At 40.7% G+C, this 288,358-nt stretch overlaps 4 protein-coding genes and 1 pseudogene across 5 annotated transcripts; 3 read left to right on the plus strand and 2 right to left on the minus strand.

The window, feature by feature from the left end:
• Positions 1-6,976: 6,976 nt before the first annotated feature.
• PRRG1 (proline rich and Gla domain 1) lies at positions 6,977-155,759 on the minus strand. 2 transcript variants are annotated; one of them, XM_060087893.1, is made up of 5 exons: positions 155,690-155,708; positions 131,184-131,227; positions 91,757-91,807; positions 73,200-73,360; positions 6,977-8,916 (listed from the first exon to the last, which is right to left on the minus strand). In XM_060087893.1, the coding sequence occupies exons 3-5, from the start codon at positions 91,764-91,766 to the stop codon at positions 8,431-8,433; spliced, it is 657 nt and encodes a 218-aa protein (XP_059943876.1). In that variant the 5' UTR covers positions 91,767-91,807; positions 131,184-131,227; positions 155,690-155,708; the 3' UTR covers positions 6,977-8,430. The 2 variants fall into 2 exon arrangements, with proteins under 2 accessions (XP_059943876.1, XP_059943875.1); XM_060087892.1 differs by lacking the exon at positions 131,184-131,227 and having other exon boundaries at positions 155,690-155,759.
• Positions 155,760-211,280: 55,521 nt separating this feature from the next.
• LOC132481723 (MOB kinase activator 1A-like) lies at positions 211,281-215,418 on the minus strand (annotated as a pseudogene).
• Positions 215,419-230,197: 14,779 nt separating this feature from the next.
• Positions 230,198-231,322, plus strand: LOC132481724 (protein FAM47E-like). Its single transcript, XM_060086539.1, has one exon. It carries the CDS (start codon positions 230,198-230,200, stop codon positions 231,320-231,322), a length of 1,125 nt encoding a protein of 374 aa, XP_059942522.1.
• Positions 231,323-257,669: 26,347 nt separating this feature from the next.
• On the plus strand, positions 257,670-258,308 carry LOC132482137 (ferritin heavy chain-like). The gene has a single exon (XM_060087213.1). The coding sequence runs from the start codon at positions 257,670-257,672 to the stop codon at positions 258,306-258,308; it is 639 nt and encodes a 212-aa protein (XP_059943196.1).
• Positions 258,309-281,080: 22,772 nt separating this feature from the next.
• On the plus strand, positions 281,081-281,632 carry LOC132481726 (ferritin heavy chain-like). Its single transcript, XM_060086540.1, has one exon. The coding sequence runs from the start codon at positions 281,081-281,083 to the stop codon at positions 281,630-281,632; it is 552 nt and encodes a 183-aa protein (XP_059942523.1).
• Positions 281,633-288,358: the final 6,726 nt, after the last annotated feature.

Here is a 288,358-nt window from a genome sequence, read left to right on the forward strand (position 1 = left end):
CTCTTTGAGTTCAACCTGTTTGGCATCCTTTAAAGGCTCATGGATCTGGATGTCAATTTCTCTCCCCTGGTTTGGGAATTTTTTTAGCCATTATTGCTTTAAATATACTTTCTGGCCCTTTGTCTTTTTCTTCCCCTTCTGGAATTCCTATAATGTGGATATTGTTTCTTTTCATTGTGTCCCATATGTCCCATCAACTTTCTTTACTCTTTTTATTCTTTTTTCTCCTCTGACTGGATAATTTCAATACTCCTGTCTTCTCAGTCACTGATTCCTTCTTTGGTATGGTTGAGTCTGCCTTTGAAGCTCCCTACTGAATTCTTCAGTTTATTCATTATATTTTTATATTTTTTAGCTCTAGGATTTGTTTTTGTTTTTGATGGTTTTTATTCCTTTGAAGTTTTATTTTTGTTCATGTATTGTTTTACTGAGTTCACTGAGTTGTCTGTGTCTTCTTGTATTTCACTAAACTTCTTTAAAAGGATTATTCTGAATTCTTTGACAGTTCGTAATTTATATTTCTTTACGATTAGTAATTGGAGTTTTCTTAGTTTCCTTTGGTTTCATATTTACTTGGTTTTTTATGATCTTTGATTCCTTACATTGGTATCTGCACATTTGAGTAAGTGGTTTCCTCTTCCAGACTTAACAGGTTTGCTTTGTCAGAGACAATTCTTCACCAGTCAGCTGTTGGGTTCCTGTACATGTCTGCTGGTAACATCCTTGGGCCACTTGGGCTTGCTGGGTCCATTTTGGGGTGAGGCCACTACATGAGCTCCAAGGTTGGGGGTGTGTGTTGCTGGCTGAGAACTGTTGGATAGGACTGTTGGCTTTGTGCCCTGCCCACATGAGGCTGTAGGATGGGCTCCACAGTTGCCTGAGTTTTCTCATCAGGCTTCCTAGATGGTGGGGACTGGGGACTATACTGAGCAGTAAGGTGGAGCTATGAATTAATATTAAAGGATAGCAACTCTGGAAATCAGATTCTTCCCCCTCCTCAGGGTTTGTTTTTGCTACTTGTTTTAGTTGTTGTTTGTTGCTTTAGTAACGTTTTAATCTCATTTTGTAAAGTCTGTATTCTTTGTCATATGTGGTTGAAGTCGTATGTGGCTGAAGTCTGTACTCTTTGTCATGTGATAGAAGTCTCGTTTCTGTTATTGTAGTGGTCAGCTAGTGACTTGATAGAGTTCCCTAAATGCCTAGAATGCCCCCCCAAAAAAGTGTCCTAGTTTTGGCAGATGGGCTCTTTGTGTTGGAGGAAACCTTCAGCTGTCAGCCAAATAATATACAACTCTATCATAACCTTCACTTCTTGCTTATGGAGAACCTGAAGATCAGACAAAGGTGAGAGTTTTATAGCCTCTCAGATTTTTTTAAATTTTATTTATTTATTTATTTTTGGCTGTGTTGGGTCTTCGTTGCGGTGCGCGGGCTTCTCATTGCGGTGGCTTCTCTTGTTCTGGAGCACTGGCTCTAGGTGCGCAGGCTTCAGTAGTTGTGACACGTGGGCTCAGTAGTTGTGGCTCGCGGGCTCTAGAGCGCAGGCTCAGTAGTTGTGGCACATGGGCTTAGTTGCTCCGTGGCATGTGGTATCTTCCTGGACCAGGGCTCGAACCTGTGTCCCCTGCATTGGCAGGCGGATTCTTAACCACTGAGCCACCAGGGAAGCCCCAGCCTCTCAGATTTTTTAGAGCAGGTACCCAGCTTTGGATATGTGCTTGGCCTTCTATTAATAGATTCCTAAGACTATCTGGGAGTTTTTCAAAGTCCTTATTCTCTTCATTCCCTAGCCTTTCCTCCCAAGTTTTTCATTTTGTCTCTTGTTTATCCCAACTGTTACTTCTTGTCCAGGAGGTAGCAGCTAATGCTTTTACCTTTTAAGTATTTTTGAATGTCCCCACCCCACCCTGGTAGCTGCCTCCACCTTGGGAAAGTTCCAAGTGAGGTGAAATAAACATAAGCCCTTTGTGCTGGTACTTCAGGAAGCCAAAATAAAGGGCTAAACAACCAACCTCAATTCTTTGAGAATAAGGTTCATTTTTCTCCTTCTGGTACTAGGAACCTATACATGGAATGTGAGCTGTTGTCTTCCAAGATGCCACTGAGAAGGGAAGCAGGGGATAAGGACAGGGTAAGTTAAAGTTTTTTTCTTGATTGGTTGCTATAAACTTTATTTCCAGAGTGCTAATGAAGTTGATTCTGACAGTTTTTGGCAGTTTATTTGCTGCTTTTGTGGAAGAACAGGCTTTTGGAGTACTCTGTCCATACTATTTTCATTGACATTACTCTATGCTTATTTTAAAATATGGTCTGTGGATACAATCAAATTATCATTTCCACAAATGCAAAAGGACTGAGTATTGAAAATGTAGCTAAAAGTATGGTGATGATGGAAATGATGTAACCAAAGAATCAGAACTATTAACATTACATGGTGCTGTCCTCTGACAAAATTTTGATAGTGTTTGTTGGTGGCCAGTGCAGTATGCTAGGAACAGTTGGACCAGAAAGAACATTTTGAACCCTAAGCAGTGTTAGTGGAGGAGATTCTGTAGATTACTTTTTTGCGTGTGTGGAAAAATGAGGGACTAAGAAATTGGACATCAATAGGAGACGTTATAGTGGTTTTCCAAGGAGATGTTTCAGTGGTTTTCCAGTTACGTTGATCAAATTCTAATGTTTGCAGAGGGAACTTGGACTGACTTGAAGGGGGATTGACAAGGAAGGTCACAGATGGTGAGGTTCCAAGCTTCCCACTTCTGTAGTCAACAATAGTCTCATCTGTTTAATATATTAGGGCTGTATGAAAAAAAATTTCAAATTCAGTTTCCATTGTTAAAAACTTATAAAAGTCACAACATAGCCTGCTATAAAGGACTACATGATAAAGAAGACTGATTATAAATACCATAGAACTTTGGGCAAAAAGAATCTCCGTGAGATGGGGTAGAATTAGGGTTGCACTAAATTAGAAGATTAGGAAGTTATCCCAGTCTCATCCCCAGGGAGAAGGGCTATAGGCACCATTGCCTTCTAATCCCATTATTGTCTAACACAAGGTAGGTACTTTTGTAAATATCTATCATCTGAGCTATGGAAGGAAATAAGGTTGGATAAGCCTGTTGGGCCAGATTATAGCAGGTTTTGATCTAAAGGAAAAAAAAGTAGTAGATAAAGTAAATAAAATTCCTGAGAACAAAATGTTAGCATACAAAGTTTAAGGAAATGGCATGTGATAAGAATTTTAGGATGAAGACAAGCATTAAGGGGACCAGCCAGAAAGGTACTGATGGTTTGGTCAATTTATAGTATTAGAAGAGTCCTCACTTTTAGGTATTTGGTGTATTTGTGGAAGAGAGTTAAAAGCATTAAACATAATTTTGGCCCTCAAAGAGCCTCAGGTATGTAGAAAAGGCTTATAATGAGTAGGTGAGTTCAAGGAGGGCCAAGAGATGGAAGAGCAGCTCTGGAACTTCTAGCTTGAAGTTTTTGGAAATTTTTTTAAAAAGGAAAAGGGGCGGGCTTCCCTGGTGGCGCAGTGGTTGAGAGTCTGCCTGCCGATGCAGGGGACACGGGTTCGTGCCCCGGTCCGGGAAGATCCCACATGCCGTGGAGTAGCTGGACCCGTGAGCCATGGCTGCTGAGCCTGCGCATCTGGAGCCTGTGCTCCGCAACGGGAGAGGCCACAACAGTGAGAGGTCCGCGTCCCGCAAAAAAAAACAAACAGAAAGGAAAAGGGGCAAGTCCATATGGACTTCAGACAAGTATGAAATTTTAAAAACTGATATTTTATGATCAAAGTGAGAATAGTGTTCTCTTTAAGGAGGGGGCGGGGTAACAGGGAGCCTTCTCGGGTCCTGGAAATGTCTTGATCCAGGTGTTGGGTTTCATGGATGTGTTAAGATGTAAGTTATGTAAGTTTTAGAAATTGCTATATGTTTTTAAAAGTACCTTTCTGTGACATTTTGGACAATTCTCTGAAAACTTATGCTTATAAAATGTATATTTAAACTTATAATTTATACCTAAAATTCTTCCTTGGATATAAGTAAACAGTTTAAATTTTTTTATACCATAAAGCCCAAGTCATATTTACATTTGCTTGGTTAATGACATGGCACATCAGCTTTTAGTCTTGAAGTAACTGCACTTAGGGAGATGCCCTGTGGTCACATATGTTTGTATCCTTTGCTTTCCTTTCTCATTTTCTCCTGTCAAATGCAAGCTATTCTGCTAAGGAGGAAAAACCCAGCTCCTTTGTATCTGCAGACAACACTAGTCCCAGTAATTTACAAACCACACTATAGCAGGGAACTCAGTGTATCCCTTTGGAGCAAGTGTTCCCATTTTGTATCATTCCAGCATCATTCACAACTAGTACAGATGGTTCTTTCTTATGCTGAGAACAGCCTGAAGTTTCCACCAGGTAATTTTTGATTTCTTTACTGACCAATATTCCCTAAATTCATAAGAAAAAATGTAATAATTTTACCATGTTAAAAAGATCACAATAAGAGCTTGTTTATCACCTAACCATAATATAGTTAACACATGGCAGAAGAAATTGCTTGGGTTTAAAAATAGCTTTATTTAGCATACCAAAAACACAGAAACATAAGAAAAACCTTACCTAGAATAAACATAAAAATAGTTAAATACCATAATTTAATGTAAACCAAGTGTTTAAAAATGTGTAATATTATAAAATACATGCTGTTTACACAGAACCAAGTTAAAGCTACCTCCACAGTTATCCTATCAGATCATCAATCTTGAAGTCATCAGTAACAGTGAATCAAACACAGCATCTGTATTTGTACTGGTCAATAGGAAAACAAGAAATCATTTAATTTACTTTCAACAGATAACAGTTCATTGTAACACTCAAAGCAGGGAGGCAGAAAAGTGCCAGTTCTAGGATTCCAGACACAAGCAGTGCATGTGGAGGCCTGGAAACGGGTCCACTGAAAGACCCGGAAGCTCATTCTTTCATTTAAATGCACATTGGTTGATTCAATTTAGTTACTGCTTAAGGAAGGTACTAAATATATCTGTAAAAATAAACCTTTATTAAAAATAATCAAAGGTGAATGTAATAGGTAAGAAAGGCCAAAGCATAAAAAATATGTTATTCCAGATAAGCCCCTTTAATTATAACAAATGTTAAGAAACGCAGTTTATAAAACCAGATGGGGTAGCAAAAGGGTTTCTAAAAATGTCAAACCCAAACCAATATCAAACAAAACAAAGTAACCGAAGAGACTGTTTCTTGAAGAAAGTATTTATTTTGTTTATCTTAAAAATTTACTTATCCTGTCATTATCACCTGAATGCTGCCAGGAGACCTGTGGCTGATGCCAGTTATCACTGTGGAGTAGTGTGGTCTGTGACCAACAGTCTAAAAAGCTGTAGTCATTGATCAGTTTAATCATTTGGCTTTTCCTTCAAGGATCAACATTCATTCTTATACTGAAATTCGGGTATCTCTAAGAGGCAGCATTAAGTCCAATACCAGGAGTTTAGAATGTAAAATAAAATTGCAAGAATACATACTTAGTAATAGAACATCCTGCTTCTTTGTCTAATCCTGTAATTCTCAAACTTTTGGTCTCCAGACCCTTTTATACTCAACATTTGTTGGGGATCTGGACACCAAAGAGCTTTTGTTTATGGAGTTTATATGTACCAGTATTTGCCATCTAAGAAAGTAAAACTGAAAAAATTTTTAAGTATTTATTCATTTAAAAAGTAAAAAGTCCATTGCATGCTAACATAAATAACACTTTAAAGAAAACAGTTATGTTTTCTAAAACAAAAAAAAATTCATGGGAAGATGGCTTTTACATTTTTAACTACTTTTTTGAGAGAGAGAGAGTGGAAAGACAACTAATGTCTTGGTTATTATTATGAGAATACTTTTGATCCCACAGATCCCCTCAAAGGTTCTCAAAGACACCCAGGGGTTCACTGGCCACACTTTGAAAACTGCTGGTTTAATCTAAGGCCTGTTATTAATGACAAAAAAGTCCACACAAAAGGAGCCTTACTTTTGTTTTAAAAATAAACCAAAATACATACCTACACACATGCACACAAATCACTGGCTCAAACACTCCCACTCTCAGCTTTAAATAGAAGCCACAGATCACCATGAACTCATGACCAAATTCAAAATAATATTGTCATTTCTGCTGAGACCAGGTTCAAGATTTATTCATTTTTAGTCCATGAAAGCTATAAAACCTATTATCTAAACATAGACATCTTAGTTCCCTTTCCAACATTTGCTTAATCCTGTTTGTGCTGAGCTGGCAGTCGTCATTAGGTAGGCGCAGCATCGGTAGAGACCAGAGAATGACAGGTGTTTAACTAAGAGTCCACACACCCAGATTAGGAACATGTTAGCCATTTATGGAGCTGCCTACTCTACTTCCTCACTATGTGAAAACTCAGATACATTTTAGGGAAACGGGGAGAAAATTCTCCCTTCATAGGAGCAATGAGAACGATGCAATGACCTTTCACTTAGAGAGCTCTTCACTTCTTACAAATGACTTTCATGCACACCACCTTGTTAGATACTTTTAAAGCCCCAGGAGAAAGGCAGGGCAAAGGATACTATTGCTGTTTCAGAGGGGAGAAATTTGAGGGTCAGATGTGGGTCTTTGCCAAGGTAGCCTGGCAAGTGTATGGCAGAGCGGAATTCGAATTCAGGTCATCTGACTCCTTAGTTCAGGGTCCTCCTTCCTTGGGTTTGGGGGAGTGTGGGTGGGCTGGAGATGGAGGCAGCAGGGTATGACACTTCCAAACCCTGCATTCCTGCTGCCCGCTCAACACTACGCAGTCATGGGAGTGGCACAGACATTTCCCTGACCGATATAATGAATTTTCCATCAGTGCATGTATAACTTTTTTTTTTTTTTTTTTTTTTTTTTTTTTTTTTTTTTTTTTTTTTTTTTTTGCTGTACGCGGGCCTCTCACTGCTGTGGCCTCTCCCGTTGCGGAGCACAGGCTCCGGACACACAGGCTCCGCGGCCATGGCTCGCGGGCCCAGCCGCTCCGCGGCATGTGGGATCCTCCGGGATCGGGGCACGAACCCGTGTCCCCTGCATCGGCAGGCGGACTCCCAACCACTGCGCCACCAGGGAAGCCCGCATGTATAACTTTTATTTTTCCTTTCTGAGCCAGTTTATGTTGGCAGTTTATTCACAGCCTGTTCCCCCTGCTCCAAGGGAAAAGTAAAAATCCTGCAGTTAAAAAAAATCTGATGAAAATACAAAATGAAATAGCAACAATGAGGTCTGTGTGCAGGTATAACTAGATTTATTGTGCACGTGGCACAGCACAGACTTTGCAATCTTCCTCCACCAACTGGAGAACAATATAAAAATCACAGTTCTTAATTTAATGGAAAATTGCCTCCTAATCATCTTGAGACAAAGGCGTCACTCTATATAAAAACATTAAGAAAATAATTTCAGGAATTTTAACTAAATTCTTAGGTGCTTGAAGATTCTGTGGTGGTAGGAGAAGGAGTAAAGGGCAATGAAACGAGAAAACAATACTGTGGCCAATGGGCAAAGGAGAAATCTGCATCTGTTCCCTGTCATTAATAGGTGTATCTACTTGAGAAATTATTCTTTTGCCAGGAAATCCACTCCATCAAGATGTTAATACAAATAGCATGAGACATGCAAAGATACTGAGCAAATACTGTTTAATTTTTGTGGGGGAGGCAGTCAATAACAGCAACAAAAATCCCTCCTATGAAACCAGCCAAATGCCACTAAGGACCCATGATTTTCTTGCTGTCCACTGAAATAAGCAAGGTATTGTTTATTGTGCCTTCCTTCTCTGTTGCCTTCTGAGATGTTCCTAAAGTCAAGATTGACTGCTTGCATTTTTCTTTCCTTTTAAGGTAGTTGAAGAAGGTTAACAAAAGCCTGTAAGAATTAGAAAACATGCTAAGTTCATCTTATTTTCAAAATTCAACAGCATGTTGCTACCTGTTACACAACTTGTTGGTGCCTTCTCCCCCACCCTGGTTTTGGTGAGTAATGTTCTAACTTTACAGGTGATTTAGATAGATGTTAATGACTTTTTAAGACAGTTGCCCGTACACTGGGCTGATGTACAAACACATATATGTACATATATACATAAACATATATACGTACACACATGTACATCTCCTCACATGAAGACCTCCACTAGTATTTTTCCCTCTTAACATATTTCCATTAGCAAAAATGAGCATGGATAATGAATTTATAGTAGGAAACAAAACTAATGAAAATCAAATCAGAGGATGTGAAGTGGTATGCTGTCAGAATCCAATAAGTCAAATGCACATTTATGTAGTGGTAAAGTGCTAGAAAGTTCTTTCATTAGTATTTTAAAAATGATTATAATAAAAAGAAGTGTGCAGTTTCATTTGATGGTGGTGACCACAGGCACCATAGCAATGGCACTGGCTGAGTTGGAGTTGATGATGTCCTCATACTCCGGGGGTGGATCTAAATGAGGTTCTGTTTCACTCCTCCGCAGGTTCACCTGACCAGTGGCTTCCTCGTAGGTCGGTGGGGGATCGCAATTGGACAGGCGAGTGGAGACGGAATCTGAGCGCTCAACTACATATTCCAGAAAGCCTGGCGACAATCCGCTGCTATCAAAGACTTCATCTGGTGGTGGAGGCGGAGTGATAATATTGAGGTTCTGAGGGAAAGGAATATGGCCTTCAGTCACCGTCTGTCGGCGAGTTTTGTTTCTTAGGAAGCATCTCCAGATTAGAAAAATGACAAGGAGGATAATGAAGAGGCCAAAGATTAATGGAAAGGTAAGGTAAAACTGAAACCAGTCACTTCCTCTGTTACTCTCTCCTTGTTGTGCTTTTGTGTAAGTGTTCCAAAACTCCTTCTGAAAATACAAGACGAAATGAATTGAAAATCAGTGTAATCAAAAGATAGGAGATAGCAAATGAACACATATCTGGGTTCTATTAACATGATGAAAACAAAACCCAAAACCAGACTCGCTGGTTCAGATGACCTACAGCCTATATTTTCCCTGACAAGAAATTACAAATCATGGTGCTCACTCTGGATCCTCCCCTAATATGGTCAGTCAGAACCAAAAGTCTTTAAGACTTGGTGTTATTTGTATTTTCAGTTATGACATATTATAAGGGGAAAAAAAGCATAAGGAATTTTCCTTTTTCCAAATATACCACATAATCTTCCCTTTAAAATCTAAGTTAAATACCATTTTCCATGTCCAATTACGAGCTTCTCATTCACGGATCCCATCATCATTGTGCTATTTCTGGCTGTTCAAATGCTTCATAGATGAATGCCTTGTTTTTTAATGGTTCTGTTTGGGATCCTCTTCTACCAGATATTCCTCCCCAGCCCCAAAGTACACAGCTCTAATGCATCTAAGGTAAGTCCCTAGCATATAAACATTGAGTAAGTAGTAGTGATTATAATGAATTCTTGTATATCATAATCAAGCCTCTGCTTCAAACTGACTGATTAATCTATATCCCAAACCTTGGTACAAACACCACCCCCAATGCTATAGACTTTGTTTTCAAGGCTTAAACTTAGCCAATAATAGCTTTTTTAAAAAAAAAACAATATTTGCAGGCACTACAGGTCACTGATATTATTTAAATATCTGGCAGAAAGTAAGACGGTGGGCATTATAAAGCTGCTTGTTTTATAGTACTATATTTTATTACTCATAAAGGCTTTGACTGTGTATAACAAATGACCTACAGTCATCAATGTTCCACCCCTGAACTCAATCTCCTATAAGGTACATTATTATTCCAACATTCTGTGATTCTAAGATAAAATTTCAATATGCTATAAGAAATATGGTATTTACTAAAGGCTATGTACAGATGAAAATACACAAGGTGCAATATTAAAACAAGCCAAGGTTAGAAACAGTATAATCCCAAATCATACAGCATTTATTTTAGGACAATACCCCAAACTTGAAATTATATTTTTATTCGTGAAATAATCACTTGATAATCACAGGTTGAAAACTCATGAAACACAGATACATGAAGCTTTTTTTAAACAATAAAACTGTACACTATTAACTTTTTGCATAATTGTTACTTTTAGGATTGCCAACTTTATTACAGAAAATATATATTACATAAAAATTTACTAATGCAGAAACATCTAAAAGAGAAAACCACTCATCTGCAATGAATTACATTGCAAAGATATAATCACTAGTAACATTTTCGGTTTACATCTACTCTTACTTCCAACTCACATTCGAATCCTTACACACATATACATTCTTTAGAAATTTGGAATCAAACTGTACTAAACCACAAGAAACTTTTTAATAATGTACTTACAGAGACCCACCAAGTATCTGATTTGTAGTCGATTTTCTTTACCTATATAGATGAGGATTTCTCCTCTCTTCCTAATCTCTCAGATCATCATCTCCTTCCCCCCGCCCCCGCATTTAATCTTAACCACAAAACACAATAAATATGTGATTTCAGATAATTATCTAATGCTAATCTTAGATAAACACAATAAAATGTGGCTTTTTAATCTTGTCCAGTCACTTTGGGATAATCGAGCATCAATGATGCACATGAAAATGATTCTTTTTTTTCATGCTTGGCTTGTGTGATTCAATTTCTGTAGTTTCTTTGGCATGCTCAGAAATCTACAGACTAGTAATTTTTTTTCCTTTGGGAGAAAAAAACTTTAAAACAAAGTCACACTTTTATTTTCCAGGGTTAAAAATAAAGCTTAGGCAAAAATGGAATTACAACACTGATTTTTACTTTACCTATAGCAACTCAATTCTTAAGCCACACCCAATAATGAAGGTATAATTATCATCCCTACTTGCAGATGAGGAAATGGAGGCTCAGAGATGTTACCAAATTATAAAACCAAGGTCATTTAACACACAAATGTTGGGGCTGGGATTTGAATGCCACAGGCCTGGCGTCAGAGCAAACCAAAAAGCAATCTGCCCTGATGTATAAGGTTTTTTAAACCTGGACACTTTCCTAGAAAATTCAGTCTTCTCATCATGTTAAATGTGGAGTTGAAAGCAAGTAACATTGATCTGAATAAAAGGTACTGACAGATTTATTTCTTGGGAAACTAGCCTAACTTTGTCTTTGAGGCAAGAGAATTGGAGAAATAGTCACATGAGATCAAGTAAAATACTACAACTGCCATTCAAACAAATAAACCCAGTTTATGTCTTTCTGAGCTCTTTAGATTATTCTCTATCTATCTTACTGAAAACAGCCAGAACATATTCAGAAAGAGCAAATAAATGATTTCAAGACTTGGTAAAAAACCTTAATCTTTACTGCAGAAGGTATTCATATGGATTAAGACTTGCCCACCAGGTGAGTGCCAAGCAGCCTGCTTTATGAAGAAGGTATGATTGATCTCCAATGTGAGGTAGCACAGGTTTTGTTGTTACTGATGCTTGTTTTGTTTTGTTCCTTCTTTCCATGATGGCTTTTACTTTTGTCATTTCTTAACCCTGGGTCTGGATCTTTCAGATTACATGTAAGGATCAGATTTAACTTGCATGGAAAATAATTTATAACTAAGTGTAATATAATAATGATATATTACAATGTGATATTATAACTAATAAAAATATTATAATATAAAAGACTTGGTAAAACAGTGCTTTAAAGAGAATGAAAATTTGTTTAATGAAGAAAAAATTTTAATGAAAAAGATGAAAGGGATTCAGTAGTTTTAGATAAGGCTAAAATTACACAGATAATAAATGTAATCTGAAGGGACCAGACAGGTCTGAGAATCATTTCAGATATGGAAAAACCCTTGCATCTCTGGGATAAATCCCACTTGATGGTGGTGTATGATCCTTTTAATGTATTGTTGGATTCAGTTTGCCAGTATTTTGTTGAGGATTTTTGCATCTATGTTCATCAGTGACACTGGCCTGTAATTTTCTTTTTTTGTAGGATCTTTGTCTGGTTTTGGAATCAGGGTGATGGTGGCCTCATAGAAGGAATTTGGGAGTGTTCCTTCCTCTGCAATTTTTGGGAAGAGTTGGAGAAGGGTAGGTGTTAACTCGTCTCTAAATGTTTGATAGAATTTGACTGTGAAGCCATCTGGTCCTGGACTTTTGTTTCTTGGGAGTTTTTAAATCACAGTTTCAATTTCAGTACTTATGATTGGTCTGTTCGTATTTTCTACTTCTTCCTGGTTCAGTCATGGGAGATTGTGCCTTTTTAAGAATCTGTCCATCTTATTGGCATAGGGTTGCTTGTAGTAATCTTTCATGATCCTTTGTGCATGTGCTGTAACTTCTCCTTTTTCATTTCTAATTTTATTGATTTGAGCCCTCTCCCTTTTTTTCTTGATGAATCTGGCTAAAGGTTTATCTTCTCAAAGAACCAGTTTTAGTTTCATTGATCTTTTCTTCATCTCTATTTCATTTATTTCTACTCTGATCTTTATGATTTCTTTCCTTCTACTATGGGTTTTGTTTCTTCTTTCTCTGTTTGCTTTAGGCATAAGGTTGTTTATTTGAGATTTTTCCTGTTTCCTGAGGTAAGATTGTATGGCTATAAACTTCTCTCTTAGAACTGCTTTTGCTGCATCTCATAGGTTTTGGGTTGTCATGCTTTCATTTTCATTTGTCTCTAGGTATTGATTTCTTAAGTGATCCATTGGTTATTTAGTAGCATATTTTTTAGCCTCCATGTGCTTGTGTTTTTTTTACACATTTTTCCTTGTAGTTGATTTCTAATCTCATAGCATTGTGGTTGGAAAAGATGCTTGATATTATTTCAATTTTCTTAATTTTAAACTGAGGTTTGCTTTGTGGCCCAGCATGTGACCTATTCTGGAGAATGTTCCATGTGCACTTGAGAAGAATGTGTATTCTGCTGCTTTTGGATGGAATGCTCTATAAATTTCAATTAAGTCCATCTGGTCTAGTGTGTCATTTAAGGCCTGTGTTTGCTTATTGATTTTCTATCTGGATGATGTCTATTGATGAAAGTGGGGTGTTAAAGTCCCCCACTACTATTGTGTTACTGGTGATTTCCCCCTTTATGGCTGTTAGCATTTGCCTTATATATTGAGGTACTCCTATGTTGGATGCATATGTATTTACGTGTTCTGTCTTCTTCTTGGATTGATCCCTTGATCATTATATGGTGTCCGTCCTTCCTTGTCTCTTTAACGTTCTTTAGTTTAAAGTCTATTTTGTCTGATATGAGTATTGCTACTGCAGCTGTCTTTTGATTTCCATTTGCATGGAATACCTTTTTCCATCCCCTCACTTTCAGTCTGTATGTGTCCCTAGGTCTGAAGTGGGTCTCTTGTAGACAGCATATATATGGGTCTTGTTTTTGGATCCATTCAGCTAGTCTGTGTCTTTTGGTTGGAGCATTTAGTCCTTTACATTTAAGGCAATTATTGATATGTATGTTCTTATTGCCATTTTGTTTTGGATTTTGTGGTGAAGGTCTCTTTTCTTCCCTTCCTCTTTTGGTCTGTCCTCTTGTGATTTGTTGACTATCTATCTTCAGTGTTGTGTTAGGATTCCTTTTTCTTTTTTTGTGTGTGTATCTATCTATTGTACATTTTTGGTTTGTGGTTCCCATGAGGTTTTGATATAGCAGTCTATATATAAATAAGATTGTTTTAAAAGTTACTGGTCTTTAATTTCAAATGCATTTCCAATATCCTGCATTTGTACTCTCCTCTTCTCATGATTGCTGGTTGTGATATCATATTTGTGTGTTTGAGAGACAACCAAGAGCTAGCGCAGGGTTGAATGATAAGGTTCATCTCCTACATGAGGCCACTCCTTCAAGACTGAGAGAGGTGGTTGTTTCATCTACTATATAGAAACCAATACAAAGAGTCAAGGAAAATGAAGAAACAGAGGAATATGTTGCAAATGAAACAAGATAAAAACCTCAGAAAAAACTCCTTAATGAAACAGGTAAGTGACTTAGTTATCTGATAAAGAGTTCAAAATAAATAATGGTCATAAAGATGTTGCTGTACTCAGGAACATCAGGTAAGGAATGGATAAACTCAGTGATAACTTTAAAAGGAAGTCACAGAGCTGAAGGATACAATAACTGTACTGAAGAATACACTAGTGGGGTTCAACAGCAGACTAGATGAAGCAAAAAAGGTCAGTGAACCTCACCCAGTCAGAGCAGCAAAAAGAAAAAAAGAATGAAGATGATAGCTTAAGGGACTGTGGGGACATCAAACTGACTTAACATTCACATTTTAGGGAGGTGCCAGGAGGAGGAAAGAGAGAGAAAGGGATGGAAAGATATTTTGAAGAAATAATGGCTCAAACTTCCCTAACCTGGGGAAGGAAACAGACATCCAGATTGGGAAGCCTAGGGAGTTCCAAACTAACAAGATGAACCCAAAGAGACAAACACCAAGACACATTATATTGATAAAAGTTAAGGAGAGACTTTTAAAAGCAGCAAGAGAAAAACAATTTGTAACATACAAGGGAACCCCGGTAAGACCAGCAGTAGGTATTTTAGCCGAAATGCTGCAGGCCAGAAGGGAGTGGCATGATATAGTCAAAGTGCTGAAAGAAAAACTTCCAACCAAGAATCATCTAAGTATTGATAGTTAGACAGAAAGAGTTTACTGGACAAGCAAAAGGTAAAGGAGTTCATCATCAGCCTTACAGGACATGTTAAAGGAATTTTTCTTTAAGCTGAAAAAAGGCACTAATTAGTAACAAGAAAGCATATGAAAGGATAAATCTCACTGGTAAATATATAGTAAAATGGTGGATTAAAGCTAGTATGAATGTTAAAGGACAAAAGTAGTAAAAATAACTACAGACAGACATTATAGTTGACCCTTGAACAACACAGGGGTTAAGTGTGCTGACCCTCCACCCACTTGAAAATTTGCATATACCAGTTCCACATCTGTGGAGTCAACCAACTGTACATTGTGTAGTACTATAGTATATATTTAGTGAAAACAAATCCATGTGTAAGTAAGTGGACCTGGGCAGTTCAAACCCATGTTATTCAAGGGTCAACAGTATGTAAGGGATATAGAAGATAAAAAGAGATGTAAAATGTGATATGAGAAGCATAATGTGGAGGGGGGAGGAGTAAGAATGTAGAGCTTCAGAATGTGTTCAAAGTTAAAATATAGACTGTTAAGTTGTTATAAGTTGCTATATGTAAGCCTCATGGTAGACACAAAGCAAAAACCTATAGTAGACACACAAGATAAAGCAAAAGAAATCTAAGCGTACTACTAAAGAAAATCATCAAATCACAAAGGAAAAGAACAGAAGAAATGAATAGAGAACTATAAAACGGTAAGAAAACAATTAACAAAACAGCAATAAGTATATACCTATAATTCATTACTTTAAATGTAAACGGACTAAAGTCTGTAATCAAAAGACAGAGTGGCTGCATGCATTAAAAAAAAAGACCTATCTATATGCTGCCTTCAAGAGACTCACCTTGCATGTAAGGACACACAGACTGAAAGTGAAGGGATGGAAAAAGATACTCCATGCAAATAGGAACCAAAAGAAAGCTGGGGTAGCTATACTTACACCAGACAAAATAGACTTTAAAACACACACTGTAATAAGAGAGAAAGAAGGGCGTTACATAAAGGGGTCAGTCCAACAGGAGTATATACCATTTGTAAATATTTATGCACCCAACATCGGAGCATGTCAATGTATAAAGCCAAGATTAACAGCCCTAAAGGGAGAAATAGCAGTACAATGATAGTAGGGGACTTTTATACCTCACTTTCATCAATGGATAGGTCAACCAGACAGAACATCGATAAGGAAACATCAGCCTTAAATGATACATTAGAACAGATGGACTTGAGAGATATAGAGATCATTCCATCCAAAAGCAACAGAATACACATTCTTGTTAAGTGCACATATAATTTCTTCCAGAATAGTTCATATGTTAGGCCACAAAACAAACCTTAATATATTAAGAAGACTGAAAGCTGCTATCAAGCATCTTTTCCAACCACAGTGGGATGAAACTAGAAGTCCGTTACAAGAAGAAAACTGGAAAATTCAGAAATATGTCGAGATTAAACAACATGTGAACAACCAATGGGTCAATGAAGAAATCAAAGAAAAAAAGTTCCTGGGACAAATGAAATGGTAATAAAACATACCAAAACGTATGGGATGCAGCAAAAGCAGTTCTAAAGGGAAGTTCATTGTAATAAATTCCTACATCAAGAAACAAAAATTGTAAACAACCTAATTAATTTTATACCTCAGTGAACTAGAAAAAAGGAAAAAGTAAGGCCAAAGTTAGTAGAAGGAAGGAAATAACAAAGATCAGAGTGGAAATATATGAAATAGGGACCAAAAAAGACAATAGAAAAATCAGTGAAACTGAGAGCTGGTTCTTTGAAAAACTAATAAAGTTGACAAGCCTTTAGACTCACCAAGAAAAAGGGAGGATTAAAATAAAATCAGAAATGAAACAGGACACATAACAACTGATACCACAGAAACACAAAGTATGTAAGAGACTACTATGAACAATTACCTGCCAACAAATTTGACAACCTAGAAGAAATGGATAAATTCCTAGAAACATACAAACACCAAGACAGGATCATAAAGAAAGAAAATCTGAACAGACCAATTACTAGTAATTAAATTAGAGATGATTAAACTAGAGATTATTAAACAAAAAACCTCCCAGCAAAAGACAAGGACCAGACAGTTTCACTGGTGAAGTATACAACACATTCAAAGAAGAGTTAGTACCAATTCTTCTCAAAGGCTTCCAAAAAAAAGGAGAGGGAACACTTTCAAACTCATTTTACAAGGTGAGCATAACCCTGACTCCAAAAGCAGACAAGGATGCTACAAGAAAAGAAAGTTACAGGCCAATATCCCTGATGAACACAGATGCAAAAATCCTCAACAAAATACGAGCAAACTGATTTCAACAATATATGAAAAGGATCACACACCATGATCTAACCAACTCAGGTGGGTGACCCCATCTGAGAAAGGGCACTGCTTACCTGAGGTCTGTTGAGCTGCTATGTGCTTTCACATACTGCCTCTGTTGCATGTTGCTTGTGTATCATGGCTGCTGTAATAACTCAACAATATACCCAGAGCAGTGTAATCAAGGGCATATGGTCTAATAAGGTGGTTAGGCCACTAATTGTAGAGGCTTTAATGGACTATGAATGTGTGTGAGGGTACTCCATACCTCAAGGCCAAGGAGAACTTAGGAAGGTGGACTGGATCACCAGGCTATTGTCACTGACCAAGGAGAGGCTCTAGGTTAAAGGCAGGATGAAAGGATTCCTATAGGTAAGGAAGATAGGAGACTTCTTCTTGTGAAAATTGAGTTGGTGGGTCATGCTTGAACTGTGAGCCTTAACCCAGAACAGTGAAATAGCCTCCTGACAGGAAACTGATGGCAACACAAAAGGGAAAATACAACAGAAGCCCACAGTCTCTGTGTCACTGCTTCACTCACTACTGTTGCTCTTCACCTCCCAGACCTGATGAGATAATCATCCCTGCCATCATGTTGCTAAACAATTAATGGACAAATATTTATAAATGTCCTGTCCTGAACACCTGGTGCCAGCAGCTCCTAACAAGTCTAAGGAGGTGTACCAGCTCCTTGATAAATGTAAAACCCCACGGAAGCTTCCAGGGCATTACTCAGTGCCAGCATACCAACACGCCAAGATTGTGGTATTATGCTCCAGAGGCTTTTTCCAAAGACCTTGTGCATATCATGCTAGTGGAGGCACACCCTGGAAAGGAAAGCAGCTGCCCACAAAAAGGGCTCACAGTGATGTCATTCAGAATTTTCCAATAATAATACTTAAGACTGAGGCAATAGGAAAAAATCAAGAAGTACAACAGAAACAGATCAGAAACTATACCTTAACTAAATTCAAACCTTTCTTAAAGATTTTATGCAGCAGGAAGAAGAAGGGGAAGCTAACTGGCCATTGCAGGTTTTTGTGTTTTTGGGGGGGAACAAGCTCTGAATTGTTACTCATGGCTGCCAAAACGTGTTAACTGGTTGGTATCCCTGAAGATCCTAAAATCTATAACCTGCTCCTCTCCTCTATGATACCACAGATCCCGAGCCCCTCAGCTTTCACCTGAATGAGGCAGAATGGAGAAACATGCCTCATGAGACATTCCTGCCACCAAAAGAAAAGCTGACGAGATTATCGGGGCCTCTAATGAGGAGGAGGAGGGAAAAGGGAAGGCAAAGGTTCCTAGAGCCACTGATACCTGTACCAGGGCCGTCCCTCTCCTTACTTGGATATTTATTGCCTAGCACCATCCCCATCCTTCCACCACAGTGATCACTGCTAAGCATCACAGTGAATGGAAAACATTAAGACAAGAACCATCTCCTGCTGCACACAATTGGCACAGTCCAATGGGTTGATGGTTTCCATGACCAGAGTGGCCCAAATGACCCCTTCTTCATTTCCAACCCTGAATGGGCCCCCTTTGACCCTGAGTCCAGAGAATTCTTTTTACAGGGTGCATCCCCCTAATTATTGGGGGGGGGGTGCCACTACCTTTTATTGGGATTCCTGAAATGATCCAAAGGGCACTAAAACTCCTAGGAGAAAACTTACAATCTTTCTCTGTCCCTTGAAGATGTAAATCTTAGCTCCTGGGGAGATTATATTTCAAAGACATGGTAAGTAAAACACTGCTCATAATCACCTAAGACAAGAAAAAGAGGGGGGGGATGCTTTTAATAATGCAACTGCCTTAAAAGCTCCGTTGCACAAAATCTACTCCATAGCCTCCATAATATTACTTGTCAGGGACAAATACAAATCTTCAAAGTCTTCTCCGAAAATATTAGTAAAAAGCTTTAGCCACTGGAGCAGGTTAATCCTAACTTGTTCCATCTGCCGGACACAATTTGGATTCAATCATTACTTATACACAAGTGAGTTTTGTATTGTTGTATCTTATTCATGGCTAAAATTTGGAATGGAAGCTATAAGGTCTCTGTGGGTCTATGTATGTCTTTGGATGCATGTTATGTATATGTGACCTTTTTTCTACCTCTGGGTTGTACTGCCAAAATTAATTTGTTTAAAAAAGCTCTATAACATCACCTCACACTGGTCAGAATGACCATCAAAAATCGTACAAACAGAAAAGACGAACCAAGATGGCAGAGTAGGACGTGCTCTCACTCCCTATTGTGAGAACGCCAGAGTCATGGCTAACTGCTGGACAATCATCAACAGGAGGACACTGGAGCCCACCAGAAAGGGTACCCCCACATCCAAAGACAAAGGAGAAGCCACAATGAGATGGTAGGAGGGGTGCAATCACAGTAAAATCAAATCCCATAACTGCTGGGTGGGTGACTCACAGACTGGAGAACACTTATACCACAGAAGTCCACCCACTGGAGTGAAGGTTCTGAGCCCCACGTCACGCTTCACAACCTGAGGGTCCGGCAACAGGAGGAGGAATTTCTAGAGAATCAGACGTTGAAGCCTAGTGGGATTTGATTGCAGGACTTCGACAGGACTGGGGGAAACAGAGACTCCACTCTTGGAGGGCACACACAAAGTAGTGTGCGCATTGGGACCCAGGGGAAGGAGCAGTGACCCCAGGGGGGTACTGAGCCAGACCTACCTGCTAGTGTTGGAGGGTCTCCTGCAGAGGCAGGGGGTGGCTGTGGCTCACCATGGGGACAAGGACACCAGCAGCAGAAGTTCTGCGAAGTACTCCTTGGCATGAGCCCTCCCAGAGTCTGTCATTGGCCCCACCAAAGAGCCCAGGTAGGCTCCAGTGTTGGCTTGCCTCAGGCCAAACAACCAACAGGGAGGGAACCCAGCCCCACCCATCAGCAGTCAAGTGGATTAAAGTTTTACTGAGCTCTGCCCACCAAACCAACAGTCAGCTCTACCCACAACCAGTCCCTCCCATCAGGAAACTTACACAAGCCGCTTAGATAGCCTCATCCACCAGAGGGCAGACAGCAGAAGCAAGAAGAACTACAATCCTGCAGCCTGTGGAACAAAAACCACATTCACAGAAAGATAGACAAGATGAAAAGGCAGAGGACTATGTACCAGATGAAAGAACAAGATAAAACCCCAGAAAAACAACTAAATGAAGTGGAGATAGGCCACCTTCCAGAAAAAGAATTCAGAACAATGATAGTGAAGATGATCCCGGACCTTGGAAAAAGAACAGAAGGAAAGATCAGTGTAACAAAGACCTACAAGAATTAAAGAACAAACAAACAGAGATGAACAACAATACAATAACTGAAATGAAAACTACACTAGAAGGAATCAATAGCAGAATAACTGAGGCAGAAGAATGGATAAGTGACCTGGAAGACAGAATGGTGGAATTCACTGCTGTGGAACAGACTAAAGAAAAAGGAAGGAAAAGAAATGAAGACAGCCTAAGAGACCTCTGGGACAACATTAAATGCAACAACATTCGCATTATAGGGGTCCCTGAAGGAGAAGAGAGAGAGAGAGAAAGGACCAGAGAAAATATTCACAGAGATTATAGTCGAAAACTTCCCTAAAATGGGAAAGGAAATAGCCATCCAAGTCCAGGAAGCACAGCAAGTCCCATACAGGATAAACCCAAGGTGAAACACACCGAGACACAGTAATCAAATTGGCAAAAATTAAAGACAAAGAATAATTATTGAAAGCAGCAAGGGAAAATGACAAATAACATACAAGGGAACTCCCATAAGGTTAACAGCTGATTTCTCAGCAGAAACTCTACAAGCCAGAAGGGAGTGGCAGGACATATTTAAAGTGATGAAAGGGAAGAACCTACAACCAAGATTACTCTACCCAGCAAGGATCTCATTCAGATTCGATGGAGAAATCAAAAGCTTTACAGACAAGCAAAACCTAAGAGAATTCAGCACCGCCAAACCACCTCTACAACAAATGCCAAAGGAACTTCTCTTAAGTGGGAAACACAAGAGAAAAAAAGGACCTACAAAAACAAACCCAAAACAATTAAGAAAATGGTCATAGGAACATACATAGTGATAATTACCTTAAACGTGAATGGATTAAATGCTCCAACCAAAAGACACAGGCTCGCTGAATGGATACAAAAACAAGACCCATATATATGCTGTCTACAAGAGACCCACTTCAGACTAGGGACACATACAGACTGAAAGTGAGGGGATGGAAAAAGATATTCCATGCAAATGGAAATCAAAAGAAAGCTGGAGTAGTACTCATATCAGATAAAATAGACTTTAAAATAAGGAATGTTACAAGAGACAAGGAAAGACACCACATAATGATCAAGGGATCAATCCAAGAAGAAGATATAACAATTGTAAATATTTATGCACCCAACATAGGAGTACCTCAATACATAAGGCAACTGCTAACAGCTATAAAAGAGGAAATCGACAGTAACACAATAATAGTGGCAGACTTTAACACCTCACTTACACCAATGGACAGATCATCCAAAATAAAAAAAAAAAATAAGGAAACAGAAGCTTTAAATGACACAATAGACCAGATACATTTAATTGCTATTTATAGGACATTCCATCCCAGAACAGCAGATTACACTTTCTTCTCAAGTGCGCACAGAACATTCTTTAGGATAGGTCACATCTTGGGTCACAAATCAAGCCTCAGTAAATTTAAGAAAACTGAAATCATATCAAGCATCTTTTCTGACCACAATGCTATGAGATAAGAAATGAATTACAGGGAAAAAAATGTAAAAAACACAAAACACATGGAGGCTAAACAATCTGTTACTAGATAACCAACAGATCACTGAAGAAATTAAAGGGGAAATCAAAAAATACCTAGAGACAAATGACAATGAAAACATGACGATCCAAAACCTATGGGATGCAGCAAAAGCAGTTCTAAGAGGGAAGTTTATAGCTATACAAGCCTACCTCAAGAAACAAGAAAAATCTCAAATAAACAATCTAACCTTACACCTAGAGGAACTAGAGAAAGAACAAACAAAACCCAAAGTTAGGAGAAGGAAAGAAATCATAAAGATCAGAGCAGAAATAAATGAACTAGAAACAAAGAAAACAATAGCAGAGATCAATAAAACTAAAAGCTTGTTCTTTGAGAAGATAAACAAGATTGATAAACCATTAGCCAGACTCATCAAGAAAAAAAGGGAGAAGACTCAAATTAATAGAATTAGAAATGAAAAAGGAGAAGTTACAACAGACACCACAAATACAAAGCATCCTACGAGACTACTACAAGCAACTCTATGCCAATAAAATGGACAACCTGGAAGAAATGGATACATTTCCTGGAAAGGTATAACCTTCCAAGACTGAACCAGGAAGAAATAGAAAATATGAACAGCCCAAGCACAGGTAATGAAATTGAAACTGTGATTAAAAATTTTCCAGCAAACAAAAGTCCAGGATCAGAGGGCTTTACAGGTGAATTCTATCAAACATTTAGAGAAGAGCTAACACCCATCCTTCTCAAACTCTTCCAAAAAACTGCAGAGGAAGGAACACTCCCAAACTCATTCTATGAGGCCACCATCACCCTGATACCAAAGCCAGACAGAGATACTACAAAAAAAGAAAATTATAGACCAATATCACTGATGAATATAGATGCAAAAATCCTCAACAAAATACTAGCAAACAAAATCCAACAACACATTAAAAGGATCATACACCATGATCCAGTGGGATTTATCTCAGGGATGCAAGGATTCTTCAATATATGCAAATCAATGTGATACACCATATTAACAAATTGAAGAATAAAAACCATGTGATCATCTCAATAGATGCAGAAAAAGCTTTTGACAAAAGTCAACACCCATTTATGATAAAAACTCTCCAGAAAGTGGGCATAGAGGGAACCTACCTCAACATAATAAAGGCCATATATGACAAACCCACAGCCAACATCATTCTCAATGGTGAAAAACTGAAAGCATTTCCTCTAAGATCAGGAACAAGACAAGGAGGTCCACTCTCACCACTGTTATTCAACATAGTTTTGGAAGTCCTAGCCACAGCAATCAGAGGAGAAAAAGAAATAAAAGGAATCCAAATTGGAAAAGAAGTAAAACTGTCACTGTTTGCAGATGATATGATACTATACATAGAAAATCCTAAAAATGCCACCAGAAAACTACTAGAGCTAATCAATGAATTTGGTAAAGTTGCAGGATACAAAATTAATGCACAGAAATCTCTTGCATTTCTATACACTAATGATGAAAAATCTGAAAGAGAAATTAAGGAAACACTCCCATTTACCATTGCAACAAAAAGAACAAAATACCTAGGAATAAACCTACCTAGGGAGACAAAAGACCTGTATGCAGAAAACTATAAGACACTGATGAAAGAAATTAAAGATGATACAAACAGATGGAGAGCTATACCATGTTCTTGGATTGGAAGAATCAATATTGTGAGAATGACTATACTACCCAAAGCAACCTACAGATTCAATGCAATCCCTATCAAATTACCAATAGCATTTTTTTTACAGAGCAAAAAATCTTAAAATTTGTATGGAGACACAAAAGACCCCGAATAACCAAAGCAGTCTTGAGGGGAAAAAACAGAGCTGGAGGAATCAGACTCCCTGACTTCAGACTATACTACAAAGCTACAGTAATCAAGACAATATGGTACTGGCACAGAAACAGAAACATAGATCAATGGAACAAAATAGAAAGCCCAGAGAGAAACCCACACACCTATGGTCAACTAATCTATGACAAAGGAGGCAAGGATATACAGTGGAGAAAAGACAGTCTCTTCAGTAAGTGGTGCTTGGAAAACTGGACAGCTACATGTAAAAGAATGAAATTAGAACACTCCCTAACACCAAACACAAAAATAAACTCAAAATGGATTAGAGACCTAAATGTAAGACAGGACACTATAAAACTCTTAGAGAAAAACATAGGAAGAACACTCTTTGACATAAATCACAGCAAGATCTTTTTTGATCCACCTCATAGAGTAGTGGAAATAAAAACAAAAATAAACAAATGGGACCTGCTGAAACTTAAAAGCTTTTGCACAGCAAAGGAAACCATAAACAAGACCAAAAGACAACCCTCAGTATGGGAGAAAATATTTGCAAATGAAGCAACCGACAAAGGATTAATCTCCAAAATATATAAACGGCTCATGCAGCTCAATATTAAAGAAACAAACAACCCAATCCAAAGATGGGCAGAAGACCTAAATAGACATTTCTCCAAAGAAGATATACAGATGGCCAAGAAGCACATGAAAAGCTGCTCAACATCACTAATCGTTAGAGAACTGCAAACCAAAACTACAATGAGGTACCACCTCACACCAGTTAGAGTGGGCATCATCAGAAAATTTACAAACAACAACTGCTGGAGAGGGTGTGGAGAAAAGGGAACCCTCTTGCACTGTGGGTGGGAATGTAAATAGATACAGCCACTATGGAGAACAGTATGGAGGTTCCTTAAAAAACTAAAAATAGAACTACTATATGACCCAACAATCCCACTACTGGGCATATACCCTGAGAAAACCATAATTCCAAAAGACACATGCACCCCAATGTTCATTGCAGCACTATTTACAATAGCCAGGTCATGGAAGCAACCTAAATGCCCATCGACAGAGGAATGGATAAAGAAGATGTGGTACATACATACAATGGAATATTACTCAGCCATAAAAAGGAACAAAATTGGGTCATTTGTTGAGACGTGGATGGATCTAGAGTCTGTCATACAGAGTGAAGTAAGTCAGAAAGAGAAAAACAAATATCGTATTATTAACACATGTATGTGGAACCTAGAAAAATGGTACAGATAAACCAGTTTCTAGGGCAGAAGTTGAGACACAGATGTAGAGAACAAACGTATGGACACTGAGGGGGGAAAGCCGTGGGGGGGTTGGGGGTGGTGGTGTGATGAACTGGGCAATTGGGATCGACATGTATACACTGATGTGTATAAAACTGATGACTAATAAGAACCTACTGTATAAAAAAATATAATAAAATTCAAAAATTCAAAAAAACAAGCAAAAAATCATACAAACAGTAAATGCTGGAGAGGGTGTGGAGAAAAGGGAATCCTTCTACACTGTTGGTGGGAATGTGAATTGGTACAGCCACTATGGAGAACAGTATGGAGGTTCCTTAGAAAACTAAAAGTAGAACTACCATGTGACCCAGCAATCCCACTACTGGGCATATACCCTGAGAAAACTGTAATTTAAAAAGAGACATGTACCACAATGTTCATTGCAGCACTATTTACAAGAGCCAGGACATGGAAGCAACCTAAGTGTCCATCGACAGAGGAACGGATAAAGAAGATGTGGTACATACATATAACAGAATATTACTCAGCCATTAAATAGAATTAAATAATACCATTTGCAGCAACATGGGTGGACCTAGAGATTATCATACTAAGTGAAGTTAAGTCAGGGAAAGACAAATACCATATGATATCACTCATATGTGGAATCTAAAAAAATGGTAATAATGAACTTATTTACAAAACAGAAACAGACTCACAGACTTTGAAAACAAAATTATGGTTACCAAAGGGGAAAAGGTTGGGGGAGGGATAAATTAGGAGTCTGGGATAAATGTATACATACTGCTATATATAAAATAATTGACAACAACCTATGGTATAGCACAGGGAACTCTACTCAGTATTCTGTAATAACCTATATGGGAAAATAATCTGAAAAAGGATGGGTATCTGTGTATGTATAACTGAATCACTTTGCTGTACACCCGAAACTAAGACAACATTGGAAAGCAACTCTACTCCAATATAAAAAAATTTTTTTTTAAAGCTCACATTCTCTCTCCTGAAAATCTGTCATTATGGCTAGCTTTTTAAATGTTTCATGAAATTTTCATGAGTAATCTGAATATGATTGTAAATTAGGACTTCCCTGGTGGTGCAGTGGTTAGGAATCTGCCCGCCAATGCAGGGGACATGAGTTAGAGCCCTGGTCCGGGAAGATCCTACATGCCGTGGAGCAACTAAGCACATGCACCACAACTACTGAGCCTGCGCTCTAGAGCCTGCTAGCCACAACTACTGAAGCCCGTGTGCCTAGAGCCCGTGCTCTGCAACAAGAGAAGCCACCGCAATGAGGAGCCCGTGCACCACAACGAAGAGTAGCCCCCACTCACTGCAGCTAGAGAAAGCCTGCGTGCAGCAACAAAGACCCAATGCAGCCAAAAACAAATAAATAATTTATTTTAAAAAAAGAAAAAAATAAAAAATTTTAAAAAGTAAATTAAATAGACGTAAGTGGGATAAACATTAAGTGAACTTTTTCTACAGTAATTATGTTTTATGGTATGTCTACTTAAAGAGTTACTCAAATCCTTTTGGAACCTGAAACCTTAGAGTTTTTCTAAGTTAAGACAAATGATAGAAATTCAATGAATATCTGCATCATTTCCAAATAAGATAAAATATGGAAAGATTAATTACCAAACATAGGTTTATTCACCCTTGACTTCTCACTACAGAGAAACTAAAGATACTTGGATCTGTCAGCAGACATGTACCACATTAAAAAATTTATACTATGAGAAAGCATATGCTTCTAGAAATTATGAAATTTATTCAGAAATTTTCCAATCTACAGTATACTTCTATAACAATTCACAATTGCTTACCTCTTAGTTTTCACTAGAAGTTAAGGTTTTTAAGGGTTAAGAATTCTAATTAATATACGTAATTAAAACTACTTAGAAAAACTAAGGGAAACATCACTATGCAAGGCAAGCTGGATGTTTTGGCTAAGAAAAGGTATGAAGTATGGAGATGCATTTTTTAAAAGGGAAATGAAAGTAATTTTGTCCTAAAGTAGAACTGTTTGTTTCATAATGAAACGAGAAGAATAAAGGTCAAAATGAATGGATATAGAAAGTTGGGGGCAGGGAGAGAGAACTTTATCTTGGGTAGTCAAGTTAGCTAAAAATGGGATAAATTTATCGTAAGGTTTTTTTTTAAAAAAATAAGCTTTAGTAAGTAGTGTATGTATGTGAATCTAAAACTTAATTTTCTTTCATCTGCTAAAAGGACAAAATTTTTGTGGGCTATTAGTCTGCTCCTAACAAGACTGTAAAAGGTTTTTCTTTACCTTTCAATAAATTTGCCTAGAAAACAAAGATTGTGTGTTTTATCAAAATAATTTCCTGTGCTTCATGTTATCTTTATCAGGTCTTTGGCAACTTAAGAAAACTGAGTCTTCTCTATTAAAAGAGCTAAGTTGTTGTTTTTACAATTTTGTAACTTTCTGTATTTGCCTGCTAAGTCTTTGTGACTTTGATTAAATGGATAACTAAGTATTGTTTCAGAGAGACCTATGATCCTATTTGTTCTAATATTTTTGATATTTTTTGACAAACTTTCTAAAAATAAAATTCTAAATGACATCTTTTTGACCTTGAACTAATTTTGGGACTTTCCAGAAGGTCCCTGGAACATGTCAAAAGATTTGTTGTCTCTCCTTACAAAAAGAGAGACTTTACTTAGGTTTATTTGATATGCTAAATTACATGGTAGACATTAATAAATAAGTAGTAATGCTTAAACCTTCTTTAGGTTATATTTGATACATATATGTTACTAATATAATAGTAACATATAAAACTTGCAGAAGTTTTATAAAATTCCTAAAAATCTGATATGTCCTAGTAGAATGTTATTAGTTGTAAATCTAATTATTATCTTAAAGTGTTCTATGTGACAGGAATAACCAACTATCCGTGTGAACTGCATTATAATAAACTCTCATCACATTTTTAATGATGGACATTTCTTTTTGTCATTACAGATAGTTACTGCTTATTGCTTTTGCCAGAGTATTCCTATACAAAGTGCTTCATCTTCAAGGACACTCATGGAAAGCACTCTTACTAGTAGAGGTTTCTGATAACTTTCAGGTCTTTAAAAAAAAAAAAAAAAAAAAACAGGAGGGAGGAAATCAAGATGGCAGAGTAGAAGGAGGCTGAGCTCACCTCGCCCCATGAACACCTCAAAAATACATCCATATGTTGAGCAATTCTCACTGAAAACAAACTGAAAACTGGCAGAAAGGCTCTTCTACAACCAAGGCTGTAAAAAAAGATCCACACAGAGTTGGTTAGGAACAGAGGAGAAGCAATCAGGTTGGGACCCACGTCCCTAGGAAGGAACACAGAAGGGGAGCGGGATATCATGGGATTGGAGATTCTCCCTGGGAGTGAGGGGTTTGAACCACTTATTGGGCACCCCAGCCCTGGGGTCCAACACCAGGAAGATGAGTCCCGTTAGCTGGTTTGAAAACCAGTGGGCTGTAAGAAATTGAGACTTCACTCCTGAAGAACACACACACAAGCTTGCTTACTCCTGAAACAAGGAAGAGGAAGCAGATTGAAACTGCCTAGGGCTCTGGTCAGTTTCCTGTGACTGCCTTGGCCTATGATGAATGCCTGCTGCAGCCACTCTAACTCTGGTACAGCTCCCCACCAGGGCAAAGGCTGCCATTGCCGAGAAGAGTGCATACTTGTGGAGGATGGAGCCGGCTTGGACCCAGCACGGCATCTGAATGGGGTGAAAGCAGCCATTGCTGGTGCTTGGTGGAGGCAGTGGATTGGTAGCTGCCTGGAGCTCTGACTGGCGTGTGGGGACCATCCCATTATGCACCCCAGCCTTCACAGAGCACCCACTGCAGCCCCTCTTGCTTCAGTGCTGCTCCCCTCTGGGGTGAGGGTGCCATTGCCAGGAGCAGGGAGAATATATGCTTAGATGGAATAGAACTAGCTTGGACCCGACCCTCAGGGCTTCTGCTCCAGCACCTTAGGACCTGCCCCCACCCCCAATAGGGCAGTTATGGCCGCTGAACTTAGGAGAAGCCCTGGCTCACACCTGGCACTGGCTCTAGCCCCTCCATCTCCAGCCCACCTCCCACCAACATGATAACTGCCAGCACTCCATAGGCAAAGATTTGACCTGTGCTCACTTTAGATCCAGCTCTCCCACCAAAGCCACTGGGCACATGCAGATTGCATAGGGACACTGCCACACAAGGACACCCCTTTAAGACTGGGATAGGTAACTATTTCACCTAATTTCATAGAGACAGAGAAAGTTACTTCAAATGAAAGAAGGAAAAAAACCATGAAAAAACAACTAGTGATAGAGAACTAATTTACAAGATAAAGAGTTCAAAGCATTAGTAATAAGACTTGCCAACTGAAATTAGGAAAAGAATAGATGACCACAGTGAGAATTTTAACAAGGAACTAGAAAATATAAAAAAGAACTGGTCCAGCTGAAGAATACAATAACTGAAATGAAAAACACTCTAGAGGAATTAACAGCAGACTGGGTGATACAGAAGAACACAGAAGTGATCTGGAAGATAGAATAATGGAAATTACTCAATTAGAACAGCAAAAAGAAAAACAAATTTTAAAAAGTGAGAGTTTACGGGACCTCTTAGATAACATCAAATGTCCTAACATTCACATTATAAGGGTTGCAGGAGAAGGGAGAGAGAAAGGGGTCAGAAATGTATTTGATGATTTCATGGTTGAAAATTTCCTGAACCTGAATATGGAAACAGATATCCAGATATAGGAAGCACAGAGGGTTGCAAACAAGAAGAATCCAAAGAGACCCATTCCAAGACATATCATAATTAAAATGGCCAAAGTTAAAGATGAAGAGAGAATTCTAAAGGCAACAAGAGAAAAACAGGGTCATATACCGTAAGGCTATAAGCTGATTTTGGGTGGAATGACAATGTGCCCAGTTACTGGTGATAAGTCATAATTATTCTACATCAGTCATGGCCGTTATGTTCTCCTTACAATAAATGGTTCTGGGAAAACTGGACCACTATCTTACACCATGCAAAAATTATCTCAAAATGGGTTAAAGACTTGAAGTATGACCTGAAACCATAAAACTCTTAGAAGAAAACATAGGTGGTAAGCTCCTTGACATCAGTTTTGGTGATGATTTTTTGGATTTGACACCAAAAAATGGGCAAAGAAAGCAAAAATCAACAAGTGGGACTACATCAAACTAAAAAGCTTCTGTACAACAAAGCAAGCTATCAACAAAATGAAAAGGCAACCCTACTGAATGGGAGAAAATATTTTCAAATCATATATCTGATAAGGGGTTAATATCCAAAGTATTTAAGGAACTCATACAATTCAATAGCAAAAAACTACAAATCCAAAAAACCATCCAGTTAAAGCATGGACAGAGGATCTGAATAGACATTATTAAAAAAAGACATAGATGACCAACAGGTACATGAAAAGGTGCTCAACATCACTCATCAGGGAAACGCAAAGCAAAACCATAAAGAGATATCACCTCATACCTGTTAGAATGGCTAGTACCAAAAAGATAAGAAATAACAAGTGTTGGCAAGGATATGGAGAAAAGGGAACACTTGTGCACTGTCGGTAAGCATGTAAATTGGTGTAGCCACTATGGAAAACTTTGTACGGAGGCTCCTCAAAATATTAAAATTAGGGCTTCCCTGGTGGTGCAGTGGTTGAGAGTCTGCCTGCCAATGCAGGGGACATGGGGTTTGTGCCCCGGTCCGGGAAGATCCCACATGCTGTGGAGTGGCTGGGCCCGTGAGACATGGCCGCTGAGCCTGCGCATCCGGAGCCTGTGCTCCGCTAAGGGAGAGGCCACAACAGTGAGAGGCCCGCGTACCGCAAAAAAAAAAAAAAAATATATATATATGTATATACATACACATATATAACTACCATATGACCCAGTAATCCCTCCACTGGGTATTTATCTAAAAGAAATGAAAACAGGATCTCAGGGAGGTATCTGCACCCCCATGTTCATCTGCAACATTATTCACAATAACTCACAAATGGAAACAGTCTATAAGTGTCCATCAACAGATGAATAGATAAAGAAGATGCGGTATATATACACAATGGAACGTTATCCAGCCATCGAAAAGAAGGAAATCTTGTCATTTGCGACAACATGGATGCACCTTGAGGGCATTATGCTAAGTGAAATAAGTCAGACACAGAAAGACAAATATATGATCTCACTTCTACGTGGAACCTAAACAATCAAAATAAACAACAAATAACTGAGCTCAGAGATACAGAGAACAGATTGCTGGTTACCACAGGTTTGGGAGTAGGGTGGGCAGAATGCTTAAAGGGGGTTAAATGGTACAAACTTCCAGTTACAAAATAAGTCATAGGGATGTAATGTACAACATGGTTACTATAGTTAATAATACTGCATTGTGTATTTATGTATTTGTAAGAGAAAAGATCTTAAAAGGTCTCATCACAAGAAAAAATATTTTGTAACTATGTATGGTGATGGATTTTTTTAACATCTTTATTGGAGTATAATTGCTTTACAATGGTGTGTTAGTTTCTGCTTTATAACAAAGTGAATCAGCTATACATATACCTATATCCCCATATCTCCTCCCTCTTGTGTCTCCCTCCCACCCTCCGTAACCCACCCCTCTAGGTGGTCACAAAACACCGAGCTGATCTCCCTGGGCTATGCGGCTGCTTCCCACTAGCTATCGGTTTTACATTTGGTAGTGTATATATGTCCATGCCACTCTCTCACTTCATCCCAGCTTACCTTTCCCCCTCCCCATGTCCTCAAGTCCATTCACTATATCTGTGTTTTTATTCGTGTCCCCTAGCAGTGGTCTTAGCTCTTAGCTCTACTTTTTATCTCTTTTATCAATGGGAGGCAAGGAGCAGGAGTCTGTATATATACTTATAATTGTTATATCTTCTTCTTGGATTGATCCCTTGATCATTATGTAGTGTCCTTTTTTATCTCTTCTAAGAGTCTTTATTTTAAAGTCTATTTTGTCTGATATGAGAATTGTTACTCCAGCTTTCTTTTGATTTCCATTTGCATGGAATATCTTCCCCCCCTCACTTTCAGTCTGTATGTGTCCCTAGGTCTGAAGTGGGTCTCTTGTAGACAGCATATATACGGGCCTTGTTTTTGTATCCATTCAGCCAGTCTGTGTCTTTTGGTGGGAGCATTTAATCCATTTACATTTAAGGTAATTATCGATATGTATGTTCCTATGACCATTTTCTTAATTGTTTTGGGTTCGTTATTGTAGGTCTTTTCCTTCTCTTGTGTTTCTTGCCTAGGGAAGATCCTTTAGCATTTGTTGTAAAGCTAGTTTGGTGGTACTGAACTCTCTCAGCTTTTGCTTGTCTGTAAAGGTTTTAATTTCTCCATCAAATCTGAATGACATCCTTGGTTGTAGGTTTTTCCCTTTCATCACTTTAAATATGTCCTGCCACGCCCTGCTGGCTTGTAGAGTTTCTGCTGAAAGATCAGCTGTTAACCTTATGGGGATTCCCTTGTATGTCATTTGTTGCTTTTCCCTTGCTGCTTTTAATATTTTTTCTTTGATTTTAATTTTTGATAGTTTGAATAATATGTGTCTTGGTGTGTTTCTCCTTGGATTTATCCTGTATGGGACTCTCTGTGCTTCCTGGACTTGATTGACTATTTCCTTTCCCATATTAGGGAAGTTTTCAACTATAATCTCTTCAAATATTTTCTCAGTCCCTTTCTTTTTCTCTTCCTCTTCTGGGACCCCTATAATTTGAATGTTGGTGCGTTTAATGTTGTCCCAGAGGTCTCTGAAACTGTCCTCTATTCTTTTCCTTTTTTCTTTATTCTTCTCTGAAGTAGTTATTTCCACTATTTTATCTTCAGGTCACTTATACATTCTTCTTCCTCAGTTATTCTGCTATTGATTCCTTCTAGAGAATTTCTAATTTCACTTACTGTGTTGTTCATCATTGTTTGTTTGCTATTTAGTTCTTCTAGGTCCTTGTTAAACGTTTCTTGTATTTTCTCCATTCTATTTCCAAGATTTTGGATCATCTTTACTATCATTACTCTGAATTCTTTTTCAGCTAGACTGCCTATTTCCTCTTCATTTGTTTGGTCTGGTGGGTTTTTGCCTTGCTCCTTCATCTGCTGTGTGTTTTTCTGCTTTCTCATTTTGCTGAACTTACTGTGTTTGGGGTCTCCTTTTTGAAGGCTGCAGGTTCGTAGTTCCCATTGTTTTTGGTGTTTGTCCCCAGTGGCTAAGGTTGGTTCAGTGGGTTGTGTAGGCTTCCTGGTGGAGAGGACTAGTGCCTGTGTTCTGGTGGATGAGGCTGGATCTTTTCTTTCTGGTGGGCAGGACTGCATCTGGTGGTGTGATTTGGGGTGTCTGTGAACGTAGTATGATTTTAGGCAGCCTCTCTGCTAGTGGGTGGGGCTGTGTTCCTGTCTTGCTAGCTGTTTGGCATAGGGTGTCCAGCACTGGAGCTTGCTGGTTGTTGAATGGAGCTGGGTCTTAGCACTGAAATGGAGATCTCTGGGAGAGCTTTGCCAATTGATATTACATGGGGCCAGGAAGTTTCTGGTGGTCTGATGTCCTGAACTCAGCTCTCCTACCTCAGAGGCTCAGGCCTGACACCCAGCCAGAGCGCCAAGACCCTGTCAGCCACACAGCTCAGAAGAAAAGCGAGAAAAAAAAGAAATAAAATAAAATAAAATAAAATAATAGTTATTAAAATAAAAAATTAAAAAAATTGTTAAAACAAAAAAATTAAAAGAGAGCAACCAAACCAATTAACAAATCCACCAATGATAACAAGCACTAAAAACTATACTAAGATAAACATAAAAATCAGAAACTAGTCAGTCGCAGACAGCAAACCCCAAGTCTACAGTTGCTCCCAAAGTCCATCTCCTCAATTTAGGATGATTCATTGTCTATTCAGGTATTCCACAGATGCAGGGTCCATCAAGTTGATTGTGGAGCTTTAATCCGCTGCTTCTGAGGCTGCTGGGAGAGATTTCCCTTTCTCTTCTTTGTTCGCACAGCTCCCGGGGCTCAGCTTTGGATTTGGACCTGCCTCTGCGTGTAGGTCGCCTGAGGGCATCTGTTCTTCGCTCAGACAGGACGGGGTTAAATTAGCAGCTGATTCGGGGGCTCTGGCTCACTCAGGCCGGGAGGAGGGACGGGTACGGGTGTGGGGTGAGCCTGCAGTGGCAGGGGCCAGCGTGACGTTGCACCAGCCTGAGGCGCGCCGTGTGTTCTCCCTGGGAGGCTGTCCCTGGATCATGGGAACCTGGCAGTGGCAGGCTGCATGGGCTCCCAGGAGGAGAGGGGTGGAGAGTGAGCTGTGCTTGCACACAGGCTTCTTGGTGGCAGCAGCAGCAGCCTTAGCGTCTCATGCCTGTCTCTGGAGCTCATTTAGGCAGTGCTTTGAATCTCCTCTCCTCACACACCCCAAAACAATGGTCTCTTGCCTCTCAGGCAGGTCCAGACTTTTTCCCGGACTCCTGGCTAGCCGTGGCACACTAGCCCCCTTCAGGCTGTGTTCACGCCGCCAACCCCAGTCCTCTCCCTGCAATCCGACTCCGAGCTTCAGCTCCCAGCCCCCGCCCGTCCCAGCGGGTGAGCATACAAGCCTCTTGGGCTGGTGAGTGCTGGTTGGCACCGATCCTCTGTGCGGGAATCTCCCCGCTTTGCCCTCCACACCCCTGTTGCTGTGCTCTCCTCCGTGGCCCTGAAGCTTCCCCCCTCCGCCACCCACAGTCTCCGCCCGCGAAGGGGCTTCTAGTGTGTGGAAACCTTTCCTCCTTCACAGCTCCCTCCCCAAGGTGCAGGTCCCGTCCCTATTCTTTTATCTCTGTGTTTTCTTTTTTCTTTTGCCCTACCCCGGTACGTGGGGAGTTTCTTGCCTTTTGGGAAGTGTGAGGTCTTCTGCCAACGTCCAGTAGGTGTTCTGTACGAGTTGTTCCACATGTAGACGTATTTTTGATATATTTGTGGGGAGGAAGGTGATCTCCACGTCTTACTCTTCCACCATCTTTGGTGATGGATGTTAAATAGACTTATTGTGGTGATCATTTTGCAATATATATAAATATCAAATTATATTGTATACCTGAAACTAATGAAATGTTATGCCAATTATATCTCAAATAAAAAATCCATTCTTTTATATTGTAAAGGATGGAGAAAAAATCAAGATGCAGGATCTTTGAATTATGCTACTATTTAGGTTGGAGGGGAGGGTATAAATCCATATATGCTGAAATATACATGAAACAAATGTAAATAAGGATATACAGAAAAGTCCCAGGAAAAGCTTACCTTCAGGGGGCAGGGGAGGAACAATTGAGAGCCCAGGGACAGGAACAGGAGGAAGGCTTTCACATAGATCATTTTATATGTTTTATTTCTAGATCTTGTGGAAGTACTACTTCTAAACTTAATACTAAGAAATTCTTCCTTTTAAGAAAGTCAACAGACACAGGTAAACCTTTCTAGAAGCCTGGCTATGAATTAAAGGTTGAGATAGCAGTCAGTTTGAGATGCAGATGAGGTTTAGGGACCTGTGTTTTTAATGAATATTGAACATTGAGGGAGAGAGAGGTCATTCAGGGCTGAGTGTGACAAGGAGAGAATGAACTCTAGGTCTGAACACCTGGAAGGGATATGCAAACACTGCCCATAAACCAAACTGCATTACTTTTTATTTAAAGATAGAGGTAAAGCGACTCATTTCACAGGGCTATTGCTTAAATAAAATCACCTGTGTAATAAGGCTCATGTAGCACAAGGAACTGAGATTGATAGCAAAGTAGAAGTGATGCAAAGACATTACCCCCCTCCCCTGAAACCAGATGATTCTGGCTCTATCACTTTGTAGGTATGTGGTTTTAGAAAATGACATCACTCTGAACCCATTATCTCATCAAATAAGATCCATACCTTACAGGATTGTTGTTAACAACAACACAGAAAATGTCTGTAGAGCACCTGAAACAGGTGCTGTATCTGAAACCTCACATATAACACACACTTACAATACTGCTTATTTAAAAAGGGAAGGAAAAGGTAGATTTAATTTTGAGTGAGGCTAAACAATGCCTTGCCCCTATAGTCATCTTACGTCTGTTAGATTAGCCACAAGTAACAGAATACACACAAAGTACTTAAACAATAATGTCAATTGTGTTTTCTTATTCAAGAAGCCTGGGTGATAGAAAATGCTAGGGTTGATGACTCTGGCAAAAAGTATGACATGGTCTACACTGATGTCCTGCAATTGTCTCAGCCTTTTCTCATGGTTACAAGGTGGTTCTCTCTGCTTCTGGCATAACGTCCTCATACAAGCATCCCAACAAGGATGATCAGAATGGTGGCAAAATGCTTTCTTTTCACAAAATTCTATCTCTTTTATCAGGGGAGCAAACTTTTCCCAGGCAGCCAGAAATCATTCACATGGCCGGCCCTAGCAGCAGGAGAGAACAAAAAGCAAATACCTTTTAAGGAGAACATAATGGACATGATGGATATAGACTAATTATGACTTATCACCAGTAACTGAGGACATTGTCATTCCCCCCAAATTGGTGTTGCCTTAGCAGGGAAGGAGGAATGAAATGGCCATTGGATTAGGTAACCAGCAATGTCTTCCATACTTCTCTTGGCTGGAGATGCTATATTAAATCATTACCCTCCTAGATTCAGCATATACAGTACATGGCTTTCCTTTCTGCCAGACAGTGATGATTAGACTGCAATGTGAGTATGTTGGAGGTATAAAGACAGTTGAAAGTTTCTAAATATTAAGCATTTTAAATATTTTAAATATTCAGGGACTGCGACAAGTTAGTATAAAACGGGTTGGCAAAATTTTCTGTTAAGAATAAGATAATATTTTAGACTTTGTGGGGCATACAGTCTTTTGTCGTATCTACTAATTGTGTAAGCATCTTTTGGCAGAAAAGAGCACTTTGCAGGAAAGAGCTGTCTACAGGAGGCACCTTTTGTCTTGTCACTTTAGCAAAGCTATATTTTAACTAACCTCCAGCTGAAGCACACCCTTCAAATCTTTTGATCACACAAAGCCTTGCCTAACCTGTTGGTTCCTTCCTTAGATCAAAGAAGTAGAAATGAAGAATAAGTAAATTAACAGATGACCAGTTCTCTTCCCCAGCTTCCCCTTCATTAATCTCTCAAACTAGCTGTGTGAATTAGATAGCATCTAAAGAAAGATCACAAGGAACTGACAAGCCTGAATGCAGTGGGAGATGGCGATGAGTCTGACCCCCTATCTCAATGATTAACTAAGATTACTTCCCTTTTTACCCTTTAGAAAGTTTCATGGCCGAGCAGAATCTTTAGAGTTGTTTTGGGACACTAGTCAGCCTTCTCTCCAGATTGATGGCAACTTTTTTAAAGCAACTTTTCCAATGTTCCAGTGGCAAGCAGCCGGACCTGAGTTTGCTAACAGTTGTACCACTGTAGCAGGAACCCAGTAACAAGCAATATGTAATCAAATGGTCATGCATTTGTTCCAATAAAACTTTATTACAAAAGTAGATGGTGGGCTGGATCTGGCTTGTATGCCACAGTTTCCAATCCATGTTTGTGATAAAACATATGGGTTGCCAACCCATTTATAAAACAGAGTGCTTAAAGGTGTGTGTGTATGTGCATGGGCAAGTATGCAACATCAATGGAAATGAGAGGTTTCAAAGTCTTTTTTAGTATTTGTTAATTCAACAATTGTTGAAGTTACAGTAAGTTTTTAGCATGTTTGGTCTTGTACGTGCATAAGGATATACCTAGATGAGTTGTTTAAATCTGAGCATCAGTATGATTTTCCAGCATCCCAGATTATCCCAAGGTATAGCCATCATTGAGAACTAGGATGCTAAAACAGTGCTTCAAAAACTTCAGTGTGCATATGCATTACCTGGACTCTTATTCAAATGTAGATTCTGGGACTTCCCTGGTAGCACAGCGGTTAAGAATCCGCCTGCCAATAGAGGGGACACGGGTTGGATCCCTGGTCGGGGAAGATCCCACATGCCGCGGAGCAACTAAGCCCATGTGCCACAACTATTGAGCCTGCGCTCTAAAGCCCACGAGCCACAAATGCTGAAGCCTGTGCTCCCTAGAGCCCGTGCTCCGCAACAAGAAAAGCCACCACAATGAGAAGCCCGCGCACTGCAACGAAGAGTAGCCCTCGCTCGCCACAACTAGAGAAAGCCCGCGTGCAGCGACGAAGACCCAACGCAGCCAAAAATTTTTTTAAATGTAGATTCTGATTCAGTAAGTCTGGGGTAGTGCTTAAGACTACTGAGTTTCTAACAAGCTCTCAGGTGCTTGTTAGACAAGCTCTTGCTGCTGCTGCTCTACAGACCACACGTTAAGTAGCAAGGTGCTAATGCTGGTTCGATTGCCTGGGATGCCTAGGTCCCGCCCCCAGAGACTTATATAATTGGTCTGGGGTGTACCCTGGAGGTAATTCTAACGTGCAGCAAAGCTTGAGAACCCCCATGGCAAAGTGTGTGGTGATTTATCAATTTTAGTTATTATTTTGTTAGTAGCTCTAATGTGATCCTGTTTGCCTACTCCTCAGCCCCCCATTTGCACCCACCCATTCCTCTCCTTTTCAGATCCCAACCTGCAGATGACAGTGGGGGTTACGATTAACGATTAGCACTTCATCCTTTTGCTCTTTTCCATCTCTGAGAAGTGAGAGGTAGTTCAGGATGGAAAAAACAGACTTGGGCAACCTGGAATTGGGAAGGATAAGCAAAAAGTGTTCTACGGGGTGATTTAAAAGGGAAGCTCATTGAGACAGAATGGGGAGGATTACCAGGGAAAACTGTCATAGCAAAATTCACTTGTAGTCTTGGGCCTGAGTTTGGGGCAGTGAAAATAGCAATCTACCCTCCTGAATCCTGGCAACACCTGACAACTAAGCAGCTACAAAGAGTTTTTCCTTCTAAATATGCAGGGTAACGAATGTTGGTCAAAATGCAAGAGACCCACCAGTGGCAAAGTACAGACATGAAATCTTCTCCCCAAAGCATAAACAGCACAAAAAAACTTAGAAGTGGGTGGACCATGAGGATGGTGATGATAAATGATGACTAACACATAATGTACCTACTATATACCAGACACTGTTCAAAATGATTTACATATAACTCATTTAATTGCAAAAACCCAATGGGATTGACACTTTTATTGTCTCTATTTTACATGTGAGGAAACTGAGGCACAGAGAAGTTAAATAACTTGGCCAAGTTCACCCAAGATAAGTAAGTGGATAAACTGGGATTTGAAGCCAGGTAATCTGAGCTTAAGAAATCAGTACAGCAAACTGCCTCTCCAAATCAGGAAAATAAGGATCCTCAGTCAATTTACAGTTATAAACACAAATAGCTGCTTACACTGTGCTTCCTCATATCTAGGAGTACAGTTAATAGGTAGGATCTGAGTCAAGGTCAGAGAGAGGAGGGGTCCTCCAAGCAAGCAGAGAAAGAAAGAAAGTAAAAAGACCAACTTTGACTAAGAAGAGGTAAATGACAATAGCATTTTCTGGAAACTGAACTCACAGGGCCATAATTTTCATTTTTTAAAAAAGTGTTAAAATGCAGTGATGAATTGTGGATGGTAATTACTACGTAGATAAATGTATTCACATTTTATTAGATGTTCAAAGCAATCTGCTAGCTTTAAAAAGACTCACGCTATTCCTGTAACCTTGAATACTGCATACAAAAATCTGTAATTTTAAACTTTTATCTTTGTAACACACAGGCAGCTCAGAAGAAACAAAATATTTTGAGAATTTTTTTCCCAGACATGGACAACCTTAGAGTTTTCATAGGTACAGATTTCATCTGGTCAAACACAGTGGACTGAGTGAGAGACTGAGGTTTTGAAAGGGAACAGAAAAAAAAAGACATATGGAAAAGGAGATCACTTCCTTGGGGAATCTTCTTTTAACTAGGAAATAATTTCTTTCTATCCATAGCCCTGAAGACAACATAAAGAGCTAACTCTTTTTCACATCCTGAAAGGAGAAACCAGAAGCCAGGCTGATTTGGGGCCACTGGGTGTGGACACAGGTGGTCACAGTCTGGAATGAGGTAATGGTCCAGGTGGGGCCAGCAGCTCTCTAATGTTAGCTGCCCTGGGTGTGCAGCAGGCTGCGCCATACTCTCTCTCCACTCTCTTTCTGGTAAGCTTCTCCAGTACCTTGACCTCAACATCATCTATAGCTGATGCCTCCCATATGTATATTTCAAAACAAGACCTCCTCCTGAGCTCCAGATTCATTTTTCTGGCTACCTGCATGACAATTCCACTTGGATGTCTAAATATGCATCTCAGATTTTTTTTAGATGACATGCCTTCCCCACCCTTCCACCTCCAATGTTTCCCCAGCAAAAGTCCCCAGATTAATAAACAGCACTACCATCAACCCAGGTGCTCAAGTCCAAATCTCTGAATCTAGATTTTCTCCATTTCTTATTTCTCACTTCCAAATCCATGAACAAATCCTATCAGCTTATCCAAAATCCATGTGAATCTGTCTATATCTCATTTTCTTAGCCACCCCTGTCGTTCCAACTACCATGGTCTTTCACCTGGACCTCTGCAATACCTCTTACCTGGTCCTCTTGCTTCAACTCTTCCCCAAACCCAACATCCTTCGAAACAGCCAGAATCATTTGCCTGCTTAAACCCCTTTACAGCCTTGCCGTTGCACTTGGAATATAATTTGGACTACTCTAATACTGCTTACAAGACCCTACATCTCCACCTTACCTTGTACAACTCTACCTCAATTCATTATGGTTCAGTGACATACACCTCCTCCTTTCTGATACCCTAACACCTAAAATGCCTTCCCTTGGCTATTATATGCTGACTCTCACTTATCCTTTGGCCTTCAATATAACATCAACCCACAGAAGTATCCCTGATCACCTTATTCAAAATAATAATAATGTCTCCTCCAGCAATAGCTATTCTCTATCACAGTAAACTGAATATTTATCTATGGTTTTAATCCCAATTGAAATTAATCATATTTATTTACTTATTTATTTTTAGGTTTTAAGTTCCTTTAAGACAAGGGCCTTTGTCTGACCATGCTATATCCTCATTGATGAGTATAGTGTGTGATACACAGTAGGCATGCAATAAATACTTGTTAAATGAATTATGAACAAAGAAATGAATGAAATTAGGGCAATTATATTCTCACTCCATATCATATACAAGTAGAAATTAGCAAAAAGTGGTAATCCCAAACATCTGTTTTAAATTTTATAAACATCTTTCTAAATTTCTTGAGTTAAAGGGAAAATAAAATTTGATATTCTAAGATATTTAGAAATTAAAAGCAGTAAGAGAATTACATATTAAAATATGTTAGGATGGCCAAAATGGTATGTAATGGCAATTAATATCTTGAAATCTAAGTTAGGAAGAATCTTGATAGATTGCTAAGTATAATAAGATTATCTATTTTTACTTTTCATTTATTCAACAGATATTTACAAGGCATCTATTACAAGTGATTTATTATTGTGGTAGAAAACATGTAACACAATATCTACCCTCTTAATTAAAATTTAAGTGTACAATATAATATCTTTAACTATAATCACAATATTGTGTAGCAGGATATCTAGAACTTTTTTATTGTGCATAACTGAAACTCTATACACATTGAACAGCAAATTCCCAGTTTTCCTTGCCCTCCAGCCCCTGGAAATCTCCATCCAACCTTCTTTTTATGAGCTTGACTACTTTGTATATCTTCTATTAGTGGAATAATGCAGTATGTGTCCTTCTGTGATTGGCTTATTTCACTTATCATAGTGTCCTCAAGGATCATACATATTGTAGCATATGAGAGGATTTCTTTCTTTCCTATTTGTATTTTCTTCACTGCTTCTTCTTTATCCATTCATCCATCAAGGGACACTTGGATCATTTCCACCTCTTGGCTATTGTGAATAATGCTGCAGTGAACATGGCAGTGCAATTCTCTCTTTGAGATCCTAATTTCAATTCTTTTGGATAAATACTCAGAAGTGATATTCCTGGATCATATGGTAGTCCTATTTTTAAGTTTTTGAGGAATGTCCACACAGTTTTCAATAGTGGCTGTACTATTTTACATTCCCCAAAACAGTGCACCAGGGTTCCAATTTCTCCACATTCTTACAAACACTTGTTTTTATCTGATTTTTGGATAATGGCCATCCTAACAGATGTGAGGTGATACCTCATTGTGGTTTTGGTTTGCACTTCCCTGATGATTAGTGATATTAAACAACTTTTCATGTACCTGTTAGCCATTTGTATGTCTTCTTTGGAGAAATGTCTATAAGTCCTTTCCACATTTTTTTAATTGGGTTATTTTTCTGCTATTGAGTTATATATGTTCCTCCTATATTTTAGATATTAACCCTTTATCTGATATATGGTTTGCAAATATTTTCTCCCATTCCATAGGTTACCTCTCCATTTTGTTGATTGTTTCTTTTGCTGTGCAGAAGCTTTTTAGTTTGATGTAGTCCCACTTGTCTATTTTTGCCTTTGCTGCCTATGTTTTTGGTATCCAAGAAACAATTGACAAGACCAATGTCATGAAGTCTTTCCCCTATATTTTCTTCTACAAGTTTTATAGTTTCATGTCTTATGTTAAAGTCTTTAATCCATTTTGAGTTGATTTTTGCATTTCATTTAGTCTAAGGTTACAGATTCATTCTTATGCATGTAGATATCTGCCTTTCCCAACACCATTTGGTGAACAGACTATCCATTTCCCATTTTTGGCACCCTTGTTGAAGATGATTTGACCATATATGTGTGGGCTTATTTCTATTCAGTCCTAATGGTCTATATGTCTCTCTTTATGCCAGTACCATACTCCTTTTATTACTGTAGCTTTGTAATATTTTTCAAAATCAGGAAGTGTGAGGCCTCCAGCTCTGTTCTTTTTACTCAAGATTGTTTTGGCTATTGAAGACCTTTGTGGTTCCATGTGAATTTTTAAAATATAAATTTATTTACTTATTTATATATGGCTGTGTTGGGTCTTCGTTGCTGTGTGTGGGCTTTCTCTAGTTGCGGCAAATGGGGGCCACTCCTCGTTGCGGTGTGCGGGCTTCTCGTTGCGGTGGCTTCTCCTGTTGTGGAGCACAGGCTCTAGGCATGTGGGCTTCAGTAGTTGTGGCACGTGGGCTCAGTAGCTGTGGCTTGTGGGCTCCAGATCGCAGGCTCAGTAGCTGTGGTGCACGGGCTTAGTTGCTCCGCAGCATGTGGGATCCTCCCAGACCAGGGCCCGAACCCATGTCCCCTGCATTGGCAGGCGGATTCCCAACCACCGCGCCACCAGAGAAGCCCCCATGTGAATTTAAGAAAAAATAATACTAATCCTTCTCAAACTCTTCCAGGAAACTGAAGAGGAGGAAACACTTCTAAACTCATTTTATATGGCCAGTATTACACTACCTCCAAAGTCAGAAAAAGAAATTACAAGAAAACTACAGGCCAATATCTCTGATGAATATAGATGCAAAAAACCTCAACAAAATACTAGGCAAATGAAATTCAACAGCACATTAAAGGAATCATATATCATGACCAAGTGGGATTTATCCCTGGGATACAAGGATAATTGAATGTATGAAAATCAATCAATGTGACACAAAACATTGCTGAAAGAAATTTAAAAAGAAACAAATAAATGAAAAGACATACCATTTCATGGATTAGAAGACTTAATATTGTTAAAATATCCATGCTACCCAAAGCAATCCACAGATTCAATGCAATCCCTATCAAAACCCCAGTCATTTTTTTTCACAGAAATAAACATATCTATCTTAACAAAAAGAGAGCAAATCCAGATCATGTTAATGGGAATTCTACTAAACCCTCTAAGAACAAAAAACCTATGACACGAAAACTATTCCAGAGCATATAAAAATGGAGAAAATTTCCCAATTTGTTTTACAAGGGCAGAATAATCCTAACACCAAAGCAGGACAGGGATGTTACTCACACATATTTTTTTAAAATCTACATGTTAAAGTATGAACACAGATGAAAAATCGTAAGTAGAAATATTAGCAAGAGTAATGTCAGCATCATGGTGAAATAAGAGATTTACTGTTTTCGTCCCCCCTCAAACAACAGTTTGGCATCCATTCATGGACAACAGTGCCTTTGTGGGAGCTGTGGGATGATGCAGCTCCATATGCTAAATGTCCCAAAAGGAGTCTCAACCACCCACACACTGGGTAAAGGGCATATTGACTTGGTCCCAGGTATGGCTCCTGGGGTAGCCTGTGAACCAGTTCCAGCTTCTCTTGGCCACAGTCCAGGAGCCCCTGGAAAACACTGTCTTAGACAATCACCCACAGATGTGAAAACCTTTGTGGAAGTCCAGATTTTCAGAGGAAAAGTTCCAACACACCATTGGAAAAAATAATACAAAGTTCAGACACATTGGAGAGGAATACTGAATTGTGAGCTTCATGACTGGGGGTCAAGGAGAAGCTGAGAGAGCGGCAGATAGGCCTCTTAGAGGGTATTAAAGGGACATGGATCCTAATAATTGTGTCTTGGACTCCATCAAGAAGCCTGCCCACAAGCACTGGTTATGCCTTGCTCATGGATGACCCCAATTGACCCGTGGGTACCCTCAGTACTCAGCATGCCTCCTCTACACACCCCCCCCACACACACTTTGGTCAGCTCCCTGTGTGTGCTCCCAGTGGTGGTGGCAGGGTGAGCTTTGGAAAATGGCTAGTGAGCACGTGCAGAAAGTCGCCCAAATCTGCAGGCTAGGGAAACACCACAAACTTGAGACTTAGTGCCACTTCTTGGAAAACAAAAGTGAGACTGTCAACACCTGGACTGGTGCAGTGCAGGAACAAGAGAAGGCATAAGAGAAAGCTTAAGACTTCTGCCACAAGAGGGAGGAAGAAGTGTGGAGCAGCTATATCCATAGAAGGTCTGAGAAAGCCTCAGAATCACTACCAGGGTTCAGAGCAGGTATTTCTCTCCTGAAGGCAATTAGTAAAGACTGTAGGAGGTGACTACTGCTTCAAATGAAAAGACAGCAATGCAAAACTTCAAGGAACATGAAAAACATCAAGGAAACATGACATGATCAAAGGATCACAATAATCATCAGTAACCAACCCCAAAGATGCAAGGGAAAAACCTGTGTTAGATACAAAAAAAGATTATAATAAAGGAATCAAAGCATACCACTATAAAAAGTCATCAAATCACAAAGACAGCAAGAGAGGAAAAAAAAGGAACAAAGGATGTACAAAACAGTCAGAAAACAATGAACAAAATGGCAATAGTAAGTCATTACCTATAAATAATTATTTTAAACATAAAAGGATTAAATTCTCCAATCAAAAGACATAGGATGGCTGAATGGATAAAAAAACAAGATCCAATGATAAGTTGCCTACAAGAGAATTACTTTAGCTTTAAAGACATACATATATAGCAAGTGTAGGAGTGGAAAAAGGTATTTTTAGCAAATATAACCAAAAGAAAGCAGAGATAGCTATGCATCAATCACACAAAATAGACTTAAAGCTAAAGATGGCAAAAGACACAAAGTCTTTATGATAAAGGAGTCAATTCATAAAGAAGATATAACAAGTATAAATATTTAGGCACCCAACACAGAATGCCTAAGTAATATAAAGCAAATACTAAGAGATGTAAAAGGAGAAATAAATAGCAATACAATAATAGTTGGGGCCTTTAATACTCCACTCTCAACACAGATCACCCAGACAGAAAATCAATGAGGAAAGGTTGGACTTTACTTTAGGTCAAAGGGGTCAAATAGATATATACAGATCATCCCATCCAACAGCAGGAGAATACACACATTCTTCTCAAGCACACGAGAAACATTCTCCAGGATAGATCACATGATAAGTCTCAGAAAAAGTCTTAGCAAATTTAAAAAGACTGAAATCATACCAAGTAGCTTTCCTGAGCACAATGGTATTAAACTAGAAGTCAGTAATGGAAGGAAAGCTGGAAAAATCACCAATATGTGGAAATTTAAAAAACATACTCCTGAACAACCAAAGGGTCACAGAACAATTCAAAAGGGAAATAGAATATTATCTTGAGGCAAACAAAAGTGGAAACACAGCATATGAAAACAAATGGGATGCACAAACAACAGTTCTAAGAGGGAAATTCATAGTGACAAATGCATACATCAAGAAAAAATTAATGAAATTGACAAGCTTTGGCTAGACTAAGGAAAAAAAAGACTCAAAATCAGAAATGAAAGAGGAGACATTACAACTGATACCACAGAAATACAAAGGATCATAAGAGGTCCTATAAACAACTATACACCAACAAATTGGAACCTAGAAGAAATGGATAAATTCTGAGAAACATGCAACTACCAAGACTTTATCAGGAAGAAACAGAAAATCTGAACAGAACAATAATGAGTAGGGTAATTGAATCACTAATGAAAAAGCTCTCCCAAAGAAAAGCCAGGACCAGATGGTTTCCCTGGTGAATTCTACCAAACATTTAAAAAAGAATTAACACCAGTCCTTCTCAAACACTTCCAAAAAATTGGAGAGGAGGGAACACTCCAAAAATCATCTTACAAGGCTAGCATTACCCTAATACCAAAGCCAGATAAGGACACTACAAGAAAAAAAACTACAGGTCAATGTCCCTGTTCAGTATAGATGCAAATATCCTCAACATAACCTTTGCAAACTAAACTGAGCAGCACATTAAAAAGGTCATGTTCTATGATCAAGTGGGATTTATCACTGGGATGGAGGATAGTTCAACATATGCAAATCAAAAACTGATCCACTACATTAATAGAATGGAAGATAAAAATCATATGATCACCTTGATGAAGAAAAATAATTTAATAAAATACAACATTCTTTCATGATAAAAATTCTTAAATTGGGTATAGAGAGAAGACACCTCAATATAATACAAGCCATATAGAGCAAGTCCACAGCTAACATCATCCACAATGATGAAAAGCTGAAAGCTTTTCCTCTAAGATCAGGAACAAAGAATCCCACTCACCACTCCTATTCAACATAGTACTGGAAGTCCCAGCCACAGCAATCAGGCAAGAAAGAGAAATAAAAGGCAACCATATTGGAAAGGAAGAAGTCAGAATGTCTTTGCAGATGATATGATTTTATATATAAAAAGTCCTAAAGACTCCACCAAAAACCTGTTATAACTAATCAAGGAATTCAGGAAAGTTGCAGGATACAAAATTAACATAAACAATTGTATTTACTATACACTAACAAGACATCTGAAAAATAAAGAAAACAATCTTATTCACAATAAAATCAAAAGCAGTAAAATACTTAAGAATAAACGGAACCAAGAAGGTGAAAGATATGTACACTGAAAATTTTAAGACTTTGATAAAAAAAATGTAAGACCCAATAAAATGAAAGATATACTGTGCTCACTGAGGAAAAGAATTGATATGGTTAAAAGGTCCACACTAGCCAAAGCCACCTGTAGATGCAGTGCAATTCCTATCAAAATTTCAATGGGGGAGAGGGGAAGATGGCGGAAGAGTAAGACACGGAGATCACCTTCCTCCCCACAGATACACCAGAAATACATCTACACGTGGAACAAGTCCTACAGAACACCTACTGAATGCTGGCAGAAGACCTCAGACCTCCCAAAAGGCAAGAAAGTCCCCACGTACCTGGGTAGGACAAAAGAAAAAAGAATAAACAGAGACAAAAGGATAGGAACGGTACCTGCACCAGTGGGAGGGAGCTGTGAAGGAGGAAAGGTTTCCACACACTAGGAAGCCCTTTCGTGGGTGGAGACTGCGGGTGGCGGAGGGGGAAGCTTCGGAGCTGCGGAGGAGAGCACAGCAACAGGGGTGCGGAGGGCAAAGCGGAGAGATTCCCACACAGAGGATCAGTGCCGACCGGCACTCACCAGCCCGAGAGGCTTGTCTGCTCCCCCGCCGGGGCGGGTGGGTCTGGGAGCTGAGGCTTGGGCTTTGGTCAGAGTGCAGGAAGAGGACTGGGGTTGGCGGCATGAACACAGCCTGAAGGGGTTAGTGCACCACGGTTAGCCGGGAGGGAGTCCAAGAAAAAGTCTGGACCTGCTGAAGAGGCAAGAGACTTTTTCTTCCCTCTTTGTTTCCTGGTGCGCGAGGAGAGGGGATTAAGAGCGCTGCTTAAAGGAGCTCCAGAGACAGGCGCGAGCCGCAGCTAAAAGCGTGGACCCCAGAGACCTGTATGCAGAAAATTATAAGACACTGATGAAAGAAATTAAAGATGATACAAACAGATGGAGAGATATACCATGTTCTTGGATTGGAAAAATCAACACTGTGAAAATGACTATAGACTCAAAGGAATCTACAGATTCAGTGCAATCCCTATCATACTACCAATGGCATTTTTCACAAAACTAGAACAAAAAATTTCACAATTTGTATGGAAACACAAAAGACCCTGAATAGCCAAAGCAATCTTGAGAACGAAAAACGCAGCTGGAGGAATCAGGCTCCTGGACTTCAGACTATACTACAAAGCTACAGTTATCAAGACAGTATGGTACTGGCACAAAAACAGAAATATAGATCAATGGAACAGGATAGAAAGCCCAGAGATAAACCCATGCACATATGGCCACCTTATCTTTGATAAAGGAGGCAGGAATGTATAGTGGAGAAAGGACAGCCTTTTCAATAAGTGGTGCTGGGAAAACTGGACAGGTATATGTAAAAGTATGAGATTAGATCACTCCCTAGCACCATACACAAAAATAAGCTCCAAATAGATTAAAGACCTAAATGTAAGACCAGAAACTATCTTAGAGGAAAACATAGGCAGAACACTTTATGACATAAATCACAGCCAGATCCTTTTGGACCCACCTCCTAGAGTAATGGAAATAAAAACAAAAATAAACAAATGGGACCTAATGAAACTTCAAAGCTTTTTGCACAGCAAAGGAAACCATAAACAAGACCAAAAGACAACCCTCATGATGGGAGAAAACATTTGCAAATGAAGCAACTGACAAAGGATTAATCTCCAAAATTTATAAGCAGCTCATGCAGCTCAATAACAAAAAAACAAAGAACCCAATCCAAAAATGGGCAGAAGACCTAAATAGACATTTCTCCAAAGAAAATATACAGACCACCAACAAACACATGAAAGAATGCTCAACATCATTAATCATTAGAGAAATGCAAATCAAAACTACAATGAGATATCATCTCACACCAGTCAGAATGGCCATCATCAAAAAATCTAGAAACAATAAATGCTGGAGAGGGTGTGGAGAAAAGGAAACCCTCTTGCACTGCTGGTGGGAATGTGAATTGGTACAGCCACTATGGAGAACAGTATGGAGGTTCCTGAAAAAACTACAAATAGAACTACCATATGACCCAGCAATCCCACTACTGGGCATATACCCTGAGAAAACCATAATTCAAAAAGAGTCATGTACCAAAATGTTCATTGCAGCTCTATTTACAATGGCCAGGAGATGGAAAAAACCTAAGTGTCCATCATCGGATGAATGGATAAAAAAGATGTAGCACATTTATACAATGGAATATTACTCAGCCATAAAAAGAAACAAAATTGAGTTATTTGTAATGAGGTGGATGGACCTAGAGTCTGTCATACAGAGTGAAGTAAGTCAGAAAGAGAAAGACAAATACCGTATGCTAACACATATATATGGAATTTAAGAAAAAAAAAAGTCATGAAGAACCTAGGGGTAAGACAGGAATAAAGACACAGACCTACTAGAGAATGGACTTGAGGATATGGGGAGGGGGAAGGGTAAGCTGTGACAAAGTGAGAGAGTGGCATGGACATATATACACTACCAAACATAAAATAGATAGCTAGTGGGAAGCAGCCACATAGCCCAGGGAGATCAGCTTGGTGCTTTGTGACCACCTAGAGGGGTGGGATAGGGAGGATGGGAGGGAGGGAGACGCAAGAGGGAAGAGATATGGGAACATATGTACATGTATAACTGATTCACTTTGTTATAAAGCAGAAACTAACACACCACTGTAAAGCAATTATACTCCAGTAAAGATGGAAAAAAAATTTCAATGGGATTTTTTTTACAGAAATAGAAAAACAATCCTAAAATTCCTAAGGAGGCACAAAACACCCCAAATAACCAAAGGAATCTTGAGAAATAAGAACAAAGCTGGAGGCATTATATTTCCTGATTTTGAACTATAATACAAAGCTTTAGTAATCAAAACAGTATGGCACTGGCATAAAAATCACACATAGTCTGGTGGAACATAATCAAGAGCTCCGATATAAACCCATACATATAGGGCCAAGTAATATTTGACAAGGGAGCCAAGAATGTTCAATGAGGAAAGGATAATGTCTTTGTTAAATGGTGTTTGGAAAACTAGATAACCACATTCAGAAGAATGAAACTGGACTCCTATCTTACACCCCTCAAAAAATTAACTCAAAAAGGATTAAAGACTTAAACATAAGATCTGAAGTCATACAACTCCTAGAAGATAACATAGGAGAAAACTTCTTTGACTTTGGTCCTGGCAACAATTTTGTGGATATGACACTAAACGTACAAGCAGCAAAAGCAAAAATAAGTAAGTAGGAGTACATCAAACTAAAAAAAGGTCTGTATGGCAAAAGAAACAATCAGTAAAGCAAACAGGTAAATCATGTATCTGATAAAAATATCCTAAATATATGAAGAACTCACACAGTTCACTAGCAAAAAAGCCAAATAACCTAATTAAAAAGTGGTCAAGGCACCTGAATAGACATTTTTCCAAAAAAGACATACAAATGGCCAACAGGTACATACAAAGGTGTTCAACATCACTAATTATCTGGGAAATGCCAATCAAAACCATGACGAGATATCACCTCACACTTATTAGAATGGCTGTCATTAAAAATAAAAGAGGTAACAAGTGTTGGCAAGGATGTAGAAAAAACAGATCCCTTGTGTACTGTTGTTGGGAATGTAAATTGATACAGCCAGTATGAAAAACAGTATGGGCGCTCCTCAAAAAATTAAAAGTAGAAATACCATATGATCTTGCAATCCCTTCTCTGGGTATTTATCTAAAAGAAATGAAAACAGGATCTCAAAGAGATATCTGCATCTCCATGTTCAATGCAACATTATTCACAAGAGCCCACATATGAAAATAACCTGTGTCTATCAGTGGATGAATGGATAAAGATGATGTGATATATATATATATATATATATATGTATATATATATATGTGTGTATATATATATATATGTGTATATATATATATATGTGTATATATATATATGTGTGTGTATATATATATATATATATATATATATAAAAACACACACACATACACAATGGAGTATTATTCAGCCATGGGAAAGAAGGAAATCCTGATGTTTTTAACAACTAGAATGAACCTTGAGGGTATTATGCTAAGTAAAATAAGTTAGACAAATATTGTATTCTATCACTTATATGTGGAATTTAAAAAAGCAAAACTCACAGAGTAAAATGGTGGTTACCAGAGCCTTGGGGTTGGGGAAAGGGGGAGATGTTAATCAAAGGGTACAAACTTTGGGGATCTAATGTACAGCATGGTCATTATAGTTAACAATATTGTATTATATACTTGGATGTCGCTAAGATTGTAAATCTTAAATATTCTGACTACCAAAAAGAAACGGTAATTATGTGAAGTGATGGAGGTTTCAGCTTAGGCTTTGGTGGCAATCACTTCATAATATATGTGTATCAAATCAACACATTGTACATCTTAATATTATACAATGTTATAGCTCAAAAAATTATACTAAAACAAATCAAGTGACCAAATATCATTCCAGGAATAATAATTCCACATAGGGAGATCTATTAATCTAATTTAGAGTGTTGGTATAATTAAAGGAGAAAAATATATGATAATAGTATTTGGATGTAGTTAGCATTTTAAAAATACTTCTTGCTTATTGTGTCCCCTTCTACACAACCCTTTATTTTCTCCTTCTGAAATTTCTATTGGTGGCTATTAGTTATTGTACAAGGTTCTTCTATGACTCTTAATTAGTTCTCTGACAGAGATTCAATCTACTATATACTCATTATCAAAAATTTGATGTTGGGCTTCCTTGGTGGCGCAGTGGTTGAGAGTCCGCCTGCCGATGCAGGGGACACGGGTTCGTGCCCCGGTCCAGGAAGATCCCACATGCTGCGGAGCGGCTGGGTCCGTGAGCCATGGCCGCTGAGCCTGCGCGTCCGGAGCCTGTGCTCCGCAACGGGAGAGGCCACAACAGTGAGAGGCCCGTGTACCGCAAAAAAAAATTTTTTTGATGTTCAGCAACTATGTTAAATTTTCAACGCTTGTACTGAGTAGGATTTTCTTTTTGTACTAAATTATTAGTAGAAATTGTACCAAAAAAAGGAAACAAAGGCAGAGGTTTTAGAACAGCAGCATGCGTGCCTGGCACTGCTAACTATATGAAGTCATAGCTGTGTCTATGGAGAAGCCAGCCTAAGGCACAGTTCCCAAAATCACTGACAAGGGCAAGCCTGCCACATAGGTACTCCACTATGCCAGTTTTCAAGGCCCCAGATTGTTACTGAGAAGTAATAAACATTAACACTTGCATAATTTAATAAGCTAAAATACTTCAGATAATGTTGAAGACTCCATTTATTTAATCCCTGCCCAATCCCGTTTTTCACTTCTTCCTGGGAGGCAACCACTATGATGCATTACAGAACATGTTTTTATCCACATTTTTACCATACATTACCATACACATGCACCCACAGACACCAGAGCCCCAAACCGCCCCTCTCACCTCACCCCACATAACCACACTGTTTATAAGGGGAAAGTAGAGGTTTTCTGAGGACAACTGCATGTCCTGCATATAGGACCAGGGGAAGACAGCTAAGGCTCACTTTCCCTTAACACTGTAGCGCAGGGTGAGCTTTTCAAAGAGGGACTCTGCCGTGTTGGCTTCCAGGGCGCCCCATCTTGCTAACTCAGAATTAACCATTAACATTTCAAATAAAGTGAAGACCCCCTTTATTTCAACCCCTGCCCAATCTCATTCCCTTCACTCTTTCCCCTGATCAACCCCAATCATGACTTTCAGGCCATGTTTTTATACTTTAACTATGTAGAGACGTCCACATTCACCAGGGCCCCAGGCCACCCCCACATTGTTTATTAGGGGAAGACGGATTTTGTGTTTTCCAGGGTCCCATGGAACACCTTCTCCCTCCCTCTGTGGAGATCCTGAGCTACATGTGGACCGGGCATGGGTAGCTGGAGAGACTCCTGGATACTTGTTTTAACACTTAAAAGGTAAGAGAGTTGCACACACGAATCAACCAGGCAATTGTTCTTATTTGATCCCTTCCACCCTTGATCCTTTTTCCTTTCAGTGGACTCCGTAGTAGGGATAAAGAGAAAAATGTCATTTACTACCCTAGAAGAGCTATTTACTGTAAATACAGTGAAGGCTGGTAAAAGTGTGTTGATAATAAGACATATTAGCTTAGGTTCTCTTGGTGGCAAATAACAAAAACGAAATCAAAGTTGGATATATGAAACCCAAGGGCAGAAATACAGCCAGGCTCAGGAAAGGTCTAGGAAGCAGCTATATCATTTCCAGTAATGTGATCACCGAACTGCTTCTCAACAAAGGGCGTCTTCTTAAGCAAACATTCAGAATCTAGTCTAGAGATGCAAAATGAACTCTGCTGCTGGTTGGAATTAAAAAATATATATATATATACACACACACACACACGCATGCATATATACGTATGATACAAAGGAAAGAAAACATATAAGTGGATGTTTTGTTATTACAACATGCATGCCAGGCATTGGTGACCACGGAAAGTTACCCTCGTGTTTCTGAGCAAGACAGCCTAACACTCATTTTTCCATTATCACTGTTGCCCAGAGTGAACTTGTCAGAGAGATACTCCACCATTCAGACTTCCAAACCCCTCCACCCCCCATCTTGCTACTCATACTTAACCATTAGTATTTGCATAATTTAATGAACTTAAACATTTCAGGTTAAACTGAAGACTCCCTTTATTTTAATCCCTACCCAATCCCATTCCCTTGACTTCTTCCCAAGAGGCAACTGCAATCATGATTTTCAGGCTATGGTTCTATACCTTTTACTATGCACATGCACCCACATTCACCAGGGACCCCTACCTCACCCCACCCCAGTCTACCCCCATATACCCATTGTTTATAAGGGGAAGATGGATTTTGCACTTTCCAGGGCCCCATGGAATGCCTTCTCCCTCCCTCTGTGGAGATCCTGAGCTGCATGTGGGTGGGGCATGGGTGGGTGGAGAGCCTCCTGGATACCTGTTTTACAAAGTGAGCAATTTGCACACAGGAACCAAGGAGAGACCTTTATTTCTTTAGGAACCAAATAACTTTATTGGAAGAAACGGAAAAAGTGGAAGAAAAAAACTTAAGTGATAACGTAAAGTCCAGGAAAAGAGAGTCCTGCACTTGTTGCAAAAAAAAAAAAAAAAAAAAAACCAAAAACTTAAGCGAACTTCTTCTGCAAGGGCAGTATTGCCGTCAGCATGGCAGGCATGGTGACCAGGGCTCTGGTCACCCCGTGGCTCTGGGGAAGTCCAGTCCAGGCTCAGTTCTTGTCGCTGTCGCCCAGGGTGAGCCTGTCAAAGAGGGACCCCACCAGGTCGATGTCTGGGGCCTCCATCATGCTCAGGGTGGTGACATGACCCTCCAGCTCTCTGATGAATGCCACCTGCTGGCTGAGGTACTGAGTTGCCAGGAAGTGGCGCAGGTGGTGGTCGCTCTTGTCGGTGGCCAGCTGGTGCAGGTGGAGCAGGCTCTGGTACACGCACTTCTCTAGGAACAAGGCGCACTTCATGGCCTTGAGGCCGCTGTTCCAGTTGTCACTGACAGGGTTCCCGATGTTGAGGAAGTCGAGGCGGCCCCTGCGATTGTTCTGCAGGCATATCAGGTTCCAGACCCGCGAGCTGTGCTCGCCGGAGCGGTACACGAAGAACCAGGTGAAGTACTTGAAGGCCACGTCGCCATCGCGGCGGAGGTAAAAGGCCACGTCCAGGCAGAACATGGAGGCGTGGAGCTCCAGGGTGACATGGCTGTTGACGGCGGCCTCGCAGTCGGGGTGGTAGTTCTGGCGCCCCTGCGAGGGCGGCGCTTGCTTCATGGTGGACGGCTCGGGCATCGTGGCGGGCGTGAAGGCCAAGGTGAAGGCGAAGCCGCGGGGCCTGCGGTCGCTGCCTCGGAGCTCTCCCGTGTGGTCGAAGAGGGCGGCCGCTCTGGGACAGACCGGAAATGGGGTCCGTTACGGGAGGTAGGCGGTGGGCTTGCGGTTCCGTTACCGGAAGTGGTCGCGTGGGGTGGGCGGGGCACGAACGCTGCTCCCACGTTCCCTCACAGCCTGCGTGAGGCAGGGTGACTTTGACCTGCGCACCTGGTATCTATTAAGTTTTTAACTTTGCAAAAATATTTCAGTTTCCAAGGACTTTCTCTTGTTCTCTAATTGCGCCCCCTTCTCATTTTATAAACCCACTATCTTCCTTAAAATTCGGAGAATATGAATTTGGATTTATTCTGTTTCCTGTATTATATTTGCTTTTTCTCCAGAAATAGTTGTTTGTTCATCATGATCTTCTCTTTTACTTTCCTCAATGTCTGGCAAGCCTTTTTGTTCATTTAAACTTAGGAAGAAAGAACTCATTTGATTAGCCTCAGTAATTAGCATGGATCAGCTCTAGAGTTGTGACATCCATTTCACTTATAGTCTCCTCCTTGGAATGGGAGGGCAGAGCATGTCAATTATTCAGTGGCCTCCTTTGCGGGAACATGGCATGGAGCTCTCAGGTAGGCTAGAGACCCTCACTGTTGCCAAAAGAAAGATGTAATTTCTCACATCAGAAGACAAACGTTTTTCCCTTCGAGGTAGCTGTGTCCTGATGTTTCCCTTCTGTGCAGGCCTACAGGTATCTTAAGCTCATTCACTGTCTTTGGAGTGCAGTTTTGGGAGATTAAAGGTGGTCAAATGGCACAGGTGCTTATGCCCAATGGAAGCAGGGGTGGGGGAGGCTCAAGGCAGGATGAAACATGTACCGTTCACAGATTAGCTCTTTCATCTCACTGCTGACCTAGGACTCTGTACAATGCTTCAGTTTTGGTGACTGTTCCTAAAGTGTGTCTGAATGGCCTCAGTTTTCTACTGCAGATGTTTCAAATTCTCTGAATTAACTAATTTGACTGCATCTGCCGTTTCCTATCTTCCAAGAATTCCTCATATTTCTGGTGTGCTAATGATACCCTTTAGGGTATATGTGTGTGTGTGTGTGTGTGTGCGTGCACGCGTAGATGTTTTTGGTGTGTTTAACTACTACCATGATTCAATTATCATTTTTTAAAAATTTCTAAAACTGTACATAATTTTCTGAATAGGTAATATAGTCATCACATGGTTCAAAGCCACACTGGTCTCCTTTCTGCAGGCAACCAGTACGGTATTACTTCTTATAAATCAGGAGGAGAAAAGGAAAAGAGGAAGAAATAATACTCATGAAACAGAAGAAACTTTTAAATATATTCTTTAGAAGCACATTCTTCTCAAGTACACATAGAATATTTACCAAGATAAATCATATTCTGGGCCATAACCAAGTCTCAATAAATTTCAAAGGATTCAAATCACACAAGATTAGAAAAGAAAAAACATGTAAAATCAAAAACCTAACCATCTCCCTTAAGGAACAAGAAAAAGGAGAGCAATAAATACCTAAATCAAGCAGAAGTCAGGAACAATCAAGAAAGGAAAATTCAGTGAAACAGAAAATAAACAAAAAATAGAGAAAATAAATAAAACCAAACACAGACTCTTTAGGATTAAAGAAAAGATAAATTTCTAGACTGATCAGGAAAAAAGAGAGAAGGCAAATTACCAATATCAAGAATGAGGGAGAAGACATTACTACAGATTATGAAAAGGGAACAATATTGCTGTGATTAGTCATGGCAATGACTAGACTAGACCAGAATCATGATTAGACTAATTATGATTCACCTCTAGCACCTGGGTATGTTATTACTCCCCCAAATTGGGGTTCTCTTAGCAAGGAAGAAGGGGGTAAAATGGTTTTTAGATCAACTATCTGCCACACAGACTGCAACTTAGAATACATTAATTCAGGCAATTACTTTCTTTTCTCACCAAGAATGTTGGTGGTAGGACAATTCAGACCAAACTGCAATGAGCACAGGATTTCTAGTAAAATGGAAATGAGTAATACAAGAGGTGGTAGAATGGAGAAGGCAAAGAGCATGGCATATACTGGAACAAAGTATCTCTTTATAGTAAGTTAAAGAGATATTACAATTCCTAGTAAATAATTATTTATCTCTGTTTCATGTAAAGTTTACCCTGGGTATTTTTTCTTTTTTTTTTTTTTGAAGTATAGTTGATTTACAGTGTTGTGTTAGTTTCTGGATTTTAATACTTTAAAATACAAAACAGCAAAATGGAACAGTTTTAATGGAAAACTAGTATAAATTCTAGATTTGTGGGCAATTATTGTTCTTACTACTTTATCTCATTTTAGTTATTAGTATGTACCTGGATCTTTATAATGTAATCTGTCTTTCAAAGTAATAAAAATGAATCTATAGAATTGAAAAGTTTCACTAACTTTAAATAGAATTCTTTATCATCCCTTCTACCTCCTCAGACATTACTCTAGAATTATAATGAAACCTCATCAGTTTATTTAGCTTAAAGACAGCTCCCTTGAAAATGATCTCACCCTTAAACCAAACAAGTTCAAAACTTTCTAAGAGTTCAGGTTGCCACTTCTCAGATAGTAACAGGAAATTTCAGCCAACCTCTATATTCTTTCCCAATTGGCCCTATTATATTGCAAGTTCTATTAGGTTTTCTTTTTCTTTTCTTCCTGCCTTGTGCTCCAACTGTGTCAGCTACATGGTATGATGCTCAGGAGTACTTGATTAGGAATCAAAAGCCACGAGTTCCAACTCCAGTCAGAAATCAGGCGCATCATTGGTCTTTTTGGCACTCACAGTATTGGTCTACAGATGCAAAGAATGTCACCCGCTTTGCCTGTTCTAACGCATTTTAAAACAGTAAAAATAAAAATACAGCTAAGAGTATGAACCAGCCACCAGTTTTTCCATTTCAATCATATCTGGGCTTGAATAAGCATATTGTGATGTGCCTTTACTAATGGCCTAATAAGAACTGGCATAAGAAGCCTAGAGATAAATTGTTCCACGGTGAAACCCCAGCATAACCATCACCCATTAAATTAGGAGGGAATTGTGTTCAATGCAGAGGGAGGGGAGGGCAGAGCAGGGAGACCTGGGTCCTACTTGGGGCTGCACCAATCAATATCTTGCTGTGGGGAAATGAGCAAACTGACAACTTCTCTGAGGCTGTTATTTCCTTCTTTGTGAAATGAAGAGCTTGACCTATTTGGTTTTCCTGGACCCTATCACAGTTATAACAATGATTGGAGCCTATTCGATGAGTCCTTTCTTCAATAATAGAATGGAAAGAAAAATCAGGCTTTAGTCTATTCATGATGAGCAGTGATTGGTATCAAATATTAGCTTTGGGAATGGGGTAATATTTTAACATTCAAATAGTAATGCTATGTTAAGTTATGACATTAGTGCAACCCTCTGAAGCATACAATTCAAGAAAAGGCGGAGCCCTCTTTGCTCTGCAGGTGGCTGTGTGTGCACTAGGGGAAGAGATGCCCTGTTTCAGCTTGATGGTACTTAAGACCTATGGCTGAGAATATAGAGCTATTGCAAAGTTCTAATTTCCTTTGCCACTGATTTTATTGTACCTTGGAAGTGGCTAAACTGAATCTTTTTTTAAAATTAATAGTCATTTTATTTATTACATCTTTATTGGAGTATAATTGCTTTACAATGGTGTTAGTTTCTGCTGTATAACAAAGTGAATCAGCTATACGTATACATATATCCCCACATCTCTTCCCTCTTGTGTCTCCCTCCCACCCTCCCTATCCCACTAAACTGAATCTTATTTTTACAGTTGCTGATATTCCAACCATGAGAACCATGGTCAGAAGTCTTGCCCTGGGGGACGTGCACCCTAACACTAGAGGACCTGTGCCCTAACACTGGGGGAAAGGACCAGTTACCACCCCCAATATTAAATAAGCAGCCACCCACTGTAACAGAAATTGATTTACAGTAGCGGCCCCATCCAGATGGGAATCTCTGAGGAGTGTGCAGGGGTGGTGATTGGCTGCTGTATTTTATCAAATATACCATGAATTGAAATCTTCTTTTACTTCTTTGGAGAGAGAGGTTTAATATATTAGGCTAAGGAATATAATTCCCTGGGTAACAGGTAAACCCCTGTTCTCTGAATTCATAGCTAACCTCCTCCTAGCATGCCATGGGAGGCATGTGACACCATCTTTCAGATGAAATAATAGGTGCGTTAAACATTTACCAAGCAAAGTTGCTGATTTAGGGTTCTACTCAAATCCCAATTTGAATGTGAAAGTTTCATTCTCATCAATTCCACTGACTGCACGCCACTCACTATTGGATAACGTGAGCCGTTTCTAACAGTAACAGTATTGCCTAGCAAGCAATCAGGCACTCCAAAGCAGTGGCACGGTGGCTGACGGGGCCACTAGGATCACCACTGCACATGCTAGGTTTGTTGGTCACACTTTCATAAATTCAAAGTTAGTGTTCTAAGACCCTAAACTAAATTCTAAGACCCTAAACTACTAAGGGGAGCTCCAAGAAAGCCACATGTAGGGTACCTGCAAGAGGAGAACACTAACAACCATACCCCAAGTGGACATCTGCTTAAGCAGTGGAATGGCCGATGTGCTCCACTCCTGCCCCCTGTGCCCACAGGAAGGGCAGGGTGGATATGAGGAAAAGCAAGGTGGGGAACAGGGTTAGCAATAGAGCAGACTCCTTCCAAGGATTAAAATGAGGGTATAAGTACTTCCCATAAGTTAGGTGGATAGTGGGCAAAACTCGAGCTATGTTGCTGCTACTCTGCCCCAGAGGGCTGTTTGCCAGGCAGAGCACCTCAACAACGAGGAAGTGAGGTGTGCATACCAGGATAGGAGCCAGCTGGGGAAGGGTGCAGAAGAGGCCAGTACAGAGTCATGACTCCTATTCTTGGAACTGTGTTGTGGGGAGGCTTCTTCTAGGAGCCCTTGAAGAACACTGTGCCTCTCCCACCCAACTTATAATTAGGCCCACCAAAGAATTAGTGACAGCCAAGAGGGGGTGACAGCAATACCAATTAAGTTAGAGACATCTGTCCCCTTTTCCCTTCCTTCTCCCAGGTCCTCAAAATACCAGAGGAGAGAGAAATGGGAAGGGGCAAGGGTTAAAGAGCAGATCGTGACCGTCTCCCTACTCCACGATCTTCAGGTCAAGGTCTAGCAGAAGCTGAAGGAGCACAGGAGGAAACGGTGAGCGAATCCAACACTCAGGTTTCAAGTGGAAGAGATGGGTGGAAATGTTTATGTCCCAAAGTGCCTACAAAGGTATGAGATTTGCCTGCCTTCAAGGAACAAGAGTCTAGACTGTCAAACTAGAGTGGTCATGCAAGGCAGGGTCTTTTCAGACACCTGATTCATCCATCACTTATGTGACCTTAAACTCTGGTGGATATTCCTGTGGAACCCTTGAATTTCCACCAGCTCTATTAGGAGAACTCCTTCTGGCAAACTAATTCTAATGAGTACTGATGAGTTTTGAAATTCCACATGTGTCTTGAGGGTAATCATGGGTAAATAGCAGCATATTTGGAGGTTAAACAGGGCATCACTAACTGGACGTTGCTGCCTAAGATATGCAGAGTGATATTAAATCTATGGTGCAGATGATTCTACAAATGACAAAAAAATGGACCCCTCAGCCCCACCAGTACCCAGTCTCTGAGGGGAGGTCTGAAAAAAGATTAACTGGCATTAAGACAGGAAACGTGATGACGTAACTTCAGGTTAAGGTTAACAGACTGCTGGCATGGGCAGGAGAGACCCACACTGGAGCAAGTCCACTGCTTTGTTAATATTCAGGCTGAAACCCTCCAAATTAAGTTACTACCATAACCTGAAAGGAATAACTGAAACTACATAGGATTTATAATCTACAAAAGGGCCCAACTGCCAGAGAATAAAGTTCACCACAAATTTAAAAACAACATCGACAATAAAGTCAATAAAAACTTACCTTAAATGATCATATAATGGACAACGTGCTGTCAGACCTTCCTGATAGCTCAGAATACCAATTCCACAAAATAACAGACTTTGGTCCTGTTTAACTTACTCTCAAGAGATCCCAAAAGAAACAGTGACAGGGCTTCCCTGGTGGCGCAGTGGTTGAGAGTCCGCCTGCCGATGCAGGGGACACGGGTTCGTGCCCCAGTCCGGGAAGATCCCACATGCCTCGGAGCGGCTGGGCCCGTGAGCCATGGCCGCTGAGCCTGCGCGTCTGGAGCCTGCGCTCCGCAACGGGAGAGGCCACAACAGTGAGAGGCCCGCGTACCACAAAAAAATAAAAAAAAAAGAAACAGTGACAAAGCCCATGGGAGCCCCAGGAAATACCCCTTGTGGCTGAAAGGGAACTTCACATTTGGCTCCTCCAAGAGGGTCTGGGATGGGTCCAGGGAAGGTGTGGAAAGATTGAATGAAAATGCATAGAGTATGCCTGGAAGACAGCCAAACTGATGCCCCCTGTTTGGCCCCTATATGTCTATGCCCAGACTCGACTCTCTACCTTCCTAAATTCCCTCAGCTCTCAAAGGGCAAAGCTCTGAATCAGTGGCTCAAGGGCCATCAGTGGATCATGAGAAGCTAAGTGAAATAGGAGTTCCCCTAACAATGTCAAAGAATCCAAGTTTCTGCCTGCAGGTGTGACGAGTAATCTCCAGGGAACTAGTGACCAACTGTTAAATACCTCAGACACTGAGCACTTCTTGTTAATCACCATCTTCACCCACAAGTGTCTACATGCTACGTACGTCCTGCCGTGGGCTCTGAATTCAGAGATCCCCTATGTAGCTTTTGTAGCATATCCTAGTATGAAGGGGCACAGCATATCTCTTTCTTCAATTTCTCTTTTAATAATTTCCACACAAGACAAATTTAAGGCAACACTTTGGAATGAGAGGTATTATCCAAAAAGGAATAGCTGGACTTAGACTAAAATCCTTGGACTCAGTTTCTAAACTGCAGACACAGCTTGGGGGAGGAGTGGAGCATGGAGTGCACAGGGCATGGGACAGCCCCACACAGGACAATCGTCCGCACCCCCACAAATACAACCCGCTGCAAAGCTTTTTGAGTATTCCAACTAAGCAGTTTTAGTTAAACTATTTGCTTTACAATCTAACAAAATGTAATCCGCTGATCACCTACATTAGAATCCCCAGGACTGCTCATTAAAGCAGATTCCCTGGCCCTATGGAGACCTGTGGACCCTGGACTGTGCATTATTAAAATAATTTTTTTTTTAAATTTTGGAGTAATTTTAGATATACAGCAAAATCGCAAAGATAGTACAGAGCATCCCTCTGTACCCCTCACCCAGTATCCCCTCATGTTAGCATCTTACATTAGGATGGCACATTTGTTATAATTAATTAACTAATATTGGTCCATTACTATTAACAATGGATTTGGATTTCACTGGTTTTCCCACTAATGACCTTTTTGTTCCAGAATCCAATCCACATTGCACTTAATCATTATGTATCTTTAGTCTCATCTGTTCTGTGACAGTTTCTCAGTCTTTTCTTCTTTTTCATGACCTTGACAGTTTTGAGGGGTCAGGTATTTTGTAGAATATATCTCAATTTGGATGTCTTCGGTAATTTTCTCATAATTCCATTGGGGTTATTGGTTTGGGGGGAAAATACCACAGAGGTGAAGTCCCTTCTCATAACATGCTATATATGACTTATCACTGATGATGCTAACTTCGATCACCCTGTCAAGGTAGTGGTTTGCCAGCTTTCTCCACTGGCAAAGTAAGTGGAGAAGTAAGGTATTTCCCTCCACTTTCCATACTCTAATCTTTGGAAGCAGATCATTAAGACCAAGCAACCCTCAAGAGAGGCAGAGAATTCAGCTCTGACTCCTGGAGATGGGGGTATTTACATACACAGTTTGGAATTCTTGTGTACTGTAGATTTGTCTCTTCTCACCTATTTATTCATTTATTTGTATCATTATGGACTCAAGCATTTATTATATGCTTTAGGTTATAATCCAATACTACATCAGTTATTTTTTATTATTATTTTTTTTTTGCGGTACGCGGGCCTCTCACTGCTGTGGCCTCTCCCGTTGCGGAGCACAGGCTCCGGATGCGTAGGCTCAGTGGCCATGGCTCACGGGCCCAGCCGCTCCGCGGCATGTGGGATCTTCCCAGACCGGGACACGAACCCTTGTCCCCTGCATCGGCAGGCGGATTCTCAACCACTGCGCCACCAGGGAAGCCCTACATCAGTTATTTTGTTATTCAAACTGTTCTGCCTTTGGCCACTGAGAGCTCCTTCAGGTTGGCTCCTGTGCCTCTTGGACATGCTCTCATTTGCTCTTTGAGTACTTCCTTACTTTCTGTTACTACAGTACACTTCAGCTCATCTTGTACTCTCCCTGCTCCAGCCCTTGAATCAGCCATTTCCCCCAAAGAGTCCCGATTTCTTTTGCTGTGGTATAGTATGAGAGACCCAGATCTCGGCATTGAGGGGGACTGTGCAGTTTTGAGAAGCAACCAGGCCGATTCTTAATGCACTCTCAAGTTTGAGGACAGCCATTTTGGAAAGTCAAGCACAAATAAACTAGAAATAATTTGTCAAGAAAAGTTCTGAAATAGTTGTTTTAATGAATTATTACTATTTTCTTCATGTTAGTTCAAGATTAAAACTTCCAAAATGCAAAGTACTTTGGGGGACTTGTAGAGAGGAAAAGAGAGAAAACAATGGTACAGATCGAATAATGATTCTGAAATAAAGTGATTATAATTTAGCACCTAAAAACTAGAATAAAATATATTTATCAAAGGCTTTCTCTGTGCCAGGCACTAAGCTAAGTGCACAGCTCCAAACCTAATGCTGAGGGTGTAATTTCTCCTTTTTTAAAGGTACAGAAATTGAGGCCTAGAATGGTAAAGTGTTTGCACAAAGCAATACAGTCAGTAGGTGGCAGAGCTGAGACACCAAATCAGGTCCATGTGATCTTCCAAGCAGAGGATTTGCATTCTGTTAACTACTACTGCTTACGTGAGTATGCAGGCTGTTTCTCCCAGATCTCAAATGCCAGGAGGGAGGGTCAGCTTATTCACTGTTGAATGTTCTGTGTCTGTTATACAGTAGGCACTCAGCAGATAACATCCGAATAAATCTGACCAAATTTCTACATTGGTGAAGAGGAGGACCATGAAGTATAACACATTTTCCTCTATTGTATCTTATAATTAGACTTATGTTCCAAATTAGGTAAGAAATTACCAAAAAAGAATTTTTACTGAAAGCATACTTCTAACTTCACACAGTTCAGATTTGGGGATGATGAAAATTAAGTATGAGTAAAACTGTCCTGAGTGATAAATTTTAGTAAACAAAAAGATAGTCAGTATGTAGTCTATTGACTTTTGGCATTTGCTTTCTAGTCTTAATTTTCTTCACTGCCTGGATTAATCAAGTGAACTTCAAAGATGATACTATGTTATTCAAACTCTTGTTAACACAGAGCAGATCCTTCTTAACATATAACAAACAATATTCCAAAATAAATGTTCTGAAATAGATCAAGGATCAGAATACCATTTCTATTACACTTACTAGACCAAAATCCCCTGATTACACCTTTTTGTAAATGGTATGGTTTCAATGGCATAAGCAAACTCAGATGACAGGCCTTAAACCATAAAGAAGGAAAGGAACCTAACACCAACATAATAAAAAATACATTTTAAATTAAGTCCACATCTATCAGCTAACTTGTGAACAAGTTTCAGATCACTACTTCCTGTGAATTAAATGTACTTCATAATACGCCAATCCATTCGTTCATTCCTTCATCAAATATTTATTTAATTCCCATTATGTGCCAGCACTGTCTCATATGCTAAAGACCATAGCTATGAACAAAACAGAAGAGAAACACTGCTGTCATAGAGCTACCAGTTCTGGGGGGAGAGCAACAATAAACAAATACAACAAATAGATATCAAATGGTGCTAAGTGCTGGGAAGAAAAATAATTCTCAGAAGGGGCAAGAGGTTGTAATTTAAAGTAGGCTACTTCCTCACTGAGAAAGTGAACTTGACGGGGAGTGATGAGGGAGCTCAGAAACATCCATGTGGAAGAGGAAAGAGCAAGTGCCAAAGCCCTGAGGCAGGACACGTGCTATGTGTCTGTAAGGAGCCACAAGGAATCCATAGAAAAGTGATGTGTCATAGGAGATGAGATAAAGAAGTACCTGCAGCCATAGTGGAGGTGTGGAGCGGAGAGGGATGAGGACTGATCGTTTAGTGCCTTGTGGGTGATTCTGAGCACTTGGATGTGTACTGAGGAAGACAGGAAGCCGTTACAGAGAAGACACTTTAAAGGATCGCTCTAGCCTGCTCTTTTGAGAATGACCTATGAGGAGGGGGACAAGAAGCCATACGAATGAGAGTGATGGTGGCTTGGATGTAAAGTGGTAACAAGTAGAGAGGCTGAGAGGTGGCTCTACTCTGAATATACTTTCATGTTAGAACCAACATTGTTGGCAGATGGAGTGGGGATATGAAAAAGAAGAGTCAGGGATGGCAACAAGGTTTGGGGCTTAGCAAAGAGATGGATGGATGAGTTACTACCGCATACTGAGATCAGAAAGGCTGTGGCAGAAGCAGATTTGGAGGGAGGGGACACAAATTTGTCTACGTTTAGTTTGAGAAATGTATCTAATTCCAAGAGGAGATGTTGAGTAGGCAGTTAGTCACCCAGGTCTGCAGTTCAAGGTAACCCTCCAGGATATAAATTTGGGAGTTATTAGCATTTCAAGCCACAAACTAGGAAAGCTCACAAGGGGAGTGAGTACAGACAGAGCAGAGTTTCAAGAAATGAGGTGACTGCTGAAGGGAGATGTAGGGTGAAGAGAGTTTTTTTTCCTAAGAGGTGTGTAGGCTAATGAGAATGATTCTATAGAGAGGAAGAGGTGATGCTGCAGAGTGCAGAGCGTTGCTTGAGCAATTGCTGAAAGAGTTCCTTCTATTTGCTTCGAAGACTGCTGAAATGCAGCATCCTGTCTCTGAGGGCAGGAAAGGATACAGAGAAGCACTGACACTCATAAGGGCCAGAGAGGGAAGCAATAAAAACATCATCATTCACCTTGAAAGCAATAAAAGAGGTCGGTAAGGTAATAAGGTATACAATGAACACATAAAAATCAATAGCCTACAACATGTATCTGACAATGGATTTGTATCTAGAATGTACAGAAAACTCTCAAAACTCAAAAATACAAGAAAACAAACAATCCGATTAGAAAATAACCAAAAGACAAGAAAGGAGATTTCACAGAAGAGAATATATAAATGGAAAATAAGCATATGAAAAGATGTTCAACATTACTGGCCATTAAGGAAATGGAAATTAAAATCACAATGTGGTATCACTACACATCTATCAGAATGACTAAAAAAGGAAACACAGTAACAGCACCAAGTGCTGCCAAGTATGAAGAGAAACTGGTTCACTCAAACACTGCTGGTGGGAATTTAAAACGGTAATTTATACAATGACAGCTTAGTCTGTCAGTATCCTAAAGAACTATACATATACTTAGCATACAACAATTATACCCCAGAGAAATACAAATTTATGTTCACACAAAAACCTGTACACAAATATTCATAGCAGCTTTATTTAAAATAGCCCCAAACTGGAAACAACCCAGATGTGAGTGAACAAGTGAATGGTTCAACAAACTGTGATACATCCATACCATGGAATACTACTCAGAAATAAGAAAGAATGAACTATTGATATACACACAACTTGGGTGAACTCAAGAGCATTATGTTGAGTGTAAACAGGCAATATTAAAAGGTTCCATATATATAATTTCATTTATATAACATTCTTGCAATGACAGAATTACAGAGGTGGGGAACAGATTAGTGCTTACCACAGGTTAGGGATGGTGGTGGTGGTAGGGGGTGCAACTATTAAGGGAGATTTTGTGCAAATGAAAGAATTCTGCATCTTAACTGTGGTGGTGGTTACAGGAGTCTACACAAGTGATAAAATGGCACAGAACTATACACACGGATTGTACCAATGTCAGTTTCCTGGTTTTGATACTGTACTACAATTATGCAAGATGTAATGACTGGGGGAAACTGGGTAAAGGCTACATGGAACCTCTCTGTATTATCTTTGCAATTTTCTGAGAATCTATAATTATCTCAAAAGTTTTAAAAAATCTAATGCATCCTTGCAAGTATAACTTGGACCACAGGATTTCTTAGAACTCAAGTCAAATATATGGTTTATTAATTTTAAAAAATCAATAACCTAGTACATGGGTGTTCATAGCAGCTTCATTTGTAATAACCCCACACTGGAAACAACCCAAATGTCCATATACTTATAATGATATACTGCTCAGCAATAAAAATGAATAACTATTGATATGTGCACTATGGACATCTGAACATAAACATGCAGAGTAAAAGAAGTCAGACAATAGAGTGCATAAGGTATGATTTCACTTATAGAAAACTCTAGAAAATATAAACTAATCTACAGTGACAGAAGTCAGATGAATCATTGCCTTGGGGTGCTCTTGATCATGGGGAGAGGTGGGAAGGAGGAATTACAATGGGGCAAGAAGGACCTTTTGGGAATGATGAATCTGTTCACTATCTTGACTGTGGTAATGGTTTCATAGGTGTATGCATATGTTAAAACTTACCAAGTTGTATAATTTATATATGTGTGGTTAATTGTATGTCAATTATAACCCAATAAGGTTTAAAAAAAATCAAGAGCTTACACATTCACAAATAATAACCAGTTAGAATATATCATGGAAAAGAACCCATGTACAGTAGCAACAAAGAAATAGTTAGGAGTCAACCTAAGAACCATGCAAAACTTATATGATGAAAACAATAAAACATTCCTGAAAGAGAGAAATACTGATTTCAACAAATAGAAAGAAATCTCTTCTTGTAGAGGGTGATTTAATATCTTAAAGATGTTAGTTCTCCCTAAATTAATTTACAAACTGAAAGAAATTCCAATAAAAATACTGACAAATGATTTTTTCTGTGCTAGACAAATTAATACTAAAATTTATATGGAAAAGCAGGCATGTAAGAATAGCTCACAAAACATTGAAAAAGAAGAGCTTATAAGGAGAACTAGTTCTAATTTATACTAAGTATACTGAAAATCTTCTATAAATAAAACAGTGTGGCACTGGCATTTGAGCAGAAGGATGGACCAATAGACTAGAATATAAAATCCTGAAATTGACTAGGCACATACTGAAATTAGGTATATGATAAAGGGTAATTAAATCACTGGGGCAAAGAGGGATTTCATAATAAATTGTGTTTGGACAACTGGATACCTATGTGAAAAAAAATCAGATCCATAACTCACACCACACCCAAGAATAAACTGTAAGTGAATCAGAGATCTAAATGTAAAAACTCAAAGATGTTAGAAGAAATTGGGTGAATTCCTCTATAACCAGGGCATAAGAGGATGGTTTTCTACTGATAAAAATCTGGATTTAATAAAATATTTCTTTAATTTATAGCTACAATGGAAATTAAAAACAATTGCATGAGAAAAATCCATAAGCAAAGTCAAAATATAAATGACAACTGTAAGCAAATATTTGAAATATATCACCAATAAAAGCTAGTATCTCTAATATACTTATTAAAAATTCAGGGAAAAAAAGACCATAAATCTGATACAAAAATGGGCAAAAGGCAAAGACAATTCACAAGACAGATATAAAAATGGCCCATAAACACATGGCAAAATACACAGCTTCACTCATAAGAGAAATGTAAATTGAAACAACACCAAGATACCACGTCACACCCAAAAGACTGAAAAGAATGTCAACACTTTTAAAATACACTCTGCTGGTCAGACTGTGAGGAAATAGGCACTCTCAAATACCTGGTGGGAATGTAAAATAGTACAAGCTATACAGAGGGTACTCTGGCAATATCTAACAAAAGTACATATGAACTGGACAGGGACATGTAAAAGTATGAGATTAGATCACTCCCTAACACCATACACAAAAATTAGCTCAAAATGGATTAAAGACCTAAATGTAAGGCCAGACACTATCAAACTCCTAGAGGAAAACATAGGCAGAACACTCTATGACATAAATCACAGCAAGATCCTTTTTGACCCACCTCCTAGAGAAATGGAAATAAAGACAAAAATAAACACATGGGACCTAATGAAACTTCAAAGCTTTTGCACAGCAAAGGAAACCATAAACAAGACGAAAAGACAACCCTCAGAATGGGAGAAAATATTTGCAAATGAAGCAACTGACAAAGGATTAATCTCCAAAATTTATAAGCAGCTCATGCAGCTCAATAGCAAAAAAACAAACAACCCAATCCAAAAATGGGCAGAAGACCTAAATAGACATTTCTCCACAGAAGATATACAGACTGCCAACAAACACATGAAAGGATGCTCAACATCTTTACTCATTAGAGAAATGCAAATCAAAACTACAATGAGGTATCATCTCACACCAGTCAGAATGGCCATCATCAAAAAATCTAGAAACAATAAATGCTGGAGAGGGTGTGGAAAAAAGGGAACACTCTTGCACTGCTGGTGGGAATGTGAATTGGTACAGCCACTATGGAGAACGGTATGGAGGTTCCTTAAAAAACTACAAATAGAACTACCATATGACCCAGCAATCCCACTACTGGGCATATACCCTGAAAAAACCATAATTCAAAAAGAGACATGTACCAAAATGTTCATAGCAGCCCTATTTACAATAGCCCGGAGATGGAAACAACCTAAGTGTCCATCATCGGATGAATGGATAAAGAAGATGTGGCACATATATACAATGGAATATTACTCAGCCATAAAAAGAAATGAAATTGAGCTATTTGTAATGAGGTGGATGGACCTAGAGTCTGTCATACAGAGTGAAGTAAGTCAGAAAGAGAAAGACAAATACTGTATGCTGACACATATATATGGAATTTAAGAAAAAAATGTCATGAAGAACATAGGGGTAAGACAGGAATAAAGACACAGACCTACTAGAGCATGGACTTGAGGATATGGGGAGGGGGAAGGGTAAGCTGTGACAAAGTGAAAGAGCGGCATGGACATATATACACTACCAAACGTAAGGTAGATAGCTAGTGGGAAGCAGCCACATAGCACAGGGAGATCAGCTCGGTTCTTTGTGACCGCCTGGAGGGGTGGGATAGGGAGGGTGGGAGGGAGACGCAAAAGGGAGGGGATATGGGAACATATGTATATGTATAACTGATTAAATTTGTAAAATAAAAAAAATAAAAAAATAAATAAAATTAAAAAAAAAGAAAGAAAAAAAAAAAAAGTACATATGCATCAATCCTTGACAAGCAATCCACTTCTAAGAATTTACCCTGAAGATATACTTCCAATAATGCAAAATTATTTACTACAGAATTATCTTTAATTGCAAAAATACTGGAAACTACTCAATGCCTAAATACAGTAGACTGGTTGAATAAACTGTGACACATCCTTACAAGGAAGTACTATACAGATTTTTAAAAATAGGATAATCTCTGTGAATACATATGGAGTGACTTCCAGAATGGATAGATGGATGGATGAATATAAATGTTTCCCCCTCCCTATTACGATATGGATATTAAAATTCTGAAACCACTGTATGTGTGTTGTAGAACTGGGCAAATGAGTTAATATATTGATGTTACTGAAAGTCAGGGCCCTCGTTGTGGAAGAATATCTACAAAGAATATCTACATCGCACCTAGAAATACAGAATGGGGAAAACAAAAAAGAACCCTGAGGGGTATTGGAATCGGAGATCAGCAGGATGAAGATGCAAGTCCATACACCACACACACGCACATACACACATTTATATGCATACATGTGTGTAATTATTTTCCTAGCTCTGTTGCTGGAAGGCCCAGAAGCAATGATACTCTGAGAGCAATGAGAACACTCTAGCTCCCAGATCTTGGTTTCTAAATATTATTCCTAACTATAAGTAAGAAAGGCTCCTCAGAGAAACAGCCAATTCCAAGACTGGGGCAGAGAAAGTACAAGATTATCCTGGAACACCTTGTTGGGCCAAAAAGTAAAAAAGTGCAAGAAAAACTGATAGAGACATGTCAAAGAGACAGAGAAGCCAGTTTGAAGAAACTTCCATTAACCAAATTTGAGACATTTTGATCAAAACACTGACAGCAATGCACTATAATTCACTGAATAAAATGATCTATGAAAGATAGATAAGGGGAAAGTTCCTGCCCATAGTGGAATGCCAACTAAACGTACACAGAATGATGGAGTCAGAAATCCACCATTTGGTGTTATATTAAACTACAACTTAATTGATTCAGTCAAGAACTATCAACAGCAGACATTAAAACTAGTGGGTAAGGTTGGAACTCATTTGAAAATACAAAATAAGGGAAACAACACATAAAAAAGCTGTGGACTGATTGCACTCAAGATCAACTCTAGGAACGAGTAGAAGGAGAAATTCTACTGAAAAGGAAAAATAAAGTTGATTTCTACTTGTATCTCACAAATCTTGGGACTTTTAATAAACCCGTTATACATATTTCTATGATAATCTGAACTTAAACTTAGCTGAGGGGGGAAATGTATGTGAGAGCAAAATGCCATGTAAGGTGGGCAGAAATCATGTCTGATTAATGTGTACGATCCACAGCCAGTGTATAATTACAAAGTTTATTTAAGTCCTGACATATTCCATAGTTCAATCTCAAAGTATTATACTTCATGTAGTACTAAGAATGCTGTTTGATGACTGTAAAAATACTAGTACCTGGAGAAAAGCCTAATGACGTTTAAAGATGCCTGTTTTTAATAATGTTCTGGATTCAGAAAGGAAATTCAGGCTCAAAATTCTACATGCAATAAAAAGATTAAACACTAAAAAAACCCAAAAAAAACTAGTAGGTAGAAGTTTGGTGGAGAACAGAATATTTACATAGTTTCAAAGTATCTTCCCACTAAAGTTCTTACCTTTCCTTTAAAGGAGAATGATAAAGCAGGATGAAGTCATTAGCTTTATGAAAACCACAGCAGAATATCTAAAATTTGTATTTTTTGGAAAATCACAATATCAAAAACTAAGTTCCATGTAAGTACGTGAGCTAGTTTTTTATTAAAAACTGCATGCTACAAAGCACCATTTATACCATAATCCTATTGTTCTTATAAAAAATTATATACTAACAATAGGCTAGAATGATAAATACCAAAATTATAAAACTGATGGTGCTAAGAATTCAACTGATTTTATTCATTTTATGTTTTACTACATTTTCAATTTCTCTACAATGAACATATATTAATAAGGAGAAAAAATGTGTAAAAAAACCCTGCAAGAAGTAAGCAGATACAGAAGAAAAAAGCTGGAAAGAAATTAAAAAGCCAACAGTGCTTTGTGATTGCATAATGGCATCATGGGTGATGTATTCTTTTCCCTGTTTTTTTTTTTTTTTTTTGGGGGGGGCCTCTCACTGTTGTGGCCTCTCCCGTTGCGGAGCACAGGCTCCGGAAGCGCAGGCTCAGCGGCCATGGTGCACGGGCCCAGCCGCTCCGTGGCATGTGGGATCTTCCCGGACCGGGACACGAACCCGTGTCCCCTGCATTGGCAGGCAGACTCTCAACCACTGCGCCACCAGGGAAGCCCCGGGAGGGTAGTTTTTAAATGATAGCAATGCACACAATTTGGGAATGCAGGTTTCAAATATACATCACAAAGGTAGGCAAATCTGTGAACATTTAAAAAAGATTGCCAATATACTTACAGTTTTTTCATTATTTTCAAAAGCTTCTCTTGCTTCTTCAAATGTGCAGACTTCTTCTTTGCATTCACGTTCAATATTGCCCTGCCTTATCTCTTCAAAAAGTCCATTAGCTCTTGGGTAGCGTTTTAATACTGAATTGGCTTTTTCTCCTGTGAGGAAAACTAAAAAGAGATATAATAATAAGAATAAAATTGTAATTAAAAAAATGTGGAAAGTTAATATACAAGATGAAATCTGCTAGATACTCTTTAGAAAACATAGCCAACACCCTAAACCTCTTTCTCTAGGTCAGCAAAGTGACATTCAGCTCTCAACCACCAATCTGCTGTCTTCCTCATCATGTGAATGTGTCCTTTCAGTAGCAGTTGCCCTGGGCAGGGACAGCAACATGATTAACGATGTTATATCCAGACTTTAGCACATTCCTGCCAACCATGGGTGTTTAAATATAGCAATAATGATACCAGTACTTGTGCTCATTACTGTAAGAGGATGCCCCCAGGCGTTCTGCTGTTGGACAGCAGCAATGAAATCAAAATCCAGTCTGTGGACTACCAGTCTTCGTCCCCCTAACTAAAAAAAAAATAAAATTCCAATTGACCTAATATAAACCCAGAGAACATTTACTTGTATGAAAGGAAGAGTTGACAAAATAATATCAAGAAATTAAGACAAATTTGGCCATAATTCATTCCAAGGGATACTAGTAACAATTTTGTTCTAAATGCACTTAAATATATTTTGACACTTTAATATATTTAACCCCATTTCAATGTCCTTCAGAAAAAGAAAATTGTTCTGCATGACTTATAGGGGCATTTCATATAAACATTCAAAATGCATATTTATGATACCCAGTAAATTAAGGCAATGGTTATATGCATACTCATGGGGAATTATTTTTTTTTTTACGTACAGATTCATTTTAAACTATACTTCAATTACATTTTTCTAAAACTGTCCTGCTTGTTTGGAGAGATAAATAGAATGCTACCAGAATTTAATCTTTGCTAATGCAAAGAAATTAGAAAATTCCCTAATCTTAAAGACCTCTGACATGAGAGAAGGCACATTACAGATCCTTCAAGATGTATTTAAAAAAATAAATAAAGTCTACATTTTGCAAAAAACATTTTGAAGTAAAATAAAAAACGGTAAATGCTCTTTTAAAAATGGCCACAATCGGAGCTTCCCTGGTGGCACAGTGGTTGAGAGTCCGCCTGCCAATGCAGGGGACATGGGTTCGTGCCCTGGTCCGGGAAGATCCTACATGCCACGGAGAGGCTAGGCCCGTGAGCCATGGCCGCTGAGCCTGCACGTCCGGAGCCTGTGCTCTGCAACGGGAGAGGCCACAACAGTGAGAGGCCCGCGTACCGCAAAAAAAAAAAAAAAAAAAAAAAAAAGGCCACAATAGCAATGAATTTAAGGTTTACCTCATTTTAGAAATGTGTATTTCACTTCATAGAAGATACGGATTCATTACTTAGGATTCTTTAAAGTATCCAAATTGATACCAATTAGATGGCTACATTGAAAACTACAGCAGGCCTTCCATAAGTGTTTCCTTCCTTCTGAACTTCAGAAGGGTAACCATCAATAAAAATTAATCACACAGTCATAAAATATCATTAGAAGAAATCTTAAAAAATAAAAAAATAAAAGGATGCTGTTGAGTTGGAGAGGAATAGTAGAGTTTTCTCTCAGTGCTTTTCACAGTTTAGCAGCATCAGAATCCTATGCTGGACTTATTATCACACATATTGCTGGGCCAACCTCCCAGAGTCTCTGATTCCGTAAGTCTGGGGTAGGGCCAAGAAGCTGCATTTATAGTAAGATCCCAGGTAACACTGGTGCTGCTGGTCCCACTCCCACAGTTTGAAACCACTACTCAAATGGGAGCTCCTTAGAAAACTAGTTCTGAGGAAGGTGTTTATGGAATGCTGGGATTAACAAATTTAAAAAAGATCTTTTACTGCATGACTTTTCAGGACCTTTAATATGAATTTAATATATATTTTAAATCTCCAGAAAACAAACATGACACAGGCATGTGTCATATTTATTGGACTGTGGAGCCCTTTTTCAAGGAACATTTCACTGAATTAACAACTTCCTAGCCATTGGTTTTATTTATGCTATGACAAACAATTCTCTTCCATATAATTAGGCCAACTAATTCATGAAGACAGTAACTGATTTCTCTCGAGGCTTCTCTTTTCTAGGATAAACATGTCTAGTTCCTTCATCTGTTGGTCATATAAAATAGATAAGAGTCTCCATACTGTCTTTACCTCATAAAATATTGTATTCTACACTCAGTGTGGTCTGACAAGTAAAAAACTGATCAGAGCTATTGGCTTCCTTGTTTCTAAACACAATAGATATGTCAATAAAGTCTAACTCATCTTTGGCTTTTGGGACAGTTTTCTTGAAATTAAACCAATCAGTAATAATGCATTTTAAGCTTTTAAGAGGAAAAAAAGAAACCTGAATTCTCCTAAGAGAAAATGTTATATACACTATCTCCATAAAGGGGTCAAGGAAAGCAGCTAACTCTTGAAACCAGAAAGCAGGCCAATTCAGAAGGTTAAACAACTATAAGGTAATGTATAGCAAGACACAGCCCTTCTTATTCCAGCCTAATCAAATTACCAAGAGCATTCCACAAACACCTTCTGTGTATTTTCTTGTACTGGGAGGCAACATGATATAATACTGAGAACTCTAGATGGAATAAGCTGGCAAGTAGATTTTATCTCACCTGCCAAATGTGCTGAATTAGAAGATACCACGTAGAGTCTGACCAGTAGGAAAGATATTGTTACAGATTAGTTCCGTCTGCCATATATTAGGGAATAGGAAGTTGTGGCAGAGTATTTGCTGTTCCTCATCAAGGTAATTTGGAAATCTCATGGGTGATACCAGAATTGGGATTCTTTCTATGTGGAAACAAAATAAAGGGAAAGGTGGCAGCTTGGACCTATAGGATAAGATCAGACTATTTCTTCCTAAAACACTGGGCAGTTTCCACGATGCTAGGGCTTGTGTTTGGACTTAATGTTTGAAACGAAAGTTGATTACTTCCCTCTACCTCCTTCTCATCAAAATGTGTGAGTTACCCCACAGCTGTCCAGAATCATGTGTATGCCTTCATCAGAGATTACATGATGTGGCAAGTATACAGACTGTAAATTTACTCTGAGAACACAACACTGAGGTATTAATCAAACATGTTCTTTTCTCATTAAAGGACATAAAGAAAAACCTAAGCTGTTTTCTTTAGATTCAGTTAGGAAACACCCTTACTAAAGAAAATATTTAAACTCTAAGTCTGGTAAACACATAAATGACCACAAAATAAGTATATTAATTCAAAGAATGTAACTACTTTTTCATAATTTCAAAATAAATAGCTCTCACCCATGCTTTCTCTTCAAAAGAAAAGAATAAAAATAAATGAAATAAGATAGCTTCTCAAGTAACTGTAAATTACTGCCTTAAACCGAAATATGTAGTCATGTTATATATTTTTAATGCATTGCAGCATACTAAAACTGACATTTTAATGCCAAAAATCTTTATCTAGGCAAAGTCATGTCCGTACATTTGCTGAAAAACAGCAGATGGTAAGGCCTGAAAATTAACAGCCCACGTGGAAAATCTCTACTCCACTTATCTAATCAGTTCTCTAATCTTGGGTCTCGATTCATTGAAACAGCCATTATTTAAAGTTGCAAATGTTTACATTTTTCTTTTTTTTTTTTTTTTGCTGTACGCGGGCCTCTCACTGCTGTGGCCTCTCCCGTTGTGGAGCACAGGCTCCGGACACACAGGCTCCGCGGCCATGGCTCGCGGGCCCAGCCGCTCCGCGGCATGTGGGATCTTCCGGGATCGGGGCACGAACCCGTGTCCCCTGCATCGGCAGGCGGACTCTCAACCACTGCGCCACCAGGGAAGCCCTACATTTTTCTTTTAAGTGAACAAAATTCCTTCTTTAGGACATATTTACTGAACACAGACTATGTACAATGAGATCAGGACAAGTCACAAAGATGAGTAGGAGACTGCCTTTGACCTCAAGGTTCTTCAGTGCAAGAGATAATGAAGATAAAAGAGATACAAAAACAGCTCTAACACAAGATGAACAAGGTAGATGCTCTCTGAGGTCAGCAGGCAGGCGTACTTCTGCTGGGTAGGTGTGTTTCAGGATGGGAGAGGGACCTGGAGAAGGGCAAGTGAAAAGTATATTTGGGTTGGCCTTTTAAAAATTGGCAGGATTGGAGCATGCAAAGATGGTGAGGAAAGACATCCTAGGAAAACAAAATAGTGAGTGAGGACCTAAAATCGAATAAACCTATGGCCATAAACGAGGAATATAAGCTGGTCAGTAGGGCCAGAGTACACGATTCAAAAGAGGAAGAGAGGGAAATGAAACCGGAAAGGGGCCTGATAGCCATGTCATGGAGGCATTTAATGTTACGCTAAGATATTTAAACTATTCGACAGCATTCAAGAGTTTAGACCGATACTTCGTGGAGAATAACCTAGAAAAATGTATAAGTACAACAGATTTGGGGGTAGGATGAAGAGAAAATGGAGGGATAAAGGCAGGAAAAAGGCTACTTACAACAGACCAGGTTAAGAAATAATGAGATCGTGCATTAGAATGGTGGCAATAGGAAGGGAAAGAAAGGGACAGATGTGAGATATGGGTGACCTCTTTGGCCACTACACCCATCATGTACCTTATTCCTCAGTCAAACCAAATCTTAACATCCTTCATATAGGTTCTTTTATGCCTCCATAATTCTGTACCTAATATTTCCTCTGCCTAGCAAACTCCTATTCCATTCAGATGTAACATCCTCTAAAAACCTTCCCCAGATTCTACTCCCCACTTCTTAGACAGAGCTGCTACAGACTCTCAGTATTTACGTATACTTCAATTATAGCAATTAACTAAACTATATTATAATTTTATTATAATTTTTGGTATGCCTATCTGGTTCCCCCTCAAGACTTGAGGGCAGGGCCCATGTATTATTAATATTTTGATCCAACATCTGTCTTTCATAATACCTAGTAAAGACCTTGGTACAGAACATGATTCAATAAGTGTGGAATAAAGGAAGAGGCAGAATGGGAGAAACTTGATATCTGAATGACTAGAAGCTGGGAAGCCATGGACCATGCCTCTAATTATGAGGCAGCATGGCAAACTTAATATATGATTATGAAATCAATACACTGACTGCAAAGTTTCTAGTGAGACAGCACTTGAATATCCTTTTGCAAGAGAAACTACCTTTTGAAACTTGTACAGTACTTCTGTTTGGGCTCTGCCTGGAGCACATCTTTTGTTGTTCTGAAAGAACCACTAATTTGCGGTAATACTTATGTAGAGGGAGAGCAGCTGGACAACTACTGCTGTGGGAAGAGGGCACAGTCAGATGCTTTTTGGCTTGGCAAGGAACTAGCACCTTGGCTCTCCAGGGTGCTGCAGTGAATTCATGAAGAATGTGCAGGATATTTTACATTTTTGGAGAAGTGCATTGATACTTAACATCTGTTGGATACCACACAAACTATGAGCTTAAGGTAATTCACAGTTTCATTATTAGATAGTTCTACCTACACTCCTTTCCTTTGTGAAACTGAATTTTCGGCTATGATTTAAAAAAGAAAGTACTGTGTTTGACAAGAAGTGAGAAGGTTTGAGAAGTTGTGCGGTGCCCAACAGGTACACACATCCAATTAGTAAGTAACTGCATGGCTATTTAAGATAGAAATATCGAAACAAAGCGAGTCATATGAGCTTTTTGGTTTCCTAGTGCATTTATAAAAGTTATGTTTACACTATACTATAAAGTATGCAATAGACTATTAAGTATGCAATAGCATTATGTCTTTAAAAAGCAATGTACAGGGCTTCCCTGGTGGGGCAGTGGTTGAGAGTCCGCCTGCCAATGCAGGGGACACGGGTTTGTGCCCCAGTCCGGGAAGATCCCACATGCCGCGGAGCAGCTGGGCCCATGAGCCATGGCTGCTGGGCCTGCACATCCGGAGCCTGTGCTTCACAACAGGAGAGGCCACAACAGTGAGAGGCCTGCATACCGCAAAAAAAAAAAAAAAAAAGCAATGTACATACCTTAATTAGAGAATACTTTATTGCTAAAAATGCTATTACCTGACAACACAGGGTTGCCACAAACCTTCAATTTGTAAAAAACCACAATATTTGCAAAGTGCAATAAAAGGAGGTATGCCTGTATTATTTTTTCATATGGCTACCAAGCTGTCAGGATATAAATACCTATTAAGTTGTTTGGACCTAATTACTTAATAAATGGAACTATTAGGCATTTCTTTTGGCCTATGGCTGCTGTGAAAAAGTCACTGCAATAACTAAGGGTACCTTAAACTCAGAAAGTTTGGGAACCTCTGACCTAGGGGTTCTAGAGGCTGATGGAGTCCTGCCACTGCTCTCCCAAATACATCTGGCACACCATGCTTGAATGGGCTGGGAAGTTCCTTCTCTTTGAGGAAGGAAACTGAGATCCCTTTTTACAGTTACTGAAACCTGTCACATGGGTTACTGTGGCCCTGATAAGAGCTAGCAGGAAAAGAATATAGTATAGCCCCCCCCATCCAGTCACACCCCTCAACTGTAGGTTATCCTAAGGTCTCCCTCAATTAGCCACTCTGGTTCTGTGAGCTTGCCTGGGAAAGAGGCCAGGGAGATGAAAATGAAACAACAGGATCACTAGGTAGCCGGAACACCGGGCAATCGGGCCTCCTGTGTTACGGAGCGAGCACAGGTGAGTGAAATGCTGGGTAGAAAGGTGCCCTCCTCTTCTCCCAGCACTGCTGGTAATTACTACCAGCCCAGCAAAGGCAACCTATGCCACAGTTCACAAAGTGACTCCTCTACTGTCCTTGGAATTGTCCTGGGTACCAGAAAGCCTGGTTTGAGTGCCCTGGTTTTAATGTAAGACTAATCGCTGGCAACAACAGCAAGAACATGAAGAGCAAGAGAATGGGGACTTCCTACAAATGCACCTAGCATTCCATTATCTTTCTTCAGTGCAGGAGGCAGGGCATACTCTTCTATTTGTGGGAGAGGGTGAGCTTCATGTCCTACTACTCCGCCATCTTGATTGCTCCTCCCAGGGCGTACTCCTCTAGACCTAAGGTGCAACCCTAGAGTTCTTCAATTTCCCATGGGAATAGGGTTGGTCAGGGAAGGAAGACAGACATTCTCATATTTCCAGGGGCTGTGGCTATTTAATCTGAGTAACGAATGTGATCTCATTGGTACTCCAAGCTTGTTAAATGGTACACAGCAGTTACTCATTTAGAAAGTAAGAAAAAGTTGTTAAAGCAAACAGCTATGTGAGGAAAGCAAAAACCCTACGCTTCCCTTCCTCATCCGTAAAATTGGAATAACAGCACCGACGTCATAGTTAAAAATGAGGTAATGGACATGAAGTGCTTTGCTCAGAGCCTGGCAAAAAATGGAGCTCAATAAACAAGAGTGTGATTCGTTGTCACCATGACAGCTGTCATGGTGGCAGTTATTCCATTAAAGGAAAAACGAGATTTACCAAGATGATACAAAAAATACACTTAGAAAATAAAGAATAAATGATCAAGGATAGGGTTAACTTTCAGTGAGTCTGTATGTTTAACTCCAGGGATGCCTAGAAGTTTGGTTCCCTTGGTCAAGATTGGGATGAAATGTACTAGCTTTATAAAGTGCTGTTTAAAGCCCTTGGAGGCACTCTGTACTAGCTTGTCTACACTGTTTATTGAAAATGTATAGATTGATGGTTTGCACTGATGGTATGCAGCCTAATTTCATCTGTATGACCATTGGGTATCAAAGATTCTCAGTAAACATGTGCCTTGGCTCCCCTGAGACCAAGGTTATCTTGCATGTATCTCGACTGTTCACAATTAGAAGAAAAAGCATGCCCTGTGTGACTAAAAATGGCCCTAGGAGCCATCTTTCTTCTGCTGCACCATACCTTTAGCCATTATTAAAGCCTTATGAGAGTCTCATAGGTCCTTTCAATTGGCTAATGTTGAGTAGTGCCTACTTTGATGAGTCATAAATATTTTGAGGATATCATGAGATTTAAAAGTTTCAGAAGTTCTTCAGAATGTAATTGAGGACTATTTCTGGTCCTTATTTAGAAGGACTTGATTTTGTAAAAAAACTCATAAGCAAGTATCCTTTACCATACCTTATATGTTTACTTTTATTAACTTCAACTTTGACTAAATGTATGCTGATAGTCTATCATCATGAGAATTTTAATAATAGATCACAAAGAAGCTCTTAAGAAGGACAGATTAAGAAATGAAAATCATGCACATGACAGATATATATGTTCAGTGAATCATGAATGAGTAGCTACAACAAAATATACTAAATAAATTATCTTCCATTGATACTTGGGTTATTTGATAGTTCAGGTAGCTATTCAATATTTGACATAATCACTGTGGATATTAAGGACAGTAAGACATTATTTATGCAGAAGTCACTCAAATAAATCCAGTCTCATAAACTGAGAAACAAAAGATGACCAAGGTCATGCATTATAACTTATCTTATGTTTTACCTACAGGGGAGCCTCAGCTCCCTTAGACTAATCAAGGATCAATTTACTCAACCCTCATCCATGAGCCTGGCTATAAGACTTGAAAGCCTCACTGCACATTAAAGCTGAGAAGTAGAAGGGACTGGGGTGGGGTGAACTAGATCAACACACTGACAGCAACAAGAAGTGAAAGCTGATGAATCTGAAGACAAGAGGAAAGACAGACAGAAGGCCCTTTGAGGGTTATTTAGAGTAGGTCCTAACCCTGCTCACACTAACAGCTCCCAAAGCTGTAGGCATCAATGATTATGTTTATGATGGTGAACCTGAGTCACCAAGAAAGGACCACATGATGTTCACGATATTGTTCAAGAAGGCAGTAAGGTATATTATCTATTTTAGAACTATTTCCATAAAAATAGTTTTTAAAAAGTTTTTTTTAACAATTTAAAAAGGTGAGCATGAGCAATCTGCAAAATGTATTTAGTCAAATGGAAAGTTCATTCCTAGACAGTGTTGTGTAAATGCTGGTGTGCCACAGACTGAAACTATAATGAGTCCACATGCTAACCAGGAAGCTGTTTCTTTTCTGAATAAATCTCTAATATCTTGTTTAGTTGTGAATTTCTCATAAAAGACTGCATAAGATGCTAAGCTATCCACTTATTTGAGCTTTCTGTTAGTCATATGAAAACTGCCTTTTGAGGCTATCTTGTTGAAGTCTGAGAAAGCCAATATCTATTCACCACTTTCACTAACCCTTTATTGAAACAAATGAAACTGCAGGCAAAGAGAAGAGTATGGTAGGGTGAAAAGGTCCTGAATTTGAAGTCAGGTATGCGGATTCCTGTCCAGCTCTGGCACTAACCTGGCTGCATGATTCTGAATTTGTTGCTTAATTTATCTGGGCCTGTCTCCTAATTTGTGAACCTAAGGTGTTGTATGTATGTGATTTCTTAGGTCCTTTGAGCTATAACTCTGAAGTTTTATACTTGGAAAGATTTTTGTTAAGTGGGAGTAGTGTATCACATCCAAATTCTTTGGGGATATGAACACACTATTTTTCAGCCAAGAAACCACCATCCCCCAAACCAACAACAACAACAAAAAAAACAAACAAGAAGCAAAAATCAACAAGAAGCGCACCAAATCCTGCGTTCAGATTTATATACTATAAAAGAAAATCTTATGAAGTGTCATACTCATAATTCTTTGTTTTCTTGCTTCTAAGCCATTTTGATACCATCATTTACTCAGTTGTGTGTGCATACGATGCCTTCAAGGTTTTTTCTGCTGAAATGGGTATTAAATAGGCATTTCTTATCAGACTGATGGATATAACTTTCCCTAGAAAAACAGTCTCACTAAAATTCTAAAGTGACATTTCACCTCCTAAAAACCAATATTATGCAAAATAAAAAGATCCTATTTGGATTATCTTCCTATTAGTTATGGAGGTGGAAAAACCAGATTACTTCCCAATTGTATTTCACCACTGTAACCTATTTGTGGAAATTAAAGGTTAATTTTTTCATAGAAGGTAGGTTTATAATTCAGAATTTGTTGTACAGTGGTGCTCATGTGCCCAAACAGGTTGTCACAAACTTACAGCTTAGTTAGAATGGCATGTAGTACATGTATTCACAGGAACTAGGAAGCTAAAACCCACTCAAGGACTGAGATATTTGAAAAAATAATGTGAAGTTACAGGACTGAGCTAGTGAGAGGGGGGAGCCTCAGGGTTTGAGAGAAGAAGTAATTAATATCTTTAATATCCTGAACCTGCTTCTTAAGGACAATGTAGTGGTTATGATCACTACCTAAAACTTTAAAAAAAGATATCTTTGTGCTACCGGAGGTATGCGATGAAACGCCAGACGATAACAGGCAGGTTTCCTGGAATAAGTGTGGAGAAAATGCCAGAAATGGATTTCTATAAGAGAGAAGACAAAACAGGTAACATACGTCTATAAAGTCAATATTTTTTAAAAACAAAACAAATATGGCTCCCCCCCTGCCGAGTGAGTCTTGCTAACTCAATATGGTTTTCTTAAAAGCCAAATTTTACATCAAATATTCAGATGTCTCTTGTCTAACGATTTTACGCTTTGTAAGGAATAATGAGATACAGAGAAAAGATCTAATAGATTCTCCCACAAAGGAAGGTAAAAGGCCAAATTTTCTTTGAAGGAGTTCTACAATTCATAACGCCTTATCAAAAAGAATTCTTCATGAAATAAGGATGACTGCAATCAAGTTACTAGCAATTGCAATAATTGGTTTAAATGTATGGTATGGTACTCTAACACATGATATTTATAGACTAGGGGCTGTGCCTTACCCACAGGAAACAAACAAATACGGAATTAGAAAATGGTCTGATTTGCACAAAACTAAGCACACAGTCAGGTGGAATCATGAAAACACGGGAATTCCAAAGATAGGTATTTCTCCTATCACTAGTGCCTCAACTATTATCAACAAGAATATCGTTAGTCTTAGAGTTTATAGTTGTCATGACCATAAAACTTTGTTTTTAGCTTATGGATCTGATTTACACTGATTACAGTTCTGTCCCATATGGAAGAAAATGGAAACAACTATAACAATCACCAATTTAATGGGGGGAAAGGCATGCAGAGAGACTCAGCAAATATGAAATACAGTTTTAAATACATAACTCTATGTTATAATCAATACTTCACAATCTGTCAACATAGACAGTATGGTATTATCTATGTGATAGTTAGCTGTAATCTAGATGTTAGGAGTGAATAATTGTCCTAACAGAGCACATACTACATTTAATCAAAAAGCCACATTTCAGAGGTGGTTGTTCAGACAGCATTCAAAGATAGTATTCAGCTATCTTTCTCTTCTGTGCACAAACAGCAGAGCATGATGGATTTCAGAAATGGAGTCTCATTGACAAATTAGTGCCTTTCTTAATTAGCAATGGATTTCAGAAATGACTTTTTGCTGGTGAAATCAATGTTATTTATACATGAATTTGCTTTAGAAATGATAGAATTCAAACTTTCGCTTGCTCTGTCTGAAGGGGAGGTACTACATACCAGGAGTGCTCTCTTTTCCTCCCCTTCTCTCATAGTGGCTCCTCAGGGACCCCTTTAGAAAACCTGGAGCTTCACTGAGCAACTCTGGAAACCACTGATCCATCTCAATCCCTTCATTTTACTGACAAGAAAACTGAAATCCAGAGGTTAAGTGACTTATCCAAGGACACAGCTGCTTGATTATAGACCAGGACTGCACCTTGGTTTCTAGAACCATAACGGAAGAAAATTTCACATACTGCTGCAGTATGGGAAAGTCATTCTGGCTTATATATGATTTAACTCGAAGTTTATGGTAACTAAAACAGCCTGTTTGTGGCCTATCAAACATGCATTGTACATCTGCCTTAATCCTTAAAGAAAAGGGTGCATTGGCCAGAAGTAAAAAATGTCCATGTTAAAAATAAAGATGAAATGCCTCCCTTCCTGGGTCGCCAATGCTGCTATGCCTTCAGTGACAAGACTTCCTTCCCAGGTGCCAAGGCCATACTGAGTCCCTGTGTATATGCTGATGTGTTGTGGCTGTTGTTTTGAAATCTTGAAGGAATGTATCCCTGACTTCTTTGATGTTCTTTGTTCTGACAAGATACAAAACTGTGCTGAAAACCATGTTTCTTCAGACTAGTTCCTCAGAGTTATCTGAGCTGCTGTCTACTGGGCTACAGTTCTTAGTTTGGCTCAAATAAAACTTCTTTTTATTCCTATCATAGATCAGTTTATTGATTATTTCTGTTGACAACCATATGCATTTGTCCCTCTGTAGCCATGGGGGATTCATTGCAGGACCCCCTATGGATAACAAATTCTGCAGATGCTCAAGTCCCTTATGTGAAATGGCATAGTATTTGCATATAACCTATGCACATCCTCTCATATACTATAAATCATCTCTACATTACTTATAATAACTAATACAATGTAAGTGATACATAAATAGTTGGAAACACAATGTAAATTCTATGTAAATAGTTGCTGGCATGCAGCAAATTCAAGTTTCACTTTTTTGAACTTTCTGGAATTTTTACTTTTTTCCAATATTTTTGATCCATGGTTGGTTGAATCCATGGATGTGGAACCTGTGGATACCTGCAGACACAGAGGGCCAACTCTAGTGCTCTCTTTTAGACTTGAATTACTTCTATGAAAATCATAATATGTTAATTATGGCTTATCTCTAAAGATTTCCTTCCCTTTATTCTAAATCAGTGGTTTTCAATCTTGGGAGACATTGCACCCCAGGGAACATCTGACAGTGTCTGGATACATTTTTGATTCTCACAACTTGGGGGGGCAGGTGCCACTGGCATGTAGTGGGGAGAGGCCCCACAACAAAGACTTACCTGGCCCCAAATGTCAATAGTCACTCCTACATGTATGCCCCGAAGAACTGAGAACAGATACTCAAACAAAAACTTGTACATCGATGTTCACAGTAGCACTGTTTAGAACAGCCAAAAGGTGGAAACAACACAAATGTCCACCAACTGATGAATGACTAATCACATTGTAGTATATTCATACAATGGGATATTATTCAGCCATAAAAAGGAATAAGGTACTAATACAACATGGATAAACCTAAAAACCATTATGCTAAGTGAAAAAAGCCAGACACAACAAAAGGGCACATCTTGTATTACTCCATTTAAATGAAATACCCAGGATAGGTAAATCCATAGAGCTAGAAATCAGATCACAGGTTGCCAGGGCCTGGGAAGGGAGAAATAGAGACTAACTGTTTAACGGGTAGAGGGTCTCCCTTGGAGGTGATGGAAATGTTTTGGTACAAGATAGTAGTACCGCATTGTGACTGTACAAATGCCACTAAACTGTACACTTTAAAATGGTCAATTCTATGTTATGTGAATTGTTTTGCCTACATTATGTGTTTTGCCTCAATTTTTAAAAAAAAATGTCAATAGTGCTAAGGTTGAGAAACCATTCTAAACTTACGTACCAAAGTTATTTTCTTCTTGAATAGGTAAAAGGCAGAGAGGATTGCATCAAAGACAAAAAGCATCAAGTACTATAATGAGTTAAAAAAAAAAAAAAGCAGCCTGACCCTTAAATAGTAAGCTCATTTTTTTTCTGATGGGAAAAACTTGCCAGGAAAAAATAATGGCTGTTGTCAGCCCCAAGCAGATTTGTTTTACTGTTATAAAATTATGAAGCTAGACAAGGGTTTACAATAAATTGGTGACATCATCTGAACTGCAGAGGCATGAATATGCTACCATAATAGAGAGACTCTCAGATTTAATATAGGCCAGAAAATGAAATAATTGTCTTTAAATGTGTGCCTTCACTTGAACTGTAAACCTGGGAGCTGTCAAATAAAATCAGGCACTACATTACGAGACAGTCACTTTACAAGGCTTGTCAGTTTGAACACTCATTCCCTGTTTGAAAACATGGAGCTGTATGCTCAGAATGAAAGTTCAGGATTGGCCTCAACTGAACAGTAGTTCAGCAGTGACTCAAAGAGCTTAGAAATTTACTGTGGTAGCTATAAACCATCTTTCCTTCCATTAAGTCTTAGTAAGTGGAGGGGACATGTTTGGGTTCTTTGAACTAAAGGAGCCAAGTACATCCAGTGACCCAAAGGAATGATGCTGCTATGTTTTAATAATAATAAAAAAAGAGTGTAACTGGTAGCACTCTCTCTGTTTCTCTACGGCACAACAGTATGTTCATGTATACTAGGACATCAAGGGCATGTTACTATTAAGCATGGAAAATGAAGATAAAACTGACTTTGCAGATTAAGAATTTATGGACCTAGGGTTACCTACTAGGCTAGGTAAAAAGCTATCTCCAAAGATTGAATACTGAAAGAGGAGAAACAGAAACAAATGCTAAGGTATCTTTATATTTTTATGTTAATTATTCTTCACAAATAAGGCCTGCCTGCCTGCTATCATTCAGCTATTCCAGATACTGTTTTCTACACAACAAAGCAAAATTAATCAGTTTGAAGATTCATGGCTAAATATTATTCCTATTTTGTAAAAGATGAGTAGGAACATCTTGTGGTTTGCTATTATTGAGGAAACATGATGAATTTCTTCCACAAGCTTTGTTATTAAGGTAAAGACAGTGAAATTAGCCATCGTAACTGCATATTAGAGTAATAAATACCATAAATTGCTGCTATAGCACTTAAAATATGCCGTAAGAGAAGTGTGTTCTGACAGAAAAAAATCAGATGGAAAATAGGTGTGATTCAAAGTCAAATTCTACTCAAACACTGTAACAAAAACAACAACCCTCAAATTTTTTAGCAAGACAACTCCCAAGAAATTGCTTTGTGGAATACTGAGACTTTTGTCATTTTATCGTGAATGTACCAGTTATTCGGGGGGAGGGGGGGCGGGGGAGGGGCGGGGATGAAAAGGTAGGATAAAGTTTTACTTTCCATCTGAAGATGATTACTGATAAATACTCTCTAGTATTATGTATATAATATTTGGTAAGCCTATATATACATATTTGCAAAATCCTTACATTCTCTTGTTTGTGAAAATGTTAATTCTCTACTAAAATATTACACATAATTTTATTTATACATGCTGTTGTTTTTTTGTAACAGCATCTCCCCTTGTCATCTACATGCTGTTCTGGTATTCCATGCTGTATTTTATTCTTTGTGTTATGAAGAACCACAAATATAAAAACCTATCAATCAAGAAGCGTGACTTTCATCACAGAAGTGGTGTCTTAGGCCCCTTACTTTGGGCACCTCCCACTGTGGGCTGTGTACAGCAAGCTTCTGAGTTGAATTATCTTGTTATCTAGCTTGGTGACTGCCAATCACTGCTGCTGCCTCTGAATTACTGCAGCCATGGACCACCGCTGCTCAGAGGATTTTTTTGTTTTGTTTTGTTTTTGCAGTACGCGGGCCTCTCTCTGTTGTGGCCTCTCCCGTTGCGGAGCACAGGCTCCGGATGCGCAGGCTCAGCGGCCGTGGCTCACGGGCCCAGCCGCTCTGCGGCACGCGGGATCCTCCCAGACTGGAGCACAAACCTGCGTCCCCTGCATCGGCAGGCGGACTCTCAACCACTGCGCCACCAGGGAAGCCCTGCTCAGAGGATTTTAATACTTGAGGCACTCCACTATCTGACACACGTGTTTTAGCTCTTACCATAAATGTTGATGAACACTGAGCCATTTCTCTTTTCCTATCTGCCCACTCCCCCATGCTGTGAGAAACATGAATATCATCGTAATTCTAAGAAAATATTTTCTTCCATACCTTTCACAGCATCAGATAGCTCCTAAGTTTTTAATCAACTTTATACACTGCTGATGACTAGGGTGCTCAGAATACAATTTGTTGGAAGAAAATAAAAACTGGATATGACATAAGGAGACCTAGGTTTGTCTTCTGACTCTTCATTTATAAACTGTGGACTTTAGATAAGACTTTCTCACATAACCCTCAGTTTTACAATACATAAAATGAAGATAATAATCCCTATTTACATTATAGGGTTCTCTTACAACTCAAATAAGATAATGGAGAAATATGTACGAGTTATGAAATGCTCTACAGATACTTGTTAATATCAAAATAATTATATATTCATAAAAGTCCTAAATTCTAGCTAAATACTAAATCCCTATATAGTAAATAGGATTTCAATGCCACATACAATGGACACAATTTGTAAGAATTTGTTTACGAATTTTTTCATATCACATAAATAAAAGAATGATTCCTCTAACATATTTATAAATAATTTCTTCATCCAGTATCAAAGAATACTAAAAGAAATTCACCTCAATTTCATTTTAATTTTTCATCTATACTGTATGGTTTCCCAGCTGTGTTCTTTGTTTTCATGGCTCCTTAATTAATGAGGCTAGTGCCGTGTCTTTGTGATATTTTCCTCTGCTGTCCCTTTGTATGACACATTGAGCTATGTTTGTGAGAATCTTTGCCAAATCCACTAAAAACTCCATTGTACACTGCCAGAAAAGGAAAAAAAGAGCCCACAGAAGCACCTTTTTTTTTTTCACTAAGCATCCTTTTTTTCAGCAATTAACAAGTATAATCAGACAAGCTAAGTAAAGCTTAGAGTGTAAAGGATAGATTCTTTGAGATTCAGGATTTTAAGGATGTTTTTAAAGTGCTTAACACAGTCAAAATGCTGCTATTACACGCTTCCATGTGTTTGTAAAAGTAGTATCTCTTTTGAAGCACTTCCCTTATCTCATCTCCAGGTTGGAAACATGCCCATCTTTGCAGATTACAGTACCATGCCCTGTCCTTTAGCAAGAACTCTATTAATTACCTGACCATTTAAACAAATACTTGGTGGGGTGCCTTTTAAAGCAAGCACCGAATGATCTCCCTGCTAATAACCTGATGACCATTCTGAAAAGGAAGAATGAAAACAAGAAGTAATGTGTTGCCCTGTCTCAGTGCAGCTTTCTTCGCCATATGGCCATGATGAAATCCAGTCATCACAACATTCTCCAAATTCACTTGAAGCTTGGAGAAAGTGAGGATCAAACCATGATGAGTCACTCTGGAAGGTTCTGTCAACAGCTGACTTGGAGTTAGGACGTGGTATGGATTAGTCCCAGAACTCTGACCAGTTTTTTTTATTTAGTCATTTTAAAAAAATTTCTAAACTATCAGAGATTGGTATCTTTTGTGAAGGTTGGGAAAGAACCAGAATACCCAGGGAAGCATTGGAGAAAACACACAAAAGCTGGCTCATTAAGGTTCAGGAAGATATTTTCTATCTATAATCCTTGGGGCTGCCTACCAGGGCCCATACTGACATGGGGCGAGAAAGATGCCTAGAGCATAAACATAAGGAAGCACTCTCTGTCACCTGCACAACCCTAGTCCCAGCCCTGCTGCCTACAGAGGCATCTGATCAAATAACTTCATTTTAACTACTGAAAGACATAACCAATGAAGATATACTTATTCAGTAAGGACACCAACGAACATACCACTGCACTCTTCCATTATACTTCAGAGTTCTCAACACGCTTTCATATATATTATCACATTATGACAACCACAATCTCCTGAGGCTAATAGGGCAGAATGTTTTTAATCCCAACTCAGAGATGAACAAACAAGTTTAGGGGAACGGTAGGATTTGATCAAGATAGTAGAGGTAGAACTTGAATTCAGGTCTTTGACCTATGTCCAGTACTCTTCTCATTATACTTACCCAACACCAAGTCTTCCTCTGAGGTCCTTTATAGCATCAGATTTTTATGGTATACATTGATTAGAATTATTTATGAAGTCACTGCAGTGGCTGGTTATTAACAACTTAACAAAGAAATGACCTTAAATTTGTCTATTGTTCACTGCCCATATAATAGCCTTATGAGAAAGGAAAAATAAAAAGAATTCATCTAATGCTTCTTAATGCCAGGCTTAAACATTTTAGGGGCAACCAAAGCCATTTATAAGTCAACCTCACAGATGAATTTTTTACTACTATCATTGGTTGCATAGTACAATCATACTTTTGTTTATGTTATTATCAGCAAGGCTCAGAAACCATTAGCAGCATATGGGTTACTTTGCTAAGAGTTGTAAAGAAGCTGGGATTAGGGCAGGTTTATATAATATCAAGTTTGAGCCTTCTCTCCCTGTACTGGAAGATGTCCAGAAAAGAGCAGGGGAAACAAAAGACCCTTTCCAGTGAGCAACATGTGATCTGTTGGTCTTTTTATGCACAGCCCTGCTTCAAACAAAACCTTTCTAACACTAACCAGAAATATGATTTAGGTGTCCACAAAAAAAAACCCCAAACACAAGCTTCGAGTTGCAAATCGAATTTCCTGGATATAGTGGATTAATGTGGAGAGAATCTAAGTTATTTAAAAGTAAAGAGAAACTTACTTCTCCCCATGTTTTCTTGTGGTCTCTGGTAGATCCTTGGATGATGATTCCCTGTAAAAAACACAGCACACACACACACAGTCAGATTCAAGTTCCATTAAAACTTATGCTGTCAACATGAGCATTTCATTTCAGTGCATTCAATCTTGCCCCCTTACCTAAATAAAACAGATATCGAACCTCAGAGGACAGAAACACAGTATTCTGGAGGCATGGGCTCTACATCAGCTTACTATGACCTTGTTTATCTGGCATTAGTTTCTGCCCTTGCCAAATAAAAGTCATCAAATTGGTCACTAGCTTATCTCTTAGGAAGGCAGTGATATCAATAAAAAATGGTGGACAAAAATGCCAAAAGGCCCAATTTTAATAACAAGGCTAGCATGTTATTAGTCTGCCTATCCCTGGTTTCTCTTCAATGTCACTCTGTGACAAATCCAATACCATTTATAGTGTAACATTTTCCTGAATGGTGTCAAACAGCAGTACCGCTAATCAAATTATCCCTTCAGCAAAGCAGCCCACAGAGTTACTACCAATAAACAGTATGAATCAATAACTATGAGCTACTGACAACAGAAACTCTGGAGGAAAAAAATACATATTGCAAATGCAGGTGTGCATGGAAGAGCAGCAATTCTGTTTCTTTATGAAAATACATACACCAAAGCTAATTTATACTATAATGCTTTATTTTCTCACAGGGTTTAATCACAGAACTACCACACATCTATTGTTCACCTGCCACATTCCCAGTATGGAGCTAAGCACCAGAGAGGCAAAATTATAAGACATAATTTATCACTACGTTAAGGAATACATAATCTACTTGAAGTCAAGCATATAGAGGAGAGTGATGTCATCAAGATGGTCACATAGGGCCTCCCTGGTGGCGCAAGTGGTTAAGAGGCCGCCTGCCGATGCAGGGGATGCGGGTTCGTGCCCCGGTCTGGGAGGATCCCATATGCCGCGGAGCGGCTGGGCCCGTGAGCCATGGCCGCTGGGCCTGCGCATCCGGAGCCTGTGCTCCGCAACGGGAGAGGCCACAACAGTGAGAGGCCCACATACCGCAAAAAGAAAAAAAAAAAAAAAAAAAAAAAAGATGGTCACATAGATCATTCCCAACTTCAGTCCCCCTCACAAGAAGACCACCTAGCAACTATGCATAGAAAAGACTCCACTGTGAAGATGTTAGAACCTGAGGGTAAGGCTGAAGCACCCTGCTGGACAACAGAGACTGAGAAGGAGCACATTAGAAGGGTGAGAGGACTGGATATACCCTGGCCACATCACCCTCCTCCCTGTGGGGAGAAGTGGGAATATGGATTCTATAATGGGAAAAGAGAGCCCGAGGTGGACATCCAGCTCCCCCAGCATATGGGACACTTCCCAGGAGGCCCACTCAGGTCTTGCCTCATGGAGATCACCAGAGGAATCTGCTGGGCTTGACTACTGGGGATCAGAGAGAGATGGAGAAGGTGGGCAGGGCTTACAGCAAACAGTGCTCAGGCTCTGGCAAACGGCATTCCTGCTCATATCAGTGCCTGAGCAAAGATCCCAGCCAGCAACTCTGGCCATCTGCAGAGCTGAGCCAGTGGCCCCTTCTGGCTAGGGAGCTCAGTTGGTAGTTCCACCTGATTTGGACCAATAATCAATGGGCCAGACTGCAAATGGAGACTGTTCTACCATCCAGCCCATGAAGGCAAGCAAATACTCAGCCTCGCCCAAGTGCTGAGCATAGCCTCCAGTCTCTCCTTCCAGGAAGCCTGGCCAGGGAACTACAGCAGCCACAAGCCCATCATATAGCCCCACCTGGTCAGGCAGCCAAGCCAGCAGCCCTGCCCAACTGCTGAGCATAGCCACTGGCCCTGCAAAACCAGAGAGCTGGAACAGTGACCCTGGGTGACAAGGGAACCCAGCCTATGGGGCTGCTAGAGAGGGAGAGACTAGCCTACAATCCCACTCAGCCATGGATCCCAGCCTTACAACCCTGATAAGCAGAGGAGCCCAGTCTACGGCCCTGCCCAATTGCTGAACACAGTCTGCGGCCTTGCCCAGGCAGGAAGCCCAGCCAGTAATCCTGCCCAACCAAGAAGCATAGCCTGTGATCCCACCCAACAAGGAAGCTCAGCCTAGCAGCAGAGCACAGTCTACTGATCAGGAACACCAGAATGCAGCCCTGCTCAACTTCAGGGCACAGTCTGCAGCCCCACCTAATCACAGAGCATCGAACCAATCCGTCCTGCCTGGGGCCCTACTTAAACATAAAATCCAGCCAGCGGCACCACTTGGTGGTGGAGCACAGTCTGAGACTCCACACAACAAGGGGTGATTGCTAAACCCAACCCACAGCCCTGCTGAATCATGGAATCCAACCAGTGGCACCACCCTACCAGTGAACACAGCCTGGGACTTTACCCAACTGGAGGTGATTGCAGAAGCCACCTAGTGGCCCCATCTGACTGCTGAGCAAAACCAGCAGCCCCACCCAAACAGGGAGATGGTCACCCAGTGGTCCTGCTTGAACATGGAGCCCAGCCAATGGGCCTACCCAACTGTGAAGCCCAGCCAGTGGCATCCCCCCAACCTCAGAGCACAAGCAATGGCCTCATCCAACTAGAGACCCCAACAGCAAGCCCTGCTAACTGTGAAGGCTAGCAGCTGACCTGTCCAGTAGCCTCAAGCTATCATGACTGGTGAAGGTCTTTCCCTACAGAAGTGAACCTGTAAAGTCTGGAGGAGGAGACTGTTTAAACAATGCAAGGAATCAAGGATCATGAAGAAAAGAGGTAAACATAACATGACACCACCAAAAGAAACTAATAAAGCTCCAATAACTGACCCTAATGTAACAGAGGTCTATAAGCCGTCTGAGAAAGAATTCAGAATAATCCTCTTAAAGAACTTCAGTGAACTACAAGAACACATAGACATCTAAAGAAAATTAGGAAAACAGTACACAAACAAAACAAAAAGTTCAAGAAAGAAATGGAAACTATCAAGAAAAAAAAAACAGAAATCTTAGAGCTGAAGAATACAATGGCTGAAGAATTCAATAGAACAAAATGGCAATACCCATCAAAAATTACTTTAAACATAAATGGATTAAATTCTCCAATCAAAAGACAGAATGGCTGAATGGATAAAAAACAAGATCCCAATGATATGCTGTCTACAAGAGACTCAAGTTTAGTTTAAAGGACACATATAGGATGAAGTGATAGATATTCCAAGCAAGTGGTAACCGAAAGAAAGCAGGGATAGCTATACTAATATCAGACAAGGTAGACTTTAAGCTAAATATAGTCATGAGAGACAAAGGTCATTATATAATGAAAATGGGGTCAATTCATCAAGAAGATATAACAATTGTAAATGTTGTTGCACCCAACATTGGAGCACCTAAATATATAAAGCAAATACTAAAACAAATAAAATGAGAAACAGCAATACAATAACACCTGTTGACTTTAATATCCCACTCTCAGCAATGGATAGATCATCCAGACACAGAATCAATCAGGAAACAGTGGACTTAAATAACACTATAGACTAAATGGATCAAACAGACATATATAGAACATTCCATCCAACAGCAACAGAATACACATGCTTCTCAAGTACAGAGAAAATTTTTATAGGATTGATCATATGGTAGGCCACAAAATAAGTCTCAACAAATTCAAGAAGACAGAAATTTTACCAAGCATCTTTTACAAACACTATGTTATGAAGGCAGAAATCAATAATTGTTAGAAAACCAGAAAAATTTCAAATACATGGAAATTAAACAACCCAATCCTAACCAACCAATGGACCAAAGAAGAAATCAAAAGGTAAATAAAACAAATTTTAAGACATACAAAAATAGAGAAGAGCTTCAAGATGGCACAAGAGTAAGAAGTGGAGATCACCTTCCTCCCCACAGATACATCAGAAATACATCTACACGTGGAACAACTCCTAAAGAACACCTACTGAACGCTGGCAGAAGACCTCAGACCTCCCAAAAGGCAAGAGAAACTCCCCACATACCCGGGTAGGGCAAAAGAAAAAAGAAAAAAGACAGACAAAAGAACAGGGATGGGACCTGCACCAGTGGGAGGGAGCTGTGAAGGAGGAAAGGTTTCCACACACTAGGAAGCCCCTTCACGGGCAGAGACGAGGGGTGGCGGGGTGGGGGGAGCTTCAGAGCCACGGAGAAGAGCGCAGCAACAGGGGTGCGGAGGGCAAAGAGGAGAGATTCCCGCACAGAGGATTGGTGCCGACCAGCACTCACCAGCCCGAGAGGCTTGTCTCCTCACCCACCAGGGCGGGTGGGGCTGGGAGCTAAGGTTCAGGCTTCGGAGGTCGAGCCCCAGGGACAGGACTGGGGTTGGCTGCGTGAACACAGCCTTAAGGGGGCTAGTGCACCACAGCTAGCTGGGAGGGAATCCGGGAAAAAGTCTGGATCTGCGAAGAAGCCAGGGACTTTTACTTGCCTACATGTTGCACAGTGCATGAGGAGAAGGTATTCAGAGCGCCACTTAAAGGAGCTCCAGAGACGGGCGTGAGCTGCGGCTATCAGTGCAGACCCCAGAGACGGGCATGAAACGCTAAGGCTGCTGCTGCAGCCACCAAGAAGCCTGTGTGCAAGCACAGCTCACTCTCCACACCCCCCCTCCTGGGAGCCTGTGCAGCCTGCCACTGCCAGGGTCCCGTGATCCAGGGACAACTTCCCCGGGAGAACGCACGGCACACCTCGGGCTGGTGCAACGTCACGCTGGCCTCTGCCACCGCAGGCTCACCCAGCACTCCGTATCCCTCCCTCCCCCCGGCCTGAGTGAGCCAGAGCCCCTGAAGCACCTGCTCCTTTAACCCTGTCCTGTCTGAGTGAAGAACAGATGCCCTCAGGCGACCTACGTGCAGAGGCGGGGCCAAATCCAAAGCTGACCCCGAGGAGCTGTGCGAACAAAGAAGAGAAAAGGAAATCTCTCCCAGCATCCTCAGCAGCAGCAGATTAAATCTACACAATCAACTTGATGTACCCTGCATCTGTGGAATACCTGAATAGACAACAAATCATCCCAAATAGAGACAGTGGCCTTTGGGAGCAACAATATATATATATATTTTTCCTTTTTCTCTTTCTGTGAGTGAGTATGTGTATGCTTCTGTGTGTGATTTTGTCTGTATAACTTTGCTCTTACCATTTGTCCTAGGGTTCTGTCCGTCCCTTTAAAAAACAATTTTTTTTTAGTATAGTTTGTAGCACTTGTTATCATTGGTGGATTTGTTTTTTGGTTTGGATGCTCTCTTCCTTCTTTCTTTCTTTTTTTCCCCCTTTTATTCTGAGCCATGTGGATGACAGGCTCTCGGTGCTCTGGCTGGGTGTGAGGCCTGTGCCTCTGACGTGGCAGAGCCGAGTTCAGGACACTGGCCCACAGGAGACCTCCCAGCGCCACGTAATATCAAACGGCAAAAATCTCCCAGAGATCTCCATCTCATTGCCAAGACCCAGCTCCACTCAACGACCAGCAAGCTCCAGTGCTGGACACCCTATGCCAAACAACTAGCAAGACAGGAACACAACGCCACCCATTAGCAGAGAGGATGCCTAAAATCATAATAAGGTCAGAGACACCCCAAAACATACCATAGGATGCGGACCTGCCCACCAGAAAGACAAGATCCAGCCTCATCCACCAGAACACAGGAACTAGTCCCCCTCACCAGGAAGCCTACACAACCCACTGAACCAACCTTAGCCACTGGGGACAGACACCAAAAACAACGGGAACTACAAACCTGCAGGCTTCAAAAAGGAGACCCCAAACACAGTAAGTTAAGCAAAATGAGAAAACAGAGAAACACACAGCAGATGCAGGAGCAAGGTAAAAACCCACCAGACCAAACAAATGAAGAGGAAATAGGCAGTCTAGCTGAAAAAGAATTCAGAGTAATGATAGTAAAGATGATCCAAAATCTTGGAAATAGAACAGAGAAAATGCAAGAAACGTTTAACAAGGACCTAGAAGAACTAAAGAGCAGACAAACAATGATGAACAACACAATAAATAAAAGTAAAATTTCTCTAGAAGAAATCAATAGCAGGATAACAGAGGCAGAAGAATGGATGAGTGACCTGGAAGATAAAATAGTGGAAATAACTACTGCAGAGCAGAAGAAAGAAAAAAAGAATGAAAAGAATTGAGGACAGTCTCAGAGACCTCTAGAACAACATTAAATGCACCCACATTTGAATTATAGGAGTCCCAGGAGAAGAAGAGAAAAAGAGAGGGACTGAGAAAATATGTGAAGACATTATAGTTGAAAACTTCCCTAATACAGGAAAGTAAATAGTTAATCAAGTCCAGGAAGCACAGAGAGTCCCAAACAGGATAAACCCAAGGAGAAACACGACAAGACACATATTAATCAAACTATCGAAAATTAAATACAAAGAAAAAATATTAAAAGCAGCAAGGGAAAAACAACAAATGACATAAAAGGGAAGCACCATAAGGTTAACAGCTGATCTTTCACCAGAAACTCTGCAAGGCAGAAGGGAGTGGCAGGACATATGTAAAGCAATCAAAGGGAAAAACCTACAACCAAGATTACTCTACCCACCAAGGATCTCATTCAGATTTGATGGAGAAATAAAAACCTTTACAGACAAGCAAAAGCTGAGAGAGTTCAGCACCACCAAACCAGCCTTACAATAAATGCTAAAGGAACTTCTCTAGGCAGGAAACACAAGAGAAGGAAAACACCTACAATAACAAACCCAAAACAATTAAAAAAATGGGAATAGGAACATACATATGGATAATTACCTTAACTGTAAATGGGTTAAATGCTCCCACCAAAAGACATAGACTGGCTGAATGGATACAAAAACAAGGCCCCTATATATGCTATCTACAAGAGACCCACTTCAAACCTAGGGACACAGAGAGACTGAAAGTGAGGGGATGGAAAAAGATATTCCATGCAAATGGAAATCAAAAGAAAGCTGGAGTAGCAATTCTCATATCAGACAAAATAGACTTTAAAACAAAGACTATTACAAGAGACAAAGAAGGACACTACATAATGATTAAGGGATCGATCCAAGAAGAAGATATAACAACTGTAAATACTTATGCACCCAACATAGGAGGCACCTCAATACATCAGGCAAATACTAACAGCCATAAAACGGGAAATCGACAGTAACACCATCATAGTACGGGACTTTAAGACCCCATTTTCACCAATGGACAGATCATCCAAAGGAAAATAAATAAGGAAACACAAGCTTTAAATGATACATTAAACAAGACGGACTTAATTGATATTTATAGGACATTCCAACCAAAAACAACAGAATACACTTTCTTCTCAAGTGCTCATGGAACATTCTCCAGGACAGATCATATCTTGGGTAACAAATCAAGCCTTGATAAATTAAAGAAAACTGAAATCGTATCAAGTATCTTTCTGACCACAATGCTATGAGACTAAATATCAAGTACAGGAAAAAATCTGTAAAAAATACAAACACATGGAGGCTAAACAATACACTACATAATAACCAAGAGATCACTGAAGGAATCAAAGAGGAATTCAAAAATTATCTAGAAACAAATGACAATGGAGACACGACGACCCAAAACCTATGGGATGTAGCAAAAGGAGTTCTAAGAGGGAAGTTTATAGCAATACAATCCTACCTCAAGAAGCAGGAAACATCTCGAATAAACAACCTAACTTTGCACCTAAAGCAGTTAGAGAAAGAAGAACAAACAAACCCCCACAGTTAGCAGAAGAAAAGAAATCATAAAGATCAGATCAGAAATAAATGAAAAAGAAATGAAGGAAACAATAGCAAAGATCAATAAAACTAAAAGCTGGTTCTTTGAGAAGATAAACAAAATTGATAAACCATTAGCCAGACTCATCAAGAAAAAAAACGGAGAAGACTCAAATCAAGAGAATTAGAAATGAAAAAGAAGTAACAACTGAAATTTCAGAAATACAAAGGATCATGAGAGATTACTACAAGCAACTCTATGCCAATAAAATGGACAACCTGGAAAAAATGGACAAATTCTTAGAAAAAGACAACATTCTGAGACTGAACCAGGAAGAAACAGAAAATATAAACAGACCAATCACAAGCACTGACATTGAAACTGTGATTAAAAACCTTCCAAAAACAAAAGCCCAAGACAAGATGGCTTCACAGGCGAATTCTATCAAACATTTACAGAAGAGCTAACACCTATCCTTCTCAAACCCTTCCAAAATATAGCAGAGGGAGGAACACTCCCAAACTCATTCTACGAGGCCACCAGCACCCTGACACCAAAACCAGGCAAGGATGTCACAAAGAAAGAAAACTACAGGCCAATATCACTGATGAACATAGATGCAAAAATCCTGAACAAAATACTAGCAAACAGAATCCAACAGCACATTAAAAGGATCATACACCATGATCAAGTGGGCTTTATCCCAGGAATGCAAGGATTCTTCAATATACGCAAATCAATCAATGTGCTACACCATATTAACAAACTGAAGAATAAAAACCATATGATCATCTCAATAGATGCAGAAAAAGCTTTTGACAAAATTCAACACCCATTTATGATAAAAACCCTCCAGAAAGTAGGCATAGAGGGAACTTACCTCAACATAACAAAGGCCATATATGACAAACCCACAGCCAACATCATCCTCAATGGTGAAAACCTGAAACCATTTCCTTTAAGATCAGGAACAAGACAAGGTTGCCCATGCTCACCACTATTATTCAACACAGTTTTGGAAGTTTTAGCCACAGCAATCAGAGAAGAAAAAGAAATAAAAGGAATCCGAATTGGAAAAGAAGAAGTAAAACTGCCACTGTTTGCAGATGATATGATACTATACATAGAGAATCCTAAAGAGGCTACGAGAAAACTACTAGAGCTAAGCAATGAATTTGGTAAAGTAGCAGGATACAAAATTAAGGCACAGAAATCTCTTGCATTCCTATACATTAATGATGAAAAATCTGAAAATGAAATTAAGGAAACACTCCCATTTACCACTGCAACAAAAAGAATAAAATACCAAGGAATAAACCTACCTAAGGAGACAAAACACCTGTATGCAGAAAACTATAAGGCACTGATGAAAGAAATTAAAGATGATACAAGCAGATGGAGAGATATACCATGTTCTTGGATTGGAAGAATCAACACTGTGAAAATGACTACACTACACAAAGCAAACTACAGATTCAATGCAATCCCTATCAAACTACCAATGGCATTTTTCACAGAACTAGAACAAAAAATTTCACAATCTGTAAGGAAACACAAAAGACCCCGAATACCCAAAGCAATCTTGAGAACGAAAAATGGAGCTGGAGGAATCAGGCTCCTGGACTTCAGACTATACTACAAAGCTACAGTAATCAAGACAGTATGGTACTGGCACAAAAACAGAAAGATAGATCGATGGAACAGGATAGAAAGCCCAGAGAGAAACCCACGCACATATGGTCACCTTATTTTGATAAAGGAGGCAAGAATATACAGTGGAGAAAAGACAGCCTCTTCAATAAGCAGTGCTGGGAAAACTGGACAGGTACATGTAAAAGAATGAAATTAGAACACTCCCTAACACCACACACAAAAATAAACTCAAAATGGATTAAAGACCTAAATTAAGGCCAGACACTATCAAACCCTTAGAGGAAAACATAGGCAGAACACTCTATGACATACATCACAGCAAGATCCTTTTTGACCCACCTCCTAGAGAAATGGAAATAAAAACAAAAATAAACAAATGGGACCTAATGAGACTTAAAAGCTTTTGCACAGCAAAGGAAACCATAAACAAGATGAAAAGACAACCCTCAGAATGGGAGAAAAAATATTTGCAAATGAAGCAACTGACAAAGGATAAATCTCCAAAATTTACAAGCAGCTCATGCAGTTCAATATCAAAAAACCAAACAACCCAATCCAAAAATGGGCAGAAGATCTAAATAGACGTTTCTCCAAAGAAGATATATAGATTGCCAACAAACACATGAAAGGATGCTCAACATCACTAATCATTAGAGAAAGGCAAATCAAAACTGCAATAGGGCTTCCCTGGTGGTGCAGTGGTTGAGAGTCCGCCTGCCGATGCAGGGGACATGGGTTCCTGCCCCGGTCCGGGAAGATCCCTCATGCTGCGGAGCGGCTCGGCCCGTGAACCTTGGCCACTGAGTCTGCGCGTTCGGAGCCTGTGCTCCGCAACGCGAGAGGCCACAACAGTGAGAGGCCCGCATACCGCAAAACAAAACAAAACAAAAACTGCAATGAGCTACCACCTCACACCAGTCAGAATGGCCATCATCAAAAAATCTACAAACAAGAAATGCTGGAGAGGATGTGGAGAAAAGGGAACCCTCTTGCACTGTTGGTGGGAATGTACACTGATACAGCCACTATGGAGAACAGTATGGAGGTTCCTTAAAAAACTATAAATAGAACTACCATATGACCCAGCAATCCCACTACTGGGCATATACCCTGAGAAAACCATAATTCAAAAGGAGTCATGTACCACAGTGTTCATTGCAGCTCTATTTACAATAGCCAGGACATGGAAGCAACCTAACTGTCCACCGACAGATGAATGGATAAAGAAGATGTGGCACATATATACAATGGAATATTAGCCATAAAAAGAATCAAAACTGAGTTATTTGTAGTGAGGTGGATGGACCTAGAGTGTGTCATACAGAGTGAAGTAAGTCAGAAAGAGGAAAACGTATACTGTATGCTAACATATATATATGGAATCTAAAACAGAAACAAAAATGGTCATGAAGAATCTAGGGAGGAAGGGAATAAAGGTACACACCTACTAGAGAATGGACTTGAGGACACGGGGAGGGGGAAGGGTAAGCTGGGACAAAGTGAGAGAGTGGCATGGACATATATACACTACCAAATGTAAAACCGATAGCTAGTGGGAAGCAGCCCCATAGCACAGGGAGATCAGCTCGGTGCTTTGTGACCACCTAGAGGGGTGGGATAGGGAGGGTGGTAGGGAGGGAGATGCAGAAGGAAGAGATATGGGGATATATGTATATGTATAGCTGATTCACTTTGTTATAAAGCAGAAACTAACACACCATTGTAAAGCAATTATACTCCAATAAAGATGTTTAAAAAAGGTACTAAAAATAAATGAAACCAAAAAAAACCCCCAAGAAAAACGAAAACAAAAATAGAAACACAACACAAGAAAAACAATGTGATGCAACAAAGCATCTCATTGCTTTTGAGAGGAATGAGTTCTAAGAGGAAGTTTATAGCAGTAAACTTTTAAGCGAAAAGAAGGATCGCAAAAGAACAACCGAACTTTACCCCTCAAGGAATTAGTAAAAGAAGAACAAACTAAGCCCAAAGTTAGTAGAGGAAGGAAATACTAAATATCAGAGCAGAAATGAATGAAATAAAGAAGGAAGAGATATGTGAACATATGTATATGTTTAACTGATTCACTTTGTTATAAAGCAGAAACTAACACACCATTGTAAAGCAATTATACTCCAATAGAGATGTAAAAAAAAAAAAAGAATAGGAAAACAATAGAAAAGATTAACGAAACTAAAAGTTGGTTCATTGAAAAGATGAACAGAATTTACGAATTTTTAGCTAGACCAAGAAAAAAAAAGGACCCAAATAAATAAGAAATGAAAGAGAAGATATTACAACTAATACCACAAAAATACAAAGGATCATGAGACTACTATGAACAATTATACAACAACAAATTAAACAACCTAGAAGTACTAGCACAGGAAACAAAACAAAACAAAACAAAACAGACAGACCAAAAGAACAGAATCCAGAATCCAGAAGTAAACCCAAGCATATAAGGTCAACTAATATTTGACAAGGGAGCCAAGAACACTCAATGGGGAAAAGACAGTCTCTTCAATAAACGATTCCAGGAAAACTAGATATTCACATGCAAGAAAATGAAAGTGGACCACCTACCTTATGCCACTGACAAAAATTAACTTGAAATGAATTAAAGACTTAAATGTAAGACTTGAATTCATAAAAGTCCTAGAAGAAAACAAAGGGAAACAACACAGGCAAGAAAAAGCACAAATAAATGAGACTACACCAAACTAAAAAGCTTCTGCATAGCAAAAGAAATGATCAACAAAATGAAGAGGTAACCAAAGGAATGGGAGAGTTTATTTGCAAACCACATATCCAATAAAGGGTTAATATCCAAAATATACAATGAACTTACAGAACTCAACAGCCAAAAAACAAATTTAAAAATGGGCAATGAATCTAAGTAGACATTTTTCAAAAGAAAACATACAAATGGCCAACAGGTATATGAAAAGGTGCTCAACATCACTAATCATGAGAGAAATGCAAATCAAAACCACAACGATACATCACACCTCACACCTGTTACTATGTCTATTATCAAAGACAAGAGATAATAAGTGCTAGTGAGGACATGGAGAAAGGGGAACCCTTGGACACTGTTGGTGGGAATGTAATCTAGTACAGCCACTGTGGAAAGGAGTATGGAAGTTCCTCAAGAAAATAAAAAAAGAGAAATACCATGTGATCCAGCAATTCCTCTTTGGGGTATATAGCTGAAGGAAATGAAATCACTATCTGGAAGAGATTTCTGTACCACTATGTTCACTGCAGCATCATTTACAATAGTCAAGACATGGAAACGCCTAAATGCCTACCAACAGATGAATGGATAAACACACACACACACACACACACACACTGGAATATTATTCAGCCATAAAGCAGGAAATTCTGCCACTTGTGACAAGATGGATGAATCTTAACGCATTAGGCTAAGTGAAATAAGTCAGATACTGAAAGACAAATACTGTATAATCTCACTTATATGTGGAATCCGAAGAGAACCAAACTCATAAAAATAGAGAGTAGCCTGGTGGTTGCCAGGAGTGGGGGCAGGGAGTGGTGGTGAGAATGGGTGAAGATGGTCAAAAGGTACAAACTTCCAATTTTAAGATGAGTAAGTTCTGGGGGTGTAATATAGAGCATGATGATTATAGTTATCAATACTTACTGTATATTTGAAAGATGCTAAGCAAGTAGACCTTAAAAGTTCTCAACACACCACACAAAAAATTATAACTATGTGAGGTGATGGATCTGCTAACTCACCTTATTGTGGTGATGGATATGTTAAGTAACATTACTGTGGCAATCATTTCACAATATATGTATCAAATCATCACATTGTATACCTTAAACTTATACAATGTTATATATCAATTATATCTCAAATAAAGCTGGGAAAGAAAGAAATTAAGCATATATGAAATAGAGACAATCAGGGAATAAATATGCGACTGAAACCTGAGAACTAGTTGTGTAACACTGGAAAATTTTCTATCTCAAGTTCTTTGCAAAAGGAGGGAGCAGAACTAGATGAGTGTTTCCCAAATTTATGTCCACAGGATGTTAAAAGGTGCATTATTCAGAAATAGGGCTCTGATCAAATAAATGTAAGACATGCTGTCTTAAGGTTAAACAGGTTTATTATAAAACTTTTCAGAGCCTTAAAAATGCTAATAAGCAATGTGACAAAAGTATAGCCTCTCAATGTATTTGGCTATACAATCCTTTTTGTGAGCAATCAGTATTTCTTAGGAGTTGTATTCTTGGGAGCTCAGTTTGGGAAACTGGACAAGATGACTGCTAAAACCTCTCGCAGCTCTGAAATTTCATTACTTTCTAACAAGGCATTAATTGTATGGAACAAAATTAACCTAAGGTGAATCAAGAAAGAAGTCAAGGGGGCTTGATTTTCAGAGACTTTTGGAGCCAAAAGGAACTTGAGAAATCATCTAATGATTTCTCATCACCTCACCTTTTATTTAAAGCAGCAGACCCACTCTCAAAAAATCTTATGCAGAACACTAATACATAAAATGGGTTAGGGCCAAAGTTTTCAGGTTGAATTGAAGTGGAGGGCTGTAGTCCCACTCACTGGGATTTCTCCTTGAGGTAGCCTAGAAACACCTCGTCAGAAAGCAAGAGTTTAGTGAGCCCTGACCCTTCAGATGAAGCTATTCTGGGAAGGCTTTAGGAAAGAGCTGGAACTCTCATACATATTCACAGGAAGGTCCTTCACCCTTCCCAGTATCATCTCAATTTTCACTGTCACCCCTCCAAATCAGATAAGTAAAATAAGCGTTAGGTAAAGAGAATTATAAAACCTTTTTGACTCCAAGAAAAAACACAAGAAAGTCAATACACTAAAATGCAATCCCTACACAAACAAGATGCTATGAAAGAGTTAAGCCAGGGAGTCACATGGCTAAATTTGGATTTTAAGAAGTTCTCTGTGGTGACAGCAGGGAAAGGAGAGTTGACTGGCAACTGTGTTTTATTTCTTGTTTATTCTTTAGTATTTAATAGTCTTTTTGAAAAGAATCAAGCCATTCTCAGTTGTGTTAGGGGAACCACAAAGGAAAGGGTTGTCAGTCATAGGCCAGGATTTTCAAGAGGACTTGCCTCTCCAGAGGTCAACATGGTGGAGAGAACAGGCTTCAGAGGCAGCTCTCTTCCAGGCGAAGACAAAACCAAGGAGGTAAAGATCAATATTACCCGTCAGCTGACTCACCTAGTGTTCCAGTAGTAAACTTGCAAAGATCTGAATCTTGTTTTAAAGAAGACAGTTTCCTTACAGAGGTATGGAGTTTAAGGCCTACTGCCAATATTGCCCCCAAAACCCTGTATTCCCCCAGTCCCAGGTTACTACCCTGCTTCTTCTCCTGTTGCCAGGGTTTAGCTTTTTCTTTCTACTCTGATCCCCTCTTGCTTTATTCTCTTCTTTCGGCTGCTGTGTGTGTGTGTGTGTATCTAAGTCTGTATACCTCTCTAAGCAGCAGTATTCATCAATCTTGACTCTTAGTCAGATCCTCATCCCAAACTAAATATCACTTCTAAAGTAATGGCAACACACTTAAAAACAACAACAAAGCAGCTTTTAGCCAGACATTAGGAAATCTAAATAAAAATCACTGTTCCATGGATTTACCCAGCCTGGGATTAAACATTCTCGACAAGCAGGTTCCACCTTCATCATCAGCAGTCACCCTACATTGCAGCCAAAGTGGCCTCTACTCATCCCTTAAGTATGCTTTAAACTGTTCCAGCTCTATTCCTCTGTGCTTTTTCTCTGCAATGTCCATACCTACTAAGATTCCATTCATCCTTCACTATCAGTAGTATGGTCTTTCCTCATCACATGAACAGGAAGTAATCTGTTTCCTTTGAACTCTCATGCAATATGGAACTTAGGTGCTATGTCATACAGATGTGCATACCTTACAGTATCCATCAGACTGTCCAGTTTTCAGAGGGTAAGCAATTTGTCTTCAACATCTGTGTCTAGGTTGTACAGGACACCAGATCATTCCCAATGAGGGCTCTAGGGGCCGGACTTAGAGGAGGCTCTCATACCTGGCATATTCAGGACACACTGTTTGCCTAAGTTTCCCTTAGTATAGAGCAATGCATCAAACTCCAGTCATTTACATACCACCTTAATCAATTTTATGATTTTTGCTAAATGCATTTATTGTCTACACTTAATGTTTCCTTCAATTAAGCCATTTTTTTTAACTTCAGTATCCACTTTAGCCTTGTCCTGTAAAATACTATGTGAAATCATGGGTTCAAAACGTTATCTTTTTCTAATGCATATAAAAATGCATAACTATTAGAACTTTTTCAAGGTTCCCTCTAGTTATCTTGCATATCACAAGCAGTATACTTTGTGGAACACCATTCACTCCTGTCTTCAGTCAATTAAAAAAATACTGGGGGTCTTTTACTTGCCAGGCACTGTTCTATTCTTTAAAAGGGCATTTGTTCTCAACTGGACGCAATTTTGTCCCCAAAAGACGTTTAGCAATGTCTAGAGATATTTTTGCTTGTCACAACTGGGGAGGGGTGCTACTAACCTCTAGTGGGTTGAGGCCAGGGATACTGGTAAACATCCTACAATTCACAGAACAGTCCCTCACAACAAAGAATTACCTGGTCCAAAATGTCAACAGTGCCAAAGTTGAGAAACCCTGCTTCAGAGAAACGTGGCAAACAAAAGAGAGACAAATTCTCTGCTTTTTTGGAGCTTACAATCCAGTAACAACGTTACGGATGCTACTGTCTTCCAGTACATTCAGGTAACATTCATCAGTCCACAGTTTTTAGGATTTCTTCTCTGTGGTGTGAATTTCTTATATACGGAAGGCATGCTGGTACTGAGCAGATTTCCAGAACTGTGGCCTCTTAAGTAATAGCAGGTTACGTATATCCCGACAAGAGCTCCCCAACCAGGTCAGAGTGTGGGCTTTGCCACCACATGTACCAGGGTTTGAGGCCTGCCTTGCCAATCACTAGCTATGTGGCCTTGTGCAAGTTATTTAACTCTCTAAGTCTCAGTTTCTCCATCCATAATGGAGTTATTATTGGTAGCCCTGATTTCACAGACTTTGAGGGAAGATTAAATGAGAACAGCTAGAACAGTTCTTGATAACAATAAATAAACAGTGAGCAGGACCTGTGGGGATCATAACAAAGACTTCCTTTTCCTAGAATGTCTTGGTTCAATGTACTTCTGGTGGTCAATCTGGTTCACTACATTAAGTGTAAATATTACTACTTAAGACAGAGGGTAGAAATAATATATATTTTATGACCTGAATTTTTAAAAATAAAATTTGATTTTAAAGTTTTAGCTTCAGTTGCATGTCCTATTTAAGTTTGAAATGTGTGCCCTCAGTTCTTTAAGAGCCTCCTTTGCCGTTTTTGATGTCCTTACACACGCTTGCCTCTCTCTTCCCAGCCTTCCAGTGACAATCACAGCCTGGAAACTCCTAATCCCAGGAGTGATTCTTCTTCCAGTAATCCTCTGAGATTCAGTTATATCTAGCTCTATTATTAGTTCTGAAACACTGCAGGGTACATTTTAATTTTTAGAGAAGCACTTCAATGATGGTTTTATTTTTTAGCCACATGGCTCTCTCATGGTTGATTAGCTAGGTCAATCACTTCACTGTCCTCCACTGTGGAGGACACAGATATGCACTTGCATTAATTTCTGGCCACCTTACTAAAGGCTTTGCCAGTCCTAGTCTCCTGCTCTTCCCCAAGCCCCAAAGTCCTTCCAATTTTTAAGAGTAAGAGGGCCTAAGGGCCCTGTGGCATACTCCAGAGACAGATGAAGTCCATTGTCTCCTAATGGTGTCTCTTAAAGCCTCAGCTCTCTTCATCTGCCTAAGGGCCCTTCTGTAAGAGATGGGTTTATTCTACTAGGTTTCTCAGAGCTTCCTCTCTGTACCTTCTCCACTTCCACATCCTTCAAATAATAAAGATTCAACTGGTATATGATGAATATCTACAACAGTAAGACCGTTTCACATACATCATCTTATCAGTGCTCACACAACCTTATGAGATAGGTACGACAATACGTCTTGATAACTCATGAAACTAAATTTCAAAGAAATTGACTCACTCATGTTCACATCATCAGTAAGCAGGGGTATCCCAGGATTGTTTTTAACTCATCAACACATCTGCATCAAAACTGCTCGTAAGTGTACAGCTCAATGACTTCACAAACACACCCATCTAACTGGCATCCAGATTAAGAGTCAGAACACATTCCACACGATTTTAACCTAGGGGTTCTGACACCAAGTCTAGCACTCTTTAAATCATGTATGTAGTCATTCAACAAATATTTACTTACTGCTTACTAAACGTCAGAAATTTGGTAAGCACTGCGGACTTGATGGTGAATAAGACAGACTTGACCCCTGCCTTAATAGAGCTTAGAATCTATAGGGGGCCATAATAGTTAAAAACAAAACAAACAAACAAACAAAAAAACCCCCATACATCGGGACTTCCCCGGTGGTGCAGTGGATAAGAGTTCACATGCCACAACTAAGGAGCCCTCGAGCCACAACTAAGGAGCCCACCTGCTGCAACTAAGACCCAGCACAACCAAATAAATAAATAATAAAATAAATAAATATTACAAAAAAACTATACATAAAGGAACTTATGTTATTAACGGAATTTAAAGAAGCTCAGTATGGCTTCAGCATGGCAAGCAAGACAGAAGAGGTTGGAGAAAGAGATAAACAGTCAAATCATACAAGGATTTACTGGTTGAAAAATAGTTTGGATTCTAAATGTAGTAGAACACTGCTAAACAATACCCCTGCATTCATAAAACAACCTATTCCTAAAGAGCTTGCTTAATTCTTCAATTACTCTAACCTTTGGGTACTTACTCCACGCCATTCACTTCACTAGGCCTGTGAACCTCAATGTATAAATATAGTAACTGACATAAAGGCTTTGTTTCAGTCTGTTCTCCAGATATCCTCAGATTTGGGTAGAGTAATATGTAGCCAATTCAGCACAATCATTTCTTCAATTCAGCAAATATATCCTACGTGACTACTCAAATACATATTGTGTTTCTACCACATGCCTAGGTACTGGGGAGAGAGCAGTAAATAAAAAAGACAAAAATCCCTGCCCTCATGAAAGTTACAACCTAGATGGGAACCTGTGACTTGTTTATTGAAACAAGCAAAACATATAGCATACTAAATCGTGATAAACAGTGGTGCATACAAAGGCTAAAAAAATAAAGCAGGAAAGGAAGACGGGGATTATTAAAATGATTATCTGTGTAAACAAGCACCTCTTTTTGAATACCTGTCTTTTAGTAGTTTATCAATGACACAACTGTTGGTGGTGTGTACCAGGGGTCAGCAAACTTTTTCCGTAAAGGGCCAGAGAGTAAATATTTCGAGCTTTGCGGGCCAATTGGTCTCTGCTACAACGATTGGACTGTGTTGTAGCACAAAAGCAAGCACAGAAATGCATTTGTGTGTGGCTGTGTTCTAATAAAACTTTATTTATGGATACTGAAATTAGAACTCTATATCATTTTCATGCATTATGAAATTTCCTTTTAAAAATTTTCAACCGTTTAAAAATGTAAAAACGATTCTCAGTTCACGGGCCACACAAAACAGGAAGCAAGCCATTACTTGCCAACCCCAGGAGTATACTGTGAAATGGCTTACTGAATTTCCATAAATCAACAAGTCAAAAGAAATACAAGTAGGCCCAGGATAAATATTATTGAAATATAAAGATCTAGCACTATCAATAACAACAGCTAGAAAATTCTCTAATAACTTTTAAGTTAGAGATATTAATTTTATATGATAGTGGGACTTATATTTCAAGTACAGAATAAAATATTAAAGACAATGGTGTAACTATCTAAATAAATCATGCTAATGCTATAGAAGTACCTCCGTGAATAAAAAGAAGTCATCACAACTTACATCAAATAATCTAGATGCCCTATAAATCACTTGATGAAGTCATCGGTATTTCCTAACAGAAACCATTTATTTCATCCACAGTAATGTTTCAATTATCACTTCCACCCCAATAAAATACAAAGCCATATATCCAGCCTTGACCTTTCCCCTAACTTCCATAATTCCAAATGCCTCAGAGAAATCTACACCTGGATATCGTGCCACCACCTGAAACATCACGGATCTAAAACCAAGTATTTTCTCCACCACATACATAAAGTAGCTTCCCCTCTAAATTCCATAACTGTATTATTGATATCGTCATTATCTCATTCAACCCAAGTGCTGTGGGATTGACAGTTTAAGGTATTTAAAGTTTTATTTCTCCCAAGAGTTCATTTTTTTCCTTTTCTTTCACCCTTACCTACTACTGCCTCCACAAGTAGCTAAGCCATTCTGTGCTCACTGCTTCAAATGAAAGATAAGCTTGGGTCAGAAAAAGAGAAACAAAAATTCCTAACTTTGTCTTCCAAGGTACAGCTGAGACAATATGACTGAAGAATGTAACGAGAGCATGGGTTCCCCCTTCAATCCCATCCATTCATTCCCCCATCCCAGGCTAGAAAGGCTCCCTTAGGTTAAAGGGAGGAGAGAAGTCAGTGGGCCATAGGACAGAAGGGCCAGATCTGCAGGGACCAAACAGGTGGGTACCGCTGGGCCATTTTAGTGAGGGGCATTACCTGAATGCCCAAGAGTCCCTTAGGAGTGGTTTTAGCATCAACAGACCACAAGTGCAAGCATATGGACAGAATCTTTCCTGGTGGTGCACGGTGAGGGCTTCTCTCGGATGGTGCTCATGCCCTTGCTGATGACCTCCCTGCTAGAAGGATGCCTACCTATGCCTGAGGCTTTATTCAGTCCCCAGCCAATCTGCCATGTAGATAGCCCACTCTGCAACTTCCCTGGACCATAAATCCTGAAGAAGAACAGAGCCCCGATCTCTCCTTGGAGGCGATGGTGGTCACGGTGGTTACGGTGATCAGGGCAAGCCCTGTACTCGGAATTAGCAAGGTGAGGAAACTGGGGGTGGAGGGGTAGGCACCTGTAACTGCTAACCTGATTTCTCACACCATAAATGAGTTTTGCGTGTTTTTTGATCTTCATTTAAATGGAATCATAGTGTATACTTAGGGAGTTAGCTTCTTCCACTCAACTTCATGTTTGTGAACATCTATACTGTTGCATGTGGTTGTAGTACATTCATCCTCACTACCCACTCCCTATTAGTTATACATTCCTATTTATTTATTCATTCTATCACTGATGGAAATTTGGGTTGTTTCCAGTTTAGGGGAAGTAGTAAAACACACACCTGTTTCATGGTTTACAGCAGTGGCAGTATCCTTGGCTCAATCTGACATAAACAATCAGTAAGACCTACTCACTCTTCCTTTGCTGTATCTCTAATACCTGATCCCAGCCTTTCCACACTCACTACTTCAAAATATAATCTTATTTCTTCAAGTTGATAGTAAGCTTCCCAAGGACAAAAATATCTTAATTCTTTGGATCTTTCACAGGATATATACTTAGCATATATTCAAGGAATAATTATTGTACATGTATAACCACTACTATCAAAGTCACCACTAACAACTTTTAAGGTAGAAATATGCAAGTGGCATTCTGACATCTTGACTCATAAGGTTTTGGGATTTGTAAAGCATCCTATTTTGGGTATCTCTCAGCAAATTAAATATCCCTAAGACATCACCTAAATACCAAAAGAGCCTGGCATTAAATACATACCTTTCCTCATCTTTAGTAAGGAACTCAGAGGGAGGTGATACAGAAGAAACAGGAGTGAAAGGAAGAAGTAGGTGCCAGTAATATATTTGAAGGTAGGACACTATCAACTCACAGCTTTAATATCATCAGGAGAAACTGAGAACCCAGGCTTTTAGCATAGCAACCCACGAGAACAATAACAACAGAAGACAATAACATAGTGCTTTGTCATCAGATCATTATGTGTATTAATTCCTTTAATGTTTGTAATCTTATGAGTTAGGTATAGTACTAGCATTAGCACGAGAGGTACAGATAAGGAATCTGATGCAGAATAATTAAGCAGTTTGTCCAAGGTCATACAGTGTGCAAAGTGGCAGAGCTCAAATTCTAACCCAGGCAATCTGGCTTACATGCTCTTGACTGGGAGAGGGGGATTTCTTCCTCCAAATGGGGTGAGAGTTCTACAATTTAAACAAAAAATCAGATTGAGCTACCTGTGAGCATACCTAAGTGTGGATTTTAATGACGCTTTACATATGTAAATAAAACTTTTCAGCCATTAAAAAGAATGAGAGGAGGGATTATGATAAAGAGACAGGAGGAAACTTTTTGGGGTGAGAAGTTACTCATTATCTTGATTGTGATGACAATTTCATGGGTGTATACATGCACAAAAAATTATCCAGTTGTACACTTCAATTATGTGCATGTATGTCAACTGTATGTCGATTATACCTCAGTAAAACTATATGCAAAAATGATGAAATAGATCTATAGATGAGCCAGTCATAAAAAAATGGATGCCCACAATGTAGAGTGGAGAAAAAAATTATGACAGTTTTCATTATAATTCATTAAATACATTTAAACGTGTAAAAACATTATACACAAATATATGTATATAAATAAATAAATGAGCAAATAAATGTTATCTGTGGGGTTTTTCTTTTTTCTAGTCTGTGGTAACATAAGGAGCTTTCAGTGAGGCCTCTGTCAACAGGCAGATGACTGAGCCACCTTGAAGCAGATCCTCCAGCCCCATTCGAGCTGTCACATGACTGCAGGCCCCAGCTGACATGTTGTTAGCAACCTTGTGAGAGACCCTGAGCTAAAACCGCCCAGCTTACCTACTGCTGGATCACTAACTCTCAGAAACTTGGGAGATAATTATTATTTTAAACTGCTAAGTTTTGGGGTAATTTGTTATGTAGCAGTAGATAAATAATACAGTACTTATTATTCGCTTATATAAAATATTATTAAAATAAAGCATACATACATAAAAGTGTACAAATCATAAGTATATTCCTTGTTGAATTTTCATAAAGTGAGCACAACCCATGTAACCAGTACCCAGACCAGAACACCGAACAGAATACTGGCACCCCAGAAGCCCCCCCAACCCCCCTCCTGTCTAGTCACTACCTCACAGCAAGGGTAGCCACCAGCCTGAGTTCTTACATCATAGATGAAGTTTGAGTGTTTTTGAACTTCATATAAGTAGAATCACAGTGTATACTCTTCTGGATCTAGCTTCTTCTGCTCAACATAATGTTTGTAAGATTCATCCATATTGTTCCATGTAGTCATGGTTCATTCATTCTCACTACCAATTCCATGTTAGGTATATATCCCCGTTAATGTATTCATTTTACTACTGATGGACATTTGGGTTTTCTCAAGTTTAGGTCTACTACAAATAGTGCTATGAACATTCTTGTACATGTTTTTTTATGAATGTATGTAAATGTTTCTGCGTCTATGCCTAAAAATGGAATTAATGGGTTCATAGGCATACCTATATTCAGCTCTACTCATTACTTGATCAACACTTTTCCAGTGTGGCTGGACCAATACACACTGCCAGCAGCACTAGAGCAGAGTTCCAGTTGCTCCACATTTTCACAGACTCTTTGGTATTGTCTTTTTCATCTTTCCTACTCTGGTGGGTGTTAATGGTATCATATCATATATTTTCCTGATGAGTGATGAAGCTGAACACCTTTCTGAACATTAAATTGGTCATTTGGACATCTTACGTGAACTGCTTGATTCAAATCTTTTGCCCATTTAAGCAAATATTACTTTTAAGATGAGCAAAATGCCATAATTTTCTAAACTAATAGGTTCTCTGTGGTATTGTGAAAACAAGTAACTTTGAGCAGAAGAGAGCCATCAAAAATAAAAGTAAAGTTACAACTAACAGCAGGAATATGGTTAGGTACCTCTTCTAAATCTAGAAGTGTTTTGAAAAGAGAAACAAGAAAAGCAGTAAGTCGGAAAGAACCTTCAACGTGGAAATGAGACAAAAAGGGAGAGGCTATTATGAAGATAATGCTTGTGGGTAGGATTTGCTTCGTTTTGGCGGATGGGAAGTGCAGCACACACAGGACATAACTCATGAACCATGTTAGCCATAGTCACTGTCCAGAAAAGCTCTTCTGAGGAAAACAAGGGGCACAGATGGGCTTTACCCCTATTATATAGTGCTATATAATTCAGAGCAGTTCAGCGCTAGTAGGGAAAACAGTAAATATCTGCAAGTGGAAGAGTGTATCACCTACAAGTGTGGTCCCATTACATCACACTTCTCAGAGAGAAAAAAAGGTAATTTACATATATCCTTGAATAGCCAATAAATACATACTCACCTTCCTTTAACCTCACAAGCCCACATTAGGTTTTACTTTCTTTTTCTCTTTTATGAGTTACCAGAATGCACTATGGCATTAGCTGCTTATTTTTAGTTTACTGATTAAATTTTAATACGACTCTTCAGATAGCAGAAAAATCAGTTAAAGAAAGTTAATACTGCTGGACAAGATCAATGCATAATGGACACCATGTGTGAGTGAAAAAGTAAAAGAATAAACAATGTGGCTTTGGTTGTATTACCTTAGGCAAACCACAGCACAAAATCTTAGCCCTAAATGCAACAATACTGGTGCTTTAAATGTGATCATATAAGTAATTCAGGTTTATAATTCTTTTAAATAAATGAGATCAGATATACTAAATAACTTCAAGAGCTCAACATTTACAATTCAACCAGAAAAAAAATCCGTTCTCACATTTTTAACATTCCCACTATCCTACTGTGAATGCACATGACAAAAATGGCATTGAAATATCATAACAAATAGTATATCGAACAAATCTGATACACCTCTAAGGTTTTAGAAGGAAGAGCTCTTTCTATGACATGTAATAAGTTGCATCACTATTTAACAAAGCGTATCATTGTAGTGAATATGTTCAAGGATATTACAGTGAAGCTACTGGGAGAACCAAAATTTAATGGTTTGACACGGACCATTAAACATTAAATTAAAACATTAACCTCAATTCTAAAGAAGGTTTATTTTGCAGGATGACTTTCCTAAATAAATAAGATTTATAGCTTCTTCAGTAAAAACTATTTCTGAGTAAAGGTCCATTTCCTGTAAGCATCATTCAAATTTTTTTAAAGGAAATTTGTCTCAAGAACAAAATTAATTTCATAATGCTACCCAACAATAAGAATCACATTCTATAAAGGCTCGTGTCAGGTAAAACTAAAAAAATGTTTTTTTCCTTTGCAAACTAGTATCTTCTCCTGCAGAAGGAGCCCACACAAACTCACAAGGATAGATTTCTAGGAGAAGCTATTATACTGATGTCATTGGGCAACACTGACCACATAGGTTAAAAAAAATAAAAATCTCAAGATGATGGGGAATGTCAGGCTTGAATTGTCTGTTGCTATTATTTTTAAATTCTACCACTCAATCTAATTGAACTGGAGAGCTATGAATTCCCAGACAAAAAGCAGAAGAGAAATGAAACCAAGGTCCTGGAGAATCCACAAACTAGAAAATGAGCTTAAGCACATTTGACTACAAATCACCAATCCCCTAAGGGAGATTTAATTTCATAATCATGCCCTATTTTGTTTAATGCTGGCAGGGATCATGCATATTTTGTTTGATTCTATATCCTCACACTCATCACTCTACTTGACACACACTAGACATGCAAAATTTATCGAATAAAAAATTTATTGAATAAATAAAATACTGTATTTTAACAAGTTGAGCTCATATGATACTCCATTTTGTGTCCAACTTTTTTCATTCATATATCAAAATAATCTTCCTATGAAATTAAATATTTCATAAACATGATTCTTGATGGCTACATTATATTCATGTACCATAATTTAATCATTCCCTAAATGTTCTACCATTCAGAAATAAACTTTGTCCCAGAGATAAACCCACGCACATATGGTCACCTTATCTTTGAAAAAGGAGGCAAGAATATACAGTGGAGAAAAGACAGCCTCTTCAATAAGTGGTGCTGGGAAAACTGGGCAGGTACACGTAAAAGAATGAAATTAGGGCTTCCCTGGTGGCGCAGTGGTTGAGAGTCCGCCTGCCGATGCAGGGGACACGGGTTCGTGCCCCGGTCCGGGAAGATCCCACATGGCGCGGAGCGACTGGGCCCGTGAGCCATGGCCGCTGAGACTGCGCGTCCGTAGCCTGTGCTCCGCAACGGGAGAGGCCACAACAGTGAGAGGCCCGCGTACCGAAAAAAAAAAAAAAAAAAAAAAAGAATGAAATTAGAACACTCCCTAACACCACACACAAAAATAAACTCAAAATGGATTAAAGGCCTAAATGTAAGGCCAGACACTATTAAACTCTTAGAGGAAAACATAGGCAGAACATTCTTTGACATAAATCACAGCAAGATCCCTTTTGACCCACCTCCTAGAGAAATGGAAATAAAAACAAAAATAAACAAATGGGACCTAATGAAACTTGAAAGCTTCTGCACAGCAAAGTAAACCATAAACAAGACCAAAAGACAACCCTCAGAATGGGAGAAATTATTTGCAAATGAAGCAACCGACAAAGGATTAATCTCTAAAATTTACAAGCAGCTCATGCAGCTCAATAACAAAAAAACAAACAACCCAATCCAAAAATGGGCAGAAGACCTAAATAGACATTTCTCCAAAGAAGATATACAGATTGCCAACAAACACATGAAAATATGCTCAACATCATTAATCATTAGAGAAATGCAAATCAAAACTACAATGAGATATCATCTCACACCAGTCAGAATGGCCATCATCAAAAAATCTAGAAACAATATATGCTGGAGAGGGTGTGGAGAAAAGGGAACACTCTTGCACTGCTGGTGGGAATGTGAATTGGTACAGCCACTATGGAGAATAGTATGGAGGTTCCTTAAAAAACTACAAATAGAACTACCATATGACCCAGCAATCCCACTACTGGGCATATACCCTGAGAAAACCATAATTCAAGAAGAGTCATGTACCACAGTGTTCATTGCAGCTCTATTTACAATAGCCAGGACATGGAAGCAACCTAAGTGTCCATCAACAGATGAATAGATAAAGAAGATGTTGCACATATATACAATGGAATATTACTCAGCCATAGAAAGAAACGAAATTGAGTTATTTGTAGTGAGGTGGATGGACCTAGAGACTGTCATACAGAGTGAAGTAAGTCAGAAAGAGAAAAACAAATACCATATGCTAACACATACATACGGAATCTAAGCAAAAAAAAAAAAAAAAAAAAAAAAAGGTCATGAAGAACCTAGGGGTAAGACGAGAATAAAGACACAGACCTACTAGAGAATGGACTTGAGGATATGGGGAGGGGGAAGGGTAAGCTGGGACGAAGTGAGAGAGTGGCATGGACATATATACACTACCAAATGTAAAATAGATAGCTAGTGGGAAGCAGCCACATAGCACAGGGAGATCAGCTCGGTGCTTTGTGACCACCTAGAGGGGTGGGATAAGGAGGGTGGGAGGGAGGGAGACGCAAGAGGGAAGAGATATGGGAACATATGTATAGCTGATTCACCTTGTTATAAAGCAGAAACTAACACACCATTGTAAAGCAATTATACTCCAATAAAGATGTTAAAAAAAAGACAAGAAATAACAAGAAAAAAAAGAAAAAAAATAAGCTTTGTTACATTCATACAATAAAAATTTATGCAGCCATTAAGAACTGATTCTATTTTTTGCTGTCATAAATAATGTAGCAGTGTATATTTTTAAATATAAACCGTTATTCTCATTTCTGATTATTGCCTTGGGACAGATAAATGGGAGAACCTGGATTTAGACATCTAGAGATAGAGCTATCTTATCTTTTGGGGCAAACCGGCATATATTACTAGGAAAATCAGAGGGAGTTATCAACTCTTCACACGTGTAAATTAATTTAATCAGCTTGCTTCTTAATACCTAGCTGAAATAGACTACAAAAATTGGAGTTTTCCCATGGTAAAATAGAGATGATATGGCAATGAAAGAGTTGGATCATATAGGGTGGGCATGGGAGAAATGATCCTGATCAAGGAACGTGCACTGTGCTAGTCCTTTGTTCTTGTTACTTATTGAGTTGTGAGAAATATCTGGAACTCGGTTTCCTCTTCTATAAAAGGCTTCCTGGTGAAATGAACTGAGACTTGAGAAGCTTGATAGGAAAGGGCAGATATAACTTGTGCATACCTTGAGGTATTCACTGCAGGGGTTATTGTAGGCATATGATCATTTGTTGCTTTACCTCTCCATTCTATCTTATCTAAAAGTTCAATTGTTATATACTTCAGTAGATCACCTACTTTGGCATCCTACATTACCACCAAGTCATAATAAATAACAAAAGCAAAACAGACACCATTTCAACACATTAAACTTAACATTTCAGTATCAAATTAATCTTATTTACTCATACCCTACCTAGTTCTGGAAAGAATTAAAGATGATCTATATAAAATCAGATAATAACATAAAATTAAATTAAATTAAAAAACAAAAAGCATTTGAGGAAAATGTGACAAAGGGAAAAATCAAGAATAGAAGAGTTTCAGGATAATATAGCCTCAAGAGAGAGAACTGAGATTTGTATACAAAAAACTTGCTGAAGGGTTCTGTCTCTTTGTTAAAGAAAGAGATAAACCTCTTAGTAGCCAATGCCAAGAGAAAAACACTATTAGTTACATAAGCCATGGCATCCCTACGATAAAAACAAACCAATTGCCTAGAAGCCTTATCACTTAGGATTTTGAGATTAGAGAGAAAAATTATCCTTAGTGTCATATTGTAATGAACAATATCTTCAACATCCATATAGTAAATACTATAAGGTTTTGTGTTTTTTTTTTAACTTTTTGGCTGCACCACATGGCATGTAGGATCTTAGTTTCCCGACCAGGGATTGAACCGGTGCCCCCTTGCAACAGAAGCACAGAGTCTCAACTGCTGAAACGCCAGGGAAGTCCCTACTATAAGGCATTTTACAACACAATTTCAATAGTTCCTTTGTTATAAGTAGGCCAATGGCAAGATAGCCCAGAAGCAGCGTACTCTACATTTGTATAATATATTTAGAAATGGACCCACTCAAATGGCTTCCTAAAACTTCCTAGATACAATCAAAAACACACCAGGCCCAGAGGAATGCCCATGCCAAAGGAAACTCACTGCACCTGGCTGATTCTGACAAATATCCTGATGGCCACTCTATAAACAAATCCTAAGTGATCTGACTCACTCTGCTGGCCTTTAGCCAGAAAAGAGTGGCAGCCCTGAAAAAAATGCTGATAAGCAAACCCATGGGCCAAGAGAATTCAGAATATCATTCTACACTAAAAAATTAAGGATGAGGGACTATAGTCCATCTGGGGGTAGCCTTGGGTCCCTAAGAATTACTACACTTCGGAAATACATTGTGAATGCCTGTCAAGTGAGTTTACCAAATCTGTACAGCCCTGGGATCAACTGGCCAAAAGAAAAGAGGATGTTTGTTACAATATAATCGTGGCTCAAAAGCAACCACCAAATCTATACTGGAGTCCAACTTTCTGGGGACAACACACTGAAGATTCTGGTATTGGGTGGGGGAACGTTTTTCTGGACTATTGTCATGTCAGTACTCAATTTTCAGGTGGGTTCAAATTTCTCTATAAATCCTTTATTTCCCTTAGTTACATACCTTTTCATCAGAGTTGAGGTTGAGGGAGCAGAGGGTAGAGGGGGTTCTGTCTGAAGATGTTTTTTGCCTCTCCAACACTGCGTCAAGAAGAATCTTTATATCATTTTACTTGATCTGCACATTAGAAACCCTATGAATTCAGTAAGGCGAATAATATCATACTTGTCTTACAGATGAGGAAACCAAGGCTTGGTTTGGTTGTAACCAAACTGCAGAGTTGCTGCTTGGTAGACCCTGCAGCACATCCTAGATCTGCTTCTCACTCTACTGCTGTCCCCACTATAGTAGTGAACCAAGAATGGAAAAATTTCAGCTTAATTTCATATGTCCTACAGTAGATTTTCTAATACTAAAATGAACATTTTTGTGACTTGCAATTAAAAGCAACAAACACAACTACATGCAAAGCCGCATCAGAGGTCTGAAGACAAGGGTGACATTCTAGGCCGAGTACTGGTCCTTGTTAATTGTTTTTCCACTCCAACAAGAATCCTACAAATCAAGGCAAGCCAGCTCTCTACAAATGCTATATACTTTCCCACTTCCAAGCCTTTGTTCATACCATTCCCCTTCATTTAAATATGATGTCACTTCCTTTTGGCATATTGGAATCCAAAAGCCATTATTAATGACAGTATAATTTCCTGCCTCCTTAGAAATGCATCTCTATCAGCCCAGCAGGACATAATCTCTCTGTCCTCCGAATTTCTATAGCATTCAAATCTGTAGTACGCATTTGTCAAATATTACTCTCTCTTGTTTGTTCACCAATTTTCTGTGTATTATCTCCCCCAGATCACAAGCTGCTTGAGGGATGAGGCCATCACTTGGCCTTTCTGCACCCAGGTGACACAGAGAAAAAACACTCAATAACTGATGGCTAAGACACCAAGACCCCTGAACAGCCTAAACAAACCAGCTGCCGACTTCACTTTCTTTCATTATAAACTCAACTGATCTTTTAATTTTCCATTTTCCCCTTTACCTTTCTTTTTCTACTTTAACTGTTCATAACACAAAACCAAATTATATGTTTTACCATTGCACTGACTACCGATTCTTGCATGACATGTATGGGAAATATTTTCTACTCAATGATATATACATAGGGCAGACAACTTGGAACACACATAAATTCTCATCACTACTTCATAATCCATCATATGAATATTTATCATTTATGTAACCAGTGCTTTAGTGGTGTTCATTTAGGATGGTTCTGTTTCTTTATTATAAATAATGTTGATATGTACCCACCTATATTTTTATGCACATCTTATTGTTTTCTGAGATTAAATTCCTAGGTTGATTGATACATATTGCTAACTTGCCCTCCAGAAAGTTTGAAGCAATTTCATTTTTACCACCAGTATACGAGAATGCTTGTTTACAGAAAGTGGCTGCCTCAGGTTGGCTTTAGGGAGGCTGACAGTGAAGGAAGAAGGGAGGAAGAAACGGAACCAGATTAGGGAGGATTAGGCCTTTAAAAAAAGATCCGAAATAAATAAAATAGTAGACATAGAAGTTTTCATCATACTGGCTTCTCTACTTTTCAGTATGCCTAACCTTTTATAATTAAAAAACTTTTAAAGACTATTTCTCACACTTGTCAATGAGTATGAGCATTTTGTTTTTCAAATTTGTGAATTCAATAGATTAAAAATGGTATCTCGGGGGCTTCCGTGGTGGCGCAGTGGTTGAGAGTCCACCTGCCGATGCAGGGGACACGGGTTCGTGCCCCAGTCTGGGAAGATCCCACATGCCGTGGAGCAGTTGGGCCCGTGAGCCATGGCTGCTGAGCCTGCACTCCGCAATGGGAGAGGCCACAACAGTGAGGGGCCTGCTTACAGCAAAAAAAAAAAAAAAAAAAAAAAAAAAAAAAAAAATGGTATCTCATTGCTTTAGTTTACAATTCCTTGATCACAATCAGGTTGAATAGATTATATATAATGTATATATGAGCTAGCTATATTTCTTCTTTTATAAACCTATAGCTTTTGGTTAAAATTTTGTGCTCTCTGCTCTTTTGGGGCATTTACGCTGTTTTTAATTGCAAAAGCATGGATGAAGAACATTTTCTCTCAAAAATAAAACTTCTACCCAAAAGAACTACCTTCTAAGTAGGATCTTTACATGTGTGGCCCTTATTTGATCTCTTCCTCCTTATATATGTGGCCTTCGAAGGAAAAAAATTTGTCCACTACCAAAATGGATATAAATTTTCTAGAAGCAACTTAAAAACTGCTTCAGAAAACCTCCAGAAAACCTCCTGCCTTTCCTAGAACAACTAAAGGGAAAGACTGTGGAGGAAAGCTTGGTCTCTGAGGAAAGGGATTTGTCTAATAGATATGACTGTAGTGTTTCCCTGTTGCTGCCGTAAGTAAGGACAAGGGAATTTATGGCTGAAAAAAACATGTATTTGGATAAAGAAAGAGACATTACAATTCACAACTATCTAGAGAACACAGTAAGGAATACAAATAAAGTCACAAATCAAAGGAAGGAGTGCCCTAAGAAAGCAGTAGAGAATAGGAGTGGGGGCAGCAGCAGCAAGGAGGAGAGGGTCCTAAGGGTTCCCAGATGCCCTCAGCTTCATTCCAACCAGTTTAAAGAAGAGGATACCCGGAAACTATTTGTTGATACAGAAATTAAATATACTCACACTACAAATGAGGGGACCCATCAAGTGCTGCAGCCCCGCCCTCTGTCAAATGCAATTCATAAAAGGAAAAAGGAATTGGAGGACATCTAGAAATCACAGAATCCTAGGAAGCAGACAGACTATTTATGGAGTCCATCACTTACAGGGAAATGGTTTCCATACTGCTGGGGCCAAGTTCCTAGAACCACATTCTCTTGTACTACTGCTTATTTCCATCTCTGACCATAACCTTCATCTTGAAAATGGCCAAAGTAAGTTTAATTTGAAACCAAGAGCCAGACCACACTTTTAAAATAGATGCAAAGAATCTGAAGAAATAGCAAAGAAACAGATTTTGTTCTTGAGATTTAAGATGGTAAGCCTACTACTAAAATATGTTCAATATGTGACATAATTGGTTGGACATGTGCCAGGACATTTTTGAGGGAGACCCCAATCATCAACAGGAAATTGCAGACTACCTACACAAATGCCATCCACAATGCCTTTGCCCCGCAGCCTTTCTGTAGGAGGAGGGCTGGAAAAGTTCTCAGACTCCCTTGTAACTAAGGGTGTACAAGTGACCCAGTTCTAGCCAATGTGATGTAAGGGGAGAGTCTTGTTTTCAAGAGGACATACCTCTGCAAACCCTTCTGCCAGTTGCCCTCTTTCTTCCTGCATGGAATACGGATGTGAGGTGTGAAATATAGCCATTGTACAATCATGCGAATGAGAACCACATGCTAAACTTAATGGGTTGGAAAAACAGAAAGGTATGTGTCCTTGAAGACATCCACCCTGAATTGCCTACCTCCAAACTACTTTTGTGAGATAACTACACTCTTATCTAAGCCTCTATTAATTGCATTTCTGTTCATTGCAGCCAAACTCATTCCTACTAATATACCAAGGGTAAACAAACAAACTGTAATGGAGCTCCCCACTGTGGTATAAAGAGGCAGATACACATCAAAAATGAAATTAAAATGTCATAGATGCTATAAAAGAAGTAAAGGATACATTAAGGGAAGAATGGTCAGGTTAGTGGTAACCAGAAAAGATATGAAGTCTTCACAGACCAGGCAACACTTGAGAGTCCTGAAAAATGACTTGTTTGCCAGGGGCAGGAAGGAAAGTCTACACGTCAAGCAACCTAGGACACTGCAACACAACAGACTTCCCATTCTTCTAACAAAAATGTATCAGGATCTACCACAGCCAAGCGTCGTGCCAGGAGTCCGATTACCAAAATAACATAAAACCTGCCTTCATGTTGCTTAGTCTAATTGACTTTTTTCAAGGCTATCTCAATAAAACAAGTAGTCACAACTTGGTGGCTGCATAACTGTATCACAGATATACTGCTGTGTTTGGCCTATAAGAAATCTGGTTTTCCAAGTCTTCCAAACTGAAACCTACACTTTGTTCCTTATCACCAAGGAATCGCCTCCCTCCTAGAACAAAGGGAAAGACATCGTGTTGTCACTTGTTTTCATTAAAAATCTCGGTGCAATTATGAAGCTGGCAAATATCCCCAGGAGATCAAATCAGTCTATTTTGTAACTCACAGCTTCAAAGCTTCTGGAGACAATCAGGATCCAAGTACTTAAGAAAATTACCTCACCATCTATTCACCTCCTTGGAAACTGCTTCTGAAATGTCTGCAATGTCTTGCTTTAGCTACCAAGGAACACCAATCTTAAGGAAGGTTCCTCCCACATACCAATTTATTGATAGCTACTAATTTGAGGAGAAAATTCTCTTTGGAAAAGCATTTTACCAAACTTCATAATAAGCGTTATAGAATTTAACACCTTATGCAGTTTATTGTAAAACAGATTTTCTTCTTGTCCTTCTTATCGCACAGACACTGTGAAACACAAGGAAAGTCCCATGAAAATACAGCCCCTTACCACCCATTGAACTGAAGCATTTATCTACCTCAGAGATGGGTAAGACAAAGGGACATAAAATGATGTGGTCTGGTACAGAACCAATAGGAATGTAACTGGGTGCTCAGAAGAATCAAATATAAATTCATTAAATTATAAGCGAATCTTTCAGAATCATCTGGAAAAAAATTGAATCCTGCTGGCAACATGCATGAATATCCATAAAAACATTCTTTGGCCTTACCTTGTTATTCTGGTCTATTAATTGTTTTCACATTTTGAGTGCTCACTCATGCAATTCAGGCCTCAAAGCAGCTTTGGGGCACTGGATTTCAACCTCAGAAAAGGGGTGCATACAGGGGGATCCATAGCTACAGGTCACTAGAGCCAACAGCAAGATAGCTACCACACAGCCCCTTCAAAGGCCTAAGCCTTCTCAGGGTTCACCAATCTGCCTATAGCACTGAGTAAATGGAGACCTAGGGCAGAGAATTGAATGAGTTTCTGAGTTATGATGCTGAATACTTGGATTAATCTTAGGAAACAGCTCCATACTGCATCTCTTTTACAATAACCACACTGACAAGTCAATGCCAAATCTCTCATTTTAGTGACAGGCCAACATGGCTGCTTTGATCTCATTCCCATTCAATAGTGAGTAGCACCTACAGCACAGCCTGTGATTTACCATAATGCTATCAAGACCCCACATAATCTCTTACATGTGAATTTACAAGAGGGTAATGAGCCAAAAGTATTGTGAGTTGTATTTTGATGAATTTTATACTTTGTATGTGTGCAGACATACATGCAGAACACTTTAACCCCATCATTAGATAAACCTTAATTCTTTGCTCTTCTATCATTGTAAATTCCTTGATGATTTCTATAAGCCTCCTAATTACTGTATGCATTCTTAAGGTGTTCAAGTTAATAATCTCATTTACTCTGGCTGTCATATAAGGTAGAAACTACAAAATGAACTTTATTTAATTATCTAGCTCACTATTCCCTACAGTCCTTCAGCAAATGAGTTAGAAGAAATAACCATTACAGGGACTTCCTCCCAAACGCATTTATATAGCACTATATAACCAAGTATATCATGGACAAAGTAATCTTATTTAAAATGGCTTGAAATATATCAGCTGCGTATCTACATGAGTACAAGAAGAAAAATATACAAATATATTTCTTTAATTTTCTTATTTCTGAGATAATCAAAATGCTCACTCTTAGTTAATTTATTAATGGTGAGTAATTTATTATGGTGAAATAACATTTACTGAATACCTACTACAAGCATTGTACTAAGCAGAGTAGAATCTAGCATTTGACTTAAAACAGCTCTAAATAGGTTTTTTTTTAAATCTCCAGGCTTGGTGAAAAGTTATTCTATTTTCAATACAACTTAGTGAGGTGGGAATATATAGGTTGCTCATAGCCCTTAAAGGATTCTGCTTATCTCTAAAATGTCTCTGCCCCCTGCTCCCTTTTGTATGGAAAACAAGAGGCTAGGACATCACAGGATTCTGTCTTACCAACATTCACTAAAGGAACACATGGTCTTGGTTTCTAAAAGGTTATTCAGTAAAGTAAATTGGTTTTTTGCCCTCATGGAAATATTCCTCAAAACTTTCCATTTCTGGATATGATAAACTCAGAACCTATAGGACTCTCTCCGTCCCCTGCACACATACACACAAAAAACAACCACAAAACCTAGGTATCATAGAAAGAGAAATGAACTTAAGGTAATGGACAGTGAGCAAAAGCATACAGACTCTCACAGGGAACTCACAACTGCTGGGAGGAATAGAGACAGGGAACTATGTCAATAAGTTTTAGTCACCATGGCTTTTAGCCTGGGGCTAAGTGCAGCATTTGTGATGAACAGCAGCTAGTGGAGGACAGGGGACACATAGAAAAAACCCGACATTATCCTGGCGTAGGGAACCAGAAAAGGTGAGTTGGGAAAATGCTGAAGAAGTGAGGGAATCCCAGAAGGAAGACAGCCAGAGAGGGAACCCCCAAACTCTGTATTCAATTACATCTGTAATTGAATCCTAACTATGGTGGTATGGAATAAATGCAAAGCAAAAGAACGAATTTTGAACTAAGACTGTAACTGCCACCCAGAAGGTGCTGATGAGTGAAGAGAAGCAGACAGACACTGGCAGATTGTGCACTCAGTTGAAGGAGAGGAGATGATGTGCCTTTTAGTCTGGATTTAGGTGAAGTCCAAGTGCTCACAGCAGAAGTATAAGCATGTGTGAAAAACCCAGTCGTTCAGACCTGAAAAACCAGATAAAAAGAATCCAGGAAATCATGAGCACTGAAGAGAAAGACCCAAAGAGTAGATCCCTAACCCCTAATTACCCACATCTCTGACTAAACCCTGAACAACACTTGCACAGGCTAGACTATTAACAGCCCATCCAAAAACAGCAGATCTGAACAAAGACAAGAGCTACTATACAAGAGTTAGCTGTTCAAGCCCAGCCAAGAAAACTGGCTGCTAAAATAAAGAAATAGTACTTAATGGATAAAAATAACATAGTCCAGAATCTCCTCAATTTAACATTCATAACATCCAAGATATAATCCCAAAATACCCAGCATATGAAGAATCAAGAAAATATCACACACACACACACACACACACACACACACACACACACAAAATATAACACATTATCAGGAGAAAAGATAATCATTCTAGTCCAACTCCAAGACGAACCAGAACTAACAGACAAGGATGTTAAAGTGGCTATCCTCAATGAAATACAAGAAGACATGTTTTCAATTCATAAAAACCTGACTTCCGACCTTGGTATAGAAGGACTTCGGAATTTATCATTCCCATTCTCACAACAAGAAAAAAAGGTGAACAAACTGAAAGTCAACAACTCTTTCTAGATCCAGCAGAGCACTGAGCTCACAGCGCAAAACACTGCCCCCAAAACTGTAGAGACAGACAGGTGCATACAGAAAATCCAACTTACCAAAGCAGAGGCCCAGGAACAGAAAACTCCAGAACCAGTACCAGAGTAGAAAACCTAAACTGTAGCTGATTGCTAGAAGCTCAGTGTGGACAAGTTTGAGAGTTAAAAACTTCAGGGGGGCTTGACCTTAGGGGGACCCTCATACTTTTGTGAGTTTTACCACCAGGAGCCCTGCCAAGTTCTCACAGTGAAGATCAGAGAAAAATTCCCTCAGGCTTCCAGAAGTGGGAGGGGGAAAGTAGCTACTTTGTAATATGCCCAGAACATTCTCTACCTCTTAATAAGGTCTGCCCTCAAGAGAAACTATTTAACAGAGCCTAATCAACCTTGGGGAAGTGAAATACTCAAATTGGCTCAAAATACCCAAATACCCAGTTGGTTCTAACCCCCTTTAGCCTTCCACATGGGGGAAGGAAATCACCCAATTCCAGCCCCCATCTAGCCTTCCTATTTCACCTAAGGGTGAAAAACAAATGCTGAGACGCAGTCGTGAAGGTCACAGCCCAGGGGTACAGGCTCACTAAAAGACTGAGACCCAGTCTTAGGATTATAAAACACTTCCCCTCTCCCCACACCTTCCCACTACATCAGTAGAACTCTTGTATAATGAGAGGGGAATAAAACTGAACGAATAGCTCATCCCAGACCTTATTTAAGAACAAGTCCCTAGGAGAACCTGAAGACAATAGGGGAGTGAAAAACAAAGACATCAGCGGAAGGTTTATCCTGTCACCTACAGCTACAGTACATACTACACACAGTCTAACTTCTAGCCAGATAAACAACAAACTTCACACTAGAGGCCTATTTACCTCAGTTCCTATTACTCAGTACATGATGTCCAGTTTTCAACAAAAAATTTCAAAGCATAATAAAACAAAACAACCTAGTTAGATGAGACAAAGAAAACATGAGAACTAGACTCAATTATGGCAGAGATGTTGGAATGATCAATTGATGAAAACTTCAGCAGAGAAATTGGAAGTCTCAGCAGAGAAACAGAAACAATAAAAATGAAATTTTAGAACAACAGAAACATATAATTTCTGGAAAAATCACTAGATTGACTAACATCAAATAGATATGACAGAGGAATGAGTAAGTGAACTTAAAGACAAATCAACAGAAATTACAGAAGGTGAAGAATACAGAGAAAAAATTAAACAAAATGAACAGAAGCTAAGAGACCTGTTAAATGATATTATACAGTCATAAATAAATGTAAATAGAATACCAGATGAAGAGGAGAGAGAAAAAATATTTGAAGAAATAATGGATTAAAATTTCCCAAAATTGATGAAAGAAATTCGCAGATACAAAATACATGAATCAAAGCAGGATAAGCAGAGAAACCCAGCCACAGTACATAATAAACCATTGTAAGGCAAAGATAAAGAGCAAACCTTGAAAGCAGCCAGAGAAAAATGACATATCACCATCAAGAGAACAATGATCTGATTAATGCTTAACTTCTCATCAGAAACCATGGAAGACAGAAAGACTGGAACATCTTTAAAGTCTTGGGGGGAAAAAAAAGGAAATGTTAACCCAGAATTCTGTATCCAGCAAACATATCCCTGAAGAGTGAAAACAAAATAAAGATACTTTCAGATAAAAGAAAACTAAAAGCATTTGTCACTGGCAGATCACTATAAGAAGTGCATTTGCTGGCAGCAGACTTGCACTGTAAGAAATGCTAGAAGTTATTTACATGTAAGGCAAATGATACTAGATGGAATTGGGACACTCAAAAATGAATAAAGAGCATAAGAAGTAATAAATGGAGGAATAAATACAGAGGACTATATTTTGCTTTTTTCCTCTGAATTTCTTTATAAATCAAATAACTGTCCAAAACTAAAATGGTAAGTGTCTTCTGGAGTGTGTGTGTGTGTGTGTGTGTGTGTGTGTTTACATGTAACAACTATAACAAAAAGGACAGAGGTGTGGACCTATAAGTTTGTAAGTTTTCGATGTTTTACTTGAAGTAGTACATTATTAACTAATGTACTAAGTAGTACATTATTAACTAATTAAGTGGACTGTGAAAAGTTATTTTTGTATATTATAATCCCTAGGGCAGCTGCTATAAAAAGAGTACGAAAAAGAATAGCTAAAATATCAAAAGACAAAATAAAAGAGAATTCTGAAAACATATTCAAATCCTCTACAAACAAGGCAGGATGAAGAGAGGAAGGAAAAACAGAGAAGATGTGTAGAAAATAAAAAATAAAATATTAGGCCTAAGCCCAATCATGTCAATAATTACATTAAAGATCAATGAATTAAACACTCCAATTAAGAAGCAGAAATTGTCAGAAGACAAAAATAAAACAAACTACACAAGTCTACACTGTTTACAAGACACTCATTTTAAATATAAATACGCAGACAGGTTAAAAATGAGCAGATGAAAAACATACCTTGCAAAGAGTAATAAGCAAAAGGCTGCAATGGCCATTAACATCACAAGACAAATTTCAAAACCAAATGTATTACCAGAGATAAAGGAGAATGATAAAAGAGTCAATAATGATAAAAGAGTCAATTCAACAGGAAGGGATCAACCCAAATGTGTATGCATCCCATAACAGAGTTTCAAAATATATGAAACAAGAGTTGACAGAATTAAAGGGAGAAACAGACAATTCTCCAACCATAGTTGATGACTTTAACACTCCTGTCTCAGCAATGGATTGAACTAGAAAAAAAAAAAAAAGAACAATCAGCAAAGCCATAGAAGATATGCACATTATCAGCCACTTTGACCTAATATATATTTATAGAATGATACACCCCAAAACGGCAGAATACACATTCTTTTCAGATTTACATGGGATAGTTACCAGGAGAGATCATATTCTAGGTTATAAAACAAGCCTCAATAATTTTTTTCTTAAAAAAACCAAACCTGAAATCATATGGAGTATGTTCTCTGACCACAAAAGAATCAAATTAGAATACCATTTTAGGGCACACAGGACCACCCTCAAGTTTGTGATTCACCACGGAAGAGTCAACAGTAGGTTATACTCATGGCTAAGATTTATCACAGTCTAGGGTACAGAGTAAAAGCAGGAGGAAAAAGGTTATGCATTGGGTAGAACCCAGAGAGGTCACAGACCTTTTTATACATACTCTCTCTAGAGGCAAAATATAGGGGTATATGCAAAATACCTCTGCCCAGGGAAGAGCAGAAAGAGCAACTGAGTCTCAGCTTTCATGGCTTGTACGAAAGGCTGGTCATACAGGCATATCCTGTTACTTGACCGCCATGGTAACTGAAACTCAGGACCCCAACAATGAAACTAGGTACACTTCATCAATCTGGATGTTTGCACAAAGCAGTTCTGACAAACAGGTACAGCACGGTCTATTGCTCCTGGTGTTCAAAACTAAATCAACCATTAACATAAAAACATGCAGAGGGCCACATTCCCAGGGGTTAACCAAGAGTCAATCATGGTTCCAGGTTCCCTTAGAGACACAAAGGAGTCAGCAACCAGACCCCCTGTGTTAACATTTTCCTCACAAACACCAATATGTAAACCAGGAAAACACTACATATTTGGGAAGTAAACAATAAAACTCTAAATAATCACTGGATCAAAAATAAATTACATATATGCTAACTTCTCTTATGAAAAGGATCTGATAAATTGAAGGAGTATTACTGTATTAGAATAAAAATTATAGTAGTATGTAGTGAAATGTATGTGACTGCATTTGGATGAAAAGCTTTCAACAAAGGGAAACACACAAAAAACAAAAAATCAATTACAAGAGAAACTGGACAATATTTTGAACTAAATGGTAATGAAAATACAACATAAAATCTGTGGAATGCAGTTAAAGTTGTGCTTAGAAGGAAAGTTATAGCCTTAAATGTCTATATTAAAAAAGATCATAATGGAAAATCAACAAGTACTATACAGAAAATTTTTCAAAAATATATAAGTAGAAATTACCCTCCATGTTGTCTTCCATTTTTCCCAGATCTAATGCCAGAATAGAAATGTTTTTAGGTGCTTGTAGGGTGAAACATTTGGTTTCTTTGGAAACCAAAATATCACAAAATCTATGAGCAAGAGGGAACCACCTCCTGAGTAGGAATGTACCATTTAAAGTACACCCTAACCCTAACCCTGGTAGTCCAGTGGTAAAGAATCCACCTTCCAATGCAGGGGACGCGGGTTCAATCCCTCATTGGAGAACTAAGGTCTCACATGCCACGGGGCAACTAAGGCCACGCGTCACGACTACTGAGCTCGCGCACCTCAACTAGAGCCCGTGTGCCTCAAACTACAGAGCCCACGTGCCCTGGAACCCGCGTGCCACAACTAGAGAGAGAGAACCTGCATGCTGCAATGAAGAGCCTGCTCGCTGCAATGAAAAGATCCCGTGTGCTGCAACGAAGATCCCACGTGCTGCAACTAAGACCTGACACAGCCAAAAAAATAAATAAATAAATAAAATAAAGTACACAATTCTGAGTAGGCCCAAACACTGTGATTATTCTGTTTCCTACCACACTTAGAGAGATGTAGAGGCTGGGACCGGGGGGAGGGAGGGAGGCGGGAGGCAGGTATTAGGGGTCAGCTTTAGAATTTGTGTGGTCCTTCCAGTTGTATAAAAAGCCTTTCTGATGAGCAGATTTTAGTATTTTTGTTGGCCTGGCAATGTGAGAAAAGGGTAATTCCAATAGGGGCCTCACTCTGCCCAGAAACAAGTACAAAGGGTCAAAGGGTAACCCATGGTACATATAGGAGCCGAGTGTTTGGCCAGTGAGAGCCCCACTGCCCCACTGCGTCACACAAACATTCCCAAAGCAGCAACTCAATGGCTCACAGGGCCACAAGTATTACTAGTACAGCTATTAGGTTGGCTTGCCACACTTCCACAGATTAGTCTGGTAAGGAGATAATGAGCTCAAATGGATTCAGACAATTTATTACTTAAACACACAGCAAAAGCAGAATCAGCACAGTGTCAGTGTGCCAAGCCCTTAATCCCACATGCTGACATCAAACAGGAAGGGCCAGATGACAGATGTTCAAGCGATGTGTCATGCTGCTGTCAAGGAGCCACCTCTAAACTAAATCCAAGCAGTTTTACAGACTTACAGAGACACCTCAAGGGTACAAGGTACAAGGAGGAGACCCCTGCACTCAGCTGAACGAGGAGATGGATGAGAAATGGACTTATGACAGGTTCCCACGAGGGATGTTAGGAGAAACCACCTAGTGACGGCTCCTCACTGAGCCGCTTACCTCCCCTTGCTCCGGGAGGAACCACAGGGCATTTCGCCAAGACTTGAGTCAGACTGTGGTGAAGCATTGCCCACGTGGCCTGAATGAAGACGTGCAAGGTGGGCAGGGTGCTGCACAGAGAAGCTCTTCCACAATATGTTGATTTTATGTGCTTTTACTAGAGTGATATTCAATGCCAAGATTTCTGAAGCACTCACTAAGAAGTGATACTGAGTGTTTCAGCTGGGCCCTGAATTAACTGAAGGAAAGTCATGGAGGAGGACAGTAAGTGTGAAGTTTTTAATAAAATATCCTCTGTCACCTACCCATACAGGCTAATGGAATTAACCACTCCAAATACAAACACCCTTGAAGCAGGGGGCCTATTTGTGGGAGACATGTGTAGTGCACAATGAAGGAAGCTGTATACCAGCTATATGACTTCCCTAACCACTCACTCTTGGTCCTACAGAAAGACACTCTCAGGGTCTTGTAATATTCTGTGGTGTGGAATTAATGCTGCTCCTTCTGGTCAAACAGAATAAGGTCAGATCAAAGGCTGTGGTTCTAAAACAACCAGCGTACTATAATCAGCAGCATCTACCCCAGACAGTGTTAGAACCTTAGGCTGTAAACAAACCCATCTCAGAGCTCTCTGAGACAGTCTGCCTTTGTCCTGGCTAGCTGGGGAACCTACAACAAAATGAGTTTTGGGTTTTTTTTTTTTTTGAGCCAATGAATTAGACAAGCTTTATGTTGATTAAAGACAAGACAAGATGCTAAGCGGTGAACCAAAATCAAAACAAACACTGATGCACAGTTTTGCTAAGAGAGCTCTCTCTCTAGTAAGTTTAGAAAATGAACACTACGGTTATATACCCTTAAAATAAACAGTGAATTTAATCATTATAGGTAGCTTAAAAATATTGATTGTGGTCAGTGATCACACACTGTATGAAACTAACAAACTATTTAATATTCTCATTTTTTAAGATAGGTAGAGAACAAAGGTATTTAATTATGTTTGTGTCCCAACCGCTTACTGACAAATTTTCATCTTACAGTGAAATAACATATACTATAAAAATGATAATAACATCAAACAACTTTCACCTTTCACCAGACAATCTAACACTACATTTACCTTTTTTTTTTAACGTTTTTATTGGAGTATAATTGCTTTACAATGATGTGTGTTACTTTCTACTTTATAACAAAGTGAATCAGCTATACATATACATATATCCCCATATCTCCTCCCTCTTGCGTCTCCCTCCCTCCCTCCCTATCCCACCCCTCTAGGTGGTCACAAAGCACCGAGCTGATCTCCCTGTGCTATGTGGCTGCTTCCCACTAGCTATCTATCTTACGTTTGGTAGTGTATATATGTCCATATATACACCACTCTCTCACTTCAACAAAATGAGTTTGAATTACATTTCTTCAAATACAGATATGGACAGACAGACAGTAGATGGTCACATAGCAACTAAGATTTACCTATGCCAAAGTGGAGGCTAGATTTGCATTAACTTTTGGTCATCTTATAGTAAACATTTTGTAATAAAAATAATAAAATACTCCTTATAAATTTCTCTTTAATATGACTAAATGTAGGAAGGAAATGCTTAATATTTCTTTGCCAACATTATACACAGACAGCGTCTCACTTGACTAAGGCTGTTTGAAGACATTTCATATACAGTTTTAGACAAATGGGTCCCACACAAATGTGATGAAGGAAAAAAGAGAAGCAAAACCACATGCCACTGTAGTAATGTAACAGGAAAAAACATAACACTATCAGCTGAAGCCCAGTGACTCTAGCACAAGAAGGGGAAACCATGAATAAGCCCAGAGAAATAGGTAAGAGTTAACCGCACTGTGTCACTGGGCAGGCCTCCTGTGAGGACTGCAAGTAACAGGAAAAATAACTCACAAAACAACTTATGGTCTATTATCCAGCCAGGAAAGAAACAGACAATGGGGGAAAAATCTACACAAACCTTGAGAAAGTTCTATGGATGTGATAATCAGAGTACATTCTCTCACACATCATGCTTGAGAAAGAAATGTAATGAGAAAGAGGCCTCACTCTCCTGTCATCCCTGCTTGCATCGGCAAGGAGGAATAGAAGGTCAGCGGCACAGAAAAGCACCAAAAGACAAAACTTGTTTGGAGGGGGTGATGTAGACCACTGTTAGCCCCTTAAGTTAGGGGGTCTTAACTCTAGGTCAACACTGATTTCTCCAAAGCAGTGGCTAAGGGAACCCCATGTGGTCACATTCGTGATTATACTGAGGCTGCTTCTTACCCAGTGGTCTCTGTCCTGAATTCAGAGTTTCCTCCCCTTTAACAATATGAGACACAAAGGAGAAGCAGCAGATATATATACAAGGGGTAGTGGGTGGGGCGGGAAAGTTCTAAGACATTTTAGTTTAAGGTAGACAGTCATTTACATGACCCTGGATTGTCAAGGAAAAATTCTGCCTAAAAAATTCTGATGTAGCTGTGGGGATTGTCAGTGTGCAGAATGTCGCTGGTTATGAGAATTAATGGCATTATCCAAGGGCAAGGGCCAAAGTCAAGGAAGGAGTTTTAAGGAGTAAATAAGTGGGAGGTCGAGTAAGATGAAGTAGGTAAGTGAAGCCTTCTACTGGAAGTGGAGCTCATCATAGGATATCAACTACTCTTTGAGGGATACAAAGGAAAAAACATCCATTAAAACCCATCTTTTCTTCACCAGAAGACTAGATCTATCACTCAAATACTTATAGTCATCATCATGTTTTAATAGAAGGGTGCACTGGATAATCTCATTAATTCAACAATATTTGAATGAATAATCTCATTAATTCAAATATTTTTGAGCACCTACCGCATGCCTGCCACTGTGTTAAGCACAAAGAGATTGCCCTTTCTAACAAATTTACATAGTATCCTCTCATTCATTCATTCATCAATTCATTCAACAATCATTAAGCACCTAATGCTTGCTAGATCATAATGTTTGATGCTTGAAATGCACACATAGTAAGTGTTCAGTATATATTTTCTCTTCCTGAACACAAGAGTTTTACTGTATAAAGCTGAAAATGGAAAGAGGCAGCCCAAAAGCATGCTTCATGCAGTGGGGCCTCCTGAAAAAAGCTCCAAGATTTAGTGTCAGAGAGCTGGACTGGAATTCCAGCTCTACCACATACCCCAAAGTGACCTTGAGCTCTTAACCTCTCTGAACTGCAGTGTCCTCAGTATACAGTGGGGGTAAATGTCATATCCCCTACAAGGCAACAAATATAATAAAAGTAAAATGTGTGGTACAACACAGACGGGTTGTCATTGCTGTGATTATCATTATTAAGGAAGATAATCTGTGCAGTCAGGAGTTGCTTGAGAGATGAGAAGAAAAAATAATGTGGGCAACCTTCTGAATAATGAACTCACTATACTCCCGTGAAGGACAGGGTTGCTAAGAGTGTGTTTGGGTCCCAGAGGAAAAAACAAAATCCCATTCTAAGCAGGATTTACCCCAGTGCCCTTCCTGGTCTTCTGAAGGCCCTGATTATCTTCTTCCTCTTATCAGCCCCGATGAAGTACACTAGAGGCCACCCACTCTAGTGGCAAGGAGTCGCGGGGTGTTCAGAATCCTGATTCCCAACCCTAACCAGGCAGAGACCAAGTAGTCAAAGACAACAGAGATGCTCTGACCCCTGGCTAATGAGGGTGAGATTCTGGCAGAGAACTAGCACCAGTTCATTAGTTAAGAACTGAAATGCAAATGAGGAATTCAGACAGAAAAAGCAGAAGCCAACTCAGAAAGGTTAGGCATATACAACCTTTTAAGAAAGTAAAGAGGTCAGACTTTAGGGGTGGGTGGGGCTTTCTAGAAGCACTGTGAAGGGTGGTACCTGTAGGCTGGAGGCTTTCCGTATCTGTGGAGGGGCAGATCTGCGTTAAACACTGCTGAGAAATGACTGAGGAGACCAGTAAAAAGGATATGATTAGAGTTTTAGGAAAGAAGTAATGAACCCTGAACAAGGACAACAGAGTGGGGATGGACTATTGAAAACTCTGCAAAGGTCAATTCTGTAAACTAGGTGAACATTCAGAGTTGAGAGAATGAAATATAAAGAACATGTTAATAAATATGAATGTCTACCATTTGCATTTTAAGTTAAAGGAACTTTAAAATACAAGGAACACTAAATTTTGTATAGCTCTTATTAATGCAACAAAAACATTTGTATTTTCAGACTAACTGCTTATGAGCCTAAAGAAAGAATTTTATTTTTACTCCTCTATATAATAATATTTTCTTGACAAATCCTAGGGAAAATATGAGTGAGATACTGAAGTTTGATAAAATTACACAGGAAAGTAAATATACTCTTGCCAAAATCATTATTCTGGTCCCATGAGTAATACTAACACAGAGGAAAAAACTAGGACTATACTCCATTAACTTTTTTTCTGCAGTGACAGCAAATTTTAAACTAGGCATGTGTTTCTAACTTTGCCAGCTTTCTCCCTGAAGCAAACGTGTCAGAGAGCATTACTGTGGCAAGTTAGTCATATGGAATTTTTTTTTTTTTTTTTTTTTTTACAAAATGGTAACACATAACATTAGAAACCAAACCACAAAGAACAGGCTCTCTAGAGCCAGACTGGAGCACATACACAGAACATACAGTGCTTTGAGTAACAAGGTTTTTGTCACTCAAAAAGGAGGAGTTTGGTTACCTAGGATTCCAGGAAATAACACATATCTTCTAAGACACAAAGAAGGGAAAAAACAGAATGCAAGGAACTTATTCCAAGGCAGGAATATAAAATAGAATACATTTTCCTAAAGAAATCCTAGATTCTAAATTCCGAGGCACTGAAAAAACGTACCTAAGAAGCTCAAATTGTTATTTAAATTCTGGCCCATTTAACTGCCAAGACTTTCAAGAAGATAACGAATGCTATCAAAACTTCATCATAAGTATGTGAATGAGCTTGAAAAGAAGTATACCAGCTATTTCCATGCAATAATAGAGAAAGCAAAGCAACCACTGAGCATTTTTAAGAGCTCTGATTATCTCTGCCTTGTGGAAATTTATTGGACTCTCACTTCATTATGCTCAATAACATTCTTAAGAAATATTTATGTTTTTGCTTTACAAAGGGTAAAGCATACCCCTTTCACAGCAAAGGTGTTCAATAAATGCTAAATAAAATTTTGACATACGTTGTATAAAGCCATTTCTTTAAGAGACTCTAAGAGTCAACTTGCACTGACAATATTATTTCAAGGTTTTCAGGATAACCCAATCACTTTGCCATTGTAGGAAAGGTATTGCAATACCAAGAGGTTGTCTTCTAAACCCTGTGAAAAGGGAGAAAAATCAAAACAAAACCAGAGTCAGATATGGCAGGAATGCTGGAATCATCAGACCAGGAATTCTAAAATACTAAGAATAACATGCTATAGGCTTTAATGGAAAAAGTAAACAACATGCAAGAAAAGATGGATAATGTAAGCAGAGAGATGGACATTCTAAGAAAGTATCAAAAAGAAATGCTACCAATCAAAAACGCTGTAACTGAAATAAAGAATGCCTCTGATGGGCTCATTAGTAGAATGGACACAGGTGAGTAAAGAATCTCTAAGCTTGAAAATATGACAATAAACACTTACCAAAACTGAAAAGAATATCCAAGAACTCTGAGACAACTACAAAAGATGTAACATATGTGTAATGAGAATGCCAGAAAGAGGAAACAGAGAAAAGAACAGAAGCAATATCTGAAGTAATAGTGAGTGAGAATTTCCCCAGTAAGTGTCAGATACCAAACCACAGATCCAGGAAGCTGAGAGAACACCAAGCAGGATAAATGCTTAAAAACAAAACAAAACAAAGAAACAGGGCTTCCCTGGTGGCACAGTGGTTAAGAATCCGCCTGCCAATGCAGGGTACATGGGTTCGAGACCTGGTCCAGAAGATCCCACATGCCGCAGAGCAACTAAGCCCGTGTGCCACAGCTACTGAGCCTGTGCTCTAGAGCCTGCGAGCCACAACTACTGAGCCCACGTGCCTACCGCCCATGCTCCGCAACAAGAGGAGCCACCGCAATGAGAAGCTCGCGCACCGCAATGAAGAGTAGCCCCCACTTGCTGCAACAAGAGAAAGCCCATGTGCAGCAACAAAGACTCAATGCAGCCAAAAAATAAACTAATTAATTCATTAATTTTAAAAACCAAAAACAAAAAGTAAAAAAAAAAACAAAAACAAAGAAACAAACAAAAAGCGATGTCTAGGCATGTTATATTCAAATTGCAGAAAATCAAAGACAAAAAAATCTGGAAAGAAGCCGAAGGGGGACAAAAAAAAACTTACCTATAGAGGAACAAAGGTAAGTTGATCCTTGAATAACCTGGGTTTGAACTGCCCGGGCTCACTTATATGCAGATATTTTTCACTAGTATATACTCAAGTACCACACGGCCCATGGCTGGTTGATTTTGCAGATGCAAAGGATGCAGATGCAGAGGGATGACTGTAAGCTATATTCACTTGGATTAACCCCCACATTGTTCAAGGCTTAACTGTACATCTGACTTTCCCTCAGAAACGAAGCAAGCAAGAAGGGAGTGAAGAGAAGTATTTACAGTGTTGAGATTAAAAACAATCCACCAATTCAGAATTTTGTACCCTGAGAAATTATCTTTCAAAAGGGAAGGAGAAATAAAGACTTTCTCACACAAACAAAAACTGAGGAAACTTTTAGCCAGTAGATCTGCCTGACAAGATATGTTAAAAGAAGTTCTTCAGAGAGAAGGAAAACAATATAGGTCAGAAATAAGGATCTACATAAAGAAAGGAAGACCATTAAAAAATGAATAACTAAAGGTAATATTAAAAGTTTTATTTTTCTTATTCTTAAATGATCTAAAAGCTAACAATTTGTTGAAAATAATAGGAACAATGTATTCAATTATGAATGCTTATATATGTAATATGCTTTTGTATAAGTGAAATGAATGATAACAATGATACAAGGAATAGGAGGGAGGAATTTGGAATATTTTTTTATTATACGGTACTTGTATCACCCACAAAGTGAGACAGTATTATTTGAAAGTGGAATTGGATTAGTTGGAAATGTATATTTAGCAAATGTTAGGGCAACTATTAAAAGTTTTTTAAAAAAGCATAATTGATACGCTAACAAATGAGAGAAAATGGAATCATATAAAGTGCTCAATTAAAACCACAAAAAGGCAGTAAAAGTATGAAAGACAAAAACAGGAACAAAGAACAAGAGCAATAAATAGAAAACAGTAACAAATATGGTAGTTATTAATCCAACTATATCAATAATCCCTTTAAAATGTCAATGATCTAAATATACCAATGAAAAGACAAATACACGTTGTCTACAACAGGGGTCCCCAACTCCCAGGCCGCAGACCAGAACTGGTCTGTGGCCTGTTAGGAACCAGGCTGCACAGCAGGAGGTGAGTGGTGGGCAAGTGAGCGAAGCTGCATCTGCCACTCCCCGTCACTCGCATTACCACCTGAACCGTCATCCTCCTCCCACCCCTGTCCATGGAAAAATTGTCTTCCATGAAACCGGTCCCTGATACCAAACAGGTTGGGGACCGCTGGTCTACAAGAAACTCATTTTATTATTTTTTTTTAACTTTTTACTTTATACTGGAGTATAGCTGATTAACAATGTTGTGATAGTTTGAGGTGCACAGCAAAGCGACTCAGCCATACATATGCATGTATCCATTCTCCCCCAAACTCCCCTCCCATCCAGGCTGCAACATTGAGCAGAGTTCCCTGTGCTATACAGAAGGTCCTTGTTGGTTATCTATTTTAAAGATAGCAGTGTGTACCTATCAATCCCAAACTCCCTAACTAACCCTTCCCCCCACTCTTCCCCCTGGGGGAACCATACGTTCTTTCTCTAAGTCTGTGAGTCTGTTTCTGTTTTGTAAATAAGTTCATTTGTATTTCTTTTTAGATTCCACATATATGCGATATCATAGGATGTTTCTCTTTCTCTGTCTGACTTACTTCACTCAGTATGACACTCTAGGTCCATCCACGTTGCTGCAAATGGCATTATTCAGAAACCCATTTTAGATACAAAGACATATATAGATGAAAAGTAAAGGCATAGAGAAAGATACACCATGCTAGTAATTAATCAAAAGAAAGCAGAAGCAGCTGTATCAATTTCAGACAGAACTACTTCAGGGCAAGGAAAGTTGTCAGCGATAAGAGGATAATACCATAACATAATGATAAAGGGGTCGATCCTCCAAGAAGACATAACAATCCTCAATGTGCATGCACATAACAACAAAGTGTTAAAATATATTTGGCAAAACCTGACAGACCTGCAAGGAAAAGTAGATGAATCCCTTATTATAGTTGCAGACTTTAACACTCCTCTAACAGAAATGGACAGATCCCGCAGGCAGAAATTCAGTAAGTACATAGTCAAACCCTACAGCACCATCAATCAATTGGATATAATTGATATCTAAAGACTACTTCATCCAACAACAGCAGAATTCACAACTTTCTCTAGCTTGATGGAATATGCACCAAAATAAACCACATTCTGGAACATAAAACACAACCTTAACAAATTTAAAAGAATAGAAATCATACAGTGTCTGCTCTCAGACCACAATGGAATTACACTAGAAATCAGTTAACAGTAAGATAACTGCAAAATCCCAAAATATATGCTGATTAAACAACTGACTTCTAAACAACACATGGGTCAATGAAGAACTCTCAAAATAAATTTTAAAATATTTTGAACTAAATGAAAATGAAATGCAACTTACCAGACACTATGGAATGCAGTAAAAGCAGTGCTTAGAGGGAAATTTATAGCATTGAATGCATATATTAAAAAAGAAGAAATATCTAAAATTAACAATCTAAGGTTCCACCTTAGAAAGCCAGAAAAGAACAAATTAAATTCAAAGTAAGCAAAAGAAGAGAAGTAAAATAATATCAATGAAATTGAAAACAAGAAATCAACAGACAAAGTAAAACCTAAACCTGATTCTTTGAAAAAATCTTTAAATTTGGTAAACTTCTAGCCAAGCTAAGAAAAAAAAAAGACAAATTACAATATGAGAAATGAAATAATATATGTATAACTGATTCACTTTGTTATAAAGCAGAAACTAACACACCATTGTAAAGCAATTATACTCCAATAAAGATGTAAAAAAATAATAAAATAAAATAAATAAAAACATATGGATTAAATTTGGTTTAAAAAAAAAAGACATCACAACAGATCGCATGGAGACATTAAAAGGTTAATAAAAGATTATTATGAACAAATCCATGACCACAAATTTTATAACCTAGATTAAACAAACCAATTCCCTGAAAGAGTCAATCTGCCAAAACTTACACAAGAATACAGTATGAATAGGCCTATATATATTAAAGAAATTAAATCAAAAATTAATAACCTTCCAAAACAGAAAGCAACAGGCCCAGATGGGCTCACTTGAGAATTCTATCAAACCCCTAAGGAGAAATTATACCAATTTTCTACAATCTCTTCCAGAAGATAGAAACCAAACCAAGGGAATACTTCCTAACTCATGAGGCCAGAATTACCCTAATACCAAAACCAAAGACATTACAGGAAAAGAAAACTACAGACTAGTATCTCTCATGAACATACATTCAAAAATCCTCAAGAAAAGATTAGCAAATCAAATGCAACAATGTATAAAAAAGATTACACACCATAACCAAGAGAGATTTATCCCATGTATGCAAGGCTGATTCAACATTTGAAGATCAATTAATGTAATCCATCACATCAATAAGCTAAAGAAGAAAAATAACATGATCTTATCAGTAGATGCAGAAAAAGGACTTGACAAAATCCAACACCTATTCATAATTAAGAACTCTCAGAAAATTAAAAATAGAGGGAAACTTCCTCAATGTGTTAAGGATATCTACAAACAACCTACAGCTAACATCATACTTAATAAGGAGACACTCAAAGCTTTCCAACTAAGATAAGGAACAAAGAAATAATGTGCCCTTTCACCACTCCTTTCCAAGTTATACAGACTGGTAAGTAAGAAATCAAATGTTCACAGATGGCGTTATCATCAATGTAGAAAATCCAAAAGAATCAACAACAACAACAACAAAAAACCTCCTGGAACTAACAAGCAATGACAGAAATGTTGCAAGATACAACATTAATATGCAAAAGTTAATCAATTTCCTATATACCAGCAATAAATAAGTGGAATTTGAAATTTAAAATATATTACCATTTACATTAGCACTCCCCCCGCAATGAATTACTTATGCATAAATCTAAAAAAATTTGTACAAAATCTGTATGAGGAAAATTCCTCATAATTGTGACAAAAGATATCAAAGAACTAAATAAATGGAGAATTATTCCATGTTCATGGATAGAAAGACTCAATAGTGTCAAGATGTCAGTTTTTCCCAGGTTGATCAACAGATTCAACACAATCTCAGTCAAAATCTAGCAAGTTATTTAGTGGATATCAACAAACTTATTCCAAAATTTATATGGAGAGGCAAAAGACCTAAAAGAGTCAACTCAATATTGAGGGAGAACAAAGTCAGAAGACTGACTCAACCCAATTTACAGAATTACAATAAAGGTACAGTGATCAAGAGACTGTGGTATTGAGAAAGAACACAAATAAATCAATGAAATAAAACAGAGAGCCCAGAAAAAAGACACAAATAAATATAGTCAACTGATTGTTAACAAAGGAGCAAAGGCAACATAATGGGGCAAAGATAGTCTTTTCACCAAATGGTGCTATAACAACTGAACATCCACCTAAAAAAAAAAAAAAGAATCTAGACACAGACTTTACACCCTTCACAAAATTTAACGCAAAATGGATCAAAGACCAAATGTAAAATACAAAACTATAAAAATCCTGAAAGATAACATAGGAGAAAACCTAATTGGCCTTAGATATGGCAATGACTTTTAGATACAACACTAAAGGCATGATCTGTGGAAGAAATAAATTGATAAGCTGGATTTCATTAAAGTTAAAAACTTCTGCTCTGTGAAAGATAATGTTAAAAGGATGAGAAGACAAACCACAGTCTGAGAGGAAATACTTTCAAAATAGACATCTGATAAAGGAGTGTTATCCAAAATATACCAAAAAACTCTTAAAACTCAATATGAAAATTAACAAACTGATTTTTAAAATTGGCAAACAGTGACAGCTTTACTTCTTGTTTTCCGATTTGGATTCCTTTTATTTCTTTTTCTTCTCTAATTGCTGTGCCTAAAACTTCCAAAACTATGTTGAATAATACTGGTGAGAGTGGGCAACCTTGTCTTGTTCCTGATCTTAGTGGAAATGCTTTCAGTTTTTCACCACTGAGGATGATGTTGGCTGTGGGTTTGTCATATATGGCCTTTATTACGTTGAGGAAAGTTCCCTCTATGCCTACTTTCTGCAGGGTTTTTATCATAAATGGGTGTTGAATTTTGTGGAAAGTTTTCTCTGCATCTATTGAGATGATCATATGGTTTTTCTCCTTCAATTTGTTAATATGGTGTATCACATTGATTGATTTGCATATATTGAAGAATTCTTGCATTCCTGAAATAAAGCCCACTTGATCATGGTGTATGATCCTTTTAATGTGCTGTTGGATTCTGTTTGCTAGTATTTTGTTGAGGATTTTTGCATCTATGTTCATCAGTGATATTGGCCTGTAGTTTTCTTTCTTTGTGACATCTTTGTCTGGTTTTGGTATCAGGGTGATGGTGGCCTCATAGAATGAGTTTGGGAGTGTTCCTCCCTCTGCTATATTGTGGAAGAGTTTGAGGAAGATAGGTGTTAGCTCTTCTCTAAATGTTTGATAGAATTTGCCTGTGAAGCCATCTGGTCCTGGGCTTTTGTTTGTTGGAAGATTTTTAATCACAGTCTCAATTTCAATGCTTGTGATTGGTCTGTTCATATTTTCTATTTCTTCCTGGTTCAGTCTTGGCAGGTTGTGCATTTCTAAGAATGTGTCCATTTCTTCCAGGTTGTCCATTTTATTGGCAGAGTTGCTTGTAGTAATCTCTCATGATCTTTTGTATTTCTGTAGTGTCAGTTGTTACTTCTCCTTTTTCATTTCTAATTCTATTGATTTGAGTCTTCTTCCTTTTTTTCTTGATGAGTCTGGCTAATGGTTTATCAATTTTGTTTATCTTCTCAAAGAACCAGCTTTTAGTTTTATTGATCTTTGCTATCGTTTCCCTCATTTCTCATTTATTTCTGATCTGATCTTTATGATTTCTTTCCTTCTGCTAACTTTGGGGCTTTTTTTGTTCTTCTTTCTCTAACTGCTTTAGGTGTAAGGTTAGGTTGTTTATTCGAGATGTTTCCTGTTTCTTAAGGTAGGATTGTATTGCTATAAACTTCCCTCTTAGAACTCCTTTTGCTGCGTCCCATAGGTTTTGGGTCGTCGTGTCTCCATTGTCATTTGTTTCTAGGTACTTTTTGATTTCCTCTTTGATTTCTTCAGTGATCACTTCATTTTTAAGTAGTGTATTGTTTAGCCTCCATGTGTTTGTATTTTTTACAGATCTTTTCCTGTAATTGAGGTCAAGTCTCATAGCGTTGTGGTCGGAAAAGATACTTGATACAATTTCAATTTTCTTAAATTTACCAAGGCTTGATTTGTGACCCAAGATATGATCTATCCTGGAGAATGTTCCATGAGCACTTGAGAAAAATGTGTATTCTGTTGTTTTTGGATGGAATGTCCTATAAATATCAATTAAGTCCATCTTGTTTAGTGTATCATTTAAAGCTTGTGTTTCCTTATTTATTTTCATTTTGGATGATCTGTCCATTGGTGAAAGTGGGGTGTTAAAGTCCCCTACTATGAACGTGTTACTGTCGATTTCCCCTTTTATGGCTGTTAGTATTTGCCTTATGTATTGAGGTGCCTCCTATGTTGGGTGCATAAATATTTACAATTGTTGTATCTTCTTCTTGGATCGATCCCTTGATCATTATGTAGTGTTCTTCTTTGTCTCTTGTAACAATCTTTATTTTAAAGTCTATTTTGTCTGATATGAGAATTGCTACTCCAGCTTTCTTCTGATTTCCATTTGCATGGAATATCTTTTTCCATCCCCTCAATTTTAGTGTGTATGTGTCCCTAGGTCTGAAGTGGGTCTCTTGTAGACAGCATATATATGGGTCTTGTTTTTGTATCCATTCAGCCAGTGTGTCCTTTGGTGGGAGCATTTAATCCATTTACATTTAAGGTAATTATCGATATGTATGTTCCTATTCCCATTTTCTTAGTTGTTTTGGGTTTGTTATTGTAGGTCTTTTCCTTCTCTTGTGTTTCTTGCCTAGAGAAGTTCCTCTAGCATTTGCTGTAAAGCTGGTTTGGTGGTGCTGAATTCTCTCAGCCTTTCCTTGTCTGTAAAGGTTTTAATTTCTCCATCAAATCTGAATGAGATCCTTGCTGGGTAGAATAATCTTGGTTGTAGGTTTTTCTCCTTCAATGCTTTAAATATGTCCTCCCTTGTCACTCCGTTCTGGCTTGCAGAGTTTCTGGTGAAAGATAAGCTGTTAACCTTATGGGGATTCCCTTGTGTTTTATTCGTTTTTCTTCCCTTGCTGCTTTTAATATGTTTTCTTTGTATTTAACTTTTGATAGTTTGATTAATATGTGTCTTGGCGTGTTTCTCCTTGGATTTATCCTGTATAGGACTCTCTGTGCTTTCTGGACTTGATTAACTATTCCTTTCCCATATTAGGTAAGTTTTCAACTATAATCTCCTCAAATATTTTCTCAGTCCCTTTCTTTTTCTCTTCTTCTGGGACCCCTATAATTCGAATGCTGGTGCGTTTAATGTTGTCCCAGAGGTCTCTGAAATTTGCAAATGAAGCAACTGGCAAAGGATTAATCTCCAAAATTTACAAACAGCTCATGCAGCTCAATAACAAAAAAACAAACAACCCAATCCAAAAATGGGCAGAAGACCTAAATAGACATTTCTCCAAAGAAGATATACAGATTGCCAACAAACACATGAAAGGATGCTCAACATCATTAATCATTAGAGAAATGCAAATCAAAACTACAATGAGATATCATCTCACACTGGTCACAGCGGCCATCAACAAAAAATCTAGAAACAATAAATGCTGGAGAGGGTGTGGAGAAAAGGGAACCCTCTTGCACTGCTGGTGGGAATGTAAATTGATACAGCCACTATGGAGAACAGTATGGAGGTTCCTTAAAAAACTACAAATAGAACTACCATACGACCCAGCAATCCCACTACTGGGCATATACCCTGAGAAAACCATAATTCAAAAAGAGTCATGTACCACAGTGTTCACTGCAGCTCTATTTACAATAGCCAAGATACGGAAGCAACCTAAGTGTCCATCAACAGACGAATGGATAAAGAAGATGTGGCACATATATACAGTGGAATATTACTCAGCCATAAAAAGAAACGAAATTGAGTTATATGTAGTGAGGTGAATGGACCTAGAGTCTCTCATACAGAGTGAAGTAAGTCAGAAAGAGAAAAACAAATACCGTATGCTAACACATATATATGGGATTTAAGGGAAAAAAAAAGGTCATGAAGAACCTAGGGGTAAGATGGGAATAAAGACACAGACCTACTAGAGAATAGACTCTGAGAGAGTGGCATGGACATATATACACTACCAAACGTAAAATAGATAGCTAGTGGGAAGCAGCCGCATAGCACAGGGAGATCAGCTCGGTGCTTTGTGACCACCTAGAGGGGTGGGATTGGGAAGGTGGGAGGGAGGGAGGGATACGCAAGAGGGAAGAGATATGGGAACATATGTATATGTATAACTGATTTGCTTTGTTATAAAGGAGAAACTAACGCACCATTGTAAAGCAATTATACTCCAATAAAGATGTTAAAAAAATAAAATAAAAATTAAAAATGGGCAAAAGATCTGAACAGACACCTCAAGAAAGAAAATATACAGATGGCAAGTAAGCATATGAAAAGATGTTTAATATCTTATATCATTGGTGAGTTCCAAATTAAAGCAATGAGATATTACTACACACCTATTTGAATGACCAAAATCCAAAACACTGAAAAAATCAAATGCTAGTGAAGATGTGGAGCAACAGGAATTCTCATCCATTGTAGGTGGAGAGGCAAAATGGTACAGCCACTTTGGAATACAAACTGGCAGTTTCTTACAAAGTTAAACATACTCTTATCATATGATCCAGCAAAATTGTGTCCACAAAAAAACCTACACATAGATGTTTACAGCAGCTTTATTCACAACTGCCAAAACCTGGAAGCAACCAAGATGTCCTTCAGTAAGTTAACGGATAAACTGTGATATATCCAGACAATTGAATATTATTCAGCACTGAAAAGAAATGAGCTATCAAGCCATGAAAAGACATGGAGGAAAGTAACGCATATTGCTATGTGAAAGAAGCCAATGTAAAAAGTTCACATACTGTGGAATTCCAACGATATGACATTCTAGAAAAGGTAAATCTATGGAAACAGTAAGAAGACCAGGGTTGCCAGGGATCAACAGGCAGAGCCAGAGGATTTTTAGGGCAGCAAAACTATTCTGTATGATGTTACAATGGTAAATGCATGTCATTAAACATTTATCCAAACCCACACAATGTACAACACCAAGAGTGAACTCTAATGTAAACAATGGACTTTAGGTGATAATGATGAGTCAGTGCAGGTTCACTGCTTATAACAAGGGTACCACTATGTTGCAGGATGTTCACAGTGGAAGAGTTCGTGTGTGTTTGGGGGTATATGGGAACTCTGTATTTTCTGCTCAATTTTGCTGTGAACCTAAAATGCTCTAAAAAACAGTTTACTTATGTTTTTAAAGCAAAGGAGTAACCCTTTCTCTTTCCTTGTAATGATTCGCTCCATTCCCAGAGCTTCCTGTCCACCCATGCCACTTTCCTGAATTCCACCTGGATATCAGTCATCTCAGACTCAGCATGCCTAGTACTGAATTCTTGGTCTTCCTTCTCTCAAATTTTCTTCTCCAACAATCTTCTATGTCTCACTAAATGGCTACTCCATCCTTCTAGTTGTTCAGATCAAAATCCTCGGCGTCATCCCTGACTCTCAGGCTTCGTCACATTCCCCTTCCAATTCCACTTCCAATAAGTGAGCAGGAAATCTGATCACTTATCATACCTCCAGCATTATACTGTCTTGGTCCGAGCCACCACAACCTCTCCTCGAATTGGTCTCTTCTGTTCTTGCTCCCCTTATAATCTATTCTCCACAAAGCACTCAGATTGATCCTTGCAAAAAATAAATCAGATCACATCATTTCACTCTTCAAATGCTTCATGGCTTTCCTTCTCACTCAATAACCTTACAATGTCCTCTCACAATGAGCTGAATAGCCCTACATGCTCTTCCCACCCTCCAACACACCTTCTTACTTATCTGACCCTGTTTCTTATTATTCATCCCCACTCATTCATGCTACTCTAACCACAAGGACTGTTTTGTGATTCCTAGCAAAAAGGTCTCAAAAAGGTACCACCTCAGGACCTCTATACTTGCTGTGCTGTGTGCCCAGAAAGCTCTTCCTCCAAATAAATGGTTTTCTCATCTCTTACAAGTCTTTGCTGACAGCGAAGTCTTCCCTGATCACCACCCTCCAACAGACTCTATTCACCTATTGGTGAATACCTATAGATGCTCCACTATTCACTTTCCCTACTTTGTATTTCTCCAGAGAATGCAACACTTTATAAATTTACATACATACACACATATACATATGTATGTGTATACACACACACACACACACACACAGAGTGCACATGCACACTTATATTTTATTTATTTTGTTTATTATCTTCCTCCCTCAAATAGGATGTGAGCTCCTTGAGGACAGAAATTTCAATAAAATACAAATATTTTATTCACTGCTGTATCCTTAGTTCTTAGAACAATGCCTGGCAATTGAGAGGCACACAAACATTTGTTGAATAATCATATAAATACTTATGATATGTCATCTTATGGCAAGGGCTGGGGCAACAGCATTACAGCCCAGCATGTCGAGACTTAATTTCAAAAAATTCTTCTAAATGCAAAAAGTTGTGGAAAAACACAACTGTGTAACCATTAGAGGTAGCTGGAGTAGCTGAACTGACTAGTTTATTTACCAGCATTACTAACCTTGAAAAATCCATAGAGTTCATGGACTATTTAAGTTCCATTGAACAGTAGTGTGCAAACAACCTCCCTTAAGGAGTGTTCCTTCAACTTCTCTGCTCTCTACCTTTAGATTTATTTTTCTTCACTCATTCTTTTCTCCTCTGTTCTCTTGGTGCCCGATTCTATTCCCTCCTGCCCTCTGGCTCCAGTTCTCTATTTCATCAATTATATCCCCTTAGCATTACACCTTCAAACACTTCAGCAGGCTTTTTACCTCTTTTTACACATTCCTGTTTCCTTGATCCCTTAAAATTCTCAAACTCCAGTTTTTTTCTTCCCTTCTCACTTCATCAACAATTTATCAAACACTTGGTTTATTTTCACTGCTTCTACTTACTGACCATCATTGTTCAAAGAAGTGGTTCTTAACCAGGATGTACATGAAAATCTCCTGGAATTTTTTCATGCCCAGGTTCCACACACTGAAATTCTGACTTGATGAGTTTGCATTTGGGGGGAAGGGCACTCAACATAAGTATGCTAGTGAAAACAACTCCCTAACAGAGTCTAATGCACACCCTAGATTAAGAACCATTACCTCAAATACCTGTCATATGTTTTTTCTGGTCATAATAATGATAATATTCCACCAATTGAGGAGTATAATTAAATCAACCCTCTGTATCTGACACACATGAAAAACAAACAAAAAGGCTCCTGGTCACCAAATCCAACTGTGTTCTCTTAGTTTTATCCTTTCCAAACTTTACAAGATATTTGATACCACCAGCTTTTAAGCATGCTCCTCTCTTTGATAACTTTTTGGTCTTATTTTTTTTTTTGGTCTCCTTTCCTCCCTGCCAATTTGTCTTAATCCACCTAGATCAGTGCCTCTCAATGTGATCCAAGGGTCAGCAGCATCACTATCATTTGGAAACTTGTAAGAAATGAAAACTCCTCAGGCTCCATCCCAGATATCAGAAACTCTAGGGATGGGGCCCAGAAATCTACGCATTCTTGTGATTATTATGCATGCTGATGCTTGGGAACCACTGTGCTAAGCCACCTGTTTTAGAAATAGGGGAGGAATCTACAATCACAGGACTGAAGCTCGAACAGAGTAGGTGTCAGTATATACAAATTTTGAAGTTAACTGCTAGTGAAACTATAGTACTTGTCATAAGAAATGGCAAGGTGGCATTCGTGTGACTTTCTTCACCCCGCCCCCAGGAATGTGTCCGATAGCTACCACTATTAGGGCAATTAGTATGTGCTAGATATTATGGTAAGCTGTTAATACACTTGATCTCACTTATCAGGTGTTATAATTATCATTTTTACAGATGAGGAAGCTGACACTTAGAGAAAGATTTTTAACATCTTGCCTCCAAATTTCACGCCCTTGACCACCATATTATTGTCTCCTGCAAAGAGTGGGAAAGAAGGAGTCTTGGACAGAATCCTAAGAAGACCCAGTAGAAGTGACTGAGGTTGACTGGTCAAAGAATGAGAGGAAAAACCAGAAATAAGGGAGGAAGTCTAGGTGAGGAAAGTTTTAAGTAGGAAGCCTTAATCACAGTAGTTGGGAATTTTTTTGTGTGTGTTTTTTCAGTGAATCTACAGACCACAGAGGATGTAGAACTTTTTTCAAAATGTTTTATGGGGCTTCCCTGGTGGCGCAGTGGTTGAGAGTCCGCCTGCCAATGCAGGGGACACGGGTTCGTGCCCCGGTCCGGGAGGATCCCACATGCCGCGGAGCGGCTGGGTCAGTGGGCCATGGCCGCTGAGCCTGTGCTCCGCAACGGGAGAGGCCACAACAGTGAGAGGCCCGCGTACCGCAAAAAAAAAAAAAAAAAAAAAGAAAATGTTTTATGGCGACTACTCATTCTCTCTGATTCCCAAGTTTTACTGACAAAAACCAGACACTAACTTGGAGTGTTTTGGGGGAAACAGTGGTTAATATTATATATATATTTTAAAAGTGACATGAAGAAAAAGAGCTTTTACATATAGGTGGAGAGGGGATAAATTAAGTGAGGGGAGAAACCTTACAAGTTTCCTAAGAGCCAGAATAGGTTTTCTGCTTTGCAGGCACAGAAGCCTGGAGTAACCAAGTAGTCAATCCTGACTCATTTTAAAAACTAAAGTATCAATTTTCTTCACTTATTTGCTCACGGTATTCTCTGCGATGGGTAAATCCACCTAGCAGACGAAAGCTAGGTGTAGGGGTGATGAGCTTGAGTGGTAAGGGGCCAGAGGAAGATAATCCCTGTTATGAGCCGGAGGTGACTAGAAGGCCAGTGATGCTGGTGCAGTGAAGAGAACTGGCTGGCAGAAATAGGACAAACCGATTGAGGGCACTCTAAAGTGAAGAGACTCATTAGCCAAATACCCAAATCACCTTTCGGTTTAGGAGGAGTATAATGCAATTGACTAGTCTCTCTAATTAGTCTAATAGGTTACAGCTTCTTTAGTTACATTAGCTTTCATAAAATACCATCTGGCCAGCTTAATCTGCTTAAAAATTTCCTAAATTCCAGCAGCACCTTATTTGTGTCTTTCTACAAATGATTAATCTTCGTTTCATGTTGACTTTTCACTTGTTTCAGTGTCAGAAGTTGACCTTTTAAAAGAATTGGCCTTTTTCTGATGTCTATTTTGTCGATATCCGCAAAGTTTTTGCACCTCTTTTAGAAGGATAATCCACAGACTAATACATGGGAACATATTTCCATACTTGTTTCTTATCCATATTCCAAATAATGTTGTTCAAATACTAAATATAATTTCAGCATTCTGAATTTCTTCCATTACCCCATGAACTTTATGTGATACGAATTACTATCTTTCCAACAGCACTTATTAACATCTAACTGTATTCATTAGGCACTTAGTACCTACCCAGCAGCCCTAGGTACTGGGATAACACAGAAGACTGAGGTTCCAGTAGCAAGAGAGAAATAAGGCCAGTAGTATCAGTTTAGCAGAAAAGGGGGGTGACTAATTCATTCTGATGGATCTGGCAATTTTTCCAAGTGGTGAATTGGGCTGAGTCTGAAAGGATGAATAGGAGTTCATTAGCCACTGGAAAAGGGAAGTATCCCTAACACCTCCCTCCCCAAATCTGGTAATGTTAGTGGCATTTAACTTAAAATAACAGTAAAAGAAAGAATAAAATGACAATAACACAAGAAGAAATCGTGCTCACTTCATGACTTGGGGGTTAGAGGGGGGACTGAGCCTTTAAACACACTTCAGATCTGAAAGTAAATGTTTATAAAACAGGATTCACAATCGAGGGAAAGGGGTGGAGGAGGAAGAAGTTCAGTTTGTTTTATTGTATTAAGTTAAACAAATGAGTATAAATATCAACATCTATGCTTGGGAACACATACTAATTTCCATAAAGATCCTAAGCTTGAAAATGAAAGCCTCAGAACCTTATCTAAAATTACAATATTTGCCCTGATGTTTTATATCCCCAATATCATTTTTAAGGGTTCTAAAGTGAATCTGCTGAAGAACTTTCAGCATCTACACACACACACACACACACACACACACACACACACACAATAATCCACTCTTGATTGAAACAATCAACCACACCCTAACCAACTTCCACTTACTGTGACTTTCACACCTCCACATCCTTCAAAGTTTGGCTTAATTTATACTATGACTATCTCAAAGCATTAATTTAGCTCTAAGTTTTGACACTCCACCTCTTCATCCTTCCGTTCAATTATTTCCTCTTAAATTCCATTAATTTCGCCCTTCTCCTTAAGGGACACTTAGAAAATACATCAACAGCACTATTACAAAACCAATGGCTGCAGCCAGTCTGAACACACACACTCATTTCCACTCACATCCCTCTCGAGGCTGTTTCTACCACTGATCAAAATCAGCGGACCAGGAAGGAGGAAAAAGCTGAGCCAGGAGGGTTGTTCCCTTCCTTCCACTCCCCCCAAGCCTGCCCCCCCGCTCCCCCTTCCCCCAGGGCCGCACCGCGACCTCGTGCGCCCCCCCTCCACCGACCCGCCCCCGCTGTCACCAGCCACTGCCTAGAAAACAGTCATAGCCTTTGTTAAAACGTCCATGAGCACAATGTACCAGAAGACGGACACATTCCCGGGGGCGGGGTGAAGAAAGTCACACGAATGCCACTCCCTCCTTGGCACAAGCTTGGGGCGACAGCCCACCTCCTCCAAATCCTCTCCCCCCGCGACGCGGAATGTTCCTGGCAACTCTGCACTCCGAGACGGCAGCGCGGGGGAAGGGACGGGCCCGGGACGCCCGCCGCTCAGGGGCACCAAGCGGGGGTACTGAACTTGAAGCTGGGACACCCTCCAGCGCCCTTGGCGAGGCTCCCGGTTCTGCCAAGCCTGAGTCTGGACTTCCAGCCTCTGGAGCCCTTTCCTTCAATTTCTCCTCACACATACCCTCTCCCGCTCCCGCCACCACGCACTCAGCTCCCCACGCGGCCGGGGCCGGACACTGTCCGGCAGCGCGGCCAGCCCCGCTGCCGCACGTCTGGCAGGTTTCTCCTTATGGGGCCGACGTCTCCCCGGGCCGCCACCCGCACACACTCCGAACCCTCCCCGGACGCCCGCCCGAACCACGTTCCCCGGCTGCGAGCCCCGCGCCGCCACCACACTCACCGCGCGCCCCGCGCCACTACTCCGCGCTCTGCCGGCCGCCAACCGCGCCTGCGCCTTCCCACCGCCGCCGAGCCCAGGAGGAGCCAGGAGCCGACGGGAAGGGCGGGGGGAAACGGCGGGGGCGGGGCCAGGGCGGAGTTAGGCAGGGGAGGGGAGGGGCCAGGCAGGGTGGGAAACAGAGGGGCGGGGCCTCCGCTGCCTAGGTTCGGAAGACTTAGCGCTCAGGGCACCGCGTTAGAGCTTTCCACTCTTGAGATCTGTTATAAATAACACTGGCAAGAGAAGTCGTCGAGGCCCCTGGGTGCACCCCACGCACATTCACATTCCAGAAAGCCCAGCTTGGCGCGGGGCCAAGCTAGCCAGCCCTCTGCGTCAGCACGCCTCTCCCTGGACCCACCCTAGATCCTCGCGGGCCTTTCACCCTTTTACATGCCTACCTCCCCACACACTATTCCACCCACTGGCCTCTCTCCTCATCGCGCGGTGTCCTCAGTCCATGGTAAGCGGCATGGAAATTTCTCACCCACAAACCGCCTATGCAGGGCACCCTAGTTAACATGTCTCTGCTGTGTGAGCCCAGAACGTGGTTGGTGACTTTCCAACCGTTGCCCACTGTTACAGTTCAGCCCTTTCCCTGAGAACAAACTCTTCTGCTGTTCTGGCCTTTTGCTGACAACATCTGCTTTTTCTTAAAAAAAAAAAAAAAAAAAAGTCTTGAACAAACCTACCCGAATATCTTGGGGAGAAGAACACATGTTGTCAAATAATACCCATTATTGACCCTGCTTTTTAGGGAGCTACCTCAGAATTTGAGCCTTCTTAAAAGCCCCTCTGAGAAACAGAATATTCAGCCTGTGTTGTCCTGTGAATTTTGCTCTATTGGTTTCAGGTTTTCTGGCAGTTAGCATTTTAAGAAGCCTAACTTGATTATTATTCCATGCTGCATGCGTGCTTAGTTTTAAGTTCTGTACTTTTCTGTTTAAAATCTGGTAAGCTGTGGTATCTCACATGCCTTCAGATCAGCTATTAAAACAAACACACCTGAGTGAATCCAAAGTGAATTGGCCTGTGGGCCTGAAGTGATTTATTCCAAATTAGTTTTCCTTTCTTCTTTTTACTTTAGTTACGATGGAACTAAGAAACATTTGGCTTATTAAGAATAATAGAATTGCCACAGGGCCACACCAATAGTCCTTCCCAGCAAGTATTTTGACCGAAAAGGGAAAGAAACATTTTTGGGGAGAGACTGGTCATTGCCCTTAGAGATTTGAATATCCTGAAATTCTTCCCATTAACCTTTGTGATTCTTCCGTTTGTGTATTTTACAAACCAGACTTTCTGAACTCATTTCTGTTTTGCTTTTGTCAAATAAGCATAGGGGGACTGCAGTAAGAACAGACTGCAAGAGGGTATGTATACTGTTAAATGCAGACAGACTCTGTAGGCTGAATAAATCTGTAAGTGCCTGGAAGTAGGACCTTGTCCTAGTTACTTCACTGGTAAAATGTTTTACATACAGAAGGTGCTAAAAGAAAAAACAACAATAACACTGTGTTAATAAAGATAATTTTTGCATCTTAGTAGATGCAGATATATGTTTGTTCACTTTCATTTGATTACGGATTTATTTTCTTATTTTATGTCTGAATTTGTCTGAATATTTTGATTGAAGTGACGAAAACCAAAATGAAGTAGCTTACGCAAAAAGAGAAAGTTATTGTGTAACCCAAGTTGCGAAAGGGTAAGTCTATGATTGGCCCTAAGAATAAGTGGAACCAGTAACTGAATGCTTCAAATTCCAGATTAGGCTCTCAACCCTGCCTCTCTTGGAAGGGGTCACTCTTCAGAACCTCCAAGTCATGTTCTGTACACTTGGAACCATGGCTTCGGACAAATTGTGGGCTCACATCTACCAAGGTGTCAGCAGACAGAAAGTACCTCTCTTCCCCAAGTTTCAATTTTTAGAACACCAGATAAAGAGCATGATTGGGTGAGGCTGAGTCATATAACCATTCTTGGAGAGAAAGTGCAGGTGGGACATAAGAATGGTACCCCCCAGTAGAAACTCAGAATTGGAGGAAAAAAATGAAGAGAAAATTTCTAAATGAAAACAAAAGGTAGAAGGAGATGCTGTCTTCAGAAGAGAAGTGCTAGAGAGACCAAAAAAAAAAAAAAGTTCAATGTTCACCATGGAACAACTGTATTTAAAGAATACAGCCTTGGAATTATCTTTGATCTCTCTCTTTTATTCAAGTACTAACCAGTCTTCTCAATAATGTCTCTGTGTTGGTTTTCTATGGCTGCTGTTACAAAAATCACCACAAACTTCATGGCTTAAAACAACACAAATGTATTACAGCTCTAGAGGTCAGAAGTCTGAAAAGCGTCACACTGGGTTAAAATCAAGGTGCCAGATGGGTTGAGTTCCTTTATGGAGGTTCTAAGGGAGAATGATTTTTCTTGACTTTTCCACTTTCCAGACACCACCCACATGCCCTGGATCATGGCCCTTTCCTTTCCATTGCTGTAAAGCCAGAATGACATTACTCTCTCACACTGACAATTCTGCTTACCTCTTCCACATTTAAGGACCCTTGTTATTATATCGGTCCCACCCAGATAATCCAAAACAATCTCCTTATTTTAAGGTCAGTTTTTTAGCAACCTCAATTCCATCTGAAACTTTAATTCCCCTTTGACATTTAACATAATATTTCCACAGGTTCTGGCTACTAGCACATGGACATGGTGGGGGCATTATTAACCCTACCATAGTCTTTATTTTCATAAAAATAACAGAGCCTAAGGCATTGGTTCCCAAACTGGGACACTTCTAACAGATACTGATGTCTGGATACCACCCCCAGATCTTATGATTTAATTGGCCTGGAGTCCATTGGCCCTTAAACACACACACACACACACACACACACACACACACACTCTCTCTCTCTCTCTCTCTCTCTCTCTCTCTCTCTCTCTCTCTCTCTCTCTCTCACTCACTCTCTCTTGATTGGATCAGGATGGACCCTCTCACCCATGCTGGCCCAATCAGAGAACTTGCCTGGGGATTTAGAATGGGATTTAGAACTTGCCTGGGGATTAGAAAGGGGAAATTAGTAACACTGGGTGTCTGGAGCTATAATATCAATTTAGGACCTATGGCATCAGGAGAAAGATAAAAAACAAGTCAAGAAAGGGCAGAGACACAAAGACAAAGGAGGTAAACAGAGTGGAGCCAAGCCTGGATTCTCAGTGGCTGTCCGCCTCCTGGTTACAGTGGCATTCTTACCCTTGGCTGCTATGAGGCACCCCTGCATTCTCGTAAGAAAATCTTATTTTGCTGAAGCTAGCTCAAATTGGTTTCTCTTGCATAAACCCCCAAATGTTCTCATTAATACATGATGTTAGCTTAATTTTCCCCCAATTGCTTATTTATGAGATGCCTCTTGTTTAAGAAATGAAGCAAATTTCAGAACCAAACTGTCAGAGTTGGTATTCCAGAGCTGTCTACTTCACTAGTACCCTACCTCCTGGTTACCCTCCTTCCTCTTAATAGTTACTCAAAGGCCCAGAAGGGGACTCACAAGTTATCTCAGCCTTTTTCTCATTCAATAGTCCAGTCTCCACAAGACACACCAGGTGGATGTAGTTCTACTTCTCTGCTTGACTGCTGGCAAGTAAATATTAATGACTTGCAAATCAAATCTCTGGCCTCCCCTTCTCCTAATCTTCAGTTCTATAGTTAAAACTGACTAATGGATCTTTCCTCCTCAATTGATAAGAAATGAAACTCAGTTTTTCTTCCAAATTCTGCTTTTGTCCTGCAATTTCTTTCCTTGTTAATGAAACCCCTACGCACCCCATCACACATTAGAAATGGGAAAGTCACCCATGACCCCTTCTTTTCCAGCCTCAGTTGTCTACTCATTCTACCTCCTGCATGTCTCACATATTAATGCCTCTTTCCTGCATCACTTCAGGTTAATCATCAATCACCTGACCTAAGATACTCTCCCAACTCGTTTCCCTGTCTTTAGTTTCTCCCAAATCCAATCCACCCTGCTCAATTCTGCCAGATATGTTAATAAACACAAACATGATCAAGCCATTGTACTTCTTAAAAACATTTTATGACTCCCAGGCACTTTAACAAAAAATACAAACTCCTTAAGCACAATCAAATTTTCTAATTACTGGCACTAGCACTCCTTTGCAAACTCATTCCCTCTACCCTCTACCTAAGCTGCTCTCTTATACTTTCAAGCTGCTAGGACTTCTCTATTCTCTCTGCATGGTAGACACATTCTTAAAGACCCAGCTCCAAAGACACCCACAGTGTAAGGTCTTCCTGGTGCCACTCCATGCAAAGTAAATTAGTTATTGCTACTCCCCTTGCTCGCCTAGTACCAGCATCCCCCTCTTCTTTATGCCTGAATCTTTCTCTTCACCCAGACCTCTGAGGCAGGGGAACAATGTAGCTCTGGCATTAATTACAAAGCCTGACACATACAAGGTTAGAAAAAATTCTTGTGGGAAAAAAAGAAGGAACACAAGGAAATAAGATTCCATGCTGTCTTCTGCTCATGACTTGCCAGATTCTTTTTCCATCCCTTAATCATTTCACTCATTAGTTCTCCAACTTCCAATCTAATAGTTTGCACCCAGCACTTGTTTCAAGAATTGGCTTAAACACTCATGTCCAGAATGAGTGGAGGGGTGCATACCCTGTTGTGCCCCTACTCTGATAAATCCTTTCCTTTAGGACTTTTCATCACTTATGTGGTTAATCCCTACTGATGATATAATTTAGTTTTTCCTGACTTTGTCGTATTGTTCCATGTATTTACATTTCTAACTCCCACGTGGTTGGGAAACTGCAAGAAAGCAGAGTTTAATTTCTGTATTTCTTTTGTATCATCTCAAACAATTTTGGTAAACATACAGGTAGCATGGAAGGCCATATGATGGGCCATAAAACTAAGGTCAATAAACTTAAAAGGACTGAAATGAAACAGAGTATGCACTCTGACTACAATGAGATTAAATTAGAAGTAAGTACAATAGGGACTTCCCTGGTGGTGCAGTGACTAAGACTGGCACGCCCAATGCAGGGGGCATGGGTTCAATCCCTGGTCAGGGAACTAGATCCCACATGCTGCAACTAAGAGTTCACATGATGCAACTCAAGACCCTGCATGATGCAACTAAAAGATCCCGCATGCCACAATGAAGATCCCGCACAAGGCAACTAACCGCAACTAAGACCTGGCACAGCCAAATTAATTAATTAATTAATTAAAAATAATAAAAGATAAAATTATCAAAACATTAAAAAAAGAAATAAGTACAATAGATATTTAGACAAAACCCATATATTTGGAAATAAAATAATATAAAAGTCAATCATGTTTTATATGCTAGCACACAATTAGAAAATAAAACTGGAAACAGTTTAATTTATGATAACATCAGAAACTATAAAGTGGTTAGGAATAAATTTCACAAAGAATATGCAAGACCTCTTTATTATTAACTACAAAAAACTGCTGATAGAAATTCAGAAAGACCTAACTAAATGGAAAGATACACCATGTTCATGTATTGGAAAACTCAGTGTTAAGATATATTTCTCCCAGTTTTGATTTTAGACTCATCACCTTCCCAGTCATAATCCCAGCAGACCTAAAAAATAATCACACTGATTATAAAAGGCATATAGGAAAATAAAGCCACATAGGAATGTAAAGGAAGAATCCAAATTATCCAAAGCAATTTTGAAAAAGAAAAACAAACTTAGAGGACTTACAATAACTGACTTTTAAGACCTACTACAACGTCATAGACAGCCTGGAATACAGACCAATAGAAATATCAATAGATTAAACAGAGAGCCCAGAAGTGTCCCACTTATATGGTCATTTGATTTCTGACAAAGTAGCCAAGGCAATCTGTTAGGGAGAGGAGAGCCTTTTCCATGAATAATGCTGGAATAATGGGGTACCCATATGCAAAGAAATTGAAACTTGATTCCTACCTCACACAATAAAAACTTAATTTGAGATAGAACATAGACCTAAATGGACAAAGTAAAACTATAAATCTTTTATGTGGGGGACTTCCCTGGTGGCACAGTCATTAAGAATCCACCTGCCAATGCAGGGGACACGGGTTCGAGCCCTGGTCCGGGAAGATCCCACATGCCGTGGAGCAACTAAGCCCATGTGCCACAACTACTGAGCCTTCACTCTAGAGCCCGCAACCCACAACTACTGAAGCCCACGCACCTAGAGCCCGTGCTCCGCAACAAGAGAAGCAATAACAAGCCCGCCGTACCACAATGAAAAGTAGCCCCTGCTTGCCGCAACTAGAGAAAGCCTGCACGCAGCAACGAAGACCCAATGCAGCCAAAAGTAAATTAGTTAATTAATATTAAAAAATAAAGTAAAATAAAATAAAATAAATCATTTATGTGGAAACATAGAATATTTTTGTGACTTGGAGGTAGGCAAAGATTTCTAAGACAGAACAAAGAAAGCAATAACCATAAATGAAAATAATGATGAAGTAGACTTCATGAAAATTTAAAACTTTTGTTCATCAAATGATATCATTTAGAAAATTAATGAAAAACCTTCAGACTGGGAAAAAACTCTGCATAACATATCTCACAAAATACTGGCATCAATATACAAACAGAATTTCTGAAACTCAATAATAAAAAGAAAAAAGCAATTTAAAAATTAACAAAAAAGTTGAGTAGAAGTCTCACAAAGGAAGAGATACAAATGGTCAATGAGCACATGACAATGTGCCCAACATCATCAGTCATCAGGGAAATGCAAAATAAAACCACAATTAGATCACAAAACATACCCACCAGTTTGGCTAAAATTGAAAAGATCAACACCACCAAATGTCAGTGAAGATATGGAGCCATTGGAACATTCATACATTGTCGGTGGGAGTGAAGCAATATACAACTACTTTGGAGAAAGATCTGGCAGTTTCTTCTAAAATTATTCATATGCCTACTCTACAACCAAATAATTCCCCTCATCAGTATTTACTCAAGAGAAATGATAACAAATGTGTACAAAAAAGACTAGTATGAAAAGGTTCTTAACAGCTTTATTTACAGTAGTCTAAAATTGGAAACAGAGTTGCCCATCAGTAAGACAATGAATAAACAAACTGAGATCTTCACACAAGGAGGTATAACTCAGCAAAAAAAAATAATAAAAAGAAATGAACTACTGAAACAAGTAACAATGTGGATGACTCTGAAAAAAAAAGTGCTGAGTGAAGAAAGCCTTACATGAAAGAGTATGTAGGAACAAAATGAAAAGACAATCCACAGAATGGGAGAAAATATTTGCAAACGAAGTGACCAACAAGAGATTAATCTCCAAAATATACAAACAGCTCATGCAGCTCATTATCAAAAAAACAAAGAACCCAATCCAAAATGGGCAGAAGACCTAAATAGACATTTCTCCAAAGAAGATATACAGATTGCCAAGAAGCACATGAAAAGCTGCTCAACATCACTAATCATTAGAGAAATGCAAATCAAAACTACAGTGAGGTATCACCTCACACAGGTCAAAATGGCCATCATCAAAAAATCTACAAACAATAAGTGCTGGAGAGGGTGTGGAGAAAAGGGAACCCTCTTGCACTGTTGGTGGGAATGTAAATTGATACAGCCACTATAGAGAACAGCATGGAGGTTCCTTAAAAAACTAAAAATAGAACTACCATATGACCCAGCAATCCCACTACTGGGCATATACCCTGAGAAAACCATAGTTCAAAAAGAGTCATGTACCACAATGTTCATTGCAGCTCTATTTACAATAGCCAGGACATGGAAGCAACCTAACTGTCCATCAACAGATGAATGGATAAAGAAGATGTGGCACATATATACAATGGAATATTACTCAGCCATAAAAAGAAATGAAATCGAGTTATTTGTAGTGAGGTGGATGGACCTAGAGTCTGTCATACAGAGTGAAGTAAGTCAGAAAAACAAATACCGTATGCTAACATATATATATGGAATCTAAAAAAAAATAAAGGTCGGGCTTCCCTGGTGGTGCAGTGGTTGAGAGTCCGCCTGCCGATGCAGGGGACACAGGTTCGTGCCCCGGTCCAGGAAGATCCCACGTGCCACGGAGCGGCTGGGCCCGTGAGCCATGGCCGCTGAGCCTGCGTGTCTGGAGCCTGTGCTCCACAATGGGAAAGGCCAGAACAGTGAGAGGCCTGCGTACCGCAACAACAACAACAAAAAAGGTCATGAAGAACCTAGGGGCAAGATGGGAATAAAGATGCAGACGTACTAGAGAATGGACTTGAGGACATGGGGAGGGGTAAGGGTAAGCTGGGACAAAGTGAGAGAGTGGCATGGACATATATACACTACCAAATGTAAAACCGATAGCTAGTGGAAAGCAGCCGCATAGCCCAGGGAGATCAGCTTGGTGCTTTGTGACCATGTAGAGGGGTGGGATAGGAAGGGCGGGAGGGAGGGAGATGCAGGAGGGAAGAGATATGGGGATATATGAATATGTATAGCTGATTCACTTTGTTATAAAGCAGAAACTAATGTACCATTGTAAAACAATTATACTCCAATAAAGGTGTTTAAAAAAACCCCTAAAAATAGAGCTAACATATGATCCAGTAATACCACTCCTGGGCATATATCCAGAGAAAAACATGGTTTGAAAGGATACATGCACACCAATTTTCACTGCAGTACTGTTTACAATAGCCAAGCCATGAAAGCAACCTAAATGTCCATCAACAGATGAATGGATAAAGAAGATGTGGTACCTATATACAATGGAATATTACTCAGCCATTAAAAAGAATGAAATAATGCCATTTGCAGCAACATGGGTGGACCTGGAGATTATCATACTGAGTGAAGTAAGTCAGACAGAGAAAGACAAATATCATATGATATTGCTTACATGTGGAATCTAAAAACACGGTACAAACGTACCTATTTACAAAACAGAAATAGTCACAGATGTAGAAAACAAACTTATAGTTACCAAGGGGGAAGGGGGGGTGGATCAATTGGGAGACTGGAACTGACATATATACACTACTAAATACAAAATAGAAAATTAATAAGAACCTATTGTATAGCACAGGGAACTCTACTCAATACTCTGTAATGACCTACAGGGGAATAAAATCTAAAGAAGAGTGAATACATGTATATGTATAACTGATTCACTTTGCTGTACAGCAGAAACCAACACAACATTGTAAATCAACTATACTCCAATAAAAATTAATTTAAAAAATACAAAACCAAAATCAAAACCAAACCCCCCCCAAAAAAAAGAAGAAAAGAAAAGAAAAGAAAGAATGTGTATCATACCAGTTACATGAATTTCTAGAGCAGGCAAAACTCATCTATGGTGGAAAAAAAAGACAATGGTATTTCCCTGTGGGGTGTTGGGAGATTGACTGGAAAGTGGTACGTGGGCATGAGAAAACTTTATGGGATGATATTAACATTCTGTACTCTGGGTGCACAGATCTGTGCATCTGTGGAACCTCATTGAATGGCACACTCAAGACATTTGCATAATACTGTATCAAAATTTTACCTCAAAAGAAAAAAATACAACCAAGTATTAAACTCTAATGAATTCTAATGTATTTTAGGGGGAATATACTGATATGTACGATCTACTTTCAAATGTGTTGAAAATCATTTGGACTGATGAAAGGATGAAGTAATGCATAGATGGATAGATAAAAGCAAGTAAAGTTAAATGTTATTTGTAGAATCTCTTTGGTGAGTGTTCACTGTACAATCCTTCCCACTTTTCTGTATCATTGAAAATTTTTATAATATTGGAAAAATACTCAGCAAAATGTGATATAATTAGGAGATGTTAAATAAATAAACATTTTTTCTATCCATATTTACTGAGTCTCATCAGAATACAGGAATTTCTTTTGGCTGCAGAATACAAAAGTTAGTTACATAATAACTATGACTGCCATGTATGTGCAGGTTAACTTATTTAAATCTTTAGATAATCCAGGGAGCCAATATTCACATTTTTAAGAAGGTCTTAAAGTACATTGGAAATTCCAACATGTATCTACAGAATTCAATCTATCTGTCCATACATGTCTGTAAAAATATATATGAAAGAATATCCTCTAGTTTACTGTCATGATAGAGAGAATATGGCTTTTCATTTCTAATGTCCATGGCTCATTTTGTTTACAACCTTCATTATATCACAGAGTAATCCAAAAGCATAGTCTCTATCATCCTCCTGAATTCACTAAAAGGTAAGGTTACGTAAAAAACATATTTCATTTTCAATGACTGTTTTATATATCTCACTAATGTTAAAGGTCTATTTTAAATAATCCTTCATCACATTCAAGAAATTAGGTGATTCTCTGTTCATTATAATTGGGCTACAGTACCTCTTGGAAAATACTTGGCAATATGGATACAATGCCTATCCTTAAAGAACCTGAAAACTAAAAGAGAATGCTGTTTTTGCATCTAACATATGCTTGTAATATCAAAAATATGACTTCAAAAGTACGAATTTTAATTCAGTACAAAATATAAATGAAATTTTATGGTTAGGTACCTCAGCATTTTAAATGCCAACTTTATCGGTATACTTGGGAACACAGGAATGAATATTTACTTAGTTGCCTCTAAAAATAAAATAAATCAATTTTTAAATATATATTTTAAAGTCCTTTACTATAATTTGTAATTTGCTATTTCAATTTAACTACTCAAGAATTTGGTAAAAATTTTTCAAGAAAAAATATAAAGATTTAAATTACAAAACATTAAATGATGTAAGGTATAAAAATAGGAAAAATTTGTATTCTAATAAAATATATTGAGGGTGTGTATATTATGGGAACTCTCTTTGGCAGCCATTCAGGTATGCCTCTCAGATCTTCCTTCAAGAAGGAAAACTGTTGCTCAGCTACAAACAGTAGGCTTAGCGGGCAGCCTCCAGCTATATCACCTTCAGGATGCGCCTCAACTTTGGAGGTGGGGGCAGAGGCTATGCATGCTTGATGGGCAATCCCCACCATGTGAATGAGCATGGTGGGTCACTGGTACCTGGCCCTTCCTGCCCAATGTGGGACTCCTCTAAGGAGCAATCTTTGGTGTGGAGCTCCCTCTTGGGTTGGCTGAAACTTGATCACATCTGCATTTTGGTCTGAAGCTCCTCGCTTTCCTTTCAGAAGTGTCCAATCAGCATCTCAGGACCAAGGTTTTCTCTGGCCAAGCCTTCCCCTGCCATTTACCTTTCAGAGATGTTACTTCTCCATCCTTCCCCCAAACCTCTTTTTATCCTGATTGTAAATTTGGATCATCGTTTTGGTGGCTAAACAGTTCTCAATTGTTGGAAAAGGATACTATTAATAAGGTATTGTCAATACTGGAATAAAAGCTAAAATAATTACTATAAATATAAATTGTACTTCTGCATACTCTTTTATTCCCCAGGCTAATTGTCTAGTTTCTAGTTAAACAGAATGAGTACCACACAGAAGGCATTCACAGACCCTGGATCTTCATGCAAAAGAGCAAGATCTGTTATGAGAGATTTGACTAGGGTGTGGTCACCCAGGACTATGCTTTAGGGTACCAGCATTTCTTTAGAGGCTGAAAAATTGTAAATAATTTTAAAAAATAGCTCCCTTTCAATGAGCTAACGCCACCGATTCTGACACTCATTCCTTCCTGCCAGTCTCTCTAACCAACTCCCAAACAAGTGAATAAGTAAATTCCAGCTAATATTTCTTGAGTACTTGTATGCTGGCCACAGTGCTATGCTCTTTACATATGTTTATTCCATGGAATCATCACTTCTACCTACTACAGTTTAGTTCTATTATTATCCCTGTTTTGCAAATAGCCAATCTAAGGCTAGGGAAGGTTAAACACTGGGCCCAAGGTCATGGCTGGTAAGGGTCAAGGACTAAATTAGAATCCAATAAGTGTCTGATCTTAATTCACTCAGCTCTGAGAGGTTAAGTGCCTTCACCTAAATACAGAACAGAGTTCGGACTAGAATTCAGGTCTTCTGAAACCTCATTTTGTGCTCTTGCCTCTAAATCATGAGTATCCCTTTTAAGGCTAAAAGTTACGATTCTTAATCTAAGACGTTTGATTGAATTCTGAAATCCTATAGTCAAACATATATCCTTCAGACAGAAAAATCGATACAACATTCAGTGATTCTGTATTTGCTCTCTGTTTAGTCTGAGTGTTTGCTGGCCATTTTGTCTTCAGCTCTAATATGTCTTTTGTTTCATCACAATCTGAGTTGATTTTCTTAAATCTATTATCACTGGGAGGAGAGGGGCCGAGTCTCTTTTTACCTTTGGGAAGAAGCCCAACAGAGCCCTACCTTAATAAATATTACTAGATGATATTTGTTTCCTTCTTATTTGTCTTCCCTTTGGATCAATAGCTGTAGACTTTGGGGTATCTTTTCCCAATATGACCCCCAAAATAGGGAACATTTTTTCCCAAATAATTACAAATTTTCCATATAAGACATTTGAGAAAACCCAGTTGCAAATTACTAAAACATTGAGATGATTCTATCAGAAGCAACCTGGGATTCCATTGCCCTCTTCACTTGAGCCCATTATAGTCTAACCAGAAGTAGTTATTATTCTGATCCTGAATAAGAAAAACGAAATTCTGTTTATTTAGTCGGGAGGTAGTGATTAATTTCCCTCATTTCTCGTGGGTAGACCCCTCTGGGTGACCTAGGCCAATACAATAGGCTAGGTCTTAGGATAGTTCTGACACCATTTACTTCAATATGACTTTTTAAGGTAAGATAACAAGAGAGATGCAACATTGAAATGTTTGAAAGCAAGGTGCAATGGGAATCCTGCACCAGCTACAGAAGGCAACCTCAGCTTGAAAAGACCTTGGCCCTTGTTTTATAAGATGAATGTTGCATAGGGACAGAGGGTGAAGCCGGACTGGTACAGGGTGCCATGGGCCACAGGCACATGGCTTTACTGTTTTAAACTCTTAATCTTTAAAAAACTATGGAAGGAAGGGTTGAGCGAAGTGATACTACCCTGTCATGGGAGCTTTGTACTTTCATAGGATTTGGGTCTTATTTTTGTGTTCTTAAGCTAATAATTTGCAGAAAAATAAGCCAACTTGTAGGAGAATTCCCTCATCAAAAGCAATTAGGATTGGAATTGGTTTGGTAATTGGCAAAGCTGGCTAAAGTGGAGAATTGAAAACTTCATTTTAACATAAAGCTATATGTACATTTATTTATCAGTCTTTTGACTTAAAGCCCGGGGGTCTTCTTTGAGTATGGCTCCACCAATAGATGGTCCCCGTAGTCACTCTTGAATAAACCATATACACAGTAGCAATAACAGTATTAATAATAACATTTGAGCACCTACAATGTGTCACGTACTTTTAATCCTCCCAGTATCTTTTTGAGGTAGCAATTATTATCATCCTCATTTCACATTTGAGGTTAAGAAACTTGCCTAACATTATACAGTCAGTAAATGGTAGAGATAAGATTAAAACACATGTTGTCTGTCTTCCAAGTTTACACTCTTAACCAGCACAACATCATCTCTAATTTCCACTTCTGGGTGTCCTTAGAGAAGAGCTTTTACAAAACTAAAGGCATTTGTGAAGCAGTCTAAGTACAGAATCCTAGACTTTTATGATTTTTATCCAAAACCTTTAAGTTGTCTCCCCCATACATATTTTAACAGCAATTTTACGAGCTCTTCATCTGAATTAAATCTTTCCAAAGTATTTTCATGAAAACAACAGTTGGAATTTCATGAATTCCAATTTATATTTCATCCGTTTATGAAATGTTTAGTCAAATTATGGAATTTAAATTGTACATACAGAATTACAATATTTGTGATCCACTTACGGATGTGTACTTGAAATAAATAGGTTTGGGAACAAACGCAACGAAGAGCAGACCACTTAACTGGTGGGACAGAAGTAGGCATGAGTATTATTGCCCAAGAGTATTCACTGTGCTGTGGACATGGGTTAGTATGTTTTACAGTTAAATGATCATCATTTTTCATCCACAACTCCTTCAGGAGGAGGTCAGTGAAGAGAGTTTCTGCCATATTTAAATCTCATCTGTGTTTCACTACAGTCACAAGCAGTATAGTAATTGCTTCTCGGTTGTTTGGCTAAGATGAAGTGTAGTAAAAGTGGTATAGTGATTATGCACATCACCTTCACATGATTCCAGAGGAATGTGTTGTATTTTCCATTTTTATTAAAAGTCTAACATGTCAGATACTTGATTTCATACATATATGTGTGTGGATATATATATATATGAATAGCTTTTTATATATGGATATATATCAATAGCTTTTTAATATATAAGTTTATATATGTATATATGAATGTGAACATATATATGCATGTATACATGCACACACACATATATATACATTATATAGAGCCTTGTTTTTTTCTGTTTTTTACTTTCAGATCCATTCAAATCAGCTTGCTATATTAGTTTCCTATGGTTGCTGTAACAAATTACCACAATTTACTGACTTAAAACAACATATATTTATTTTCTTATAGCTCTGGAGATCAGAAATGTCTAAAATCTGCAAAAGTCTAAAATCAAGGTGTTGGCAAGGGTGTGTTCTTTCTGGAGACTTCAGGGGAGAATTTGTCTCCTTGCCTTCTCCAATCGTCAGAAGTCTCCTATATCACTTGGCTAGTGGTCCCTTTCATCCCCTTCCTCACATCACTCCAATCTTTTGCTTCCATTTTGCATTCCCTCTTCTGTTGCCAAATCTCCCGCCACCTCTCTCCCGTAAGAACGCTTGTGATCACATTGAAGGCCCACTTGAATAACGCAGGCTCATCTCCCCTCCTCAAGATCCTGAAAGTAATCACACCTGCGAAGACCCTTTTACTATGTTAGCTAATATGTTCACGGGTTCCAGGGATTGCGATGTGAATATCTTTGGGGTTCATTGTTGAGTCTACGGGCATGTGGCTTAATTACAGACTAAAGAACTAATTTCCAAAAGTAAACTGAAAAACTAATCAGGTCAATGTTCTCAACAGGGATGCCTAGAACGCCTAAACTGTGAAGAATTAAACAGTTAATTTAACTTTTAAAAGCAATTTAAGAATTTTGGTAATGGAGAGTCTCAGCTTGAATTTGAGAACTTGTAGCGTATGTGGCTCATTTCTTTTAAAAACAAAATCTATTTAAAACTTAAGAAAAAAATCCTCCCTCTCTTCTGCCTTTGCTCTTATCTTCTCACTCTTCTTCCCTTCCTCTTCTCAGTTACATGCCTCTGCAACTTATTTCATGAGTCTATACCGTAAGTTCTTGAGCTTTTATAGTCATTTCTTGTTCAGTTTTGAACTCAATAAGAAAACCCCAACTTGATTTTCTCTGTTATCAATCTTAAGTGGAAGGGCAGTACTTATTTGAAAAAAAGATGCTAAACTTACATAGAAAATATATAACCAAAATAAATATGAACAGAATAATTTATTTTTCTTGCATCCAGTGAGGAAGCTGCCAGATTGCTCTTTCCCGACGTGGGCCATAAATTAGATTAATTAGTTTGACCTCATCCTGTTTATTTCTGGAGCATTTTGGCTACTCTGAAGTCCCACAGGGCTTTTAGGGCTAATGTTATCAGTCTTTTGGGTGACGTTAGTTTTTCTACATTGGGGGCTTATGAGCTATCTCTAGCTTTTTTTTCTATCAGGGAGCTTGCACTAGGGCTTTTTCTTGATCTAAGAGATTTTGTTTGTGGCTTATCACTTCCTTTCTTTCCCTTAAAAATATTAACACTATACCTTTATAACACTTTTACTCTACAGGGGAACAAAATTTGCCACACCAAAACGTGTCTCTTCGACATGCGGATTATTTCAAGGTGAAAACCATCAAGGCCCAAAGACTCAGGAAGAATCTTTGACCTTCCACCTCACTGCCTAAAAGAATTTAGACAGAAGTCCTGTCCCAGAATAGAGCTATCACTAGAGATATCTAAAGAACACAGGCTAGATGTATTGGGGAAACTCAGCAGGGCCTACAGATCGGGGTCCACTCTGTTTCTGCATCATCTCTGCAAAGCCCAGCAAACATTTGTTTAGCAAACATTTGCTTTTCCATCTCTGTGTGAATTGCCTTCCTCCCCGTTGAAGTTTCAAACCACTGCCCCCAACATCCTCTTTTGTCTTTAGCTGAAGATGGTATTTAAGGTGAGGGCTTCAGACATTCTGGCAAGTTACTCCATTTTCCTGGGTCTCTCCCATGTCTACATGTTACTAAATTTATGTTTGATTTTCTGCTGTCAATCTGTCTCATGTCAGATTAATTCTTAGACCAGCCAGAAGAACTCAGAAGGGTAGAGGAAAAATTGTTCCTCTCTGACGCCTCTTCATTCATTTAGTTGCTTCATGCTCTTCTAATATCACTGTCTCAAATCTTCCATTCTCTCCATTTCTACAGACTGTCTCCTCAGCTAACCAGCTGTTCATGATTTTGAAACGGGTTTGCCCTCTATCTCCTTACAAATATCATCAAGTTTTCAGTGCACACATTTTCTAAATTGTAAACAGTGACTGAATCATGGGACTGTGAGCAATTTTTTTCTTTTTGATTTTTTGGGGCATTTTTCGTATACTTTATATTGTATAAATTCTAGAAAATATGATATATAATATATTAATATACAGTAATATATTCATGTATTATAATTCTAGAAATATATTATTATTATTATTATTATTTTTCTTTTTGCAGTATGTGGGCCTCTCACTGTTGTGGCCTCTCCCGCTGCGGAGCACAGGCTCCGGATGCGCAGGCCCAGCGGCCATGGCTCACGGGCCCAGCCGCTCCGCGGCATATGGGATCCTCCCAGACCGGGGCACGAACCCGTATCCCCTGCATCGGCAGGCGGACTCTCAACCACTGCGCCACCAGGGAGGCCCTAGAAATATATTATTATAATATATATTATAAATTCCAGAAAATATTATGTACTGTATTAAAATAATAAAATAATTTCTTCATAAAATGATTGTGACGGAGATATTGGCTCTTTCACAAAATAGTTTTTGATCATTTCTGCACAAAAATCCTGTATCGTATACAGAAATTGCCATCTATTCCTATATCTTTTGGTTTCTCGCTCTACTTCTCTCCCTCTCTGTATACAGGTGTGAAAGGAGCTAAAAAAAAAACTGTGTTAAATATTTACTTAGTAAAACAGGAAAGAGGTTAAAGTTCGTTACAATAATACAAAGAACCCCACCAGAGAAACTATGAAAAATCAGCTAAAATATTCTAAGTTAAAAAAAAAAATTAAAACCCAACTGTAACAATAAAACAAACCATGCACAGTTAAGTCCCAAATCTGACGAAGGGAATACTTTTGAAGGGAGAATCAGTAATCAATGGAGAACTTTTCAAGCTTTGGGATTCCTGAATGCATTACATGCAGGCCACTCCCACATGTCAGGGCAGAGAGCCCCAGAGAGAAAGGTCAAAGCCCAGCCCACCAGCCTCCCTGGGGTTGAAGGACAATCAGCATGAAGGTAGCCCAGCTGCACCAACCCTCAGGGGCAAGCTCTCAGTGCTCCTACCCTCCATATAGGCTGTAGATTACCTTCTTGTATATAAAAGCTATATATCCTATATCTTATTGTACAAGAACTACAGACTCCGTAGTGCCCTTATAATATAGAGCAGGTTGCTAAAACTACTGAGAAAAGGGAGCAGAAAGAACATCTTATAAAACACCGCCCCCGCACGCAAATACCAGTCTGTCTATAGCTAAAGATATCACCCTTTACTGTAAGTGGGCCCCTTTGCTCCTTTTGGATCAACTGCATAAATACTTTTCTGAGGTAATCTTGATCCTATCAGTATTCTTGTAATATGCAAGAAGTAGCAACTTTCTTTCCCATTAAGAAGAGAAATGTGGACTAAAAACCGTGTCTTTTTTTTTCCATCTTGTAGCCTCGATTAAAAGGACAGCGTTGCACATAAGGTGCCACGTGTTTACCGTACCATTTCCTCTTCTTGGACACACAGAACGACAACATTCCCAACCTCCCTTGCAGATGGGTTGGGAGCATTTCACTGAGTTCTTGCCAATGGAATGTAGACAAAAATGGCACGCCGTTTCCAAGTCCGGCTATAAAAAGCCTGTGTGCAAGCAACTCTCTGGCTCTTTCTCTCCCTATAGCAGAGGTCATGCAAGCCACGTGTTTACATGGCAACATCACAAGATGGTGGGAACCTGGATCCCTGAGTCACTAAATGGACAAAAGCCCCTGCCAACCCACATCAGACTTGGAGGGAGAAAATCTATACTGAAGTCCAATGTCTTTATCTATAATGACTTAGAATCAAGGTCACAGCCTTTGTGTCTACTTCTCACCTTATGTCTTCTGTGATGCCCCTTATTCTTCCTTCAAATATCCTTAATTTATAATATGAATTTCCAAGTAATTATTGTTCTATTTACTTCTTATTTTTATTTTACTATCTTTTGAAAATTCTATTTTTAAAATATTTAAATAGCTTACAGAAAAGTTATATTTGGTAGGCTCACTTTTAATAGCTAGGCCGATTATTTTTATTATAATATCCCACTAGCGAAAACACCATAGAAGCTTTTACAGTCACAAAGTTCATCTTATAGTTGTCATATTTGAAATCACATAGAGCTATCAGTTTTGCTATTAGTACAGCTGAGTAGCTCTACTAGATCCAACCCTGCCACAGGAAACAATTTAAGATGCTGGGGGAAAAAAAAACCCCAAAATAATATAAAACAAACAGTGACTGGGAGGCATAGGAGAATAAACAAAAACAGTAGATCTTGGAGGGAAGTCGAAACTCGGAAGAAGGAACGGAGCACAGTACCAGTTTTCCATCCGTTAGACTGAGGAAAAAACACAGATATCTCTACCTGGAGAGGCTAAAACTCAGACAATCTGCAGAATTTCTGGCCTGAAGAAATAGAGGATAGAATGCAGAGCAACCACAGCCACTGGAAAGCAAGGGGGTGACAATGGAAAGGAGACAAGGGGGGGGGGGGTGCATCGATTTCTCTCTACAAATTTTGCTCAATTCTGTGGCTGACCCCTGAACTGCACAGGTGCTAGGGTAGGCTCAAATTAACACAGCTAAATGTAAGAGAGCTGAAATCTGAGATGTTGCCACCTCAGGAGATTCAGACCATGAAGTCTGAAACCAACCAAATGACATACCTGATTTAAAAACAAACAAACAAGCAAAATATCAAAATCAACTCTTCAGGAGACTATAGCAGAATCCAGAGTCTCCATGATATAACAGTCACAATATCCAGGGTAAAATCCAAAATTATCCAACAAAACAGGAGAACGTGGCCCAATTTTTAGGAGAAAAGTTAATCAACAGAGATCAACCCTAAGATGACTCAGTTGTCCAAATTATTAGGCAAGGATACTAAAGGAGCTATTTTAATTATGCTCAGGGAAGTAAATAAAAATACCCTCACAATGAATATACAGACAGGGACTCTCAGCAAAGAAGTACGAACTATAAATAGAACCCAGTGGAAATTCTAGAACTGAAATCAGATAGAGTTGCAGTCCACCTCTCAATTATGAATTACAAAGTAAAATTAATTTTTTATAACATAGCTGTAAACAAAGAAGATCAAAGAGCACTGCTCAGCACCCAGCTCTAAGTCATTACTGACTGACAGTGTACCCTGAGAAGAATTCAGGATGAAAAACAGGATGAGGCACTCTGTGCTGTGGAAAAAACAAGCCCCTTAGAGAGTCAGACCCATACATAGAAAAGCACTAAAATCATTAACCTGAGATACCTGTTCTTTGTGAATAGCAGTAATCTTCTACCAAGATGCATGCTTGACTGCATAGATTCCCTAGCCAAGAATCATATATAAACTAGGCTTCTTCCTCTTCCTCTTCAGAGCAGTTCCCTCAGAACTACTGAGAGGCTGTCTCCTGGGCAAGAGTCCCCAGTAAGGTCTTGACATGTACACACTGCTATATTTAAAATGGATACCCAACAAGGACCTGCTGTGTAGCACAGGGAACTCTGCTCAATATTTTGTAACATCCTAATTGGGAAAAAATTTTTGAAAAAGAACAGATACATGTAATATGTATAACTGAACCACTCTGTTGTACACCTGAAACTACTACAACATTGTTAATCAACTATACCCCAGTATAAAATAAAAAGTTAAAAACGAACACCAAACTCACAACTCTTATATCGTGCATTTTTCTTCAAGTCGACCTATCAACAAAAGGAGCAAACTGCCCCCATCACCCCCTCCACTTTTCTCCAAATTCCTTTTAGGAAGGAAGGATTGAAGCCTGAGGGCATGGGGAGAAAAATATAAGTAAGGAATAATGGATTCACTTCCCTTCCTTAAAGGTGTTTACAGTCTTAGAAATAATTTTGTGAAGCCAACTCTACTCACCTTTACTATGAGGAATGTAACAGAAATAAAAAGATCTTTGTTACAAATGATTTATATATTCTAACTGGACTGAGAGTATTGGAAAATAATCCTTTTTGAGACAATATTAAAGTTCTTTGATAGACATAGTTATTTGTCACATCACTTCTATTTTAACGACAGATCATTTCAATAGGCTTCACATTGCAATTAGAGTAACTCCATGCCATCTCTAGTCCTCAAACTATTCATTACTCTCACTATCTTTCTTCTTTTTAACCTTATCCTCTTGCAACTTTCTGGCAAAACCCATTGGCCCTTAAGGCCAGCCTTTTACTATTTCTTCCATTAAGAAATCTTCAGTTTGTGGAGAAAAAAATAAAGTTAATTACAAAGTAGTCAGTGGGTGGCAAGTGGAAAAACATGGGAGGCCGATGCTAAAGATGCATACATGTCACAGGAATCGTACAGGAAAGGAAGAGAGTTTCAAACCATACTCTCAAGAGATGAAATATCTTTCTTAAAGTATTACTCATATTCTGGAAATACCCTGTGAAACTATATGAAACGTGTTAAATGCTGTCATAACACTGTATTTTATGCACTCTGAAAAATCATATTGCTTTAAAGGATGAGGAAAAAAACTACAGTGATGCTTAGAACATGCACATTGCACTGCATTGTCACTTTCTAACATTTCATACTGTGTTACAGGATCTCTTCATGACGTATTTATTATGAAATTGACATTTCAATTTTACCTGATGCCAGGCATTGGCATTTTAATCCTGTCAGGCATCTTTTCTTTTCATGTGATGATCTCAGTGAACACTCTGCTTTGTTCTTTTCTTTGGTTTTCAATTCCATTTCAAAACATACTGTGTGAATGTTTTTTCTTCCTTTGTTCACAAATATTTAACAGCCTTCCAGTACCTAAAAAGAAGAGTAGATAAAACACATACTGATACTGTAGTGAAGGTAATGTTACTGTAATTTTAAAAGACAACATTCAGGGCCTCCCTGGTGGCGCAAGTGGTTAAGAGTCCGCCTGCCGATGCAGGGGATACGGGTTCGTGCCCCGGTCTGGGAGGATCCCATATGCCGCGGAGCGGCTGGGCCCGTGAGCCATGGCCGCTGGGCCTGCGCATCCGGAGCCTGTGCTCCGCAATGGGAGAGGCCACAACAGTGAGAGGCCCACATACCACAAAAAGAAAAAAAAAAAAAAAAAAAGACAACATTCACAAAACACAAAGCGCAAAACATTTTTTAAAGAAGAAAAAAGCATTACAAAATAACAAACAAACAAAAAAGACAACATTTGTTAATAACATGATCCCTCTATCTCTGCCCACTTTCTCCCTTGGCTGATATTTTTAAAAGTCCACAGGAGATCTTCATATGGCTTCTTGGATTTTTTTTTTCACAATTCTCAGAACAAAGAATAATTGTGCCCCAAGGCTAAAGGAACAATGACATTTCTGCTTACTTTTCTTTAAAAGTGAACTATTGTTTCTGCTGTGTGCATTCACTGCCTTCCTGATTCTCTTCCAGAGCTTGTTACTGTGTAAAATGTTTGTTCCAGGCTGATGTATTGAAATCAAAGATTGCAAATATATTTGGAGTTTTATTTATCTGGTCAGAACAGGGGCAAGACATCATCTTTCTACAAGCTTCTGATGAAACACATGTACTTAGCACTGCTTTTCAAACTAAAGCCTGTGGATGTAAAATGCCTGTAGAAAGTAGCTGTGCTGAAGGGTTTCCAAGACCATCCCCACATTCAGATTCACTAGAGGGACTCACGGGACTCAGCATACAGTGGCACACATGGCTAAGATTTATTACGGTGATACAGTATGGATATACAGCCAGATCACGAGGGGAAAAGACACAAGCAGAACCTCGAGGAATCCACATGCAGGCTTCCTTTTACTCTCTTCCTGTTACTAAACCAAATTTGGGTCCGCGTGCCCACTGAGCAGCAACGCCAGTCTACTGACACCAGGTGTGGTAAAGGAAAGTACAGCACTTACTTGCAGGACACCAAGCAAGGAGAATGGGCAGCTCATGCTCAAAAGACCAGAACTCCTTGGTGGCTTCAGGGGAGTGTTTTTGAAGGCAACATTTGGGGTGAGGGCTGCAGGATGCAAGACTTTCTTCTGATTGGTTGGTGGTGAGGTAACAGGGAGATGTTTTGGTAATCTTAATCAATCATCAAACTTCTGATTCCAATCAGTCTGAGGTCTACTTGCTTGTGGTCAGCGTGTAGTCACCATCCTCCGCCTGGGTGGGGAGTCTTAGTTTTTGCAGAACGACTCAAAGATATATGTCAGATTATTATGTGGAGGTCTTGAGGAGGAACTAAGACTGTATTATTGCTGAACTACTGTTGAAGCTGTCATTACTTTTCTTGCTTGACTGCTTTTCCTTTGTTTCTGCATTCCCTCACTTCCCTAATTAGCAAATGTTTGAGTCTGCTCTTTGGAACTCACTAAGGGTCTAGGAGACTAAAGCCTTTTTCTACAGACAAGAAACGGGGGACACAGAGACGCTTTTCTACCAGGGAGGGCCCACAGGGTCCTACTTGGTTTCATTCCTCCCATGAGGGGTCACTCAGAGCACACTCTTCCCCCAGGAACAAAAATGCAGCAACACGTGTGTGATGTTACTGCCCTGGGACACCCATTAGATAGAGACTTAGCATTTGGGCTTTTCATTGGGGACTGGTCACGTAGGTACCCTCTGTCAATCATATATCAAAATTCCCCCCAGAAGGAAAGCAGAGTTCAGCAGGAACTACACTGCACAAACCACTTAGACCCAGTGAGTCACCCTTATCAGTTCTGGGACTGGTGGGAACCCTCCCAAACTCCAAGTTCCCAGAGCCAGGCAAGGTCCAACCTTACTAACAGACCATTCTTACGAAAGCAGTCTCAGGCATGTTATCTTAACTCTTTTCTGCATAGTGGCTAACCAAGCTAGCCTTGCAAATAGAACATTTTTGAACACCAGCAATCTACCTAAAAATAAATGCCCTTTATACCGTAGCCTGCCTACCCTAGCAAAGTTACTGTAATAGCAATTTATTTTCTGGTTACAAATACAGATTTTCCAATGTAATTTATCAGCTTTTCTTTATGAAGGAAATGTAAACTGAAAAGCCACAATAAAAAACAAGTGATCTTACATTCTTCCGTCCATGGTCTCATTAACCAGCTTGTCAAGGTATTCAATTAACAGGATGTTGGAATTAATCGGAGTTAAAATGTGATTTCTCTCTGATCCTGTTGAAAACTAAAAGCCTATTATGACACGTCTGGCCACTCTAAGTCTCTTGGCAGGCCTGGAGGTTCATGTGTTAATAGGTGAGTTGAAGCTATTGCATATTTCTTGCTGTTCAGCTCTGCTTTTACTAAAGAAGCCTTTCACATACCTACCAGTTTAAACCATTTTTTAAAATAGTTGTTTTTCCTTTAATATTAAGAATTCAGCTGTTTATCTATAGGCACAACTGTTTTTTCATCCGTTTAGCCTACAAAAGCCTGCTACTCCCTCCTTATATACTTTAAACATAGATAATCGTTGTATTGGACTCATTCTACTAGTGCGGGTAGGTGATCATTATGCTTTTGGGTAAATTATACCTACTCTTAACTCACTGGGATGTATTTTTATCTGGCCCTAAGTAATCCTGTTTTTGTTTTATATATTCAGGGATTCCATGTGGATAAGTTCAGGTGGATAATCAAAATGGTCTTATTTCACTCTGGGGGGGCTTGGTCAGCACCTGAGCATAGAGTGGTATTAGGAGCACCGACTCTGGTGCCCAGGGAGACTAGGATTTGCCTGCTCTCTCTGCCACTTACTGTGTCACCCTGGTTAAGTCTCTTAGCCTCTCCTCAATCTCTAAAATTGTAAAATGGGGGCGGGGGGGATAATAGCACCTCCTTCTGAGCATTGAAGGGATTAAATAAGTATATAAAATTTAGTAATTTAAGATATTGTTTATTATTATTCTCATTTCACAGCTGTGGATAATTCAGAGTTGGCTTTAAATGCAAACACTGAATTATACAGCTGGAATTACCAAGGTTAACTTAAAAGAAAAAAGACTGTAGTCCATGCTTACAACCTAGTAAACTTGATAGACTTTCTCAAAAATATATTTCCTTAGTTAAATTTTAAGTAGTTTCTTTGAATTAAAGCAATTGGAATACATATATGCATACACTGAACACCAGGAACAAAAGACATTACAGAAAAATACACTTTAGGAATTATATATCTACAAATGTAGGATAATACAAATAAGTCAGGGAGAAAAATTCCACTTATCTCTCTATTGTCCTAAAATCGGAATGAGACTGATCTTTTTATGCAGTTCTTTCTTAGACAATTGAAGTGTTTGAAAATTGTATCATTCTGCTTATGGTGATGCTTTTGAAAAAGTATACTAATCATGTAAGTATTACATGAAGGACTTCCCTGGTGGTCCAGTGGTTAAGACTCCATGCTCCCAATGCAGGGGCACGGGTTTGATCCCTGGTCGAAGAACTGAGATCCCGCATGCCACACAGTGCGGCCAAAAAAAAAAAAGGGAGTTAAGACTGAAAAAACTGACTTGATATAATTTGCACTCGGGGTTGAGATGATTCACTTCAGGTTCATTTGTGTCCTTATACTGTTAAATATGAAATAGCTTTCATTATTTCTTTTGAAGCAATAGTTTCCAATGTTTATAGTTTTTAGGATATTGCTTCAAAGATTAAACGTACCCCGTGGAAGTTAAGCATAGACGGCTGACTTGCTTTAGCCAAAGGAATGTGAGGAGAAGTGGCTGATTTCTGGGCTGCAGCTTTAAGAGCGAGTACATGATTTGCCTCGTGACCATTTTCTTTTTTGTTGTTTATCCTATTTTTAAGCTTTACTTTTCTTTTTTTCTTTTTAATATTTCTTTTATCTATTTATTTATTTGGCTGCGCCGGGTCTCAGCACGGCACATGGGATCTTCGTTGCGGCGGGCGGGATCTTTAGTTGCAGCATGCGCGCGGGCTCTTAGTTGCAGCATGTGGGATCAAAGCCGGCCCCCCTGCATTGGGAGCCCGGAGTCTTAACCACTGGACCCCCAGGGAAGTCCCTCGTGACCTTCTTCATGTGCCATAGTGACAATACAGCAACCCTCCAGAAGCTGGCTGCCCTCACAGCCCAAGTCGGCCAGAGAAGAGAGCTGTGGAGGAGGGACCCAGCTTCCCCAGGACAGACTGGTTATGTGAGCAAGGAATAAGCCCTTGTTGTCATACATTCTTACAATGCTGGGCTTCCCTGCACAAGACGTTGCCTATTCTGACTGACACGGTCTGTACGTTATGTTGGAATGATTTAAAATTTGTTTGTGCTAGTTTCTACTGTTTCCATTTCTAGATGCTCAAAGGCCACATTTTCAGGTCATTAAAGTAATTCTTTGCTATTCTTTCACTCTCCTACCATTTCATTAAGGAACTCACGGTCAGTCAGAGAAGACAAGGAGGTACTATGAATGCAGATGGGATGTGGCCTTTGGGGAACTATTTCACCTCCAATCCATGGCGTCTGTCTTCTCCCCTAGTTATGGCCACCAGGCATGTGGTACATACTGGGTGAAAGACGGGAAGTGTGAGAAGTAAGAGATCCAGGGCAGGGCAAGCAGCCACCACGACAGCAATAAGAATTTTCCTATTTGCTGTGCGCCTATTCTACGTGGGGCGCGGTTGTAAGCACTTGCCATTTACGAACTCACTCAGCCCTTAAAGTCACCCAGTGAGGTAAGAACTATTATATCTGTATGTTGCAGATGAGACGCTGAGGCGCTAAGTGACTTGCCCAAGCTTACAGAGTTTGGAAATGGCAGAGCTGGGGGGCAGGCAGCTCTCAAGGAACAAGTTTCAGGAGTTGCTACTTGGGTATGTCAAAACTTCAAGACAAAACATCCAGAAAAGCCATTTCTTTTGGTCATGGAGCTTCCAGGCCAACCAAAAAAAAAAAAAAAAAAAAAAACAGAGGAAAACAAAAGCCAAAGCATACCGTCTCAGGGAAAAGGGAGTCAATCAGCATTTAGCAAAGAAAGAAAAAGAGGACAAAAGCCTCAATTCCTTGAACAGGGCCCACGCCTCTCTTTATGAAGCCAAGCCGATGTCTGAGTTCAACCGTGCCCTTGACCTTTTCCACTCCCTCCGCCTCAAGCATTTACTCACAATAAATTCTTTCACCCTCTGATGGTCTGGGCGACTTGCCAGCCCCACATCCAAGTTCAATCAAAGGAGAAGCTCACTGCTGTTTAGACCCTTACTTTTATTCAGCACCAGCCATTTAGCAGCCAAACTGGTAACAGGGCCCTCCACACCCTGGGTCGTGAGTGAAAAGCTGACAGACCTGAAGGGCTTCAGTTGAACGACTTAGGAACACCTTCAGCTCAGGTCGGAACCCTGACGTGAACACTCCTTCCTCCGTGGCTTTCACCAGGACCAGAGAAACGCTGAACTTGATCAGAATCTCTTGGGGAATGTTTTTCAAATTTTAAATATTCTTGCCCCTGGGCACTAAGTATAGTCCTAGATTACTGAAGTTGGAAAATGTTCCCAGAGGTCCGGGCAACAAAACTCCCATTCTAGAGAAAATATTCAAGTATGATGTTAGGGAACTGCGTCCTGCGTATAAATTTCTAGAGGAAATAATTCTGTGCTCACGTCTTCTCAGAAAACCACTAACACGGTGTTATGCATGAAAGGTAATTGAGAATGTCTGTGATATTTTAACCTTACACACTTACCTCCTGCAGATAATGTGTCTCTTTCTGTTTCTTGTGCAGTGTGATGGCTCAACAGAAGGGGACCCCAACCAGGGAGCAAGCCCGTTTCCTTTCTCTCCATTATCTTGAGAGCAGCCTAATCTTCAGAAAGGGGAACCCCTTGGAATCCCTTTGAAATCACTGTTGGACTCCTTCCAGCCTGCATCAGAATCACCTGGAGGGCATGTTAAAACACGGACACCTGGGCCCTATCCCTAGCGTTTCTGATTCAATAGGTCGGGAATGGGGCCCAAGAACTGATGCTTTTTTTTTTTTTTTTTGCGGTATGCGGGCCTCTCACTGTTGTGGCCTCCCCCGTTGCGGAGCACAGGCTCCGGACGCGCAGGCTCCGGACGCGCAGGCTCAGCGGCCATGGCTCACGGGCCCAGCCGCTCCGCGGCATATGGGATCCTCCCAGACCGGGGCACAAACCCGTATCCCCTGCATCGGCAGGCGGACTCCCAACCACTTGCGCCACCAGGGAGGCCCCAGAACTGATGCTTTTAACAAGTTCCCAGGTGACGCTGATTGGTCTAGGACTCACACTTGGAGAACCACCACCTTTGACCTATCCTAGCTCCAGAGAGGAGTTACTGCGGCAGTTTCAGAATCATCACCCACATGTCCCTTGTCACAATTCACATCTATCTGGTGGGCCTCAGTTATGTGGGATCCTCCCACCTCCACTTCCCGGGTGCACCGTTTTGATAATTATGCTCCCGTGCTGGAGTTTTCTAAGCCCTGTGCACATCCTCCTACCCATTTCCCCTGCCTTGGAAATCAGAGACTTGGAGACACACTGTTGACATCGAATTTTGCTATTTACTAAACACTCTGCTGGTAGGAAGGAATGAAGTTACTGAGTACCAGCCAGAAGCCGGAGGACTCTCAGAAATCAGTTCTCACCAAATGAGTTTACTTTTTAAGTCCGGCCCAAGGTTCTGCCCACCCATTTTACCACCTTCGCAGGCATCATTTGGAGAGCTGCAGGGCAGGGAGGCCCTCATACTCACAAGTAAAAACACCTCAAGTGCCTGACACTAAACATTTTTAAGAGGGATTCAAATATACATTTTCAAAAGCAGGAGGAGTGTGACAGGCAGAATTCTTAAAGGTGACTCCCCCAAGAGTCCCCTTTCCTGCTTATTCAACCCAATACTAATCTAGGTACTGCTGTGAAGGGGCTTTGCAGATGTAATTAATCTGTTTATTACAGTTATTACAGTTTATTACAATAACTGATCAACAGCGATTAATCAGTTAACCTTATAACAGGGAGAATATTCTGGGTTATCTATGTGGGCCCATTAGAAACAAATGAATCCAGAGAAACAAAAGAGGAAGGCTGAAAAGTCAGTCAGAGGTGCAGCAGCAGAGGAGAATGGAGGAGAGATGCTAGGGAGGAACAGGTCAGGGAGATTCCAATTGGGACAGGAAGTCGACCTACTCTTGCTGGCTTTGAAGGTAAAAAGGGACCACAAACCAAGGAATGTGGGCAGCTTCCCGGAGCTGTAAACGACTCCCAGACAACGGCCGGCAAGGAAATGGGGGCGTCAGTCCTAAAGCAGCATGCAACTGAATCCCTCTAAAAACCTGAATGTGCCTAGCAGGGGAATAGCTCTCAAGAGCCTCCACGTAAGTGCCCAGGCCAGCCAATGCCTTGATTTCAGCTTTGTGGGACCAGAGTAGAAAAACCCGCTGATCCAACCCATACTTTTGACCTGCAGAACCATGAGATGATATATTTGGGTTGTTTTGAGCTGCTAAAAGCTTGTGGCCAGCTGCTAGGTCAGCAATAGAAAACTAATACAGGGAATGAGAAATCAAAGTGAAAGATATATTAAAAAAGATATTCAAGAATATATTTTGAAACAAGGGAAAGTCACAGATTAACAAGGCGAGTAGAAGGGGAGCCACAGTCTTCAGTAAGAAAAGGATGATTTTGAACATACGTAAAGGCTTCAAAGGGTTCATTCAAGAGACTAAAGCATTAAGGATCCTTTTTTTCTTTCTTTTTTTTTTTTTCATGTGGACCATTCTAAAAGTCTTTATCGAGGGCTTCCCTGGTGGCGCAGTGGTTAAGAATCTGCCCGCCAGTGCAGGAGACACGGGTTCCAGCCCTCGTCCGGGAAGATCCCACATGCCGCGGAGCAACCAAGCCCGTGCGCCACAACTACTGACCCTGCGCTCTAGAGCCCACAAGCCACAACTACTGAGCCCACGAGCCACAACTACTGACCCCACGTGCCACAGCTACTGAGCCCACGTGCCACGACTACTGAAGCCCACGTGCCTAGAGCCCATGCTCCACAACAAGAGAAGCCACTGCAATGAGAAGCCCGCGCACCACAACGAAGAGAAGTCCCCGCTCGTACCAACTAGAGGAGAGCCCACGTGCAGCAACGAAGACCCAATGAGGCCAAAAATAAATAAAATTAAATAAGTAAATAAATACTAAAAAGTAAAATAAAGTCTTTATTGAATTTATTACAATATTGCTTCTGTTTTGTGTTTTTTTGACCACGAGGCATGTGGGATCCTAGCTCCCCGACCAGGGATCGAGGCCACACCCCCTGCGTGGGAAGACGAAGTCTTAACCGCTGGACCGCCAGGGAGGTCCCAAGAATCCTTTTCATTAGCTGCGTTTTTAACTGAACGTGTGATTACCTGGCTGCTACCCCAGTTTTAAAGCTAGATTTCTGCTTTGGATGCTAGTTTACATTTCTGCTCCGGTCAACTTTCTAGTCCCCAAGGCTTCTTGCAGGAGCAGTGACTCCACTGTGCTCTTTGTAGGAGACTGGTACCCCGCTCCTGAATATCAGAGGCTGATGGACTGTAGCCCAAAGACTGACCTTCCAGCTGCGAGCTGCTCTTCTATACCACCATTTCTGAGCCTCAGCTGCTTTATCCTGGTGAGCGATATGATTTTTTTCCCAGCCCTGACTATTTGCATGAACCACAACTAGAAAAGCTTGTACGCCTGAGGGAGCAGCCTCTCAATTAAGATATAGTTACTGAGGGCTTCCCTGGTGGCGCAGTGGTTGAGAGTCCGCCTGCCGATGCAGGGGACACGGGTTCGTGCCCCGGTCTGGGAAGATCCCACATGCCGCGGAGCGGCTGGGCCCATGAGCCATGGCTGCTGAGCCTGCGCATCCGGAGCCTGTGCTCCGCAATGGGAGAGGCCGCAACAGTGAGAGGCCCGCGTACTGCCAAAAAAAAAAAAAAAAAAAACAAAAACCTAGCAGATACATTGTCCATAAACTGAAATGAAAAAATAAATAAATAAATAAATAAATAAAGATAGAGTTACTGAGCCTCTCCTCTGTGTACAGTGACCATAAATCTAATCATCTAACACTTTGCACAGTGAAGGGAGCGCCGTTAATACTCACACCAGGACCTCAGGCATAACTGGGATGGTCCTGGCAAACCAGTAATGGATGCTCAACCTGGCTACATTCCAAGTGCTATTCCAGAGGCTTGGACTAGAGCAGTGAACATCATATCAAGGTAAAAATCAATGCGTTCTTGGAGCTTCCATTGTACACAGTAGGAAAGACAGACGATACAACAATCAAGAAAGATAATCTACAATGTTAAATGATGACAGAGGGCTATGGGACAATGAAAGCAGAGAAGAGAAAAGTTAGGTATATATGTCTGAGTGCGGTGTCTGGAGGGTGCTAATGAAAATGTAGCCGTCAGGGTAAGCCTCCGTGAGAAGATGACTTCTAAGCAGAGATTTGTGGAAGATGAGGGAGGGTGCCTTGAGGAAATCTGGGGGAAGAGAATTCCAGGCAGATGAGACAGCAAATGCAAGGGACCAGAGGAGGGTATGGGCTTGGTGTGCCCTAGGCCCAGCCAGAAGACCAGTGTGGTCCAAGTGGATGGAGCGAGGCGGGTGGAGAATAATACAAGAGGCTGGAGAGGTAAGAGGCGGGCATGGGTCCGATCGAGGAGGGCTTTGGGGGCCATTGTGAAGACTCTGTCTTTCCTCTTGAGTGAAATGAGAACCCAAGGGAACGTGCGAAGCCGTGGAGTGACATGATCTGATTCTGGTTTCAACAGGGTCCCTCGGCCTGCTGTGTGGGCGCCAGGACGAAGGCAGTAAGACTAGTATCTTACTCACTTGGATAACAAAGTAACAAACCTCATAAGCCCTCATAGGCCCTGGCTCGTGTGGCCCCTCCCTCGGCCCCCACAAGCCATCAGCGCCCATTGGAGGCCCCCTCCTGCCAGTTCATCATGCTGTGAACAGAAGGCTATAGCTCTCTGACAACTGGCAAGGCTCAGTATCAGACATGAACCAAAGCTACAAATAGGTTTGTAAAATATAAATGAAGAACAAACACGGTTAACCACCCGGACAACTGATCCTCATAGGGGATACCTGTTCTTGAAATTAAAATTTCCCTAGAATGGCCATGCAAAATATGTAAGCATCCCAGGGTATGTGCTAAGCCAAGCAGAAAACATTATGACTGAATCTTTCTTTTGTTTCAGCGAGAAGGAGAAACGTGACCTCTCATCCAGCCTCTCACACAGTGACAGAAGTTGCTCAAAGCCGCCCACAGCCAGGGGAAGACACAAGAAACATAGCTATTAACTCTAACTTAATTTGCTGTTGACAAGGAGGAAGAGTTTTCCTGAAACGTGAAGTTCTGAGACAGAAGCAAAATTAACATCTGTCAGGATCCTGCCGCCATCCCCTCCTGCACTGTGATGGAAATGGAGCCCTGGATGCTACCCTATCATGCAGGTGTGGAAAAATGATCCTCACTTCTCAGGCGAGAAAAGGAGAAAAAAAAAAAGCTAAACAAATTCAGGCAGAAAAGAAGTTAATAAACAATCATTTCAAACGTCTGGCTTGTATCCAATGCTCACAGCATTCCACATTTTCCGCTGTACTCATTTTCCTCACTGGTCTAAATAATGACCACCATAGAATTCTCTGGTTTCCTGAACCGAGAGCCATGCATCTGAGAAGCTTTATTTCAAAGGCAGCTTTTGTCCTTTGTCCTGTAGTCATTCAATTATAAACATCATGCTGTCCTTTTTCTGTAGTAAGAACCTGCAACCTCTGAGCAGGGGCTATAAGGGAAAAGTCTGTACCTTTCTCAATTTTTCTGCGAACCTAAAACTGCTCTAAAAAAATCGTCTTAAAAGAAAAATCCTCACACGATCCAAAAAGAAGAATATGCATCCACCAACTACAACTAAACCCTACAATATTTCCCCGGGCCTTTTCAGTCAAAGAGTCACATTTTCTCCACACTTTCACATTTTGGGGCACAGAGTATCATGTTGATATTAAATTTCTACAAGGCACAGTAAGGGGTGTCAACCAAAATAATAATAATAATAATAATAATAATAATAATAATAATAATGCAGGAGGCTGCAGATAAGAACAGTGTTTATCTGGGGTCTTAAGAATTGCAATTTGGGAGACCCTCACATTCGGGTAACCCCGAAAGAATGCTCTGGGGAAGAGAAAGAGTCAGGGGCTTATAGAGACAAAAAGCCACACGATGGTTGGTTAAAAGTTGCCTGGAGAGAACGGTGACTGACTCTGACTTGAGTCAGAAAATATTTGTCCTTAAGGAACACAAGTTGTTTTAGGGTAGGGGTCCAATAATAGATAGACTGTCACGAGTTATTTTAGGGTCACTGTCAGATAAGTATCTTGAGTTTCTGGCCGGTGTTCTGGGAGGCTTCATCAAGTCAAAAGATCAGATTCCATCCAGGCGGAGACACGCATAAGTCACACTTCCTTAATGGCCTCCCGGCTCCATTTTAGAGAGCTCTCTTAGCAATAGTGACTCCATCTTGATTTTCATTTCACTTAAGGTCCTAGAAGTTGTTATTCTTTTGGTTTAGAAGAGCATTTTGTGTGTGTGTGTGTGTGTGTGTGTGTGTGTGTGTGAGACCTAAGTAAATGATTCACAGGTTTTGATGTAAGGAGTGTTTCGTTCATTTAACAAATATTTATTGAGTACATTCTTGTGGAGGGGCAATTAGCTTGAAGCATAATAACCTGATTATTTGTTGATAGTGTCTATCATCTATCTATTGCTTGATCAATCATCATCAATCTATCTACTTTAGAGTGTGAAAGACGCTACAGAAAGGAGACAATGAAAGTGGAATAAGAAGTTTCAGGAGTGTGTGTAGATATGGACTTCATATTCAAAGGAGAGGACAGGACAGGGAGGGCCTTACGGAGAAGGTGAATTTTTTTTTCTTTCTTCTTCACTGAAGTATAGTTGATTTACAATGTTTTGTTAGTTTCTGCTGTACAGCAAAGTGATTCAGTTATACACAGACATTTTAAAAATAATCTTTTCCATTATAGTTTATCTCAGGATATTGAATATAGTTCCCTGTGAATGTCAATTTTGAGAAAAGACTTCTGAAAGGGGAAGAAGCAAGCAATGTGGATGTTTGGAGGAAGAAGGCTCCAGGCAGGGGGACCAGTGCAGAGACCAGGGAACAACAGAATTGTCTGAGGAATGGTGAGAAGGCCAGCATGGCAGGAGCTCAGGGCAAGTGTGTGGGGACTGGGGCCCAAGGGTAATGGTATAGATGTCAGAGCACAGACAGATCTAGGTTTTGTGGGAGCTGAATCTTGCACAATGAAAAGAAAGAATTGGAAGGGACCTTCAAGATGGTGGAGGAGTAAGACGTGGAGATCACCTGCCTCCCCACAAATACATCAAAAATACATCTATGTGTGGAAAAGCTCCTACAGAACACCTACTGAATGCGGGCAGAAGACCTCAGACTTCCCGAAAGATGCCCACAGGTGACCTACACACAGAGGTGGGGCTAATACAAAGCTGAACCCCAGGAGCTGTGCGAACAAAGACGAGGAAGGGAAATCTCTCCCAGCAGCCTCAGCAGCAGCAGATTAAATCTCCACAATCACCTTGATGTACCCTGCATCTGTGGAATACCTGAATAGACAACGAATCATTCCCAGATTGAGGCGGTAGACTTTGGGAGCAACTGCACACTTGGGGTTTGCTTTCTGCGTCTAATTTGTTTCTGGTTTTATGTTTATTTTAGTTTAGTATTTAGAGCTTATTATCATTGGTACATTTGTTTATTGCTTTTGTTGCTCTCTTCCATATATATGCTTTTTCCTTTTTCTCTTTTTGTGAGTATGTAAGTGTATGCTTCTTTGTGTGATTTTGTCTGTATAGCTTTGCTTTCACCATTTGTCCTAGGGTTCTGTCTGTCCTTTTTTTTTTCTTAGTATAGTTTTTAGCGCTTGTTATCATTGGTGGAATTCTTTTTTCGTTTGGTTCTTCACATCAACTATCTTTTCCGACCACAATGCTAAGAGACTAGATATCAATTCCAGGAAAAATATAAACACATGGAGGCTAAAAAATACGCTACTAAATAACCAAGAGATCATGAAGAAATCAAAGAGGAAATCAAAAAATACCTAGAATCAAATGACAGTGAAAACACGACGACCCAAAACCCATGGGATGCAGCAAAAGCAGTTCTAAGAGGGAAGTTTAAGCAATACAATCCTACCTCAAGAAACAGGAAACATCTCGAGTAAACAACCTGACCTTGCACCTAAAGCAATTAGAGAAAGAAGAACAAAAACACCCCAAAGTTAGCAGAAGGAAAGAAATCATAAAGATCAGATCAGAAATCAATGAAAAAGACATGAAGGAAACGATAGCAAAGATCAGTAAAACTAAAAGCTGGTTCTTTGAGAAGATAAACAAAATTGATAAACCATTAGCCAGACTCAACAAGAGAAAAAGGGAGAAGACTCAAATCAATGGAATGAGAAATGAAAAAGGAGAGGTAGGGCCTCCCTGGTGGCGCAGTGGTTGAGAGTCCGCCTGCCGATGCAGGGGATACGGGTTCGTGCCCCGGTCTGGGAGGATCCCATATGCCGCGGAGCGGCTGGGCCCATGAGCCATGGCCGCTGGGCCTGCGCGTCCGGAGCCTGTGCTCCGCAACGGGAGAGGCCACGGCAGTGAGAGGCCCGCGTACCGAAAAAAAAAAAAAAAAAAAAAGGAGAGGTAACAACTGACACTGCAGAAATACAAAAGATCATGAGAGATTACTACAAGCAACTCTAGGCCAATAAAATGGACAACCTGGAAGAAATGGACAAATTCTTAGAAAAGCACAACCTTCTGAGACTGAACCAGGAAGAAACAGAAAATATAAGCAAACCAATCACAAGCACTCAAATTGAAACTGTGATTAAAAATCTTCCAACAAAGAGAGGCCCAGGACCGGATGGCTTCACAGGCGAATTCTATCAAACATTTAGAGAAGAGCTAACACCTATCCTTCTCAAACTCTTCCAAAATATTCAGAAGAAGGAACACTCCCAAACTCATTCTACGAGGCCACCATCACCCTGATGCCAAAACCAAAGATGTCACAAAGAAAGAAAACTACAGGCCAATATCACTGACGAACATAGATGCAAAGATCCTCAACAAAATACTAGCAAACAGAATCCAATAGCACATGAAAGGGATCATACAACATGATCAAGTGGGGTTTATCCCAGGAATGCAAGGATTCTTCAATATGTGCAAATCAATCAATGTGATACACCATATTAACAAACTGAAGGAGAAAAACCATAGGATCATCTCAGTAGATGCAGACAAAGCTTTCGACTAAATTCAACACCCATTTATGATAAAAACCCTCCAGAAAGTAGGCACAGAGGGAACTTACCTCAACATACTAAAGGCCATATATGACAAACCCACAGCCAACATCGTCCTCAATGGTGAAAAACTGAAAGCATTTCCACTAACATCAGGAACAACACAAGGTTGCCCACTCTCACCACTCTTATTCAACATAGTTTTGGAAGTTTTAGCCACAGCAATCAGAGAAGAAAAAGAAATAAAAGGAATCCAAATTGGAAAAGAGGAAGCAAAACTGTCACTGTTTGCAGATGCCATGATACTATACATAGAGAATCCTAAAGATGCTACCAGAAAACTACTGGAGCTAAACCATGAATTTGGTAAAGTAGCAGGATATAAAATTAATGCACAGAAATCTCCTGCATTCCTATACACGAATGCTGAAAAATCTGAAAGAGAAATTAAGGAAACACTCCCATTTACCACTGCAATGAAAAGAATAAAATACCTAGGAATAAACCTACCTAAGGAGACAAAAGACCCGTATGCAGAAAACTATAAGACACTGATGAAAGAAATTAAAGTTGATACAAACAGATGGAGAGATACACTATGTTGTTGGATTGGAAGAATCAACACTGTGAAAATGACTCTACTACCCAGAGCAGTCTACAGATTCAATGCAATCCCTATCAAACTACCAATGGCATTTTTCACAGAACTACAACAAAAAATTTCACAATTTGTATGGAAACACAAAAGACCCCGAATAGGCAAAGCAATCTTGAAAAAGAAAAATGGAGCTGGAGGCATCAGGCTCCATGACTTCAGACTATACTACAGAGCTACAGTAATCAAGACAGTATAGTAATGGCACAAAAACAGAAAGATAGATCAATGGAACGGGATAGAAAGCCCAGAGAGAAACCCACGCTCATATGGTCACCTAATCTTTGCTAAAGGAGGCAGGAATGTACAGTGGAGAAAGGACAGCCTCTTCAATAAGTGGTGCTGGGGAAAGTGGACAGGGACATGTAAAAGTACGAGATTCGATCACTCCCTAACACCATACACAAAAATAAGCTAAAAATGGATTAAAGACCTAAATGTAAGGCCAGACACAATCAAACTCTTAGAGGAAAACATAGGCAGAACACTCTATGACATAAATCACAGCAAGATCCTTTTGGACCCACCTCCTAGAGAAATGGAAATAAAAACAAAAATAAACACATGGGACCTAATGAGACTTAAATGCTTTTGCACAGCAAAGGAAACTATAAACAAGACGAAAAGAGAACTCTCAGAATGGGAGAAAATATTTGCAATTGAAGCAACTGACAAAGGATTAATCTCCAAAATATACAACAACTCATGCAGCTCAATATCAAAAAAAGAAACAACCCAATCCAAACATGGGCAGAAGACCTAAATAGACATTTCTCCAAAGAAGACATACAGATGGCCGACAAACACATGACAAGATGCTCAACATCACTAAACATTAGGGAAATGCAAATCAAAACTACAATGAGATATCACCTCACACCAGTGAAAATGACCATCATCAAAAAGTCTACAAACAATAAATGCTGGAGAGCATGTGGCGAAAAGGGAACCCTCTTGTACTGTTGGTGGGAATGTACATTGATACAGCCACTATGGAGAACAGTATGGAGGTTCCTTAAAAAACTAAAAATAGAACTATCATATGACCCAGTAATCCCACTACTGGGCATATACCCTGAGAAAACCATAATTCAAAAAGAGTCATGTACCCCAATGTTCACTGCAGCTCTATCTACAATAGCCAGGATACGGGAGCAACCTAAGTGTCCATCAACAGACGAATGGATAAAGAAGATGTGGCACATATATACAATGGAATGTTACTCAGCCATAAAAAGAAACGAAATTGAATTCTTTGTAGTGAGGTGGGTGGACCTAGAGTCTGTCATACAGAATGAAGTAAGTCAGAAAGAGAACAACAAATACCGTATGCTAACACGTATATATGGAATCTAAAAAAAAAACCAAAATGGTTCTGAAGAACCTAGGGGCAGGAGAGAAATAAAGACACAGACCTACTAGAGAATGGACTTGAGGACTCGGGGAGGGGGAAAGGTAAGCTGTGACAAAGTGAGAGAGTGGCATGGGCATATATACACTGTTGTGTTGTACCTTACCTGGAGGCCTGTTAGAAACACAGGCTCTCATACTCAAAGGCAAGATCAGAAAGTGTTATTTATCAAGACCCCCGGGTGACTGACAGCACACTCAAGTCTGAGATACACTTTTGCGAGAGTGACTAGATTGGGGAAGAATAGTCTGATGGCCCAGCTGCATTAAGGGCCCACGGGAGGTTTGCACTATGAATTTCAAGAGAGATCCGTCTGCATGGCCGTGAGTTTTACTCCAGCCAAAGGCATTAGCAGGGTACAGCTGCAGGGCAGGCAGAGAGCTGGCTGTGACTAGGGTTCTGGTTGTTTCAGGGAAGTAAGTTTGAATGAGACTGAGTCCAGGGAGTCAAGTATATGAGGAAATAAAACAGATAGAGGCATGGTGGGGACACAATGTTTTGTTTGTTTTTTTACTGATACAACTGAATTTTTCCTGATAGAAATCAATATTTTTTTACATAATATGGAACATGTAGAGAACCCTGATTCACATGAGATTAGCTAAAGCACTACTTCACTCAGGGGTATTTATTTTTAGTGGGTGTTTTGTGAAAGTGGACATATTAGGAAGATGCAGAAAAATGAATGCTTAATGGTATAACGTGAGAAGCTCTGGTCAGTTGGGACTAAGGAACTTTCTGGTGTATACTGAAATTGCATCTCAAATTTAACAGAGTCCTTCACTGAGGTAGTGTCTTGATGTCTGTCACAGAATCCTTAGAAGATTAATTCTAGAGGCGAAATTTCAAGCATGAATCTTGCCAGTGAAAAGTTGTATCTCCAAAACTTTTAGGGCCTGCCTGTATGATGCAATGTTATGAAATGAGCCCCCAGGCCTTGGGAGCATCCCCGGGGTTCCTGCAGCAACACTCAAAATGAGACCGAGACACCGGGCACAGGTCATGACTCCTGTTCTTCCTTTGACCGTCCGTTCAGCAGCCTCTGAGCCATGGGCACAGTGGAAACGTCTAAATTAATAGGACCACAGGGTCAAGCGTTGTAGAGTAGAAAGAGACTCTACAGATCTTCAGTTTCAATGTCTCCTCCAGTCTAGAGACACATGTTCATCCAGCTGTGTGAATACTTCCATTATTGGGGAAGACATTCTTGCCCAAGTCAGCTAATTCCATAGCTGGGCTGTTCTCATTCCTTTTTATATTGTCTCCGTATCTGTCTCCTAAAGCTGCCTCCACTGGTCTCAATTCTGCCAAATGGAGCAAAAGAGAATCTCCCAGATTCATTTCAAAATTTTCAAAACCTCATTTCAAAAATGATAAGGCTGCTCATACATGTGTCACTCTAGCGGCCCACACTACCTACTACACATCTTTTATTTATTCATCCATGTATTAGAATAAGAGCCTTAGAAGTGCATACATCTTCCAAACGATGTTTGGTCGTTTCAGAATACCATGGGAGTTCTACATCCATTGATCTGGACATGACACGCCCATTAATTTAGAATAAATTTCAATTCGTTTTTCCAATGGCTCAGTTAACTGTTAATTGATATTGAGCAGCAAACCCCCCTGGGGTTTTTCTCATTAATTGCTGTCAAGCTGGGTCTCCTCCAGCCAGTACTTGGAATTGATCTTTTGGACTTTAAGGCAAAGCTCTTGTCTTCCCTTGATAGGCTTCACCTTGTTGGTTTCACCCCATCATTCTATCCTGTAGGGTTCCTTAATACTAGCGATGGTAGTATCTGAGATTTCCGCCAACTGTCCTCTGCAGACACAAGAACATAGCAGTCCTGAGGCTGGTACCCTCAGAAAGGCCTGTTTGCAAACTTGGCCCTTGGCTGGTGTCTGGGAGCTTCGATTTCGGGGGGGGGGGGTACTTAATACTCCCTAATTGATACGAATTTTTACTGTGCCTGGACCGTATACAAACAACGTCTTTTATTCTGACACCTACTTTCCTTCTGGAAGTCTGGACTTCTGCTACTTGATAGGCAGAGGGTGCCTATGTGACCAGCCTCCAGTAAAAAACAAAAAACAACCCTAAACTGAGTCTCAAAGGGCTTCCCTGGGCAAAAGCATTGCACACATGATGCTGCATTTTCATTTCTGGGGGAAGAGGATGTTGTGTGTGGCCCCTCATGGGAGGCGTACACATGGATTCCTCCAGACTCCGCCTGTGTTTGTCCCCTTAGGATCTGGCTCTGTATCCTTACGACATGGCTGTGATAAATCTCAGCCCCGACTGCACCTATATGCTGATTCCCAAGAATCCTTTTCCAAGAATCCTAGTGAATCTCTGAACGTGGGTGCAACACTGAGGACCCGTGACCTACCTCCTGACTCTGAACTACTTGCAGATCTAAATTGCCTGATTCCTACTATCAAGCAGGGGTGGGAGCTCAAGCATGACTATGACAGTCCATCCTTTACAAGCTTAAGTCTATGTCTTCACTCATTGGGGGTGACATATAATGATACCGAACGTTGGATGATGGTGTCCACCATTCAGTAAAGCAGTGCTTCCCAAATGTGTTCTGACAGCTCTCATCCTACAAGACTCTCCTTGAATAAAAGGGCCCCATGTCAGGTATTTTTGAGAATTCTCAGTGCAATAGATTCCCCTTGTCTTTTTCAGTACCACACAGCAGGGTCCACAACTGACACACTCCCTGAGCATAGAAGATGTAGCTTCCCTTTCTACGACTTGCAAATCCACAACAGAAATGTATATAATGATATAAAAATTACTCATCTAACTCCCACCTAGATGTATTAGATGTTAACATTTTGTCACACTTGCTCCCCTTCTCTTTTTAAAAGTAATTCAATATTTTTGCACCAGAAGTTTCTTTTGTATGCCGCTTCAATGGCATCCTCCAAGCCCCTTCCTAACAAGAGGTAAATATTACCTTGGGGGTGTAGGTTATGTTTCCTGTCCAAGTTCTCACACTTTTACCATCTATGTATGTGGAATTGTTTTAAATGTGTTTGATCCTTACAGAAGTATTATTGTGTTATAATGTGATTATTTCCTGTTGCTTTTTTGAGGGTTTATTTCTCCATGTAGATGCATGTAGCCTCGGCTTACATATTTTCACTGATCTACACCATGTCCTGTTATAACTACACCAACCACTTTCTTAAAATGCCTCTTCCCAAGCTAACCTTATACTTAATACGTTAAGAGTCTCTGGGGATGGGTACCAGCCATCAGTATTTTTTAGAGTCTCCTTGGTGATTCTAGCATGCTGTGGGGTTTGCAGATCAGTGTCTTACCCTAGAACTTAACATTTTCCTCAAAAGATTTAAGGGGGTGTCATTCTTTTTTTTTTTTTCCTTTTTGCGGTATGCGGGCCTCTCACTGTTGTGGCCTCTCCCGTTGCGGAGCACAGGCTCCGGATGCGCAGGCCCAGAGGCCATGGCTCACGGGCCCAGCTGCTCCGCGGCATATGGGATCCTCCCAGACCGGGGCACGAACCCGTATCCCCTGCATCGGCAGGCGGACTCTTAACCACTGCGCCACCAGGGAGGCCCGGGTGTCATTCTTATATGAAAAAAACAGGGATATGTCACAGAGTAGAATGTAAAATCCACAGAGCAGTCAAATACCTAGGCCAAGGTCATACAACTGGTGAACGGTAGATACAGGATTCACACATGCAGCCCATGGTTGCCTGCTCTCCTCTGCTATCAGGAGTAGTTAGTTTGAAAAGAGTAAGCAGCATTGCTCTGGTCCAATAGTTCTTAAAGGGTGGTCCCCACACCTGCATCATCAGCATTACCTGGAAACTTGCTAAAAATGCAGATTATCGGGCCTCACCTCAGACCTTCTGTTTTTTGGGGGGTTTTTTTGTTTTTGCGGTACACGGGCCTCTCACTGTTGCGGCCTCTCCCGTTGCGGAGCACAGGCTCCGGACGCGCACGGGCCCAGCCGCTCCGTGGCATGTGGGATCCTCCCAGACCGGGGGACTAGCCCGTGTCCCCTGCATCGGCAGGCGGACTCTCAACCACTGCGCCACCAAGGAAGCCCAGACCTTCTGAATCAGAGACTTTCAGGGTGAGGACTTGTGATCTGTGTTTTAACAATCCCTCCAGGTCAAAGAGATGCACACTGAAGTCGCAGGACCACTTTTAGTCTCCTAACTTTAAAACTTTCTATCCATTTAACACTTACTTTCAATTTCAGTGAGTATGATGATAACTTCCCTGTCTCGCCCTTCCCTTTTTACCAATTGTAGACATGCTTTTCATCTTACTTTTTCTGTTCTTTTCTTTTTCTTTTTCTCACTAGAGGTGCTTTTAGTATTCACCTTAGTTGAGGTCGTTTACTACATGACATCTATGGCCATACTTACAATGTTTACAGAGTCGTAGGAAAAAGATCTGGGTTGCCAAAATAAGACACACCTCTTTTGAACGAGGAAGGCCGAGCCTGTTAAATGCTGAAATCTTTCTAGGAGACCAAAACTACCTTTACATCTTATGCAATCACCTCACTTTTCAGAAGGTGTTAAATGGTTTTTAGGGGTTAGAAAAGGTGATCTTATATAACAATCAAACCATGGTAATTAATTAATCTACAATATGGTGATGCTTGTGAATGTTGCTTCAGTGTTGTTGGTGGTGTTTTTTAATACTGTATCAAAGTGCTAGGAAGAAGGCTTCAATGATTGCTTAAGCTTCTTTATAAATGTGTATGGAGTAAGTTTTCTTTTCGAGCAATTCTATATGACGATTGGTCACATGGTTCAGTCTTTGTTTGCAGCATAGCTGACAAACTGAACAAGTGAGCATTCCGCAGGCTCAGCAGACACAGAAAACCCCTGGCTCCTGTGACAGCAGCAATCTGGAAGCATTCTGCATATTGTTCGCTGTAAACAAACTGCTCAAGATGAGGAGAAAGGACACACTGGGGAAGAAAGGCAGCCATGGGAAACCTGTGACACACTCGTTCATTTCAACCCTACCCTTTCATATGTTTCTCATGCAACTCTCTCTCCTCGCGACTTTTTTTCTTTTTTTTTTCTCCCCCAATTTTTAATAGCCACTTCAAGTTCCCGGCTCATGAGCTGTCTATTCACATACATTTTTTTTAACGTCTTTATGGGAGTATAATTGTTTTACAATGGTGTGTTAGTTTCTGCTGTATAACAAAGTGAATCGGCTATGTGTATACATATATCCCCTCCCTCTTGCGTCTCCCTCCCACCTTCCCTATCCCACCCCACTAGGTGGTCACAAAGCACCGAGCTGATCTCCCTGTGCTATGCGGCTGCTTCCCACTAGCTACCTATTTTACATTTGGTAGTGTATATATGTCCATGCCTCTCTCTCACTTTTTTCACAGCTTACCCTTGCCCCTCCCCGTGTCCTCAAGTCCATTCTCTACGTCTGCGTCTTTATTCCTGTCCTGCCCCGAGGTTCCTCAGAACCATTTCTTCTCATGACTTTACGCATCCTCTTTCCTGAGGTTTCTCACGTCGCCTTCTCCACCCTCCTCACTCCCTGCACCCAGTCCCGAATCCCCCCAATCTGGCCCCCTTCTGTGGCCTTGGATAAGTTATTTTGCCTCTCAGAAACTCCATTTCCTCATCTTTCAAGTATAAATGAAGCATTTAACACATAATTTCTGGCACATGGTAGACAGTCAATGAATGGTAATTCTCCACTTCTATCATTATTATTTCTGTTGTGAATGGCAGAATTTCAGGTGTTTCATGGTAGACTTGTCTGAGGCTTTCCTACAGCCCTCCAATGATACCATGTGGGCAAACATCATGTAGGCTGGCCCCATGTGGCATTCCAAGGATGGGCCAGTGGAAGCGGTCTGCCCCTTGGTGTAGGCAATGAGTACAGCCAACAATAGGCTTCACTGACGACAGACAATTTCAAGAATAATAAAAAACCTGACTAAAATCTGTCTGCATTTTATTATCACTATGCACAGCAAAACAGTGCAAGTCATAAGCCTTCCCATGTGGGCAGACACTCCCACTGCCTGGTCACTGTATGCCACTGGGCTGGCTCTGAGACATGATATTGCCTTCTTTCCAAAACAACTGGAAAATATCCTGTGGGATTTTGATAGTAAATTGAGCTCACTTCAGAGTGCAGAAACAAGATTCATATCAACTTAATTTTGGCTGAGCATTCAAGGTTTGGGTAACTATTAATGGTTTTACCCATTTGTTTTTAAAAAACTAGTACCCCAATTTTTTTCTTTGAAAATATCACAAAGTCCATAAGTAACTTTTACTGGAACACAGTCACACACATATACTGTCTGTGGCTACTTTTGTACTACCATGAGAGAATTTACTACTCGTGACAGAGATCATGTGGCCTGCAAGCCTAAAATATTTACTATCTGAACCTTTACAGAAAAATTTTGCTGGCCCCTGATCTACAGCAAAATATATATTGAATTATTGATGCCATCCTTAATTTAGTTTAATTTTTTAAAATAATTGTTATTCTTTTGTTTTGGGGTTTTTTTTTTTGCTAAGTGTTTTAATTATTTTCTGTTTTAGCCTAAGTTTTTCTTTTTTTCTTTTTTTTTTTTTTTTTTTTTGACCGCATCATGGAGCATGTGGGATCTTAGTTCTCCGATCGGGGATCAAACATTTACCCCCTGCAGGGGGAGCATGGAGTCTTAACCACTGGACCGCCAGGGAAGTCCCATTCTTAATTTTAAAGAAAGATTATACATGTTCGTATACAAAATAAGTTTTAAAGTAAAAATGACTATTTATTTAGACCTTTTTGGAACCCTGATTTTTTTAATCTGCCTATTGATTTTAAGATTCTAGGGGTCAGAAATTCCTGAGGCATAGCATCATGTCTTATAGTCACTGTGTACTGTAAAATCTCCCCATATGATGATTCCATATTCAGAGATTCCACATGACTCCAAAACGAGAAAGTTACATGTGAGGTAAAGGCACCCTGAACGTGATAAAGACAGACTAGTTTTCTTCTCCATTGAAATGGCTAAGTAATTTAACTGGAGGTCACACAAAGGTGGCTTGACCAGGAGACATGTTTTGTATGTCCTTCATAATATTTTTAAAATGTTTGAAATGGAATGCCTTTATATGGGGCGTGCAATTGCTACTTTACCACAGTCCTCAACATTCCTTGGTAAACCCTTGACCCATTTCACACATTTAAATGACCTCCCTGACCCAGGTGGGCGGTGGAGTTTGTAACCCTTGAACTAAAAGCAAAATGTTCCCTGATGTAACCATAGTCTACATGTTACTAAAACACTTCTGCGAAAATTATTAGTTCTCATCAATAAGGCTATTATTTTATGAGCCACCAGAAATCCCTATATTTTGCTATTATTAATATATGAGGGCTGTACACCTGAAACTAACACAGCCTTGTAAATCAACTATACTCCAAAAAAATTAAAAAAAAAAAAAATATATATATATGAGGGGCAATGTTAGCATTGACCTTAAATTAGGGAGTAAGAATATGTGATTTGTTGCAGAGAATGGGTGTGAACTGGCAATGAAAGGAGTTTTCACTTGCTTCTTCCCACCTACTCCCCTCCTTCACCACAGCTCTTCATCCTCTAACAATCTTACGTTAATTCACCCAAGAAGTTCTCATGTCAAATACACTCTAGTTTGTATTTTCTTAAATTTAGATTTCCCAGATTTCAGAATTCGAGACTATGACTCTCTCATATAATATTTCCCTTTGATGGAATTAAAAATGAAGTTTTAAATCTTTTACATAAGCATTTTTATGTGTAGCAACCAAACATCAATATGCCTTCCTAAAGTAAACTAAGGATGAGATTTTTCAAAATGTAAAAAATCATTTCTTTCATGGATTTTACACTTTAAGTTGACCATTAACAGGTAAGAGAGATAAACAACAAGGTCCTGATGTATAGCACATGGAACTATATTCAATATCCTGTGATAAACTATAATGGAAATGAATATGAAAAAGAATGTGTTATACGTATAACTGAAATCACTTTGCCGTACGCCAGAAACTAACCTAACATCGTAAATCAACTACACTTCAATGAAAGAAAACCAGGTAATAGAGCACAGCGAATTTTAAAATAGTACTATACTGAACTCAAGTCACCAAAAGTTGCCTGTCTTCCATACGGGGGATCAAAGATATAAGAAACTGCTTCTATAATCACATTCAAATACATAAGAGACTGCTTCTATAATCACATTCGAATACGTACATAAGACAAAATGTGATAAACTGCTATACCATAAGTACAAATAAAGTACAATGGGAAAACAGGAGACTGAGAGATTATGAACAGGAAGGAAGAGCAGAATAAAGAATAATTAAAATTTCCCCAAACCCAAATACATGCTGTCTACAAGAAATTCACTTCAAATATAATGATATCGGTAGGTTAAAAATAAAAGGATGCAAAATGATGTATCATACAAACACCATTCAAAAGAAAGCAGAAGTGACCTACTAATATCAGATAAAGTAGACTTCAGAGGAAAAAACATCACCAGGGATAAAGTGGGACATTATATAATGATAAAAAGATCAGTCTAGCAGGAGGATGTAGCAATCCTACATACATGTATACCCCAAACAACAGAGCTGCAAAATACACAAAACCAAAACTGACATGACTGAAAGAGAAATAGGCAAATCCACATTATAGCTGACAATTTCAACACCTCTTTCCGTAACTACAGAACTACTAGATAAGAAATCAGCAAGTGTATAGAAGAACTGAACAACATCAACAAATGGGATCCACCTGACATCTACAGAACATTCTACCCAACAACAACAGAACACCCACTCCTCTCAAGCACACAGGGAATACTCACTAAGGTAGGCCACATCCTGGGTCATAAATAAAACATGAACACATTTTAAAGAATTAAAATCTCTGATCGTAATGGAATTAAACTGGAAATCGTTAACAGAAAGGAAAATCTCCAATCATTTGGAAATTAAACACCACACTTCTGAACAATCCAGTGAAAGAGGAAGTCTCAAGAGAAATTTTAGAAAATGTATTTGTGACACCTATTTATGCAGAGGGAAATGAAAAATGTAAGTGCATGCCATCTCTCCCAGGCTTGCCTCCTTCCTTGCTAACTCTTTCCAATGATTACATGGGCACAGTTTTGAATGTGTGCATGAAACCACCTGAATTGATTTGTCCAAATCACTGAAGCAACAAATTCCTTCCCATTTGCAAAATCGACCCAGGTAAACATACACACGTCGTTCAGCCCTGGCCCTGATGCATAGGACGGATGGGGATTCACGGAGACAGCATGAGAAATAGCAAGAAGAAAGCATACTGTCCAGATCTCTAGGGGAGTATCACTGGTCATGGAATTACAGCCAGTAAAATATGGAGACAAAGTGCAGAGACATTAAAGCATCCCTATTTAAACCCCCTCGCAGATTCTGAGCATGTCTTAGTCGTATTCGCCAAAACTTACTGAGGACTAAGAGGAGGTCAGGGAAAAGAAGGGACAGATTGGGTACTTCATCTGAGTATCCGACCATCATTTACTAAGCTCCTACAAAATATCGTGTTCAGTGCTCAAGAGGCCAAAAAAGAAATAGCAAACATATCCTTCACAAGTTTTATGGCCTAACTGAATTAAACGGTAGGGGAGAGGAAATAAAGATGGTGGTAATCCACTATACAATCTACCAAAATTAATCACAATTCCTTCTGAAAAGATTATGGTTGTAAAATTATTAATCTGGCAACTCCCAAGCATGAAGCTAACAGCAGGGATTGAAAATAAAGTTGACGGCTTCCCTAGTGGCGCAGTGGTTACGAAGCTGCCTGCCAATGCAGGGGACACGGGTTCGAGCCCTGGTCCGGGGAGATCCCACATGCCGTGGAACAACTAAGCCCGTGCGCCACAACTACTGAGCCTACGCTCTAGAGCCCGCAAGCCACAAATACTGCAGCCCGCGCGCCTAGAGTCCGTGCTCCGCAACAAGAGAAGCCAACGACCGCAATGTGAAGCCCGCGCACTGCAACGAAGAGTAGCCCCTGCTCGCCGCAACTAGAGAAAGCCTGCGTGCAGCAATGAAGACCCAACGCAGCCAAAAATAAATAAATAAATAAAAGGAAAGTTCCATATATACACTAACAGATGTAAAATACATAGCTAGTGGGAAGCAGCCACATAGCACAGGGAGATCAGCTCTGTGCTTTGTGTCCACCAAGAAGGATGGGATGGGGGAGGTGGGAGCGAGGCTTAAGACGGAGGGGATATGGGGATATATGTATACGTAGAGCTGATTCACTTTGTTATATACAGCAGAAACTAACACACCACTGTAAAGCAATTATACTCCAATAAAGATGTTTATAAATAAATCAAGTTCCCTTAAAAAAAAAGAAAATGAAGTTGAGGACTTAAAAGGGAGTGAAAGAGTTGGTTTTATGAAATATCAATAAAAGCTACAATTATTTGTTACATGTGTGATGATTAAGTGGAATAAGATGCAGGTTTTTTTCTTACTGTTCTTGTATCCCATGTATATTTCTGGCCATATGTAACTTTTACTAAGAGTCAACAATTAATGATGTTAAAATGATTCCATATTTTTTGTTTTTCTTCCCTTTCCCAGTTTACAAGTACAGAAGCTAAGTAAATCATGTATTGCTGTTTAGAATTATTCACATCTGTAGTAGTAACTAGGTCTCTTGAGATAGAAATAAGTGTTAAGATAGTGCCAAATATAGAACTTCTTCACTCGAGATTCTATTCCAAGACATTAAGAGTTAAAAGAAACTTGGAACCAGCTAATTGAAGCTATCATCTGGCCCTAATTTTAAGAGTGCTCATCTTGTAGACACTTGCATGCTCACTGTGATAAAAGATTATTCAGATTCACGCATATTTAAATTCTTTATAGCATGATCCTGTGTTTTTAGTAAAGAATAAATAAAGTATCTCAAAGTTAAGTTAATTTTGGGCTATCATTTTACTACAGCTTCAAATGCTGAATACAGTTTATCACATGAGTATTACACACATGACTGTGCCAGGTGACCACTTGATCAAAGGTTATCTACCAGGATCTTTTAGTGCAGGCATTACACATAACTATTATCCTCCTGAGGAGGGTCTTGTTACGTGTCTGGCACCAGCCCACCTTCTTTGAGAGGCAGTTCCTGGCTTGATACTGGGCACCGGTTGGCACAGAGAGACCTGCTGGCTAACTCCTAGCAGGCTTCAGATCTTATCTTAAATTTTCTTTCTCTGGTTAGTTCCAGATGGCCTCCTTCACATGTCTCATTGTTGGCTCTATGTCAGGTGAGGCAGGGGATGACTTGGTCATGTGTCCCTCATCATCCAGCAGGCTAGTCTGGGCCTGTTCCATGGTGGTGATTACAGGGTTCCCAAGAGCAGCAAAAGAGGGCAGGCACTTTTCAAGTCTCCGTTTATGTCACATTTGCTATGGCCCCATTAACCAAAGTAAGTCACGTGGGCAAGCATAGAGCCAGTGTGGGAGGGAAGTGCTCATGGGTATGGACAGTGGGAGGGTATTACTGCAGTCTTTATACAAACACAGGCATACCTCGAAGATGTTGCAGGTTCAGTTCCAGACCTCTGCAATAAAGCCAATATTGCAATAAAGTCAGTCACACATTTTTTGGTTTCCTCATGCATACGCAAGTTATGTTTACACTATGCTGGAGTCTGTTAGGTATGCAACAGCACTATGCTTTGCAAAGATGGGCCCTAGATAGTTAAGACGCGCCTCTCAGGAAGAACAGACCTAAATAGACATTTCTCCAAAGAAGACATACAGATGACCAACAGGCACATGAAAAGATGCTCAACATCGTTAATTATTAGAGAAATGCAAATCAAAACTACAATGAGGTATCACCTCACACCAGTTAGAATGGCCATCATTGGAGAATGGACTTGAGGATATGGAGAAGGGGAAGGGTAAGCTGTGACAAAGTGAGAGAGTGGCATGGACATATATACACTACCAAACGTAAAATAGATAGCTAGAGGGAAGCAGCCGCATAGCACAGGGAGATCAGCTCGGTGCTTTGTGACCACCTAGAGGGGTGGGCTAGGGAGGGTGGGAGGGAGGGAGACACAAGAGGGAAGAGATGTGGAAACATATCTATATGTATAACTGATTCACTTTGTTATAAAGCAGAAACTAACACACCATTGTAAAGCAATTATACTCCAATAAAGATGTTAAAAAAAATCTACAAACAATAAATGCTAGAGAGGGTGTGTAGAAAAGGGAACCCTCTTGTACTGTGGGTGGGAATATAAATTGGTGCAGCCACTATGGAAAACAGTATGGAGGTTCCTCAAGAAAACTGAAAATAGAGTTGCCAGATGATCCAGCAATTCCACTCCTGGGCATATATCCAGACAAAACTCTAATTTGAAAAGATACATGTACCCCAATGTTCAGAGCAGCACTATTTACAACAGCCAAGACACAGAAGCAAAATACATGTTCATCGACAGAGGAATGGATAAAGAAGATGTGGTATGTGTGTATGTAGATATATACATAGACACACACAATGGAACACTACTCAGCCACAAAAAAGAATGAAATAATGCCATTTGCAGCAACATGGATGGACCCAGAGATTATCATATTAAGTAAGTCAAAGAAAGACAACTATCATATGATATCACTTAAACGTGGAATCTACAAAAATGATACAAATGAACTTATTTACAAAACAGAAATAAACTCACAGACATATAAAACAAACTTTTGGTTACCAAAGGGGATGGGGGGGTGGGCAGCGGAATAAATTAGGAGGTTGGGATTAACATACATACACTACTATGTATCAGATAGATAACGAACAAGGACCGACTGTACAGCACACGGAACTATACTCAATATCTTGTAATAACCTATAAGGGAGAAGAATCTGAACAAGAATATGTACATATATATATGAATAACTGAATCACTTTACTCTACACTTGAAACTAACACAACATTGTAAATTAACTATACTTCAATTAAAAATGGTTTAAAAGGTTTAAAAAAGAAAATTTAAAGACATTTTCGATGGCAAACAAGGCTTACTATTTCTGATGTAGACCAAATATGTAATGTTGTTCTATAACAAGTGTATATCCCACTGGTAATCCATTTGGATTTATGGAATATTCATTTGGCGTAGAATTTGATAATGAGAAGAACTTCAAGTGAATTTCAATGTACTCGCTTCAGTAAAATTACTGCCACGTCATGTAATGTCCCTATTACTGTTGGAAGCCTTTTACGCCCTGGTACATCAAAAATATAATGCAAAACATGGAAAGATTGAAAACCGAAGATGATTATTTTCCCTGTTTGCCAGAATCGTACCGTAACAGAAATCAAATCCGCTCACTGAACTGAAGGTTCAGGAGGAAATAAATGTCCCCGTCTGAAGGTGTTCAGCGTTTGGTGTTGTCAAATGATAAACTGAGGTATATTAAACATTTTAAGAGCTTCTCCGAGCAAATCTTGATTCCATTGGCACAGTGCCAAACCGGAAGTTGTTGGGTTGCTCTGCTGAAAGATGATACACAGAAGTGTGGAAGCAAAGAAAGGAAATGCTTCCATGGGTTACAGCTTAAAGCCTAGCTGGCTTGTCGTGATTGGTTGCCCTTAGGTTTCAATTTAGTAGCCTTGAGGCATATGCAGGCTTAGACTTCAGTTCACGTCCAGAGTGGCCTTCGAGCCACCTCAGCCCAGGGGCCTCCTTGTTTCCTTTACTGTCCCGGCCAGGCCTTCTCCGGCTGGGCTTCTACACTGACAGGCAGGAGCAGCAGCACCACTACTGAGGCTACTTGCAAACAACTTTCTAGGACTTATACCCTTTGGGCTTGATTTCTTTCTGCTAATGCGCTAGTGACGTTATGATTAAGAAGCTCCACTTCTAGTTTAACCTCACCACCCAGAGAGAAGGCAAGAGAATAATAAGGACAACTCAGCAGTGCTTGAAAAACTTAAAATCACCAGTAGAATTGTCCCTGGGGCCTCTGCCGTACTAGAAAAACCTTCCCTTGTTGTCATGAAAGTCACGGCGAGTGCAGATTTGCTTGTCTAGGGTAACTAGGAGGTTACCTGAGCGAGGACTCCACAAGTCTAACGTGAAACCCTTCGCGAGCTAGCAGCCCTGTAAAACCTCCACATTTATTCACAGTCTGAAGAGGAATAAGATACATTTGGCTGCCAAAACCAACACTGTGGCACAAGGAATTGCCCATGTTCAAACAAAGATCCATGATGGCATCATTATCCACAAGTCTTTGCTTTTCTTCTAAAGGCCTGAAGATTAAAGCACCACAGATGAACTGCACAATGGAGCAAGCACTACCCACCCCATGAGTGTGAGTAGCTACAAGGAGCAAAGATCACAGATACTGAGAACAGAGGACTTCTGATGTGGAGGAGGCAGGGGAGCGTGAGTTGGGGAGCAAGAAACTCTGGCTTAGGGCCCTGGGAGACACATGGAAAGGGAGACAGCACTCAAAGGCAGACGGATTTCTTGCGACTCCTCCAAGTTTGGCTCCTTAGCCAAGTCAGGAAGATGTCATCCTCTCCCGTTCTCTCCACTGCCAGTTTCCGTCCTACTCTCGGTTCCGTGGCCTTGAATGCAAACAAGTAATGTCTGTATCAGTGTTTTGGTGTACCTGGTGATAATGTACTTATTCAAAATAATAAAGGACATTATAAGTGTCAAATTACTAACAAACTTTTGATTTGTGTCTAACTAGGAATGAATCTGTCTTTGGGATATGATGACGTGTGGTTCGAAGCTTAGTCAGGAGGACAGAGAGGATTTCTATTCTGAAAAAACGTGGAGAAAAGTGAGGGCCCTTGTGTTTGAGAATACCGGAAATATTAGAAATGGAGATGAAAAGGCAACGCTGGTTGAAAACTATAAGTTAATTTCTGCTGGAAAAATAAAGGTAATTGACGACGTTTATTTAAAGTTGAGAGGCAGTAACATTCTTTTTTTCAATTATTTTTTATTTTTCGGCCACGCCACACAGCATACAGGATCCTAGTTCCCCAACCGGGGAGCGAACCCGCGCCCCCTGCATTGCGAGGGCGGAGTCTTAACCACTGGACCACCACGAAAGTCCCGAAAGGCGGTAACATTCGAAACAGTATCCAGACACTCACTTTCTTGCTCCTAAGTGGTCAAATGGAACCCTACAGAATGGCTGACAGGGAACCTTGGATTAGCTTCAACATTCATCGTGGAATGTTTCAGGTAGGGCTTTTCTCTTTTTTCACAATTGATAACCCACTCTTTACCGCCACAAGTAATGATATAAGTTAGATGAAAAGCTTTTCCTTTAAAGTCCATAGGTATTTGAGAATTTATTAAAATTGAGTCATTAAAAATGGAGTTTTCTAAACAACCATTTTCTTTATAGTCTAGTGGGATAACAAAAATAAATAACAAAAAGTACTATCAGGGCTTCCCTGGTGGCGCAGTGGTTGAGAGTCTGCCTGCCGATGTAGGGGACACGGGTTCGTGCCCTGGTCCGGGAAGATTCCACGTGCCGCGGAGCGGCTGGGGCCGTGAGCCATGGCCGCTGAGCCTGCGCGTCTGGAGCCCGTGCTCCGCAACGGGAGAGGCCACAACAGCGAGAGGCCTGCCAACGGCAAAAAAAAAAAAAAAAAATCACAGCTCTGAAATAGAGAACGTAGGGGAATTTAAAGCTTCTTCTGTCTGTCACATCTTCCAATACACCTGTTGTGCCTCAGTATGTTCTAAACAGTTAGCTGGAGTTTACCAAGTCCTAGGACCCAAATGAAAAGTAGGTGTTTTCTTGTGAAAGGGGAAGATACTTTATTTCAGGTGAGATGAAAAGGAAATTGGCTCTGGATACAAAAAGAGTTAAAAAGAAGAACCCTCCTATGAGGGCTCAATTCAGCCTTTGTATATTACCAACATGAAGGAAGATATTTTACTTATTCTTCTTCTATAAATAAACACTTTAGCTGTGCTATGAGTTTGGCACACCTTCATGACTTTTACTGTGCTTTTCCTTAACTTACCTTTATTGGGATAAAGCTTGTGGACTCCCACACTACAACATGAAGGAAAATAGTAGCTTTGACACTATGACAAGCTATTGTTTGACAAACTATGTTTGTGATAATTTTTTGGAAGATTTGTTTTCTTAACCAAACTCTTCATATGTTAAAATTAATTTGAATGAGGCATTTCAAAATAAAAATCTACAAGATGATCCATAGACGACGTAAAAGATAGCGTTTCTGATATACACAGATATGCCCTCCTGACAATTTAGGTAGGTTTATATTGATACAAATCTCAAATAAAGATTATAAAATAAAAAAGGAATTTTAGGAAAAAAATTTGGTTGCTCCTACACCATACATGCCATATGATGATTATTAAAATGGCAAGCATGGATTTTTTTTAAGATTGATACGTAGAGACATAGAGATAAATAGGTAGGTTCTTATCTATAAAAGCACTGCCACACAAACTTGAAAATACAAAATAATACAAATGTTCTAAAGGTTAAGAAAACCTAAACATGTCTCTTTTTAATGTCTAAATTGAAGTGCAGCAAAAACCTATCTGATGGTGTGACTGCATTGTTAGGAAATTTGGTTTGGAAACTTTTGGAAAGTAATAAATTACTGGGCGAAATGCTCACTATCCATTATGTTGTCACCTGAAACAGAGTCAATCAACTTCTTCAGCAAAGGAACAATGGGTAAACTAATAAAGTACAGGTTAGTCACCACGTATTACAACCAAGTGTGATTTCGTGAAATAACAGGTCTTAGAGTACGTCAAAGTCAGCTATGCTCTTCAGTTCTTGCTTTGAAGCCAACCTACCTTGGGAATCCTTTTATCAGTAAACACAGACAATGGGTGTCTTTGTTTTCTCAAAGTTTGTGTCACCAGTTGTATTAGCTAGGGCTGCCAGGACACAAAGTACCACAAACCAGATGGCTTCCAAAACCAGAAAGGCATCGTCTCACAATTCTGGAGGCTGCACGTTCAAAATTGAGGTATGGGCTGGGTTGGTTCCTTCTGAGAGCTGTGAGGGAAGGATCTGTTATGGCTTCCCTCCTGGACTTGTAGACATATCACCCTGTTCTCTGTCTTCACGTCCACAGGATATTCTCCCTTTGTGCACGTCTACATGTCCAAATTTCCCCTTTACGTGACACGAGTCGTATTGGATTAGGACCCGTCCTAATGACCTCATCTTAACTTAATTACATCTGCAAGTACCCTAGTTTCAAATAAGGTCACATTCTGAGGTACTGGGTGGGGGGGTTAGGACGGCAACATATGATTTTGAGGGGGGAAGGGGGATGCAATTCAACCTCTGACACAAGTCTAGGACAGGTTAACAATACGGTAACTCTAGCAGTACATGAAGCAAGAGGGTGACTGTGTTAAAGAACTCTGTCTTTCAACGCAAGCTTCTCAATGAATTGCTGAAGTGGTGCCAACTCTCATCTATCAATCAAACTGAACTCTTGAACCAATAAAATAAAGTACTTAACGGACACGTTATGGTGGGCCTTTTCTGGCAGCTGCGTCACAGAATCACAGTGCTGGTAAGAAAGATGGGCAGTCAACTTTGAACAGATGCTTTAGAATAGTATTTACCACCGATATAAGACTTGGGGGAAATGCGACACCAATCTTAGAAGGAAAAAGAGTTGCACAATCCAGTTCATCCTGAACTCAAATCATCAAAGGGTCGAAATATTTCGGAGCAGAACGTGCGCCTCGTGTCAAAATTAGCACCAACTTCCTAATGACATTCCGATCTTGGACCTGCAGCTGTGACTAGACAGCTTGTTTCAGCGCAGAGTTCTGATCTGGTTGAAGAAATCCACAGTGTTAACTGTCCTCCACTCACTCAGGTCCTCTTCCTGAGGACAACATGACAGCTCCCTTCACGTTCCCACTTCCTACGGTGCTTCTGCAGGTGTTACGTGTTCGTACTGATGAGCTCCTTCGGGGATGTTCTTCTTGGACTTGAACGTATGAGAAGAATGGCTGCTGAAGAGGAAGCTCTTTTCTTCTTGAGGGTGAGGGGAGAGGTGGGGGAGGGAGAGGCCATTAGACTGCAGTGCTTGCTTTGTACTCAGAGGAACCGGGAGGGGGAGACAGTCCTCAGTCTGCGGACAGCAAAACCCGGGCAGGCGCTGCTCTGAGCAGGGGTCAAACTTGGTGCAAACACCTGGGTTGCTTCCCCCACCTCCCCAGACAGGAAGATGGACCCAGCTACGTGGCACAAGAAAAGGCTTCACTTACATTGCCATTATAATGTTGGACGCCAATCAAGTACCCAAACAAATAAATAGAGAGTTGTGAACTGTGCTAAATTATATGAAGGGAAAGAAAGAAATTCTCTAAAGAACCCCAATATCCACAGCTGTAAAATACGGAAATGTGCTATAGGTCTCAAGGAGCAAATGAGAAAATCCATGGAAAGCAGGTGGCACAGCATCCGGGGTTCAGTAGATGCTCAATAACGTGAGCTCTTTTGATATGACTGTGATTCTGCCCTGTAATTCCAGCCTCTAATATCTTCTACATTGAAACGTTTGCTGATTTATAGTCATGGATCCCCCTTAGGAATTCATAGTCCATTATTAGTGTTTACTACAGTCCATTCACCAACTTGTTAGTCTACCCTTCCATAAAGAAGAATGGAGTGTATGGGGGTTCTATGTCACAATACGAGCATGGATAGCTTCTCCCTCTGCACACGAATCACAGCGTTCTATGACCGCTATTGCCATCAGGCAGAACTGACAAATTACGTGACATTATTGGTACTGTTTTCTGCCGAGACACTAGAAGTTATAATGTTTACATCATGCAAAGATCAGACTGACATCTAAGTCATCCTTGCCAGTTTCTGCTCTCAGTTATTTACTCAGGTCTCTTCGTTTTTCCAGTCATCCTGCAAAGTCTTACTATTTTGATTTACTTCAGCCTGATGCCCATCTTTCCTCCACTTGGAAGGCACGCTTGGCACGGGGTGCTGGGAGGGGGGCTGCTGTCACGGGCATCCTCTGTGCCATTGCAGGAGCATCCCTGTGTGACTGGGAGGGACCGGAGTGGCCGGCTCTGAGGACGAAAGAATGGAGTTTCCCTCCAGAGTGGAGGGCGGGGTCAACCACGGGCTTGTGCGGAGATGTGTCTCTTGGTCTCCTCTGCTGTCTACCTCTGCTCAAGAATTTGCAGGCAATAAGCAGGTCAGAGAGTCATGCGATTTAAAACTTTAGGCCTGCAAGGGCTCTGAAGTCCATTTTGTCAACCCCCTCAAAGTCCACTTAGATCCCTTCTGTAGTATCTTCATATCAAGAGGCCATTCAAGTACATCTTTCCCCTTAGAAGAAGGAGCATTCCATCTATTTGAGGAGAACTTTATGAGGAATTTTAGGCGCTGCCTTAATTAAGTGGGATCAACATGTACTTGAAGACCTGTATAAACTCTCAAGCAGAATTTCAATTTAGGGAAAGATTCTCCCGGTCTGTCCTAAAACTGAAGATGGGACTCTATCTCCTAGAGAATAATAACACTAAAACAGTAAAATAATGATAATAGCTAAATTTATTAAAACTTTAATAAGTGTCACCGCTGCACAGTGAAAGGTGAAGTAAGCCCTTCACGTTCTGACTCGTGTAATCTCGGCAACGCATACCCGCGGGACGTACCGTTATTCCCAGATGGGCAAGCTGAAGCTTGGAGAAGTTGCAAAGGTTGCTCAGGAAACTATGACGGAGGCCACATGATCACTGAGTTTTCCCCAAAATAATGCTGTCTATGTATATACTCCTCTGGAGTTTACACACTTGTTTGGTTTTCGCTGTTTCCATTTGATCTTCCTCCTCACATGCTCACGAGTCTGCTCCAAACCTATCTTACCTGCCATCTACTTTTGCACCTTTCACCAGAGAAACTGGAAAGCATTATCTTTAGAATATTATCTACATCTTAGAAACAAGGAATTCGAGTCTGGGCCTAAATGCTGCCTCCATAATCTGTTCTGGGCCAAAGCAAGTTTGTTATCCAGGTAGATGGGGGTTTGGATGAAGACGCCAATCGTCTCCAGTCTTCCCAAGAAGCCCTCCACGTGGTTAGTAACTAAGACCCTTAGCATAAACCCCTGTCCACATCCCCCTCTCCTCGCTGAAGTCACAGTGAAGCCAGGCGGAGCCGGGAGCGGCGAGGTTCCTTCCTGGCCACTAGAGGCCAGCAAGCCACTGCCCAGAACCTCCGAGCTGGAGTGCCCTGCTTCTGACATCATGAGGCCGGTTCATTCAAAAGGAGGAGGATGTTGCTAGAATGTTTTTAAAAGGAAAACGTCCCCTGTACTTTCAGTGCATACTACTGAGAGGCCTCTAGTTTTGAAGGCTTCGCGAGACTTCCCAGAATGTAAGTCTTAAGGAAATTAAACAAGCAGAGAAAGTGTGTCTCTGTGGTGTCCGTCCCTGCACCTCTTCCAAAAGCCCTATGCTGTCCGTTCTATCATAATGCTTTATCTCCCCCACCCAGTTAGCTATCTGGAACAAAACACAACTTGAACTGTTCTCTTTTTCTCCTCTAATAATTTATTTTCTAAAAACAGTAACGTCCCTCCTCTTCTTCACTTCTCCTCAGGTTCACACCCTTTCTCTCCCCCTTTTTCTCTCTATTGCTCACTCCTCTCTTCCCCTCTCTGTTGCACTTCTAGGAGGAAATAAGCACTCCGTGACTAGATAATCCACTCTCACAGTTTCAACTACCACCTGTGAGCTGATGTCTTCTAAATCTGTTAGCTCTGGCTGACACCTCTCCTGCAAGCCTCAAAGGTCTATTTCTCACTGACTGTTAGTCATCTGCACGTGGGTGGGTCCCCAGGACCGCAGCTCGACCAGACTGAACACTAGACGGCACTGTGTGAAATAATCCCAACAACCACAAACATATTTGCAAATATCTGCATATGTAGAGAATATCTTTGAAACGATACACAAGAAACCAATAAAGGAGGCGGCCCCCAGCGCTTGGAGCACTACAGCCAGGGGACAAGGTTGGAGAAAGGCTCACTTTTCTCTACGTGCCTTTCGGACCCTTTGGATTTCATATAATGTGCATGGATTACCTATTAAACAATAAAGGGAATTATAGAAACATTTTAATGTTTACATCTTCTAGAGTTTCACCAAGCCCATTGTTCTCCTTCTGCCACGTGCTCCCTGGGTAGATAAACTGACTCTCAGTTTCGACTACCAGTTATGAGCTGGGACTCCCAGATCTGTTATCTCTCTTATCTGTTATCCCCTCCTTCGAGCTTCAAAGTTCCATTTCCCACCGTCAGATATTGTCCGTGGGTATGTCACCAGAACCTCAAACTCAACGTCTCCTGCACCCCGTTCACCATCTTCCAGCTACCTGACCTCGAGGAACGCCCTCTGTAAATCCTGCTGAATTGAAGGATGATGACCCTGCTGCTGCTCCTCCTGAGTTGTCAGTCCCAGCTGCCAACAACCGTGGTCTCGCCCTGCACCCGCCAAACTGGGGTTCATTCCTTCCCTCCCCAGATCCACCCAACCAGCCAGCCAAACAGCCCGGCCCCTCCCCTCCCCTAAAATATGCCTCAGATTCAGCCCATCCCCCCCATTTCTATTACCCTCCTGTAGGCCCTTATCATCTCTTTCCTGGGCTTCCATGCTCCCTCCCCATCTGACTTCCTTCTTCCAGGCCTGTGCTTTTCCAAGTCCCCCCCCCCACACACACAACTGCCCGAGTCATGCATGTAAGTGTAAGTGTAATTTTTTTTTCTTCTTTTGCTGCACCGCGCGGCTTGGGGGATCTTAGCTCCCCGACCAGGAATAGAACCCGGGCCCCTTGCGGTGGGAGCACGGAGTCCTAACCACTGGACAGCCAGGGAATTCCCTGTTTCTTTACTTAATTAATTTTTTTCTGTAAGTGTAAGTCTAACAGCATTGCTCCTTGCTCACCCCTGGGGGGCTCCTGTACCAGGTGAGGAGGCCCCAACACAGCACCACACTGTGTCCTTGTCCCTCGCCACCTGGCCTTATCCTTCCCCACCTGGCTTTGCTGACCTGTCCGGCTTCATCTCCTCCCATTTCTGGACTTATTACAGAAGTCGCGCAACTGTCTGCGGTTTCCCAAGCGTCCTGTGCTGTTCCGCCCTGACACCTTTGTTTATGCTCCTTGCTGAGCTCAGAATGCCCACTCCTGACCCCCTTCGGCTTCCCTTCATCTTGGCCATCTCCTCACCATCACGTGAGACTCACACAAAGACCTAAGGAAGGAACGTGGGATAAAGATGTCCTGAGACGGCGAACGTTGAAAACTGTGAGCCTCGCGCCCAGTCGTAACATCATTGACAAGGGAAAGCAAAAGGATCATGATCTCCAGCTAGTTTAATTCAGTGGTCTAAGTAACCGATCTAGAATTTCTTTGAAAACAACATTAACAATCTTGCATGACCACTGGAAGCAATGAAAAGGAGCAAGAGACAACTCAAGTTTAGGCTGCATCATGTCTGGTCACCCAACCACAAGCATATGAAAGGTACTGAGGAGGTGCTAAGACTCCATAGAGTCCCCCGTTGTCATATAACATCTGCCAACGACGTTAATTAACTCTACACTTCACAGTGAATCATCTACCTTCAGCATTTACCCTCCTTTTAGACTTGGGAACAAGCTAATGAATTTGAAGTGCAGGCAGCAGAATGAAGATGTGTTTTTGCCTCTCAGAAAGGCTCCTTTTACATTTCGAGGGTCATATCTTGAGTTTCAGGGCAAGTCTGAGTTCACTTAGTGCAGAGAAAAAATATGTCAGGATCTGGATACTACAGATTTCAGTCATAAAACAAAAGCACCTTGAGTCTTGGTGTAAGTCTGCAGTGATAAAGATGCATAGTGGGGAAATTCCCAACATCCAAGGGGTCTGGATCAAATAAAACTGGGGCTGAATCACCTGTGGTGATGAGGGAGAGATATGCAGATCAGAAGCATTTGAGATTTTTACATCTCACTAATGCCACTAAGTAGCCCAACCTTATCAGAGACACTATCAGGAAAATTCAGAGTCTGGGTTAGCTTTTGCCTCACCTTTGCGGCACATGCCAAGAATCAGAGAATGGACAACAGAAGAATATTAACCACAAAGAGTACCTGTGTGCTACAGTTAAAATAAACTCAGGTTCACTTCAATTCGTTCATTCATTCATTCAACAATACTTATTAAATGCTATGTGCAAGAATTTGGAGTAAGATCACTCGGAAGAGGGTGACGACATATCCGTGAAACACTTCTAAATTAGCCAGTCTCTATTTTCCAAGGAATCTGTGGAGAGGTGTTGTGAATGAGAGGAAGTAACAGAATTAAATCACATATCTAGTCAGGAATGGGGGCATCCAAGTCCCTCTCCTCTGCTCTCATGTGAAGGTAAGTTACAGCTACAGAATAAAGGAACACAAGATATACATAGATAGGTATGGTGCCATACATCCAAAGGATTTGGGACAATCTCAATTTTAATATCCTTTTCCCTTATCTCGAAGAGCATGCTTGTATTTGTCAAACCACACAGCCCAAGTTTGACTTGGGAAGTACAGCTAGGTTGGCAGACACACAGAGAGGGCATCTAATGACCTGCTGGTCCCGTGAGGAGAAGCACAAAAAGAGAGCAAATTAAAGGCTCCCTGAGAAACACTGAATTTGAGGATCATGAAGGCAAAGATATGGATGGCTCTGAATACAGGAGAAGACGGAGCCAAAGGAGCTGGACAGGCTGTTCTCAAGAGTGGAGCTCCTTAGAAACATTTCTTTGGTATTGAGAAAAAGGTGAAAATGTAAAATAATAGAAAGAGAGAATGAAGGAAGCTCCTTCTGAACTTTTCTTGAAGGTCAAGATAATTTGATAATTTACAAAAAGACTTGCATTAACTCCGTCTTCCCCATTTTGGAGCTCTAATAAGCTCTGGTATAATTTTTTCTTTCTTTCAGAGAACAAACCACACTAATCTTGGAAAATGGTCACAGATCTTTTTTAGTGTAATACAGGTATTGCTGAAACACAAATAGATAAGCTTGGTTATACAGGGAAATCTAGTCATTACAAGGATTTTTTTCGAGGTTAGATATATTCTGGGAATATTGGCTGGGTCTGGGGATGGACTGCAAATGAGATTTCTATAGACCAACTCTTCTTCATTCTCTCGTCCAAGGTCGAGTAGGCTATTCTGAGTCAGAAAATCTGGGTTGGAACCTGGTTCTGCCATTTGCTGACTGTTAGAACTGAGACAAGAAATTTTAAGCTCTTTGAGCCTAATATTCGTCATTCACAGAAAGGAAACAAGTCCTTCCTTGAAGAGATTTTAGAAAGTTTAAATAACCTAAAATACCGTAGTAAAGTGCTCAGACCATGATAAAAAGATATATAGGTGACAGTTATCAGGACTCTGTTTACTAACTCTCTCTGGTCTGTTTGCCATGGTACGGGAGGGAGAGGGTTCTACAAACAAACAAGGAAGAACGCTTGACCAATGAGCTAAAAAATCTATTACACAATGGTAGGAGAACTGACTTTCAATAATCATATACCAGAAATTTTCCTTACACCTGGGTAACACCAAATTCTATTTAAAATGCCAATCTCAACTGTTTCTGCTATTTGACTTTGACCCCTCTAATAAAGATTTAGCATAAATAGATAGAATGACAATCTTCAGTAAATGGGATAGAAATGTTTTATCTACCAAGTTCTTTACTGCCTAACAGTCTTACAAATAGGGCCAGAGATAAAGTTACCATGAAAACCAACAGGATGTTCAGCATTACCTCCTGGATATTACTTGTGTGATATTCTTGCTGTAATCTTATCTTAGGTTGTCACCAAATGTTTCCTGAATCCCCATCAAATATTCATACTGTGCCAGGTACTATCAGGGACACAGTGATGATTACAGCACAGGCTTTGCCCCAAAGGCGCTCATCATCTAGCGAGAGGGAGGCAGTGGTAGCGATTGACAAAAAGGCCACAGCTGTGGAAGAGTTTTCTGAAAAAGGTGCAAAGCGTTCTGGGAATATAAGCAAAAGGTAGGTTGCTTCCAACTGCAGACATCTAGGAGGGTTCTCTAGGGAATTATTTGAACAAGGTCACGGACGATGGGGAGGACTCCATTGTCAGAATGACAGTAAAGGGATGGGGTTAGCAGCAAGGCTGAGAAGCAAGCTTGAGCTTGACCCACAAAGTGGATGAGAGCAGGATGCATTCAGAAACAGTAGCTACAACAGCATGGAGTTGTATAGAACGCAGGGAGTAAAGAAGACAAAGTCGAAAAGGCAGGTCAGGAGAAGACTGGGGAAGGTTTTAAATGGCCAGCTGAGAAGCTGGGGTTTTTTCCTAGCTGCAGAAATCCAATGAAGGAAGAATGCCATGCTGGGTCTTGGTTCTGGAAAGATGCACAATTAGAGTCAGTATAGAGGATTTATTGGCGGGGTGAGAAAGAGACTAAAGGGAAGTCAACCAGATAAGGAGCCCTGGCCATAGATCAAAGGTATTAAGACCTAGAAGGTGGGCAGTGGCACAGAAAGCAATGGATGAATGACACTCTGCTTTTTTGTCTTGAGATGACACACTCCTTGAGTGCACCAGTCTCAGATATACTTTGTTGCTGAGATTAAGAGACTTGGGCTAAACTGAAGAAATGAAAGTCCTTGAATGTAACTAATTTGTGCAACTGCTCCTTTAAAGACTTGCCTGCTGGTCACTATCTGGAGAAGACACACTGAGACAGAAGTGACCGTGTGCAGGGGCCTCCCTGGTGGCGCAAGTGGTTGAGAGTCCGCCTGCCGATGCAGGGGATACGGGTTCGTGCCCCGGTCTGGGAGGATCACATATGCCGCGGAGCGGCTGGGCCCGTGAGCCATGGCCGCTGAGCCTGCGCGTCCGGAGCCTGCGCGTCCGGAGCCTGTGCTCCGCAACGGGGGAGGCCACAACAGTGAGAGGCCCGCATACCACAAAAAAAAAAAAAAAAAAAAAAAAAAAAAAAGAAGTGACCGTGTGCAAAGATTTGCTTAACCAAGGGACCTGTGATAAAATAAATGTAATACAAAAGTCCAGTGATTTGCATGGTCCCAACATCACACATCTTTTTTTACATCTTTGTCCCCTCCGCCGTCACTCTGCATTTTCTTTAGTCTTTTCCCTCTTCTACAATTTCTGCTTTCCCCCCCAACCCCGGCCCCGCCCCGCCCCGGCCTTGCGGTGTGCCTCGTGGGATCTTAGTTCCCTGACCAGGGACTGAACTCACGCCCTCGGCAGTGAAAGCACTGAGTCCTAACCACTGGGGCGCCAGGGAATTCCCAATTTTTGCTATTTTTATGTAAACATCTTTTGCAGGTGATGTTGACAACTGGTTGTCCCTAATTCGTTCCCCAATATAAATGAGCCAGTGAACCTACTTTTTAAAATGCTTTGAGGGACTTCCCTGGTGGTCCAGTGGTTAAGACTCCGTGCTTCCAATGCAAGGGGCGTAGGTTTGATCCCTGGTCGGGGAGCTAAGACTGCACGTGCTGTGCGGCGCAGCAGCCAAGAAAATATATTTAAAAAAATGTTTTGAGATTCTTAATGTAAGTGTCCAAACCCATGTAAAAATCACAAAATTATGAAATGAAATGACCAACCTTATTACTTAGACTCTATTCTCAGAAATAAAACCAAACATTCTCTAACACATGCAACAAATCAAATATCACCATTGGCACTTTTCCTTTTCACACCTAACATGTGAGCTCTTAATTGCACTATTGCATTCATTTTCTCCTTTCAGGTAACAAAAAAGTGAATCTGTGAATGCAGCTACACAGATCCCTTTAGAAAGCAATCAGACATAGAATGACTCTAAGTGAAGACTCCGGGCACTTTCCTATGTGTATAAATGCATGCACTCTGCATACCAGTGGCCAAACCAGGAAGAACATTCACTGGTTTTCTTCCTCAGGATCTGTTAGGATTCCTTCTAGCCCCCATCTTTACTCACTCTCTAAGGAATTCAAGATCTGGGCAGCAATGCCAGGCTAGGGGGTCAGCAGGGACCAGGAACCAAGGAGTGTATTTAAAAACAGAAACATTGGGACTTCCCTGGTGGTGCAGTGGTTAACAATCCGCCTGCCCATGCAGGAGACATGGGTTCCAGCCCTGGTCCGGGAAGATCCCACATGCCGCAGAGCAACCAAGCCCGTGCGCCACAACTACTGAGCCTGCGCTCTAGAGCCCGCGAGCCACAACTACTGAAGCCCACATGCCTAGAGCCCGTGCTCCACAACAAGAGAAGCCACCGCAATGAGAAGCCTGCGCACCGCAACAAAGAGTAGCTCCCGCTCGCCGCAACTAGAGAAAGCCCGCGCACAGCAACAAAGACCCAACACAGCTAAAAATAAATAAATTTATTTATTTTTTAAAAAACCAGAAACATTTATGTGTTTGACAATTAATTAGATCTTATTTTCTTGCTTTTAAAGACAGTTTCATAATGTTAAAATGTAGTCTACCATTCTACTGGTGATAATTCAAAGTCCTTCTTGCTCACACTCTCTGACATAAATCATAGCAATATTTTCTGATCTGTCTCCTAAACCTAAGGAAATAAAACTAAAAAAAAAGGGACCTAATTAAACTTAAAAGCTTTTGCATAGCAAAGGAAACCATCGACAAAACAAAAAGACAACCTACTGAATCAGAAAATACTTGCAAATCATATGACTGATAAGGGGTTAATATCTAAAATATATAAATAGCTCACACAACTCAACATTAAAAAAACCCAACTAAAAAACAGACAGAAGGGACTTCCCTGGCGGTCCAGTGGTTAAGACTCTACGCTTCCAATGCAGGGGACGCGGGTTCGATCCCTGGTCGGGGAACTAAGATCCCACATGCCGCACAGGCAAAAATTGAAAAACATAAACAAAATAAACAAACAAACAAACACACCAGGCAGAAGACCTGAATAGGCATTTTTCCAAAGACAAAATGCAGATGGCCAATAAGAAAAGCTGCTCAACAGCACTAATCTTCAGGGAAATGAAAATCAAAACCACAATGAGATATCACCTCACGCCTGTCAGACTGGTTGTCATCAAAAAGAACACAAATAACAAATGCTGTCAAGGATATGGAGAAAAGGGAACCCTTGTACACTGTGGGAGGGAATGTAAATTGGTGCAACTACTGTGGAAAACAGTATGGAGGCTTCTCAGAAAACTAAAAAGAGAACTACCATATGACCCAGCAATTCCACTGGGAATTGCTGGGACATATGGTAAAAAAAAAAAAAAAAAAAAAAAAAAAAACAAGCCACTAATTCGAAAAGATACATGCATCCCAATATTCATAGCAGAACTATTTACAATTGCCAAGATATGGAAGCAACCTAAGTGCCCATCAACAGATGAACGGATAAAAAAGATGTAGTGTGTGTTTGTGTGTGTGTGTGTGTGCGTGTGTGTGTGTACACACATACATACATACACTCATACGATGGAATGTTACTCAGCCATAAAAAAGAATGAAAGTTTGCCATCTGGGGCAACATGGATGGACTCAGAGGGTATGCTAAGTGAAATAAGTCAGACAAAGGCACATACTGTATGATATTATTTCCATGTAGAGTCTAAAAAATACAACAAATCAGTGAACATCAGAAAACAGAAGCAGACTCACAGATATAGAGAACACACTAGTGACACGAGTGTTTACCAGTGGGGACAGGGAAGGGGGGTGGAGTAACATAGGGATAGGGGAGTAGGAGGTACAAACGATTATGTATAAAAGAAGCTACCAGGATATATTGTACAAAGGGAATATAGTCAATATTCTATAATAACTATAGATGGAGTATAACCTTTAAAAATTGTGAATCACTATATTGTACACCTGTAACTTAAATAATACTGTACATCAATTATATTTCAATAAAAAGTGCTTTTTGTTCAAATTTTCCATTGAATTTGGTTGGTCCATTTACATGCGTAAGTGAAAGAATCACAGAGATACTGGGACACAACACTGACAAGCAATAGTTGATAAATAGTAAAATATATATTAAGGGCTGTATAATACTTTTGCTATCAAGCCAATCGAGGTGTTCACTGATCCATGCCATTCTTGGTGTTGACTAGGAAAAAAAACTCCAGCCAGTCCTTAATACATAGAGTTAATATGTTCTAAGAGGGAGGGGGCAGTCAATGTAACCTTTTTCCCTAACAGAAAGTGCCCTTTCAGTAACCCATTTGAACATTTAAAACTCTTGGAGGCAAGATGGTAAGGACAATTAAACTGCAGATAAATGAGTGCCTCATTCAATTACTGTTTGGATTGGAAAAAGAAAGAAAGAAAGAAAGAAACAATAAGGTGACTGTTTAAAAGGAGAGCAAACAACTCTTTCCTTAGAGCACTCATCTTGGGTGACAATGGGGCAAAAGGCTTATACCCTGGGAGGCAGGCGCACCCCTGCCTGGAAAACAGGAACTCTTTAATACAGAGGAGTAAATTATTTCCTAAATGCATTGATCTGAGCTTCTAAAAAGTCTGCTTATCGCCAAGGTAGAAGAACTTCATTTTGTTCTGAATGAAAGGATAAAGCTCTTTGTTTCTGGTTAGAGATCATTAAGATGATACTTTAATATTCTCCTCACACTCAGATTTTTCAGATATTTATGAAAACATCTTCCTGATTTAAATTATCTTGGTCCATTAAAAATGGTGAATCACTATATTGTACAACTATAACATATGTAATATTGTACAGCAACTGTACTTCAATTTTAAAAAAACCCAAAGGAAAATAAGAAATTATCTTGGTCCACAAAGCCAGATAATCTGCTTCAACCACTTCATTTTACACGTGAGAAAAGGACCCCAAAGGTTAAGAAAACAGCTCTAGATTGCCTATTATTTTTTAAATGTATATGCTTTTTAAAAAGGGAGCACAAAGAGCATTTCTTATCAATATATACAAGCTGTTTTTTGAAATCTTTTGGATCGTGAGCTTGTTTGGAGCGCTGCAAGCTCTGATAGCTAAGTAAGGAGGGCCTACATAGGACAATGCCCAGATACCAAATCTTGAACTGAATTCTGAGCTGATCCACTGATAGCCACCCAAAAATACTGCGATAAATCCACACGCATATCTCCTCTGACAGCCTCGTTTTTTCCTCCTCCATTTTCTATTTTGTTGCATCGCACATCCTTCCTCCTGTTAGATTCTGTGGCATACATGAGCCGTATGGATTCACAGGTGCAGGTCAACATATTAGTAAAATAATAAAAACAAACAAAAAAGAACCCCAGAAAAGCCTATGAGCCTCTCAAGCCTCCTTAGCATGAAACTCACGTATTTGCTTTTGCTCATGTCAACTTATTACTCCCACAAGAGTTGGTTGACATGGATATGTATTTATTGGACATATGTTCAGGTTGCTACAGGAGAGAAAAGGAGAGTCAATTCTAGGCACTGGCTTTTTTTTTTTATTTATGTGACGCTGGTGCCAGGTGGAGTGTAGTAGGAGCACGGAGAGTGCCAAGTTCCTGCCCTTGACCCTGGTGGAGCAGCACCACAGTTTTAAAAGGTGGGGTTACAGGGTGGGCCCCCGAAGGGATGCTCTCCTATTAGCCCTGTCCAGCTTGGCTCAGCCTCTCCAGCCTGGCAAGGGTAACTACACTTATATCAGACAAAATAGACTTTGAGTCTAAAACTGTCTTTGGAGACAAAGAAGGTCATTGCATAATGATAAAAGGGTCAATTCAACAGGGTGATATAACATTTATAAATATATACACCTAAATACATAAAGCAGATATTGATAGATCTTCATGTTGTATGTCTTAAATATACAAAATTTTTATTTGTCAATCATACATCAATTAAGTTTGAAAAAATATTGACAGATCTAAAGGCAGAAACTGACAGCAGGACACTAATAGTAGGAGACTTCTACTTATGACAGTAGATAGAACATCCAGACAGAAAACCAAGAAGGAAACAGCTGATTTGAGAACAGAGCCAACTGACATAACAGACATATACAGTAGTTAGCATCCAGGGGTAGAAGAACACACATTCTTCTCGAGTGTATACAGAACCTTCTCCTCGAGTGTATACAGAACCTTCTCCAGGATAGATCACGTTAGGTCGCAAAACAAATCTTAACAAATTTAAGACCCCAAACAGCCAAAGCAATCCTGAGAAATAAGAATCACACTTCCTGATTTCAAAATATATTGCAAAGGGGCTTCCCCAGTGGCACAGTGGTTGAGAGTCCGCCTGCCGATGCAGGGGACAGGGGTTCGTGCCCTGGTCCGGGAAGATCCCACGTGCCGCGGAGCGGCTGGGCCCGTGAGCCATGGCTGCTGAGCCTGCGTGTCTGGAGCCTGTGCTCCGCAACGGGAAAGGCCATGACAGTGAGAGGCCCGCGTACCACACACACACACACACACACACAAAATATATATATATATATATATATATATATATATATATATAGCAAGGCTACAGTAATCAAAATAGCATCATATTGACATTAAAAACAGACATAGAGACCAAAGGAACAGAACAGAGAGCCCAGAAATCCATACATCTATGGTCAACTGATCTTTGACAAGGCTGCTAAGAACACCCAATGGGGAAAAGGTACTCTGTTCAATAAATGGTGCTGGGAAAACTGTATATCTACATATAGAAGAATGAAATTATCTCACCCATATTAAAAAAGAAACAACTCAAGATGGATTAAGATTTAAACGTTAAACCTGAAACTGTAAAACTACCAGAAGAAAACAAGGGGGAAAAGCTTCTTGACGTTGGTCTGGGCAATTATTTTGTGGATAGGTCAGCAAAAGGACAGGCAGCAAAAGCAAAAGCAGACAAGTGAAATTGTATCAAAAGCAAAAGCTTCTGCAAAGCAAAGGGAACAATCAACAGAGTGAAAAGGAGATCTGAACAATGGGGGGAATATTTTCAAACCGTATATCTCATAAGGCTTAATACCCAATATTTATAAGTAAGTCATACAACTCAATAGCCAAAAAAAAAAAAGCCCTCAATTAAAAAATGGGCAAAAGGCCTAAATTTCTACAAATAAGAGATACAAATGGCCAAAAGGTAGGAAAGGGTGCTTGACCTCACTAATCATCAGGGAAATGCAAATCAAAACCACAATGAGATATCATCTCAAACCTTCCTGTTATCAAAAAGACAAAAGATAACGTGTCCTTGAGGATGTAGAGAAAATGGAACCCTTGCGCATTGTTGTTGGGAATGTAAATTGGGATAGCCATTCTTTTTTTTAACATCTTTATTGGAGTATAATTGCTTTACAATGGTGTGTTAGTTTCTGCTTTATAACAAAGTGACTCAGTTATACATATACATATATCCCCATATCTCTTCCCTCTTGCTTCTCCCTCCCTCCCACCCTCCCTATCCCACCCCTCTAGGTGCTCACAAAGCACCGAGCTGATCTCCCTGTGCTATGGGGCTGCTTCCCACTAGCTATCTATTTTACACATGGTAGTATATGTAAGTCCATGCCTTATAAAGGCAGAAGAAAATCCTGCCTTTAACAACATGGATGAATCTGGAGGGCATCATACTAAGCGAAATAATCCAGATGCAGAAAAACTAATACTGCATGATTTCACTTATATGTTGAATCTCAAAGAGTCAAACTCCTAGAAGCAGAGAATAGTAGTAGTAGAGTTGGTTGTCAGATGCTGGGGGGAGGGGGAGATGGGAAGGTTGTTGGTCAAGGGGTACAAATTTTCAGTCATTTAAGATGAATAAATTCTGGAGATCTAATGTACACCACAGTGAATATAGTTAACAATACTGTATGTTTGAACTTTTCTGAGAGGGTAGATCTTAAGTGTTCTCAATACGCACAACAAAAGATGGTAACTATCTGAGGTGATGAATATGTTAATTAGCTTGATTGTCGTGATTGTTTCACTATGTATATGTTGATCAGATTATCAAGTTGTATACCTGAAAAATATGAAATTTTAAATTATCAATTATATCTCACTAAAGCAGGGGAAAAAAGATTAATAAATTTCAAAAGACTGAATAGAAAAGAACTCTGTACATGAAGGTTCATAGCAACATTATTCATAACAACAAAAAAGTGGAAAAACCCAAATGCTCATCAACAGACGAATGGATAAGTTAAATATGGTATATCTACATAATTGATTAGTATTTGGCAATAAAAAGAAATGAAGTACATATACATGCTTCACCATGGATGAAACTTGAGAACAGTAGGCTAAAGGAAAGAAGCCAGTCAAAAATGACCACCTATTCTATGATTCCATTCATATAAAATGTCCAGAATAGGTAAATCTCAAGAGACAGAATGTAGATTAGTGGCTGTCAAGGGCTGAGGTGGCTGGGGGATGGACGAGGTGACTGCTAATGGGGATGGCGTTCCTTTGAGGTTCATGACTATGTGTCACAACTGATTGTTTTGATGGTTGCACAATCCTGTTATTACACTAAGATCCATTAAGTTGTACACTTTAAATGAGTGAATTGTTAATATGTAAATTATATCTCAGTAAAGCTGTTATTTTAAAAAGGAAGAATCTACATCAGTGTGGAGCAGGAGAGACGAGCTAGAAAGAATAGAGTCCATAAGGAGAATACGGCCGTCTGTCCTCCAGTAGCTGAAGGAGATTGGGTCCAGGACCCCCGCAGATACCAAAGTCCGTGGTACAGACTTGTACCACGTAGTACAAGTCGGCATGTAGTACAAGTACAGTCGGCCTTCCATGTCTTTGGGTTCTGCATCCATGGACTCAACCAACTGCAGATGGAAAATATTTGGAAAAAGAAAATTCCAAAAAATCCCCAAAGGCAAAACGTGAATTTGCGGCACGCTGGCAAGTATTTTACATAGCATTTACTTTGCAAGAGGTATTATAAGTAATCTAGAGATGATTTGAAGTACACAGGAATGTACACTGGCTATATGTAAATACTGCACCATTTTATATAAGGGACTTGAACATCTGTGGATCTGGGTATCCTGGGACTAATCCCAGGTGGATACCAAGGTACCATTGTGAAATGTTTCTCCTTCGTGAAATCAGGAATGATAGTTTATCCTTTGATATCTTTCCCTATACCAAATATTAGTGCATTATTACAGGGAATAATTTGTGCCTCTCCTGATAGTTTAAAGCTGAGTTTCAACGACATAATTCTTTAACTCCTAAAACTCATAAAACTTTTGGTTTGCCATTATTCTAGTACGCTTCCAATTATAAGTTATAGTGGCTGATGTGTTTCTTTTATTAAAGTTGTACGTACTTTACACAACACATCATTTCGGTTGTGGTTTCTTCTGCAAGTCTGGAAATAATACAAGTTTTCACCGTCATGCTCTTTCCATTTAATTATTTAAGTAATAAAATAAGAGCTTTCTTGATAGTTCAGCAAGAACAAACTTTATACCTTTCCATAGTAGAAATTAAAGGCAAAAAGAGATGAAATAGAAGTTCAGAGAGGCTGAACAAAAAAAAGATGTGAAAGACCTATACACTGACAACTACAAAATGTTGCTCAGATAAATGAAAGAATACATACATAAATGAAGAGATGTACTTTGTCATGGGTCAGGAGACTCAATATTGTTAAGCTGTCAATTATCTCAAAATTTATTTGTAGATTCCATAAAATCCTAATGAAAATCCCCACAGGTTTTTTTTTTAAGACATTGACAAATTGATTCTAAAATTCCTATAGAAATTCAAAAGACCTACAAGAGTCAAGACAACTTTGTAAAAGAATAAAGAAGTTGGAGGACGAATACAGCCTAATTTTAAACTTACTGTAAAATATAATCAACACAGAGCAGAACTGGTGTAAAGACAGAAGATTCAATGAAACTGAAACGCGTGTCTAGAAATGGACCCACAAAAATAGGGACAACCTACACTCACAAAGCTGCAAAAGTAATTCAGTGGAGAAAAGCTCCTCTTTTCAAAAACATTCTGGAACTACTGGATATCCACAGGCAAAAACTAAAAATAATAACTTTGATCCATATCTTTCATCATCTAAAAAGTTAAGTTGAAATAGATGACAGATCTCTACGTAAAACCTAAGATTATACAAATTTTAGCAGAATGAAAAAAGTCTTCATGACCTATGGATAGGCAGTTTTCTTATATACAACACAAAAAGACAATCCATAAAAGAACAAACTGATATACTGGACTTCATCAAATGTAAAAACTGCCCTTTGAAAGATGGTGTTAAGACAATGGAAAGACAAACCACAGATGGAGAAAAAGATTTACAAATCATATTGCATCCAGAATACACAAAGAATCCTCAAAACAAGAGATGTCAAGCAGAACAATTTTAAAAAGTGCAAAAGTTTGAACAGATTCTTCACCAAAGGAGAGATATGAATGGCAAATAAGCACATGAACAGATGTTCAACACCAGTAGTCCTTAGGGAAATGCAAATTCAAACCACAATGAGATGCCACTACACACCTATTAGAGCAGCCACAGTGAAAATGACTAACCTTACCGAGTGTTAGGGAGTATGTAGACAAAGCGCCATTCTCATATACAACTAGAAGGAATATTACTTAGTACAACCACTTTGGAAAAGTTTCGTGGTGGTCTAAAACATAAAACATCATCCGCTCCCACCATGCCACTCATAGCTCAAGTTTACCCAAGAGAAATGAAAGTATGTACATGGACATACAAAAACAGGAACACAAATAGTTGTGGCAGCTTTATTCATAATAGCCTCAAACTGTAAACAACCCACATGTCCATCAAAAGGTGAATGGAGGGGCTTCCCCGGTGGCGCGGTGGTTGAGAGTCCGCCTGCCGATGCAGGGGACGCGGGTTCGTGCCCCGGTCCGGGAGGATCCCACATGCCGTGGAGCGGCTGGGCCCGTGAGCCATGGCCGCTGAGCCTGCGCGTCCGGAGCCTGTGCTCCACAACGGGAGAGGCCGCAGCAGTGAGAGGCCCGCGTACCGCAAAAAAAAAAAAAAAAAAAAAAGGTGAATGGATAAATAAATGGCACTATGTCCATACAACGGAACAGTAACTACAACAAAAAGGAATGAACTTTCACCCACCGCCCATCCGGGGAGAAATGCAGGCTTCACAGGGCGCCTGCATTGACCCGCCTCCGGGAAGAACCTGGCTGCACCTGGCTACACGGTCTCCTAGCAACCGGAGAGGCCGGAACAGCAAACTATTGAAGCGGCGGTCCCCCCAGAGGCCAGGGCAACCATGGCGGACAAGAAGCGGCTGCTAGGACCGGGGCCACTGGAACCGATGCCCCTGGACATGACCTGCAAGCCCTGGTACAAAGACAAGTTGCCCTCCAAGTGTTTCGCAAAGCACAAGAAGATGCTCCCGAAGTTCCCCACCTCCCTGGACAGCCGGCAGTGGATATTTGTGAAAGAGCTGCTGGACGACTTCCGGAAGGGTTGCCCACCTTGTGAAGATATGATCACTCGCAGCCCTAAGGAGGGCTTCCTCCCCAGGATTGCTCACAGAGTTCCCCAGCATGCCCCCAAAAAGAGTCAGAAAAAGCTGCCCGAGGAAGCAGACCTGTTTTCCACGCTCTCGCCAGCACAGCTAGCACAGAAGGCATTCGTGGAGAACATCGAAGCCCAGCTGACCAAGCATCCCTTGGCTCTCTACCCGAATCTGGAGGAAGATCTACCTGCAGACCTCTTATTAAAGGTGCTGGAAGTGCTCGATCCTGACGGGAAGCTGGAGGACACATGGGCTTATTGTCAGGGCCCCAGGAAAACAACAAAGTCCCCCACAAAGCTTCGTAAAAAACGTCCTGCCAAGGTCTACCTGGAACCTCCAAAGAAGGCTCCTGTGTCACATCCAGCCAGTTTGCATCACGAAGACAAGAAGTCAAGGAGAAAGGATTCACTCACTGATCCTCCTGTTCACAGAGAAGTACCGAAAGCAATTTGTAAATCCTTCAAATGGGCTGCTGCTTTTGGAAACTTGGGCATTGATGAAGAGCTCATCACGAAACTGTGTGAGGTTGGCTGTGAGTGGCCACCAGCCCAGGATACAGTCTACATGAAGAAAGTAACCCAGGTCCCTTCAAAGGTAAAGTACAGCATCGGGCTAGAGAAAATGGAGAAGATAAAATTATCCAGAGAGGAAGGAAACTGGGAGAGGAAACCCCAGAAGCCACAGAATCCTTATAAACCCAACTCGGTGGAGATGAGGTATGGTGCATTGTACCTGAAGCCCAAGTTGTGGAAAAAGCTAGTTAATGACAAACCTTCAATTGACCCCAACGTCTTACTTGAAGATGGGAGTTTTAGAAAGAAGCTTCCTGAACACGACATTCTTGAAGATCTTTATGGAACAAATAGCGTTTAAAGATTTCATTCTAAGCAAGGGCTACAGGATACCAGACATCCTTGAGAGGCTGTTCCTCAGGAAGGGATGGAAATATGATTCTGTTAAGACTCCTATACACAAAGTAATAAAAATCAGCCAAAATGGAGATGATGGCACGAGAAGATGTTTAGACAGTTTTCTATTTACTACTTGCTTGGCTATTTCTCTCTCTCATTTTAATATCAATCAGAATTCATGGTGAGTGTCCATCCCACCATGTACGTACAACTTTGAGTCTACATCTGTTAATTTAACACCTAATGCTTATAAATATTTCTCAGTGACCTTCTGCTTGGGTTCATCAATATTATATAAATTTTATCAATTATGAAATCAATATTCACATATACTCTTCTCACATTTTATAATGTTGTGAATACTACATTGTTGCATCAATTATTTGTAAAAATAAAACCATAAAAAAGAAGAATTACTTTTAAAAAGTATGATTAGTTAGGTCAGCTACAAAATGGGATACATTTCAAAATAACTGTGCTGAGAAAAAGGAGTCAGAGAGTTCTACTTGTATTAAAATTATAATGAATTAATTATGACAATTACTTTCTTAAGCAAAACTTGACATCGGTAGCCAAAATAATGTTAGCCCCATTTAATAATGAAATGGTTATCCCCCTTATTAGGATTGCATCAAGCCCCCAAAACAGATTGAAAACTATTTACCAAAATTATAGGTGAAACTTTAGTTATGCTCTTTTGTCATGCTTCCCAACTGAACATACTTAAAAGTTTTACCATATTCATAAAAATTCACTGTGGAAGAGTGCTTCCATATCATATAACACAGGTGCAGAATAGCAGGGAGCTTCAAGTTCTTGGCAAATCTAGTGTGCAAAATAGGTCTGCGGGAGCAAAACTACACAGCACCATCAAATATCCACACATATCTATTCAAGTAAGATTAATCTCTGCAGTTCATGAATAGCGATTTAAAACGCACTCATAAATGTAAAATAAGAAATCAAGCAACTTCTTTACGTTTCCAAAATAACAGGTAAAATTGTCTGGGACAGGAAGTTTGTAGCTAGAAAGATTTGTAGCACAGATTTGCAGCACACTTCTGTTTCCAGTAATGAAGGAATTTATCTGTAAATGGAAGTATGTGTATATACTTCACCCTCGTGAGAAGGGAACACAGCCATCAGGTTGTAGTATTCGCCAACATCCTCACTGCAATCAACTACTCCCTTTTCACTCACTTCCCCATTTTCACTGAGGTGACTTAGTGTCTGAATTCCTGACTTGCTCCCTGTGACTACTCTCATCAACGTTCTTGATTTAAATATTCACAAAGACTATCCATTCAAATCCTGGCACTAGCTCCATTCGTCTGGCCCTCATCTCACTAGAGACACCAATCCCTACAGTCAGACTCTAGACTTTGTTTGGGGCAATAATGACACCAACTTCAAAGCTCAGTTTCAATTATTCCACCTTCCGATCCCTGCTTTTTACCTAGCTGATCACCCCTTTTCATATTCCCAAACCTCCAATCCTTCAATTCCAACACGTTTCCAATCCAGTGACCCTTACCACTCTTTCAGCATTAATTGTGCCTTGCGTTCAGTTCCTTACGTTCCCAGCGTAGACTCCACCGTCCTCTACTATCCCTTCTTTGAGTCTACTTTTAACTCCTTTGCCTCTCTCTCCCGCTCTTATATTCTTCTGAGAAAACCCCAGTCCTGGTTAAATCTTAATCTCTGCCGTTCTTGTACTTGCACCCAAACAGTTAAATATGGCTAGAGAAAAACACATACCACACTGACTGGTTACATATGGCATGAATCTTAAATGAGCCTTCAACACTAGCTGAAAGTTCTGCCCCATTTCCCTCATCAATATATTTTCCCATTTTCCAATGATCATCTTATTTCTGTCATCAATTGGCCAACACCCTATTTCCATTTCTCCTTCTCAAAGCATTGCTTTGTACTTCACTGATAAAATAAAAAAATTTAGAAGAGAACCGTCTTTTCCTCCCATCACCACATCTACCAGGCCAGTGACATCTGTACCCATATTCTCTATCCCCTCAGAGACAGACGATGAACTCTTTATTCTACTGAGGCAAATCCTTTCCTTTGCGCACTGGATCCCAACACTTTGCCAAATTAAATATTTGTCCTGTATTTGCCCCCTTATTTTCCTATATTATTGTTCTGTCTTTTGGGGGATAATTCCTGTCATTAAAAAGCAAACAAACAAACCAAAACCAAAAAAGCCTCTCATAACTCACATCATCTGAAATAACCAAAGAAAACAAAATAAAAATTCTCTTGACGTAATTATTCTCTCCAGCTACCACTCTACATTTTCTGCTCCACTTTGTAGAAAAATTACCAAAAAGAGTCATTTATAAATCATTGCTTCCATGTCTTCATCTCCCAGGGTCTCTTGAATTCATTCCGATCAGAATTTTGTTCTACTTTGCTAGGGAAACTTTCTTGTCGAGGTCACCAATAAGGTGTCATGGCAAAATCCAATTAATATTTTCATCGTATTCAAGAGCAATGGACTTGATAAGTAACTCATTGCTTTTTGGAATCCCCCATTTTTCTGTTCTTCTAACACCACAATTCCTATTGTTCTCCTCCTTCTCAGTTTGAAACTTGAATTTCAAAGTCTCCTGTTTCTGACCTCAGTGTCGGATTCACCCGGAGCTCAGTCTTGGGACTAACTCCCCAGGTAATTCAATATAAGAGCATGATTTTGTCTACTATCTCTGTATATCTAATGACACCCCCCCCCATTTTGAAAATTTTTTTTGTAGATACTTTTTTTTTTAAACATCGTTATTGGAGTATAATTGCTTTATAATGTTGGCTTAGTTTCTGCTGTATAAAAAAGTGAATCAGGGGGCTTCCCTGGTGGCGCAGTGGTTGAGAGTCCGCCTGCCGATGCAGGGGACACGGGTTCGTGCCCCGGTCCGGGAGGATCCCACATGCCGCAGAGCGGCTGGGCCCGTGAGCCATGGCCGCTGGGCCTGCGCGTCCGGAGCCTGTGCTCCACAACGGGAGAGGCCACAACAGTGAGAGGCCCGCGTACCACAAAAAAAAAAAAAGTGAATCAGCTCTATGTATACATATATTCGCATATCCCCTCCCTCTTGCGTCTCCCTCCCACCCTCCCTATCCCGCCCCTCTAGGTGTCACCCCCAATTTTTATCTTCAGCGGTGAACTCCAGATTGCCCATATGACCCCTCTACTAGCATGTATAATAGGAATTTAAAATAAAGCATTATCTTCCACATATAAGAAATATCATATATTTGTCTTTCTCTGTTTGACTTACTTCACTTAGTATGATAATCTCTAGTTCCATCCATGTGGCTGCAAATGGCATTATTTAATTCTTTTTTATGGCAGAGTAATATTCCACTGTGTGTGTGTGTGTGTGTGTGTGTGTATTCATTCCACATCTTCTTTATCACTTATATGTGAAATCTAAAATATGACACAAATTAACTTATTTACAAAACAGAAGTAGATTCACAGACATAAAAAGCAAATTTATGGCTACCACAGGGGATAGGTGGGGGGAGGGATTAATTAGGAGTTAGGGATTAACAGATATACACTACTAAAAATAAAAAATAGATAAACAACACGGACCTACGGTATAGCACAGGGAACTATATTCAATATCTTGTACTAACCTATAATGGAAAAGAATCTGAAAAAGAATATATGTATGTATAACTGAATCACTTTGCTGTACACCTGAAACTAACACAACATTGTAAATCAACTATACTTCAATGAAAGAAAGAAAGAAAGGGCATTATCACAAGAACACAGACATTCCTACTTCCAAATTTGCTCTTCTTGCCATATTCCCCATTTTGGTAAATGGCATCACCGCTCAGCCAATTGCTCAGGCTAGCCTTGACTTCTCTAATTCCATGCTGAAGTTTGATATAACTTCACGATATATTCCCAGAGGGAGCGCCTCTCGCCATCTCTACCCTTACTGCTCTTCTCTGAGCCACCATATCTTGCCACACATTAGCAAGGGCCTCTTACCCTTGCTTTCCGACTGCAATTCTTTTCACACTGCAGAATATTTTCCACACAGTAAACCAGAGTCATCTTTAAAACATCAACATCAGGTCACACTCCTCCCCAATTACAATGCTCAGAAGGCTCCCCATTACACTTGGAAGAAAATGTAAAGTCTCCATGGAGAATGAGAAATATCCCACTTCAGAGCTTTTTGAATTTGCTCTTCCTTCTGTCTGCAATGTTCTTTTCCTACATGTTCATACGGTTCGCTTTATTCAGGTATCGCTCAAACGTCGCTTCTCTGGGGAGTCCTTCTCAGACTACCACACCCCAATTATCACCATGCATCACTCTCTACCACCTTCCCCTGCTTTATCTTTAAATTTATCTCTACGAGATGTGGTATGTATATCTATGTTTATGTCTGTATCTCCTCTCTTCTCTAGGCTTAACCCTCTGTGAAAACAGAGACATTTTAAATTAGCCTCTAAGTTCTCACTACATAGAAAATGCAGAGCACAAAGCAGATGCTCAATAAATATTTGCTGAATGAATTAATAGAGGAGACGCTTTTTAAATAATAGTATTTATTAAGAGTCTACAATTTTTCCCTCACTTTTTAACAATAAAAACCCGTTCTACCCTCATCTCCTTCTCTTTTCCCATAATGTGAAACAATCCCTACCAGAAGTGGTCTCTTCCTCTTCAAAAGATCTCATTCGTTTTCCTTCTTTTTACTGATCAAATACAATTTATCAGAGTTTCTTGTATAATAATACATGCCTTTCTCAGAGGTTCCACTGCAGTCACATCCAAAACAAGGGCTATGTGTCATTTCCTTTGTATATAAGGTTAATACTATATGTCCCAGCCAATGGGCTCATTATCTACTTTATCCCATTGTATTCTAACACAAATCACCCCCTTTTAAATAACAGGCCCTCAAATACTCAACTGCATGAATGAATGGGTTTAGCTTTGAAATAAATAAATCAGGTAAATCAAACTGTAGTGTGAAATGACTCCATGGGCAGTAGTTCATTAGAAGAGCTGTGATGTGCAAGACACGTAAGAAAGGAGATTTAAGTCTCCCATTTAACCAAAAGTAGACTCAATTATCTACAATTTCCTCAATATTAAAAGTGCATTAAAGAATATGCACAAGTCATAGAAATAGCAACACATTTATAGTCAGAAGACACACACTAGAATATCTTCTTTTCCATATTTTGGTTATGTGACCTTGTACTTCAAGAAGCATGTCTCCTCATCTATACAATGGAGGCTATATTAGCAAACTCAAACTTTGCTGAAAATTAAAGGATTACTTTATATAAGTGCCTAATACCACCAACATCACAGAACAGATACTCAGCATACATTTGGGGAAGAGCAGGGAGTAAGGAAGGGTCCTAAAAAGGTACCCAGGAAAGAAGCCAAGAGAAAAAATAAAAAACACTTTTTGATGGTGTTTATCCAGGGTGATAGGCTTCAACTAAACCTCACTCAATCCTAGCTTTTGCTTAAGATGAAAATGTGCATTTGCAAAATAAGAGTCACTAATAAGGCCTCCTATTGCTTATTGGTGAAAATAAAATTTTCCTTGGAGAAATTATATGGGTTCCTTCACTGCAGCAATTACCCACATTGGTATTAGTTGTCGTACAGATATAAACAGACGCAAACAGAATTTAGACTTCTTAACACCAGGGAGACTTCAAAATCCATAGTTTTTAGAAGGAGAAGGAATTAGGGAGAGCCTGATGTATAACTGTGTTAGTGTAGCTACTTAAAGTTTTCAAAATGCCCATTCACAATCTTTGTGGGGCTTTTTGTTTGTTTTGAGGTTTATAACACAGAGAAACCCCAAAGACGTCTTATCTCCATTTTATAACTGAGAAAACTCCAGGTAACTGAATTATCTAAGGTCAAGTGTGAGGTCAAAGTCTACTACTTGTGTGTATTATTTCCACACTGACACTCAGCAATATCATGGACAATGAAATATGCACCTTGAAACCTTGGACCCCAACCACTGAAACTAGAGGAAGAACATTCCCAGCACCAGGGCCTCTAGGAAAGGACATATAAAGATGGACTTTCATTTTCTGGAACCAGTTGTACCCTGCTCTTCGATCTCGCCTGTTACAGCCACCACAGCTTTGTCAGTTGTGTGGCAGGAGCAGGGATAAATTAAATTCAACTCTGGAAGGATGCAAAAATCGCAAACCCAGTAGAAATGGATATCATGGCCAGCGATACCCAGATCATGATCTCCTGACCACTTACCATGTAAGCAGAGGACAAGGATATTGTTCTTTTTTCAATCTATCATTAGAGCAACTAAAGAATCTTTAGTATGTATAATAAAAAACCAGGCCTTTAAGTAAGGAAGATATTTATAGCACCATTTATAATATTTATAGCATACCCAACAAATCTCTGTGTTGTGAGGAAGAAATTGATAGCACATGGAAGAATTGAAAGATAATGAAATAGCTACTCTTGTAGTTCAATAGCTTACAAAATGGGAAATCTGCTCAGCCATCCAGGGGGCTGTATGCTGGGCTCCAAAGCCAGGCGAGTCTGTGCACGGGGTTCCAAGATTTTGCAGAGTCACTGTTTGGGTTCCTGGCTGGGCAAGCCTAGAGGTTGCGCTCTGCAGTTGGATGGGGCTGCTGGCTTGCGAGCCTGCCTAAGCAGGGATAGAGGACGAGTTCCATGGCTGGGCCAGACTGCTGGCTGGGGACCCCATCTGCCTAGAGCTGCCCACGTGCTCCCTGGCCAGATGAGATGACTGGCTCCACACCACAGGTGGAAGGAACTGCTGGCTGTGCTCTCTGATTGGGCACCACTGCCGTCAGGTACACAGTCCATCACAATCTCCATGCTGGAAGCCGGAAGCCCCGCCCCCGCCCCCTTTAGTTCAAGCTGATACCAAGTGCTTGAGCTTTCCCTTTTCTCCCAGTGTTCCTCGTGAAGGATGGATGTGGACCTCATGAGAAGCTTCCCAGAATGTTGTGGAACCCGGATGCTCACGCTGGGGTCTCCTTTCGCCACTGGAGAAACCTCTTGGTGCGGCTGCGTGCTGGCCTGCAGGAAGGGCTATGTGGTCAAAATGAAGCTGCCTTGTGGTCCACAGGGGGGTGTTTCAGCCTCACTTCTGGCTCCTGGGATTTTTTTTTCCCCCACAGAGGCCTTCTTGTCTGTGGAGAGTTGCTAGTTTGTATTTCCTTGAGGAACACTAAAGCCGGGAACCTCTGATTCCACCATCTCGCTGATTTCACACCCCTCTTCCCCAATCAGACCTTCTTTCTAGCATGTGGGGAAAGTAACTTAACTACTAAAAATCACTCAGCGGACTTCCCTGGTCGTCCAGTGGTTAAGACTCTGCGCTTCCACTGCAGGGGGTGCGGGTTCGATCACTGGTCAGGGAACTGAGATCTCACACGTGCCATGTGGTGTGGCAAAAAAAAAAAAAAGACAATAAAATTTTTAAAAACCCCTCAAATCTACTATACACTGCATATTTGCATTCTTTCCTTCATATCCTTAAATAAAAACATATTCAGCTTTCTGAGCTATCATATTTTTCATAATACAGTACAGAATACCAGTACCAGTAATTAATGGATCTCTATTCGATAGTCTAAAGGTCTATACTCTTGAAGTAATTTTAAATAATATCTATTACTTTACTACTCTACACTAAACTAATTTAAAATTAAAGGATTAAAATTAAGATCTACTACTCTTTGCACCATTATTATTATTACGCCCCAAGTAGAGAAAGCTCTGCAATAGAAATAAATAGACATGATCTAATGTCCCTGACCTTAGGAGGTTTACAATTTCCTTAGAATGAAAAGACAGATACACTTGAAATTAAATAGCAGCTCAGGGCTATAATATTACAAATGTCTAAAGGCTATATAAATTTATATTTTTTATAACCTACGTTTTGAAGATTAATTCCTCTTTCTCATACTAATCTTTGGGATTTATTAATTCCAAAAGCTATTCATATTTTGGAACTGCATTACCTGCTAACCTTTTCACCAGAAATAACATAAAACAGATTTCAGTGACTAGCTAAAAAAGAAAAAGAACAAAATAAGAGGGAAGGAGAAAAGCATAATATTAGCCTTCCAGGATTTTAACAGAAGAGTCTAAAATTTTAAAATTAAGGGGAGCTTTTTTTTTATGTTGGGTGTAGGAGTTTATTAATTAATTTATTTATTTTTGCTGTGTTGGGTCTTCGTTTCTGTGCGAGGGCTTTCTCTAATTGTGGCAAGCAGGGGCCACTCTTCATCGCGGTGCACGGGCCTCTCACGATCGCGGCCTCTCCTGTTGCGGAGCACAGGCTCCAGACGCGCAGGCTCAGTAGTTGTGGCTCACGGGTCCAGTTGCTCCGCAGCCTGTGGGATCCTCCCAGACCAGGGCTCGAACCCGTGTCCCCTGCATTAGCAGGCAGATTCTCAACCACTGCGCCACCAGGGAAGCCCCAAGGTGAGCTTTTATATAGTGAGTAGACTACTTTCTCAGGGTCAGTCTAGTTTCTAAAATAATAGCTACTGTGTATTCACTGCAATCAATGAGCTGTGTAATACTAGCATCATCATAAATGCATCGTCTAATTTAACCTTCATGACATCTCATATCGTTAGTACCATTTTTCTGATGAGTAGATCACTATAGGCAAGTTCACATAGCTTGGAAGGCATGGAGTCAGGCTTCCAACGGACGACTAGCTGGCACAAAACCCCACACCTTTCACCTCCTCCTAAGAAGGGAGTAAAGAATGCATATTGCACTCCTTTCTGCACCTATGTACCTTAAGCGATGCAGCAGTATACTGAGAATATAGATCATGAATAATCTAAATTCCCAAGACTGCAGTGCTCGTTACATAGAACTTACTGAGAGATTACATCTAAATATCTTAGCTTACTTTTTAGTAGCTAGCAAAAAACTTCCTGAATCACATCCTATTACAGATATGAAAAATGCAGAATAATCAATAACTTTAGCTTTCTACTAGTGCTGACTTGATCCACAGCATCTAGTACAACATGTATAGTTTTTTTTAAATTAAAACTTCACAGAATGCACACACATACAAGCAGCTACGATGCATGTTCCCATTAATGTCTACATTACCTAGCTAATATATATCCATACCACAATCCACATGACGGTCCAAATTTTAGCAAAATTAACATTAGCAATCAAAGCCTAATATACACATACAGATGTATGCGTCCCATACACGCATACACATACTGCGGTTTTCTAACATGCTATTGAACCTATCACAAAACGGGAATTGAGATGTTATTTTGTAAAAAGAGTTCTAATATTATATTATTACCTGTTTTCTCTTCTTCATTTGACCCAACAGCACTCTTTTCCAAGAAGTGTCCCATAAAAGACATTTACTATAATGAACTGCTTTAATTCAAAATGTAATCTAACCAAACATGCTTAATAGCCTGGCTAGGAAAATCAATACCATGGTTTATAGAACAGTGTCTCTGGAAAGACAGGAAGTGGACTCTTGGTTCTGCATAAAATCTTGTTAATCCTAGTTCCATTTCCCCCTCCTACATTTGTAACAACTGAATAAACCGATTATGTTTTTTCACCTTGTAGCTGCAGCCTCTGTAGACAAATGGATTAGCTTACATTGATGTGATCAATATATTTATCAATCAATAATGACCCAGGAATTGATCTTCATAATTGGAGGAATTCTGCACCTTAATTCATTTATACGCTACTGTCTTTTTTCAAAACTTAGGGATTGTTGATGTGGAAAATTAAAAGAGAATTAAGGGGGAAGGGCCACATAAGGAAAATTGCTGTTCTCTACAGCATAACTGAGGAATATACATGATTAAGGCAAAACGTGATGATTTGGGGGGAATAAAAGCATGGATAATTGATAGAGAACTCATGAAATAGGGAAGCAGTTGTAAATAGATTATTGTGGACACGGAACTGACATTTCCAGTTATCGATACTGTTGTTTTGTCCTTGACAGTTAAGATCTGAGGAATGCTAAGCAGTAGCTTTCAATAGCTGCATGTATAAGAAAACAATATTCCTGCCACCAGAAGCTGCTCTAGTACAGCTTTCCCCTTCTACTCCAGGCCACGGACTCTACCACACAGACACTCAAAGGCAAGAGTCTTATCCCTTAAAATCCTGTCAGTAGTTCTCTTCACCTCAATTCCCAATTCCAACGGCCTCTTCCCTTTTTAATGGGCTGCCTTTGGCCTCACCTTCCTTCCCAAATCCAGCAGTTACTCCACAACAGATCTGCATTGCCCGTCCTGTAAAGGAATGCGAGGTTTTGTCTTGGCGTTCAGTCTCTCTTCCAAGAGATATATACACACACGGATATATTTCCATGTATATGTGTATACACATATATACATATATACACACATGTATGTGTATATCTCATGTATATGGTATATATATACTCATATGTTTATATGAGAGATATGAGATATATATACACATACATTTACAAATTGTTAGCTTTACAGTTATAAAAGCATACTTTAAACCTACAGAGCTTTACACCTAGTTTTATGTTTGTGCACATTAAAGAATTGGTCATGATTGGGTGACTGATTTTTTTCCTTCTAAAGGAAACATAGTTTAAATACATATTCAACATCCACTCCCACTCACTGTTTTAACTGGGACAAGTAATGAAACTAAAACTTTCAAAGGCTACTCAGTCTTTAATTCATGTTTTTGAGCCCCTACTGTGTGAAATCTAGGCTCAAACAAGTTAAACAGTCTTTGTTCTAATCCTCACGGTCCAGCCAGACTTTCCAAACTACCTAGAAAGGAATCCAGTTCAGAGTGGCACTCTCTGCTACTTATAAGATGGGTGCTCGAGCATGTTACATACTCTGTAATTCACAATTTCTTTATCTGAAAAATATGGGTAATAATAATAAAAATTAACTCAGAAAGTAACTGTAATAATAAGATAATGTAGAGTGAACAGCACAGGGACAGATAATATTCATTTTAGATGGATATATCACTTTAACTACCCCTCATTAAATGATTTGTTTATATCTATGCATGCACATCAAATATATACATTTGGAGAGGATGATAAGCCACCAACTGCTGCTGTATGGTCCACTTTCTTATGAATGTATCATTGAGCCAACTGCATTATTAATTTTTAAACAAGGGATTAACATGAAACACTGAAGAGCACTTATCTCCAAAACAATGCAAATACGAAGAGTTCATAGAACCAGGTTTTGTGATAGTACCTATAAAAAATACCTGGCATAAAAAGGTACTCAATAAAAATATACTGAATGAATGAATAAGAGGTAATCACCGACACCTAGTAGGAACTTACTAATATCACTTCTGTAACTGTTAGTTCGTGTACGTTTTTAAATGATGAAAGGAATTGAAAGTCAAAACAAAGACTTTTCACAGATTATGACACTAGAATTTTTATTTGCTGACTCTGCATTTAATATGAATAATACTGTGATGGTTAATTTCACGTGTCAATTTGACTGGGCCACGGAGGGTCCTGATATTTGGTCAAACATTATTCTGCGTGTATCCGTAAAGCTGTTTTGGGATGAGATTAACATTTGATTTGGACAAGGATGATCACTTCCACCACTTTCATGCAACAAAGTACTGGGAGTCCTAGCCAGAACAATCAGTCAAAAAAAAAAAAAAAAAAAAAAAAACGATAAAAGGCAACCAAATCAGATTCCACCCTAAAACGGTTAGAACAAATAAACAAATTTAAAGTTGCAGGGTACAAAATCAATAAACAAAAATCAGTTGCATATCTATACACTAACAACAAACGATCAGAAAGAGAAATTAAGAAAACAATCCCATTTATAATTGCAACAAAAATAATAACTACATAGGAATAAATTTAGCCAAGGAGGTGAATGTTCTGTACATTGAAAACTATAAAACACTGATGAAAGAAATTGCAGGAGACACAAACAAATGGACAGACAGTCTGTGCCCATGGATTGGAAAAGTTAATATTATTAAAATATTCATAATATCCAAAACACTCTACAGATTCAATGAAATCCCTATCAAAATTCCAATGGCATCTTTCCCAGATAGAGAAAAACAATCCTAAAATTTGTATGGAGCCACAAAAGAACCCAACGAGCCAAAGACATCTTGAGAAAGAAGAACAAAGCTGGAGATACCACACTTCCTGATTTCAAAGTATATTACAAAGCTACACTAATCAACACAATATGGTATTGGCATAAAAACAGACAAATAGATCCATGGAACAGAAAATAGAAAGACCAGGAAAAATCCCACACATATATGGTCCATTCATTTATGACAAAACAGGCAAACATATACAATAGGGAAAGGATAGTCACATCAATAAATGGTATTGGGAAACCTGGACAGCCACATGCAAAAGAATGCAACTGGATCCTTACCTTAAAAACATACACAAAAATCAACTCAAACTGGATTAAAAACTTGAACATAAGACCTGAAACCATAAACTCAGTAGAAGAAAACATAGGAGGTAAGCTTGCTGACATCACTCTTGGTGATCATTTTTCAGATTTGACACCAAAAGCAGAGTCAACAAAATACACAATAAACAAGTGGAACTACATCAAACTAAAAGGCTTCTACACAGCAAAGGAAACCATCAACAAAATGAAAAGGTAACCTACAGAATGGGATAAAATATTTGCAAATCATATATTAGATAAGGAGTTAATACCTAACATACATAAAGAAATCATACAGGGCTTCCCTGGTGGCGCAATGGTTGAGAGTTTGCCTGCCGATGCAGGGGACACGGGTTCGTGCCCCGGTCCGGGAAGATCTCACATGCCACGGAGCGGCTGGGCCCGTGAGCCATGGCCGCTGAGCCTGCGCGTCCGGAGCCTGTGCTCCGCAATGGGAGAGGCCACCACAGTGAGAGGCCCGCGTACCGGAAAATAAAAAAAAAAAAGAAACCATAGAACTCAATAGCAAAACCCAAACAGCAATCTGATTTTAAAATGGGTAGAGGTAGTGAATAGACATTTTTTCAAAGAAGCCATCCAAATGGCCGACAGATACATGTAAAGATGTTCAACATCACTAATTATCAAGGAAATGCAAATCAAAACCACAAGGAGACATCTCCTCACACCTGTTGGAATGTCTATCACCAAAAAGACAAGAAATAATAAGTAATGGTGAGGATGTGGAGAAAAGGGAACCCTTGTGCACTGTTGGTTGCAATGTAATTTCGTTCAGCCACTATGAAAAACAGTATGGAGGTTCCTCAAAAACTTACAAATAAAACTACCATATATACATAGAAATACTACTGGGAACTACTAAGTACAATATGAACGACTACTGACATAAACAGAAATAACAAATTGGAATCTAGCATTCCACTCCTGTGTATATATCCAAAGCAAATGAAATCACTATGTCGAAAAGATATCTGAACCTTCATGTTCATTGCAGATTATTTACAACAGCCAAGACATGGAAACAACCCAAATGTCCATCGTTGGATGAATGGATAAAGAAAATGCTGTACATATATATGATGGAATATTATTCAGTCATAAAAAAGAAGGAAATCCTGCCACTGCAACAACATGGATGCACCTTGAGGCCAAAATGCTCAGTGAAATAAGTTAGAGGAAAACACATACTGTACGCTATCACTTATAAATGGTACCCCCCCAAAAAATCCCAGAGACAGAGAAGAGATTGGTGGTTGCCAGAGGTGGGGATGGGCAGTGGGGGAAATGGGTGAAGGTGGTCAAAAGGTAAAAATGTCCAGTTATAAGTTCCAGGAATGTAACCTACGACAATGGTGACTATATAGTTAACAGTACTGTATCACATAGTTGAAAGTTGCTAAGAGAGCAGATCTTAAAAATTCTCATCACAAGAGAAAAAATTTTATAACTATGTGAGGTAATTAATGTTACCAATATTTATTGTGGTAATCATTTTGTAATATATACAAATATCAAATTATATACCTTGGACTAATACAATGTGATATGCTAATTATAACTCAATAAAACTTGAAAAAGAATCTTGTCTTAAAATACTTAAGAAGTTCCCTGGTGGCGCAGTGGTTGAGAGTCCGCCTGCCGATGCAGGGGACACGGGTTCGTGCCCCGGTCCAGGAAGATCCCACATGCCCCGGAGCGGCTGGGCCCATGAGCCATGGCCACTGAGCCTGCGCATCCAGAGCCTGTGCTCTGCAAGGGGAGATGCCACCACAGTGAGAGGCCCGAGTACCGCAAGGGGGGAAAAAAACAACTTGAATTGGTAGACTAGGTAAAGCAGATTGCCCTCCTTAGTGTGGATAAGCCTCGTTCATCAGCTGAAGGCCTCAAAAGAACAAAAAGGCTGACCCTCCTTTGAGTAACAGGGAACGCCTCCTATCTGACTGCCTTCGATCTGGGACATCAAGTTTTTTTCTTGCCTTCAGACTTAAACTGACACATCAGCTCCTCTTGGTTCTCTTTTTATTCAGGCTCTCCTGAGTCTCCAGCTTGCTGACTGCAGATCTTGGGTCTTGTCAGCCTCCATAATTGCGTGAGCCAATTCTTATAATCAATCAATCAATCAATCCTATTGGTTCTGTTTCTCTGCAGAACCCTGACTAGTACAAATACTGACCACAAACATTTCATTTTATGGTCCTATAATCACATTTAAAAAAAATACAATCTAGTAGCTCTGAAGGTTTCTCACTAAGTGTTTCTACTTAGTTTACATTCTTCGTTAAAGAAACACTGGATGAAAGGCCTTTGTTTATACATATGCATATTTCCTTTTTGGAAATGTGAGATCGCAGTCCATGACTGTTTGTTGATTTTCCCTTAGAAAAGTTAGTTTTTAAGTTTTAGGCTTCTCTTAGCTATATCATATATTTTACTGTTACCTACTTACCTAGGAAGTAATGATGAGGTATAAAATATCTCGGAAACACCATCCAGTATCACCCTAGTACAAATATGACCGTTGAAGAGTATTATTATTTTAAAAATCTGTGGAGTAAAGCTGTAGGGATAATAAATATTCAATAAATCTTTGTTGAATGAATGAATGAAAGATCATTTGAGATCAATGGTATTTCCTACCACTGTGGCTCATTCCATACAACATAATTGAGGGGTTAAAAACATGCTTGCTGCGTGGCAGTGAAAGAGCAAATGAGGTTGGAGAGGATGAATACATCCACATGGTTCAGAGCTTTCTCTAAGACTGCATCGAAGCCTTTTGTTTCCTGACAGAAAAAAGAGAAGACTGCACTTACCCCAGAGGAAGGAATTGGTAAATCACGGGAAAGGGGCTGTGATTCTAGGACTGTGCTGAACGTTTACGAGAGACAACAAAGGGAGCGAAGACCAAGTTCAAAACGAGTGAAAGCTGGAGAGGTGGAAAGATTCACTGAGACTCTGGAGCTGGTGCTCTGCTGTCAGACAAGTGTGAACGTGACCAGAAACAGAAAGAGAAAAGTGGAGATCACTGGAGTTAATAAGGTCCAGGAACCCAGTGAAGAGGCTATCAGAAGTGTCTTTAGTGTGGGTGTTGAAGTCACTGAGGAGAGCTAACTTCAACTAGAGCTCTGTGATAGTAAATATAACCAATGATACCACATAAGAACTGTTTGATGAAAGAATCACATTAGGGCACTCTTCCAATAAGAAATCACGCAAGTGATTAACTCAAAACGGTGGCACTTACATTCCTGAGTAACATTTAAAAAGATTAGGCCAGAAGCTCAGTGCAGTCTCCCTGCCTCACTTGTTGCAGGTGGGGGCTGGGTGCTGAAGCTCAGGCTTCAGAGGTCAGACCCAGAGAGAGGACTGGGGTTGGCTGTGCGGAGACAGCCTGAAGAGGCCGGACTGTGGCAACTGAGGGTGCACTCCGAAGAAGCCAGGGCCTGCCACAGAGGCAAGGTGCCATTATTCGGGGACACACGAGAAGAGGGGTGGGACCACTATAAGAGCTTCTTTCCCTGTGAGCACCCCCAGGCAACGAGACACCAACTACAGGAGCTACCAGGGCAGGTGCGACTCACCGACGCCATTGTGGGCTCCAGAAGTGGGCACAGGATACCGCTACAAGACCCACAAGCAGGTGCCAAGCACTGCTCCTGCTGTCCCGGGAGAGCGCAGAGAGCAGCTGCCCCTAGAAGACCCACAGGCAGGCGCCAAGCCCCACGCCTGATGTCCCGGGAGTGCATGGACTGCAGCCGACTCTAGGAGACCTGTGAGCAGGTGCCAAGCCCTGCCCCCACCACCCTGGGAGCCCGCAAGGGCTGCTGCACCTGCACACCGCATATCAAGGGGATAATTGCCAGTACACGCTGAGGAAAGAGGCAGCAAGCATGCAAACCAAAAGCAGCCCCTCGATTCTGGAAAAGACGGCAGAGCAGAAGGACTTGAGCTCACCTCCTCTCATGTAAACACCGAAACCACAGCTAACTGCTGAACAACCACTGACAAAAAGGACTGGAACCTATCAACAAAGATAGCTTACCTTCAAAGACAAAGAAGAAGCCACAACAAGACAGTAGGAGGGGCACTTTTGTGACATAATCAAATCCCATACCCACCAGGTGTGGGTGACCCACACACGGGAAAATAATTATATCACAGATGTTCTCCCACAAGAGTGAGAGTCCTGAGCCCCACGTCAGGCTCCTCAGTCTGAGGGTCTGGCATCGGGAGGAGCAACTCACAGAGCATTTGCCTTTGAAGGCCAGCTGAGCTTGAGTGCAGGACTGGGGGAAACAGTGATGCCACTCCAGAAGGGTGCACACAAGGTTTCATATGCGCTAGGACCAAGCACAAAGCAGTGACTCCATAAGAGCCTGGGCTGGACATACCTTGAGTCTTGGAGGATCACCTAGGGAGGTGGGGGTCAGCTGTGGCTCACTTGGTGGGGGGGCAAGGACACAGGTGGCAACGGACCCAGAGGATATTGATTGGCGTGAACTCTCACAGAGGTCACCATTTTGGCATCAAGACCTGGCCCTACCCAACAGCCTACAGGCTACAGTGCTGGAACGCCTCAGGCCAAACAACCAGCAGCACAGGAACACAACCCTGCCCATCAGCAGACAGGCTGCCTAAAGCTGTCCTGAGCTCACGGCCACCTCAAAACACACCCCTTGACACGGCCCTGCACACCAGAGGGAAAAGCTCCACCTACCAATGGGGAGGCACCAGTCCCCCCCAGCCAGGACGCCTGCACAAGCCTCGGGACCAACCTCACCCACCAGGGGGCAGACATCAGATGCAAGAGGAGCTATGATCCTGCAGCCAGCAGAAAGGAGACCACAAATACAGAAAGTCAGAGCAAGTGAGACAGCAGAGAAATATGTTGAAGATGAAGGAACGAGATAAAACCCACAATAACAACTAAATGAAGTGGAGATAGGCAACCTATCTGAAAAAGAATTTAGAGTAATGACAGCAAAGACGATGCAAGGTCTCGGAGAAAGAATGGAGGCACAGATCGAGAAGATACAAGAGATGTTTAACAAAGAACTAGAAGATTTAAAGAACAAACCAACAGAGACGAAGAGCACAATAACTACAAAGAAAACCACATTAGAAGAAATCGGTAGCAGAATAATTGAGGCAGAAGAACGAATAAGTGAGCTTGAAGACAGAATGGTGGAAAGCACTGCCATAGAACAGAATAAAGAAAAAGAATGAAAAGAAATGAGGACACTCTCAGAGACCTCGGGGACAACACTAAACACACCACCAACATTTCCATTACAGGGGTCCCAGAAGGAGGATAGAGAGACAAAGGGGCTGAGAAAATATTTGAAGAGAATATAGCCCAAAACTTTCCTAACATGAGAAAGGAAACACTCACTCAAGCCCAGGAAGCGCAGGGAGTCCCATGCAAGATAAGCACACGGAGGAGCATGCTGAGAGACGTTAATCAAACTGACAAAAAGTAAATACAAAGAAAAAACATTAAAAGCAACAAGAGAAGAGCAACAAATAACATACAAGGGGATCCCCATAAAGTTATCTGCTGATTTTTCAGCAGAAACCCTGCAGGCCAGAAACGAGTGGCACAATACATTTAAAGTGATAAAAGGGGAAAACCTGCAGCCAAGAATACTCTACCCAGCAAGGCTCTCGTTCATATTCGACAGAGAAATCAAAAGCTTTACAGACAAGCAAATGCTAAGAGAATTCAGCACCACAAAACCAGCTTGACAAGAAATCCTAAAGGAACTTCTCTAGGAGGAGAAGAAAAGGCCACAACTAGAATCAAGAAAACTACGAATGGGAAAGCTCACCGGTAAAGGTAAACATAAAGTAAAGGTAGGAAATCATCCACACACAAGCATGATATCAAAACCAGCAATCGTGAGAACGGGAGAGTACAAATGCAGGATATTGGAAATGCATTTGAAATTCAAAGACCGGCAACATAAAACAACCTATTTGTATATAGACTGCTATGTCAAAACCTCATGGTAACCACAAACTGAAAATCTGCAATAGATACACACACAAAAAAGAATAAGGAACCCAAACACAACAGTAAAGTTAGTCATGGTTCAAAAGGATACATGCACCCCAAAGTTCACTGTGGCACTATTTACAATAGCCAAGACATGGAAACAACCTAAATGTACATCAGCAGATGAATGGATAAGGAAGATGTGGTACATACATCTACGATGGAATACTACTCAGCCATTAAAAAGAATGAAATAGGGGCTTCCCTGGTGGCGCAGTGGTTGAGAATCTGCCTGCTAATGCAGGGGACGCGGGTTCGAGCCCTGGTCTGGGAGGATCCCACATGCCGCGGAGCAACTAGGCCCGTGAGCCACAACTACTGAGCCTGCGCGTCTGGAGCCTTGCTCCACAACAAGAGAGGCCACGATAGTGAGAGGCCCGCGCTCCACGATGAAGAGTGGCCCCCGCTTGCCACAACTAGAGAAAGCCCTGGCACAGAAACGAAGACCCAACACAGCAAAAATAAATAAATAAGTTAGTAAACTCCTACCCCCAACATCTTCAAAAAACAAACAAAAAAAGAACAAAATAATGCCACTTGCAGCAACATGGGTGAACCTGGGGATTATCATACTTCATACTTACTTCCATAGTGAAGTAAGTCAGACAGAGAAAGACAAATATCATATGATATCGCTTATATGCGGAATCTAAAGAAAAGATACAAATGAACTTATGCATAAAGCAGAAATAGACTCACAGACCTAGAACACAAGCCTGTTGTTACCAAAGGGGAAAGGTGGGGCTCAGGGATAAACTGGGAGTTTGACGGTCACATACATGCACACTACTATATTTTAAAAAGATAAGCAACAAGGACCTACTGTATAGCACAGGGAACTCTACTCAGTATTCTGCAATAACCTAAATGGGAAAAGAATTTGAAAAAGAATACGTGTCTGTACATGTATAACTGAATCACTTTGCTGTACACCTGAAATTAACACAACATTGTAAATCAACTATACTCCAATAAAATTTTTAAAAATAAAAAATTAATGCCAATATTTCCCAAAAAATATGAATGCCAATATTTTTCCAAAAAAAAATCAGAGAGGAGGAGGAAACACTCTCAAGCTCATTTTACGAGGCCAACATCACCCTTGTACCAAAGCCAGAAAAGGACACCACCAATAAAGAAAATTACAGGCCAATATACCTGATAAATATAGATTCAAAATTCTCAATAAAATACTATCAAACTCAACTCAGCAGCACATTACAAAGACCATTCACCATGATCAAGTGGGATTTATCTTGAGAGGTAGGCATGTTGCAACACATCCACATTAATCAGTGTGATACCTCACATTAATAGAATGAAAAATAAAAATCATATGATCAACTCAATAGATGCAGAAATAGCATTTGATGAAATTCAACATCTGTTCATGATTAAAAAACAAAAAACTCTTAACACAGTAGGTACTGAAAGAATTTACCTCAACTTAATAACAATATATAACACGGTCATAATGTTGACAAGCTAACAGCTAATAATAAGAATAAAGGTTGAAAGGTTGAAAGCTTTCCTCTAAGATTAGAAATAAGACAAGGGTGTCCACTCTCACCGCTTTTATTCAACATAGTACTGGATGGTTTCGCCAGGGCAATCAGGCAAGGAAAACAAATAAAATGCATCCAAATTTTAAAGGAAAAAGTAAAACTGTCTCTATTTGCAGATGACATGATTTTATATCTAAAAAAATTCCTAAAGACTCCACCAAAAAACTTACCATCTAATCAATCAATTCCATAAAGTTGTAGGATTCAAATTTAACATGCAAAACTCAGTAGCGTCTCTATACACTAACAAAGAATTATCTGAAAATGAAGCAAAGAAAATGATCCCACTTACAAGAGCATCAAAAACAATAAAATACTTAGGAAAAAATACAGCCGGAGCAGGCAAAAGATCTCTACACTGAAAACTATGAGACATTCATGAACAAAATCAAAGATGACATAAATAAATGGAAAGAGACTCCTTGTTCATAGATCGGAAGAATTAATATTGTTAAACTTTCCATAATACCCAAGGCCATCCATAGATTTAATGCAATCCATACCAAGAGTCCAATGGCAGTTTTTACAGAAATAGAAGCAACAATCCTAACATTCAGATGGACCCAAAAAGGACCCTGAATAGTCAAAGCAATCCTGAAAAAGAACAAACCAGGAGGCATCACACTTCCTGAATTCAAGCTATGTTGTAAAGCTACTGTCATCAATACACTACGGTGCTGGCATAAAAAGAGACACCTCGACCACTGAAACAGAATCAAGAACCCAGAAATAAACCCAAATACATATGGTCAAGTAATATTTGACAAGGGAGGCAACAATACTCAGTGGAGAAAAGACAGTCTCGTCAATAAACGTGGCTGGGAAAAGTGGATCTTCACGTGTAAAAGAATGAAATTACACCCCTATCTTACACCACTCACAAAAATTAACTGGAAATAGATTAAAGGCTTTAATGTAAACCCAGAAACCATAAAACTACTACAAGTAAACGTAGGAAAAAAGCTCCTTAACATGGGTATTGGCAATGAATTTTTTGTACATGACACTTAAAGCGCAAGCAAACAAAATTTAAAAAATAAATAAATAAGTGGGATTACATCAAACTGAAAAGCTGCTGAGCAATAGAAACAACCAACAAAATGAAAAGACAACCTATGGAATGGGAAAGAATACTGGCAAACCAAACATCTGATATGGGGTTAATATCCAAAATATGTAAAGAACCCATACAACTCAATAGCATACAAACAATCCAACTAAAAAATGGGCAAGGGACTGGAATAGACGTTTTGACAAAGAAGATACATGAATGACCAACAGGTACGTGAAAACATGTTCAACAGCATTAGGGCAATGCAAATCAAAACCACATGCGCTATCACCTCCCACCTGTTAGAATGGCTAGCATCAAAAAGACAAGAGATAAGGAATGCCACCAGGCATGTGGAGTAAAGGGAACCCTTATGCACTGATGGTGAAATTACGAATTGCTACAGCCACTATGGAAAACAGTATGGAGAGTCCTCAAAAAAATTAACAACCACATGATCCAGCAATTCCACTTCTGGGAATACATCAGAAGGAAGTGAAAACACTATGTTGAAGAGATATCTGTCCCTACCCCACACCCCATGTTCAGAGCAGCATTATTTGCAATAGCCAAGACATGGAAACAACCTAAATGTTATCCTTTCATCTGTAGATGGACAAAGACATGGGATACATATATACAACGCAATATTCTTCAGCCATAAAGAAGGAGGAAATCCTGCCATTTGTGACAACATGAATAGACCTTGAGGGCCTTGTGCTAAGTGAAATCAGTCACAGAAAGACAAATACTGTATAATCTTACCTATATATGGAATCAAAACAAAATAACTCACAGAAAAAGAGATTAGATTTCTGGTTACCAGAGGTGGGGCATGTGGGGAGAGGAAATTGGATGAAGACGGTCACAAAGTGAAAACTTCCAGCTTTGAGATAAATAAGTACTGGGGATGTAATATACAACATGATGAATATAATTAACACTGCTGTATAGTATACATGAAAGTTGTTAAGAGTAAATCCTAAGTGTTCTCATCACGAGGAAAAACATTTTTTTTTCCTTGTATCTATATGACATGATTCATGCTAACTCATACTGGTACTCACTCCATGATCCATGTAAGTCAAACAATTATGCTGTACATCACAACCTTATCAGCGCTACACGTCAATTATTTCTCAGTAAAACTGGAAGAAAAACCATAGAGCAGACTTATGCATGTGAAGGACACTCTTGCTCCCTCAGCCATTTTTGTAACCAATCCTTGCCCTGGAGGATGTACAATAAGATAGGGCATCTTTATGTAAATATAGTGTAAGCACCAGACAGTTGGGTTTTCTTTTGTTTTGTTTTTGTAATGCAAGTGCCTGACCTTAAGCTTCGGATTGCCTAGGCACCCACTTCAAAGACAGCTATCTTGAATAAACACACTGCCAGCTACAGGACTAGAGGAAGAGCCAGGCGGCCCCGCCCCAGAAGCTTCGTTTTGGAGATCTCTGGTCCACTTAGGGAACTGACCATCTGACCACTTGTTTTTCCCTTCTGGCATTTTCATTCCCGCTCATGTTTTAAATTCACCGATAAAGACTGAACCTGGGAAAACCCAGGCATCCCATGCTAGACCCCAATAAAGGACCCCAGGCCTGCACACGTACTCTCGTTTTACCCATGGCCTCGCTGTGTGGCTCCACGCGTGCCATGTGTCCTCCAGGGCCTGTGAGTTATAAACCATGATTTTTTTTCAAAGTTCCCTGATGGTTGTCACTGAAGTGTGTCTTGCAATCATAATACGAACCGCAAGGAGGTGGTGGTGGGGCGGGTCCAATCACAATACTGGCTCCCAAAGGGGAAATGTCTGTGAGGGCTGCCTCAAGCAGTATGGCCCAGGTGAGGGCCCCAGGCATTTCTGGACAATAGCGTCACTACTGAGAGGCTGAGCCCACCCCCAAGACTTGTGTTGTTTACCTTCCTCCTGTAGCGGTTCTTTCTCACCCCTCCTTGGGTCAAACGGAGCATCTGAGAAGCAGTCAGTAATCACAGGACCACAGCTAGACTAGAAGGCTCCACAACGGAGTCACAGTCTCTGGCCTCATGGAACAGAGGAATCATTAGAACTCCTTCGGGATTAAGAAGTACAACTGAGGTATTGGATTTTTGAACAACACGTGCTCAATCATAAAATAACGATCAGGAAAGCACTGAGGACCAGTGATGATCCCCACTGCTCTTTGCGCTCGTTTCTATAAGAAATGGGTCTGAGTCCACTGCTGGCCACTAAATGCAGAACATGGGTGGTTTTCTGACCTCTCAGCCCTACCCCTCCCCGCCCCCGGATTAAAAAATCAGGTGTGAAGAATTCGGGTCCACATTGGAGAAGTGTGGTTTAGTTACGCCAAACAGGTACACAGAACCAGTGAGCAATTTTGGCGGATTTACGTGCATCACACTGTGGAAAGAGGGAGATGGGTGGTGATCTTCATAAGACCTCACAAAGTACACTCTGGTGGAAAAAAGCATACACACGTGTCAATGGTTATGTGGAGAATCGACCAAGGGACAGGAGTTTGGGAGAGAGGTGCTCAATAATTCTCTAGAAAACTGATTGTAGTCTATGTGGAAAGGCAACCCAGGTCTCTGTTCTAACCCTAGGATGAAATATTGATGACCCCCATTGAAAGAGGATGAGAGATCACAAACTGAAGAGGAAATGTCACCTATCCATGAGACCAGCAGTATGTAAATCACGAACAACCCAGCTGGAGGGGTTGGCCAGGAGGCACAGGACAGGAGTGATGCCCAGCTTCAACGCCCTCGTCCCGGCCGTGCTCAGGGGCTTGGCAGCCTGCTGAGGAAAAGTTTTGTTCCATCTCAAACTGTGGTCCTTCATACATTTTTAAAAATTTACTTAAGCTTCTTTCCTAGTAGAAGCTGAGCAAGAAGAGACTGTCCTGTATGGCTGGGTACGGGAAAGCTGGCCTCGCTGAAGGTCAGGACTGTGCCGAGAAGGGGGGCAGGGGGGTAACTGAGCTGCTACAGAATCAGAACAGCTGTCTGTCTGCAGCTCTTTGTTCTCTCATTATGTAAACCTGGGAGAGGCCTCAAGAAACCACATGACACAGTGTCCTGTGTATACCACATTTCATTGACTGAGGTCACTAGGGGTGTAGCTAAGAGTCAGATCTGACTTTACTCCAGTTTCTACATCGTCTTGCACAAGAAGTTTATATCACAGACTTCAGTTTCCTCCTGTGGGAGATGATAAAAACAATCCTCCCTCACGGAAAGGCGAGGATTAGTGAGAAGGCAGGGAATCACCGGGTCTGGTGAGGACTCATCAAATCTTTCACTGGGACTGGCGCCCTGGTCCCATTGGTTAACTGGTGCTCACTGCGGCCAGGCTCCCGAACCCTGGCCTTCATGGAGAGCACTGCCAGGCAACCCTGCCCCAGGGACTCCAGAGGCCGCGTTTGGGAGCTGAAGCCATTTTCCACCCCCACAGATGTCTCAAACTGGTTGTTCCAGGCCTTTCTGAGCCCACTGTTGTTGCTCCTTTCTCTCTCTCTCCTCTTTTCCAAAGGCGAGAAACTGCTCAGCAAATGAGGTGCTAAGCGCCCGGCGTGCTGTGTGGTGGAGGAGACACACACAGGTCTGGGACTCCCTCCAGTCTACAGCCCTCACACTCCAACACGGACGGCTAACTGGGACAATCCCTGGACCATCTCCCTAGCTCCGCTGCCAGCTCTGGACCAGTATCCTCCTCTTCGGGGAAGCTGCCCCACACAAACACATCCTCCAGTTATGTGGTTCCGGGGGCGCCCCCGTTCCTACGTGACCCACATCTCCCTCACCACAGCTGACTGGTTCAGGGGTCAGCCAGTCCCAGTCCCACCCCTTATGCCTCCTGTTGTCGGCTTAAGGCCGGGCACCTGAGGACCAGCCTGGGTTTGTTCCCCAGCACTGAGGGAAATGGAAAAACTTACTCCTTGTGCTTCATGGGTCTTTGAGGGATTTTTCATTCCACTCTCTATGAGGGAAAAAGGGAGCAGGACTGATATATATTATTGGTGAATTTAGCAAAAGAAATAAGAGCATGATGATTCGGCTCTATCTAGACTGTTTAACTTTGGGATCTGCATTTGCACCAAGAGGAAATGCTATAAGCTTACAACGGCTTATAACCTGTAGTCATCCAGAACTTCCTTTGGGGAACTAGTCAGGGTAGGCTAACTTCTGTCACAAATATCCCAAGTCTTGCTGGCCTAAGACAGTACATTCTTATTTTTTGTTCTGACCAAGATCCAGTGCACAGTGGTGGTGCAGGCGATGGGGTGATAGTCTCCTTATGTCATTCTAAGGCTCAGGAAGGGAACCCATACGAGAGCAGGTTTCAGATAACCACAGACCCGCTCAGCAGAAGAGGAAGAAACAAAACAGAACGACACAATCTATTACAGAAGAGATACACGAAAGTCTTCTAATGTCAGAAAATGCCAAGCTTATTGGCACTTGGGATGCTCCCTATCTTACCTACAAGCTCCACACCATGTACCCCGAATAGAAAAGACTCCCTAACTGACACACTGAGCCCCTCCATTCAGAGGAGAAGACTCTTATGAAATGGGCGTCCCAACTGTAGATCAGATCCATGCTAGTTACCTTGGCTGATCACATGACTCCTTTACTCCCAGATACGAATGGACAAATGTTTGCCAGATATTTGAGGAAAGTCAAAGAGAAGATCATGATGAACAAACAGGACTATTTCTGGAGGAAAAAAACAACTATAACACAGGAAACGGAAGAGAATAGTACCAAAAATTACAAATTCATATTCTCAGAATTTTAAGGAAGACAATGGGTTTATAAAATGAGAACACGGTGCTATAAGAGGGTGCAATTAGAGAACAAGAGAAAGTCCTTGGAAACTGAAATATTTTTGCAAAGTTAAAAACTTAATAGATACCAGGTGCGCAGGTCAAAGTCACCCTGCCTCACGCAGGCTGTGAGGGAACGTGGGTGCAGCGTCCGTGCCCCGCCCACCCCACGCAACCACTTCCGGTAACAGAACCGCAAGCCCACCGCCTACCTCCCCTAACGGACCCCATTTCCGGTCTGTCCCAGAGCGGCCGCCCTCTTCGACCACATGGGAACGCTCCGAGGCAGCGACCGCAGGCCCCGCGGCTTCGCCTTCACCTTGGCCTTCACGCCCGCCACGATTCCCGTCCCGTCCACCGTGAAGCAAGCGCCGTCCTCGCAGGTGCGCCAGAACTACCACCCCGACTGCGAGGCCGCCGTCAACTGCCATTTCACCCTGGAGCTCCACGCCTCCTTTGTGTGCCTGTCCGTGGCCTTTTACCTTGACCGCGACGAGGTGTCCTTGAAGAACTTCACCCGGTTCTTCCTGCGCCGCTCCCACGAGCACAGCGGGCGGGCCCAGGGCCTGATGCGCCTGCAGAACCAGCGCGGGGGCCGCCTCAACTTCCAAGACATCAGGAAGCCAGTCAGTGACAACTGGAAGAGCGGCCTCAAGGCCATGAAGTACGCCTTGTCCCTGGAGAACCGCGTGAACCAGAGCCTGCTCCACCTGCACCAGCTGGCCACCGACAAGAGCGACCCCCACCTGCGCCACTTCCTGGCAACTCACTACCTCAGCCAGCAGGTGGCGTTCATCAGAGAGCTGGAGGGTCATGTCACCACCCTGAGCATGATGGAGGCCCCGGATGTCGACCTGGCAGAGTCTCTCTTTGACAAGCTCACCCTGGGCGACAGCGACAAGAACTGAGCCTGGACTGGGCCTCCCCAGAGCCATGGGGTGACCAGAGCCCTGGTCACCATGCGTGCCATGCTGACGGCAATACTGCCCTTACAGAAGAAGTTCGCTTAAGTTTTTGGGGTGTTTTTTGTTTGTTTGTTTTTTGCAACAAGTGCAGGACTCTCTTTTCCTGGACTTTACGTTATCACTTAAGTTTTTTTCTTCCACTTTTTCCGTTTCTTCCAATAAAGTTATTTGGTTCCTAAAGAAATAACGGTCTCTCCTTGGTTCCTGTGTGCAAATTGCTCACTTTGTAAAACAGGTATCCAGGAGGCTCTCCACCCACCCATGCCCCACCCACATGCAGCTCAGGATCTCCACAGAGGGAGGGAGAAGGCATTCCATGGGGCCCTGAGTGCAAAATCCATCTTCCCCTTATAAACAATGTGGGTATATGGGGGGTGGTGAGGTGAGGCCCTGCTGAATGCGGGTGCCTGCGAATAGCAGGAGTATAAAAACACGGTATAAAATTCACAGTAGCGTTGCTCCTGGAGGAATGGGATGGGACAGGGATTAAAATAAAGGGTCTTTTAACTTTACCTGAAAACTCTGAGTTCACTACAATATGTAAATGTTAGTGTTTGTTGATTCTGGGAAGCAAGATGGAGACCCCAGAAGCCAGCTTGGCAGGGTCCCTCTTTCACAAGCTCACCCTGAGCAACAGTGATAATGGTAACTGAGCCTCAGGCTGGCCTGCACACAAACATAGGGGTGACTCCCTAGTCACCATGCTGGACAGGCAGACTGCCCTTACAACACGTGCAAATGTAGGTGTTTTTACTGTACTCTTTCTTCCATTAAGGTAACATGGTACCCCAAACCCCAAATTACCTCAATAGAAGGACTGAAAAATATAAGGTCCAGGCTGAAGGTCCATTTGTGATATTGAATATCAAGTAGAATAAAGCTCTCTGAAGGTGAAGCCAAGTTACTCTGACTCTGGCTGCTTTGAAGAATGTAGAGGATGAGGACAGTTGAAGCTGAAAGACCAGTTAAGAGATCACTGTAGCAGCCCAGAGAGACAATGGGGGCTTGCACTGCGGTGCTGGTACAGGAAATGAAGAGATGCAGACATATTTCAGATGAACTGGATGAGTCTACAGGATCTGCTTTATGGACCAGAGGTGAGGAACGGGAAATGACGAAAATAATCTAGCCTCAAGTTTGGATTTGAACACCCTGGCTGATGGTCGTGCTATTTATTAATCTGGGGGTGTCTGCAGGGGGACTCGAGGGGCTGGGAAGGCGTGTCATGTAGAATCTGAGATGCCTATTAGATACCCAAGAGGAACTGTCATGCAGGTAGCCAGAAAAACGAATCTGGAGCTCAGGGGGATGTCAGGTTTGGAAAAATACATGTGGGACATATTAGCCTATACAATATACATAGATGGGTTGAGGTCATGGAGTAGGTGAGCTCACCAGAAAGGAAGTAGAGAGATCATGGCACAGGCAGCCCCAAACCCAGAGCAGCCAACACTCAGAGGATGGGATGAGACGCTGGAACACCTAGAGAGCTGCTGGTCCCACTCAGACCACTGCCTCATTCCAGACCGTGGCCACCTGTGTCTGCTCAGAGTTCCTCTCAAAATCAGCCTGTTCTTACTCTCAGTGTGGTCTCTGCTTTCTCCCTTCTCGATGTGGAGAGGCGTGAGCCTATTACCTTGTCTTCTTGACTATAGGCAGAAAGACAATTATTTCCCAGTAAAAGGATTTCCCAAGGAAACGACAGACCTGCTTTTCTATGTTTGGTTTGGTGTTGTCTTTTCTGTTCCCCTTTGGAAACTCTTCCCCTCTCTCAGTCCATTCTCTATTTGAGCTGATGAAATCTGTTCCCATGTAAACCCTAAGGTTGTCTAGGTCCGAGAAAAAATACTCAAAACATATTGTTTCTTCTGTGTCGTGTATAGTTTACAAAGGTCAGAGTTAGAAATTTTCAGACTTCGTACCCTATGTTCAAAGACACATGAGTAGCTTGAGTCATTTTAGAGTTACTAGATTGCTTTTAACATTTACTGAAATATGAACAAGTTTAGCTAAGGAGTCATTTTTTTCTACATTTCCCTATAACTGTGCTTCAATACTGTCTTAAAAAGGAGGATTATGGTCCTTTGAGTTTAGTTTCCAGAAAATGGTGTTGAATGGTATTTCCCCCTTTACTCTTTTTAGTCAAATTTGTTTTTTTTTTCACTCTTTCTCTGTCTGCTTTGAAGTCCCTGCTCTCTCTCTGATACAGTCTATCTCTCTCTCTATCTCTATGTGTGTGTGTGTGTGTATATATATATATATATATATATATATATATATATATATATACTGTTCTCTTGATATCAGGAAGCACAGGCTGAGCAGCTGTTTGTGAGTGTTTACAACTATAAATTGACTGAAGATCCTTCTTACTCTCCTGTTTTGGAGAAGCAGTTCGCTGTCTTGGATCCTTCACCACAGGTTGACTGGATTCAAATCCCAGTTGAGCCACTTCCTAAATTGGGGGAACTTGGGCATGTTATTTCACTTCTCTGCACCTCAGTTTCCTCATATGTAAAACACGGATAATAAAAGTGTCAACCCCATTGGAGACAATACTTGCAAATGATGCGACAGACAAGGGCTTAATATTCAAAATATACAAACAGCTCATACAAGTCAATAACAACAACAACAACAAAAACAACCCTATCAGAAAATGGGCAGAAGACATTTCTCCAAAGACGACATACAGATGGCCAAGAAGCACAGGAAAAGATGGTCAACATCACTAATTCTTAGAGAAATGCAAATCAAAAGTACAATGAGGTATCACCTCCCACCAGTTAGAATGGGCATCATCAGAAAATCTACAAACAACAAATGCTGGAGAGAGTTTGGAGAAAAGGGAACACTCCTACACTGTTGGTGGGAATGTAAATTGATGCAGCCCCTGTGGAGAACAGTCTGTAGGTTTCTTAAAAATCGAAAAATAGAGCTACAGCATGATCCAGCAACCCCACTCCTGGGCATATATCTGTATAAAACTATAATTCGTAAAGATACATGCACCCCAGTGTTCACAGCGGCACTATTTACAACAGCCAAGACATGGAAGCAACCTAAGTGGCCATCGACAGATGAGTGGATAAAGAAGATGTGGTATATGTATACAATGGACTATTACTCAGCCATAAAAAAGAATGAAAGAATGCCATTTGCAGCAACACGGATGGGCCTAGCGATTATCATACTAAGTGAAGTTAAGTCAGACAGAGAAAGACAAATGTCATATGATATCACTTATACGTGGAACCTAAAATATGATACAAATGAACTTATTTACAAAACAAAAACAGACTCACAGACATAGAAAACAAACTTATGGTTACCAAAGGGGAAGGGGGGAGGCGGTATAAATTAGGAGTTTGGGATTCGCAGATACAAGCTACTCTACACAAAACAGATAAACAACAACGACCTCCTGTACAGCACAGGGAACTATATTCCATATCTTGTAATAAACAATAAGAAAAAAGAATATGAAAAAGAATACATATGCATAACTGAATCACTCTGCTGTACACCAGAAACATATTGTCAATCAACTAAATTTTTTAAAAACCATCAAACCCGTTGGGTTGCTGAGATTAAATGAGTTAATGTTTTCTAAATACTTACAACAGTGCCTGGCACATATAGGACATATATTATTTGTAAGCCCCCATTTATCATCATTACCATCATTATCACTCACTTACTGCTAAGTGCATTTGTGGTGTTTATGACTTGTTGATGAAAGGATTTCACCTTTATACTTTGCCACTAGGGGTCTCTCTTGCCTTTCGACCAACTGTGTCACTCTGCATATCAAGAAGGAGAAATCCTTCCCAGCTGCTTGGCTGCCAGTTGCTGCCAGGCTTCAGGAGGGTAGGTGGCTGTTTTCAGTGCCCCAAGCTCAGGCCCAAGCCTGGAGGTGAGTTTTGCCGTGACAGCCCTCTGCGGTAATTCCCCATTTGTCTCAACCAGCCTCCCCTTTAAATCGGCCCCTAGAACAACTGTTCTGCTTATTCTTCCCCGACCCAGGTGGCCTGAGCCTCCCTCCTCTTTCCATCCTGAACTACAGTCCACTCCTCAGAGGTGGCAAAGACTGAAAGGATGAAAAGCTAATCCTGATCCCACCCATCTTCTGGAGGTTTGGACCTGAAAAGGAGAGGAATGGGTGGATTGGAAGGGGAGAATGGCCAACAGGGCTACTGATAACATAATAACGAAAATTTAGGTCACCACGCACTGGATTGAGCACACAGGTTCTCAAGCTTTGCCGCACCTTAGAGCCACCTGGGAGTTTGTAGAGCTCTCGATGCCCAGGCCACCTCCAGGACCAATTACATCAGTCTCAGGGGCAGGACCAAGACATCCCAGGTATTGAAAGCCAGTGCAAGCACCTTGCTACTCAAAATGTGGTCCCTGGACCCGCAGGTCACTGTCATCTGACACTTTGTTAGAAATGCAAAATCCCAAGCTCTACCTCAGACCTACTGAATCAGAACCTGCATTTTAACAGGACCCCAGGTGATGAATAATAGGCACATTGAATTTTGCGTAGCATTCTTCAGCATCCTATTTGTTAAACGTGGTGGCTGCACCTTGGAATCGCCTGGGACGCTGGAAAATAACACTGATGCCTCGATTTAACCAACTCACTCAGCCATACCCTCATGTGAGTACCGGACCAAGCACAATAAAAACATACCAAGCACAATAAAAACCCGAACAACAATGATTGAACCAACCATTATCGATCACACACACATATTTACATACTAGCTTTTGCGCAATGCGCTGTTTTGTCACAAACTGGTGTTTTTAGAGTACAGGTTGGCAAACTACAGTCTGCAAGCCAAATCTGGTCCCCAAGGGTTTTGATAAACAAAGTTTTACTGCAACACTGCCGCACCCAATCAATTACCTATTGTCTGTGGCTGCATACGCACTAGCACTACAACTGCAGAGTCAGTCATTGCAACAAAGACCCTGGGGCCGGCAAAGCCTAAAACGTTTCAGGAAATCTTTGCCAAGCCATGTTTTACAGTAATTTGCCACAAGCCCCGAAGTCATCTCAAGCCATCAAATATTTTAAACTTTTCACCTGTCTTTACGCAGCTCTTTGTCTTTTCCCGTTTCCTTCCATTTTCTTGTCACTTTCAGTGAATATTCTAGAATGGCTTGGATGTTTATAAGATTTTATACACATCCCTAACCCTCACACGCCCCAGAATTGTAGTTGTCACCTTCCAGACTGACATCTTTGCGTATTTCACAAAGTCAACCTGTCAACTTTCTTTGTGTCTACAGCTTCCTGGGCTCCACATGTGGCTTTGTTAATTAAGGGCCAGCAGTCATCTCTCTCCTGGGAGCATCAGAGTGGGACTAGCCATTTTGATTCTCCATAATCACATAGTCATCACACAAGCTGTTTAAAGTGTACTCATGTTTAAGTTACTGCAATCTATTCCAATCATTTTTCTTACTGTGAGTCATTTCAGTTTCATTAATATGCAAAGCGACTGCCTTGCCTGAGGAGGAATAGACTCCTTCCCTTTAATCTGTATTTTAACGTTTATTTTTTGGTAACATTACTTTTGGTTTACAACACGTTATATCTGATATTCACTAGGCCACATGCAACAAGGAGATCTATTCTCTTTTTTTTCTGTGCGCTAAGTCCCTGGGCATGATTTTCTTTCTCCCCAAAGTTTAATTTTTCTATAAAGTTGATGGAGAAGTAAAAGTTCCACCTTAAAATATTTTTTAGAACCGTAATCCAAGAAATAAACCTAAAATAAAACATTCTAGGAGGGAGCATTCACGCAGCTTTGGAAATTTTTAGCCAAATGGCCCAATTAAAAGAGCCAAGAATTTTTAGCCAAATTCTTTCAACAAATTATCCTGGATTCTTTGAAGTTTTCTGCGCTATGCTTGGCACTAGGAATATAATATGACTCGGGCACAGTTCCTGCTCACAAGCGTGGTGGAAAAGATGGACACACAGAGAGATACCACCAATCTATCTGAGGAAGAGCTAAAAGAGGAGGCTTACAAGGTGCCCTGTGAGTGCAGGAGAGGAAAGGGGTCTAAATCTTACCTGGGTCCTAGGCAACATCCGCTGTGGAGGTGACACTGAGTCTTCAAAGAGGAACTGGAGTTCTACAAGTGGAGAATAGTGGAAAGGGTATTTTAGCTATGTTCATTTACTGCAGAGGAGCCAACAGAGTGGGAAAGGTTACAAATTCAGGAGTGGACTGGCATACACTTAGTGAAAGAAGACCCAGAGGAGACAGGGGAGAGGCGGTGGAATTACGCGACACAGGAGGAGGGAGACATCTTTCCCCTTTAAGGAACTCTACCAAAACTCCTCTCTCAAAAGGAATCACTGGCTTACTAATTCACGTTACCATTAGTCTCTTTTCAGCACTTGCTCTGCTTGATCATTCCGTAGTTCTTAACAGTGCCCTTCTTTTCTTACCTTCCTTGTCCTTTCGTGGTTTACCTAAGGTTTATCTAGAGAGAACTATATAAAGCTAACCATCCTCCTGCATTCTGCTGTTGGCCTCTTCAACCCTTGCTCAATATATATTTCCCCTCCAATTCAGCCACATCCATGGGCCAGTCATATTCTCTCTCTCTCTCTCTCTCTCTCTCTCTGCCCCCACTCCCAGGTGCTTCCCTTGACTATGACATTTGCACAGCCATCTGTGAAACATCTCCTTCTGGATGTCGCCAGAAAACTCAGATTCCACAAGTCCCCAGATGAACTCACTGCCCCTTCACTAAACTCCCCCTAGATTTGACACACCTTCTGGGAGTCTCACAAGTAAAACATTTCAGAGTTGACCCTAGATGTCTGGTCTTACTCAGTCTGAACATCTCTTTCCTCTCCATTAGCTCTTCTCTTACCTGACACGCCCATCTTCTTCAGGCTCTAATCTACGATCTAACAATTTCCATAATCTCTGTATTTGTCAGGGTTCTTGGTGGCAAATCACAAAATGGGACCCTAGCTCATCAAAACAGAAAAGGCATTTATAGAAGGATGTCTGGAATATTACTCTGCCATAAAAAAATGAAATAATGCCATTTGGAGCATCATGGATGCAACTTGAGGTTATCATACTAAGTGAAGTAAGTCAGGAAGAGAAAGACAAATACCGTATGATATCACTTATATGTGGAATCTAAAGTAGGACACAAATGAACCTATCTATGAAACAGAAACAGAATCACGGATGTAGAAAACAGACCGGTGGTTGCCAAGGGGGAGGGGGTGGGGAAGGGATAGAGTGGGAGGCTGGGGTTAGCAGATGTAAGCTTTTATATATAGGATGGATAAACAAGGTCCTACTGCACAGCACAGAGACCTATACTCAATATCCTATAATAAACCATAATGGAAAAGAATGTAAAAAAAAGGAAATATATATATATATATATATGTATAGCTGAATCACTTGGCTGTATAGCAGAAATTAACACAGCACTGTAAATCAACTACACTTCACTAAAAAAAAAAAAAAAATATATATATATATATATATATATATATATATATATATATATATATATATATAATAAAAAGGAAACATGGTGCTTGCTAACCAGAGGTGAGGTCAATACTTGTCCCATTCTTGTTTGGCCTCTGCCTGTGGCAGTTCAGTACACTACGTGCTCTGTGCTGCCATGGTTATTATAAGAGGAGACCAAAGGCTGGCCTCTGGAAGAGGAGAAAGTGGACTAGCAGCGGAAGGAGAAAAGTGGGCACCGAGGCCAGGAGATGAAGACCGGAGAGAACCAGAAGCAGCGGGGTTTGGACAGAAGCTGGGCGAGCAGTCATCACTGCAGCCTCGGGGAAAAGGAAGGGACAGAGACCGACCTTTTCTGACTCCTACAATTGACTTGTTCTTAGTAATAACAATGACGGCGGTGATGGGAGGATTTGAGGGCATTCATTTTATATATCCAGGGTCTGTGCTTTTAGCTTCTCTCCGTTGCTCTTCACCAGAGACTGCATTTCCTTTCTTTTGGTTTGGCTGTCTGGGCTTGTAGTTCCGCCCAGAGGGACTGCTTCTGATCACCTGTCACCTATTCCAGGGGGGACCCAGGATAAACTCCATGGTAACGGCTGAATGCGACGATAGGGAGGATCACGGCTATCTTCTTTGTCAAGTCACGTGAACTCTTGGGGGTTGACTAACCAGGCAGAGTTACTCTGGAGCAACTACGGAAAACAAAGAGTGTGTCTCCACTCTCTGGGTCCACACCCCGGGTGTTGGAACACAAGCCCATTCAAGAAGGAACTCCACAATTCTGGCATATTCAGGGAAAAATCATTTTTAAGCTGTTCCACTGACTTTGTGAACCACCGCCACCCTCCTTGGAAGCCAACCAACAGCAGTATAAGCTGAGCAGTTGACGGCATAGGTTTTGGCATCACGCACACCTAAGGTAGACTGTGTCTCAGCTACTAAGTTCTGTTGCGTGGTATATTCCTCCAGGCAGACATGTCAATACCTCATTGAGCATCCTGTGAAGAATCCACACGCACAGGAGCATCTGAGGGCAATGCAGACTTTCTTAAGATTCCACAGTGGAGATCAAGAAGGAATTTATAACATGCTACCCAAAGTAATCAACTTTACTATCTCTGACATTTATCTTCTCCCAAATCCCTTCTTAGCCTTCTTTGATACAATGATTTTCTCTCTGTCCTTCCTCCATACAGTGCCCAGCGTCATTGGCTCCATTCTTGTCATCCTCACCCCTACTTATTTTCTCTTCCATCTTGCTACACAGCGTCCACCCCCAGATCTCTGGCTCGGAAATAGAAAAAGCTCTCCAGTTAACAGGACCTTTTGAGAAGGCAAGTGGGATTACATGGTATTGGTTGCAAGAAGCAGAGGGAATTATTTCTTATGTCTCATGTTTGTGTAAAGGACCTTTCCTTAACTGGTATTTCTTTCTGTGTTTCCACTTCTTTCCTGGAGAAAGAAACACATGGGAGCAACACAGCTAGCTCCTCTCTGCTCCCTTGTCCATTCCTCTTCAGGGATGAAAGAGTAACTTTTCTAATCAGAGACAGTAGGAAAAGGAACACAGTAGGTCTGTGTGGCAGCCCTGGAGGGGTGCCACTCGGATCCCCCTTCCAGAAAGAACTTGACAGTGAGTTGCAACAAGTGAAGTTAGTTGACAGCCGCCAGAGTTTGAAAGCCATGTTCTTCTTCTTGGGCAGCCCCAACCAATGACTGAACATAGCAGGAGTGCCGAGGCCTGGCATTTCAGCCCAAAGTGGTACCCCTTTAATAGACAGTGCTTGCTGTGGAGCTCCCCAATGGGTTGGCAGACGTTTTGTCAAATGTGCATTGAGATCTCAGGCTCTCCTGCCCAATTGTGCTTTCTCCTTCTTCTATCTTTCAAAACTTTACGTCTCAATAAAATTTTTGCACTCCTGTGTCTCAGAGTCTGCCTCTCAGAAGACCCAACTAACACAGTGTGGCTCTTTAGCTTTACCCCTTCTGTCCGTCTGTCTGTCTGTCTCTCTCTCTCTCTCTCTCTCTAACCCCTGCCACCCCAAAGATTCACCCTCTCTCACAAACTCCCTGTGATAAGTTCCCCAGGAATGATTTCCCCCTGCAAGTGGGAGGCTGCATTCTCAGACATGCTGTCAGGAAGGGAGGTTCTGGGGGACTCATTATGGCCATATGTTCCATTTCATTGTACAATTCAATCTTAGAGTGACAAAGCTGATATTTTTCTCTCTTATCTATTTGATTCTTGTGTCTTATGTCTCAACTGGTTTTTGGCTCAAGAGGGAAACTGAGCTGATTTATTTATTCCCTTGACTCACTCCAGCATCAACAGAAAAAACAATTCTTACCTGTAATTTGCAATACTTGTCATTAACACAACATTGTAAATCAACTGTACTTCAATTAAAAGAAAATAATAATAGAAAAAATGTCAGTGGGCAATTGTGGGCCACATTTGAGGTGTTGGTTTAGTTAATCCAAGTAAGTAGTAGTTTATCTACTAAACAATTATTTGAGACCTACTATGTGTTCCAAACTGTTGAGAGGGGAGGGGGGAATAAAATGCTGTGAAGCCCTCACAAAAGTACACTCTCGTTGGAAATAAGCATATAGAAAGAGTAATGGCTATTCGTTCAATTGACCAAGGGAAACTAGGTTGGGAGAAGGGGGTCAAACACCTTTCCCTAAAACTAGTTTCAGTCCAACAAGGAAAGGCAATCCAAATCTCTTCTTTACCTTGACAATGAGCTATTGATCTTTCCCACTGAAAAAGGATGGAAAACCACCTCCATATACAGAGATGTCATCTATAAGTCAGAAGTACAGTATTGAAATCAAGGGTAACATAAAAGGCCATAAACAAAACGAAAAGACAACTCACAGATAGGGAGAAAATATTTGAAAATGAAATAACCGACATGGGATTAATCTCCAAAATTTATAAACAGCCCATGCAGCTCAATGTCAAAAAAAAACAAACAACCTAATAGAAAAATGGGCAGAAGACCTAGACATTTCTTCAAAGAAACATACAGATGGCCAAAAAGCACATGAAAAGATGCTCAACATCACTAATTATTAGAGAAATGCAAATCAAAACTACAAAGAGGTATCACCTCACACCAGTCAGAATGGCCATCATCAAAAAGTGTACAAACAATGAATGCTCAAGAGGGTATGGAGAAAAGAGAACCCTCCTACACTGTTGGTGGGAATGTAAATTGGTACAACCATTATGGAGAACAGTATGGAGGTTCCTTAAGAAACGAAATACAGAACTACCATAGGATCCAGCAATCCCACGCTGGGCATACATCCAGAGAAAACCATAATTTGAAAAGATATATGCATCCCAATGTTGCCTGTAGCATTATTTACAATAGCCAAGACATGGAAGAAAGCTAAATGTCCATCGACAGAGGAATGGATAAAGAAGATGTGGTACACGTGTACAATGGAATATTACTCAGCCATAAAATAGAATGAAATAATGCCATTTGCAGCAACATGGATGGACCTAGAGGCTGTCATACTGAGAGAAGTAAGTCAGACAGAGAAAGACAAATATCATATGATACCGCTTATATGTGGAACCTAAAAAAAAAATGGTACAAATAACTTATTTACAAAAGAGAAACAGAGCCACAGATGTAGAAAACAAACCTATGGTTACCAGCAGGCAGGGATAAATTGAGAGACTGGCATTGACATATACACACTACTATATATAGAACAGATAACTAATAAGGGTCTACTGTATAGCACAGGGAACTCTATTCAATACTGTGTAATGACCTATACAGGAAAAGAATCTTTAAAAAGAAAAGGATGTATGTGCAACTGATTCACTTTGCTGTACACCTGAAACTAACACAACATTGTAAATCAAATCAAATCAAATCAAATCAAGGAACATGTGCCATGGGAAAAAAACAAAAAAAATCCCACACACATTTCTCTTATAGTTCTGTAGGTCCGAAGTCTAACACAGGTCTCACTGGGCTAAAATTAAGGTGGATTCAGGACTTAATTCCTTCTGGAAGCTCCAGGGTAAAATCTGTTTCTTTGCCTTTTCCAGCTTCTAGAGGCTTCCAACATTCCTTGGCTTGTATCCCTCTTCCTCAGTCTTCAAAGTCAGCAATGCCCATCTCTATCACTATTCTTCCACAGTTACATCTTCCTCTGACTATTAACTGGGAAAATCTCTCCTCTTTTACGAACCCATGTGACCAGATTTTGCCCACCCACGTAATCCATGACAATCTCCCCATTTCAAAGCTCTTAATTTCATCACACAGACAAATTCCCTTTTGTCATGTAAAGTAATATACTCACAAATTCCAGGGATTAGGGTGTAAATATCTTTGGGGGGACATTATTCTGCGTACCACATGCTACTTTTTTTTCCTGTTTTAATTGAAATATAGTTGATATACAATATTACCTAAGTTGCAGGTGTACAATGTCGTGATTCACAGTTTTTAAAGGTTATGCTCCATTTATAGTTGTTATAGAATATTGGCTATATTCCATGTGTTTTACAATATATCCCTGTAGCTTATTTTATATATAATAGGTTGTGCCTCTTTTTTTTTTTTTTTTTTTTTTTTTTTTTTGCGGTACACGGGCCTCTCACTGTTGTGGCCTCTCCCGTTGCGGAGCACAGGCAACAGACGTGCAGGCTCAGCGGCCATGGCTCATGGGCCCAGCCGCTCCGCGGCATGTGGGATCTTCCCAGACCGGGGCACGAACCCGTGTCCCCCGCATCGGCAGGCGGACTCTCAACCGCTGCGCCACCAGGGAAGCCCTGGCTTTATTTCTTTACAGAATATGTACAGTCTGTTTCTTTTATAAAGTAACTTGCGGTGGAGATGGTAGACAGGCACTTGAAAAGATGCTCAACATCGCTAATCATCAGGAAAATGCAAATCAAAACCACAATGAGCTATCACCTCACGCCTGTCAGAATGGCTGTCGTCAAAAAGCACAGAAATGACAAATGTTGGAGAGGGTGTGGACAAAAGGGAACCTTTAAGCTTCGGATTGCCTAGGCACCCACTTCAAAGACAGCTATCTTGAATAAACACACTGCCTGCTACAGGACTAGAGGAAGAGCCAGGCGGCCCCGCCCCAGAAGCTTCCTTTGTTTCGCAGATCTCTGGTCGACTTAGATAACTCACCATTTGACCACTTGTTTTTTCCTTCCTGAGTTTTAATTCCCACCCTTATGTTTTAAATTCGCCAACAAAGAGTGAGCCTGTGAAACCCTAGGCACCCCATCCTAGACTCCACTAAAGACAGAACCCCAGGCCCACTACCTTTCTGCTGCAACCTCGCTGGGTGGCCCCAGGTGTACCATGTATCCTTCAGGATTTGTGAGTAATAGTCCTTGGTTTTCTTTTTTCTTTTTCCAAAGTTCCCTGATGGTTGTTGCCATCATAAGAACCACAAGGGCGGGTCCAATCACAACACTGGCTCTGAAAGGGGAAACGTCTGTGAGGGCCCACCTCAGGCCCAGGTGAGTGCCCCTAGGCTTTTCTAGCCACGAGATCACTATTGGTAGGTTGAGACCAGCACAAAACAATTGGCCTTGTTGGCAGGATCGCATGATTGCCTGTGCAGTTAATCAAGAGGAATACCCGTTAGCTGCGACTGGCTTACGAGCTGACCGACACAGGTGGGGAACACCACCGGGGAACGGAACACCGCTTGCTGCAGGTCTGCCACGCTGCTACGTGCTTTTGCGTATGGCCTCTGTCGTGTGTTGCCTGCGGTATCCAGGCCAAAATGTCACTGCTGCCATAATAATTCAATGAGCTCCCCAGAGCAGCCGTGATCAAGGCCATACGGTCTAATGAGACAGTCAGACCACTGATTAAAAAGGCCTTAATTGACCATTAATGTACACGAGGGTCCTCCATGCCTCCTGCTGTGCAAAAGTGGCATGATCCAATGGCTTTGTCATTTCCATCACCACAGTGACCCAAATGACTCCCTGAATTTCCAGCCCTGAATAGGCCCCATCTGACCCTAAGTCCAGAGAATGCTTTTTACAAGGCGCCCCCCCTAATTACAGGGCAGCCCTACTACATTTCGAGGGGATTCCTGAAACCATCCATCAGGCAACTGGAGGGCACTGACATGGCTGCCAGACACAGAGGAGATTGCTGCCCAGATGCCCCAATACGTCACACTCAAGGCCCTCCATCACCACTGCTCCAGAAAGGTCTCCCTCGAACAAATTCCCCTCAATGGAAAGGGTTCCCCACTCCCTTCCTAATAAACCTCTGGTTTAATTGTGTCCCTTATGGGAATACACAGGCAAAACCTCTACTGGGAGTTAGGAAAACCTGGGGTTCCTGGCTACTTAACCTCAGGACAGCCACTCTCTAAACTCCAGGCCCCGAAACTCACATTCTCCCAGCTACGGCCCTCTTCCGCCATCCATCCTCTAGGCCCAAGCCCGTCCCCGCTACCCCCTCTGCCCCCTTCCCTAACATTCTCCCAGCTACGGCCCTCTTCCGCCATCCATCCTCTAGGCCCAAGCCCGTCCCCGCTACCCCCTCTGCCCCCTTCCCTAACCTCCAGGACTGGCAGCCACTTAAGCTCCTACCCTAGGAAATCAGCTGCTCCCAGGGGCTTGTCCCACCACCTGGGAACAATTACCCCTGTACCACTCTGGTGGCCCATTAGGACAATAAAAATGCACAGTCCTTTTTGGCCCTACTAGACATGGGGACCCAAGTCACTGTCGTTCTAGGCAATCCCTTTTACCTACAGGGCATTGCTGGTAAAACAATCAAAGCTTCACAAACCTATTCGCGTATCACCACTGGGACCCTTCACCTCAAATGGCTTCCTCTGGTGGTGGCCCCCCAGCTCGTTCTTTCCTATTACAGGCGTGGAGGTACTGACACAACACCGTGCCACATGGAAGAAGCCCAAGTTCTTGGCCTTCCTGGTGGGACTCTCCAAATGGACGCCAGGGACTCTTCCTCCCCTGGCCAAGATGGTAAACATTCCCCAGCAGCGACTTAAACAGGCCACTGCAGGCCTACGCCCTGTCAATAAAGATATGCTTGAGACTGGAGTCATGAAGCCACCATCTCCCCGTTCAGTAGCCCCATCTGGCCAGTACTTAAGCCAGCCAGCAACCAAAGGCACCTCACCGTTGACCATCAAAACCTCAGTGGCTCAGGTGCCCCAGTAAGGCTCCAATTCCTAATAATATAGAACCGACGGAGGATGTACAGTCGGCCCAAGGAGCGTCCTCTGTGTTCACTGACCTACCAACATGTTCTATTCTGTTCCCATCCTGGAGGAATCCCAGGCTCCGTTTGCTTTCACTTTTGAAGGGGGCAGATTATACATTTACGTGCTTCCCAGTGGGATACTGAAACGGCGCTGCAACCACACATAACCTCTGCCACCAGGACTTAAGCACCTTACAGTTGGAAAGGGGCCGTTTTGGGCATTATACTGATGACATTATGCTCAGGGTTCCTCTGAGAAAGCAGTACGGGCAGATTTGCATCCCTTCGCACACCACCTGGACCTCAAGAGCCAAGGCCCGGCCTCATCTATCTTGTTTCTGGGCATCATCTAGTCCTCTAAGGGCTGAGAAATTTCCCCAACAGGCAAACATCAATTACTCACCATTAAACCACCCACTGCACTCAAGACAAGCACAACACCTATTAGGCCGTTTCATGTTCTAGAGGCAACACATCCCTCATCTCGCCCTATCGTATATGCAATCACACACAAGTCACCCACCTTCCGCTGGGGCAAAGCCCAACAGGTGTGCTTTGCAAGGCGGCCAGCACGCAGTCCAGCAAGTCTTACCTTTAGTCCCCACTGGCTCCACATTCCATGTCAAGTGGCCTCCTGGAGTCTCGGGACCAAACAGGAGTCTACCTGGCTTCCTATGGGGTTGTGGACTAAGCACCTACCCCAGCGGCAGGCCCGTATCCTCCCCTTGGGCACCAGCTTTCGGCAGCCTCTTGGGCTCTTTTAGGAACTGAGCCCCAGCCAGCCCGCACCTGGTATCACTCTGAACACAAGTTCCTCAAGTGCCCTGGGTTAGAGATGCCTCTTAAGAGAAAAGCTCAGCACGGCCACTGATGCCTCCTTGGTCACAGGGAAACGGTACCTTCAGGGGAGGGCTAAACCTGAGGTCAAAGGCCTTTCCACATGACAGGAGGATGTGCTTTCCCCCATGCTCAGCCCCTTGCCGGAGAGCCTCGAGAAGGGACAGCCCCCACCCCCACCCCACCCCGCTTTCTCCTCCTGTGGCTACTTGGGGAGCCCCTTGGGACCAACTGTCTGAAATGGACAGGGAGTTAGCGCTCTTCTCCAAGGGCGCTGCCGTCACTGCATGCCACGCAGCTCGCTGGAGGGCTGCGTCATCCACCCGGCCTCGGGCACCTTTCTGCTCGAGGGGGACACTCCTGGCTCAGCCCAACTGGCAGAACCTGTAGCTGTTCAGCCCTTAAGGAGGCCACCAAAAAGGGCCTTTCACAGACTCCTGGGCTGTTGCTAACAGCCTTGCAGTTTGCTCTGGCCAATGGCTAAGGGACACTTTTCTCATACGAGGCAAGGCCATCTGGGGCTCCAAGGTACGCAAGGAACTAGGAGAATCCCCACCCCCTCTCATCAATTCTCACGCTTCTGCTCACGCTAACCCCTCCACACCTGAGGCCACTTTTAGGAATACTGCGGTCAGACCCCCTCACTCAGCTCTCCACTCTCGGCCCCGTAGATGCCTCAGGGTACCGACCCTTCTCCCCAGCTGTGAAAGGGACCCGCACAACCTCGGGTCATCGGGGAATTCGTGCCTTAACAACTCGTGCTCGTGCGAGGGGACGCCCCCCTCCTCGGCGGCAGCCAAGGTGGTGATAGATGAGCGCGTTCTCTGCACCCAAGCCAAACAACGGGGACCCACTCCCCCGGGGAGACCGACCGTACTCCCGCTCTGCTGGGGCTTCCAGATAACCCATCACCGTCACGGATACTTGACACGAGGCTTCTCTTGGTGAACTCCACCCACAATTCCTCCCCAAAACAGGTAATCTCTTGCCTTACTACCCTCACTGCTGTTCCCTTCAGATCGCCAACCATTGCTGACTCTGACCAGGGCGCCCACTTTACCTCTCAGGAGATTCAACAGTGGGCTCTCTCACCCAGCATTCTTCCAAACTTCCATCTAGGTTCCCGCCCCCAGGTGGCTGGCCTCATCAAGCATCTTAATGACCTTCTTAAAGAGACACTACTTAAATGATTTTCAAGCAAGTGGTTCTCGAAATGGAGGGAACTCTTGCCGCAGGCCCTCATCTTGCTTAATTCTCACCCCCTGAGCCTTTATACCCCTCATACCAATTAGTACACAATTATCACACACCCTCCAAAATGCCACTTCGGGTCATTTCTGGCAGGTCTCGAGCTTTCACACTCTAGCACGATGCCCTTTAACTTCTGACCTCTGACTCCACTTCCCTGTGCTGCTATGATTTTCTTCTTAATCATCTGACCATCGGCTTCCCTCTGATAGAGCCCGACCGAGGGCAGAGAGTCCAATATGGTCCCCTCACCACTGAATGCCCCACAGGCCACAAGCCCACCAAGTCAGTGCGAGATCATCTCGTTGGAGATCCTGCCAACGGTGACGACTCTCCAAAAGCAGCCACCTCCACACCGGCCGCTCTCACCAAATACAGTGGCTACAAGAGCTGCCTAATGAAACCGAATGCCCCACCGAACTTAGAGGAAGTACCAGCCATCGCCCCGGGACCAACCAGTGGCGCACTTTGGGGGTCTGAAAGAGGGAAAGGAACTCTGCTTGGTGGACACAGGCCACATTGGGGGATGAGAACATGCCGAGCAAGCTACGAGTCGTGGCCTGACCCCACGCCAGACAAGGCAACCCTGTACTTTCCCCCACCAAGCAACCGCGCTCAGCCATGAAGCAATACACACAGATAGCTCATCCAGAAGGACCCTGACCCAAGCTCCTTCAAACGTCAGCGCTCCATCTGGTGACGGCTATTCTTATTGCTTTGTACCGTCTGGGTGATAGGGTTGCTGGTAGAGCCCTTGGGCCTAACCCTCACCCAGATATACTGCTGTAAAAACACTGCTCCGGCCCACAGTAGCACCACAGGGTGGAAAAGCAGGGAATGCTGGCGAGCCCTGTTGGAAGGGCTCGGACTAGTATGCCCCTGAGTCTGAGCGGCAAAGGGATCGCATCCCTTTATAGGCAAGGGGCCCCTGGAAGCAGTGTCTAAATGACACTTGCCCAATTTCAACATCAAACAGTGCTACAAGCTAACTGGCCCTATGATGGCTCGTACATAAAACCCACCTGGGTGCAGGGACTGTGCTTCCAGGATTTGTCCACTGATTGCCCTCACGGGTTGAGCCCAGGAATGCCTAAGTAGCATCCATAAGATCTCCCGTAGCCTGGGATATAAGTGTGCCCAGAATCTTTATGTGCTTGGATGAGCTCCTCCTCCGGGAAGGAAAGGACAGCAACCCACTCTGTTGCTAAATGTGCCCCTGATGACCCCAGAGAGCTCTTAACATTTTGTTCCACTAGCAGCAGGCGTCAGATGTGCAGCTCGGTCCTCGGGGAAGCCTCTAAGTTATATCAGGCTAGCCTATGCCCAGCCCATGATCAATACCCCAACTGCATAGCCACGTGGGAGCATGCACCCGCCCCTGGGTGGCCACCACTCCAGAGGACCTCACCTCTGAGTGAGACAGACTCACTGCTGGAGAGGATACCATTCCAGACAATACCGCCCCAGCCCAAGAGTTCACCACTGGAGATGCCTATGCGTCCTATACCAGAGATGACACCCCTGGGCCACGTCACCAGCTGGAGACCTAGCTGCTCACCCAGGTGGCCCGACTTCCCAGTTTATATTGCGGAACGCTGCCATGCAGATTCAGACTTTCCAAAAACAGTGGAATAAACGCATTGCCCCGATGGCATCGGGGGACAACCTACTATGATATGCTTTTGCAGAACTTGCTAGCTCCTTGCTGGCTGACCCTACCCTATACCAAGAGGCTCGTCAGACTGTGAGTTTGTCCCCTGCCGACAGCAGGACAGCACTGTATCATATTTCCCCACGGAAGAAGGCCACGGTGTGCGCTCCAAACCAGACAGCTCTCCGCCTACAAATGACTGAAGGCTGTTAACGTCCTCACCACTAACTCGGATGCTTCAGCATCACAGGGGCGACTGTCCTGTAAGCAGCTGACTAAGGATTTTTTCTATTTTATGTTTTTCTTGTAATGCAAGTGCCTGAGCTTAAGCTTCGGATTGCCTAGGCACCCACATCAAAGACAGCTACCTTGAATAAACACACTGGGGGCTACAGGACTAGAGGAAGAGCCAGGCGGCCCCACCCCAGAAGCTTCCTTTGTTTCGGAGATCTCTGGTCCACTTAGGGAACTGACCATCTGACCACTTGTTTTTCCCTTCTGGCATTTTCATTCCCGCTCATGTTTTAAATTCACCAATAAAGACTGAACCTGGGAAACCCCAGGCATCCCATGCTAGACCCCAATAAAGGACCCCAGGCCTGCACACGTACTCTCGTTTTACCCATGACCTCGCTGTGTGGCTCCACGCGTGCCATGTGTCCTCCAGGACCTGTGAGTCATACACCATGTTTTTTTTTCAAAGTTCCCTGGTGGTTGTCTCTGAACTGCATCTTGCAATCATAATACGAACCGCAAGGTGGTGGTGGGGGGTGGGTGGGGCGGGTCCAATCACAATACTGGCTCCCAAAGGGGAAATGTCTGTGAGGGCTGCCTCAAGCAGTATGGCCCAGGTGACGGCCCCAGGCATTTCTGGACAATAGCGTCACTACTGAGAGGCTGAGCCCACCCCCAAGACTTGTGTTGTTTACCTTCCTCCTGTAGCGGTTCTTTCTCACCCCTCCTTGGGTCAAACGGAGCATCTGAGAAGCAGTCAGTAATCACAGGACCACAGCTAGACTAGAAGGCTCCACAAGGGAGTCACAGTCTCTGGCCTCATGGGACAGAGGAATCATTAGAACTCCTTCGGGATTAAGAAGTACAACTGAGGTATTGGATTTTTGAACAACACGTGCTCAATCATAAAATAACAGTCAGGAAAGCACTGAGGACCAGTGATGATCCCCACTGCTCTTTGTGCTCGTTTCTATAAGAAATGGGTCTGAGTCCACTGCTGGCCACTGAATGCACAACATGGGTGTTTTTCTGACCTCTCAGCCCTACCCCTCCCCGCTCCCCCCCGGTTAAAAAATCAGGTGTGAAGAATTAGGGTCCACATTGGAGAAGTGTGGTTGAGTTACCCCAAAGAGGTACACAGAACCAGTGAGCAATTTTGGCGGATTTATGTGCATCACACTGTGGAGAGAGGGAGATGGGTGGTGATCTTCATAAGACCTCACAAAGTACACTCTGGTTGCAAAGAAGCATACACACATGTCAATGGTTATGTGGAGAATCGACCAAGGGACAGGAGTTTGGGAGAGAGGTGCTCAATAATTCTCTAGAAAACTGATTGTAGTCTATGTGGAAAGGCAACCCAGGTCTCTGTTCTAACCCTAGGATGAAATATTGATGACCCCCATTGAAAGAGGATGAGAGATCACAAACTGAAGAGGAAATGTCACCTATCCATGAGACCAGCAGAATGTAAATCACGAACAACCCAGCTGGAGGGGTTGGCCAGGAGGCACAGGACAGGAGTGATGCCCAGCTTCAACGCCCTCGTCCCGGCTGTGCTCAGGGGCTTGGCGGCCTGCTGAGGAAAAGTTTTGTTCCATCTCAAACTGTGGTCCTTCATAAATTTTTAAAAATTTACTTAAGCTTCTTTCCTAGTAGAAGCTGAGCAAGAAGAGACTGTCCTGTATGGCTGGGTACGGGAAAGCTGGCCTCGCTGAAGGTCAGGACTGTGCCGAGAAGGGGGGCAGGGGGGTAACTGAGCTGCTACAGAATCAGAACAGCTGTCTGTCCGCACCTCTTTGTTCTCTCATTATGTAAACCTGGGAGAGGCCTCAAGAAACCACATGACACAGTGTCCTGTGTATACCCCATTTTATTGACTGAGGTCACTAGGGGTGTAGCTGAGAGTCAGATCTGACTTTACTCCAGTTTCCACATCGTCTTGCACAAGAAGTTTATATCACAGACTTCAGTTTCCTCATGTGGGAGATGATAAAAACAATCCTCCCTCACGGAATGGCGAGGATTAGTGAGAAGGCAGGGAATCACCGGGTCTGATGAGGACTCATCAAATCTTTCACTGGGACTGGCGCCCTGGTCCCATTGGTTAACTGGTGCTCACTGCGGCCAGGCTCCCGAACCCTGGCCTTCATAGAGAGCACTGCCAGGCAACCCTGCCCCCGGGACTCCAGAGGCTGCGTTTGGGAGCTGAAGCCATTTTCCACCCCCACAGATGTCTCAAACTGGTTGTTCCAGGCCTTTCTGAGCCCACTGTTGTTGCTCCTTTCTCTCTCTCTCCTCTTTTCCAAAGGCGAGGAACTGCTCAGCAAATGAGGTGCTAAGCGCCCGGCGTGCTGTGTGGTGGAGGAGACACACACAGGTCTGGGACTCCCTCCAGTCTACAGCCCTCACACTCCAACACGGACGGCTAACTGGGACAATCCCTGGACCATCACCCTAGCTCCGCTGCCAGCTCTGGACCAGTATCCTCCTCTTCGGGGGAGCTGCCCCACACAAGCACATCCTCCAGTTATGTGTTTCTGGGGGAGCCCCCGTTCCTACGTGACCCACATCTCCCTCACCACAGCTGACTGGTTCAGGGGTCAGCCAGTCCCAGTCCCACCCCTTATGCCTCCTGTTGTCGGCTTAAGGCTGGGCACCTGAGGACCAGCCTGGGTTTGTTCCCCAGCACTGAGGGAAATGGAAAAACTTACTCCTTGTGCTTCATGGGTCTTTGAGGGATTTTTCCTTCCACTCTCCAGGAGGGAAAAAGGGAGCAGGACTGATATATATTATTGGTGAATTTAGCAAAAGAAATAAGAGCATGATGATTCGGCTCTATCTAGACTGTTTAACTTTGGGATCTGCATTTGCACCAAGAGGAAATGCTATAAGCTTACAACGGCTTATAACCTGTAGTCATCCAGAACTTCCTTTGGGGAACTAGTCAGGGTAGGCTAACTTCTGTCACAAATATCCCAAGTCTTGCTGGCCTAAGACAGTACATTCTTATTTTTTGTTCTGACCAAGATCCAGTGCACAGTGGTGGTGCAGGCGATGGGGTGATAGTCTCCTTATGTCATTCAAAGGCTCAGGAAGGGAACCCATACGAGAGCAGGTTTCAGATAACCACAGACCCGCTCAGCAGAAGAGGAAGAAACAAAACAGAACGACACAATCTATTACAGAAGAGATACACGAAAGTCTTCTAATGTCAGAAAATGCCAAGCTTATTGGCACTTGGGATGCTCCCTATCTTACCTACAAGCTCCACACCATGTACCCCGAATAGAAAAGACTCCCTAACTGACACACTGAGCCCCTCCATTCAGAGAAGAAGACTCTTATGAAATGGGCGTCCCAACTGTAGATCAGATCCATGCTAGTTACCTTGGCTGATCACATGACTCCTTTACTCCCAGATACGAATGGACAAATGTTTGCCAGATATTTGAGGAAAGTCAAAGAGAAGATCATGATGAACAAACAGGACTATTTCTGGAGAAAAAAACAACTATAATACAGGAAACGGAAGAGAACAGTACCAAAAATTACAAATTCATATTCTCAGAATTTTAAGGAAGACAATGGGTTTATAAAATGAGAACACGGTGCTATAAGAGGGCGCAATTAGAGAACAAGAGAAAGTCCTTGGAAACTGAAATATTTTTGCAAAGTTAAAAACTTAATAGATACCAGGTGCGCAGGTCAAAGTCACCCTGCCTCACGCAGGCTGTGAGGGAACGTGGGAGCAGCGTCCGTGCCCCGCCCACCCCACGCGACCACTTCCGGTAACGGAACCGCAAGCCCACCGCCTACCTCCCCTAACGGACCCCATTTCCGGTCTGTCCCAGAGCGGCCGCCCTCTTCGACCACACGGGAGAGCTCCGAGGCAGCGACCGCAGGCCCCGCGGCTCCGCCTTCACCTTGGCCTTCACGCCCGCCACGATGCCCGAGCCGTCCACCATGAAGCAAGCGCCGCCCTCGCAGGTGCGCCAGAACTACCACCCCGACTGCGAGGCCGCCGTCAACAGCCATGTCACCCTGGAGTTCCACGCCTCCATGTTGTGCCTGGACGTGGCCTTTTACCTCCGCCGCGATGGCGACGTGGCCGTCAGGTATTTCACCTGGTTCTTCGTGTACCGCTCCGGCGACCACAGCTCGCGGGTCTGGAACCTGATATGCCTGCAGAACAACCGCAGGGGCCGCCTCAACTTCCTCAACATCGGGAACCCTGTCAGTGACAACTGGAACAGCGGCCTCAAGGCCATGAAGTGCGCCTTGTTCCTAGAGAAGTGCGTGTACCAGAGCCTGCTCCACCTGTACCAGCTGGCCACCGACAAGAGCGACCACCAGCTGCGCCACTTCCTGGCAACTCACTACCTCAGCCAGCAGGTGGCATTCATCAGAGAGCTGGAGGGTCATGTCACCACCCTGAGCATGATGGAGGCCCCGGATGTTGACCTGGCAGGGTCCCTCTTTGAGAATCTCACCCTGGGCGACAGCGACAAGAACTGAGCCTGGACTGGACTTCCCCAGAGCCACGGGGTGACCAGAGCCCTGGTCACCGTGCCTGCTATGCAGACGGCAATACTGCCCTTACAGAGAAGTTCACTTAAGTTTTTGGGGTGTTTTTTGTTTGTTCGTTTTTTGCAACAAGTGCAGGACTCTCTTTTCCTGGACTTTACGTTATCACTTAAGTTTTTTTCTTCCACTTTTTCTGTTTCTTCCAATAAAGTTATTTGGTTCCTAAAGAAATAACGGTCTCTCCTTGGTTCCTGTGTGCAAATTGCTCACTTTGTAAAACAGGTATCCAGGAGGCTCTCCACCCACCCATGCCCCACCCACATGCAGCTCAGGATCTCCACAGAGGGAGGGAGAAGGCATTCCATGGGGCCCTGAGTGCAAAATCCATCTTCCCCTTATAAACAATATGGGTATATGGGGGGTGGTGAGGTGAGGCCCTGCTGAATGCGGGTGCCTGCGAATAGCAGGAGTATAAAAACACGGTATAAAAATCACAGTAGCGTTGCTCCTGGAGGAATGGGATGGGACAGGGATTAAAATAAAGGGTCTTTTAACTTTACCTGAAAACTCTGAGTTCACTACAATATGTAAATGTTAGTGTTTGTTGATTCTGGGAAGCAAGATGGAGACCCCAGAAGCCAGCTTGGCAGGGTCCCTCTTTCACAAGCTCACCCTGAGCAACAGTGATAATGGTAACTGAGCCTCAGGCTGGCCTGCACACAAACATAGGGGTGACTCCCTAGTCACCATGCTGGACAGGCAGACTGCCCTTACAACACGTGCAAATGTAGGTGTTTTTACTGTACTCTTTCTTCCATTAAGGTAACATGGTACCCCAAACCCCAAATTACCTCAATAGAAGGACTGAAAAATATAAGGTCCAGGCTGAAGGTCCATTTGTGATATTGAATATCAAGTAGAATAAAGCTCTCTGAAGGTGAAGCCAAGTTACTCTGACTCTGGCTGCTTTGAAGAATGTAGAGGATGAGGACAGTTGAAGCTGAAAGACCAGTTAAGAGATCACTGTAGCAGCCCAGAGAGACAATGGGGGCTTGCACTGCGGTGCTGGTACAGGAAATGAAGAGATGCAGACAAATTTCAGATGAACTGGATGAGTCTACAGGATCTGCTTTATGGACCAGAGGTGAGGAACGGGAAATGACGAAAATAATCTAGCCTCAAGTTTGGATTTGAACACCCTGGCTGATGGTCGTGCTATTTATTAATCTGGGGGTGTCTGCAGGGGGACTCGAGGGGCTGGGAAGGCGTGTCATGTAGAATCTGAGATGCCTATTAGATACCCAAGAGGAACTGTCATGCAGGTAGCCAGAAAAACGAATCTGGAGCTCAGGGGGATGTCAGGTTTGGAAAAATACATGTGGGACATATTAGCCTATACAATATACATAGATGGGTTGAGGTCATGGAGTAGGTGAGCTCACCAGAAAGGAAGTAGAGAGATCATGGCACAGGCAGCCCCAAACCCAGAGCAGCCAACACTCAGAGGATGGGATGAGACGCTGGAACACCTAGAGAGCTGCTGGTCCCACTCAGACCACTGCCTCATTCCAGACCGTGGCCACCTGTGTCTGCTCAGAGTTCCTCTCAAAATCAGCCTGTTCTTACTCTCAGTGTGGTCTCTGCTTTCTCCCTTCTCGATGTGGAGAGGCGTGAGCCTATTACCTTGTCTTCTTGACTATAGGCAGAAAGACAATTATTTCCCAGTAAAAGGATTTCCCAAGGAAACGACAGACCTGCTTTTCTATGTTTGGTTTGGTGTTGTCTTTTCTGTTCCCCTTTGGAAACTCTTCCCCTCTCTCAGTCCATTCTCTATTTGAGCTGATGAAATCTGTTCCCATGTAAACCCTAAGGTTGTCTAGGTCCGAGAAAAAATACTCAAAACATATTGTTTCTTCTGTGTCGTGTATAGTTTACAAAGGTCAGAGTTAGAAATTTTCAGACTTCGTACCCTATGTTCAAAGACACATGAGTAGCTTGAGTCATTTTAGAGTTACTAGATTGCTTTTAACATTTACTGAAATATGAACAAGTTTAGCTAAGGAGTCATTTTTTTCTACATTTCCCTATAACTGTGCTTCAATACTGTCTTAAAAAGGAGGATTATGGTCCTTTGAGTTTAGTTTCCAGAAAATGGTGTTGAATGGTATTTCCCCCTTTACTCTTTTTAGTCAAATTTGTTTTTTTTTCACTCTTTCTCTGTCTGCTTTGAAGTCCCTGCTCTCTCTCTGATACAGTCTATCTCTCTCTCTATCTCTATGTGTGTGTGTGTGTGTATATATATATATATATATATATATATATATATATATATATATATATATACTGTTCTCCTCTTGATATCAGGAAGCACAGGCTGAGCAGCTGTTTGTGAGTGTTTACAACTATAAATTGACTGAAGATCCTTCTTACTCTCCTGTTTTGGAGAAGCAGTTCGCTGTCTTGGATCCTTCACCACAGGTTGACTGGATTCAAATCCCAGTTGAGCCACTTCCTAAATTGGGGGAACTTGGGCATGTTATTTCACTTCTCTGCACCTCAGTTTCCTCATATGTAAAACAGGGATAATGAAAGTGTCAACCCCATTGGAGACAATATTTGCAAATGATGCGACAGACAAGGGCTTAATATTCAAAATATACAAACAGCTCATACAAGTCAATAACAACAACAACAACAAAAACAACCCTATCAGAAAATGGGCAGAAGACATTTATGCAAAGACGACATACAGATGGCCAAGAAGCACAGGAAAAGATGGTCAACATCACTAATTCTTAGAGAAATGCAAATCAAAAGTACAATGAGGTATCACCTCCCACCAGTTAGAATGGGCATCATCAGAAAATCTACAAACAACAAATGCTGGAGAGAGTTTGGAGAAAAGGGAACACTCCTACACTGTTGGTGGGAATGTAAATTGATGCAGCCACTGTGGAGAACAGTCTGTAGGTTTCTTAAAAAACGAAAAATAGAGCTACAGCATGATCCAGCAATCCCACTCCTGGGCATAAATCTGTATAAAACTATAATTCGTAAAGATACATGCACACCAGTGTTCATAGCGGCACTATTTACAACAGCCAAGACATGGAAGCAACCTAAGTGGCCATCGACAGATGAGTGGATAAAGAAGATGTGGTATATGTATACAATGGACTATTACTCAGCCATAAAAAAAAGAATGAAATAATGCCATTTGCAGCAACACAGATGGACTTAGAGATTATCAAACGAAGTGAAGTTAAGTCAGACAGAGAAAGACAAATGTCATATGATTTCACTTATATGTGGAACCTAAAATATGATACAAATGAACTTATTTACAAAACAAAAACAGACGCACAGAAATAGAAAACAAACTTATGGATACCACAGGTGAAGGGGGGAGATGGTATAAATTAGGAGTTTGGGATTAGCAAATACAAGATACTCTACCCCCATGTGAGTACCGGGCCAAGCACAATAAAAACATACCAAGCACAATAAAAACCCGAACAACAATGATTGAACCAACCATTATCGATCACACACACATATTTACATACTAGCTTTTGCGCAATGCGCTGTTTTGTCACAAACTGGTGATTTTAGAGTACGGGTTGGCAAACTACAGTCTGCAAGCCAAATCTGGTCCCCAAGGGTTTTGATAAACAAAGTTTTACTGCAACACTGCCGCACCCAATCAATTACCTATTGTCTGTGGCTGCATACGCACTAGCACTACAACTGCAGAGTCAGTCATTGCAACAAAGACCCTGGGGCCGGCAAAGCCTAAAACGTTTCAGGAAATCTTTGCCAAGCCATGTTTTACAGTAATTTGCCACAAGCCCCGAAGTCATCTCAAGCCATCAAATATTTTAAACTTTTGACCTGTCTTTAGGCAGCTCTTTGTCTTTTCCCGTTTCCTTCCATTTTCTTGTCACTTTCAGTGAATATTCTACAATGGCTTGGATGTTTATAAGATTTTATACACATCCCTAACCCTCACACGCCCCAGAATTGTAGTTGTCACCTTCCAGACTGACATCTTTGCGTATTTCACAAAGTCAACCTGTCAACTTTCTTTGTGTCTACAGCTTCCTGGGCTCCACATGTGGCTTTGTTAATTAAGGGCCAGCAGTCATCTCTCTCCTGGGAGCATCAGAGTGGGACTAGCCATTTTGATTCTCCATAATCACATAGTCATCACACAAGCTGTTTAAAGTGTACTCATGTGTAAGTTACTGCAATCTATTCCAATCATTTTTCTTACTGTGAGTCATTTCAGTTTCATTAATATGCAAAGCGACTGCCTTGCCTGAGGAGGAATAGACTCCTTCCCTTTAATCTGTATTTTAACGTTTATTTTTTGGTAACATTACTTTTGGTTTACAACACGTTATATCTGATATTCACTAGGCCACATGCAACAAGGAGATCTATTCTCTTTTTTTTTTCTGTGCGCTAAGTCCCTGGGCATGATTTTCTTTCTCCCCAAAGTTTAATTTTTCTATAAAGTTGATGGAGAAGTAAAAGTTCCACCTTAAAATATTTTTTAGAACCGTAATCCAAGAAATAAACCTAAAATAAAACATTCTAGGAGGGAGCATTCACGCAGCTTTGGAAATTTTTAGCCAAATGGCCCAATTAAAAGAGCCAAGAATTTTTAGCCAAATTCTTTCAACAAATTATCCTGGATTCTTTGAAGTTTTCTGCGCTATGCTTGGCACTAGGAATATAATATGACTCGGGCACAGTTCCTGCTCACAAGCGTGGTGGAAAAGATGGACACACAGAGAGATACCACCAATCTATCTGAGGAAGAGCTAAAAGAGGAGGCTTACAAGGTGCCCTGTGAGTGCAGGAGAGGAAAGGGGTCTAAATCTTACCTGGGTCCTAGGCAACATCCGCTGTGGAGGTGACACTGAGTCTTCAAAGAGGAACTGGAGTTCTACAAGTGGAGAATAGTGGAAAGGGTATTTTAGCTATGTTCATTTACTGCAGAGGAGCCAACAGAGTGGGAAAGGTTACAAATTCAGGAGTGGACTGGCATACACTTAGTGAAAGAAGACCCAGAGGAGACAGGGGAGAGGCGGTGGATTTACGCGACACAGGAGGAGGGAGACATTTTTCCCCTTTAAGGAACTCTACCAAAACTCCTCTCTCAAAAGGAATCACTGGCTTACTAATTCACGTTACCATTAGTCTCTTTTCAGCACTTGCTCTGCTTGATCATTCCGTAGTTCTTAACAGTGCCCTTCTTTTCTTACCTTCCTTGTCCTTTCGTGGTTTACCTAAGGTTTATCTAGAGAGAACTATGTAAGGCTAACCATCCTCCTGCATTCTGCTGTTGGCCTCTTCAACACTTGCTCAATATATATTTCTTCTCCAATTCAGCCACATCCATGGGCCAGTCTTATTCTCTCTCTTTCTCTCTCTGCCCCCACTCCCACGTGCTTCCCTTGACTATGACGTTTGCACAGCCATCTGTGAAACATCTCCTTCTGGATGTCCCCAGAAAACTCAGATTCCACAAGTCCCCAGATGAACTCACTGCCCCTTCACTAAACTCCCCCTAGATTTGACACACTTTCTAGGAGTCTCACAAGTAAAACATTTCAGAGTTGACCCTAGACGTCTGGTCTTACTCAGTCTGAACATCTCTTTCCTCTCCATTAGCTCTTCTCTTACCTGACACCCCCATCTTTTTCACGCTCTAATCTACGATCTAACAATTTCCATAATCTCTGTATTTGTCAGGGTTCTTGGTGGCAAATCACAAAATGGGACCCAAGCTAATCAAAACAGAAAAGGCATTTAAAGAAGGATATCTGGAATATTACTCTGCCATAAAAAAATGAAATAATGCCATTTGGAGCATCATGGATGCAACTTGAGGTTATCATACTAAGTGAAGTAAGTCAGGAAGAGAAAGACAAATACCATATGGTATCACTTATATGTGGAATCTAAAGTAGGACACAAATGAACCTATCTATGAAACAGAAAGAGAATCACGGATGTAGAAAACAGACTGGTGGTTGTCAAGGGGGAGGGGGTGGGGAAGGGATAGAGTGGGAGGCTGGGGTTAGCAGATGTAAGCTTTTATATGTAGGATGGATAAACAACAAGGTCCTACTGCATAGCCCAGAGACCTATATTCAATATCCTATAATAAACCATAATGGAAAAGAATGTAGAAAAAAGGAAATATATATATATATATATATATATATGTATAGCTGAATCACTTGGCTGTATAGCAGAAATTAACACAGCACTGTAAATCAACTACACTTCACTAAAAAAAAATTATATATATATAAAATAAAAAGGAAACATGGTGCTTGCTAACCAGAGGTGAGGTCAATACTTGTCCCATTCTTGTTTGGCCTCTGCCTGTGGCAGTTCAGTACACTACGTGCTCTGTGCTGCCATGGTTATTATAAGAGGAGACCAAAGGCTGGCCTCTGGAAGAGGAGAAAGTGGACTAACAGCGGAAGGAGAAAAGTGGGCACCGAGGCCAGGAGATGAAGACCGGAGAGAACCAGGAGCAGCGGGGTTTGGACAGAAGCTGGGTGAGGAGTCATCACTGCAGCCTTGGGGAAAAGGAAGGGACAGAGACCGACCTTTTCTGACTCCTACAACTGACTTGTTCTTAGTAATAACAATGACGGCGGTGATGGGAGGATTTGAGGGCATTCATTTTATATATCC

Source organism: Mesoplodon densirostris, chromosome X, assembly GCF_025265405.1.
Source record: "Mesoplodon densirostris isolate mMesDen1 chromosome X, mMesDen1 primary haplotype, whole genome shotgun sequence".
Classification (NCBI taxonomy): domain Eukaryota; kingdom Metazoa; phylum Chordata; class Mammalia; order Artiodactyla; family Ziphiidae; genus Mesoplodon; species Mesoplodon densirostris.

Bases quoted from the DNA above. Each gene is read 5' to 3' on its own strand.
- PRRG1 (XM_060087892.1), bottom strand. The intron at 8,917-73,199 runs GTAAGTATATTG...TTGTATTTTCAG, and splicing joins TTGAAAATAATGAAAAAACT to AAGGAGTTTTGGAACACTTA.
- LOC132481724 (XM_060086539.1), top strand. From the start codon at position 230,198: ATGGCGGACAAGAAGCGGCTGCTAGGACCGGGGCCACTGGAACCGATG.
- LOC132482137 (XM_060087213.1), top strand. From the start codon at position 257,670: ATGGGAACGCTCCGAGGCAGCGACCGCAGGCCCCGCGGCTTCGCCTTC.
- LOC132481726 (XM_060086540.1), top strand. From the start codon at position 281,081: ATGAAGCAAGCGCCGCCCTCGCAGGTGCGCCAGAACTACCACCCCGAC.